This window comes from Anopheles marshallii, chromosome 2 (assembly GCF_943734725.1).
Source record: "Anopheles marshallii chromosome 2, idAnoMarsDA_429_01, whole genome shotgun sequence".
Classification (NCBI taxonomy): domain Eukaryota; kingdom Metazoa; phylum Arthropoda; class Insecta; order Diptera; family Culicidae; genus Anopheles; species Anopheles marshallii.
In genome coordinates, this window is record NC_071326.1 from 16,023,362 (window position 1) to 16,311,719 (window position 288,358).

The 288,358-nt window shown below is 44.7% G+C and overlaps 16 protein-coding genes across 16 annotated transcripts; 6 read left to right on the forward strand and 10 right to left on the reverse strand.

Annotated features, from left to right (window-relative positions):
- Window positions 1-44,401: 44,401 nt before the first annotated feature.
- LOC128708746 (uncharacterized) lies at window positions 44,402-47,171 on the forward strand (the record flags this gene model as incomplete). The annotated part of the gene is made up of 5 exons (XM_053803727.1): window positions 44,402-44,771; window positions 44,852-45,362; window positions 45,447-45,608; window positions 46,113-46,429; window positions 46,498-47,171. Coding segments are annotated over 5 exons (2,034 nt in total), but the record flags the coding sequence as incomplete, so codon positions are not given.
- A 137-nt stretch (window positions 47,172-47,308) lies between these two features.
- On the reverse strand, window positions 47,309-48,065 carry LOC128708715 (glutathione S-transferase 1-like). Its single transcript, XM_053803695.1, has 2 exons — window positions 47,910-48,065; window positions 47,309-47,830 (listed from the first exon to the last, which is right to left on the reverse strand). Exons 1-2 carry the CDS (start codon window positions 48,042-48,044, stop codon window positions 47,309-47,311), a joined length of 657 nt encoding a protein of 218 aa, XP_053659670.1. The 5' UTR covers window positions 48,045-48,065.
- Window positions 48,066-48,300: 235 nt separating this feature from the next.
- On the reverse strand, window positions 48,301-48,951 carry LOC128709951 (glutathione S-transferase D1-like). The gene has a single exon (XM_053804986.1). The coding sequence runs from the start codon at window positions 48,949-48,951 to the stop codon at window positions 48,301-48,303; it is 651 nt and encodes a 216-aa protein (XP_053660961.1).
- Window positions 48,952-49,854: 903 nt separating this feature from the next.
- Window positions 49,855-50,572, forward strand: LOC128709952 (glutathione S-transferase D7-like). The gene is made up of 2 exons (XM_053804987.1): window positions 49,855-49,986; window positions 50,057-50,572. The coding sequence occupies exons 1-2, from the start codon at window positions 49,855-49,857 to the stop codon at window positions 50,570-50,572; spliced, it is 648 nt and encodes a 215-aa protein (XP_053660962.1).
- A 1,310-nt stretch (window positions 50,573-51,882) lies between these two features.
- Window positions 51,883-52,866, forward strand: LOC128709950 (uncharacterized). The gene has a single exon (XM_053804985.1). The coding sequence runs from the start codon at window positions 51,883-51,885 to the stop codon at window positions 52,864-52,866; it is 984 nt and encodes a 327-aa protein (XP_053660960.1).
- A 643-nt stretch (window positions 52,867-53,509) lies between these two features.
- LOC128707274 (uridine 5'-monophosphate synthase) lies at window positions 53,510-55,237 on the reverse strand. The gene is made up of 3 exons (XM_053802226.1): window positions 55,091-55,237; window positions 54,673-54,955; window positions 53,510-54,570 (listed from the first exon to the last, which is right to left on the reverse strand). Exons 1-3 carry the CDS (start codon window positions 55,235-55,237, stop codon window positions 53,510-53,512), a joined length of 1,491 nt encoding a protein of 496 aa, XP_053658201.1.
- Window positions 55,238-57,466: 2,229 nt separating this feature from the next.
- On the reverse strand, window positions 57,467-62,733 carry LOC128706691 (serine/threonine-protein kinase/endoribonuclease IRE1). Its single transcript, XM_053801631.1, has 5 exons — window positions 62,629-62,733; window positions 61,383-61,950; window positions 60,138-60,360; window positions 58,254-60,063; window positions 57,467-58,183 (listed from the first exon to the last, which is right to left on the reverse strand). Exons 1-5 carry the CDS (start codon window positions 62,731-62,733, stop codon window positions 57,467-57,469), a joined length of 3,423 nt encoding a protein of 1,140 aa, XP_053657606.1.
- Window positions 62,734-63,773: 1,040 nt separating this feature from the next.
- On the forward strand, window positions 63,774-64,646 carry LOC128708367 (rRNA methyltransferase 2, mitochondrial). Its single transcript, XM_053803342.1, has 3 exons — window positions 63,774-63,931; window positions 64,010-64,211; window positions 64,278-64,646. Exons 1-3 carry the CDS (start codon window positions 63,774-63,776, stop codon window positions 64,644-64,646), a joined length of 729 nt encoding a protein of 242 aa, XP_053659317.1.
- A 1,248-nt stretch (window positions 64,647-65,894) lies between these two features.
- On the forward strand, window positions 65,895-68,972 carry LOC128709945 (zinc finger and SCAN domain-containing protein 25). Its single transcript, XM_053804980.1, has 4 exons — window positions 65,895-66,159; window positions 67,504-68,540; window positions 68,613-68,709; window positions 68,776-68,972. Exons 1-4 carry the CDS (start codon window positions 65,895-65,897, stop codon window positions 68,970-68,972), a joined length of 1,596 nt encoding a protein of 531 aa, XP_053660955.1.
- Window positions 68,973-75,148: 6,176 nt separating this feature from the next.
- LOC128714989 (calcium uptake protein 2, mitochondrial) lies at window positions 75,149-117,379 on the reverse strand. The gene is made up of 11 exons (XM_053809874.1): window positions 117,167-117,379; window positions 81,739-81,877; window positions 81,229-81,339; window positions 79,689-79,736; window positions 79,538-79,620; window positions 78,777-78,839; window positions 77,845-78,036; window positions 76,086-76,163; window positions 75,789-76,025; window positions 75,559-75,727; window positions 75,149-75,495 (listed from the first exon to the last, which is right to left on the reverse strand). The coding sequence occupies exons 1-11, from the start codon at window positions 117,377-117,379 to the stop codon at window positions 75,149-75,151; spliced, it is 1,680 nt and encodes a 559-aa protein (XP_053665849.1).
- An 8,149-nt stretch (window positions 117,380-125,528) lies between these two features.
- On the reverse strand, window positions 125,529-172,219 carry LOC128706756 (uncharacterized). Its single transcript, XM_053801699.1, has 4 exons — window positions 171,298-172,219; window positions 146,715-146,818; window positions 127,795-129,079; window positions 125,529-125,686 (listed from the first exon to the last, which is right to left on the reverse strand). Exons 1-4 carry the CDS (start codon window positions 172,217-172,219, stop codon window positions 125,529-125,531), a joined length of 2,469 nt encoding a protein of 822 aa, XP_053657674.1.
- Window positions 172,220-176,261: 4,042 nt separating this feature from the next.
- LOC128716129 (uncharacterized) lies at window positions 176,262-185,396 on the forward strand. Its single transcript, XM_053811053.1, has 4 exons — window positions 176,262-176,354; window positions 182,324-183,052; window positions 183,135-183,316; window positions 183,923-185,396. The coding sequence occupies exons 1-4, from the start codon at window positions 176,262-176,264 to the stop codon at window positions 185,394-185,396; spliced, it is 2,478 nt and encodes an 825-aa protein (XP_053667028.1).
- A 2,623-nt stretch (window positions 185,397-188,019) lies between these two features.
- LOC128709302 (uncharacterized) lies at window positions 188,020-188,535 on the reverse strand. The gene has a single exon (XM_053804289.1). It carries the CDS (start codon window positions 188,533-188,535, stop codon window positions 188,020-188,022), a length of 516 nt encoding a protein of 171 aa, XP_053660264.1.
- Window positions 188,536-189,782: 1,247 nt separating this feature from the next.
- LOC128708964 (uncharacterized) lies at window positions 189,783-191,428 on the reverse strand (the record flags this gene model as incomplete). The annotated part of the gene is made up of 3 exons (XM_053803946.1): window positions 189,783-189,938; window positions 190,004-191,083; window positions 191,420-191,428. Coding segments are annotated over 3 exons (1,245 nt in total), but the record flags the coding sequence as incomplete, so codon positions are not given.
- A 6,662-nt stretch (window positions 191,429-198,090) lies between these two features.
- Window positions 198,091-237,195, reverse strand: LOC128719096 (uncharacterized). Its single transcript, XM_053812717.1, has 9 exons — window positions 231,862-237,195; window positions 217,797-218,208; window positions 208,090-208,287; window positions 205,543-206,180; window positions 200,516-201,201; window positions 200,087-200,435; window positions 199,429-199,992; window positions 198,729-199,370; window positions 198,091-198,627 (listed from the first exon to the last, which is right to left on the reverse strand). Exons 1-9 carry the CDS (start codon window positions 237,193-237,195, stop codon window positions 198,091-198,093), a joined length of 9,360 nt encoding a protein of 3,119 aa, XP_053668692.1.
- Window positions 237,196-264,787: 27,592 nt separating this feature from the next.
- LOC128716140 (polyhomeotic-proximal chromatin protein) lies at window positions 264,788-276,019 on the reverse strand. The gene is made up of 7 exons (XM_053811064.1): window positions 275,958-276,019; window positions 271,940-273,792; window positions 271,367-271,868; window positions 271,129-271,297; window positions 269,671-271,057; window positions 265,811-266,563; window positions 264,788-265,713 (listed from the first exon to the last, which is right to left on the reverse strand). Exons 1-7 carry the CDS (start codon window positions 276,017-276,019, stop codon window positions 264,788-264,790), a joined length of 5,652 nt encoding a protein of 1,883 aa, XP_053667039.1.
- Window positions 276,020-288,358: the final 12,339 nt, after the last annotated feature.

A 288,358-nucleotide genomic window follows, 5' to 3' on the forward strand; every position in this document is an offset into this window, starting at 1 on the left:
CTAGCTACGGGTGAGTAAAGTCAAAGCAAGCCAGAACCTCTTGAGGTTGTTGTACCGATCAAGAAGAAGAATAAGAATACCAATTACAATCGAAATATATTGATAATGTCAAATAACGTATGAATTAATAGTTTACTGAACTACAAGTACAGACATTCTAATATTCATTCGCTATATTTCAAACAAAATCTTAATCCGAGATCCAGGATAAGTGAGAAGTTCTGTCTTCAGCTGTCTAACGAACCGAATTTTAATTCTAGTAATACACACTCTCTACCACACTCTAAGTACGATCCTTCAAACATTTTCCTGAACATGCGTACTGTTTTCCAGTAATCACACAAAGATATATATTGAATATTCATTTTTTAAATCAGTTATCTAAAATTGTGTATTCTTACAGTTACTAGATACAGGAACAATTATTTGTCGGCCATAAACAGTTATTAATAGTTAGTTCAAATAGTTAATTTAGTTAATATATAGTGTATGATAGGCAACCCTACTTAACCAGGTAATTGTAATTCTACCTATTCTAACTTGGTGCCGCTTGAGTTTTATTTAGATTGATCTTAATCTTCCTAGATGAAACGGACTTTGGAAACATGATTTGAGCTCTGCGAAAGAATCTCACCCCATCGCTGTGACAACAAATAATTTCATTACACTACATTGCGTACCACAGGTCAACTATTCCGGCTATTCTTGATCTTGATACAGATAAACTATATAATTTCTTCATTTTTCCCACCTGTTTCGAACGCACAACGCTCGTGCGACCCAAATTACGTTGACAAAACTCTTCCACATCCTTCAAATTATTTTAATTATCCTTCATACCACATCCGGAACGGGCCGGGTACCGCGATGGTACCGCGACGATAAGCACCGAACCACCAACGCATCCTCCCTCGCGCACCATAATCGCCACAATAATTGCTGTCCCCTCGCTAGATCGGTCGTCGATGTTCTTCAAAGACCCGGCTCCAATTATCCTGCCGCGCGTCTACCACGTCAAGACGATGATTGGAAGGAAGTACCGTCCACGGTTGATTCTGGTTGATCGCGGCAGAACCAACGCGGCGGTGGTGATGTTTCGGTGGCCGTACGCAGATTTGCTAGCCACCGGAACGGGGGTCGAAATTTTCACGTCTCGCTTCAATCGCTACAACGTAGTTGGTGTGTGCGGGGTTTCCATTGCTCCAAAACTGGTCATTTCGGTGATGTCTTTCACGCTCGTCAGACAGTCGGGCATGCAGCGGCTAAGCGGAGAAAGGAAACACCGGCCGACGCTTTTCCCACCGATCGCGGATGCTCTAGGACGATCGGGTGTTACGAAGAACACGAGGCGAAGCTGGCGAAACTCCGGAAGCGAGAAGCGCGAGAAAGCACGTACTACACAAGAATTAGCCACCGTGGTGCCGTTGTTGGACGCAAGAACACACGCACCCTAACCGCACAAATCGCCGAAAGCATGCTCCGGAGGCATGTAATTGCCGTACGGACCGTGGACAAAAAGCCCGCAGATCGACCACCTAATGACGCAGATGCTGGATGCCCGGTGCTTCCCAAGAACCCTTCGCGGTGCTGGAATCTGGCAAAACGATCCCAACCGTTGAGCCTCCACCCTCTCACGATCAAATTCCATCTAATTACCGTCCCAAAATTGGATAATGTATTCATTGCGTTACCTGTGACGAGGGGCTTGCTGTTCCGTCTCGCCGTACCGAGTGTCGCCGACATGCCTTAAGCCATAAAGAAAAACGCATCATGCAAAAGGAATCGATACGGCACGATGGAAACCCGCTGCTGGAAATGTACATTTTTGCTCGTCCCAAGATGTGCGTCACGCGGCGTTGGGGTCGTTCGCCCGAAATGGGAGAAAGAGAACGCACTCAATCCGAACTGTTCCATGCCATTCAAGAATGATCCTTTTATTGTTCCGAATGTTTTGGAAACGTGTCTCATCCACCCACGCAACAAATACCTGAGTTTTTGGAGTTTTCGTCTGTTTCTCGCTTCGCTTTGCTTGTTTTGGACGTCTAATACAAACAGAGAAACGACCGCCGCAGCCACATTCTCAACAGGCGTCTATGTCCTGGAGCGCGCATAGGTGTGTGATTCAATTTCCAAAATAAAAAAAAATCCCGTCCCGTTCCTTCGCACCGATCATTCGCTCCGGGAACGCGTTGGCACTTCCATCCGTCCATCATTATTCCGGTGACATTGTCGAGGGGCACGTACCGTTCCGCCGCAACAGTGTCGCAACGTGCCGCAACGCTCATAAAACGGACTCGCCTCGTCTGCGGGAACAATGACGATCAGCATACCCCGTCCTCTAGCGGGCCCCTGTATGGTGTCCCACCACAATTCGGGCCACGCTGATCGGTATGCTGATGATAAGAAATCGTACCCATCGCAACGCTCCGGTAGCTGCGGCCGGGATGATGCGGCTAGGTGTGATGATGAATCACGTCTACTCCGTGCCAGCCGCGTTGCACTTTCGACGCACTTCGGTTCGATCGTGCAGTCGTGATAAAATTCCCAACATAAAAATAACCACGCAGCCTGCTTGGTTTGTCGCCTCGGTTGCAGTAGCACCGCACCGCACCGAAGGAGTCGAAAAATTTGGGCGCCTCAGACGAACTCAGCATTCGGGAACGGTGGAATACTTCAACACGGTGGTAGGCCCGGTTGGTGTTGGACGCCGTACGAGATGGATTATGTGATTCTCTTATTTTATTCAACACGCCCCGCATTGTTGCCGTGAATTGTTTCTATTTTCCTTCTCGTGAGATTTGCTTCCCCTTCCAGCATCGCGTCACAATCGACAGACGAAAAACCGAAAGGAAACAACCAACCTCCTTACTCGGCGTTCAGGGCGCGACAATCAAAATAAAGGGATTTCCTTTTTTCCAGCATGAAGGATTAACAAGGCAAACTTTAAGTCACCGTGTTCGGCGGTTTGGCGATGGAAAATGGAAAGATATTTGGCGGCGATAAGACACGTTCGACTAACCCGATTGGGAACGTTTGCGTAGCGGCTTTGTTTGGGAATGGGTGTTTCCGGTTGTGTTTTACGGTCTATAATCCAATCATCGATAATACCCAACATTCGTTTTGATTTCGAAGAAATGTCTCAATCATCGAAGAATATAATATTATTCGTGCACAGCTACGTGAAGTACTGTATTATATTTTATTTTATAATAATTTTAGAACAGTAAAGCTTTATGAATTTAGTTCATCATAACCGTCCTGGTTATCCCTGTGCAAAGTTTCATTTTCTATACTACCAACATCATTTCAGAATTCAGAGGTATGAACATAAGTCAAGTAATGTTCTAGTTTTAAATTCTAATATTTTCCAACAAATACCCTTAGAAAGTTCCAAATTTAAAATGTATTGAACGTTTCGAACCATACCCGTCGACCCATAACATAACCACCTGGTCGCTACTTCCATATAAACCGATCGAATCACACACATGATATCATCATATCGTAGCCATATTCACTTTGAAAAAACACTCCCGGTAGGATAGTTCCGACTTGTCAGCCTCTTTGTTCAGGCCGGCCAATGTGCAAAAAAAAAAAAATAGTCTCACTCACTTTTTGCCCTCTTCTACAAGTACGTGACTTGTGTGGAAATTAGCTCACCAATGTGGCCGTATCGCTTCATCGCGTCTGAAAATGTCCCAGACAACTGCGCATTCTTGAGCTTCTTCAATTTATTTTCGGTCGGGGATTCGCTTTTTTTGTGCAAACTGCACACAGAACATAAAAAAGGAACGTATTAAAAAACACACAACACACACAACGTGCGTTATTTTATGTTCGAGCGCATGGATTCTCATGAATTTCACTTCACAAAGTTTTGCCCGTACAGCGACCCGACCGAGAAGGGCCGGAACAGTGCAAAGAAACATAACTCCCTAAACACCTCAAAACCGATGGCTCACAGCATCACAATGGGAGCGAGGACCATTTTCGCCGAATTTTCGACAGATAAACGACCCGGTGGCGACTGGAGGTGTGCTACGTGTGTGCAGTGCATTTTCCCTCAACCACTCAATCGCCTGTCCGCCACGTATTGTCCTGCAGGCCCGAAGCCCACACGGTGAACTTGCCGAGATGTTTCTTTGCTTTGTTGTTGGTGGTTCGGTTTTCGTTTTTACTTTCATATTAATCTCTTTAGCACTTCCCTTTGTTGTGCTTTTACCTTTACGTTCTCAACAGCAACAAAAAAAACCCTCCCGAGAGCCCACCGTTACAGGTTTGGCTGCGGACCCAAGTGCATCTCAACGCCAAAAGGAAAACGAACGCCATCTTCTCAAACAATGGAACCGCTGCTGCCGGGGTTCGGATAAATAAACAGAACATATGAAAATTAAAAAATAACACCAATTGACCGTCACGAGGAAGGCGGACGGGAACGGGATGCCCGGATGTATGGACCGTCTGGCTGGGTACGCTACCTGTGCCAGGATGTCAGTCAGGATGCCCAACCTAACGTGTAGTTCCGGAGCTGGACACAAGTGGTGCGGTATTTGTGTTTGTCTCCATTACTGATTAAATAACGCACCGGGTATCGGTACGAGCACTCCTGTCCGGCCCTGCCGGGACCCACTTGGCCGTGACCACGCGTTTTGTTTGCGTTGCTGCTCGCGGTAGGCTCAGATCATTAGTTCTCACCCGAATCCGTGTCAGCGTTCACGTCAGGATGTTGACTGACTGACTGACCCTCGCTTCCACCAACGGAATATCGAACTCGAATGCAGCGTCCGCTAGGTGCAACCGGCGACCGTCGGTCACCGCTTGTGAATGCAATCATGCGAAACGCTCGTTCTGACCACGGAAAACATCCAGCCTGAATCCCTTCAGTACCCTTTTTTGCCAATGTTTGATCAACAAGCCACCGTAAGCCGAGTTCACTGGTCACCTCTTTTCGGTACGGTACCGTAAGTCGATCGTTCGCTACCGCCTAAGACGCTTATAATGAACTGATTACAAAACAAGCAGCATTATTTAGCAAACTCTGTACCGTCACCCGATCCGCTCAGCTGCTGCCCAAGCCGACCGGGTCGGTGTTTCTGTTTTTCCCGTGGACCATTGGGTATTGATTAACTTGTTCTAGTTGGGAAGTAAATCGAAACTTACCGGATAAGCTGCCGGACCGACGTAGATAAAAGAAGGAACGATAAAAAACTACCCCTAAACACACACAGCCACACCGCATGTACCTTCGGCACAACAACAGATCAGACAGATAAGTACGAAATAGCCAATAGCCAACGGCCAATAATCCTCTTTTACCAATTCCCATCCTAACACCACCGACCGACGGTGCTGCAGAGACGCTAGACGAGCTGCAAGTCGTCCGAGCGGTAAGCATTGGCTCACAACCCCCTGTGGAAAGCCCTAAACAGGCCGAGAATGTAGGAGGGCAAAAACAATTAAAATCCTCAGCCAACCGAACGTTGGCAACGCGGTAGGCCGATGCGGAGCGACCCCAACGGACCTCGATGACAACCTTAAATGGTGGTGAAGATCATCATCATCATCAGCCGTATTTTCGGCTGACCCCTTCGCGTTGTTCGTGGTCCCGAAAAACTCGGGGTTGTTTCGAAGGGGGATGGGGGGCAATGTTTGCGGGTTTATGCTGTACGCGTCGTTTATGCTTCTGTGGCGCTCTATGCTGTGGAGCACTTTGCACTCGTGTCTCGTTCCCTTTTGGTCGTTCATTTATTCTTTCCCCCCGGGGGTCACATACAGGATTCGATGGAGCTTCGTCTAGAACTCCACACGTACGTGAAGGTACGATCAAGAATCGACTACAGTGCGGGAAAAAATTGTGTTCGTGGCACAAGATGTTTTATCCTTAATCTTCCAATAAACATGACTTTTAATGATGAGAGCCTGATCGAATAAAAGGAGTTGCATATACCATAGATTTTATTTTTGAATTTGTCTGGCACAAGAAGTTTGTGTTCAGGTCGACCAATCAATCCATATTTATTAAATTCTTCAACATGTACACCATGCTTACTGTACACGCCAACTACAACAACGCAACATTGGAATTGCAAATAAAGACATTAATTGCATTCCTCGCATCAATGCTCCGCACATCGTTCATCACTGTACGGCGAAGATTGTGACTGCGAAACAGAAAGCCAAAAGGTAGAGTGGAACAATTTCTTCTCCGAATTCCTCGAACAAAACCAAACAGGAAAAAAACACATCACATCTCAACCAGATCTAAGCTGAAGGAAGACCTGCAAAACGCAAGCTTAAACACGTTGTTCTAGTCCAACCGCTGCCGCGACCTCACCTTCAGCGACCGTATAGAGTCATCAGTGTCCTCCGGACACCCCCAAACTTAATTCTTCCCCCCGGCCCGTTTGGAGGCCCATGTGTATGCGACACGTTGGACGATGAACCAATAAATGGTCCGGTTCTTCTATCGGTGCTCTCGGTAACGAAGAAAATCACTCAATTCTACCGTTCCTCCACATCGCCGTTCCATCCTGGAATCCACCGGTGAAGCCATTTCGCGAGACAAGGTGGTGATGCACGGAATGTGATAGTTTAGCTGAGATTCGATTTCTCGGTGTGTGGTTTCCGTTTCGGAGCAGTGTAGAAAGAAAAGGCAAACATTAAATGAAAATAAAACAACCGGGCTCTGGTCCGGCGCACCACTCTTCCCATGTTGCCGATCGCCGACCTAGCGAGGGGATGGATGCATATTTTGCACCTAACCGTTAACTGCATTTCACGCTTCCAAGTTCATGGAGTCCCGGCCCGTTCCCGTTCTTTGCGATCGATTCGCACTCGCTCTCTCCGTTTCTTCATTTTGGCAAATCTCTTCGGCTTCGAGCGCAACGCTGTCCGAAGACCGGTCGCATTCCGATTGGTTTGTCACCGCACCAAGTAGACCCGGCCCGGTTTGGAGTCGAGCCACTTAACATTAATTGATCGAATTCCTTGAACTCAACCCCATCCCCCGCTACGCACAGGGACGATAGAAATTGACAAGCGCAGAGCATATCAACCTGACCTCGACAACAGCGCACCGGGCAAGTAACTGAGCACCGAGGGAAGGTTTATCTAATCTTGCGTCAACCTGCCCTCCGACCGAGCACGGAGCAAAACCTTGAATGGTCTGCCGAAAGCAAACGGGGTCCGGCCGGAAAGGCCGGGCTAGTGAGATAAGAAATGGTTTCCAAAGTAGAACAGGCAGAAGAGTACAAAAAAAACGTAACACTCTCGGCCCGGGCCCCGGACAGGAAGTGCGTTTCAAACCTCCGGGGGACATAAACATATATTTGCTTGCCCACCGCTCAGCCTCCCTCGCCGGTGTACAAAACTAGCAAGTGAAGTCAACACCCATTGCCCTCAGCGCCCAAAACCCCCGGCATAAACCATGGCTAAGAGTACTCGAAGAAACGCCTCACGCGAGTACCTTCAATGTCGGCCCGAGAAGTCGGCAATGTGGCAAAAACCGAGCGACATGCGACTATCGTCACCGGCTTCGTCGCACGTAGCTACGAGGTATACGGAGACCATAAAGACGATGTTGATTTTTACTCAACGCAAAATCAATCAACCGGCGTCAGTCGAGCGCGAACGCGAAATCGGAAAAGGTGCGGCGCAAACTGCTTTGCCCGAGTCATCGCGGAGCACGCGGGCCACGATCGCGCAGCAGCAGAAGAATGGTGCAATTTGCATACCGTGCTGCAACACTGCGGGTTGTGTGACCAATTTCCGCCCGAGAAAGCGCTTTTCTTCGCGACGGTGTTTACAAGCACCTAGAACATTGGCGCGAACAGCGATGCGTCGCTGGGTTTTATGTTTTTCTAACGATGATTACCTCTTGATTTATTTCGCTGCTCTGTCCCACTCTCGCAGTGCTGTTGTGTGTGTGTGTGTCGTTTCGTTTTTCAAAATCCGTCCCTCGAGTACCTGACCCTTCCAGTTGAAATGGTTGTGTTTCATCCCGTTCTTTCTGACATCCCAGGGTATGGTGGTGGCATAACACACCCGCAAAGCGAAGCAAACAGCACACATCCACGGTAAAGCACATCTTCCGAGCGTGCTCGGGAAGCTCGACCTTCGTCCAGACCTTCCGGGCCTTCTTCTTCCGATCGTTAAAAGCACCGGCACCGGGGCACAGCAGGTTGCAAAACATGGGAAACAACATTATACAGGGTCCCGCGTCCATTACCAGGAAATGGAAGAGACGAAACCAACAACAACAACAACAACAAAAAACACACACACACAACTCGTACACCTACCGGGACGGAATCTGTCCGTGTGTTTGTTGGAGAGAGTTCTTCCGTCGCGCCAGGATGGGACAAAGCCCGGGAAGCTGAACCAGAACGAAACCCGCATTCGAGATTTCCTTTCCTTTACTCCTCTTACTGCCGTTGGATGGACACATTAATGTGACCGAATCCGGCATAGAGGCGAAACCAATGCTATTTATGCTTGGAAGGATTTGCTTTCTTCTGGCATACCTGCCGGGTATTTAATTTCGTGTAGTGCTTTTTTAATGTGCCCCAACTCTGCGCCACGTACGTGTACGAACAATATGCTCGGGGAAATTGAACCACTCGCTAGCTATTGTACGGCAATTGAAATTTGATCTGCCGCATTGCAATAATTGGTCGAAAGCGCGTGAACGGACAATTGCTTTATTAGTTAAGTTAAAACGAATCGAAGAATCACAAAAGGTTCCTTACCTTAAGGTTTTAATGTCAACTTTTATTATGGTAACTACAGCCACGTTGGTGGACTCCAAATCTTCACATCGGTGTGAACAACAGTGTGGCATTCGCTATCGAAACCCGCTCAAGTAATGCACCGATCCGATAGGATAATCCCTCGAAACAGACAATCATTAATAGTCATCGCAATTCAAATCAATTGTAGCTTTACCCAAATCGGACAGTGAGCTCACCGAAGGAAGTGGTCACATTCCCAAGCCGTTCCTGTGCCCGTGAAGCCATGAATATGTTTTCAGCGGATTATTGCTGTCCGATTTGACTAAGCACTGATGAGGGCAAATGCCCCCAAACGATAGCTGGCACTTGCAACAGCCGGTGACTTTCGGCTGCCCAGTTTGGGCCCGAAACACATGACGTACCATTCTAATACCATTTAGATGAGTTTGACTAATCCTGCCCGATCGGTAATCGCTCGCCCGGCCCGAACCTTTCCATCGCATCGTTGAGCATTTCAGCAACCCGGCATCATCAACATCAACCTGCCCGCCAGCACAACACAACCGGTCCGGTGCAGGGCGCGTTAGGTGTGTGCGTGAACAGTGTGTCCACGTGTATGTGCTTGCGTACACTCCGTACCGTGTGTGGTAAGGTATGAATGAATGAATGAAACACAAACCCTCGTTGACCCTGACCGGACGGTGTGCATGGTCGGTGCGGAACACTACCACTGCGTCAGCATAAGCTAAGGGTTTTCGGCCCTCGGAAGGAAAGCGCTGCTGCACATGCGAGAGCTAAACAGAACGCACCAACCAAAACTACAACAACAACATGCTAACCGTTGCTTTGAGAAACCGCACCGCACACAGAGTGTCATTTTATCTGCTTTATTAAAAATGCTTTTAAAAATTTCATTTTATCGTTGCTTAAATATTAGGTATAGATAAACGAAAACCCCCAAAAAAAGGGAACGGATCGTGATAGCGAGCTGATCTGTTTCGAGAACTTTGCAAACGCAATACCCGAATTCAAGATCAGCTCGCAACATCCGGTGGTGTAAACTGTGCGGTAGGAAAGTTCAAAATACCTTTCATTCATTAGTTGCCCCATTCCTTTTGCGCACCGCAACCCGCAAACCCGGGCCCTTGCCCATCGGTCCACGGCCGCACACGCATTCCGGTTCGTTCATGCTTCGAACGGAACGGAAGAAAGGGAAACGGGCGAACAAGAAACACCCCAGAAACATCAACCGAAAAGGAAATAGGCACTACCAGGCACAACAAAACCCACGGTGAGCATAACAGCAAGAGAGTATGAGAGAACCGAGAAAAGCCTTACGGTGGCCAGTGGTTGGCAAATTTGCTGGTTGCTTTAAGTTATTTTTAAAGGCTCTTCGGAGGAATCTTTGAATAATTTAACACAAACAAACAAACAATGAAAAGACAAATTACTTAGTTTTAATTCGTTAGCGGAGACCATAGACCGACTCAAAAAACTTGATCTTTTACTTTTTTTATCAGATACTGCCACAATAACATGTACCTAAAATAAAATTCAGAGTAGATAGTCTTCCAAGTCATCCGAAATTGTAGTGCCAAAAAGATGAGCTATTAACCACACAAATCGACAGATTTAGATGAGGTTCAATCCACGACCTTATTCACGGGTTATTAGACTAAAAGTAGAAGTAGCAGAGCACTGAGCCACTTAGCCCTTTGCTCTTAATTCACATTATAAACACACTTTCACGAATAACGCTTGTTTCCCTCACCCATTACATCCCAGCTGAAAGAAATCTTTAACCAAATAGCAAAAAACTTTGCAGTCCTTCTAGGAATGTCTCGACAAGGGGGTTACTTTCATGGCATGGCATGGGCATTACTTTCATTCTGACATTCAGACTTCATCAGGGCTAAAGTCGAGTTATCTCCAGATTTTTTTTTCATTTATTTATTATATTAATTTATACTAATTAAAGAAACGGAAGGCATTCTTAAAGTACCAATTAATACGATTAAAAACAAGTTGGATACTTTTGTTTCGAGCATACCTGGCCTTAAGGAAAATTGCAAGGAGGCCTCGTGAATATTGTAGGCATTTGCACCTTATATTTTATAGGCATAATATCCTAAATATAATATTTTTCAATCTTCAACATCTAGTGAAATGCAAGAAGGCATGATAATCACCTCAAATAGTATATAGTAGTGTGATGTGATTGGATTCAATGTCTCTAAACCATCACACCAAACTACCTGCCGACACGACAGGTTGCCGTCCACTGGCCGAGACGAAGAAGAGTGCATGCAGATACGGGAAAAAGGCAATAAAAAAAAACACACACCACGCCAAACCTGCAGCCCGACCTCCCTGAAGCACTGGCGAAGCCACAGCAGCAGATCCGACCCGGCACCGACAACCAGTTCGAAGAAACACGTCGACGAAGACGGTCAGACAATTGTGTGCGCGGTTCCGCGACTACCTTACACCAAACACGCTCAACATTTTTGCCGATCGTCGCAATTTGCGCGTGCGCCAAGTTCATCACCGTGTATCGATCTTCCACATCAGTAGTGCCCGGCCAGCGTTGTGGTGGTGTCCGTACACTTCATTCAATCTTGATCGCGACTGCCGTCCCAACGGAACGGGGGTTCGTTTCATTCATCACGCTGCTTAGTCACTGGTGGTGATCCGCGTGGTGATCGCAAAAAGCGTTTTTTTTTTCATTCGAAACGTACGTGAATCATACCCGCGAGTGTACCAGTGATCTCGACGTTCAGCTAGTGCTATTGAAGCGTGTGTTTTTGAGGAGTGCTTACGGTTTGTGTATCTGTGCGTGTAGGGTGAAAGATTTAATTGAAAATCAACCAATCAGCCAAGGTTATCTAGCGTTTGTGTGGTTGGGCCGGAAACGGTCGCGCTCCTTATCCGCGTTCTATCGCAACTTCAAAGCGGTGTTAAACTTTGCGTGCTTCCTCACAATTCCAGCTCCGGTAACAAAACAACGAACCCGGCGCACCCCCATCCGATACGGCATACGAAAATGTATCATTTAATGAGATTTCCTTAATTTATGGATTAGAAAAGTCAATTGTTCGACGGAGGATTGCCTTTTGCAGCCCCCAACGCTAGACCGCAGGTTGCAGGCTGTTTGGAACAGACCGCTTTTGGGGAGCCGCGTTGCGTTTCCGCTGACCGTGTTTGTTCCCTCGCCCTCCGCGATCTCTATCCCGGCTCCACAACCCACTCCACCATCGCTCAATCGTTTCGGCGTCTTGTATCGCGAGTCGGAATTTCGAATGTGTACCGCGTTTCCATCCGTTCCGCCCGAAACCGTAGGCGCACCACCACCACCGACGAGTGCTGTTGCGGTGAATGGCGTGCAGCCATAAAAATTGTGAAAAGCTCATTAAAACAAAAGCTCTGCCGGCGGTACACCGAGCGCCACGGAAGCGCTAGTACCCGGCGAGGGGTTTTCGGCACACCGGCACAACGGGTCCCGGGGAATTGTAAACGAAACACATAGCCAAACAACGTGCCCGCGGTGCGTGCTACGGACAGACGAACTATTCGGTGCTGCGTGCGATAAAACGCGAATCAACCCCACCCCTGCCCTAACAATACCACCGCCGCCCCAATCCCACAGTCATCGAAGATGCTGACGTTGGTACGGAATCGGCGATCGTGGGGCTTCCCGATATTGGGAGCTCGGCCGGTATCTCAGATGTTGCTGCTGATACTGCTGGCGGCGACCAGCTTCATCGTGCGTCCGTGTAAGTATTGCCCCGTAGATCACCAGAGTGTTTTCCTTCCGGTCCTCGCTGGCAGCGGCTACAACACAAATCATCCACTTCCGCTGCCAGCGGCGATCATATCGACTCTCAAGCCATGGGCGACTCTCGAAATCTCGTGCCGTCATCGCATACATTCAAGATGCATAATGCACCGCGTGCCTTGGGGGTGAATCTTGGGCCTTCCCTTACTACTCCATTACCCGCCAGCCACTTCCAGCTCCACTGTTCGTGGAGCTCACGCGAGAAAAAAGAAACTTCCATCCCAAATACCTTGTGATAGTAATCATCCGGCTTACCCACCGGTAGAATTCCCCCAGTCTCCGTTGCGTCAGCGTGATGACTTGCTCTCAGGTAGTGTCTCACACGATTCATGCTGCACCTCGCATTCGTGCCCGGTTAACGTGCGAGCAAAGGCACGCGCAGTGTTGCTTCTCTTTCGTGCGCCCCCTTTTGGAAGAGGGGGAGTTTTCCCTGTTGTTCGTTGTTCTTTTTTTACGATCGTGGCCAAATATCGTTCACTCACGCGTGAGCCAGTTATGACGTATCGCAGCCGCCACCATTTAGCACCTGTACGCTCGAAAGCTCTGCCTGGTTGGTGGCTTTTTCCTGCCAGCAGCTGAAGGGTTGGAAAGGAAGGGGGGTGGAAAGACAACATCAAAAGGGAAATACACATTCCACCGGTGCGCTTGAGAAAGCTAATCTAATCATCTGTTTGACATACCGTTTAACGCACCGGTTGCCGTCTTCGGTCGCTGGGTGTATCGGAAAATGGAGCATGTGAGGCGCGAGTGAGGCCTGGGCGGGAAGGGTACATGCTAATGTACGCTGGGGCGGTGTAGCGAAATATCAAAGCCACGGCAACCATCCATGAAGAGTCGCTTCCTTCCGAGCATCCGTTGGAACGTTTGGACGAGAATGAACCGCGGTCTTAATACGATTGCCACTGAGGTTGGAATTCGATCACTTCGATATGGTGGCGCTGAACAATGGATCCCCATTTTCCGGTTCCGTACCGCATAATTCTTTAGACGACAAAATATTTCAGCTGATGCAAGAGATGTAGATGGGATATAGTTCGGGAGAACGCATAGGGCCTCCTTTAGAATAACTTTACGTGATTTCTTTAAATGCTCCTGTACAGCTCTTGTTCGACGTGCTTACAATTAGGTACTCCTGTATTAAATTCAGAGTTCTGGCGCTTGAACTCAATTAACTCCGCTATCGCCACCAGAACGCTTGCACGTTACGTGACATCCCGTAAGCAATTCCCTGCACCATTATCGCTCGGATGCTTTCAATCAATTAAACCCCTATTGCATCATGTTGATGTGATTCACGCGCCTACCGTCCCATCGAACCGAATTGGAGCCGATATGTAAATTCAATAACCCACCGAAGTTCCTACCGACTACGTTGCACCGAAAGTAGTTCACCTTCAGACAAAATTGGTGGCCTTTCGCTCGCAATGGATTCCGGCGTGCACGGATCGGGCCAAGAATTGAAATTCTTTACCAGTTCGAAGAAGTGAACAAGTAAAAGCATTAGAAAACACTAAGGTGGTGGATGTTTTGGCTGTTCTTTCGGAACGCCTCCACACTACCGGCCGGAGGTCGTCTAAAGCGATCAGCCGTTCGTGCCAAGCCGTCGAACTGGAAGTGATGAAGAAGTGGAATAAGAAGTTAAAAATAAAAACCCACCCCACATACGCACACAAGAAAGAATTCATTCCCACGCACCGCAAACTGTGCGCCGTTTTTGGGAGAATGTCATCCTTGCGACAATGCGGTCGCGATCGCGAAATGGTTGAGACAAAAGTCAAAAACGCACCACCCGCCATTCCCATCGGAGCGGGAATGCAAACAGCCGCGGCCACATTTGGAACACCATTCGTTTGCTGTTGATGATACGAAAACACCGAGGGTAAAAAAAAAATCTTGAAAAGAAACGCGAACTATAATAATGCATCTTTGACAAAAAAAATAAAAGAAAATAAAAAGCACAGACGACAATGCGCACCTTGTGCGTCTTGCAAGATCTCATACGCTGCTGGTTTCATTTATATGTTTGTCTGTTGCCTGGTGGTGTTATCGTGTCCGCAAAATCCGCACCAGGACCTGTAGGATGTCGCCCGTTTCCACGGGTCGAAAAGCCCACGCGCGGCCCGACTTCAGGCGCGACAAGCTTTCGTACGTTCGAGCTCATTTATCACACGCCACACCGATCGGGCCCGGGTTTTGTGCAAGACAACGCCTCGCTTAATGTCGGAACGTAACGAGCCACCCGAAAGACGAGAGACAGAAGGGCGGTGGGTGCAACTTCGCAACGGAAATAGGGGTGAACGAGTTAGTGGGGTAAGGTAAAGCACACACACACACATACTCCAAGCTGCACACGGGATCAAGATCCAAGATCCCGCTAGCGAATATCAAGCTAAGCCGGAATCTTTTCCCACCCGGATCGAGAATTGCCGATCGTCGAGACGTAGATCGTCGCCGGGGAGCAAGCAGTGGAGTTAGAAAGGGGGTGCAGTGCGCTCAAGACACGCAGACTCGATGGTTGCGATTGCGTTCGACTGTGGCGCGTAGGTGTCAAAAGCATCAAGCTCGACCACGGGTACTCGTTTGCTTCGTCGCCATGGTCGATTCGATTCGCGACATTCACCATTGCTCGTTAATACAAACTCCCCGAGAACCAAGTGGATTAAGGGTGTGAGTAAAGGAAGAAAAAAAAACGAAAGATTTTTTTCTCCCCCAAATCAACCGAAAGCAGGAATAAAAAAAACAAGCTACCCACAATGCTCATTTCGGGTGCGTTTCTGTTGTTTTGCGTTACCTTTCCTCATTATTATCGCCGTACGAGGGTTTGTTCTTGCGTGCCGGCCACCGTATGGCAGGCGCGATGGGGCGGTATCATTGCACGAAGTCAACGACGCGGAACCATTATTAGAAATTAAATCACCCGGATTTACCCCGCTCCCGGAGGGGACGAATGACCGGGAGCAGATACACGGAGGACGGAATGACAAAAACATAACCACCCCAAAAAAAAAACTCCAAACAATCGAGCTGCGGCACATTCCATTCCCGAATTAAAGAAACGCAAAGCGCACAACAGCGAATAAAAAAAAGGCAACAGGTTTTCTTGCTCGAGAAGTTTCCGTTTGCCGGGTGAGCTTTTCTTCAAGCTTTTCCACTCCCGTTCGGTGGTGTTTGGATCGCATCCCCCCGCTAATGATTGCAAAAGCGACCATCAGCGCGTGCTAGATCACTGTGTCCCGATGAGGCCCCGGCTAAAACACAACAAAACAGCAGATAATGTTGGGCTTCCGCGACGGTCCTTCCACCCCGGGGGAGGGTGACTATTGTTTCGTGCAGGTGACAATTACGTGCCCGTCGATCGATCCCAGGTGGAGGTGACAGGACAGAAGCGACCAACCCCGCAGTAGTCTGCAGTAAAATGGCTACCTTGGTACAAAAAGGTGGAAAAACGAATGCCGCGATCATGATCGTGTGTTTGCGTGTTTTGTCGCGGTTTGAGACTTTGTCATCGATGTGTTTTGTTTTTAAGGCTGCGTGTGGACACACTCCCCTTCCCTTTCCCACCCATCTTTCAAATTTTATCCACCACTCATCTTCAAAAAGCGCACACCGATCATGGCGTGATTTTATGTTTCTTCCCTTCAATCTGACCATTGCGCAAACGGCATACCCCAAAGCCATAGAGCTAGAAACGGGGATTTGGTTGCGTTTTTTTTCATTCGTTTATTTGCTCTTTCCATTCCGGATGGTGTGTTTTTTTTACCATTAGTATGTGTGTGTGTGTGTGTGTTCTTTTTTTCTTTTTTTCATGCATTCTTAAGAAACCTTTTTGTGTGCGCGAAGCTTTTAGGGGTGGAAGCGTATTACTGTTATTAAATATCATTACGATTAATTTCGCTTATTATTTCATTCTTCACCTACCGGACGAAAATGCGGATTACATCCGATTTGTCCGGCCCGGCGGATGGTGGATTTTGGATTCCGTCTCAAAGGCAGCGGGGTGGCTCAGCATTCGGGGGTCGATTTCAGCACACCATTATGGCGGGTAGCATAGGGAACACATTTAGGTGTAGTTTCTACTTCTTCCATTCATCCTTTATGTTGTCTCTTCCCCCTCCCTCTCCCCTTAACTCCCAAAACACTCATCCCCCCGTTCGAATGTTGGCCGGTTGGCGAATAAAAAAATTCCCCAATTCAGCTGCTAATGGGCCCAATGTGTCCGATGCGCTTATGGTCCCCCCCCTAGGTCTGCCACTTGTTTTCCCGAACGTCAGCCGGCTTCTTTCAAACCCCGTTGAAAGCTCCTCCCGGGTGCACGGTCATTACCGAATAAAGGACGGCGCGCTCAGCGGGTATTGGCCGGCGTACTTGTCCCATACGCGCGAGTCCACTTTTGGAATTTTACCGGTGAACTTACCATTCGAACAAAAGAGCAGTCGGTTTTTTCTCACTCTCTCGCTTCTAAATAACGATAATTTGCCACCGTCACTCGAGACAGTCCGCCCTCGTCCCGAAACAACACCAAAAACCGGCGGTAACCGAATTAGGCACACTTGGGCCCGGCGTGTAGTGCCTCCCAAAACCTTAAAAGCACCAACCTTGAGACGGGGCCCCGAGATGCCCGGTGGCTGTGGATAATTCGGGTGCGACTTAATGATACGCGATGGCCCGGACTGATCATGCGCAGGTCCGGGCTGATGCATCATCACACCGTCATCGCACCGCGATCATCATCTTCGTCCGGGACACCGGCACACATTAGTTGCGGTCTTCGGCGCGAGATTGATTGAACCGAGTGCGGCCCCGGACTCGGATTCACATGGGAAAAAAAGCGGAACGAGATTAGGGAACCCCAGCCGAAGTGGACACTCCACGGACGAGGTAGAATCTCACGTTCCATTCTGTTAAGGGGTTTTGGGGGAATACCTCCATAAATCGAGGGCGCGCTGAACCGAGGAGCCATAACCGATTAAAAAATGCACCCCCGGAACATTCTTTTCACTTCCGCGGCTCCCTGGCCGCGGTTTCGGTTTGATACGATTCAGTCGATCCGGTTCGCGGTTCGATTGAGCGCTTCCTTTTGCTTTATCTACACCATTTCTAGCAATTAACCCTTCAAGCGCCTTTTAATGGGAAAACTGAGAGGGTGGCTTTATATGGGATGTGGTATTTTGAAACATTTAATAACATTTAAATTAATGTATGATTTCATTTTTAAGTTGAGTTAAATTTACAATTAATTCATTCAAAATTTTGAAGTAAACCATCGTCTCTTACCAACAAGACTCATGTGTCTACAAGAATTCTTCACCAAACATCAAGGGTTAGTTACCCGTCGCAGGTATTCGGGAACGATCGACGATCGTCTACCCTACCCATATGGTTATCAGAAGCCGACAAATGAAAACCGATCACCTTCAACTTGATCCGCGTGTGGTCCCGACTTGCGTGGACCGGTCGCGATGAGATTACCACGGGTCTTGGTCGTCGATCGTGTTCATGAGCGCCAGATGCCACCCAGCCCGTGTGTCAGCGGAAGCCGACCGCTTGTGTCGGCTGGATGACGTTCGACGCCGGTAACGAAAACATACAAACGAAAAGGAAAGCACCAGAAACACCGACGAGCCCAGCTGACGGTCGGTGCGCCGGCAATTAAAACGTCATTCCAAACAACCAAACCGAGTTCGGGCTTCGCTCACTGTCCAACCGTGGGCATTAGGGTATCAGATTCTTGTCCACCAACGGCACACACATATCCTTTGGCGCAGTTGAACACAGGGAAGACACGCGCCTCGAGCGCGCTCAATCTGTCACCCCGCAGGAAAGTGATCCCTGCGCCCGTCATCAACGATTTTTACGACGGACAGGTTGAGGCGAATGGTTTTGAAGAATTTTAATTTCCCCCTTTTGCACTTCGGCACCACACTCGGCTAGCTCCCGGGCCACATGCTGTTGGGCTTCCGGTAGAGGGATACTTCCACCGGTAATGCGATCATTATAAGGCGTGTGAGGAGGACCTCCGCAGAAGCCTTTGCCACGCTGGTGCGAGCCGATCAAAAAGGGAAACAGTTGGTGGTAATTACGGTTCGTCTGATCAGTTCACCCGGTTCGGTTCGGCACTGTACACCATTTAATCGTTATCGATATCGATCGAGAACCATGGAGGAACGCTTCGATTTCGGTACCCTGCAAACCGTCGACTTACGTTCGGGGCCGTAAATCAATCGTCCGATTGTAGGGTTCATCGACAACTTGTGCCGATTGTACGGATGGTATGCATATGCACGCAAATATGGCCTCTCCGGCGAGCACACATGGCCCGGGGGGCCATTTTCAAGCCCATAAATCGGTTTCCGGCAGTTGGGAAAACACAAAAAACGAAATCAACAAGAAAAAACAATCGGAAATGGAAAATTACCACAAATCGGTGGGGGGAGAATTTCATGCTCCAGGGTTAGAGTTATCGGTTAGGTCGGTGCGTCGAAATGTGTGGATAAATATAGAACGAGATACCTCCCATTAAAGTGCGCAACACAAATGGAATCGGAATACAATTTAAGTTCATACGCAAATTGCACCACTCTGGCGGAGTTCGGGCAGAACGGGAAAAACACTCATCAGTTCAAAACCTTCGGGTGATGGAGGAGTCCGGTTAATCAATCTTGTCCCGCTTTGCCGGCCAAGTGCCGAAGAATGCGGTTACACTGCCACAATCCTGGATGAAAACATCACTTGTCGTCTGCAAGGTGCAAGCAGCGAGCCTTCGAGCATCGTTGCAAATTGGTTTACCACGGTGCCTCGGGGTATACTTACTTTTGTGTCGAGCTGAAGTCACACCTGGCGATGGTACAGGGCGGAAAAGGACACTCTAGCTGCGCGAGACGAGAACATTTTCCACCTCCGCTAGAAACATATTTATTATTTCTGATCTCGAAATGAAGAGCGAGTGGTTCCGTCGGGTAAGCGTTGACAAATCGATTCGAAATCATTTACCACTGCACCGCCGGTCTGATGTTTTTCCGCCACTTGCGTTTGCGTGCCTAATCAATTCATGGTGCGCCGTGCTATTTCTTGCTTGTATGCCGTAGAGACAAAGCGTTTTAATTTAAAGAAGATCGCAAAGAGACTTTCATCTGTTAACATTTTAAAACCTGCGTTGCACTCGATGCATCATAAATACCATTCCACCCAGTTTTTCTTTTCGCACCAGGGTTTTTGTTTGTTTCCATTTCGAAAATTCCGTTCCATTACAAACGTGGATCCACTCCACGCCTCGGTACGGTCGCGCCATGCATGACTATTGTGTTATTTTCGCGCTCACCTTTCTATCGCTGGAAGTGCACTTTGCAGAAAAATGCAGGCGAACAACACAGCTGCACACGAGCCTGCACGGTTCGCACGTGCATAAACTTTGCAGCAAACCACACATGCATCACAGCGCCGCACGGCGGTAAGCTCGGGTGTTTAGTGGCCACAACAAAGGGCCACCCCACCGGAAAACAGTGCCAAGCAAACGCACGGACCACGCGAGCATCGACCAGCGAAGAAATTAAAGTGTGAGAAGCTTAATTATAAGCCGTGGAACACACCAAACCCCCTGTGCTGGAACAAACGATGCAGTAATGGACGCAGCAGAAGCAAATGGGATGCACTCGGGATGGCGATTAGTCGTACCGTTTAAAAGTGTCGTTTAAACAGGGCAGCTCCGAAACATGTCCGTACAGATGACTGACGTATGCACTGTCCAATTATTGTTACAAACCAAAACGCGAACGGCTGTGGACGGCCAATTTGTACGTCCAAAGTACCGGAAATGGCAGAAACCATGTGCATATCGACCGTTTCGTTTTCACTTCCTTTTCAGTCGTGGTGCGAATTTTGCAAACCCTGCAACAGCTTGGTGTTTGTTTCGCCTTCAAGTTCGACGAAGACCTGGCCCAAGATTCGGTGCAACTGCCAGCGACATTCGGTAACACCTTTCACTAATTATTGATTGACCTTTTTGGTGCCGTGTCGTCCCATCATCGCGTTTTCGTTCCCGGATTGCTTCCCGCATTTTGGGTGTTGAAAACCCTGAACTGTCCCTTGAAATATGTGCTCCACTTTCTTGGACGCACCGAAAAACAACACAGCCGGACGAACAGGTTGCATCGAACCTGTTCGATGCCGGAGTGTGTCGTGTGTTGTGGTACCGCTGGGCTTTATTTACGAGTGGTGTAAAAGCCCGAGTGAGAGACAAACCAAACACAGCGACGAAAAAGTCCCCCCGGGGGTACGAAATTATGTGAATTTCGACCAAGAAAACCGAACCGAAGTGAGAGCGAGAATGAGCGAGAAAAGCATCGAAATTTGATTTCCTGTAATCAATTCCGAACCTTATCTGGTTCGGTGTATCTTCGCACCGGTGGGCCCACGGTTTGGGCCCTTTTTCCTGCTCGCATCACCCCGGTACGGGCTGCGACTGGTGCGGGGACGGTTGGTGATGGAAAGAATATTAACGACCGGTGCCGTCCTCTGTGCTGTTTTTGCCTCCATCTGTCGTGTGGTCATTGGCCGCGGCCAAATGGTGAACGCTTCCTTGCCCGCCGGCCATCCCAGGGCACGGCAGGGGCAATTAATAACATTCTAATTTTGCCAACTCCCTTGCAGAACGGGGACACAGGACACGAGTGCCCCGTATTGCTGGTGCCGGTTCTCGAAGGAATGGAATTTCTCTTGCCGTTCGCCCGTTCACCACGCGACTTCCCATTCGCCCAAGCACTCCACGTGGCACGGAGCAAACAGGAAAGGAAAGGATCTTGACCGCGGCGACAGCTGCATCTGGTCCGGACGCGCTGAACGCGGCGTTGAACGGGTTTTCAGTGTATAAATCGAGCGCACGGAATATTGCGTACTTCGTGTGTGGAGTTTCGTACGGTGGAGATCGCTAGCACAGGTGCCAGCGGCAATGGTTCCCGGGTGTGGGCAAAAAAAGGTAGAACTAAGAGTTGGTCGACGCTTTTAGCCGCCGTGCGTCGTGTGCCATTTTTCGCCACCTACCCGGCCCATCCGAACATCGCTCGTGACCGTCCTGCCCAACATTAGGTTGAACCACAACCTGTCCCGAGAGCTTCACAAAGGGATGGCAAAACGGGGCGATGGGAAGGAGTGGGGCGAAGGAAAAAGAAAACGAAACACCAAACGACATTAAATTTGTGTTTTTGCGCTGAAAAACTCGATCGATCGAGTGGAATGGGACGAGAAGACGACAGAGCGTACGCCTGAATATATTGCCCGTACCGTAACACAGAGTTGGAAACGTGGTAGCGCTTACTTCGTGCACCAGAATATGTGTTTCAGTTGTTTGCGGGACAAAACAGGCCGCATCATAGCAAATATTATTCCACGCCCGATTCCTTCAGCGGTGTGAAGAGAGTGTGCTCCACTCACAAAAGTCTCCCAATTTGAATCACCTGAAACAGATGAATTGGTTCGGGGGGGGCTGAATTCTACTCCACGGATGCTGGGGGTCGACGGATGGAATCCAAGAAAAACGAAAACACACAAAAAACTATTCCACAAACTGGCAAAAGGGAATGTGATTCAACAGGAGAACGCAAACCCGAAACGAGAGCACACCTAAACACAGCACACAGCGGTCTGGGGCCGAGAAAGAAAGAGCAGAGTAACAAAAAAAAACCCCATCATCTAACCAACGACCCAAAACACGCCAAAACTACCCTCGCCACTTCGATGAGTATGAATATAAAAATTTCGGAACCATAATTACTGTTATTAAAGCAAAGTAGTAAAGGATACATGCGGAGCGGCTGGGCTCTTGATGCGATTCCACACAAAACACCCCGTTGAGTCGAAGAAGATCGGACGGAGGTTTCGTTTTGCTTTGGGTTCTGGGGTTCGACCGGTTCGGGGTGGCTGCTGGAACCTAATTATCATAATAATATTCACTCGATCTTTTCTTCTTGCTCGCTCGCTCGACAGTGTGGAGCGAGCCTGCGGTATGCTCATGTCGAATCTTATACCACACCGCCACTCCCATTCGGGCATTCGCCGCCGAATGCTGGCCCTGCCGTGTAGCCGTTTGTATCGGAGGCCAACCCGTCGGGGCTGATAGTGCTATTCATTTTGCTCGCCGTTTCTCCAATTTTTCTGCGCCTGCTCGAGCACCATATTTTGCGGTCCTGTTTGTCGTTTCCTTCCCTGCCGAAGGCTCTGACACATGCGGCGTGTGTGCGTGTCTGCCTCGCCGTGGACGAGGTCGACCGATTCCTGCCAGCTTCCGTTTCACAGCTTCTCCAGAGATCGCTCGAGCTGGCTATCAGATGGGGTCGATTTAGCGATATGGACGTTGTGTCGGTTTCTGTGTTTTTTTTTTTTTTGCTGTTTTCGATTTGCCATCAGGTCATCGTTTCGTACCCGTTGGAGGGGACGCTTGTTAGTCCTGGCCAGATGGAAACCGACACCGGGCGCCTCTGACGAAGAAGCGCCCTTGCCCGATGCTTGCCCTTTTTTTTATCGGCGTTCTTAAATGTTGCGCTCTGCGCAATCGGGCGACGCGCCAAGTGCCCACACTGACTCAGGCACTTCGCGTGCATGCCAATCATAGCAGGAAACCAGCGCGAAACGCAATCATTTGCCGTGCAGCGCGCTGCAACCGATGGCAGTATGCAATGGGAAGTTGCCTCGTCATCATGAGTGCAAATGAGTGCCAATCGGCTGTCGCCTTACGTTTATGTTTGCCTCCAACCATTTCGCCCATATCCTCGCCGCTAAGGTGTGTTTACCCTTGCACATGGCGTGAAACGGTGCACAAGAAAAGTGTGGGGGGGGGGGGGGGGGAGTGGTCGATGCCTATAATTTCGATGACCGCGCGATCGCACTCGATGCTGTGCCTGATTTATGCGCACCCCGTATCGATCATTCTGCCCAACGGGGCAGACTCGACGTTTATCGTTCACCTGCCTGTTGATGCCCCGGGCAGCAGCTCCATATCACCGATCCGATGCTGGGCTGCGATCGCGGTGAAAGCAAACGAAAGGTGAAACCCCATCATCAAATCGCAACTGTCACACGCCCCGGGGATGGGGCGGGATGGTTTGGATGGCTAGTGCGCTGCCATAAAAGTGGCCAAACTAGAGTGCCCGCCATCAACCATCAACGGCAAACGAAACGGGAGCGGGGCGAGAAAGACAAAAAACACCAAACAAAGCCAAACATGGCGGGCACCAGGCTAGGGTTCGCTACTTTCCGGTCTCATCAATCTCGCCACCGACGGGTGGTAATCGGATCGAACGCATCTAACCTGCCAGACCACGCGGACAAACGCCAACGGCAGAAGATGCAATCGGGACATGTTTACCTACTTCGCATTATTTGCTTTTATGATCGCTTGATTGAGCTCATAAAAATCGAATATTTGACCCTGAATATTGGATTCCCAGCGGCCAGGGGCATCGAGCAAGCGACGCAGGAGAACCATAAACCAAACAACAACAAAAAACCAACACCACAACGAACACTCAGCCCGATCGCGCAATGTGGAGCTGTGGCGCGTTGCTTTACCTTCGAGATGACGATCTTTTGGAACTGAAGGTTGCGACGGTAGTCGGACGGGTCGGTATGAAATTATGACTTCCTTCCTGGGCCCGAGTTCTTGACGCGCCTCTTCGATGTTTTTTTCCCCCAAAACCTTTGCCTCAAATCTTCATCATCTTCGTACCGGATTCGGCTTCTGGATTGATGTGGTTTTCACTCCGATCGAACCGATCGAATGCGTGATTGGTTGGATGTTGCCGTACCACAAACCAAGACGACTTCCAAGGGCCAAGGGACAAGCAAATGGAATCAGCCGTCGAAGTGTCCAAGGGAAAAGATTTAGTTTGTGAGTGGTGCTTACCGCATCAAATACAACAACAGAAACCGCATCTATTGTGGAAAGAGCTATAACTCAGCTGCCCGGGACAAGCGCTGGAAAGTCTGGAACAACCACGTCCGTTAGCTCAACGCGATCGTGCGTAACGAAACAACACACCGGAGGAATTATTGGCTCGGTTCGGTGAAGAGATTTATTCTCCAGAGCGCTGCAAAACTTTGCCATCAGCTTCGGGAAAACAATCGAGTAAGTCGTTGCATCCGGTCCAGTGTCTTGAACATAAAAAATTAATCACTTTTCAAGTGGACCTCTCTAAACTGGCCTCAAAACATTCCACCCTCCCCACCGGAGCTTTGGTACAACACCTTCCAGCACAACTAGCGCTAATTTATGACTAAAATCCGCTTGTCCAGCGAGCAATCGATTCACGCGAGTCGAAACTGACCGAGGGAAACGGGGTGGTAATGTAGGCCAATGTAGGCAGGCAGTAGAGAAACTGGCAGCAAACCTCTACCGGTGCTCCCGGGCGACTGGGGCTGACGGGTTCATCAATTACCGGTGCCGATATGCAAGCGGGTGCCCATCCAGCTGGCCAGCACCCAGCGTCCACCAATTGACGCATCGCCACCGTAATAACGATGCCTGTGGGAATCTCCCGACGACTCCCGACGACTCCCGAGGCAAATTCGATCATGGGGCAATGATCCAGGGCGAAGCCGGGGTGCCTTCCCGTGCACTAATTTACATGGTTCTGGATGGGCAGACCATGGGCCGGCTCATGTGTTTTCCCATCTTCGTTTTGATCGCACCATCGAAAGCATCGCCGGTGCTTCGCGCGAGTCCCGCTAATGAAAGAAGACCCCCGTTGCAAACGCGTACAGCAGTGTACAAAATGGCCTAATGATAGTTGCGCATGGCCCCAGGGACAGGAAGACAAGCTTACTGGGCATTTTTGCCGTCATCAGGCGGATGCTTCGATGCTTCGGGGCAGAGATGTGTGTGTGTGTGTGTGTGTGTGTGTGTGTGTGTGTGTGTGTGTGTTTTTCTTTGCTTTCCCATGGAAGCTTTGCTGTCCTGGTGAACAGAACACCGGAGACATCAGCAATGAAGACATTCCCGTTCCGAAAGACGTCACTCTCTCTCACGCTCTCCTGTTGGTTTCCATACCCGTCGTAGCGCAGTACAAGCCGAAGTCCTTCAGCCAACATTGTGCAGATCGTGGTACTTTGCATACGATTACTGTCGATCAACTGAATGAAAGCACGCGTGCTCGCGAACCTGCGCGATCAAGAACGCGCGGCTCACCATTGAGTGAGCTTCCAGTTGTTTGCTTTACATTGTCGAACGTCGCGATGATCGCAGTCACAGTCTCCAATAGGGGTGTCCCGCTGGGCTGCCTTGTTCCCGATGCTCACAGCGGGTAGCGTTACACACCTTCGGCATTTGGTTAGGTTCACGGCAAGGCCGGTTAGTTGCAGTTTTCGCCAACATCGCACCGACCTGTTCCTTCGCAGACCGGAGATTGGAGGGTGATTATTTCACCGCTCACAAACAGCTTACGCTGAGCAATGACTGCGTTTCGATGTCGCTTCGCTTTTTTTTTTACTTTGTCCGCTTCTTGCCAGGCAAAACGGGAGTGGTACCTTTTGCAGGTTCACACGCGGCCGCTACGAAATTTATGACATTTCTTAAAGCTTAAACCGTCAAAACATACAGCCCCTTCCCGAACAGCCGAGCATTCACCTCTTTTGGCGCGCGGGAAGCTGGCGCGCGCGGGCGGGTAAAGTAGTTCCCATTAGCAGCCGGGCACAAGGTGAAGAAACTACAACCAAATAATACCAAAAAGACAAAGGTAAACACAATAAAGGTGGAATTTTTCCCATTACGGTTGTTTCAGATAAAGCGCTCACCCACGTAACCGGGAATCCGGGGCATTCCGATTGTGAAGCCGCCCGCCATTGCTCGGTGCTCGCACGGAAAGATGTCAATTTTGGTTTTGATGTTCCGTGTTGCAGGGTTGGCCGATCAACCTTCGGCAAATATTGTAACAAGTACTGTAGATAAAAAAGAACCTCCGCCCCAGGGTTTACCAGTTGGTGATCCCTTCGAATGGGTGTTATCGCCTGGGAAGGACACACTTTGCCGCTCTACATTCCACGCGCACAGTGTGTATGTCCGTTTGGGAGAAGTTTGGGAATAGAGCTACAAATGGGCTCATGTTACCAACCAGAGCAAATCAAGTTTAAATGAACCCCTATTAAATATTTGCACACTCTTTACGACCCCACGTTCCGATTAGGTACTTCTAAATGAGTCGTCGTGTTTGCGAATGAAGCACACGAGCAAGGAAGAACATATTTATAATATATTTTTTCCACAGCAAAAAAAATCCCTTCAACGAAGCGTCGGGACCGACGATGGCTTCCGATCAAATATGAAACCAGATACTTGATGCCCCAGTCTTCATTTCGTACGGATCGTACCGAAAAAAAACAACAACCAAGGGGCACCAAATACTCTCCTCGGGTCCGGTATTGTGCTTCCCCGTATTGTCTCCGGCGAGCATATTTTTGATGGGCAACATTCTTGTGGTCGATTTTCCCAGTTCTACTGCCGTTTTGCGGCACTGGTTGAAACAGTAGAACCGTAGCTCAGGAGCTCAGGGAATGTTGTCTCCTTCAGCGAAAGGGCTCCGAGTCCCTTTTTTTTGGCGATAAATCAAACCTTCCCAGTTGGGTTCATTCGAAACCAGCTTCCGGTTACGAAATTTTTTTTTTGGTTTGTTTTTGCGTTTATTGTGTCCCTTCGGCTTCTGCAGCGTTTTGTTTTATTTTGAGCTTTTTTTTCACCCCCAATCTCAGACATATCCGTTGCCTTTAGCCCTGGAACTTTATCCCGCTCGAAGCTGACGACATCCGTGAGGCGCGGTTTCATTAAAACTAGAAAACAGTTAGTCCAAGAGAAAAACGCAAACCCCGCGATCAACCCCATTCAAACGAACTTTAATTTCAATCCTTTCAAGCACCAAACCGGCCGGAACGCGGCCAGGGCACAAGTGAGGGCGTTTTAAATTAAAATCCTTCCCCAAAAATTCACCCCAAGGGTCGATGAAGCAATGATTGAAAGATTGATTACAAATTCGTTACCATCGCCATTAGCTTGGGATTTCGTTTTTTTTTCCTTTTCGTCCTCCTTGTTGTCCCATTCCCAATTCGTCGATTGATGCCCTCGCCAAGCGGAACCTTACCGGAATGTGGTTCTGCTTCGTCTACACTCGTCACTCGCCTACGCATCAACAGCAAAACTCGCCGTAAAAGACTTTTGAAAAAGCTCCTACGCGCCAGCGCGCTGTTCAAGTGGTCCTTGAGCAGTAACAGCAGCAGCAGCAGGGCACCCGGGATAAAATAGGAGCATCGGAAGAATTTGGAGAGCCAAATAACAATATCATCATCTCGGGTCGGTACGGTGGCGTCAGCGTCTGGAAGATGATGGTTTTTTTTTTACTTCTTCTACTGATCGTTATGCTGTACGCCTCGGTTAGCCATGCTTTTCGGTGTACTATCTCGACGAAGCGTCCCCAATTTGCTGGGGAACCACTTCCGTCCCAGGCTGACACTTCATGCCGGGCGCTGGTGTAGTGTTGCCGGATGGCGAGTGCGCTGGAGAGCACTTGCGAATGTCAAAGTGTTTGGTCGTCAGCAGTGTCGTTTCGGTTAGCCGGTTTGTGGACCGGTATGTCCTCAAGCTCCAATAGACCAACCCCGTGCACGAAGGACGACATCCGGCGATCACCAGCGCAAACGACGGCGCATCATTTTTATTTTTAACGTTGAGTGTTAGGTTGCCAAACTGAGCACCAACTGAGCGAATAAATAAACCCCATCAACGCCGAAGATGCTGCGGTAAGCAACATCTCCGTTACTTCACTGTCGTGAAACTCGTACCGCCTCAGACCGAAGACGATACCGAACCTGACCGGTGGGGTACTAGGCAATAGGGTAACTTAATATGGAACAGCTTCGGTAACACAACACCGAACATTAAGCCCCATCGTGTACACCCAATCTGGGCTGTGGTGCGAAGGGTTAGTTTTGCAAGCTGTTTACCCCATTCTTGCGAAAAATGGTCAACCGGGGGTTTTGGGTTTTTGATTTTTGCATACAAACGCTCATCCTCATCCTCAACCTCAAACCCCGAGTGCAGTAGGAAAATCAGAACACCGGCAGGGAACCGGGCGAAGCGCTGCTAACCTGACAAGCCACAAGGGCACGCACGCAGAACCACAGAACCTTGTGATACAACAAGCAAAAAAACGACTTCTCTTACAGTAGATATAGTTTTATGTTTCCGTCCATTCCCTGGAGGCTGCCGTGGAACGGAGCTCCACCGGTTTTTTTTTTTTTTGTTTTTGCGAAAGTCTACCGGGCTACGATCGTTAATGCGTTAAACCTCCGCTGGGTGCGTTGGGCTCCTGGCACCTGACATTGTTCGGTTAATCAAGGGCTGCGAACAAAATGGAACCTATAAAACTTGGAACCTGTCAGGCCCTTCCGAGTGGGTCGCTCGCTAGTCGTTAATCTTGTGCAGTCGCTGTGCTTCCGGAGCATAAAAATTAAACCCATGCTAAGTGTACGCGAAGTACCGAAGACACCGAGCGCGGTGCCGGACCCCCGAAGTCCGACCCTGTAGTCCGGCCCCGTGAAGTTAATGCGGAAAATGATGAAACAAGTAGGATAAAACGAGAATGGCCTGTAAATCGGCTACTTAGATCATCGGGGTCCAACATTTCGCCAGCGCAGAAACAGCAACTCTTTGTTGTTTTTTTGTTGTTTTGTTTCTTTGCTTCATCTCACTGCTCTCCGTGCGCCAAGGTTCTGTCCGGGACAGTGCGCTCGTAAAATGTTATTATCGAGCACGAGAACCTGTTCGGGGTTTGGTACCACGCGCCTACCGCTTTGGGTGAAGATATCCGACAGCCACACGGCAACAAGCAACAAGCGAAACATTTGCCGGGAATGAGATGATAAATAAATCTTCAACTGCATCTTACGCGCGCGACGATGGTAGCAATTTTGAATCGGCACGGGACGGAACTCTCACTCAGCAGATGGGGGGAAAAATAGGAAGACAAAAAAAAACGTGATAGTAGAAGAAAAACGTAATAGGGAGAGAGAGGGAAAATTCAACAACGCTTATGAGGTTTTTTTTTTTGCTCCAGCATGGCAGAAACCAGCCCAAACATGGGTCATATCTGATTCACATGCTATAAAAATGGTTCCAATCGACCAAGCTGATGGAGCAGCAAGGCAGAGAGTGGGAGAGAGAGAGCCCGCGCGAAAGGCCAACCAAGTGGCAGCTTCCGTAGCATTCCAATGGCCATTTTTTCCGTTGCCGGTTTAGAGAAAGGCACAAGAAAACCCGCATGCAATTACACTATTTGTAGGAAGATGTGAATATGCTTAGAATTTTAGCAGTCGGAAAAGCTGCTTTAAATAGCGGTCCGGTCGGTCGGTGTCGGCCTTTAGCTTAACAACTCTTTTTCCTCCGAAGTAGCTGCGGAAAACCGGGAGATAAAACAAAACAAAACAAAAATGGAGCACCCAATGGCCCGCACACCGGGCCCATGCGGCAAACGAGTCGTACGCGAGTAAAGACGATAAATAAACATGTACCCACCAAGATCCACCGACCGTTTTCACCGGCTAGGTGTCTGCTAGGTTGCGTTAGGGGACCGATGCCAACTGAGTTCCCGGGGTCCCGGGAAAGACATTCCACCCAGTCAACCGCCCGATTTGAATGCTGACGGTTTTTTTTTCGCAGATCGCATCGTGGGTCGCCGAGCGAAAAGGGTGCCTCGAGGCCCAGCGATACATTTTGCCGTGAGATTTCGCCGGGGACGGGTTCGATATGGCGGGTTCGAAATGTAACATATTAACAGCAAAACAGCATTCAAGCATAGTTTCGTCGACCACCTTCACCAGCGTTTTGCTGCTATCGTTGATCGTTTCCCTAGCGCTAGCGAAAGGAAATCGTTTCGAGCTACACATGGGACCAGCCGTTCTTTCGCACGTTGGTGTGTGCTATTCGCCAGCCCATGAAAGCCATAGAAGCCATAGCGCTACAGCTGTCCGGAGGTCCGGGGACGGCTCTTGTGCCCGATGTGTGCGATGGCAAATACGAAAAGAAAGCATTTGTTTTTGACTCCATTCTGGACCGGAGTTATGCTTCGGTGCGCAAAACAAACACACACACATAAGCTCGCCTAATCTTATCCGGAGAGCCGAATCCAACCAGACGAGGACCCGTACTAGCTTCGCCCTAGGCCACGGAAACGCCACAGGAAGCGCACGTTGTTTCATCCTCCGCTCACACAACGCTCACACGCATTCCCCGCCGTGAGCCGATTGTTTTCCGATCATTTTCGGATGGCAGCGTTGGCTGGAATGCGATGAGGGAAAGGAACGCGACTTCGAGCGAAACGGGCACCGAAACCGGGAAGGGCTTTAGAATTGTGACTTGCTGGATCGTAACGTTGAAAGAAAAGCCCACTCAGCTTCATCTTCGGTTGAATAGCTAAAAAAACCGAGCTCAAAGCAAGAAGGCCATCCCAAAAGGTAAGGAATCGAAGAACGGGACCCGGTTCGGTTCGGTCCATTGGCGAATGGGAAGCTACTACCACGCGGGCAACTACGGAGCACCGCACAACGACGGTGGAAAAGCCACGGATTAGTCACGCCGTGTTGTGGCGAAGCAAACGGCGCACGGAAATACATGCGCTTACCATTTAATTCTATTAATGTCTATCGAAGCATATAATTAAAAAATATTCCAAATCCCACCCCCGTTTCCCCCCATCCTCGTTTTTTCCGCTGCCCGGCCCGGGCTTGATCGACCATTTTCAACGCATCGATCGATCGATCGTACGCAACAAACAACGGCGGCGATGGAAAAGATGGCCACGATCCGTCGTTTCGCTGTTGGTACATGTGGTACAGCATGGCACACATACGGACCACAAGCAGGGGGGGACCGAGGTGGAAATGGGGGACCCGAACCGGGGTGGTTGAAGAAGAAAAGAAAACACACCGATACAGCCGAAACGGAGCACTCGTAGACGACGTCGAACAAGCAGAGATCGATCACTAAGCTCTAAACGGTGTCTTAAGTTCAGTCCCGGTCCGGTTTCCGCGTAGAATTAAGCCGTGCGTCATGTGAGTCCCATAAGCTATTGAACTGCCAGATAAAGTTTTACCTTTAACTCACCATCTCGATGTCTTCATCGACCGATGTGGGTAATGGAATTGTGTTGCGAACTTCAACTTTTAAGCGAATTCGAATTGACGACACCACCTCGTCCGAAAACGTTGCCGAACTGCCCTGGGACGATTTGCACAGATGATAGCGGCCGATTGTTGACCTTGTCGCGTCGCGAGCTTGGTTGCTCCAGCTGCGGCGCAATTTCCACCCGTGCTCCGATCCAATTTGGAGGCAATGGTGCGGAGTTTGCGAAATGGATGCCCGAACGGACAGAGCACGCCAGAGCGCAAGAGTTAAAAAAGGATCGCCCTGCCGGTGTGGCGGTGTTGGGCCGGTCTGCCCCCGATTCTTCGCCCTAACTAGCCCTCGAGCCGCAGATGAGCTTTCAGCGCAAGCGCCACAAATCATCTTCCAAATCATAAGTGGCCTTCTCGGCGATTCCTCACGCGTTCTGTTGCGTCCAACAAAGGCCCGCGGAGCCCGCGCACGGTACGATCGATGATGATGCCTGATGATGATGAGGATGTAGAGACCGTTCGAAACGTCGAAAATTATGTGGTTTAGGCAATAGAATACCCAAATCCCTGCATTTCACTCCGCGCACGGTCCTCCAGCATCTCGACCACCCACCCCCCTTGCACACCCGAGGTCTGTCGTAATTATTTCGTAAGAAATCTAGCACGAAACCGACCGAAACTGATCGGAGGAAATGGAGAGATGGAGCGAAAAAGAATCGAGTAACACCAACCAAAACCCAACAGCAGCTGTAAAAGGTTTCAATCCCACAAACCACCGGGACCCTGGGATCCTGGGATGATGGGGATCCGGTGGTGTGGAATGTGGATATGGATTTCCTTTCGAAAACCGTGCGGTTGGCTTCCGCCTTCAGCCACGCAAAGAACGAACATGGTATGTTGGATGGTTTAATTGTTCCCTCGGCAGCTCCATTAGCCCACCGGGGTCCCGCTAATGAAGCACTCGCGCAAGCGCGTCTTTAGCCGGATATTGATTTTCGGAGCATTGCGATGCAGCTGCTATTTACGCGCGGCCAATTGCCCATACGAGAGCGTTGGTCCACTTTCTTCAACGAAATTCCAAACCGGAGTGGATGCCGTACGTGGATGTCTTAACATGGGCAGCGTTGCAAGCGAGCCGATCGACCAGTGGTTGTTGCTCCCCGTTATCAATTCCACAACATCCCGCTGGGTGCCCGCCGATGGCCGTGTATGGGCGGTGGTTTTTGCAAAAGTTCGCCCCGGTGGGTTGTCGCGATCGCAAGTGTCGATTCGCACAATTGTTCACGAGCCCCTCCGGTCCGAACCGAACTCGCTCGGTCCTTATTCGGAGCTGGACCAACAGTACTCCAGCACTAGTCAACAGCCAACATAACCTAAACCCCGTTCCCGATTAGATCTTGCCGCGCGGAGTCACCGGCGTTCGGGATGCCGGAGCTTTCGCCCAGCATTGACGGCAAGCGACCATGTCCCGGCGACAAGGCGCTGAGGCACAAGAGCAAACGAGATATCGTCGTGCCGGACGGCTTTTGGTTTTCCTTGGTCCAGAGTACCGAATCCCGAGAGGAGCGACTCCACGGCTCGACACTTTCGACTGGCGTGATTGATGATTCTAATCTGCTCACTTAAATCTAACATCAAATTAAAATTAATCGTATCACAATAAACATTTATTCGTCGAACGAACAAGCCTTCGAGCCGGGGCTTTTATATTGTTGTTGCTTTTCGAGTGTTATGAGTTTGGAGTTTTTTTTTATTCACCTTCATACGTTCGCTTCCTTGCGCCTGGGAACGGACATGCCGCAAGTGGGTTTTTGATCGGAGGATTTTCGGCTTTACCTTCTGCACGCTGCGAACGACCACTACATGACAATTGGATTTACTTTACGGGAAGTCTTAGCGTGGCACGAATGACAACAGCTCCAGTCTGCGACAGCTCTCGATTCGCCAACGCTTTTACGAAAGCGGGCAGGGGGTTGAAAATCAAAAACAGGGTTTGCCCCAAACATGTTGCCAGCGTGCACCTTCGGGAATATTCGTTTGGGGGATGGATTTGTTTTGTGCCATTTTTTTTCTGCCATTTCATCGCGATCCACCAGATCAATTGTTTAAACTCGTTCGCGCACTCCATTCTCGTCCGTCACCCAACCAGACCCGCCTCACTCATGCTGCTGATCATGGCTAAACAGCCGATGGTGAGCGTTTTGATCGAGCGATCGTAAAACGCAGGATCCACAAACGCCCCAAAGGGAGCGCACTCGAACACATCTCGAGATTTCCCTCCCTATATTGACGGCACCCCGGAGAAAGTCACGCCAATGTTGAGAAGAAGTGATTTAGTGGAATATAAAAAAAAAAACAACTCCCCGCGGCAATACGAGGCGCACATCTGCGGGGCATTAGATTCGCTTCGGAAATTGGATGATCTACCCGAAATGGATGCGCACTCCACCGGGAAACTTGCGGAAAGTGAGTAATTTCCCGAGCGACGACCTGAATCACATGTACATGTGTTCGTGTGTGTGTGTAGCAGGAAGAGGAGAAACCCCACCCAGTGTATGTTTTGTGTTGTTGTGGTTTATAAATTATTTCTTTCTCCTTTTCGCCCTTTCCCGGCCTCCAGCCTCACTTGCCTCCACATGCAGCGGGGCCGGTCCACCATTCGGGTAGCCGCATCCAATTAACAGCATACTAGCATACTTTTATGCTGAATGATTTGATTTTGATCTGCTTTTGCGCTGACGATGGTTGTGAGACACGGGCTCTGCATCGTACCGGTACGGTGATCTTCCCGAAATTGAAAGAATTGAATGGAAAATGGGGGGAGAAACAGTCGGAAATCGCATCGTAAATCGCACAAAACACAAGATTTCATAAAATTCTTAACTATCGCTGGACGGACGTCCCGTCACACACACCCCGTTTGAAACGGCAATCCCGTGTTAGTAAACTAGGTACAACACTTGCCACTTGATTGCTTGATTAGAGGCAATTTTAATGGTGGTTCCTGGACCGATCTTTGCTTCTTTTCGTGTTGTGTGTTAGTGCCTCGCCACTATTGATCGTACACCCTGCCAGCAATTTTATGATACCGAAAGTAAGCCCAGAACCAACACAGCCACACAAAAAAAAAATAATTACAACTCCATGAAGGCATGGGAGTTGCGAAACAAAACGAAAAAGAAAAACCTGATCCGCTCAATTCATTCATCGCCAAGCAGGTGGACGGCATCAAAGAGGAAACAGTAACGAAGAAAAAAAAACAAACGGCAACAACAATCACCCACAGCACCCGCAGCACGGTTTACCAAATCACGTGAAAAATGGCACTTGCTAACGTTGCACAGTTTGGAGTATTATTTTATCCAATTTTCCAAAACCCATTCTGTCCAAATCAGCTCGATTACCCAAAAAACCATCGGTCGGGCTGGTGCATTTGAAATCCGAAATTTATACAACGAATGGAACAAAAAGGCCGAATTCGAGCCTCGTAAAGGGGGTGGCAATTTTTTGTTTTACATCAGGGGGCGGTTTTTTCTTACATTGTTGTGCATGTTACCACGAAAGAACCCATTATAAATAGGCCAAATGGGTTTGGATATGCTTTCTGCAGCATAATTGTGGAAAAAAAACATCACCCAGCCACACACAAAAACATATGAATTGCAATAAAAAAAACAACTTGCAACAGCCCTACCCCGTTCCGGCGAACTTGTTCGGGGGAGGTTGGCAAAAATTTGCAAACAACAGCCGAAACCGACATTGGGTTGCGTTTTTTTTTTCGCGGGCGCGCTACCTCCGGGCCCTCGAAATCTGATGAACCATCAATAAATGTGAGGTTTTCTGTGCGGGCATCGGTGGAGTTCAGTGAACGAGTTGGGCCAGTAACGTGGAGCCGCAACAAACAACTAAAAAGTTGATGAAGAGAACCCAAATGTGCCATCCTCGATAAACACTGACGATGTTTGAGTGTTGGAGAAGTTGAAAAAACAGCTCCTCAACCGAAAGCCACCGGAACCCAAACCGGCGTAAAGCAGGAAGCAACGCACTATAACCTCTTCGAATGACCAGACCATAAAGCTTGGCTCATTAACGATGGTATGCAGTTCTCGTTTCCGGCGACGGATGATGAAATACGCATGCATGCGATCGCAGATCGGGAACCGTTTCTTTGGGCAAGCGGTTTTACATACTGGGTGGGCCACATCGTTTTCAAGCCCGATAATTGGTAGAACGCCGTAATAATGCTAGGCAATGGCATGGGACACACATCACGTTGCAAAATGAGACTTCCTCCATCGAGGTTCAAGTCGCTAACGTTTCCGCCGTCAGCTGTGCATCGCTTGGTGGTAACTACACCAACCGGGAAGAACCGATTTTCGATTCTTTCGGCACCTTTCTACCACATCTGAGGTACGGTAATTATAGTGGGACAATGTTTCATCCCCCCTGCAAGTGGCTCACAACCATTCGAACCTTGCGCTTCCTTTGCGCGGTGAAGGAAAAGACTTCCCAAAATTCACTTTCGGTCAACAGAGACATCGGTGTCTTCGCATTCGTTCCGTGTTCATCATTATTAGCCTCTCGGCCATGCCGGTCCGGTATGCATCCTTTAATCGACGGGCACTAGGCAACAGGTTACTCTCCCTGGGCCGCAGTCCCAAAAACAATTCCGCCGCCGTTCCTTTGTTTTTCGAAAAAACCCGAAGGCCGAGGGCTCGATCGATCTAATTACCAGGTTGGTGCGTCGCATCAAACTAACCGGGGCGGCATTTTTGTTTATTTCTTTGCTTCAAATCTACCACTCGGGTGGATGTTCTGCACCGGCCCTTGGTGTGGTCGTGGCATTTTACGATCGCTGCTTGCCCCTTGTCCCAACCACGGAAGGGGGTTAACTTCCCTGCACCCAGGTCCCGATTTCCTGGACGTTTAATTGCGGGTCGTTTTTGGTAACGTAGTTTTGTGCCAGGTACAACGCCGCCTAAATGCCTGTTCATCATGGTACGGCCGACAGTCGGTAGGTCGTGATGGCGGGTGGGTTCGAAAATTGAGATATTATTCTAGCATTTACACAAACATTACTCCATTACGACGCCGGCACCGAAAATCTAAGTGGCTGTCCAGGATGGAGTCGTTAGCTTCCCTTTTTTCTCTCTCTCTTTCCGTTTGCGTCCAAAAACCGAAAACTTCCGGCATGATATCGAATGATGATGCTATTAGGGCAGCTAGACGCACCAAAGAAAACAAAAACGGGGCCCATTTTTCCCAACCACAACCATGCCGTTGAAGTCCTCGGTAGTTCGTTCCCCAAGAAGAAAAAAAATACCGGAAGGCCCTGGTCTAATGTGTTGTGAAACGGTTTTCGTTTACCTGCGAAATCTCGCTCGGGATGACTTGCGGAGGATGCAGTTCCAAACGCAAAGATCACAACCGAATGGGAAAAAATGCGAACAAATCCCAGCTAGGAATGCAAACAATGAACAGAGCTGTATTCGACATTGATATGCAGTTGCTTCTCGTCTATTCCCACCTTCTCTAAATCACCATTGCTTCTCTCGCTCGAGGTCAACTCACTTACTCCTGAAGATTCCTGCGTCCTTTACCAGCGATCTTCACACACTCGTGAAACACAGTCACTTTGTTCGATTATGGCGAAGATTCTTCTTCAAGGCCTTTTTGTGCCTTCATGAATGAAGTCTCTCGGCAGGGCTTGGGATTGGAATTTGATTGAGTAGCAGCGCAAGGCTACAGGGGAACGAAATGCGGGAGAAACAGAACTGAATGGAAACAATCTCGCACTCGTAACGCGGAACCGGGATCGCACAGTGGTGTACCAGCATACGGATGCAACCGCCATGGGCAAGCCAAACAAAACATCGCTTGGCCCTCAGACGGAGGGCGATAGCACCGAAACACCACTAGTAATGCAGCCCACGTTCGAGGATGAGTTTCAGTTTTGGTTTTTTCTTCCTTTCAAACGATTACGATCAACGACGGCGCGATGAAGATGTTGCGCCGTGGTTGATCGCGGGCGGGAAGATGTCTAGCAAAAACTTGCGCTAACAGTGAGCCCCAGGTAGCAAACAGAGCAGAACCATATCGGAACCAGCCCTGCCACGGTGCTACGGGATCGCATTATAAACGGTTCCGGTTCCGACGGGGCGGTTCGACAAAACTGGAGCTCCAGTTGTTCGGTTGTTCCCATTTTGGAGCGATGTTGTTTCATTGGTAAACAACGCAACTCTCGTGCGACACCAGCAACGATTGAGGTGCATAATTTTATTGGCAACATTAGCGTTTTGTGAGGCTTACGTTTACGATCTGTGCAGCCTTTTACTGTCTGCACCGTTCCTGGACATGTTTCGCAAAACATATTTATGTAAGCTATCTTTAAAAACAGATTGCACTAATGTCTCATCAGGGCCAACGGGCAAAGTAAGCAAGCAACAGCAATAAAAAAACACACAAGCCTGCCTTTTTCTTTATTATGCACGGGAAATTTATGATTTATTGTCAACCTTCTCCACCGCTGGTGCCGGGGCTTTGATGCGCCACAACAGACAAACAACCAAAAACAAAATGAAGAAGATCACCATTCCCATGAGCAGGAAGCCAGTTCCAATTTCCATTATGCAGAGATACATTTAAAGTGCAGCATTATTTGTACATCTTGCTGCTCATTGCGCGAACGGGTGCGAACATTATCCGCACACACAAAAAAAAGGAAGCCAAGCTTACCCTTTTAAGCTTACCAAGAGCAACGCGGTTCGCACGAACCGCGCCGTGGCACTGCACTTGATGGATGCGATTTCAGCTTTTGCGCTGGCCTCATCATGCTCCGTGTCTGATGAGGTGCCAGATGGGTATGCCGAAGATCCCCGCTTTCTTCAGCGGAGCGAGTGTAAAAAGGGTACGGTGCAAAAAAAAAACGGTGTGCCCAACTCACCCCCAGCCAACTGCTTTTCCGGGAGATGGTGGCGAATGTTGATGATGTTCTGCTACTGATGGTGATGTATTTATTTGCTACTTTGTCCCATTGAGGGTTGTTCCCTTTGTGTGTCGGTGTGTGTGTTTTATAGATGTTGTTACGCTTTCCAACTGCCGCGTTGCAGTGTCTTGTCAGTCTTTAGCTTCACATTCCATTTGTTTGCCGGCTGGCCCACTTGAAAACAGGGCGAGTTTGGTGGCCCCATCGTTCCAAACAATTTCCCGAGCTTTTCACGGACACCTTGGCTATGTCCCTAGGGTGGATTTCTCGTACAATCTTGTAGAATTGTCTTTTGGTCCCCTTCCCGGTCTGATGGCGCCCGGTTTGCCGGTAGCGAACGAACGGGGTGGAAAAGCTTCTCTGAGCGACCTACCTGTACTGTGGCACCGAATAAAAATAACACAAATCGTCCGTAGTGAAAGAAACAGTCATAAAAAACTCCATCCCCATCCCACTCCACGTCGGTAGGGCACGGTAGTTGGTGCGTTGAACGCCACCGTAACGAGGCGCGGTATTAACGAGAAAACAAAGCAACAACTCCCCGGCTGCATTTAACACCCAGCGCGACGATCCACTTTTCCACCCGGGTTGCAAAACCCTTCCGGAGATTCGGATGAGAAGCGTGTGTTGAGAACCCTTTTTATCTCTTGTCCCTTACTAGATGATGGGGACTGAGACCGGGGAGCCAAATAAAGGCGAAGCCGACAAGCTTGGATGCGAGCGTGGAATGCACCCTGCGAAAAAAGGGGGTCAGTTTGGAAAAATCCCATGCCACCGAAGGAAGCTTTCCCCTCCCGGCATGTTGTACCAGAAGTAAACAAGGAAAAAGCAATAATAATAATAAACAAACAACTGAATGATTGGTTAATTTTCTCATTTGTCTCCACTGTGCGCTATTGTGTTGCCTTGCCTGATCGATTTCTTTCCAAGCAAACGATTTGGCCGCGACAGTTGGGCTCACGATTTTTTGTACCTTTTTTGTCTTCCGTCCACCAGCTACCATCAATCCACCAACTACCATCAGACACGCAAGGTACGAGAAACAACCGAGCAGGAACCGTTGATCATTTTCCACTTGATCGCCGATCGATCGGCCGGCTCGAGGTTGTGGTGACTCGCGCGATACGGTAGACCACCAACCGAGTGAAACAATTTGTACGCCGCTACGCACCGGACATTGACTGGCTGGTTGCTGCCCGGGGTGGAGGGGTTTAAGGGCCGCATGCTGTCGGCTACCGTCAAACAAACCCGGCACACAAGTTCCGAAGATCGTTTGTTTTGTGGTTTTTTTGTTAATGTGCATTGTTTTTGCTTCCTGTCACAGTACACTTCGGGCAGGAAGAGTCAAGCCAGCAGAGCGCCACAAATTATGTTTGCCAATGGTTGATTTTAAACCACAATGCAGGTGGTATTATTTGAGGGAGTTGGCTACTTACAGTAAAAGCAAAACAGCTTACAATTCTATTGAATGAATGGAAAATTATTAAGAATGCCAACAAAAAAAACCAATCATTAAATCAAAATTAAACCCTTTTTTTGTCACTACACTCTCATTCATTCTCTCTCTATCTCTCGGTGTTGTGTCAAATAGTCCAGCAGTTAAACTTGGCTGAGCAATTTCCTCTATCATTTCGCCAAAAAATCAAAACATTCACACAAAATGGCAGTTAATTGGGTGGAATTAGACTTGGACGTTGGACGATGTTCCTACACCACGCGATGTTATTGCTATCTCCCGTCCTAATCGCCCTTCGGAATTCAATGTGCCAATTATTCCGGACACGATTAAGCAGCGCGAACGGGAGAGCAACGGAGGGAAGGGAAAGGAGTCCGCGGTCAGCGCCAAACGGTGTAACGCTCGTGGCACCCATTAGGTGATGTTTTTCCGGGCGTCCGCTTGGAGCTTTTGCTAAACCATTTTTTTTTTTTGCACCGTTATGCCGACTTCCTCCGATCGCTGATGGCAGCCGGCAGCGATCGAGCAAGGAGGGAAACAACACCACAAAACAACAAATCAGCCAAAAGAAACGGAATTTCGACTGCGAACCAAAACATTTTTCCTCCACATATATTTTGGTCAATCAACTGACCTTCTTCCGTCGCCGGCCGGGGACCATCGAGTTGGTTGGGCTCTTCCAGTTTCAGCACTGTGTTTTCACGCGCATACGCACGAGAATTCGAGATGAAGTTGGCTTTCCAAACACCCGGTGTTTGCCCTTTCGCCCAAATTTCTCACGCGCGATTAGATGACCAACCCGATCGTATTCCTGTTCGGGAATGTCCGGACCGGCCAGATATTGCCGGAAATTAATTCAGTTCGCAGCTCGGCTAATGATGGGAAGCGACGATCCGCGAATTCTGCAAGCACCCATAAAATATGTCAATGAGTAACGGCGCTTCCGGTCGTGTGAATGCGGCACGGCCAACAACAATCACCTGACCGGGCTTTGGGAAGTGGAAGGTCCTCTTTTATTGGGGGAAGGGGGGGTCAAACAGCTCTGCCTGTCTCTGATATGCAACGTGGTGCCAGAACAGACGATCCGGTGAGTTGTTGGAGTTGGCTTGAGGCGGCCAAGAATTCGATCACGTGGGGGCCCATCTGGGGCGCGCTTTGGACGGAGGTGCGGCCCGTGACGTGTGGTACAAGTAACACACAGGGCACCCCCACCAGTATGTGACACATTACAGCGCCTCGGGAATGCTTTCCTTCGGGTGCATTCGACAACCGCTAATTTATCGTCCCGGATCGGTCCGTCCGTCCGGCGGGTCGTTTTCAAGCCGAGACCACCAGCCGCGCGTCTTTATTCGACTTCGTTTGGCCGTGCGGCTTTATCATACACCGATCGATCCCATTGCGCGCGACCATGTACGGTTAAACTGCTCCGCAATGGCCGGTTGTCGCTGCGTTTCACCGTGTGTTGGCGTCCCTTTTGGCGGCTTATCGCGCGACACTGATCGTATGCAGCCGTGCACACAACTGCCGGGGCCATGTTTTTTGGTCCCTCTCCCTCTCTATTTCCCGGTCCTCACCACGCGCGCGATCAAACGAGCGACGAAATGCAGCGCCCAGCGCGTTCCCAAGCCCAACTGTTTTTTTTTTTCTTCCCCGCGAGCGCATTTCTCGGAAGACAAACAAGGCCTTCGGTTGGGAGACCCTTCACCAAAGCCATAATCTTTCCGGTACCTTCCGACCTGGTGCCAGCCGGGCTCGACGTGCGCCTACGCAGAGACATTCCACCGTGCCGGGGTCGCTCGTAGGGACACACGGCCACGAGATCTCATTCTGGTGGGCCTTCCAACTGCTGGAGAAAGACAAACCAAACCAAGACGAAGAGGAAGAAACAAAAACTGTCTTTCCATATCAGCTATTCGGAATTGAAAGGCAAGTAAAGCCTCGGCACCGAGGGCCCCTGGTGAATGCATCGCCGAGAATGGGCTTGTTTATTAAAACGTCGTTACATTGCGGCCCACCATCCATTCTTTCGCTCGCTCGCGCGGATACACAAACTCGGATGAGGGAGTTTGATCACGCGCCTACGCAAAACCCATCACCACGTGACAAGGCGAAGGTGTGTACATCTCGCACACCACCACGACCCACACGATGCGCGCGAGGCTCGTCCATACGGGGGACGGGGGCCCATCTTCGCGTCGATAGGAACACGGCGTATGTACGAGGGTGAATTATTGTTTCGCCATATCCATGGGACCTCCACGCGCTGCAGACCAATAATTGGCGAGGCGAAAGCATTAGTCATCGAATCGGCTATCGGTTGATGATGTAGACCCCGGCATGGCGGGACCCACCGGGATAGATGCGCCGGTTCGGTTGTAGGAGTTCTAGTTTGGCGTAAGGCGTTATAGAATTGATTTAAACTAAATCCGCTCCGCGGATGTGAGCCGCAATGCATTCGACATTCCATCACAACCGCCGGTGTCGGAATTAGCGAACGGAAAGTCAATCAATAACTCACCGTACCTCATTGCTGGACGGTCGCTGTGACGAATCCGTAATAACTAAACCTTTCTACCACACCGACCGGCGAGACCGGCGAGACTCAATGGGGACAGCCTTTGGATTCGATCACAAAACCAATTCTCACGCTCAGTGGCGCGGCCGCGTCAAGCTCGACCGAAGCAACCAAAGAACCACCCCCCCACCCCCCACAATCGCTCCCGATGGGTGATTGTTATGTAAAGAACCAAAGGGAGCAAAAATTAAGTAGTTCATCTTTAACCGTTCATCTTCTTTATTTTATTTTTTGCTCTCCTCCTCGCTAATGACAGCATTTAGAGACGGGAGAACGGCAAGAAAAACACAATAATAACACAGTTCAACCCTCTCATGCTCGGTCGCGATCGTCCAACACGGGTGGAATCTAATTAATCGAAGTACTGCAGCAACAAACAAAAAACAAATGGTAGTAGAAGTACAAGCACACTGCTCCGACGCTTAACTCGATTTCGATCCGGACCATCCGTCCGGAATATTCGTTACGTTGGGCAACTTCGCTTTCACCCCCTCCTCCCAGCGTACTCCTCTTAAACCTTCCCCTCCCTTCAGTCGCTCCATTTGAACAGATCTTGTCAACGGATAAATGCCTGCTTCGTTCGCGGTTCTGCCCCGTACAAGTTGATTTAATTAAGCCAGTGCATCCGTATGCAAGCCCTCTTACTTTCGTGGCACCGTTAGCGCTGGGTGATCGCGAAACGCATCGCGGATTTACCTACCCTCCCCATTTTGTTTTTTTTTTTTTATTGCTAGCGCACCATGTCGAGCGCATCGGGTACCGTTAGGGAGGAAGCCTAAGCCTAAGCCAGGAATCACCAGGAGGGTTGCACTAGCTTCAAACGCTTAGACACCGTTAGCAACCGTCGATGGTCGCCTAGCCTTATTGAGAAGTTGCCACCGGGCAGGGAGGTTCGACCGATCGGCCGTGGATCGCCAACCATTCACTCAGCCGTTCGCGTTGCGCCGCTGGCTCTAGATCGCCGCTTGGGAAAGTAGCGTGCGCGTTCAAATGCTGCAGCATTAGCGCACCGTGCGCTGGTGATGATGGTGATTAAGCTGGGCGGTAGAAAGGCATCCAACGCTGGTCGGGTTCGGTTTGCATCTTCAGCTGCCGGGGCAAGTGCAACCGGCCGATGCTTTCCATTTCGCTGCACCACAGAGAGGGAGAGACAGAGAGAGAGAGACGTTCCCCATTTACCACCGGTACCGTCCAGCAACCGTGAAGTTGACGCGCATATCGAGCGCTCTAATTGCCCCGCTCGTCAGCGAGGTTCCTCCCGTACCTCCCAGGTTGGGCACTCGACGATCGTTCACCAACATGCAACTCTGCGACTCGCAAAGCGGTGACGACGTCGTAGACCATGAAATTGGCATCCCAAACCGGGGTATGGTGTAGGGTTTTTAGGTTTCCCACCATTCTCGTTACGTTTCGCTTGCCAGCTTCCGGTAAGCCACGGGACTCAACGACAGGCCCGTACTGCTTAAACGATCGTCCGCACCTGTCCGCCCCCTCCCCATTGCTACCCCAAAAGACAGGGGAAGAAGTTACAGTTTCATCAGATGCATTTCGTTCCGTTCCACACCGGTGATCGCATGGAGACGACGAGGTGTACTCGTCAGCGTTTTCCGAAGAAATTGCCCCATCCCTCCAACGGAGACACGAACCGATGCACTAATTTGTCTTTTCACGTCTATTCTCACCTGCAGGTGACGCTTCCTGTTACTTCCCGTTCGAGTTCCAGGGCGGTTACATTACGCAGAACACGGTCACGCCGGAGGGTGCGGTCAGGTATAGCCGCATCAACATTACGGAGAATGCGATCCCACTGTGGGGCATGTGCCACAAGCGGCGGGATAACAACGTGATCCTGATGACCGGTTCGGAGGAGGCAAGCTGTTACCGCTGCTTTCACCTGAAGCTCGTCTCGAAGAACGTCCTCCGGGTGTTGGCGGCCGACAAAGACTATCTGTCCAAGTGTCACACGAACGAGGAGAAAGCGTTCGCCTCCTGTCTGACCGACGAGGATCTGCTGAACGAGGCAAAAAATACCGAGATCATCCTCTACAGTAAGTACCGGATAACCCGTGCTGCCTGAGCGACAGAGTCGAACAGAGTGTTTAATTACTGGCCCTTTTTACCTCGACAGAATTCCACGAATGGGATGGTGCCGAGGTACGGCAGGAGTACTGCCCCATCCACGGCCGGTACCGGATGACGTACAGTGTCGACAGCAGCGATACAACGGACGGTATCGAGTGCGACTCGGTCGAGTCGGAGGTGGACAACTGCCCGTCCGGGTCGGCGCTGAATCTGCGCTTCCGCAACTGTGCCTTCCCGGACCGGGAGGTGACGTTCGAATGCTTGGGACACTGGCGGGGCTTCGGCAATCGGAACTATCTCGCACTGCTCAGCACCGGTAACGAGTCGCGGCTCGGGCCCAAGTATCGCTGTGCCACCTACACGGAGAACCCGAAGACGGGCGAGATCGAGATCTCGTTCAGCCGGGACTCGACCTGCCGGGCAATCGAGCGGCAGTACGTCCGCCATCCGAATTCGCGGTACACCAACGGCAACGGGATTGGCAGTGAGTATCATCACGAGGTGCTGACGTTACGCCCGATTCCACTCGAGTTCGGTCCGGTCACGCAGTACTGCAGGTAGGTCAAGCTGAGAACCCACTTACCGGGACACTGCTGCTTTACACCACAGTTACACTAATCAATCGATCAACTCGTTTGCAGCTTTCCCAGCTGGTTGATCGGGCGCTGGGAGCACGTGATCGTCAATCAGAACCAGCTCATCTACAAAGACCACAACACCTTCAAGACGTACACGATGAAGTGCGTCAAGAACTACACCAACCACGACTCCAACAAGTACATCGTCTACAGCCAAACGCAATGGTAATTATTTTCACACTCAGCTCTCCAGCTCCTCTTTTTTTCCGGTCGCCGGTTTGAAACACTACCCGCCGAGGTTACCGACTTGCGAAACTAAATTAATTATCTAAATAGATGCTTCGTTACTTTCATGCCGTGCGGTGGTTTTCCCGCCCGACTTCCCGCGAAGTTTGCATTGTAGCGCTTGTTTGACGTTCCCATTTTTTTTATTTCTCCTCCCTACCAAAAATTCCATTAACTTCCCATCGAACGCATCGTTTTGTTGCTGCTGTTGCCTAATGGTAACACACAAATAATAAAAAAGAGTAGCATCAAATTACCACCTCCTTTCATTTGCCCGCAATTTCCTTTCCCTTTAATCAGCGACCAGTGAAAGTACATCGAGATCGTTTCGCACCCTTTTGTCCGCCGTGCCTTAGCGTGGCCGTAAATGAGTTTTTTCTTCGCCACACACCAACGCCGCTTCTAATCCGACAATCGTTTCTGCCTTTCGTTTGCTTCCTTTAGCGGTGAGGAGATGTACCAGTGTTTAAAAATCGAGCGGCGCGATACGAATGTGTTCGAGTTCCAGATAAGCAGCCGCCAGTCGGCCAACTACACCGCCACGATATGCAACGATTTCTACTTCAATGACGACCGGTGGCTAACGCAGGGTCGGCTGGACAGCAACGACATCGTCTCACCCTGCCCAATTATTGGCGAGTTTTCGGGCATTATCCCGGACGACGAAGGTCTGTGCGCGAAGCTGTCGTCCGAGTGCGAATCGCAGGACATCATGTACTATCAAATCTCGGCCTGCGACTACATGAACGAGGTGTACGAAGGTATGCGAACAGAGCAATAACGATTGGTGTGGTGCTGATACTAAATATATCGTCTCATATTTCCACAGAGCGCGAATATCGCTGCCTTGGCCAGTGGACGCACCGGAACATCGTGTACACGTACACCCAGCGTCGGGACGTCGGTACGTACGAGTGTTTCGTCGGTACGATGCTGTCCGAGCGGCAGATCTTCATCAAGGAGGCGGGCGAACACTGCCAGCGGGACGTCAATCCGCACCGGTTCGGCATGGAGCTGAACAAGGTGGCCCACTGTACGCAGCCCGAGGTGTTCAAGTCACCGGGCCGGCCCACCCACAAGTACTCGGACGTCCCGCAGCCGACCCAGCGGCCAGGGCTGGCGAATGGCGGCAGTGGTGGTGGTGGTGCCGGCGGGCACACGGGAGTCCTCGCTGGCACCAGCGGCAATCACTTCCACCAAAGTTCCTCGCCGTCCGCGGTACCCAACTCGACGGCCGCACCACCGTCCAGCGCTACTACCGGGCGCAGTAACGACGGTAGCAGCCGCGGTGGCATCGGCACTAGCGACGGTAGCAGCAGTAGCGGTGGCGCTACCGGCAGCAACATCTATCCCCCGTATAAGACTAATTCCAAACACGAACCGGCCTCGGTAAAACCGGGCACCGTCGGCTCAACGGCCGCGCATGTACAGTCGCACTATACCTATTTATTGTTAGCAACGTTTATCTGTGTTATTCTAGGTTGTAAGAAAATTAGCTGTTAAACCAATTACCAATTGTACACAAAACGGAACAAAACTTGAAAAACAAACAACATGAACATCATCCTATCGAGAAAACAACAACCTTCTCCTGTAGTTCGGGTAGGAGCCTTGAAGATATCCGAAAAGCGCTAGCGTCCTCAGTAGGCAACGGGAGTTTGTCCCGACTCGAAGTACGCACGGTACTGCTGCATGCCGGCCTCGTTGATCTCCTCAAAGTCGACAATCGTTGCCTTGCAGGCTTCGTACCATGCCGAAATCGCCGGATACTTGCTGAGATCGTACTGTACCGCCTCGAGGGACGATACTGTCGCCACCAGACTGTAGTCCGCCAGCGTCATGTTCGGTCCGGCCGCATACGGATTGGTGGTCAAAAATCCGTTCAGCAAACTTAGCGCTTCCTCGAGCTTTTCGAGCTTTTCGCCACCGGGTGCGGCACCCTCGAAGTACAGCGGATAGAAGTAATCGTCCAGCCGGGCACTGAGCGTTCCGTGGTCGAAAAAGAGCCGCTGATTAATGAGGGCCCGGGCCTGTGCATCCTTCGGGTATAGACGGCTGTTGGTGCGTCCGTACTTGTCGACAAGATACACCAGTATGGCACGTGACTCCCACAGTGTCAAATCGTTATCCACCAGTGTCGGGACGCAATGGAACGGGTTCAGCTGTATGGGAGTGGGACCAAATGTTTACTGAGGTATTCAGGTGTGGCTCGGGTTATGAGCTCTCTAACACACTACCTACCGTGGTGAAGGCGGGCCGCAGCTGTTCATCCTTCATTATGTCAATGTACTGCAGGTTGAGGTTCAGCTTGAGAGCTTTCGCGACCAGCATCACCGATCGGCAGTAGGGCGAGGCAGGATGGTAGTAAAAATCCATCTTCTTCACAGGCGCTGACCGTACACGTCCAACAAGGTAGGTACGCAACACGACTGCGCGATGCCCCAAACTGCCGGAGGTTTCTGTGCCGTCCAGCACTCTTATCACAGCAGCACAGGATTTAGACCACGATGACGCGACGATATCGATTATGTATGCGGTAGGTAGAAAACTGATAAAATAAACACCACCGAAGCCCTGCATATCTCGTGCGGAATTTCTCACAGACGACCGTTCCCCACGGGTCGCCAACGGCCTAGACTTTGCTCTTTTCCTGCTCCATCCATTTTTGGAACATCGCGACGGCACGCTGTGTGAGGTCCGTGTAACCAGCGATCACCTCCTTGCACCGTTCGTACCACCGGCGGACGGCTGCGTACGGTGCTAGCTCAAACTTCAACAGCACCAGCATGGACACGGTACAGACCAGCGAGTAATCGGCCACGGTCAGACAATCGCCCGCCACAAACGCACTGTGCTGTAGTATTCCGTTCAGCACTGCAACCGCTTCGTCCAGCTTTTGCCGGTCCGTCTCCACCGGCACGGCCCGTTCCAGCACGACCGGGCTGTAGTACACGAAGATGCACTTGTACAGCGTGCCGCACTCAAACAGAAGCCGTTGGTTCACGATCGCACGACGCAACGGATCGGGTGGATAGTAGGTGCTGCCCGCTGGTGCGTACTGCTCCGCCAGGTAGATCAGTATAGCGCCCGGCTCACAGATGGCCACACTATCGACCACGAGCGTCGGTACCGTGTGCTGTGGGTTGATCTTCTTAAACTCCGCGTTCACATAGTCCTTCCGGTGCACGTCCAAGCTGATCAGGTTGAACTTCAGATGCAAAGCTTCACCGAGCAGCAGTATGGCCCGTGACGGTGGGGACAGGATGTTGTAATACAAATCCATCCCCTGCCAGACTGAGAGCGGAACCGAACCACTGTGAGACTGGAGATGCTTTATTTATACAACCAGCCGACGGGGCGCTCGATATCGAGAGAATGATGGATTATTGTTGGGGCTTGTAAAAAGGCTACCGTTATTAAGGTTGTTCGGTATGCAATTTCGGGAGATACAGACACCCGGTGCACCCGTGCGTACAGTGTGTGGAACATTACTGTCACTCTCGGAAGTTGTAACAGCGCCCTTTCTGTGCAAGATCGCGTTTTACTTTGAAACGCCTGGATGTATGCAATCACTTGTTCTGCGTTGTATTAGGAGTGTTTGGAGAAACTTAAAATCTTGAAAGTTCTCCTACTTTTATTTTGTTATTGCCATTCTACTTCAACAATAAAAATAATACTCCAACTCATATCAAATCGTTTTTTAAAGTGTTGCATATTTACAGGAGCATCTAACCAAGCCGAACCTCTTTTGAATGGGCATCTTAGCCTCCACCTAATGTACAATATAATGCGAAATCTATAGCTATTGCCTTTTTTGAGCAGCAATCTACTGGACCTAGTTCAATTTCCGGCAGTGCCGCATCAAAATCAATCAGTGGCACGTTATCTACGCATATTCCGCGGTAATGACTTCTCAACCGTTTGTTTGTTCCCCGTGCCCGCTGTCGTCATACCGCCAAAAAGCGCTCTAGCAAAGCGACTCAATCAGTGCGGTTCAGAACATGCGCTCATTGATGATTCCACAGCCACAAACGAAGCACTCTACTGTGTAGCGAAGTAGTAGTGAGATAACTGCTAATCTCTCATCATTTCCAAAATTTCTTTCCATAAAAACGTTAAGCCAATCAGTCGTGCGTGATTCAGTTGGCTGCACGTTTGCCATTCGGGGTGAGCGTTTCTTTGAACCATGGAACTGTACAGTGATATTGTTTCTCCACCGTGTCAGAATGTGCTGCTGGTAGCGAAAAAATTGGGCATTTCGCTTAACGTGAAGAAGTCGAACATTCACGATGCTGCCGAGGTAGCTGCACTAACGAAGGTGAGCGTGAGCACGATTTATTCGAACATTTCACACTGAACCAATACTGAGCTTCTGATTATCGATTCAGCTCAATCCGCAACATACGATCCCAACACTGGTGGACGATGGACATGTGATCTGGGAGTCGTACGCAATTGCCATCTATCTGGTGGAAAACTATGGTCAAGATGATATGCTCTACCCGAAAGATGCCAAAGTTCGATCGGTCGTAAACCAGCGACTCTTTTTCGACATCGGAACCCTCTACAAAAATGTGCTCGCCTGTATTGACGCTACTATTGCCGAGCAGCAGCTGTCTGAGGAGCTTCGCGGTAAACTACGGCAAGCTCTCGATCTTACGGAGAAGTTCGTTACCGAACGATCGTTTATAGCTGCCGATCAGCTAACGCTCGCGGATATCTTTGTGCTTGGTAGCATCACTGCCCTGGAATGGATAAAGTACGACCTAGAGCATTATCCTGGCATTAGGGGCTGGGTTAAGAAGGTGGCGGCAGAATTTCCAGATTATGGTGATTTTCACAAGCAGATCAGAGAGGAAACCCAACAATACATAGCTACTCACTGTCCAGATTTGCAATACTAAATAAAATCAACAGCTCCACAACCATAAGAAAATGGTTCCAAAGAAGAACTCCAACAGTTTGGTTGGTCCTCATTATACCTTATATTTCAGTGTAGAAAAGAAAAGTTTTAGCTTATAATCACCTATGAAGAAACCAATAACATTAACAAATACGTTTTAAAAAGGTTAAAATTAGCTTTTTTATGTAAAATATTCGCATCACTACTCAAAACATTCTTTCAAACGCGTTGCGGTTGATTCTTTTTCAAATTATTTTATCGTATTGATATGGTGCGTTACGAAGCGTTACATTGCGCAGGGAGAAATTCAAATTGGCACAGTGGTGAGGCACCATGGAAATCTTTGCGAGTTTATTATTTTTTCAACCCCTAATTTTTAGTTGACTTACTGGTACATGATGGATTATAGATTTGAATTTATATAAATATAAATCAAGTCAAATTATTTTGTTGAAAATAAATTCAACTCACGCATCTGATGGTTTACGAATTAGACTCGATCCAATGTTATTAATTCACGATAAATGAGTTCATGTGTTCATAATTCATAATTAATAATGGTCCAACTATATTTCATCCCAAAAAGATCTCCCAAAGATACCTATGAAACATTTAGCCACATCGGCTTTAAATCCAAAATGTTAAAGTATATAAAGTGCGTAATGTTGAATCAGCCTATTTGTATTTCTTTTTCAGGACCTTTTGCCAAACTTATATTGGTTTTGGTTGTAAATAACAGTGTATGTCCACCTGGTACATATGCACCTTACCGTAAAGAAAATAACGAAAGCATACAATGCCGACAAACCACAGTGAACCACCCTGTTTTGCGTACAAAGTTTGCACGTTACAAGTTGTGCGCATGTAGTGGTGAACGGTTGTCAAGCGTCACGCGGAGGGGAAACCTCAAGTTTTTGTCTAAAAGTGATGCGCTGGTTATTTATTGTTCCGCGTGCAGCATAACGATATCGTGCATTTGTGCTCAACTCTAGGGCTAATTTTCACTCGTAAGAAACACAATTATGTCGTAAAGACGTGTATAAACATTAAGGAATTGTGTGTAATTTCTCCTATAATAGATCGGGTGCCAGATTTATTCATCCAGCATACAAGGGAAAATTGCTCAGCATTGACAGCTTGCACAGCGTCACATTTGGTCCGGTTTGTGTACAATCCGTGTTCGGTGCAAGTTAATATTTTACGCTGCAAAACCTATTCGTGGTGCACACAGTTTTGCAAGTGCATCTCCGCCGAAGCCGACCATATTAACCATATTAGTTCAAAAGCACTCCACCGTAACGAACAGACACCATGTCCGTGGAATGGAAGCGCGATGCGACCGAAATGCTGATACAGTCGTACAAGAAGCATCCGGTTCTGTACGATATGCGACATCCGCGCTATTACAACAAAACCGTCCGCGGGAAGGCACTCACGGAAATCGTAGACGACGTGCTGCACTTACGACCGGAAACAACGATGAAGGATGTGGTGCGGAAAATACAAACCTTGCGGACGCAGTTTGGGCAGGAGCTGACGAAATCCCGTCGTCACTCGCTGAACGGATCGGTGTACCAGCCGACGGTCTGGTGGTACCAGGGGCTCAGTTTCCTGCAGCACCACATCAAACATCGTTCCTTTGACCCTAACCCGGGAATGGGAGATTTGGATAGCTGGAAGCCAGAGCCAGACGATAACAGCAGCTTTAATGTGTCGATCGTACGCAACGGGAAATCTTCGTCGCCGAATGATCTCAGCAATCCCGACTACGAAAATTCCGCGGATGAGGTGGAATACGAGACGGAGGTTCACTACGAGATCAATTCGATCGATTTGAAGGATCTGAAAAGGGTTGAACTGAAGCCAATTACAACCGTATCATCTACGGCAAATAAGCGGGAAAGTAGTTGGTACCACGATCGAGATGATCGTAAAGTGGCACGAACTTCCCAAACCGCGCGTAACGAACAAAAACGTAGGTCAGAGTCGCCTGCAACCGTGCAGGAAGAAGCCGAGGAACAAACTACGCCCACATTGATGGAACTGAAGCCCGTCAATTCGTCAACCGATAACACCCTGACACGTAACGAGACCATCACAGACGAACGCCACAGAAGCTTGGGCAACTTTGTCGGCTCACAGTTGGCTAGCATTAAGGACGATTACTTGTACTACGAGACGCAGATGGAGATATTGAACATTATGAATCGGGGCATTCTACGGCAGCTTGGTCTGGACAAGAGAAATGCTAAAAGCGATCAGGAGAGCAGTGGTGAGAAATCGAAAGAAAAATAAGAACCATGATTAACGTCTTTGCAGTTTTATCTTTGACGCGTTACAAACTAAACCAATTTCATATATCCTTTGAGGCCACGGCGACCGATTTATCTTTATCAGATATAAGGTCAAAGTTAAGGTAGACATCAACAAATAGGGTAGAGATAGGAATTATGTGTAAAATTGACCAGGGTCACTTGTCGGAGGCTAAAAGTAACTAAATCAGATGGAATCGTATGATGTGCTCGTCCAATTTTGTAGTAACTAACATTAGAATATCCGGATTTCGAAATGGGTTTACATTATCTTACAGTAACAACAATTTTAGTTATTATATAAAAAGTACTTGAGATAAATTCGTCTCCCCGCGAAGTGGGATCTTGAGAAGTAACAAAATAACTTCGAGTAAGCATGATCCTTCAGAAATAGTCTTTGTATCTTTTTTTCTGTACATAATAGTGGCTTGGTGTATATATATTTTTTTTTTAATAAAGAAACATTTCAAACATATCACAATCGGTTTCAAATGATAAATCGGTCTTCGGGGCCTTTTCATAAGTGATTGTATCTGGGCTGTACGTATGATCATCGTAACTATTGCCGTAAAACTATTTGGATCAGTTGAATAATTTCACTGTACGAGCAGTGTGGTAGAAAATAGTCAATTCGCCGCTCCATTCTTTTCAACTCCAATCCGCTCCAAATACGCCTCCCACAGACGATCGCGATAGATGCGGGCAGTTTCCGATGGTGTTTTTGAGGATATAATACCACGCCCAACGACGCACACATCAGCACCGCGTTCCTTCACTACCCTTTCGGGGCTTTCGTACAGTTGGCCGAGTCCATCAACGCCTTCCTGCAGTTTAACGCCCGGCGTAAGCTGCAGCAAACCGGGCGACGCAACCAGATCCTTACTTTGACAAACGATACCGGCCACAAAATCCGTATCCATCTCAGTCGCCATCTTAACCGTCGCTGTCGAATACTTCTCGTCCGTCAGCGCACCCTCCGTACTCATTTCGGCCAGCAGAAAGACACCGCGCGATGCGAGCGGTTTATCGACATTGAGCGCCGACTTCAAACCCTTCAGTATGCCTTGCCCCGGCAATGCGTGTACCGTCACCAGATCGGCCCAGTCAGCAATCCGGTAGAGTCCGCCAACGTACTGCTGCGCGACCGTATTACCAATGTCGGCAAATTTGCGATCTTCCATCAGCAGAAAGTTGTGCTGGCGGGCGAGTGATTGCAGCGATCGGACAAACTGTTCGCTAAAGTCGGTTATAATGTCACAATGCGTTTTCAGCACGCATATGTACGGTCCGACCGCATCGGCAAGGTTCAGAATTTCCTCACTGCTGGTCAGATCGGCTGCTAGGCAAAGCATCGTCTTTTTCGCGGCAATCACCTTAAACAGCTCCTTCGCCAGTGGACACTTGGCAAGATCCGTCCGTGCCTCGAAGCTCATGCCGATGCGGCTCAGTTCATTCACAACAGTGGTACCATTCTTGATGAACGATCCGTCGCTACGGATTTGGCAGGCCTCGATATACTTGGCCACCGCCTTCACCGTACTCTCCTCGATACGTTTCGCCTCCAGCATGGTCTGCAGCAGATAGGACAGCGTGTAGAGCGAGTGCATACGGACGCCACGCTCGGCCGTGTTCTGTACCCCTCCCTGTTCACGATCGACCACCACAATCGCATCGGTTGTGATCAATCCTGCAAACAGAGCGTGCGGCAGAGTGCGAAAGAGATTGTTAATTTAAATTTCCCGCGCTCTCCGTTACGTTTGTTTTCAAATTCAAACCACCACACGCTTACCTTCCGAACGAATATCGTTGACCGTGTCCAAAATGCTCGATCCGGACGTCACGACATCCTCAATGATGAGACACTTGTCGCCCGCATCGAATTTGCCCTCGATCAACTTTTTGGTCCCATACTTTTTCGCCTCCTTGCGCCGTATCAGCATCGGTTTATTGGCCTTAATTGAAATAAGCGTTGCCAGCGGTAGTGCTGTGTAGGGAACGCCACACAAATGTGTCCCAGCCGTGTCCAGCTTGCATTCCACTATGAACTCCTGCAACAGATCCGCTAAGGTATCCTGTTCGTAATAGAATAGACATGGAAAGTATCGTCAGAAAGCATGTCTTTGTTCGCACTTCGAACACATTCCCAAAGACCAAACCATTTATCCTTGAACCTTGAAACAGTTGAACCGTGACCTCCCTGTACTTACCATTACATCCGGGTGGCTTACGATCACGCGCAAATCGAAGTATACCGGCGAGTTGATGCCCACCTTCATTTTGAAGTCACCAAACTTGAACGCGTTGATTTCGAACAGCTTCAAAGCCAGTTCTTTCAATTTCGAAGCGCACACCATTTTGTTCCTGGCTGGTGAGAATTAAGACACCTTCAGCTAAATATTCCGCCCGTTGTTGCTAATCACTGCAAAACAGCACGTGGTTTTGTCACTGGGACAGCGTCGCTCGTTCGCGGGTGGTGGGAGAGGAAGCTACTCCAAACGCCGGCAACACGGACTCCACGTCTACCCTTTTACCAACCAAATGATCGTTATCGCTAACGAATACAAACACCAGACACACACACCTTTTCTTATTCAATGCGTACAATTGTTTGTTGTATTCGCTTCGCGTGACAGACACGACCGGTTGACGAACGGACAGACGATGGTGGAATGAACGCCGTCAGAAACCGGATTCTCCAATTCCCAAGGAATTTCCATGAAGTGGCCAGGACTGTCCAACTATACCTGCATGGTTTCAGCAACCATCCCCAAAATTTATCGCCTTTTCGGTAAATTAGAAACATTGAAAGGACTGCATCAAAAGAAGCCATAAACTTTGTTTCTTTTGTAAGCATATCTTTCAACTGGAAAATTCCAAACGCTGTTTGACTACCCTGGTGCAGCCCAATTAACGAATTCGCACAACAGAGTCCAGTTTACAACAGCCTTCAAACTAAACTTAATTCATGGCATCTTTAATATAAGCAATCAGTAAGGCAATATAACAAGAAACAAATAATAATATGTATTATATTTCACACACATAAACTGTTGTATTACCTGAAATGCAGAGTGGATTGGAAGCATGAGTTTGTTTTACAGAAGATCACTTATGTAAAGTGTGTGTTATGCTCAGTGAGAACTAAGCAAATAAAAAAAGGAAATCTTCCTGATAGGTACAGCAGGTTTTCTACATAATCCAAAACTTTTTTTCCTCTACTGCTTGGCGTATAGCATTTACAAACGGAAACCCGTTCGAATTGGATCAGTTTGGATAGGTGGGCAATACGCTGTTTACCGAATGCACACGCACACACATTCTCACTGCATATCTAAAACGTTCGAAAAAAAACGTGCACGTGGAAAAACACGAGCTTGCCGTTTGCTCGCTCACATATGTTGTAAATATAGGAGGCTCTTATTTAAACATTCGCAGACATGTTAATCTGGAGCAAATGTGTTGCGTAGATGGTCGTCATATTCAAATTCTATCATTCATTTCTTGAAAATATCACACATTTTTCAATCGTCAACGAGCTGTAGTTGCAAACACAACCTAACCTGTAATTTGATCCATTTTCTTTCAAATTCCCTTACGTCAGCTGTTTCCGCAGTGCGAACGATCGGCTAGAATTGCAACATAGACGAAGCAAACGAGTTGGATGACGATTCACTTCAATTACCTCACAGCGAATGCGCTTTATTTTATCTCAACAGACAAAAGCTGCCTCTGCTGTGCTGCATGGGTCCCCTTACACGTTGACGCCACCAGAGGACACCATCCGGCTTAACCTAACTATTAACCACAAGTGCCGCCATGGTAGGCACCCGTGTGACATGTATATTTCCCTACTAGGTGTTATCGTGCTTTCTCTAATCAGTACCAAAAAAACGTGAGAACTATTTACAAGTTATGTGGAGCAGATGTGCATACTATCCCTTAACTGACTTAAACGCTACCACACGATATCACAGACTAAGTAGTAATGCGTTTTTTAAAAGTATGCTTAAGATGTCGTCATTTTCCTAACTATTTCCCAATCTCCCCTGGACTGTGAAGATTAATTTCCCAACTTGGAGCGAGCTAAAAAATGTATATCAAAAGGTGACAGCCAGCTGGTATCAAGAAGCAAGAGCAATTGATCAATCGTTGTTCAATGCTTATCACACCGTCATAATCAATTGATGCAATAAAAAAGATGATCAGATGAAGATTGTTTTTGTGCGGTACGATGTACTTAGAGAAACGCATGACACAAATGCATTGAGCACGTTTACCTTGTGCCTACAGCAATAGTAAAACGTTATCTTAATAGCAACAAGCACCTGGACAGAACTAATCAAACAAATAATTCAAACAATTAAACTAAGCAAAGCATGGCTTGAATCGTACTTGCATTCTCTATGCAGCAAAACATATAATAGCAAATAATTCCATCATGCTGTTTCGCTCAACGATAAACATTAAAATTATCCTTGCAAGCAGGATATTCTCCACAATAAGCTAAAAAAAGAACAGCGTAATAAAAAAAAATGGAATGCAATGATGTTTGCTGATGCAGCTCGACCAAAACTAGTGTAACCTTATTCATTGCTCTTCTCCTTGTCCGATGCCATGGTGTCCAATTTCCACGTCACCTTCGTTTGCACATCGCGCCGTCTTATATTAGTTTGGTTGACTGTATGATTATCACCACCGGTGCCGGGAGTGAATCTTCTCCTTTGATTACCATTACCTTCTACGCTAATCGTGTCTCGCACTTCACTCGTGATGCTATGCGTTACAGCCGATGTTCGTTGATCGTCTAACCCGACCGTGGACTCTACATTATCTCGCATTGAATGGCGTGTGATTAAACTTCCGCCACTCGCTTTACCAAAATTGTAAGTTCCACGCTTGTTTGGTCCTGCCAGGCCTGGCTTCCGTTCCGGTGTGGATCCCTCCTGTCCCTCTGCTCCGGTGGGCTTTCGCTTTGGACTTTTCGTGGTATTTTTCATCAGCTGTGCAGTTTCGTAGTACCGGATCAGTTCGTAATTATCATTGTGCTCCTCGTAGAAATAGGACGGTTTGGAAAACTGATATCCGCTGGACTGCGAAGGTACACTACCACTCGCATGCTCGGTATCTTCATCGTTGTTGTAGTAGTGTTTAAATATTGGTTCTCGTAAGCAATCCGCCAGTGCATGGTAGCTGTGCGAAAGCAGACGCGGAAAACGGCCAATCCAGTACTGGGTGAATTGTTGCGGTATCTTGCCCAAAGCACGCTGCATTGATGGTGTTAGTTCGTAGTAGTGATGTTTCTAGAAGAAGATCGAAAGAAAAACCGGATGAAAATCTTCAGCGACGGTTACTAGCGTTTTAGGAACATACCTTATTTCTAAGTGCACGCAAAAGATCTCGCACACTGTATCCCTGATAGCCGCGGAATTTCCTCAGATCAGCCGTAATTTCCGCATCTAGATACGAGCTCCAATCTTCACGCACGATAAATCGTGCATTTTTCTCCAGCGATCTTAACGGTTCTGTCATGACATCGAGTTTTTCCACCCGATCACTCACATCCTGCAAGAATGTGAGTACCCGTGCATTGTTCCAGAACAGTGGATGGTTGGCCACCGCTTTGGCAGAAGGTCTGTGACCGGGTTCAGCGTGTATCATGTCGCTGACGATTTCCTCCGCCAGTATCGTGCGGCAATCGGGTTGCGCATTTTCTCTCCTCAACATGCTGAGATCGTATTCGCTGGACAGGATGTTTGCCTGTCGCTTTAGATTGTCGCCAAACGGATGAAACCCATCGGAGAGCACGTAATAGAACACGCAGCCCATTGAAAAAATATCCACCGACGTCGTGGCACGTTGGCCACGCTGCATCTCTGGTGCGATCCATCCATCCGTTCCGGTCACGCCGGACCGGCGGGAGAAACTCGCCTTCCCATAGTTGAGTTTTTTGCACAGCCCAAAGTCCGATATCATTGCCCGGACGCGTTGCTTGTAGTCGGGCAACGAGAGTAAAATGTTCTGCGGTTTTATGTCCCGGTGGACAATGTTGAGCGAATGCAAATGCATCAACCCGCTGGTAGCCTGCCGGAGTATGTCCAGTGGGGTGATCTTTTCGCGCAACAGACCCACCGTGGACGTTTCCTTACCATCTACGTAGTCTTGCAGTGTGGCCGCACACAGCTCTACCGCGATGTAGCGGAACTGACGATCCTGCTCGGTGCAGAAGTATCGTACCACATTCTCATGTGCGTCACTCTCCCGCAGCAATGTCACTTCACGATCGGCTAACGTAAAGCATCCCGGTAGAATGCGCTTCACTGCTACCTCACGCTTTTCAAACATCCCCCGAAACACAAACGTTCCTTCACATCCTTTACCCAACACATGCTGGGTGTTGAAGTTAATTTTGCCAACTCGCATCTCACCATCACCGTAATCGATCGGTTCGCTGTAGCTACCACCACCGCCACTTCCACCACTTCCATTCGAGCCGCTACGGTTCGAATTACTCGTCTGTGAACCTCCTTGACTTTGCTCCTTGAGCGCTTTCATTTGCAGATTAACGTACCAGAACCCAAAGATAACCAAACCGAACAGTGCGATCATCAGTATTGTGGGTAGCTTGTTGGGCTGTGCATCGAGCCATAGCTTCGTGTCCATATACAACCGGCCGAACAATGCACGAATAAGATCGGTACTACCTTGCAGCCTCGTTGAGCTTGTTTCGTTCGATTCTCCATACGTATGTTCCGGGGCTGCCGGATCATCGGTTTGCACGCCAATCGTGTGGGTGTTTTTTGGCACGCTGGGTAAGTCTACGCCAGCAGGACCACCAACCAGCATGGTGGAAAGTTCGTGATGCTTCCAAAATTCTTTCCCCATCGCGGCAGGACCGCTCGGTGCAATGTCGAGCTTGAGCCGATCGTCCGTTTTCGGTGTTTGGTAGTGTCCCAGTATTATGATGTTTTCATTCTTGCCACCAAGTCGCGAAGCTTTGGCAATGAGTTCACGCCCCGAAGCGTCTTGACGATCACTTCCACCGTACGATGGCGATCGTCCCTTCATTGGTCCACCTAACAAATTGATGGACGGTTCTGAAGGCAGTGTGGCCGTATTCTTGTCCACCATCGACGGTATTGCGTAGAGATTGTTGTCGGCTTCACCAATATAAACGGTTTCACTAAAAGGACAGAGCAAGAAACATCAATTAACTGAGAATTTTTATCAACTCTCACGCTTGCTGGGTGTACGTACAATAGTTTCACATTGTCAAAGTTTCCACCCTTTGCTCGTTCGTTTAAATCCTGCAGCACCTCGTCGGATACAGTCTGGAACGGTATACTGAGCAGTCCTTCCGAACCGAGTAGAAAAACGGCCACTACTGGACTGGACAGATCCTTCTGCCACATGGGTGTTCCTTTGTTTCGTTCAAACGTTGTCGTTAATCCCGACGAGCTGCTAGTCAGGTGCAGGAACTCTGCAACATAAGGATACAAATAGTTACAAACTTTCAACAACAAACCCAATTTTTATTTTTTTTAACAAAAGATTAATCTAAAAGCGATCTCTTAGTATCTCTTAGTAAAGTATTTAATATATAAAAAGAAAGTTTGTTGAAATATGAATCAATAACAATATTAGTCGTTCTAATACACCAAAGAAAGCCCATCTAATCTTGTCTAAAGCTAATAGTTAATTTACTCAAAATGAAGCAATTAAGCATTGAGAAAAATATACATTTGAATTAATGTTCCAAAAAGATTTGCATAATAACCAGATATGTTCTGACGTTATTTTTCGAAGAAGGACCATGCAAACAGATTTAGTAACATATAATTAATTTAAATAAAAAGAGTATTAAAAACATGATTTAAATGTACGATAACCTAACGAAAATAAGGTTATTGAAATGGTCACTAAAAATAAAGATAACTCGTACTCGAGAAACCTATACATGCATAACAGAACTAATGTGTACGCCCCGAAAGATCGATAATAGAGTAATTTAAAATTCATTATGGGAATATTTCCACCCCTACACAGACATTAGCAATTGATAAAAAGAACCCCTGTTTCCTCCCATCCCGAACATATAATGAAGTAACATTAGTTTTGTAAAAGTGGAACACAAAAAGCATTTCTAGCATTCGTTATGTGCTTAGTACAGAATACAGCATAAAATCGTTAAATTATCACTTTTCAAACAATTTGTACACAAGCTCATCAACGCCACATGGCGATAATGTGTCGATTATTCCTAACACATTGCCCATTGACGCGTGGCTTATGTTCGTGCTCAAAAATTCCCAACATAACATCGAGGACAATAAAAACAAAATTCGAAAACGCGGCCTGATAAGAGCAGCCTATACCAGACCGGCTGTTAATTTTTGGAAGGTAGTAATGGGTGCGTTATCGTCCGATAATATGCTGGTTATTTCGTTCACTTTCGAGAACATTGCCGAACGAGTGCTACGAGTTGTCTACACGTCTACTCACCGTATTCATTCGTTAGCTCCGGTGCCATAGAATGGGCAGAATAGTCGAAGAACGTTACATTCCATGGTTTGCTGTTCCGATCGGTTGCGAGACTATCGTACATCATGACGGTGTACTGTGTTCGGCCCAAATATACGGCCCGTGACGTTGCCCAACCGATCGAGTCGGGTCCCGCATCTTTGGGCGGTTGCGGGGGCATTCCTCCAAATCCAAGCACTTTCTCCCGCTGGCCCGTCTTTGGGTCGATCAGGAACCAAACGTCACTCTTCTTGCCCGAGTACAGGATGCCATCGCTCGAACGGCACGGTGCACTCGCTACCAATTGGGGGATGGTATACGGCAGCTTCTTTAAACCGCCCTCCAATCCGTTCATGCGGTACAGACTGCCATCCCGCGGATCTGGCAGATAGTGGGCGGACGTATCGGACGGAGTTGGCACACGAATGGCCGGTTCGTCTGCGATCGACCAGCGCGTTTCTCCCGTCAGCGGGTCAATTGCGGTCAATCCACCGCCGAGGGTAGAAAACACCAGCATCGTCTCTTCATCTTTTGCAACGGCTGTGCAGTCCTGGAACATTTTAAATATAAAACCATTAGTAAAACAGATTTCAGAATCATTTTGCTGTGATAGTGAGGTAAGCGGAGTACGCTTTAATGGTGCAATGGAGATCATCCTACGCTGTTAGCTTTGACCTTGCCCCATAATGTAGATTTTAATCTTAGTATGTGTAACTTCATCAGGCATGAGTTGCTTAGTTACACTATTTTATTTTGATTCGCTCTGCTCATAAAGATACGAGTGATTTAAAATCCATTTACATCGTACGTGCAGCAGATTGTATTATAATTTTGTTTAACTAGAACACAATTTTATGCGTCAGCAAGTGTAACAATTGTGTAAGAGTAGAACACATACCGTGTGCCGGCAAGCAAATGTACACAGGTGTTGTTGGTACAGCCGTGTGGAGGAAAGAAGTACGCTGTAGAAATGGATTTCACACCGAATGGGTACACTACTTTCTGGCTTGTTTTTCAGTAAAAGATCAAGCTTTTATAATGCTAATGATGTGTGAGTCATTCAATGGACCATTTGTTCATGTTTTGGCACTGTGCAATCGTGGCACTGATTTAATCATTTCAGCATAATAAAAATCCTAAAACTGGTACATGTTTGAACAGAATAATCTAGCAACTGGTGTTGCCGGTTGCGTTATCTAGGTAGCGACGTAGGAAAATCCCATCTTACCTGCTGCTGAGACACCGATGACGGAGACGCAATTTTTGCGTCGGAAGCAGATCCGCGTACTGCCACCGCTAGCAGCAGTACAAACATTTGCACCTTCGCATACATCGTGATGATGTTATTCTGTGCCGATTTGTTTCTATTTCAGCACTAGGGAAATTGTTTCTGGTTACTTTCATAAGGTAGGGGATTTATGCTGAGTTCAGCGCGCGACGGATGGCCTTCGTTCGACAGTAGTTTTTCATTCACTTTACCCGGTAATGTAGCATGAAAAGTGACTTGTATCGCAAAAAGTAGATGGGAAAAAAGTAAATTAACATAGCACTACACTTGGATACATATTAAATCACTACATCGCTGCAAACTCTGCTCAAATCTTTCACATGCTGGAACGTACTTTTCTTTCAAAACATTCCATTGCTTTGTCACATAATATTCAACCCCTATTTTCTTAAACCTTCACTGGTATTCCCCCCGGACAGCACACACGCACGCATTGCACCAACTCGTCGCGCACAATAGAATTTTCGCGAATGGCTTGTTTTGGTCGAATTTCTGCTGCCTGCCACATTGCATCATCCCATACAGAAGAAGATGCTTGCTATTCGCGCCATATCTTAACACACTAATATGCGAAACACATTGCGAATCTACCGGAGAGATAATGTGCTTAATCCATGAACGAACAGTTACTACGTCTTTCGAGGGCTTGCGACAGAATTGTACAACTACGCCAGAATCATATGCTTTGAGTTGGTTCGCTGTTTTGTTGGCTGACATTCTCGGCACTGGATTTGTTGTCGTAGGTGGTAGGGTTTATACTGTTCGGTTGTTGTCTAGACTTCGTGTTGATTCGACTTTATCATAGCGAGATTTTCTTTCCATTTTGTTTAATTTTGAGTTTGCATGGTCTTAAGAATAAAAAAGTGTATAAAGATATTATGTTAATCTTTACGTATGATGATGCTCAGTGGAAATCATTGCATCCAAAAGAATTTCATCACGACACCACACCAATAACTTTGGAAAAGAATGCTTTTGTTTGGCATCACTGCCAGATGTAACGATTCGTTGACATTTGATTTACAGCAGGGTGGCAGTTATTGTTTTGTATCGACGATACGGCTGATTTTGCTCCAGCTGTTGTTATGTTGATCCGAAGCTTAAGCACTTTCGGTGGAGCGGCTAAAACATTCGCGAAAGTTATACCGAACAATTTGAAGGGTAAAAGCAAAAGCTCCCAAGAATGGCTCACCAGGCAGCTGCGGGATCCGTACGTGGAACGTGCAAAAATGATGAACTATAGGTAGGAGCCGGTCCTGGTTGTTATTCTTCGATCTCCGAATAGTGTGGGTATACATTGCTTCTTTATTTGTTTTATCAGGTGCCGAAGCGCATTCAAGCTGCTGGAAGTAGACCAAAAATATGGCCTCATAAAACCGGGCTTTACTGTGATTGATTGTGGCGCGGCACCCGGTTCCTGGACACAAATCGCCGTAAAACATTCAAACGCCGACGGTGGAATTGCTGGCAAACCGAAAGGCATGGTTGTTGGTGTGGATCTTCTTCAGATATATCCAATAGAGGTGAGATATGATGATGCTTTATTTGCGTTCCTTGTTCAATAATGACCGTTCCATCCTCCTGCGTAGCATGCGATTCTGTTCGGCAATAGTGACTTCTTGCGCAAGGAAACACAGGACAAAATTCGCACCAGTCTCGGTGATCGACGGGTTGATTGCGTTCTGTCCGATATGGCACCGAACGCATCCGGCGTACGGGCGTTAGATCAGGAAAACATAACAACCTTATGCTACACAGTCCTACGCTTTGCGATACTAATGTCCACACCGAATGCTTCCCTGCTGATGAAGGTGTGGGACAATGGGGAAGTACCTAAGCTGGAGAAAAGCATACTGGAGTATTACCAAACGGTGAAACGAGTGAAACCACGTGCGAGTCGTGATGATTCGGCGGAGAATTTCATCTTAGCGCGTGGCTTTGTAGGTATAGAAAGGTGAACAGTCACTGTAGTAAAAAGAAAAACTCCTATAGAAAATAATTTTAGCTAGAAATAAAAATAATGTTCCTCAATTTAAACGTCCAACAAAAAAAAACATGCTAATACACATGTGTAGAATAAACCCCTACTGCTCGAGCATATCCGCTGGTAAACAAGAGCACAAGCGCATCGCGTAGGGATGGAGATTTCCACGCGATACGAACCCCATTTTCCCCTCCAAAAGGCGGCTTTGGTTGTATGCAGCGCACTCATCCGTCGCTGGGGGTGGGATGGAGGCACCCATCAAAGAGACGGCGAGGCAGACTCGACGATTGCTGCTGCACGCGCGCAAGTGTATGTGACAACATTGTAAACCATCATCACACACAGTAGGCGATGCGCGTATGGCGATAGCATAAGTTTTCGGTTGCATGTGTACGGCTCACGGTTAGTTTTTCTCCCCATATCTAGCTGCCATTCCTAACAGACACTCGCGTTTGCGGTCTCCATTTCTGATTCCACCCCTAGTTCGGTGCTGGTTTTGATTGGGGCTGGTGCGTTCGTAGCGATGGAAATTGGATTTTCAGGTTTTCAACACTACCCGTAAAAACAACAACAGCCCATAAAGTTACAGCCACAGTAACATCAAAATTAATTACCGACGTAAAGAAAGTGCAGACAGTGAATCAGTGTGTACGCGCGTGTGACGCCATTCGGATTCAAGAGGTTCCAAAGGTAGTGGACACATTTGATGCCGCCGCCAGGGTTTTGTGCTGTGTGAAATTACCGAAACAGACGGGTACAGTGTTTGTGTGTGTGTGGTTTATTTTGGATGTGCGTAACGCCGTCACACACAATCGTGTTTCGTTGCCATTGGTTTTTCCACTCGACGGTATACGCTAAAAACGCAGTAGTCCTTCGCGTAAACCCGGCGGGTGTTGCACAGCAGATATAATCATTTGTGTGTGTGTGCAATTAATTGGTGGTACATAATTTCCTGACGTTTTCCTCCCGCGGAAAAGGATAATGCAACATTGAAACAAAAACCCCAGTTACGGGAAAACGCCACCTTGTACGTTTTTGCTACTACTGGAGACACCCCTCTGTCCTTTATGGACGCCATTACGCTGTGGTGCTGTGTGTGTGCGTGTGTGTAGTGCTAGTTCTGTGCGCTATTGTTACGGAGCAGATATCGTTACGGGACCGATAGTCCATCCGTCCGGGCGCAGGAAAAGTGCATATACCACCGGAACGGCTTTGCTGCGTGATGAATTTCTCAGCATTCGGTGGCCCGTTTTCGGGCATCCATCAGTTTGCGGCCAAATTTGGCAGCAATGATGGTGCGTTTACCAGCACAAACACTCCCGGAAATGGGACGACGGCCGCCAATGGAGTTGGGCTGGGTGCTGCCACCGGTAATGGGGTAGGCAGCGGTGTGGCATCGGCAGGTGGTAATATTGGACAACAGCAGGACCTGAACCGATATCATGGTGCTACGAATGGAAACCATTTCAATCAGAACACTACCTCAAGTAAGTTTGACGTTTTTGGGGAAAACCCATTTCCGGGCTAAACAAGACCAATCTAAAGCAATGCTATTTGAATCTGACGCTATCTGGTACAGGGTGAAATCTTGGAACTCGTAAAATCGGACAAAACAATCAACGAATAGGGGCTGTGGTGATTGTTAGCAGACGAACGGTAGCAGCAGGCTGTATTTTCTTTTCCATTTGACACTAGCAGGCGATGGCGATATGTGCGTGTGTGTTTGTGGGCGTTAGATGGTGTTTGTGTTGAAACCGACCCAAACACATACATCACCATTGTGCATTGTGTGTTTTTGTAAAGACACGGATGTGTAGGGGGATGATGGAACATGTAGAATTGCAGGGGGATGGGAAGTGGGAGTTGAAGAATGTGTGGAGTGCGCGAGACGGCATTATGGTTGTTTGATTTGCTTGGTGCATGTAAACGCCGGCAGCCGGAACACCGAAACATCAAGAATGAGATAGCGCGCATTATGCTGGCTTGGAATGGATTGAAATGCATGCGCGTCTGGGATAGAAAGCACCACACATTTCGAGGGGATTGAATGATACGCACTAGGGGGATAAATACAGTGAGCTACAAGCTTATGGAGGGAGCTCTTCAGTCGAAAATAGCTAATATTTTTCTCCCGCATTTTCTCGAAGCCATTAAGGTTTTAGGAATATTTGATCAAATTGTCTAATTAATGCATCCACAAATATCGAAAATGCATATGATCTCAAAACAAATTGATATCCAGATTTTTCGAAAAACTTCGAAACGGTTGATCTGAAATTACCATAAGATATACTTTACTTGAATTGCATATTATCAAACTTCCAGACAATAATCTGCTTTTTCCATTTAATCATCCGCCGTAATAAGAAATTTTGAAATTTGGTTTATCAAGTACTTACTTTAAATATCTTATTTAAACATATTTTGAAAAAAAATTATTTAATTTTTTTATGAAACATCGTTGGGTACATCAAATACCTTTTTTTTGGGTACCTTTTTTACAACGCTCCAAAGAAAGTACGGAATACAAATCAATCCATTGCTTGAGTGGATGAAGTAAGTTGAGTGACTGGGAATGAAAAATGACTCAAATAAGAAAATATGTGTGCAAAACGATCGTGAACAAGGCAACTCAAAACTCGGACAGAGGTTATAAATTCATCAGAATATTCTGTTGAAAAATGGTAATTGTTTCACAAGATAAAAAGAACATTCGCTCCAATTTTGTCACCAACTGTATACTTCTTATTCCGTTGCCTTTCCAGACCAGTAACAAAGTGTCGTTCGCTTTTTAATATGTAATGAATTATTTTTTTTTGTATCTCTTTTAGTGGTTAATACACCGATGTCTTACGGGCAAAACATGACACATCCTTACGGGGGCGCAAATCAGCAAACTACCAACGATCACACTTTCGGCAACGGTACCGCCTCGATGGGCAACGATCACCAGACGAAGGTCACCAAAGGTGGCAACGTGCTGAAGGTGGATCGTGACGATATGATCAACCAACAGATCCTACAGAACGTTAACCAATCCTGGCAAACACTAACCAACCCATCGAATACGGTCGATTACTCTTCGCACCTGCTGTCGGCCACGCTGCCAATATCCATACAACACCTCCTGAAGTACTCCGAAACGATCAAGAAAGAACCGAACAGTGGGTCTGTCGCCGGTTCTGGACTCAACTCACCCGGGCCGCTCAGCGGTTTGATCGGTGTGGAAACGAACGCTTTCAATGTGCAGAAGGACTTGCTGAGCCTGAAGAACGGTTCGAATCTTAATCTAGCGCTCGGCAATGTGGCGGTCAGCGCAGCCGCCGCAAGCCTTGGCCTAAACCATCAACACCTGATGCAGCATCATCAGCAGCAGCAACAACATGCCGCCAACGCTCACCACGCGGACAATGGGTTCGTTGGCCAGCAGCAACAAACGTCACTGGCCATGGCAAATGGTGGCCAAAATGTGGTCAGTTCCGATGCGCACAATTCGAGCAGCAGTACGATAAACGGTGGTGCTGGCGCCAATGGAGATGAAGTGGTCGGATCTACCCCGGCAACGGGAGCCGGCAACGGCAAAACTAAAACGAAAAAGCAAAAGAAACGTAAACCACCGAAGGAAAAGAAACCACGCCCGAAGCCGGGCCAGATACGGGAAACGAAGGCACTCGATGGTTCGCCACTGTTTTGCTGTCCCGAGTGCCAAATGGCGTACCCCGAGCGGGGCTTGATCGAGCAGCACGTAATCTCGCACGCGGTCGAACGTCGTTTCGTCTGTGACATCTGTAACGCTGCGCTGAAGCGCAAGGATCACCTCACACGGCACAAACTGTCGCACATTCCCGATCGTCCACATATTTGCAGTGTGAGTGGACGGTGTGAGATGTTTTCGCAATGGACGTACACATTTATTAATAATCCTCTTTTTTATTTGTAGATTTGTCTGAAATCCTTCAAACGCAAGGAACAGTTAACACTACACATCGTTATACACACGGGAGAGAAGAAGCACATTTGTGGCGAGTGTGGTAAAGGTGCGTCTTGTCAGCACATTGCCAATGAACGATCCTATTTCTAATGCTGTTTGTGTCGTATTTTAGGATTCTACCGTAAGGATCACCTCCGTAAGCACACCCGTTCCCACATAGCACGGCGTGTAAAGTCTGAAATGTCCGCTTCGAATGGTACCGGCAGTGGTAACGGTTCGGCGAATGTTAACGCTGCGCAAAACAATAGCACCCTGGCCGGTTCACTGATGGCGACCAATATGCAAGGTGCACCGGTAACGGCCTCCTGAGGGTCGTACAAAGACTTTTGGTAAGGTGTGTCAGTTCCTCGTCCAAACGATGTCACGCGTGGGAATGTTATTGCACTGATAGTCGTTTCGGATGACAAGACAAATTCTGATGAAGCTCGTTTCGTGTATTATTTTCATTGGTTTGATAATACTATTTAGGAAGGCTAATGTCAATATTCTTACAAATATTGTCCATAATGGCTTTTCCTATTCCTGAAGTGCGTTATATGGGTATTTGCATTACATCACTTCTATAGTATCCCAACACTTTTTTCTTAGACATCAGTGCTTAACAATCTATCGTGTACCCAATTGAGGAATTATCACTAGAAAACCTTATCCACAAGTCACGAATCCCTTACTATATGGGGTCAACTAGTTCAAAATGATATCTTTTCGGATGTGAAGTTCCTGATCACATCTTAGCAGATAATATTTTGAAATAATATGACTGTTAAAGGCGAATCTATCACGATTATTTTACGTGAAAACTAAACTAAACTATCTGTACGTTACTAGTCACAGACGTGTTAGACTGGACACCAGTTTCCAAATGAAAACCCCAAGAATCACGATCCCAACAGAAGCGAATTCATTTTTTGTTGGATTCATTTATCACTTTTTAATAACTCCGCATTCCATGAGGGCAGAGGCGTTGCTAATTTTACAGCAATATAAACAAGACCTACCCAACATGGTTGCCTAACAAAGGAACAGTTTAATTGCTTTCCAATTCTGCATGCAACGTAAAAATTCTGAACACGAGAACCACCTTCCCGGCAGGTTGAACTCGAGCCTAAAAGAAGCAGCAATAATTTTAAATCATTGTGCGGCATTTTTTGCGTATTGAATGTTGTGTGTGGGTTGTTTACTAAGCGAGTAAGGAGAATGAATGATGTTTTATCTTCATTTTCTTGGAAGCCATAAAGGTTTTTGGTAGTTTGGTGTGTGACCGAATAAGTAATAATCATTTCAACGCTGCTGTTAAATAAAACGAAAATAAACGTTAAACAAACGAAGAGAGTTGTTTACGCAACACAACAAGTGGCAAGAACAAAACGAAAAGATATTGGCAACTGTACAACAAAGCTGCTGCATAGAGCGGACAAAGCATACACTATCAGGGAGAGAACGCATACAAACATACAGATGATAATCGAAGTTGAGACGGACGCGCACGAGAACTTAAAAAAGGAGAACAGTATTTTGTTTATTTTCTAACAGATGATAAACGCGCTAAAGAGAAGCTAACAGAGAGTATAAGTATATATTCATGTGTAATGAAAGGCAACTATATCTATATATATATTGAGGGTATATATTTTGTATTCGATATTGGAATGGGAATTGTGCATTGAGACGAATGGTGGGAATATGTTGTGCACAGTAACGCGGAATCGTATTTCACACTGTAACATTTGTCATCCTTTAACAATTCTGAGCACTCTGTACGCAACGAGGGGAAAAGTTTGATCCAAATAGTATTGGAAAGTACAGTAAATGTCTGAAACCGAACGGTAGGAGCAATGAACGTGTTAAGCAAGTCCCGTAGAATTACACCTTAAACACAGTTTAAATTACACTTGAGTAAGAACGGGCCGCTGTGGCGATGTTACCAAATGTATTTAAAGTAAATTCAACTCAAGCAAATGGAAGTTAATTTAAAGCAAAACACACATGCCCATTTCAAACTGTCCAGATGTAATACAGAACAGGCTGCATCCGATTGCCACCGGAGAGGCCAAACTTTCCACCAACGTAATAGAAACCAGACACCGCAACACGTCATGTTGTATCTGAATCCAAAGTACAAATGGAAAACAAGTTTAATACAAACAAAACACACATCTCTCATGTCTCACAGGTACGTCCGGCAGGTTGGCAGGTCAGGTATTCCGTTTCCTGATGCAAGCAAATTATTTTATCACTGTTGCCAGTCGGTAGTAGAGTGACTGTTGAATGCAATAGATTTACTACAGCTAGTATGCAACTAACCCTAATGCAACCCTAACGAGACTGCAAGCAGGGGGCAAACGGTGGTGTGTGTGCGAACGATATGATGGTCCTGGAAAAGAGGTATACATAGTGTTTCCGTGTTGAATGTTGAACAATACAGTAGAGTTCTAGTCAGCGGTGAAGAAGATGGTCCCTAAAACTGCGTGCTTAAGCGCTTGTAATGCAGTAACTGATGACAGAGTACATTGCGAGAGGGTGATTTTTAACTAAGGATAATGAAAACACAGTATATACGATGCTAAAGAATAATACTAAAGATACAACTACAGATAGATATATAGGCTTAACAATTGTGTGCTCGAGATCGAGATGCGAGTCTTATAGAGAGAGAACGGAGAGGGACGGAGTAGGAATCGTGTACTGTAAGCGAATGCAGCTTCAAAGCGTACGTTTACAATCGAACGAGAATCCACGGTGGTAGTACCTAACTTGATTGTGATGTTGCAAAAGAATACATGCAAACTATTGCCATATAGTAGCAACAAGACAACAAACAAAACAAAACACCTCCACACAGATCTGTGCAATAATGCAATGCAAACGTTTGTCCTAGTTATGGTAGAATTTAGTTCAAAGACTATTACTTCCTTTTTTAGTATTGCTTTAAGATGTGGTGGCCAGCATGGAAGAGAGCGTAAAACAATTTTTACCCACAAGCAAAGCTTCGTTTGAAAAACAAAATGGTTCCTTTCACGTGATTTTACTTGTTTTACTTTACGTTCGCAATAATTTATCACCGTACAGTGACGGGTGTGCGCGTTGTGGTCACACAACACAACAAAAAAAGCCCTACGTATTAACGATTATCAAAAGACTTCGATAGTGGATGGAAACACGAAAACATCAATCAATCGGCAATGCTTCGTAGCGTCTTCGCGCTTTGGTAATATATACACTAAATTAACGGTAAGGCGGTAGCGTAGGATGGTGCGTATTTATGCCTATTTATTAGTACGGTTTTTTACGAGCATTATTCGAACGAAACAATCGGCAAGCGGGGCGCGTAGTAGCCACACCATATACAATAACGATAATAATATATAATACTGCTAATGTGTAATATTTAATACTATATTTTGATAGGCGTCTACTGAAGCTAACATAGGTTTTTACAATTTGGTCCTGCGGCGGTGTGATTCCTTTTCTGTTTTCTTTCCCTTGGCTGAGTGGCTTGTTAAGAAACACACGCTAATGATAATACACACGCAATGATGCATTATGATATGGTATCACAAAACCGGGCAGGGGAAAATCTAGTTTTCTAGTCACGGTGTGCGCATCGGTCCGAACGTTTTGCTAACCTGTACTAAACAACCCTTATTTGTTGCAACACGCTTTGCGTACAGCGAGAGAGTGTTTGGTCGTTTTCGGTACACGCAAGAAGGAAAAAAACCGAATTAAAATGGAAGTGAAACCTAATCAAAATAATCAAATGAAATATCCACACTACGAGCGGCGGATATACACACGGTTCTTTATGTACTCTCTTATGCATTAACATTTAATATCAGACACACCCGCGTGTCACGCAAACGGGATGGATGGATTTTAAACCACTTAAGTACACCTTCCGTTCTAATCCGATCAACGGAATGGAAACTAATTATGCACAAACAAACTTGTATCGGTCGTACAGTAACAGAAGAAGGACTCAAAGACGAAACACACTACATACTATCGTTTTACCGTTTTCCGTAGTGTTGTTTTTTGCAAATGGAATTCAATCACAACGTGGTGCCGATTATATTAAACAATAAACTTAACTCGTCAAACGAATGGAATCGAAAGGACGATCGAGTATACTAAAACAGTGTCCACAACACACTTAACAACACACAAAAAAAATATATAAGAAGAGAGATGAGAGCGTAAGCCATGTGTAAGACAGTTGAAGCTAACAAGAGAAGAAAAGGGAAAGATATTTTGAACGTTTTACTAATTTATGAAATATAATATTATTGTACCCAGTACACACACAGCAAGAAAAAAACACACACACACATACACATTGTGCAGGAACAATGATTAAGAGACAAAACGACAGACAGGATGAAAACTAACGTAAAATACATTTGTGCTTTTCTTAACGGTTTTGTGTCCTCCGGTTGATGTTTTGTTTCTATCCAATATCACATATTGCTTCATTTCCTTTTCGGATGTATTGTATCCTAACTTTATCTACGCCACAGCTCTGCAATTCGTGCTTCGATTTATTTTTCGCTCAAATTCAATAGCCTGAACACAGTGCTTATCATTCAATCAGCGTAAGGGAGGTTTTAGGTGTTGCAGAACGCTGTTGGTAAGAAATTGTTAACAATTTGCTTCCAGACGATCGCGTCCGATGCATAATGTGTAGGTTGGTTTAGATAATACTTTCCGTACGTTCTATGCTAGTTAAAATTGTGCTGTTGTTAATTGAAACTATACATGATTTGGCGTTAGGTTTTATCCGACCGTGTTTAACATTAGCTTCAGCGTCGGATAAAAACTTATCCGGGCAAGTGTAGCAATTGTACACCGGGCAAGAAAGTATGTACGTGAGAGCAGAAAGAAAGAACGTGCGCACACATTTGTTTAATAATATGAATAATTTTAAATTTATAAAGCATGTTTTGAACATTACGTAAGAGCCAACGTCAGCATTTTGCTATCGATTTCGAGTGAACTGCTTTTGAAGCAACGATATGTACTGAGCTAGAGAAATAACTTCAACGAAAAGCCTCACTCAATGACTCACTGTGAAGCACGTGACCCAACAATTAACAGACAAACCGGATATCCCAACACAGTGGTAAACAAATGTTGCGCAACATTTACTAAGTAACAAGTGCACACGGCTTTCCTAAACAATGTGTTCGTTTTGATAATAAATATTCTTCACAAAACAGGCACAACAAATCGGGAAGAGATCGGACAGTAGTGTTTTGTTCTTTTAGCCCATTATGGCACTACAGAGGGCGACTTCGTTTGAAAGCGTAGAGTTGAAGTTTAAAGTGTAGAATTACATTATAGGGTTAGAAGGTGATTGGCGACCTAACTAAATAAATAACGATAAAATGCTTAACAGGTTCATAAAAAGATTTCAACTAGGGCTGTCCACCGAACGGGAAGAAAAACATTCGACGCTTCGTTTCGCAGGCAGATAGTGTAGAAGCGTGTAGGTTCGTCGGTTGTTGCGCAAAATAGTCTTTTAGACGTTTTGTTTCATTTCCTGCTTTAGGCAATGTTTGAATGCTTCCCATCCTTCCGATTTGACGTTCGACTAAAATGAGATAAAAAAAGTGCAATTAGTTTCAATTCATTAGTTGACACAGTTAAATTCTTCGCAAAAATTTTCCTTCATCGATGTTTGGATATTGATGATGAACTTGCTTTTTACATTTATTTACATGTGTTTTAATAATTATTATATATATATACACATCCATATTTTGAAAATTGTTACGTGAAAGGGGAAAAAATGAAACAATTCACTGCGGGAAAGGTATTATGTACAAAAGAAATTGAAAATAACTTACCTCAATTCAAGCAGAAGAATGTACTTACGCTTTTTTGCAGTGTGGAGTGGTGCAAACGAACACGAATATGCAATTACGACAAACCAATGTGACATTGTGATATGGAATGATGGATCGATCGAATTATACGATATATTCGTGTTCGTGCATAGTTTTGGCCAGGATATGCTTCCGGCGATGCATCTAGACGACACTGAATGCCACACATGTTATGCAAACGGATTAATGTTAAAGGATAACAACCAACGATACCACACAGAGATATGGGACAAAGGAACTTTGAAATGTGAACGTCACAGAAAAATGCGAAATTTGGGCAGTAGGGTTTATTAACATAAACATGTTGCTTCTACATAACAAAGGCACAGACGCAAATAAGAAAAGGCGGAAAAACAGGACGATAATTTTGATCACTTAAACAGCAATTAAAGCATAAGTACGATAGGCACTATTTGCTAATCTATCTTAAGCCACATAAAAAACAGATCATTATTATGATAAGGTTAAACATTAGTCTGACCAGCCGTATTAGAAGGGTATGGCTACGTACTGTACACAACACAACTCACCGTTCGCGAGCGTTATATTGCGGGGTATGAAAGCTTAACCTACACAGATTGCCACTAACAACAACACAAAAAACTAGCGATAGTGGCGCGTGCTATCACTGTGCCCATGGTCCGGATGATAGTAAAAGTAGAGCAAGTACCGGCGCAACCTTCGGCAGGCCCGCGACCGCATTTTGAGCAGCTGCCGAAAGTTATCCGCATAAACCGTACCCTTCTCGATATCATCCAGATAATCTTCGACGACGTGCTCGTAGTGACTTACTTTGAATCCGCGATGTACGCGATCCTTCATGATGGCGATAAATTCCTTGTACGACAGCAGCCCATCACCGTCCTCGTCAAAGATCGCAAACACGGTGTCGATCAGGTGCGAGTTCAGTTCCGAACCGGTGCATATTTTAACTGCACGAGAAAATTCATCTGTAAACAGTGAACAGGTGTTACTCGTTCTGCAAGGAGTTGTAACCATTTGTTGTGGGTCACCTTTTGAAATCGGTTGATCGGCAAGCGTGTACATGCGCATCGCGATCGAGAAGTCATCGAGATTGTTCAGAAACTGGCAGAATTGTCGGAACTCATCGAATGATACGCCCTTTTCTTTAGCCTCTCGGTCCAGCAGACGGTCCAGGTAGTTGTCGTACTCGTCCGTATCCTAAAATGGCACCAAATAATAGATCCACGGGATCCACGGCGATTGATCGATCACCACCTACCAGATACGTGTAGCGGAGCAGGATTTTTGCAAAATCCACCTCCGAGATGCGCTCGTGGCCCTTGGAAAATTCGCAAAATTCCAGCTCGAGTACCTCGGTCTGGAGGTTCTTCATGAAGTTATAGAACCCATCGTACTGCAGATCTTTATCACCCTTCTTGCCGAAGAAGTGTATCTGTAGCGATGTATCGACCTTATGCTTCCGCTGTAGACCTTGCTCGTCGTCTACGTAGTCATCCTGGAGATGGAACACATATTAACAACTTCTCATACAGCACTATTCAAACGTAAAACTTACGTGTTCTCCGGGTTCTTCGCCTTCCTTGCTTTCAATGCCACGCTTTCCCTTCCAGGCGAAGCTGAAAATTTTCTCCATCTACTCAACATGATTCGCGCCATGGCAAGGGTTATTTGGGTGTGCGATGAAAGTAAAAACAGAAGATAACTATATCAGTCAGGATGTAATGCACGCGGAAAACGGCGCACCAAATCAGAATGAGCATGGTTGTCTGTTTAGTCCCAATCACTATACACATTGTGAGCTTCTACGGATTACGTTTTGGGTGTAAATGAGTACGTGCACGCACAGGTTACAGCACAAGGACACGGCCATGGACGTTGCCCGGATGTTCAGGATACAAATTCGTATTCCACCGATGAGGAAGGATGTTTCTTTGTACAATTTGTGTTCCACCATTACCCAAGGACGGCACCATTATCGACGGATGCTACACAAACTAACGGAGATCCGATTGGGAAGCCACAGTTTATCAGTTCAACATTAACCATAGGAAACAAGAGCGGAACAGCAACAACGGACAGACATTTTACGACCAACATTTAACAATCGGACGAACGGACAGAGGACAAATATTGATAGGCCAATCGGTCACAAAATAATTTTTAGTAAATAAAGTAAATAAAAGATGCGCAAGTGAAAGGAAAGAATGTAAAAGGGAATGGAAATTATATCTTTAAAAGATGCACAACCATGGATCAAAATTTTGCACACCATAGACAACACTGTTATCGTTATTCATCTTGAGTGTGTTTAACGCATCATCTCTTGCCAACGCTAACAAGGCAGAACATTTATACCCGACCTCCTCGTACTCATTGCATGCACAGCTCATGCACACTCAGTATGTTATTGTTGGGAGTTGTTTCAGTCGTCCCGATTAGTTTTTACTCATACTCGTAACTCCTCTACATTTAGTTAGAGCTTGAGCCACCACATTAGCTTGAACGCACGGTTAGAGTAGGGAAAAACTTTGTACAAAAGTTTGTGTTTTTATAAAACTATTTTAGTGTTATGCCTTTAACGAATCTTTTTAAAAGAGTCATTCATATGAATCATCGCTTGTGGAATCATTAAAATCATGGTACGACTCTCAAAAGATTCATGAAACCTTTAGTGATTAATCAGAAGGTATTCGCAATCAAATGTTAGCAGTACGTAAGTTAATGCACGTCCTTCTTATAGCAGAATTTTATATTGCTCAAATATGTATAGTTGTATATGTATCGTTCCATGAAGATTATTTATTATTTGAGGATTCATGAATCAATAAAGATTCAACAGAATTTGAGGATTCATTAAACTTTGAAGATCCTTTCAAATTTCAGGATTGATGAATCTTTGGAATAAAGATTCTTTCAGTTCAAAGATTCCTTCAGATTCTCCCAACACTAAACTATGTTACACGTTACAACATTAGGGTATTCACACGCACTCCAGTAGTACACAACGGGGCGGAGGCACACGGTATTAAACAATTTAGTGGGATTTTGTTTAGAAGAAAGGTGACAAAATTTAAATAATTAGCCCGAATTTCATTGTATATAGACGATACATCATAAATACAATATTTTACACTACATCAGTTGAAGCAGACGTTAATTCAAACGGAAATTAAATCGCGTGAAATAAAAAGGAAAACCAAAACTCAAATAATAACCAATTACAGGTGTAAGACGCATAGCGTGAAAACCAAAACAAGAAACACAAAACCAAAGTAGGAAAACGCAAAAACAAAAACACTTTTCGAAAAACTTACTAATCGTGCCGTGATACCCTTCTTGACCGGTGGCGTTTTTGTTTCCCCCTCATCACCACCATCCCTGCCGCCGCCCGCAGCGTACGTTTGACCCGGTTTGCGCTGTTCAGCGACAGTAGTTTGCGACTTTCGTTCGTTATCGTTTTTCAGTAAAAATCTCGCTTGCGCGCTGGTCGACACGAGATGCAGCAGCTATACCCCATCGATCGAATTCGGTGTAAGTGACAATTGTGTTGTGTCATGTAAGTGTAAGCACCATGCGTAGTATGTGCAGTATCGTGCCAGTGTGTCGTGTTTTGGTGTGTCCACGTTACACAGAGAGCGAGAAATTGTTATACACAAGAAGTGCAATAATGGGAACCGAATTTTCCGCATTATTCCGCGTGTCATAAACATCGAACAGAGCGAAGAAAAATAGTTGTGGAAGAAAAAATAAAGAAACAAAATTCATTGCATTAACAGGAGCCAATCTTGAAGTGCTGTAAAACACACAGTTGTATTATACACTCAACGGTTGTGTTTAGTAAACAAGAGAAACGATCAGTTTTTATCAGTGTGTTTAACGGGAAATATGTTTAGTCTAAGAAAACGGGAAATATGTTGAGACTATAGCTAGTAATTGATTCATGTCTTGTTCTTGATAGTGTGTATAATTTTTATAATTTGAAACTTTAGACAATGAGCACAACATAGAGGTTTTTGTTAACACAGCACAGAAATACATTCACTTATCGGATAGGTGGTAAACAATGCAGATGACAAAACATGAGCGCTGTTTAATACAACGGCTAAAGCGACTACGTTACGTTTGTTTGAATCTATGCGCAGCTTCTGAACAGTAAGCTTGTTCATTTTAGGGAAATAGTTGGGATGGGGAATTAGAAAGGTTCACCACAGTGGGAGGGTACTAAAGAATAACAAAGAAATCTCACAGCTTGACGCGTGGCCTCATCGAGATCACGATCCTTCAGCGATCCTCCGAGCAGCTGACGAATCTGCACCATCGCCAGTTACGTATTCCAGTATTCGGGGGTTTTGTGTGTTTGGGTGAGTGTACATTTTTCGGTTCGGTGCACCGGGACAACAGAGCGGGATTTTTGGGTTGGTCGCCACACGACGCGGGTGATGTGAGTTGGAGCAAAACATTCGAGGACGAGCGAGTGTTTGTACGTGTTCCGGAGCAAGAAGCGACAGGCATCGTGCGCAAACGAGTGTGATGCATACGGACCGTGTGGTGACCATTATCGGTTGGTGTTTCATTTCATACCACAAAAGAGAACACAATAGATGGAACGAGCAAACGACGGGTGCCATACATAGATGTAGAGTAAAGGGAAGGTGAACGGAAAGAGTGAATTAAATAATAATAAGAAAACAGTAGAAAGCACTAAATAAAAAGAAGATGTAAAAAATGAAGAAACGATACACTAAATAACAACATTCGAGTATTATGGACTTTCGAATGAAGACGCATTTTCAAAAAACCTTCAAAATGCACTAGCGACATCTAGGAGGAAGTAGCGGAAAGTATTGCACTTTTCGAGCAGCTGCAAACACTGCATCATATTTCTCAAGTAGAATATTCTGTTCCCATTTGTTCCCGTTCTCCACCAGTCGGATAAGATTTTCGTCTAATAAAAGAACTGCAACGATATTGGACTGTTTTCATGTTGGATAATAGTAAAACACTCACCACAAGAAACTCATCCTTGTCAACCCGCTGATTGCCGTCGGTGTCGAACATGTTGAAGGCAATGCGGAAACCGGAGTGAGGTTCTACAATAATTCGAAAAGTGAACTTAATAGTTGTTGATGGTTTACATGAAAACAACGCGTTTACTTACTTGTAAGCACGGAAAGCAGAAAGAGATACTCAGTGTACGAAATTATGCCTATAAAGATAACAGGATACACATGTTTGTTAATTAAGCGTAGTAAAGATCTGTGATTTGGAAGATTCTAACGAGTCTCAACACAAATTTATTTCGAACAAGATATCTACGAATAAAACTCAAAATTAAACAATTTTTGGAGTGGTTTACGAGTAGATCTGAAATGATTTATATACTAATTTCGCCACCAAAGAAAATCGTTCCCGACTGGTAGCACAGACAAATCGCATCGCTAATCTTCGTGAGTACAAACTACCGCCAATGTCCGATCACTGCCAGTTTAAGTTAATACTTCTGCAATAACCAATCCGCTTAATCCGATTGTTCAACATGGGATGCGGTGAGTAAAGAGCTGTGCCGCAATCAGGTTACTCAGACAAAACAACAAACCCTCAATCCAACCCAAGTTATCTCGGAAGCACCACGCATCGTGGAACGGTCCGATCGAACCTGTTGCTTTGTGGTGATGTTTCTGCTCGCGATAGCTTATTTTAAAAGTTTACGATAAAGCGACAAAGCTTTATGTAAAACAAAATTAGACCGTAACACCCGGCTTGTCATTCGAGAACAAGGGAACGATCGCATACGACCGGAACCCAGTATTTTAGCGACACTATCGAGCGTGAACCAGGCATAACGTGAACGAATGACAAAATCTATCGCGTCCTAAAAAAGGAACAAACTACGGGTCGGATTCGGAGGGACTGTCCACTAATGGCGCAACAAGTGAGGTCTGGCATCGTCTGCCGCGTGTTTGGAGTGTTCTGATTAGTATGGTAATCCATTCTTGCAAGATGGAACTTGCCCGTGAACCAACAGACACGGGGTGTTTGTCGAGATCGTTGTATTTGTCGTGATAAAGCAACGCGGCGAAGTGACAGGTTGGCTCCTGTGAATACTGGGGCTGGTTGATCAGGATGCCCGTTTCACTTACGATTAGCTTGCAAGGGGTTAAAGAACTCATCAGTCGTGATACCTTTTTGCGGGCATAGCGTCTTGTGTGGTATGAAAATGGTGTCTTTGGTACCTTTTCTTCATTCAAACTTACCTCTTTTAGACTACAAATAACGATAACAAAACTACAGCTTCGTCTTTTTCTCTCAACTTCAAGAAGTCTAGGGCTAAAAAACAGTTAAACTCTTCAAACCTTAAAAGCAAATTACAAACATTGGCAAATATTGAAATATAACATTACAAAACCGTAATTATATAGAGCGTTTCATGGCAGCTTCCTCCAAAAGACAAATTCTACAGCAGCTTTCAAAACCACTCTGTTACAATTTTGTTTACCGATAAACCGCCCATTCACATTAGCCACTTGAAAGCGAACGTGTATTATCTTAAAGCGTTCCGATACTTTTCCGATGACGACACCGTCAAGGGTGTCTGGCCTAATCGCACCGGGTGCCCGGGCGTACCATCCGTGGTCGACTTCGACCAGCGTCGAAGGTGCCGCCCAGCAAGAGCTGCTGACCAAGCGCTGGCTACCTACCTTTGTCGCGAAGGCTGCGGAAAAGCTGCGACGAACCGTGCTTCAACGGTGGCGTGTAATCTTTCAGCTGCTGAATCTCGCCATGCGTTAATGACTTCCTTTTGAGCCGCGCTGCAAGTGCAAAAAGAGGAGCGATGAGCGTGAGCAGTAGTTGCACGCGGTTAAAGTAATAATGTATATCGCAGGGTCGGGGGAAAACGTGTTCCCATAATTAAAAGGACTTCATGTTGGAGGGACGGAGCGACCTTCTGATACGACTGCATTCCGATAGGCAAATAACCCACGCATATTTGGCGGTTGTCCTACCGGTTCATGTTTTGGCCATGGAACCGGTCAGTGTGAGGTGCATTTCACGACGCTTTTCGGCGGGACCCATTTTCGCTTGTCTAATCTTCGTTTATGGTCGGGAAATCCTTTTTCGGCACAGTTCTAAGACGCGGCGGTACGGAGAAGACTCGCTGAAAAAGAGAAAGGCAGTGGATTGTACGGAATTGGATGAGTGGTACGTACGTCGCGGCTCCTGTTCGACGACCGACTCCAGAAAGTCTTGCGGTGTCATGTAAATCTGTCCATCGAACTCGACCGAGGCAAACTTGATGAAACGTCGTTCGCGAGCCGTGAGCTTAATGGCCTTGTCCGCAATTTCATCCTGTGAAATAGAGAAATGAGCAGTACAAGTATTAGATATAGAGGGGAGTTTAGCTGTTCAAGAAGTGGAGGTTTGTTTAAATTTTATGGCACCACGCACAAATGATCGCCCCGCAGCGGTCTGTTGCTGTCGTTTGCTATGCGTTTCTATCGTTCCTAGTGATCTGTTTACAGGCGCCAATCCCCGACCGCTCGACGTGTTTACATCTCTGCAACGCCTCTTTGGGAAGGTGCATTGATGGCCAAGGTTGCCAATAAATCTTACGCTCTGGAAGACGCATTATACGCATGAAATGCAACGATGGAAACATGCATGGCGCCAAGTCAGACGATGGCCAAATAAGCTGCTTCTCCACCGTTGAAACGCAATGTAAACGATATGAGAGGTTAGTGGGACATTTGGTACTGGGTTGTGCAATACGAAGGATTTGTTTATTCCTTCTCACGTAAGCGTGGTCAATGATCGTTTGGTGTATTTTCTGAATGAACCATTGGACCCGTTGGAACATCACCAAGTGTTTGTTTTGCAGCCATTCATCGATCATGATTAATAGGTGATTCAATCAGGGAAATTCCCACTAGACCGTATAAAAAAGGATCGTGCCAAAAAGGTTAAAGGAAGTCCATAAGCTAGCTTCCTTTCAAAGATGCATCCTGGTAGTGACGTGACAAGTCGTACGTGACTAAAACCATTCAGCAATTCGTAGTACACACTTGCCCCCTGAGCAGAATATGCCCTTGACTGAACGCTCTTCACCTTCCGCAAACACTCACCACCGTCTGGGGGACATTCCGCGCATCGCATGTTTCCATTAATGGCCGGCTTATGTTTATTGCATTGCACCGACTGACTCACGCTGACTAACTCCCATCATATGATCGCGGTGCATCGCGGCTTCATCAAGATCATATGATCGAAGCAGGGGATGCAATCTATTCTAGCCACTTCCTCCCTCTCCGAACATCGCACCGAGGGTTTCTACCATCGTCGATCGTTGCAAATTCCGGCGATGCTCTACTACTGCAACTGTACTCCGGACCCTGCATGCAATCGTTCGCGGCTGGCTTACGTGCATTTTTGCACACATGTATTTTTCCAACGCGTCTTTACACGGTACCGGCGTCGTACCCAATGTCACGAGGATAGGTGCTGCACTGATTTCGTGCTTATTTTTCCGCTCTCCCCACTTGAGAGTGTTTTATGGGCGTTTTGAAGCCATGTAGACGGATGTACATTTCGAAGACGTCATGTGAGACGGTAGCCGGCCACCGTTTTCGTCACGATTGCAAAATAGTTAGTGTTGTTTTTGGTTGTGGCAAATAGACCACGTGATTAGAAATATTCTTAGTTATTCGAAGATGTAAATGGAATACGATTGCGTAAAATGACTAACTGTTTAAAGTATTTCCTGTATCTTTCTTCCTATAATTATGTAATGTTTTTTTTTTTTGATTCCTACTACATTATTGTGTTATTGCGATTATTGTGTTATTGTGTTATTGCGATATAAAACGATGATAATTTAAATTTTTGGTAGTTTAAAATCGAAGAAAGTAAACAAATAAAAATATTAAGTGTATTATCAATACATAATCGAAATACCACTAAACCGTAGCGATCCATCAAGATTAAATCTGCACATTTTTCGCTAAAATCTAAAATCGTGATTTACTTGAAAAATATCCTCACCATTTACCCGGCATCATTGCTTCCACTTGTTAATGAACTGAATCAAATTGTATGCTGAGAAATGATACTGGAGCAATATTACTCCATAGAGAAAAGAACTTGGAATAATCTACAAACAAACATTAATTTGCTACTCCTACTCAAACTACCGGCACCGAAAGAGTAATACGGTTTATTGTGCTGTGCTTACAACACCTCGAACCAGAACCGTTTTAAGGTGAAAGATCCTGCCCTTACCAAGATTGCTTCGGTCTACTAGAATTCCATTCATGTCAACACCTACAGAGAATAGGACAACATAAGAAAGGCAATCACAACGTGTAATCAGTGATTGGAAGTGTGCCCATATCACAGAAATTATCCATACCAGCGCCAGACACCAGACGTAATGGCATTCACAGTGACATCCGTGAAGGTCTGTTCACTTGATCATCTACCGGAAAAGATCGTATTTAGCGCTGGTGTAAAGTTCTTTATTGGCGAATATCTTCAGACAATGACCATGGAATGTTCTCCAATCTATCTTTGATTCGTTGTAGATTTAATCAGTGCAATATGTATGTTGTGTTTGCTGTGGGCCGTTGCATGTTTAACGCCTTCGCGTCATCCAGCATCCACAATGGAAGTTGTGAAGTACCAAGAATACGCGAACATGTGTTTGCCATTTTGAAGTTTTGAAGCCAGAAAATATCGTGCATGATTGTAATAGTCCCATGAAAATGGTATGTCTAGTTAAGGCTTTAAAAGTCTCTGGTTTTAGGTTTAGACAGGGGAGGTCTGCTGGACGTAGCATTATTCGTATCACTCGCACGATTAAACAATACCTCCTACCATCGTCTGAAATGCTTGAACTAAAAACCAATCCAGACTATTCCAGCCCCCCTCCTTGTCCTCACAATTTGGTGCCAAATATATGGACAAGATTGAATTGAATTAAAGGTCATTCCTATGGCTGGTCTGCTAATTAACATAGTGAAATTTATGTGTCTCTGCCACTGACGGTCAACCACTGCTGCTTCGAAATAGAACTGTAGGAGGGAAATAGATATGTTCTGTCCGAAAACGATGACATGATGACTAGTGGAGTAGCTAAGTAAACGAGTTCGTACGACAATATCGAACGGTTTCCTTTATGGGAGTCGAAGATTCACACCAAATTTACGCTAGCGAACAGATTTATGTCCATTTTATTAAGTTATTTTTATCGTTTGGAACAAATCTCCGATCCTAACCGTCGGACAACTATGGACATTGATCAGATAATGCAATTAGGCTTCAAACTTCATCAACCTGCACCATTTACGGGGAAGCATTAATTCCTCTGCAGGTTATGTACGAGATTTATTACCGTTGCGTTGAACTTTTGCAGAATTGTTTAGTCTTGATTGTGGCGCTTAAAGTCGGCACTCATATTTTACAATGGCACACAGCACCTTCGTGTATTTGTTTATCAAACGTTGAACACCCGAAGTAATCATAAAATGTACGATCCATCCGTACAAGACGCTTCCTCATTAAGATTTAAACACTTTTGCCAAGTGTAAGCCACTGTCCGGCTGGGTAAATAACGCACCTTACGCCCTTTATTGTAAGCGTTAGTTTACATTACACTTAATAATGCCATTAAAAGTGTAACAATGTCAATAAATAATAATCCATCTTGCCAATGCCCAGAGAATAACGAGCAGAAGGCGATCGCGTGCAACGAAGATGGTGATCCTGTTCGGTACAAAACACTGCACGTCGTGTACAAAGAAGCGTAAATATAATTAATGTTTATTAAACGGTTATTAAATTTACAGTTCCGATCGACAGCCTGGAAAATGTTGCTGTTGCGTTTACCAGCGAACCATTCGGTTGCGATGGAGCAGAATACGAAGATGAACGTGCAGTACACGTACGCAGTCATTCTTATGCTTGGGGAATCATTTATTGGAGACGATTCTTCTACGATTCGAGTGTGTTATTTGTAATTAATGGGCTAAGCAAGGTGGATCCATGTTGTAGATTATTCTGCATGGTTTGGAATGGAAAAGCCTTGAATAGAGATGCAAAGGCGCTGGTCGTTTTCTCTCGAAGGTTTGCAGGACCTTGGCACACCATGGACAAGATCAACTTGCCTCAGTTGCCTTTTCTTTGCTTTTATGTATTCTCATAGCAAGAACTTTCCGTCTCGTTTGGAAATGTTCAATGCCAACCCATTTATATATCAACGTTCATTGGGATATACGCCAGATAGAGTTGCGTGTTTCACTTTCACTTTATCCTGTCTCATAAATCATATTTTTAAGACCATTTATACGAGTCTAGCAAGCGAAAAAATCACATTGATTGGACAATGACACGTACTTTTTGGCCACTAAGTCACATGACACTTTCAATCATGGAACCGCATGGAATCGAAATAATAATTGTCGTTGTGCCGTTGAGAGTTCATAGCTTTCGCAATTAATGAAAACCGAAACTATTAAACAGTGGCGATAAAAAGCCCTTCAAAAAGATAAGAACACGAAAAACAATAATGAAAGAATACGAAAGGGGGTCTAATGGATGGAACTGAACGCCGGACCGGACCAAAAATTGAATCGTATCGAACAGGATCGTAAAATCGTTCAATGTTTGATTGGATTTTCTTCGCCCGTGTCTGTTGGTGCTTGTTGGTATTTCATATTGATGGCACCGGTCGTATCATTCGCTACAGCGTTTATTACTTACGACCATTCGAAATCATCCGTATGACTTTATTCGATAACCCATTCCCAGTTCCGATAAGTGCTTCCTGGCTGTGCAACAAAATATTAACAGAAACGGAATATGTAAAATGATCGTAAAACGCTGCAGGAAGAGATGCGGTTCGTTGCAAAACTCTGGCGCGATCTGTTTGATCATCCCACGCACTTGATCGAAAACCTCCCGAATACAAACAAATGGATTGCTATTGGATTTCATGCGTTTTTTTTTATCAAGTCCTTTCCGCTGTTTCACTTTGATTCGTGCTCTACCAATCGAATTTTGCTCCGTTTGTAGCTTATTTGTGATTTTTATTCGTTTCAATTTCCGGCCTCGGGATGACACTTTGGATGGTGACAAAATATCAATAAAACACAAATTAATCGCCATAATCATAATGGTTCCGGCCATCCGCCAGCTCGTTTTTCCCCCAGTTTTGATTTCCTAATCAGTGCTTTCCTTTCGAATGCGCCATTAGCGTTAGCGTTATGGTTGCAATCTTTCTCTACCATCGCTTGAACGGATCTTCGGAACCGGAGCGGAGATAATCAAGCGTGTTTAAATTAATTGCTATCATTAGCACACTTTATCATCATCAGCAGGAGTACATCGTATCGTTTGATATTATATTATATGGAATAATAAGCTATATGACGATTTTGTGCTCTTTTTTCCTGGTCTTAAAAGTTTGAAGTAATTATCGGTAATAGCTGTTAAGAGCTCTCACAGTTCGACCATTTGAAACGGCTCATTTGGCCGGATACTTCGCCGTAAGCCAACTTGCTTGCTTAATCGTGCGAAACAACAGTTTCTCGAAAACAATTTCATTCACTCCTTCGTTGCCCACATGAGTCCTTCCGCGGCGCACGGGGCTTGCTTGCGAGCGTGTGCGCACACGGCACATCACTGTGTCGGTTGGCACGTCATAAATTTCGACCAAATAGGCTCACTTTAGTTGCGTGTTATGACAGCGTTACAATATTTGTTTTTAAAATACGCAGGTCCAAAAACGCGATCCCGGGGAGGATCTCTTAATTTTTGCCGAACCGAAGGAAGAAGGAAAACAACGACTCATAATTAATGGCCACGCTCGGCACTCCGAGGTTTGGTGCGCAAGGGAAAAGATAATGTTTCGGCAGACCCACGATTAGATAGTGCCACCGGTGCATCGGCGTTAAGGACGCATTTCACGCCCTCCGCGTAACCGATCGACGCAAAGCAGGCTGGACGGAAATAGGACTTTTATTCACTTTTCGTGACCTTCAATTGTTTCGTACCGGCTTTTAATGGATGTCGTTAATGGTGCACCCGTGGTACTCGGTACTTGGCGTATTAAATTACCGCCTGGCTCTGTTCGTGAGCGATAGGCAACGCGCGTGATAAGTAGACTTTACATTATCGATTATTTATGAGTGTGAAAGGAATCCGTATGTTCCTGGTTGTCACAGCGACAATACAATCTGGAGTATGTAGGGACGATTTGCTGATTTATGTTTCAAGCGCCGATTTCCGTCCGTATCGTTGGGCATCTTAGCTCGATGGTGGATCTATCCTTTCGCTTCAATGGCTTCTTTCTAACATGTTGGTGCCTTCAACTCACACGATCCTTCCGTTTGTGCAGGATCGATGTCCCTCCTTCCAGGTAGCCGCCGCACATGGGTGGTATATATAGTATCTCAAGCGACTGTTCCGGAGCCGACACTCGTATGAAGGGTCTACCCACCGGACGGTTGTTGTTGGTTGGTCATCCATCATTTAAAATTGCTGCTATTCGTTTAACTGGAAGGAGTTATGCACTTCGCATAAATCCACTGGAATTTAGGATGGGATGGTTTCGCTGGGTGGCATTAATGGGTATAAAATCCCTTTGGGATGCGAAGTTTGAGCACCGTTTCGAGAAATTTTAAGCACGGGATGATCACCTTTGTGCAATCTATCATTTTGTCTCTTTACAAAACCCATAACATGAATGTTTTGTTTCCAGTGGAAGGATGAAAGAACACGGACCATTAACATAGCAAACCATCAATAAGATGTTTTAATTTGTGCATCTTTCATCCATTGGGCATGGAGTTTGTTTAGTACGTGCTTTTCAAGGATACGCTCTGGTTTCTAGGAAGATGGCGAGAGGATCTCTACCGGGTTTGAAATTTAAACATATTGGAGCTTGTTATAATTAAATGCTTACGTTGCTATACACACAATCATTCAATTAAATTCAATAAAACAGTTGAAATCATTGAAATAATAACTTTTTTATCACTGAACAAGCAACAAAAATGTCTCATCTTTAACAAGTGTCGAGAATGCTAAATTGCAAAATTCATATACGACACGCTCCTAACCGTCCGCGGGTCTAACTGACCTTGACATTTTTCTCACGTTCAGCGTTAGTCGGTCCAAAAAAGAACAGATCGTAACACCATATATGATCGGGCAGCTGCGCACGATAAACTACACCTAATCCTAGCCTATCCGAGTTGCTGTATTCGGTAAAGTTCCTTTTTTTTTGTTTTTTTTGCAAGTGTCAACTATTTAATTTGCGAATTCGTGCAATTTTTTACTTCAATAAACACTGCTTCAAATTTGCTTAACAAGCTATCAATCAAACGATGTTGGGGCATAAACAAATTATTCATTAATTTAGGGAGTGAGTTGTCATCTAAAAATGTCATCAGGGCAATTATCATCTAGCGAAGAACTACGCCCAGACAGGAAGTTGGAGATGGAGTTCAAATAAACTATCGCATCTTATTCTGTAAAGAAGAACTTTCCTATTGGCATGACATTGAAACTGTCGCCAAATGAAGAACGCGTGACCAACATTGCCCGAGAAAAAATCTAGCGGACAGACAGAAGAGGACATAACGTTCTAGTCTTCAGCATGAGAATTCCCAGATGCAAAAAAAATATGTGACGAATAACATTGATCCTTCAACGAAAGTGAAATTCGCAACCAAGAATCGTCTCCGTACAAGTTTTGTTTTCGTCGTTTTGCTAAGAACCTCATCAAAAATGGAAGAACAATTTATGTGCGAAAATTGTTGGTGCAAATGTGAGGAGGCTTGCAAATTATGGCCACGCGAACAGTGCGCACAAAAAATCCACTTTTCTGCACAAGAAGTGCCAACGCATCGCACCGCCACTGACTGCCATGAAGTTCAAGTTCAACAGAAATATTTCAGAGGGGTTTTACTCCAGCGGAAGAATGACCAGATGTTTTTTTTTTCCAATGGCTACGAAAGAGATATTTTGTTTATAAGATCTTGTACACTTAATTCGATGGGATCAGTCTGAAAAAAATGAAGATACACTTTTACGACCACTATTTTTTTTAATTGAATTTTTCTTACCGTTGCTAAATCGATCTCGTAAAATCGGCTCATATGCTATAAACCGGCGGCACACGGCAGGAGGTCGTTGTTAGCTTTGTTTTTTTAAAGCTGTATCATTCACCTCTTTTAAAGGTGTCTAGATACTTTGGATAAAATCTACGTCGAAACATATTGACTAAATAAATACAGGTGTAATTCTGAGTTTTATATGCGTACATCAGATCCGGAGCCCATAAACCTTTTAATGTCTTTTTCTTCCTGAAGAGACACTCTACTAGAACTTATTTAATTTATTATTTAATAGCAGACTCAACTTATGACTCCTACGGATATTCAAGTTCAAGAAATGAAGCACTTCGGGACATAATCCCGGTGGTGTTATCTGAAGTTCTATGTTGTTATATCCAAGTTAGTCTTTATATAAGTCCATGTGAATCATGTAAGGAGTTAACAAAATTATTCAGACAAATTGTATCTTAATCTCAACTCCTAAAAAATGTAGTACTGAAATACATCTCCAACGATTCTTCCATCGCAATAAATCATAAACCTTTTGTACATTTATATTTCCATTGCGAATCGTTGCAGCATGATCAAATGTATGATTTTGTTACGCATTTTGGACAATCATTGCAATTAAAAGTGTATGTCGTACGAATTACCCATGCATGAAGGACTAATGAAATCACATCGAATGAAGCAAATATGTTTGATACAGTGCATTAGCAATCAAACCGGTTTTTGAAGTAATTGAGTGCGGGTTTTGGATGAGCTGTATAATAATTTTTCGGTCAATTATTAATTAATTTTGAAATTGAAATGAAGTCAATAGCACTGCTAAAAAGAAACTTGCACGATGTAAATACATTTTCAAACACATCATGTGATTTATCACTTTCACTAATGTGAATATTCCATCCACATAGCGGTAGCGCTTTTGCACTGCAATAATTGAACAAAAGCAATGTTCGATTCAAACGGCAGAACGGAAGATGATATAAAGTGCATGAAAAGAAATGTGTTCCGTAGAAGAACTGCACTGTGCGATATTTGCCGGAGCTGATAAATTTTTATCTTTGATTTATACACGCAAAAAGAAGCTTCCGGACCATCAGCATCGTAACTTTTTCTTCGTACGTTTGCAACTGATTGGCTAAGAACCGTGCAATCAGCAGTTACTGCTGTTTGAACCGACATACGACAAGCAATGCACGCTTCTCAACGAATTTTCAATTACGCCACAAAGCAGATTGTTTGCAGACTTGCTTTATACTTTCACACTGACGGCAAGCACCCGGTAAATTCATTCTGGCTAGATCGTGAACGCCTTTCACAGATCACCTTTTTCTCTAGAACTCCCGGTCCAACATCTTGATGCTGGTGGTACCTCGCAGTTTACACGTTGCTCCATGGAGCATTCTTGATGATCGTACAAATGATCTACATACGCCTCAGGCCAATTTAATGGACGCACAGCATCTCCTGTCGACAACACTGCGCTGCCACGGGAATCTATTAAAGCAATATGATAGGAATCTTGCAAGCCAACATGTCAGCATGATCCTTTAAGCCTTTTGCTTGATTTGATTTTTACACCTAGCCTGTTACCACTTTGGTCCACAAATACACACACACACACACAGTGGCATGTTGCTGCCATCGCGAACGTTACCATCGAACCTCCGGAAACGTGGATCGTGTCGACAAAAAGGTGGCAAAGTTGCGGTCTGACGAGAGGAAATTAACATTCGTTATGAGCTCATACATCAACTTGTCAGTGTGCCTGTGGATGTGGTGCGGCATGGACAAGTGTTGTGAGTCAAATAATGAGTGAAATTAATCAAAAAAGGGTTTTATTTGTCCGTGTGTGAGATTTTTTTTTACCATATTTTCGCAAACTTACACAGGGGTCTTCTTTGGTTTGGGAATGTTTTTTTTAAAGCATCGAGAAAGGAACCATACCATGTTCATCATCAGTTTGCCTCGTGTTTGGGAAGCGAGGCAACTTCCTTCGCCATTCGGTGTCGATATTTTACAATTTCTTTTTTCTCTGATTTTTTTTTCCTCTCCCCGATAAATATATCTCCACCATTTCCTGCATAATGCATGAAGCAGAAGCTGTGTAGTGACAGGTTGCAGCTTGCGGTTGCCACTTTTACCCGTTGCATTCTGATGAGGTTTTGTAATTTAATTTATCTCGCGATACTTACACGAAACTGAAAGGAAGCGTTCCGTTTGCGACTTGCATTTTTCGCACCTCAAATTCTCCGAAGTTCCGAAATAAGATCAACCATCCTTTGCGGTACTCAGCGTGTGAAAACCTTTGCGCTTGGACATGCCCGAGGATGGGTTGAAATATTTTGACAACTCAATTACGTTGCTGTGCTTAATTAGCCCAGCCCTCGGTCAAATGGTCAAAGGAAATGGGAACGCCGTGAGGAAGCTGCCCGCTTCTTCCTAAACAGTGCGCGTAATGTGCGACCAGTGTTCACACTTCTTCTACGCAAGCATCTTCAAATATACTCCTGGACGGTCTGGTTCCTTACGGCCCTCACGCCGAAGCGAGAGTTTATGACTTATACCTGCAAAATCAACTCGTTTTTCCTTCAGGGAAAAACCTCCACTTGTACCTTACATTAATCTTCCACCGTAGTTGGTACTACCAGCTCTTTATCCCGACGCTCATTCGAGTGGTAGACACAGACAGCCTAACAAGCCATCTGCCAGATGGTGAGAGAAAAGGGTTAAAAACAATCAAATGCTTTGATAAGCCGTTTCCTTTCAGCCAAGCTATGGCCACCGTAACAATGTTTCTTAATCCTTTTATTGAGCCTGCCAACATTGCGCCTCTGGTGCGCGTGTCACAAATGAGGACGAGATACACAAAACAAAGGGACATTGCTACAAGTTTTGCTTTGCGAGGCGAGATTGAGCAACAGCAGAAAATCGGAATTATATCGCAAGAATTCGCTTCTTAAAGTTCTTATTCTTCACGAATCTGCATCTGATGTATGTAATATAACAACTGATATCCATGCGTAAACAGTACACACATTGTTACATCTCCCGAGATTGGGTTCATTCATATTCTTCTTAGGACTGCAATCTCGTAGCACTTGGCATTCTCGTCTCGAGGAAGCTCGTCTAAGTTTTTCTCTTAAGTTCAACGCTTCTTAGATTTATGCCAAAGAAATTCATTCTTCTTAAGAAATAATAAAGCCTTAAATCTTATGCTCTGACAAACAAAAAAAAACACCCACTACAAAGCATATGTTCACGATTTATTGCTCAATTCTACGTACAAGCTGTCGTTTTGTTGTTCCGCTCCCATTTCTGTTTGTTTTACAACATTCTAACCAGCACACGGATGGACGAGCAACAGTTTTATCGAAACCGGGGTTCCTCCTATCGAACAGAGACGAATAAATCTCCGGTGGCTTCCAATTTATCACACTATTCACCATAAATCTATCATTGCCGTATCAACACCATCAGCACCGGTTGACGCCACACCTGAAGGATGGCCTCACCACGGTTCCGCCGATCATCGCTCGATCTCGTTTGCGATTCCCATGACGACGCTATCTGCTTCAGCTTTCGATACGAGATCGACCCTTCGACGGCCTCATCTGGGGTCTTCCTTTTCTCGTATGTCAAATGTCAAACCTCTCGGGACATGGGCCACACTCGTACGTCACACTGTAGGTTGGCAATCAAGCATTAGATCAATTCATTTTTCTTACTTTGACCTTTTTTTAACTGCTTGCAACCCAAAGTACGAGAGGGCGGAACCCACAAGCCGGCCCTACAAACAAATGAGCTACTTCCGTTTCGGGACACAAGTGGCCAGTGGGAAGATTACGCAAATTCATATAAATGGAAAGACACTGGGCTAAGGCAGCGATCGCATTATCCCTTGCTGTGTGGGAAATTTGACCTGCCTAGCAAGGGCCAAGAACACTGTAAAGCGATCATTCTTAAAGATGGGTTTCTAGGTCTAGCCGATCGCTGTCCTTCGCTTCGGTGACATACATAGTAACAGGCCGCGTTTCTGCTACAAATAGGGCACGATACACGCGTACACGGGACGTTGTTATTTATGGGCCACATTGCTGGAAGTTTGTGTGAGCCTCCTGGCTGGTGCTCTGGTTCTACATCAACGCCTTTCTAAATGCGTGTTGCTTTTTTTTGTAGCTAATGCTATTGTCTTCGGTGTTGAATGTTCCGTTCGAGACCCCGCGAAGAGCTCAGCTCGTGCAGAGACCTGATCTTGTGCTCAGACGCCTCTCCTGTATGGTCGATGAATTGAGCATGCTGTCATATGGTTTCCGAGTGAAATGGGGAAAAGGAGATTGTCTAAACCTCGAATACCACTACACCAAGTACGGCAAACCATGATTGGCAGACTCGAGGGAAAAGATACTTCTCCCCAGGCAATGAACTCACACTAGATGCATCTGCATGTTAAGCCGCATGTGACGAACCACCATCATACCCAATAGGTAAGTAAAACATAGGAGAAAACATAAAAGCGAACATGACCGAGCGCTCGGGAGATACCAAAGGCATCTTCACTTGGTACGTAATTATTCGATTTTAAACTCATTTACACCCTCGCATTATGGTGGCTGCTTTCAAGTCTTCCGTCATGTCCTGAGGCCCTTACGCACAGTAATGAGGTATCTGCTCCTTATGACGAAAGTCGGTTAAAATACTGCACCCGCAACTGTTCGTTCGTGTTGCTTTCCTGCCGGAGGAGTTCCTATTTCAAATTAACGCACTTTTCTCGACAACCTCCCCCTGCAGGCACCGCATATCAGCATGGGATAATTATGAACCGTCGAGTGCGCACATTGAGTAATGCATTCCATAGCATTGGGGAAATGGATGCATGACACTTTTCCAGACACGTCGTAGCCCTTACAAAGGAGACGGAACGAACCGCGACAGGGACAGGAACAGGGACGCGTGGAATTTCCCATTTCTCGATACATTTAGCGTAAATAATGCATGAGAAAGTATGTTGCCCTGCGCCGGTAGAAAATGCTTTGTTTTATAGGGATTGTAAACAAACACTGTCAGCAAAAGGGTGTGACGAGCCGAAATAGGATAAATTCTTTGATGTTCAAGCTGGCACCACATGTGGGATTATGTTTAATGGAGGATTGCAATGTTGAGAAAATATTTTGAAAACTGTAATTTCTAAATTTTTGAGGACCGAGTAGATAAGAGTTAATGTTGTCTACTTCAATAAATGATGCTGAAGATGCTAAATATTTTAAAACTTGTTAAAAATTCTGCAACTACTCTTGAACTCCTGAAGAAAAAGTTAAATTAAATACTCACTACTAAAAGAATCAGTCATCCCGGAATCGAAAGAATCAATTCGCACAGTTATCCCGCGAGTCAATCCTGTAAGTTGCATCCAGCAATGCACAACGGAAACGATCTCAATTAAATCAAACCAATAAGGAGCATAAGAACACATTCAAATCAACAACCATTTTACGAGCCATATTTCATCCACAAACAACTGTAATATATGTTATTATCAAAATATTTATTTTATTGAACCCGTACCTGCCGGTTGTGTTGCCGAAGCTGTCAAGTATACTGCGGCGACCTGCTGTTCCGAAAGGGCCGAATGCAACGTGTGCAAAAAAAAAACCCCCGCTCATATCTCATAATGTGTTAACCGAGAGTTTTATCTCGCGCTGCTTGCCATGCCCTGCATGATGGTACAAAAAGGAAAGCAAAAACAAAACGCAAACAACCACCGAAACATCTAACGATATTCCCTTTCGAAAGGCAGTCTATTTCATTTTTGAACGCCAAAGCACGCCAATCGTATACGTCTTTTTGGTCAGCAAATGAGCACGATGTTGGTGATGCGCCGATGGCGGTGTATCGTAAAACATCAACCCTCGAACGATCGTAAGTAAACCCGTTGTTGCCCGATGTTCGTGTTCTCGTTCCCTGAGGTCTACTGGATGTAAGGGCTCCTTCATGTGCCGTTTGCCCCTTGCAGAAAAAAAACATTAAATGAACCAATGAGTATGAAGGTATCCTTGCGCGGCTCGACTGCCGGAACATGCATACAAGAAGGGGTCGTGAGACAGTTCGACGAAGACATCGAAACCTGCCAGCAGCACGCGCAACCGAAACAGCGAAATGGAAGAAAACGCTAGAGAGGTTCAAAAACCTGATGCCCTGCAGCTTTCGCTAAACTACACGCTTCGACGGCATTAGAAGAAGATGCGCCTCATGTCGGTGCAAAACCTTTGACGCCCATTCCACAGTATCGAGATCTAACGCATCTGATTAAGCCATCAGAAGCGATTGAGCACTTCCACCGCATGTAGATGCTACTGCTCATTTATCTTCCTATGCCGAGTTGCCCGCTGGAAGTATACCAGGAAAAATGTTGCTTAGAAAATGGAGCTCCACGCATGCTGGAAGCGATTTGTTTTTTTTTTACACCCTAACACACCACGGAACCACCATTGCTGTTGTTGAGCGGAACGTTGCATATTTACGTTCGTTGAAAGATACATGCAGGGTGCGCTCGTGAACCCTTTTTTTTCTTCACACCTTCGGAAAAGATTGCAATGATTCCGCCTAACGATGTGTGAATATTTCGAACGCCCAGTTTTATGCCATTCTTGTTCTCCAGATCAACCACCCCGAGGGTTTGTGTAAGTGAGCAGTGCGCGTTCACTTGTGGCGAGATTTTCTTTGCATAATAATCAGCTATCGGTAGGCGTTAATTTTCGGCACTCGATCACGGTGCGTCTCCTTCGATTTTGAAGAATTCAACGATATGTCAAGCTAAAACACAATGCGCAAACTAATACGAGCGATCGGGTTCCTGTTGAACTAGGGAAGGAACTCCAAAGTGGAACCTTCGAAAGTAATCTCGACCGACGGGACTTGCAATAAACGTTGCTAATTTATGGATGTTTATAGGCATACAAATTACACATTTCTGCGTCTTCCAAACCGACCACAGAAGCGCACGCGCTTCTCAGAATTTGATCCACAAACCGTACTAGCGGTGATCTTGGGACCTTCAAATGGCTTTGCTGTGTGCCGTTTTATGCCCGAACCATTAAAAGGCAGAATATCTGATTCAATGCAAAACGGTTTAAATTATCTCCACTTACCGCAGAAGCTGAACTGTGAAACTTCTAAACGTCTGTAATCGTTAATAAAGAACATCGAAGAGTACTACTCCGGTGGTGGTCGAGCTCAAAAATTGCTCATCGATCGTTCATTTCAACCGACCAAATGACTGACCACCAATCTGCACCAGCATCGGTGGTGACGACGTCCTCCGTGTTGTCGCGACCAATAGGGATATTGCTGAACCATCCTGTCAGCACGAGTTTGTACATTCTGCCCAAAATGCCCTTACAAACGGCGATCAGACAGATGATCGCCCGAGCTGGACGCAAGGTTTGTGTGACAGCCCCGCGCCGCCGCCTAATGGTGATTTCGTTGGCCAATTAAAATATGGACCATCGTAAACAACTCAATAAGCCGAAATGGTTATCGATTCTCCTTCAACCTGCCTGAGTCCGTATGAGAACGCGATCGAATGATGTTGGTGGAGCTCGTTACCTTGTTGTGGACTTGTTTTTTTTTTTTTCTTCTTTACCTTTGCTGTTCGGGTAAACATATCTCAACCAATATCATAAATCTGTTCTTGTGCATATCGATGTCGACCGTATTGGGACGATGGAGGGATACAGAAATAAAGATTGAAATGGACCTTTGAAAAGTGTTTCTACCGCAGACAGTTTTTGACGCATTGCAGGCACGAATGATTGTGCGTAAATGTTGATGTGATCAGTTGAAAAAATAAACTAAGCACGAGGCACACCAAATTTGACACGATTCTATGTTTTTGTTACTCGTTGCTTTACCTCCAAACATTTGATGCAGAGATGCAAGTGATTTATCTCGATATCGCCCGATCGAAACAGTCTAGACTTCATTTATCTTTCGTTTTTTTACGTTGCAGAGCTTTAGTGCCCGTTTTTAGCACATGTGAGGAGATTTCCCGGTTGCACACGATGCATCCCTATCGATGCCCAATATCACACGCTGGAGTAGTATGGTTGTAGTTTGGTGCAAGTTCACGGACACGGCCGCTTAGATCAGTTGGTGATGAATTGATAAATGCACGCGCCTGCGGTACATGTCCCAAATATTCGGACGGTAACTGGTTTAGTGGGGCATTTTTTACTTTTGTTATGTTTTGTTTCACTTCCGTTCCTTTCCGTGTCGATTGGGCGATATTGACCGAGAGACCAACCCATGCATTGATCAACTGTAGGGTGCGTCAAGGGAAGAAATATTTCGTTAGCAATATTTGATTGACGTCAAGTGAAGGTTTCCATTTCAAAGCTTAGATGAAATTAATACTTTGATTCGTTCATACACATTCTTCATATCCGCGAAAACTATGATCCTAAATATTGACAGTTATCTCTGAAATGTTGTATCAAAAATTTGTTACATTTCGACACTCAGTGATGAAATTCATTTGTTTGTGGTAAATATGACGCTACTAGACGTGTATCATTTTTCAGCTGTATATACAAAATGGTTTAGCAAATGGAGACTTCAGTTCGTAAAAAAGACAAGCCGTACCAGAGCTTGTTCTTTTGCTGAAACGACATAATCGGATCATAATTAATTGACTTTTAAATTAGCAAAACATGTATTACACGAACCCGTTTGCGGCGAACCTGGTGGCACGGTCGTTAGCCGTTTGTCTCCGGTTTCAAATTGCTCCAGTTCCGTTCCGATGACAGGTGACAGAAAGGTTGTCTGACTCGTGGTTATTTTACGCGTCACGCACACGGGCTATGGTGCTGAAAACCATTCTTCAAACATTTCAGCACTTGCGTCTGCTCCGATATCATGATAACAATCCGGCATGAAAGTAACACTTACGGCCGCTCGAAAAGGAATATGCCTCAGGAAACCGGTCACCATGCTTCCTTAGCGAACGGAACGCAATGGCGGCCTCTCTAGTGAACAGTATCGATATCTCAATGGGACGCCTATCTAACTATATCCTCATTAGGTGACCAAGCACGAGCCGACCACGAGCCACGAGGTTCAATTGCGTTTACTTTAATTGAACACCTCTTAACAAACAGTAATTATCACATTATCGCAACGCGGTACACAATCGATACCACCAACTAGCCGGCCTGTATGTTGAAAAGTGAGAAGTGTTGCTAGAGATTGAGATATTCAAATTAGACACGCGACCAACTGGCGCTTTCGGTTAGCTGGGAGTTTAAATTATGGCACAGCGTACCGCTTGCATGTTAAATTGTTATCGGCCGTAAAGTACTATTCTGTGTTCAAAATACATTTTCAGTTCACCTCCAGGCAAGGGTCAATGTTTTGACCTAGAAAAAGGGAGCTGAAAAAGTTGCAACGAGCAAATTTTTATTTGTAACTTTTTGAGTTTTGGGAACTTATCTGGAACTAGCTATACTATAGATCTGACTTAAAACTACTTAGTGTAGATATACCCTTAGAAATATTTCTATGTAGTTAGAGTTATTGCAAATATTTCCAAATTACATGCAAACTAGTACTAATAATATGATTTCCCAAACTAAATATGGCCATGGCAGAATACGTTTGATGCACGATTCGTGAGAATATGGTGATACGAATATTCTTAGTTATTCAAACTGAAAATAAAAATCATTCTTAACGTATTATCAGACGAGCAAAATTTATCTCAATATTAAAATCAAATGCATGTTTGACATTTTTCCGATACCATTCTAAAATCGATATTACACTGGTATAATGGTGCGTTAAAGAAAACCTGTAAGCTCTCGAATATTCCACTGTGAACGAGGAAACTGAATGGAAACAGATCCGGGGCTTGGCCTTTTTAGAATCATCACTCTGTCTATTCGGAAACTGTTGCGATCAGTTCATGGGAGAGTTTGGAAATTGTTGCGATCTACCAAAAAAACATTCGGCCGTGTTTCGTGTGCTGTTTGTTATGTTTCCGATCTAAGTGAATTTGTGTACCGATTCTTCGCGAGACATGAATCGGAAAGACCGAGCTAATAAATCTCCGATTGTGTTTATTAATCAGACGATGTTCCACTCCACACAGTGCTCCCGACAGTAAATCTCGGTTTCCCGCAGTGGGTGTGAGAACCGTTGGCTTTCATTGCAGACTCCCAAAGTTCATCTCTGCTACACGGCGAAACATACTGCGCTGTGGTTTGTAAAATAAAACTAAGCCGAATAGATGACCACCACCCGTGGTAACAGGACGGGACTCAGAAGCAACATAAGTTATAGCGAGTGTCGCGCCGATGTGGAAACATGAGAGAAATTTGATCTCTTTTGGCAAGAACTATCTTTCGCTTCCCCCACCTGCCATTGGCGACTCAGCGTCAGGACACGCGCACACTGTGCGCTTTACAGAATGCGAAGCGGTATCTAGAAAGTGGAACCCAACACGGCATCTAATTATTGGTCACTTCGCGGTGGCATACCGGGATGCCATAATTCTAGTGCTCAGGTTTCGATGCGCGTTTCATTTATGTTCTACCGGCACCGGTTCATGGGATCGATGAACAGTGTGCCGATTTGATCGTCTGAAGTTGGAATTTATATTCTGAGGCAAACGTGTTTGGTGATCATCTTGTGAAGTAATTACGTACCTGTAACGAGAACAGAAATAAGAACAGGTTGAATTATACGAGAAAATTAAGACAGCACTAGAACGTGTTTTGAATGACGGCTTCGGTCTTTGGTTAGTAATTAATTGCATTCCAAGGGTGACAAGACTTAATTAATTGATGCAGTATAATCAATCAGACACTGGAATTATTTATTTGTATCCTCTTTTTCGAATAACATATCCTTAGAAGTTCATTATTTACTCGTAGAATATTCAATTTTAAATCCAAATATTTTAATTTAACACTTTAAAAAAAACTAACTAACTTTGAAAATAATTGTATAAATCAAAACATAACTTAGATTGTATTGCATTTTAAATTATTGGTTATTCAAAACGTCTTGAAAGTTAACGAACGGACCACACCATCGTGTATAAAGAAAAGTTTTCTTTTTATAATTTAAACAGCCGCTAAACACAAATTAGTGGTTTCCCCGCATTGTGGTGTCATATTTAACAACATGTAAGACACATTCCATTCCATTTTCACCACACCTTATACTACACCATCAATATCACAGGCTTTGTCGATGGTTTAAAACTCATCTCGAAGGGCTATGGCTATGTTCGTACAGGGCTTCCGTGGACATTCCTGTTCCTCCATCTATCCCTCAAACCTGCCTGATACTAAATCTATTCCCAATACATATTCCATGTGAATCCCTGGCGTGGTGATCCTCCCGTCTGAAAACCATTGGCACTACTGTGCCTGATCATACTATTTATGCGGATCGTAACAATTATGACAGCATAAATTAGCGTAAATTATTTATCTTCACAGGCACGCTCACATACTCCTATGAATCGGCTTTGCAAGATGCCGATCCGCGATACCAGCTGGGCGCTCGAATGTGGAGATTCGATCCGGTTAAACATAAGCAAACAAACCCGTACAGGCCAGTGAGGAGTTCGATTTTCTCTACATGATGCTTAACCCACCCATAGACTTCGTACGATGTGTTTCGCATAGTGCAGCCGGGTCCGGTAAGCTTAACATTGATGTAGGGTGGCGTGAGTCTGTGAGCGATTTTGGTGGTCTATTGGTTTGGCAAAACATAAGAGCTTCAGGGGAAACTTTCGATGATCCTAGTGGTTTGATATAGTTTGATTTCGTTGCTTTTTTTTTAATCCGCAACTTAAGATATCCTCTATTCTTCCACTGTTTGCGTGTTTTGCGAGAATCTGAATCAGCTCGATTAAATATTCAGGAGCGAACTAGTTAAAAATCACCGCAAGCCGTTGCCAGTTATATAGCTTAGGTTTGCGTGTGTATTAAAAATAAAAAAGCCATAATTGAATTTAAGCTCATGGCGATTCAACCACGTGTCCACGGAAACACTTTGAATCAATCGATAGATAAACCACCGTGCCTTTCCCATGCGACGATGGAGTTTAAATTTATTATTTCACATTTGAAAAATTTGAAAGTGACTTACACTGCACTGCCCGCAGCCATTCAACTTGTTCGTCTAGCAATGCTTGACCACTAATAAATTTACGTCTTTTCCTATCCATTAAGCTTTAAAAGCGATAGTTTCTACTTATTCGTAAAGCATTAGGGGGGCCGGTAGGTAGGCACGGTTGTTTCAAGATTAAATCAACGGCCTTGCACAATTTACATGCAAATCCTGCTGCCTATAGTAGAAACCGTACTTGAGAGGACGTAACGTTGTCCACTGTCAGCTGCCCTGTGTTTAACCGATTCTTTCAACTGGTGGCATGTGCCACGTCTTGTAAATGAAATTATCAAAGCGTTCAAGGTAAAGATTGAACATTATGGGCAGTACGAAGTGAGATACCTTTACTGACTAATGGAAGGCAATTTTTGATGTAGAGAAATTCCACACTTTTGACTACAATTTTTAAACCAGTGAAATAAATCACGCTCAAAATTCACTATTCGCTTCCATTCACTATTCATCCTAATATCTATCAAACATCATCTCTTGATCATTTGATAATAAATTGAACCAGTTCCACTGTATGGCGTCGTGGAAAGTAGCAACCGTATCACTGATACAGGAACTACACACCAACTTAAACTTTCATATTTTTGATCATAAATCATCATTTTGTGATCCCGAAAACCGATAGTCCATTTGATTCTAAGGGAGCGTAGAAAAAATTCTCTCTATTGAACGGTCTGCCGTAGAGATTGTTGGACACGTTCCAGGAAGCGTCTAGCTTCTAAGAAATTGACACACGGAAGACTCATCTCCGGTTTATGAACAGCTTAATTCCCAGCATAGACTAGAAGATTTACAAACTAGATGATATACCTCAACCGTTTGTCTTGGAACCGTTTTGCATTTTCACACACTTCCAGCGGCAATCACAGGACCTTTAATTAACTCTAATTAATTGAGTTATCATTTCCCCTAATCGATCACCAACGATATCCCCCACCCCTCCAAGCGGTGTGACCGCTTGATCTTTTTCGGGTGGTCGCCGTGCTCCAAACTGTCCGATCTTGAACCCATGATCTTGGGTTGGGTTGACCGAGAAACACACCAGAATGAAATAAATCGTACCAGCAGTCGCGTTCGCGTTCGTTCCACCTACTTTACACCTAATACAGCTCAATTGATTCGTCCGGTCACCGACGGAAGACCCGATCAGCCCCGATCGCGGATCGATTTCGACGGATCATAACAAATTATACTGTGAGTAGTTCTGTTCCGCTTTGGGGCTCGTGGGGTCGTACGATCCCATCGGCATGGTCCGGTACGTTACACAAAAATCGGTTGTGAATCTTCAACGATTTCGGAAGATATACATTATAATGCATTAGGATTCGCGGGTGATTTGTGGCGTTTTTCTTTCTTCATACCCGTTGAAGGAATAAAACGAAGCAGAGTAAAATTTGGTTAGAAGGAAAATTTATTACCATTAATAATCCATACACACAAACCGCGAACAATCAAACCCGTTGGAATAAGAAGATAACCTGGGAGGCGTGCACTTTCCGGTATCTTTTGATGCCTTGATTTTACCGTACAAGAAGCTGTTTGAATTCATCCGATCTGGCATAACAAAGCGAAAGCGTATGTAATGGTAGAATGATTTTCTTTTATTCATTAAATAATCCGTCGAACTGTGCGTGGGGTGGTCGATAAATATTAAAAGTCGCTAAAGTTACAAAAGGGTAGCCATCGCGTGAGCAATTGATTAATTATATCGCATGTTAAATCGGTTCGAGGCATTGCACAAATGAACTGGCGAATTCGTACGCATTTATATTTGGGGATGAACGGTTTGATTTAAAATCTAGTGTGGATAATGGCTCCTGAAGTAAGGAATTTTTTCGATATCGGCTTCCTGGTTTGGACCATAAATTTACTACAACAATTGACAATGATTTACCATGTGACAGTTTCTACATTCGCAGCTAAGCCTTGCGGTTATACCACAAAAAATAGCTACAAGAACATAATTGTATTGTCTAATCGGAACATTAGCTTTGGCATATTTAGAAATTATATCCCTAAAGTATTTCTGACCATAACATGATAAAAATCTTAGAAAAAAACAGCCATTAATTTGAAAGCTGGCCAATATTGAGGTAGATCATCCCAAAAGTTAGAAAGCTTAAGCTTAAGCCGGTATGTGTCAAATAATCGAGCAGATTTCGAGTGGCGAATCGGTAACGGGTTGCATCAATCACATATGGACATAGATTTTTGACATAAAGAATTACATTAGGTATTCTGTACCGAGATTTTCAGGATATTTATTTTTTATTTTAGTTTAAAATTGTATCTACATTTTTTTTATACATAGATACTTATAATAATTAACCTTATTTATACCTCAGTCAATTAAGCCGTCTCAACAAAAAAAAAAGCCGGTTCAAAAACCTTTATGAGCTTATTAATCCTACTCGGTATTACATGTCTTTCAAAAGATTGGTTCTCAAGAACTCAAGAATTCAATCCGATGCTGACAACTAACCCGTCACCCGTCACGCCACATGTTAAAAAAAATCAAAGGATTATATCTAATTCGCTCTTTCGTTCTCGTTCGTTTAAATACTGTGATTAAAGAAACATCACAGTTTTGTTGTGTTGTGTAAGTTGTGTTCAAAGTAGGCGGTGTAGTTGGTATGCGATCCGTACGTAGCTAAAACTGGTGTATAAATAAAAGGAGAAATCACATGCATGTCACATTTTCGAGTGTTCAGTGTGTTAACTGACACACGTTCGAGTTTGAAGCATGATCCTTAGAACGACGTTGCGAATATATCCGAAGCATTTTACTGTATCAACGATGAAGAACATGGCAAGTGGAAGACACTGATACGGCCGGACTCGAAGAATATAATCCAGATCATGACGGTCATGGTGCGGCACTAAAAAAACTTTTTTAAACAGTGATTGACCATCGAAGCAGCCTATAATGCTGATAGATTGATAAGAGCTGGACGAATTATTTGCTGGCTTCCCGTCAGTATGGTTATGACGTTCTCATTACGAGCGATGATTGCTGTACCATGAGTAAGCCAGAGATCGAGAAGTTTAAGGAACGGACGTTCATGGCTTTGAAAAGAAGAGCTATAACGAACTAACTGGCAACGCTTAGAGTACGGAGGTTTCGTTGAACATGTATTTCCATACACCTTGCGTTGTCGTGTGAAAACTTCTTCGAATCATTCCCCTCGTGCTATAGCTGTATTAAGGAAGGACACCAATCAAAGAAGCATACTTCAGCCAAAGAAATTGTATAGCACTCTCAAGCATCCCATTATCCAAAACTGACATTCCAAATGGTGCAGGTAATTAAAATCTCTGTTTGTTCTTAACAGCACATGCTTAATTTTAAAGCAGTCGGTGAATCTCGAATCTAACAGAATGCCAGGGCCTTTTATATAAAATTCCATGTACAACGGTAAACCGCAACGGGTTTAATTAAAGTAAAGGACTACAAAATGTTAGTTACTCTAGATCGCTTAGTTTGGGTTCCGTGTTGTTGAAGTTTGACATCAAACGGTAAAAATGTATAAATGCAGGAAACAGTTCCATGAAGTAGAAAGTAATACATCACCATATTTTTTAAAAGGATAGAAGCTACGAGGGTGAGCTAAATTAAATGAGCTTTCGCATCACAACGCAACAACAAACGGTATGTTCATCTGTATGCTATTATAATCGAGAGAAATAAACGGAGGACGCAAACTTCGGTTCAGTTTTAAAGCATAATTTATGTTTCGTGTTATTTTCAAGGCAATATTTAAGTGATGTTTAGACTTTATAAACTGTGAACTGGAAAACTGCAAGTAAATTGAAATAATAATTTACCTTTTTTGATAAATTTTTTTTAACTGATTTTTTTATAAAAATAATTATTGTTAAACACCAGAACACCAGAAGTTTAAAAAAAACTTATTAATCATGCGTATTTATGTATTTTTTTTTCCTTTTTTAACATCCTAAGCCTATGGGAAATATGGCCTAACCTAGTTTAAACCTGCTAGAAAAATGCTTTGTTTTGATATTTGTCGAGCAGCTGTCGAGCACTTTCATAAGCAAAACAATCTAACCATCGATTCCCAGGCTTATCTGGCTTGGCAGTTTGTATGGGGAGCTGTAAGCTTTTAAGCCTGGAAACGTCAAAACGCATACAAAAAACTGGCTTATCCCGTGATCTACCCCATTAGCAGGCCCTTCAGCCTCTCACGACAAATATCAATTAGATGGGTTGCACATAAACAATAACACCTACATCATTAACCTTCACCGCCGTCGGTTGGATAAAAAGAATCACAATCGACACGTTTGCAGTCCGTTCGATCTCCTTCATTTCCGTGTGTGGCGCCAACGATGCAAAGGTGATCCCCATCTTCGCACGCTTAAGGCCTTCCGAGACCTGGCACGAACATCGGTACGAGCATGCATGTGCCTAAAAGCGAATAAAACGAAAGGTTAAATGTTGCGCTCACTGTGCATGTGTTTCTACGTTTATTGATTTCCGTATCTGCTCGGGGCGTGTTAGATTGTAGGCCATAACTGGTTGCGCGGTCTCGTGCCTGCCAATAGATTTTTCGACAAACCGTAAAGTAAAGTTTCTGAAGTTGTCTGGGATAGGAAGACGCATCCAGGAATGAAATGCGCAGTTGAGCGAAGCGTGGAATGAATGAGGAATGAGGAGATAGAAAATTACAAAGTGCATGTTAAAGGTTGTTAATCGGTGAAATGGATTAAGATAACCAGGTCGTTTTCGGATGCCGACAGAGCTTTAAAGCGTAAGAATTACCACATACATACGGGACAAGAACGTAGTCGAATTTTCCCAACTGTTCCCAAAGCAGTTCTTTTTTAAACATCATAAAACTATGGAGTTCCAAGAACAAAAACTTTAGCGCAAGTCACAATAAAAAGCTACGCGATCACGATTAACAACGGAGGCGCTAGGGAGAAACCATACCGTGAATGTGTATAAATATTTAGTAATCCCCAATCGATTCTAATCAGGCTCGAGTTCTTCTTCTCAAGCCGAAAACTACGCACAAGAGAAAGAATTCAAACAGTTCTTAAAGGGTTTGCGGTACAGAATACGATCGAACCAATAAACCAAAACGGTCCCCTGACGGCCATAAATATAAAGCCACGAGCCCCATTTTAGTTTTGATGCTTTTCAAACAGTCGAACCGCCTTGAAAAACAAGACTGAAGAGAAGTTGAAACTTGGGCAGAGAGACGATTGAAGCGAGCTGGAAACAGTTCCCGCATAGAAACAATGCTACCAAACCAGTTCGATTAGCTACGATTTATTTCATTAAAATGGTACGATATCCTGCGGTGTTGTTTTTATAAATTCGTTTCAGCGCCTGTGATAATGAATGTAAATATAACATGACGAAGGTTTCATGAGGATGTGCGTTACACCATGCGTTACAGTGTAACGAACGCACTACAAAGTAAAGCGTTATTGTAAATAACTTTTCACTGAGCAGAAAATATCCGATGTCATTGACTTTAAATGTCGTGTTAAACACGTCCATTGCCCACAAATTGTATATCTTCAATCAATGAAGATCACCGATTTTTACTTGCTACCATGAAATCGCTTCGCTTTGATCGTGGAACATTGAGTCGCATCGTAAAAATCAAAGTGTTGTTTTACTTTACGACTAACCAATCATCTTAAAACTATCAACTAAATGTTGTATGATCAAACAATCTTAGATCAATTCAGCATGCGTGGCAAAGAACTGATTTGCCGACCGAGACTTCCCGTAGCGATACTCCTGGAAGCACTATAAGGTCGTTCACTTTCGAAGAGAGTTCCTAAAAATTTCAGACGGCAAGAAATTCTGGCACACAGCAGCCAAGTGAATCATTAACTTTCAATAAATTTCAAATTTAGCAAATGTTTTATCGCATAAGTTTGATCATGAAACTGTTGGGCCGGCCGAAAGGAAACCGATCCATACGACCGGCATCGTTTATTACCCAAATTATTTCCCATGGTGCACAAAATCGACACTGCACATGCAGTTTCATTGACGCGAGTGAATGCTGTTGCTGTGGGGCAAAAACAGCAGCGACTGAGAACCATCCGAACCAACGTTTGATGGACGTTGATTGTGATGTTTTGCCACGAAAGAAATTTGCTTCCATCAAAAACCACTTATAAGTAACGACGCATCGCCAAAGTTTCGGGGCCCGCTCCGAACGGATGAACACACGACGGGCAAGCAGAGACACCACCAAAGCAGAAAACATGGATACAGCCAGCGAGAAAGTATGTCCATTTAAAGATGCGATCTGCGTTCGAATAAAATAACGATCGCGCGAGCTTACACTGTCTCCCATTCCTATCTATCCTGCAACGCACGCCCCGAACCTTTCAGCCCACGCGCAAAACCGCTCGGTTCTTGATGAAGCCGGCAGTAACTTTAAACCAACGAATATTTCTTTTATTCTCTTCGGGAGTTACCCCCGGCTCAGATTGAGCCATTTGATGTGTGCTTTATTTTATAGAAAAGTCAAATTGAACCAGACGGTTTAGATAGCGCAAAGAAGCGATGCGGAATGTGTTGCGATGGTTTTTATGGTGATTCACACGGTTGTGTCGGCATCGTTTTCAGTAAGTGTTATGTTGACATAAATTTCAAACAATCTTGAATACCGGTAGGGTATGTCGATCGTGCCATTTGAAGGATCGATTTCAATTAATTTATTTGTATTAAGTAACTTCATTGCTTGTATGGCGAACAACCACTTGCATTCAATCATAAGTTTTATGGAATTTAAAAAGAGAAAAGAGGATATGGGAGACAAAATAACATAAGATCTAGACATAAGTAACAACAAACGCTAGCGGAAAATGTTTATGCAGGTTGGAACAAATTTTCATACAACAAAGTGAAAGTAACCTTCATCACTTCGTATAAATTCTGTAGAAATTCTTCACTACACTCAGAACTTAACCAGCATGAGTGCGTAGTTGCGCATCTTAGAAAGCAACTGGAACAGTGCCCATTCGGAATACCCAAACTAGATCTAATTGATAATTCCAACCGTGCATAGCCCAACATTATACAACTTCCACCCCGCTGGAGTACGGCTTGCATGCAGCAGTTGCATCTCTGGAATGTCCCTATCATTGCGATGCGTGTCTGTTGTACATGAATCACTGAAATGTATCTCCATTTCCCTGGTTATCCACCCAGCAGCATCGCGACCATTCGTGAACCTGTGCCCAGCGTTCACGTAGATCTAGATTTTGTTAGATGTCAGATGCTGAACAACTTGTCCCAGGTTCAAGGTTGTGTGCCATCTCCCTCTCTCTCTTTCTTTGCTACACTTTTGCTTCATTTGGAATGGATGGTGTATTTTGGGAAAGATTGATCAGTCAATAATAATCCTTTAGCGGGTAAGAACGGCTCCGGACCGTTTCGTGCGGTACGCGCGTTCTGTGTCCGTGTCATTGACGTCCGATTTCCAACGAGAGATTGACGGAAGTCGTGACCTGCCCTCGGTGCACAAGCACACTTGGCCATCTAAACCATTTGTCAGACGTTTAGTGGGCAGATCGATCAGTGTGCAATATAAACCTGTCGAAGTCTATCGTCAAATCAGTGCCGATCAAAATTGCATTACTGTTGCTTAAGATTATCCACTTTGAACAGAACAGAACAACTTCCTCAAGAATGAACGTAAATATCTTCCTTTTTGTAGTTTTATGCGTCTTATTCGCTAGTGGCTTTAGCTCACATACATTCACAAATGCATTAGTATCACAAGTCACTCGGACCTGTGAAAATAATACAGTAACCATCGCATTCCGTTTTGTGGCCACATTAAAGCATTCCGATTTATCACACCAAGATTTGTGACTCACGAATGCTTTTTAGTTAGTCTTGGTCCGGGAATGAGGCAATCCACCTTTCTCTGCTGGCACGATCGAGTGCAGGTTACGTTGATGCAGATTACGTGCGTTTAACAGTAAGAAAAAATGAATAAAACGAATGATCGCACTACGCAAAGAACCTCGACTGATACTCGTGGAGAGAAGGGTGTAAAACTTGCACTTTTATTGACCAATCTGCAACGATGGTGATACGATTTTATGGGTCCGGTTTCGGACCCGAGCTGGAACTGCCAACTTCCACCCGCGAACATCCGCGAACAAGGTGGTGTTTTTTTTTTTTTTTTTGGTGATGGTTTTGGATTTCATTTCGCACGAAGGTTTATTTTGAGCACACTTCTTCTTTCTCACCAGTAGGACAATATTGCTCGAAAGCGAGGAAAAGTGATCGCGTAGGTTCAGTTATGTGGGAAACTTGATTCTTTTTTGTGAATTTTTGCTGATCGAATCGGCGGTACCGGCACACCGTACATGGATGAGATATGCTGAACGGTTTTTGTCCGACTGCCTTGACCATGACCCTGAATTAAATATGGCACGCTGACGGGAGTGCCGATTTAGAGTTGCGAGCTACTTACAATTTTTACTTCAATTTAGGATATTTTTGCAATTCTTTTTTCTTCTTCTAAAACCTTACTTCATACAAGAGAAATGTTTTTTTTTGAAGCGCAATACTTACATGCTAATGTATCAGATGCAATGGAATTTCGTGCAATAGACATGGCACTATACTAGCTTCAAGCATTTCTTGGTTTTTATAAATCAACTCTGCACAGGCACGATTATGCAAAAAAAGCGTACATCGCTCCGTTGAACATTTTACGAGCCTACGAGCAATTTTGCACGTAGACACCACTGTTTCTAGGTGCGGGTGGAACGGACCGTTGCCCGAAACGGCTTTGAGGAGGAGGCAATTTAATAATACGCAACCGGTTAGTTGTGCGATCCGTGCGACCGCATTGATATGATTTATCATCTGACAGGAAGGAAGGTTACGCGAGTCGGACTAAAGGAAGAGGAGGACTTTCGCGACGGGCAATCCTCTTCTGGGCTGACCTTTCGCCGTTGGTTTCGTGTTTGCGTGGACTGTATGCTGGGCAAGTACTCGTGTTTGCACGCTAGGTTTCCTCTTTCATTGTGACCCGGCAGGAATCCTCGAAATGGGCGACGTGATGGTTTGTTTTACCTGTTTCGTATTAAGACTCCAATGACTCCCAAAGCACCTTTGCATGGTGCTTTTTCTTCAGGAGCAAATTATCCTGTTTGAGAAGTTGGATGGTTAACTACGGGAATGGTAGAAAATAATTTATCATACATTTTATGGTACATTGGCTGCCTCAGCATCTGTCGTTGCATGCACAACGAGTGCAGATAAAAAATAGGTATATGGCCACTTCATATTAACACTCTGGAGATCTCTTTTAGAGGGGGAAAAGATGAGCTATAACTTTAGGTATTGGATCAGTGAGTGTCCACATCACTCCTTCATTGTTTTTATTCGCATAGGAGACAAAAATACCTATAGAGTATTTTACGTTCAAATGCAGATAAGAGGCTTCCACAGCTTTTACTGCCTGGAACAGATGTGTTGAATGGAGGCCGCAAATCTTTGTATATCAAAAAATATAAACCGAGCTTTATGAAGCCTAATGTTATTCTTGATAAAAAAAAAATCAAATCACAGGCTCAGTGGGCTAATAATTTCCTTTTGCAACAATTTATCAACCATCACTTGAATGTGAAGCGTTCCATACAGACACAAACGACAGCTTAAACAGAAACTCCACCGGACAACGGGCGGAAACTAATCAACGCCGAACGATAGTATCGTCGATCATCCGAGTTGTAATTTACGATGTGTTGTTACACCGACACGTTAAAACGATCATCACAACATAATCTCCTTAATGATGAAAATGATGATCACGGACAGGGAGAGCTAATGTGCTCCAGATATTTCATCGCGTCAAGCAGAGTTCGCAGGTTGCGGTTCTGGCTATCAGATGGATTCCAAAAAAAAAATGTATGTCTTGATTGTGGCAGCTAGCATAAATCATCGTCAAGTACTTTTAATATCTTCATATCGCTTCCTTCTCGATCGCCCTTTACTTAAACAGCACTGGGCCTACTAACGCGTGTACAGCTAACCGATCCCGTACACACGCCGGTCACCCACAAACGCACCCAATTGAAAGTGATTGAGAGCGATCAATAAATTGCCCAGTGCGATTTCGATCTCTGCTTGCCGGTCGGATGTTGGCCGCCTGTCGCTGCGGTAGTTTGGCGGCAACCAGAAATGGATTCCATAAATTACATAGTTGATGAAAACAGTTGTCAGCTGTAAAGGGCCTTTAGGAGGTGCCGCGGTTGCGACTATCGTCGACGATAGTAGTACCCGATTTTAGAAGCATTCAGAACAGCATCCTGCTTCTGCACAATATTGGACCGGGTGAGGACGGTGGGTTGATCGGTGGGTGGCGTTCCAGATACTGCAATTAAACTGACCAACGGTGTTTCAACTCCTGTAGATATTGTTCACGACGAGACATTCTGATTTGGTTCAATAACCTTACATCACGTAAAGAACACTCACTTTAAGTATAAGATTTAACCTGCAGCTTTGGTTCCTTTATAAAGATTACAACACTTTACTAGAATGAACCGAACTCCATCAAGGAAATGTTAATCGCTGCGTAAACTATACTCCAAGCCATGCCGATTCCTGTTTGTCTATCTACTTCTTCAATTAGATTAATATGGGAGGTGTTTCCGCGATGGAAAGAATAGGTTTTAATTGAATAGTTTCAAATGTCATCTCCGATAAGGACATGGGTGCCGCCTTATGGTTTCGAACAGCGTGCGCCACATTTCTATGACACAACAAAGGGCCACAGCTGTACGGATCATACCCCAAGGGACCTTCATCACACCATATGAATAGAGTTCCGCGTAAAGAGTGTCAAATGGAGACGCCCCAAGATTCGCGTGATTTCATTGCGATTTCCCTGCTTACTTCCTTCTAATCACCGTAAATCTTTTTCACGATGCATTTGCAAACGACTTTGCGAAAACGTTGCTTCGAGCTGCTCAACCAACCAAGCGATCACCACGATCAACGAATGCTAGCGATAACGATCGTGCACCGTTGCGTTGCAGGGGCGGTTTATTTTCCCAACCTGGCAATTTCCCGGACGCCTGTCGACTCCTCCTACTTTCCGTTTCACTTACTACTTGCAGAAAAATTGCTGTCGCCTTTCTCACAAATTTGAGTAAAAGGGGGACAACAGTGAATAAGAGCCGCTCGGAGCGGTGTATAATCATTTCCCGACTAGGCCCGTAAACGACGGCGGCAATGCATCGAGAGTTTCGCAAATGATGCTTATTTTCTAGTGGCAAGTGAAAAATGAAGGTGTTGATTGAATCATTAGGAGCAAAGAATCATGATTTGATGATTCTGCATCAACTAGTCAATTACTTAGTCTAAATTATTTGAGCACTATCGGTGATAGAGATGCTTTGATTTACCGCAGGTCGTGTATATATGTTCAATGTAATTTAAAACTGATTAAAATAAGATTATCTCATGGTTATCTCAGCACTTTACAATTTATATCTCTATTATTGCATGTTTTGGTCGATCATTTCGTTAACCGCTTTTCTTTTAAGACACAATTAAAACAAAAACAAAACTACGAGTTAATCATAATTTTAATTATCGTTATGTCGACTTCCCACAATCACAGGCTGCAGTAAAGCTTGATGGATTAAAGGGAGTTTCCGGTGCTGTCCATTATAAGTCTGTATTTGCTCACGATTTCAACACCAATAATTATAGCGGAACAAGTTCAGCAGAATAACTTAGGTTTAGTTTAACCATGTTCGACTAAACATTCTAGAAACTCCAGCTGCTACCCAAGATGCTCCTCCTTTGGCATGTAGTGATATAAATGAAGATCACCCACCAAGTACAAAACAAAAAAAAAAGAAGGTAAAAGACCATGATCCCGAAAGCAATTCTGCACATGCCTGAAAACGATAAAGTAAAATCATTAGCAAATGCAGCTTTATGACAGCCAACACAACTCATATCAAACTGCCTGTCTTCGATATGTTCCCAGCGGTAAGACGTAAACGATAGCAAACCATGACCAAAGTCCATCCCGTAAAACCAGCTTGCGCTCTACCGGTAATTAATGGTTGTCGTAGAAAATAAAGTTTTCTATCATTCAATCATAATTGCCCGGCTGCGGAATTATAAATCTGTTCTGTGGAATGTTCGAACAAAACCGGCACCATCAACGCCAGATAGACGCTGGAAGGTAAACATATTTTATAACACACCGCAGTAAAATGGCTTTTGAAGCGATTTCGTCACGTTTTGGTAAAACTTGACAAACCAGCTTGGAGCTGTGCAAATGTCAAGATCCTAGTACGCTCAAGCATATCAGAAAAAAGGCTATTACATACAAAATTACAATGTAATAAATAAATGAATCATTAACCGAATGTAACTTTTTCCTGCCAAAGGTGCACTGGTGTACAATCTGGAAACTACAAACTATTCTGATTCATCCGTGGTGTTCCACGATACGGGAAGTTCCACTTATGATGAAAGCATCGCAATGCGAAATAACACGACAAACAGCAAAAGATATTGATATTCTATTGTACGCTATTGCTTTATGAATTATGAAGACCAACGGAAAAACCCAGCTAATTTCGCACATCCTCCTGCAATTGGCTGCACGTCATGAATATCAAGTTAGTCATTAGCACATGAGGAATTTGTCGTAGGAGAAAAAAATTCTGCTAAAGGGTCTTTTAAATTGACTCAAAATCGACAACTTGCTGATGAAGCAATGGTTATAAAATTTATATATTTAAACGTAAAACCGGTGGAAAACTTCTAATTCACATGGTGAAGAATACTTGTCTTAACCATATGGCAGTGAACATCGATATTATCGAATGCTAGACTCAGAACATTTCCATTTCCAATAACAGTAGCTCTACATTAGGGATTCGTTTTGACAGATGAGAAATCGTGACAATTAGTCAAAAATATCAGCCCACTCTAGCCGTCGAACCGACATCACGTTGTCGCATTGAGAATGCACTTATTTGTACTCCTTTTCGTCCCATTTTTCTTGCAGACATTCGGTGCAACTGAACAAATCTTGAAAACCACACTAGTGTGTGACTCTCTTTGGGGGTGATTGTTGTGATTGCGTTGATCGCAACTATCAGCGATCGCTGACGCGAAGGATCGATCACCGAACACGAGGTGGTTGCAGGTTATTCTTGCCATTGGCGCGTAACCGTAGGGAGCTGTTGCGAAGAGGTCCTCAGCGTAACTGAAGAAAATACGTAGGGGGTACAATACAAAACTGTGAGAAAAGTAACATGATTGATCCTCGGCTGTCAACCGGTTTAATTAGGTGGATTAAGTCGTTTACAAGAGGGTTCAGCATTCAGCCCTAACAAGTGGAGCGAGAAGAAGCGGCCGTGTCGGAAATTTGTCACTCTCGTTCTCGGTTTCCGTTCACGCGTTTGTTGCAATGTCATGTTGCGGAAACAGCAGCTCAAACTCTATCCACCAGCGAGCAACCGGTTGTCCTTTGCTCAACTTCTGCACTGTCGTTTAGGCTTTTTTTCCTGTCTAACGGAGGAACGAGAATGTTTTACTTGTCGAAAGGACGATGATTTTCTATGTAGGGGATGGGATTTTTGCCCAAGGAGATGAATGAATATGCCGTGCCGTTCGAACTGCTAGAGAGAGCATAATTGGTATGAACGGTGCCTCGTAACGTTGTAAACTAATTTCGAAACCCACTGGACAGGTGTTTGCTGCTTAATCGTGAATATTGCAGAAGTAACTGGAACTACTGTTCAACGAGGCAGCATGAAATGAAATTAAGATCCACACCAATGCTTTGGTCCAATTAGAACGGTGTAATGTGACATTAGGCTACTGTACAGCCATCGATAAATGAGTCAATCTTACTGATAAGAATCGAACAACGAAGGAAAAACTGGTACAATGATTTTATCTTGGTCAACAGAGGGATATTCTCCATACGTGGATTCGCAAGTACTGTAACGGAAATATCCTATTACTTAACTGGTGCAGGAATTTCCTATATTGCGCAAAAAGGTAAACTTATCGTTTACTCGTAAATGTGATTTTTATCTCAGCTTATTCTTATTCACTATCTGAGAGATGATATTTTATATGATTCATTTGTGTGTACAGCTCATTTTTGTTGGGCAATGCGAATTCTTCGAGTGCGTTTCAGCCGTTTCAGTTTGCTTCTTTCGACGTCTAATTTACACTTCGTCCATTCAATTAAGGTTCACTGACTGATAAGGAATGCCGCTTACATGGTGTTTGTAGTCGTAATCAAGTATCTTATCGCACGAGCTCTTCTAAACATACATTAGAGAAGAGTGTATGTATGTATTTGAAGGAGATTTTTGAGTTTTTGCAAACAATGGGTACAAAGGTAGCATTAATATTGACAGGAGGAATTAGCGAATTGTGCACTCTTCCTGCGAAACCTGCCCGAGTTCGGATGCGTATATTGACCAAAGCAAGAGATAAGACAATATACGCAGTATAGATAATAGTATAGATAATAGAGATAGATCCTACACCAAAGTGGGCAAACAACAATGTAACATTTAAAAGTATAATTTTGATAGACACTGTATCTCCCGTAATAGAATGTATAAGTGGAAAAATTTCAACTTTATTAGGGACAGTCGTACAATGAGTTACTATTTATTATTTGACGTAATAAAAACTACAACACAATGCGAATGGCACATTGCATAGTTCAATGACCTAAACGTAAGTTGCATTCCTAGCACTTTACATACATAACCCAAACATAATTGACCCTGACCTACATCAACACACTGTAAACAGATGGTTTTAGAACAATCCCAACTGAGCGCTCGTTGTGCTAAAACTTCTCTCTCCGTGCCGCACTCACTTCGGTAGTCACTCACGCGACGCTTATTTCACACACACTACCAACATTCACGGGTCCGCATACAGCTGTGGATCGGGGGCAAAATCTACACCGAATACCAAAAATAGAACGAACGGGAACGAAAATTTTCAACCGGTAGCCGCTGCACATTCCTTTAATTGCACTATTTCCAAACGGGATATTCAAGAAAGAACTCCGGAATTGCACTATTTTGGAACAAATATATTGACACATACGCGACCTTTCCCACGATGATTCAGCGACGGTCGTCACGAGTTGGATAAACTTCACAGCTTTTGCACTACACGTATAGCACAAACTATTTACACTCCATTCACGCACAGCACCGCAGGTGACGATTGTACTCCGGCATTTGACGGACTGATAAGAAACGATTCCGGGGCAGCATTGAACTTGACCACACGACACGGACTTACCTTTCGCAGCTGAAGCGCATAGACCCTGGGACGATTTCGATAGGTCGCGGCAGTGAACGCGAGCAAACCACCACTCACCAAACATATGTACCGAACGGTCGGGTGTTGGTACCATTTGCGGGCACTGGAACTATTACCGAAATTACGCGATAACACCGAGAAAAATGGGTTTGATTTCGAGCAACGCACAATTCTGTTTGTGTACATCGCCATTTTTCTTCCCTTGGTGTGTGTTTTTTTATTGCTTCTATTGCGAAAAGTCAACGAACGATTGTGCGATTTGTTTACATTTTTTCATTGCGGCTGTCAAACGAGTTGGCTGCGTTTATACCTGCGGATCAGCACTTCGCGGAGCAATTCAAATCGAACGGTGGCTGTTTAAGATGATTTATGGACTGTATTTTGTGGTTTCATTCTTTATGTGCAAAACGAAATAATTTAACGTGAAACGAATAAAGATATGTACTTTCAGGTAAACTAAAAAACCAGAAATTTATTTAAACATATTTGATGTGTACCTATCGATAACAACGATAATTTATCTTGAGAATTGGATTGTTTGAAACTACTAAACCCCATTTATGGTGATCCTCAAACACTTCTTCACACTGTACTGAAGGGTTGGTGTTATTATTCAATAGAGGCAAATAAATTATTCACAGATAACCCCATTGCCCGGCCCTCCAACGAAGTGTGATGGCACAGTAGCAGTACCATTATACTTCCGCTACTACTGATTTGCGTTGGGCGAAGCGTTGAAAAATGTTCCAACTGCGTCAAGCGATTACCCAGCTTACAAAGTAACACTCACTACCGGTTACAAAACTAGCTCGTTCCAGATGCCCCAGCTCCGCCAGTGCGTATATAGCAATGAAAAATGATCGCCTATTTGCGTGCGATTGACTTTATCAAAATTCAATAAATTAATTTCTCCCACATTTCTTCCTCGTTGGGATGCTTCTCAATGCATGCCTTGTGTTTTTTTTTGCTACGAACACCGGAATACTTAGTAAAAACTGGAGCACACGCTCTATGCCTCGACACTGCAGGACTAATCCAGTTTAGCTTATCCTTGACTGGATCCAACAGGAGGAAAAACAAACAGAACTGGTACTGTGAGGAACGCTTTCGCAGAAGACCTGATGAGCTGCTATGGATCGGTTTCACGCCATGGTGGCGACGTAATTAGTATTAATTGCTCGACGTTGTATCGGTTTATCATAATCGGAATAGGTAATTAACTATTACTTAGCTTATCGCGATAGGAGCGAGTTTTACAACTCTCGTCATCGAGGTCTGTCACAGAAAGTTGCTCGCTGATGGAATCGAGCCGGCTGCAGGTGTAACGAAAACCGCCGCATAAGGTTCAGTACCGGTTGGGCATGCACCGCGATCTAACGATTTGTCGGTTATCTTTAAAGATGCAAATTCATCGAAGATCTTATAGCGTTGGAATAATAAATGATCTCATGATCTCTGCATCTTCATGACTCTCGGTGCCTGAAGGTAGTGGAATTCGTTGTCCATTGAAGCGAAAGAGTGAAGAGTGCGGACATGGATCATGTTCTATCCGGGAAAAGAAACTGCAGTTCCAATTTATCGAGCCTGGAGAATTTGCTATTTCCCACAGCTTATGATTTATGAGGAACTCCAATGCGATCGGGGATACACTATTGCAAATGTTAGATATCAGTAACACCAATTTCCATGCTGTACGATTATCGAACTTTGCAAACGATACGGGATGAAACGATAAATCTTTCATCGATTTAGAACATCGGGAAACCATACTAACTGCCTTCCCATAGACATACAGCGAATCGAAAGATTTAGACGAAAGAAGATAAAATAGAAACGGAAACACGGACATGATTCCCCCGGTCGTACTAATTGATTGCTAGAAAGATAAATTATTTCTCACCTTGGGGGTATCTTGGGCAAACATTTGTAACATCGTTTCCAGAAATCGGGAACACGGAAAAAAAATCATCGACAAATTGGACGATTTTTTCTCTAGGACACCGTAGATCTCGTGTTCGACAGAGTTGGGTTTATTTTTTGTTGTTACTAAAGACATTAAAGAAAAGGTCATCGAATTCATTTGCTTCGGACAGGAATTCATTTGGGGAATACGGAATCATTCCTTTCCAGGTTTTTGCTTACTACACTATTCAGCATGACACTACTACTTCAAATATACCAGGAATAGATTCCTAGTTGTTGTTGACAATTAATTAAAAATAATCTGAACAACAAACAATTCACTGGCATATCAATTTCTAATCAACGAATGCTGTCTTCACCTAGTGGCGCATAACTAACCGTCATCAATTTATAATCGATTGTTTCCAAAACATGCACGCATACGCATTGGGTTACTTTAATCTCGAAGAACATAAATCAGCGCTAATCTTAAAGGGATCTTTTTTTACGAACAGCAGGGCTATCAGCTTAGATGATGGATCAATTGAAAGCGGCCGCAAACCAACATATGACGATCGAACCATCCACGGGTGTCATGAGACATTGTACTGTCGCGTGTTAGTATTAGTCATTCGAAATGTGTTGTTTTACGTATGATTTATTTTTAACATATCTTTGTAACGGTAAAATGTGTGATATGCAAACCAAACAAACAACATTCGAATGCGAAGTTCCAAATCAAGCCCACTCGACAGTCTAACTAATGATGTCTCCAACCGGCGCTTTTGATTGTGCTCCACCACGTTCGCTGGCTCCCGGGTTGAGCTCTCCCGCTGGTATGTCCGATCTGGACTGTGCCATGTGCTTTTCGCGATACGCTGATAACACCCACAGGCGCACGCGCACTCCGCAACCCTACCGGTACCGTTCCTACATCAAAAACGGTTCCGCCTAGACGGAAGAGCTAGTGTGTATAGGTTAGTTCGTCCGAAGGTAAGCCACCATTCGCCAGTAGGTTACGCGAGCGGTCTCGCAAGTTGCCGAGGCGCGACGACACCGACGACGTCTGCATCGAACGCGTGATAATCAGCAAACGTCATAGTGGCGCAAAATTCTGAGCAAACTCTACTTTTCTTTCCCGTCTCGCGCAATTTTTCCTCTTTTCATCCCCAAGAGTGTGGGTGAGGCGTAGTTTGAAATTGGACAGCAATATTTCCCTTGAAAATAACATTTCATTTGAACTAATTACTTACACCATTCAAGCATGCTTGGAATGGGTAAATGGCCAATCTGCGTTGATACATATGTCCATTTTTTTTTCCTAAGGCGTACTGCTAACAGCCATCTTATTAAGTGGTGAAAATGGCGGAAATGTGGCACGGATGCTGTGTGCTGCGTTGATTGATTGTTTAGCTAGTGTTATTTGTGTTGTAGCGACTAAACACATCCTGTTCTTTCCTTTCTTAGCCACTCTTTGCGCCACCGTTCGTTCCCGTGCGGATCGTTTCGATGCGTTATGGTGAGCAGTGATTTTTTCCCCCCATTTCAAAACCCTTGCGAAAAGAGAGGGTTGCTATTCGGAATTGATTACTCCGGTAGTAGTTCGCGATCTTGGTCTTGGCACCCGCGAACTCCACCGGCGTAAAGGTGTGTTTGTGCGTGATATTCGCACGTATGTGTGCGCCTGTACCGGTTGGTAGCAGTGGTCTACGTGCCAAACGGCAGCTCCGCCATGGATTCCTTACCCCAAGGGTGGCTGTTTCCACGCGTTGCGCAGTGTTTTTTTTTATTTGCGTCGTCAGTCTTATTTTGCTGTTGCGAATCGAAAGCTTGCAGAAACAGGTAGCAAACAAACCGGGGAAAAAAATCTTCCACACACACACGACGCATTGTCAGCGAATTGTAGAAAATGGAAAGATTATGCGAGACGGCATGGGCACACGTGATGATGAACGTAAAGCTATCATCGCCGAACACGTTTTAGACGGTACGCAGAAAATCCCACATGACGTCATGGGTAACGTTTTATCTTCATTTAATTTATAAGCTGTTTTTTTGAAGATTTAAATTTGATTTCAAAGATTCAGCGTTGCGATCGTACCGGTGAAAGCGGATAGTACGATCGCAATGTCCTTTTCAAGGTTCTTCTTTGGAGGGTGAACTGTTAACTTACAAAAATTACAAATTTGCGTTTTTGTTAAAAACAATATTAAAAAAGAAAGTTTAAAATTAGTAAATATAGCTCGACAAAAATTGTACATATTTAATTAATGGCCAAATGACGAATTTTTGAATTGACAAAAAAACCCTCTCGACAAGGACAACGACAAGGATTTGTTTAGGAGGAAAATGTCATGGGAATTATAAGTCTCCGATTATCTCCGATAAATCCGATTAATTTCCTGTTTGGGCGGTATCTTCGTTCTTTGTCAGTATACACATTGTAATTTGCTACTGGTTATTCTCGGGATTATTTAAAGCTTTGAGTAAATATAAAATTAGTATTTTCGATTTCTTCGAACTTCTCCTCTGCGACTGTATAGCAAAGTACTTCCATGATATCTTCAACCTTTTTTGTCATACTGACTGCCACTTAAAGAACGAGAACGTGTTGGCGTGCGAAAATAATCTAACACACTCTTTCCTCTTTCCTTCGCTCAGGGAGGGTCGCATAGGGTGTCCAAACCACGCATATTAGCAAACTGTAAATTGTTCTCAAGGTTCAATACAGGGTCTTCAAAGCGGACCATTAGTCTACTCGCATAATGTTAGCCCGAGCAAACCCAAGTTGCACAAAAACAATTCGAAGATAAATTATCAATCGTTAAGTCATGCCAACTTGCAGAGCTTGGATTCTGAAGCAGCACGATGCATTATCGCAGCGGGAAGATTGAAACAAATTCAATTGAACACACATGACCAGCAAAAACTTGTCGCTATATATTTGTAGGGATTGCTTTAAAGTCATGCATTTGATATTGGTTCGCTACATGTACTGAGTGGAAAAAAATAAACTGTTGACTTACCTGTCCGATGGAAAATCAGCATTAACTTACGGCACAAAACAAAGAACTTAACAAGCTTGTTTTCTACTAGATTTCGTATATTTTGTATAGCATTATCGTACCACTTTAACATTGTGTGTTTGCATATTGTACAATATCAGCGTTGTTTAGACTGTTGGCTTATTATTTAATTTGTTTCTGCTTTTTGCTGCTTCGCTTACATAGACAATTAGTTTTCTTTACATGCCCTTCTGCTTCCAAATGGTTTAACAAGCACAACCACTAAGATTAGCAGTTTTATCATTTTCTTACATTTTCTTCATTTCTTCTCGACTTACGAGTAGCGTTTAGTATTCGTTGATTTTGTTTATGATTTTTGTTTTTGTGTGTTTTCAAATTCTGATCTTTTTTACTTCTACTATTTACAAATACGCAACTTCTTTTCCATTGTTTAAAACATGTTCACACTTTGCATGAGTGTAGTACATTTTACATTACTTTCAATTGGTTTCTGTTGCACATGGAAAAGCGAACTACTTTTAGTTGCTTCTAGAGCAATGTTAATATCTGTCTTTTAAGTCAATTCCAATGCATGGTACTTTACGTTCGTTCAGGTTCGTTCGCAAATGTATCGGTACAGCGTTCTGTGCTGATTAGTGATGTAATAAAAGAACGATCTATGATATTGCCTGAGCGGCTGAATGCATCATTTGTAAGTGAGCTGACATCTGTACGTGGCTTTTGCATTGCGACAAGCAATTAGCCCTTGGTCATGCTTTCCATCCGTGGCTTATCTTTACGCTGCACATTATTCATAAAGAATGAATATTGGGCGATACTAAAAGTAGCCGAAATAATAGAGTTAAATTGAGATTTTTGATAATTATATTCAAGGTTTTGATGTTTCATGACCAGTAAATATGTTAAGCTTGATGGATGTTGACTTCAAGTGCTATTGCTTGCATTACGCCAACGCATCTCACATTCTCTTTCTACAATATTTTATGGCACTCAGTTCTTCGATACTGTTAGGCGTTGACTTACGTGGCTGCTTTAGTTTGTGTGCAGCTTCAAACTTCTCATATTTTAGCATACATTTTCATCACATTATCCCAAAAAGATGTGACAAGAAACGCAACTAAAATGTGCGCACATAATAAACATTTACTTATCTTGTTTTTTTGTTCCATTACTACCTATGTGATTGATGCATTAAGCGATTCAAACTGTGTTGTGAGGTTTTATAGTTTATTTCGAGAGACGTCAGTGGGTGTAAATTTTGAATTCAGAAAACAAAAACCCCTATTCATTGATTTTAAACATAAAGCACAATCACAAGATCGTTCTGATTACCTCACACCGCTGGGTAATGGGTTAAGCATAACTAAATAAGTTATTAATGACTAGAAGAATTTAAAGTTATGTATTGAAGAAAAATACGATTTCGCAGGAGCAGGAACGCAGTGCGCACATTAAGTGAACGTAGAAAATCCATAAGTTCATGATTATTTCTATTGGCAGTTTTAGAAGCAGACTGTTGCAGCTTTTCACAATAAATAATATGATCGGTTTGATGAATTGTCTCCATTAAACTTCGTTTACCGTTCCAAACATAACCATCAAACAGTATGACGTACGGGGTAAGCGGATAAGGAAGCTGCAGTTAACTAGTCGTATTAATTTTGCATATTTTCGCTTGATTATTTTATGGAGTTAAGGCTTGAAGCGTTGGATTTGTTTGTTTCCTGAAAATGGTACATTATTGTCTATCATTTGCTGTGTCAGAACGAGGTACGGCTTTAAACGTTAAATCTTACCACAACTAGCTCTACTAAAACTTGCACTATTTGGTATTATTTGTGTTTTGTTCTACTCGTTCGAATGACGGAGTGGGGGTTTGCATGGATTTTCAACAAAGAATCGAACGCTCGACTCGTCACAATCCCGGCCAACAATGCCCCCCCGATGGTCGCTCGCTGTCGTTTACATTTCTTCGTTCGATGCGGTAGGGTTTGTTTATTGTTGGGTGCGCTTGTAACCTTTACAAGGTGTTACACAGGTGGTCACACCGTTTGCTTAAATGTCTAGTAAGTGTTGTTCGAATTCTGAACTCCTGAGTTAGATCTCGTACAAGATGTTGCTTATGTTGAGTATTTTTACACACCTGGATGCACAAGTGTTTGCTGATTGCTACCGGAACAATATCCGGACATATTTGTCCGTAAGCTAAACATGATTGCAAGGCTTTTGATATCTTTTGACGAATTCCAACGCTACGTTGAAACATCTCAGCGCAACTTAATGAAGTCCCAGCCAAAAAGGCTAATAAAAGGTTCTCTGTAGATATCATCTAGAATCAGATCCATGCCGTTACGGTGTTCTGCTGTGCGAACTGAAATTCTACCATTTTATGTATCAATCCTCAAATCAAAAGATTTGTACACTATCGCCGTAAGCAAAGGCTTCAACACACACTGTATCTGCCCTGCTAGAAGCAAAAAAAGCACAGAATATAGAGGATCCACTTTCGCAAATAAATCGAACTGCTACTCGATCAACATGTACAACAAAGACATAAATAACGTTTGGGACACCGGTAAATGGGATCGTTTACACCTAGCGTACTAGATGACTGGGAGACAATTTTGCAATACTTTTTCTCTCACTTATCCACTAACTATGTACAAGCAGTGCCGAATAGAACCAAAACTTCTACGGACGCCGGACTGACGCATTACTTCGGCAGCAGGAACGGAAGCATCAAATCCTTTCGTGAACCATTCGTTTAGAGTAAGTTTAAATAGTAAGCTACAGTTATAGACGTCATGGAAGCATTTCAGAAACAGTTAGCATAACGAGGCATCCATTATTGACCTGTTCTAGTGGTCCCTGCTGTGTGATGTATGTGAAAATTTGGTCTGACTGGACTTTCATCTGCAACAGTGCTCTGTAAATGTGAATTAGCCAAGATTAATATTCTGCGAGTGTGCGAGTATGCTGCAATGGATGGGAATTTAAACGAATGATTAGCGTTCGATATTGTTGCGAGCAGTTTCATCATAGCGGGCGCTTAAACATCCAGCAAAAGCATCTGCAAAGCGTCTCACAAATCAATGAATGAATTGAACTTTACGACGGAAAAAAATAAAAATCAGTCTCTACCGTTTACCAGTGGTTTGTCACCGCGTTTGAATGAGATTTTTACGCCCTTCTTTCGTTCACCGTAATTCGTACTGCCAATTGGTTTAATGGTGATCAACCGTCGCATCATTCAATCCCACCCTTTAACCACAGTGACACATTATTGCTGAACCTAGCATGGCGAAACCACCGCGCACTGTTTGTTGGGGTTAAATTTGGTCGCTGTTTCGAGCAGTTTGGTTCGTGGGACAAATGGGACGCGAGGGGCAGTGCAACGTCTCTTCGATCTCCGATCATAGATATAGCAAATGCACAGTGGCACCGTACACAACGAGAGTGCTTAGGCTAAGGAAACTACAGCAGGATAATGCTTTGTAGCGGTTGCGCTGCTCGGATACCGAGCTGGTGGGGAGCAATTCGTGCCAGGAGGAAGCTGTAGGAGATCCTGGAACTGAAAAAAGAAACAGCGGAATAGAAGAAGAAGAACAGGAAGGTTTCGTATTAGCGCGCGACGCTCATTCCAACGCACAAATGAACACACACACACACACAGATACGATGGTACGGTTACAATACATACACAAACACACCCATGTTGATAGGAAAACAATCGAAACCACACAAAAATGTCATCCTGCGACATGCGATCTTAACCATGATGCTACTGGACATAGACACAACAGAATACAAACATGCACAAATCACACAATATCAACCACCTTGGGACCACCGGTAACATTCCAGATGTGCAGGACATGCCATGCCTATCCGAACGGTCCATCAATCTTTGCGCGATGCTTATCGCCATGCTGCTGCCGGTGAGCTAACGTGCAGGATGTAGTAGTTTGGCGAGTCCGTCCTGTTCGAAGCATCGTTTTAGCACTTTGAAGGAAGTTTAGACATGCTGCTGTTGCTGAAATCAAACATTACTACACACATTACAAACATGCATACACACAACAGCATTCTACGAAGGAGCCTAACGGTAACATGTGCACTAAATAAAAGAAGGACTGTAAAAAGTTCGCAAAGAGTTCCTGGGGAATTGTAGTGGCATAGCTATGCTAAGACAAGAAATAATGAACTTTTGTCAGTGTGATGTCAGATAAACTTTAAGAACTGTTGCGGGAGCAGAAGAGATAGCTTCTATTACGAAAACCAGAGCGAATTACGCTCAGTTTTCGTAAAGAGACAAGGTCTTTCAGATTTAGATTCAATTGAAAGTCTTTGAGTGAACGTCATAAAAGGAGGATCTACTGCTATACTTTTATAGTCTAAATAGAGGAACAGTAACTGATCGCAAAAGCGTCAGCAAAACTGAAGAAAAACTAAACTCAGACATTCATTTTTGCATGGACTATTCCCAATGTTAAAGGCTAAATAACCTTCTTCATCGCCTTTCGAGACTAGTCCATACTTTTGTTAATACAATCATAATGTTAGCACTGTAATGTTTAAGAATCATTCATACCTGCGAAAATTAAATACACAAAGAAGAAAACGACATGCTTCAAGACACGATTGGTTACAGACTGGGCTTGCCTGAACCTTAAGCACATGCAACAACACATGCTGTAGCGGCATTCAAAATGGGTTTTTTTGCTGAAACATTTAGCGTGCTGTCACAGAAGAGTGGTATAAAAATCAGTGAACTAACCCAGCCACTAACAAAACCCCATATAACTATGTTGAGCCAAATCTTATGACCATTCGATATCTTCTGACTGGTTCAGGTGCATGCGTTAGTGGCAAAATGTAGCTTGCAGATCAAACACGATCATTTGGGGATTGATGCGACAACAGAAATATGAGCGATATGCAGTTCTCGTATGAGCGTGTTGCGGGAGATGTTATTGGTTGTGGAGTTTTAGTGGAAATGCAAATCAAATGCTCGAAATCTATGATCGGATAACGACAAGATAGAAAATATAGGAAAGGAGACAGAAGAAGAAGAATAGCCAAAGGTCGCTTTCGTCACAACAAGTAGTGAAAGGAAAATTGAAGTTCATGACAAGAAAATGTCTCAAAATGCAGCACGAAACATTCATCACTAATTTTGCTGTATAATAATTGGTAAAAGAACGAGTGTCCGTTAAGGGTAGTGTTTGATTTGTGTTACGCATTTGCTTGCTAGTAATATGTAATACTTTCAAGTTTAGTAGTTTTGAACCGTAACGTTCTGTCAGTTTCATCTCAGGGGCATGCATATTTGGTGGCATGATTTACTTGTTTACTCGTTTGTTTACTACCATCCAACGCTAATACCGTCCGTCATCCCCATAGCACGCGTTTTTTTCTTGTTGGCTTGATAGGTTTTTGGTTAATTTTTACTAACGGTTTTAATATGTTTTCGCTCTGTATGATGCCAGTGGCAGTTGTGGAGTTTACTCGAGCGCAAATTGTACGAGTTGTACGAGTGTATGTTCCAAAATGAAAAAACCAAGCTAATGCAAGACACTATGTATGTACGGCAAATACGGAGTGTACCCTAAAAATCCATATCATCTAAGTCTTCCTCCTCCACAAAGTTGATAGCATGACCGGGATGTGTAAGATTACCTTCGTCGAGCTCGTCCAGCTCGTCCGCGAGCTCGGCAGACGGTTGCAGCACGTCGTCCATATCGAGCTCGGCATCGGAATCGGACTGTTGCGAGGTATCCTGCAGATCGTTGCTCACCGTCGTCGGTTTGGTGGTGGGTCGGGCTGTTGCTAATGGAAACGGTGCCGTTGGTCGGACTGTTCGCGCGATCATCAACGAGGCCGGTTTGGGTTGGCTCAATTTGCTGGTCACTATACTCGCGCTTACCAGCTTGGCTTTTGCTGGACCACTAGGTTTGGTGTGATTGGTGCCATTCCGTTTTCCGTTGACCGCTTGTTGTGGCTGCTGGTTAGGTTTTTTCGGTTTCCGAGATGGGCCAGCACTTCCACCGTTCGGTGGTGGTGTTCCGTTTCGCGGACCCGATGGGAGCTTCTTCGTTGGTTTTGGCTTCCGGGTATTTGGTGTTGCTGTGAGTTGGGCGTACGGTTGACCCGGACGGTTGGGCCCACCGTTGCTAATACTTGCTATTAGACTATTTGCATTGCTGCTGTTGCTAATACTACTACTGCTACTGCTGCTGCTGCTGGTGACATTGCTGAGAATGGCTGACTGGTTGGTGCCTGCGCTACTGCTACCTACGGAACTATTGCTACTGCTAGGGCTGATACTGCCACTATCGCTACTAATACTACTACCGCCCCGGGGCTGTCCCTGGTTGGGGCCTGCCTTCTTCTTACCACTATTTGTACCACCTACACCTGTGCCCGGCACACCCGGTCGGAAGCATTGCTCTCCCGGCACCTCATCCTCGCGACATTTCCGTCGCTTTTTCTTCTTCTTCTGTCGCAGCCCGTCCTTGTCGTCTTTACCAGAGGTATTCGGTTGACTGTTCTTCTTACCACCACCACCACCACCCACGGAAGAGACCGCTCCTACAGCCTTCGCCGATGCAGCCTGTGGACCACAGACCGGTCTGGGGCGCATTTCCTTAGCCGTCAACTCTTCCAAGGGTTGCCCCGTTTCGCACAGCTGGTTCAGTCCGTGGCGGACGTGATCAGCACCGAACAGCCGCGAGATGAGCTGCTCCACTCGATCGTGGGCCACCGTTTGGGTGAGCGCCTTCGTGTAGGTAGCTAGCTTGCCGAGCGTTCGGTTGACTGGGATCTGGATTTTGCGTGGCTGGCCCGTTTTATTGAGCGCTAGGTACAGCGTCCGCCGAGCATTCGAGTGTTGTGTGGACGAATAAGTGTTGTAGTGATGCTGCTCCATCTGCTCGTTGAAGATGCAATCGTCGGTGAATTCTTTCTGCAATGGAGAAAATTCAATAGAAAGAAAGAAAGAAAGAAGAACTTTAATCAAGTGTCTGGTACTACGTCTTAATTTGGTGTAAAGGGCGGCGCCACCAAACATATGCTACCATGTTAGTGCGTTTGGAATTGTAATTATGTACATCGGACCAAACGCTTTGTAGAATCGGCGACACTTTTGCGCAATTTGTTGTACGAGATAATCGAGTTAACGCCATCGGCTTAATGTCTTAATATGGACCACGCGAAGCAGTTGACAACCGTACAGCGAGTTGCTTTCGTTGCACATTGCGGTTGACACCGTTTTAATCATTAGCATCATTTCGCGTGGACACGAATTAATTAGAATACATAATTGCGTTTGGAACCGGGGGATGCATGGTTGGGGCAAGGGTTGAAGACATGTCGCCCGTTGACCATGTGAACGAGTGTCGCCGTTAAATGATATTCTTCCGGGATGTTTACTGTCGGTGAAATTCAATCTACCCCATTTGGTCAAGTGACGATCGTTGCTGAGGTGCAAGTGGCGACCTACTGTGTGGTATGACAAGTGCATGCATGCAGGAGAACGCTCGTTACGATCGGTTCTTGCACTCAGACACTGCACGGCGACTTCCCTCTTGGTGACTTCCCATGATACCGTAGACAACCTTCCGAGAACTCTATGCCTAATGCTGCTGCTCACCAAACAACGGACAGATCTATTCTCAAGAAAAAGAGTGCTGCACGCGTATGTCCGGGGTATATCAATGGAATGGGAGTGTTTCTATCACGCGTGTTTTTAGATACACCGATAGTTTTCGGTTCTCCCAGACAGAAGCAACCGTCGCGAAGTGGCTCCAAGGGAACAAGGAAAACCAATGTGAAGGAAACCACAAAAAGTACAAATCATCACAATTTCAATGTCCCGTAGCGCACAGGTGTTGGAAGGATCACCGCTCGGTGTCCTGCAAGCGTACGAAAGAGAAAGAGAAGGCAATCTGATGTTATTCTAGGTGTACGATCCTGGCTCCATAGCCATCCGGAGGTGCTGGCGGGACACACAGGGTCGTCGGAAAAGTAATAAAATTTGAATGTTTATTGGACAGGTTGATAAAGGGGTGAAGCAATCCGAACGATCGAAGCTAACGAGGCGATCAAAGGAAAGTATTATTAACAATCAATATTGGGACATCGAAGTCGTTAACGCCACAAAAAGGTCGTCATGGTGACTGGAAATGGATCGTTGTGCAGCGTTTCTTTGTCTCTCGTTTTATCTTCTTTCCTACACCTTCAGTATCCTTTTTGGAGAAGTATCGAAGACAAAACTTTGGATCTTTTTTTTTACTTCGGGACAAGGTCCTTCGATGACACTTGGTGTGAAAATATCTAAAGATCATGATAAAATTGCTCACAAATCGCACGTCTTAATGAAAGATTTTGACGATGTCCATAAACATGAAGGGTCTCGGTAGAGGAAGTTATCGTGTGTAAATATCTTAGATCGGTGTCAAGTTAAGCAGGAAGTTAACATGTTTTTTCACACTTTTAAAACCACACGTGGATGATGTCTGTTTAGTAAAACTTTGATCACTTCATAAACTACGTGGGTTAGAACATTGAGCGTGATCTTCTGGAGAATATATGGTATGGAGATCGTTCTAAGAGTTCAGCTAGTGGATGAGATAAACATAAAACAAACGAACTTATAAAACTTTAATCAATCATTACGCAGTACACCATCATCCAAAAACTCGGCTGGTCCATTCTTCTTTCCATCAGCACCAACAATCAGTGAGGTCTATGTCACCAATTCTGACAAGCATTTTATGCAGCCGGTGGTCTCATCGTAAATGCGTATCACAACATCCCGACTGTACTTCTTCTCAGCCTAAGAGTTTTCACTTTCCTCGGAAGCTGCTACCGTTGCTCTGATGGCGGCACTAGGCAAATAAGCAACCTCGTACGCAAGGCAATTAGCTTGTCCATACATCATTGTACACCTTGCAGATCCGACATTCGCTTGCACCGTCCCGGTAGCATTTATTGCGGCGACTTTTATGGCTTAATTAAATTGCATTTGTTTTATTTGACTTGCTCGTACAGACAGTGCACGGCTATGGACTACAAATTGGTTATTCGCCTGCTAGCGGAGTTGGTCCATATTTGAGTAACGTATGCACCGTGCCAATCTAGAATTGCATTCTCGATACCGCAGACTGTTGTGATTGATGATCAGTTTGTTGGTAGGAGAAAGGATGGATGCCATGGAAAGGTTTTACTAGGCACACCCAGGGCGGACGGTTGTGACTCGAGCAGGAGTCAATCAGGCGTGAAATGATCGAGAGAGCGACATACACTAACGAGAGTCAACCGAGAAGATGCTGGACCCGATAGGAGATGGTACGATTGACAGATGATTTCGGTTCCCGTCAAGTAGGTACATTTTTTCACTCTGACCACCCAGCCTGTATGTGTTTGCAGACTGACCACCGCACAGGATAGCGTTAAAGCTTGCCACCGTATTCCACCGATGAAGCCATTCATAACAGAATGATCGTAAGAAGCTGCATCGTATAGTGGGCAGAACTCAACTCGAAGAAACATCTCTACGGTTAACCTTCCCCTTTTGGGAAAGCATAATGAAGACATAGGCATGAACGGCCAGAACCAGTATGGGATGGGAATAAATTACACTCATTTATGCTTATTTATTGCTATGCTGTTTTTTGCTGCTAAGTGGCTTAACTGCTTTGCGGTGCTAGAATGGTTCAAAGACCAGAAGCGTTGGTTGGTGCTGCCCAACGAGGGAATGGTTTGTTTTGCATTTGGCACATTGCAAATTGATGCATCGGGAGAGTGCCTTTCTGGGTTGCGTTGTGATGAAGAATCTCGTTTTGATGGTGGAAGGTACCATTACACTATTTTATTACTAAGTAGTGTAGCAAAGTATTATCTGTCGATCGACCAGTTATGACAGATATCCACCAGATACCGGGAAGCTGAAAATAGCATCATAAATAATCCAAAGATCGTTCGACCATTTGATTGTTTTGCTCTGAATGTATGTAAACTTTTTTCATCGGATTTACCACTTAGCATTCCTCTGAACTGTCGGAGATGTTTTATAAAAAAATGCGTTATTAAATTTTTTTTTCCGTGAATAGCAAAATGATTTACACTTTTCCGTTTTTTTCTTGTAGGTTTTAACTTCCCTTCCCATTTTGAACAACTTTAATGAAGCAGTCAGGTTAACCCAAATATGAATGCTTTTTTGATAAAAGATTTCCTCCTTACACCTTTCTCTTGCGGGGAAAGAAGTGTGACTTCCGTTTTAAATTATGCAGAAGATAGTTTTTTTCTTGGTTTCAGCCAGCGAATAAATCACAACCGAACATAAGGAAGGAGACATAAAAAATGCCCTATAGCTGTATCAAGCACAACGCAGTGAAGATGCATCGAAGCTGGAGATTTTTTGCTCCTTTGTTTGATCGCTACAACGGAAGACAGATCGACAGCGTGATTAAGATATGCAGCCTTTTTGTTCGCAATTTTGGGATGCTCCCAAAGGGTTTTTGGCTGCTTTTTATATTTGCTTTCTTCTTTAGCCATGTTTTCTTCCAGTTTAACAGAGAAAGTAACCACTGAACTTTCAAGTTGATTAACACAGGATAGAAATAACTTTTCATCGGCAACTCCGAGGTTCGTAGCAGAGTTATTAAACGTATTATAAATGTTACTAACATTCAAGGCCAAAAACGATGCGATATCGAAAACAAAAGCCCTAATCTTACCACCTCTACCGGTGATCACAAAATGCTAAGGGTTTCTGTCAAAAGCTGTTGATTGATTCCGTTTAAACCCGTTTGGAGTGCATAGGGAACTCGATAGCTTCGTGGGAGCAGATTGCGTCGATTAGACCAACCCAAAAAAACTCCACAGTCGCTCCACAAGCTTATCAACTGCAGTGCGTAAAGGTGACCAATCAATTAGGCATGGTTATGCAACGGAGTTATGCTGAGGGAAGATATCGTATGGCCCGATATTCCAGCTCGAGCCCCACCGTCACATAAGAGGATTTAGGGCTCGAACAGTCCTACAGATTGCATCGAGTGAAAGTGAATGAGATCAGGAGGTGTATATGTTTATGGTATGATGTATACGATTAGCATAAAGTGTTTAAAATTTTGTTATTTTAATCCGTTTTGAATGTATTATCAAAAACTAAACGATGGTAGCATTATTTTAAAAATGTTAAATGATAGTAACATGGGTGTCATCGCCAATATGTTCCAATTGGCTTGTCTCTTTTGTGATGAGATTTGCTACTATGGACGGTTTGAATCGTAACGTAAAGCTCTTTCTTTGTCTTACTTAACGCTATGCACATTTATGACCTATTTAGGCTCTTTATGTGATGCGACCTATGTATTTTAGCCCTTCGAATGAATTGTATGGTTCCATCATGTATAGATTAAAGCAATGCCTTAAGCTTAAGCCATGTTCTGAATTTTTATTCTTTTCCATTAGGAAATCATTTCTGCAAAGTTTGCAAAATTACGGCTGACTCAGGCAGCATAACTTGTGAAATAACAATACACATATAGACAAATAAATTCTACATCCAAAAAATACATTTGACTAACAAATGTGGTTAACCGTTAGCCGAAACGTAGCACGACAGCTGACTTAAGCATGGAAATGGCTAGTGAAATGGTTACGCGCTTTTTGTATTTTGCCATGCCGGTAGAAAACTGGACAAACAGCTAGGCCAGCCGACTTTGATGCTAATTTACGAGCATTGTGCCTTTTGTTTATCATTGCCCGGTAGAAGAACGGGTAGAAGACTGTTTATTGGAGTTGGAAGATAAAACGTAAATAAAGGTGTCGTCTCACCTGGCTCTTGTTTATGGAATAATTTCTCCCCAAGATAAGAGCGCCAAGGATCCGTTAAAATAGGCAGGATTATTTAAAACATAATACTACCGTATGTTTGTCAGATTTTGTTGATCGCTTTGGAAGATTCGCGAAGTTTAGGAGAAACTTCATTTGTGCCGCGAAACTAATCAAATTACACCATGATTCTTTGACCGTACAAAATAGCTGAGAAATTGCAAGATTTGTGAGAAATTTTTACAAACCCTTGAAGTTTTCGATCGATTCATTCCTACCGTGAATTTCTACGCATACTGTGTACGTATTTTCTGTTTTGTCTTGCTAGCCTCACACTTACTACATTGTTGTACAGAGCCACTTTTTGGCACGCATATCGCGCTAATGTGTTACGTGTGTCTTTACCTAACTTCATACGCTTCATTCTTCGGCGTTGAATTTTTATTTCAAAATTAAAAATTTAAATACATTTACCAACCCTCAAAACATTCCAAATTTGATATACTGCAAGGACTTGTAGTACTTCATACTTATACTTGCAATACATAGGAAACTAAACTATTTTCCGCTTTTCAAGCAGTACTACCTCTAGGGATTTCAGTACAGCGCAAGAATAGAAATATTTCGCACGCATCACCGACAGTCAAGTGCAACGCAAGCTCCCAAAACGTGAGCTGACATACCTGACGCATTACCGCTGTAATATACGAAACCATTCGAACACGGTCAGTGCACTGGGTCGATGAGTAAGTGTTTTCCGTGCGTTCAAAAGACATCCCTAGACGGAGTGTTCCTTTTTTTCTTGCTTCTGTTGGGTCAAAAATAGTGAACGCGCTTGACAAAATAGGGGACACCGTGTCGATGGATTATTTTCGGGGCAGACAAATCGATTCGAGGTGTCGGATTGTGGTTGTTAGCTCCGTCGGTCGTTATTTTTCCTCATTGTGTAAGAAACCAGTTAGGTTATGATCGTCTCATAACGATTATGCTGATCGTCCCAGCAATATGCAAACAGCGCTCAAGATGAAACTCGTGCCGCCATATATTCCATAATTAAACCTTCGCTTAGGCAAAAATTGTAATAAAATTGCCAATATTCGTACCAAACAACGAGCTAGCACACATCAAAGAATGTTCACTCCACCTCCCGAAAGCTTCAGTAAAACCCAATTTTACAACATGAACGTAAAAACGCACATTCCGCTAATGGTACCGGAATCTGCTGCAAGCATCCCGGGTCAATGACCGACCAACGAAACCGGCGTGCGTAGGGATTGCGTATGCAAACCCGGTGGACCATTCGTTACCCTTGGTGCGTATGTCGCCGGTGTTTGTGCGTGAGGGGTTTCCAACACCTTTCCTTTTCCGCAAACTCTTTTTTTTCTCATATTTTCTTTTACGACCCTATAATACAGTCGGCTATTTGGTGGCCACCACCAGCGGATGGAGATGCAAAGTGAAAACTCAAATCCATCGGTCGGTCATAAAGCGGCGAAGTGAAATCATAAATCCTTCCATGGTCTGTCGTGGCGGACGGGAAAGGTCAAGAATGTGAATGGGTCCCTTTCATATTGGAGAAGGTGCTACGCCGGTCAACTCAGCGATCACAAGTGTTAGGCACTATAAAGCATCCAACGGCTTCAGAGAAGGACTTTGTTTTGATGGGATGTGTAAATTTAGCGCACTTGGCGAGATGAATTGGATAGCTTAGAATATTGGTCAGTTCCAAACTCAATTCTTTACACGGCAGCACATACCCAAATACTTTGTGTGGCCTTCAGTGGAATATTTATTTATTCAGATCACTTTCGATTGTCAGGCTAAGGACGCACTCTGCTCTCCAAATTCGTAAATGATTCGGAAATCGCTCGAACCCGATCGATCTTCTGTGTAAAAGCAAAACTGAAATATCACATTGACAGTTTGTTTAGATTCGTACGCACCGAATAGAAAAGGGAAGCTGTTTTGTTTATCTAATTCCTCTGTCTGGTAGCCTTCTTGTAGGCTACTCCGTAACAGAAAACCCATTTATCTTACTTCTTCCTTTTGCTACCGGTGACCGTTAGCAATCAGTAGCGCCAATTTTATTGCATGCCGTTCGCTGACCAGCACGTCGGTAAGGGTTGGTAAGTACGCGAATTCGTTGTCATCCATTGTCAGGGACTGGCGGGGAGGGCATGATCTTTCAGTGGGTTTTAAAAATACATTCATTCTCAGAAGCTTCCCTCGGGTCGCGGGCCTCATTCGGAAAGAATTATGTAGTGATGCGCGTGTCACTGTTTGTGTACTTGGCGTGGTCCGCGGGTCAGCGGAAGGTAAGTAACACCGACAACGTTACCTTTGGATGTAACGAAGAAAACAAAACCGACTGATCAAATGTGACTTGGTGTCTTCCCTGAATGTGGAAGGAAAAAATTATGCAAAAATGGTGGACGCAAGAGAAAGGAAAGACCACTTGACAAAGTGCTGCGTAGCACAATTTCAAGTTCAATGTCTGGTGCGTGTAGACACGCGGTTTTGCAAGCGATCGTGAGCTGGTGAAGCTTGTAACTGGGTCTGGCCCCCTAACAAGAACAAACGGTTTGTTTGACCTCTTTGAAGTGGTTGAAGAAGGAAACAGTTGATCAGCCATTTTTTCTCACCCGAAGCATGTGCAAATGATGCTTGAAACCACCAGCTTACGCAATACACGCATGTTTATCTTGCCGCGTGACTAACTGCTGCGCCCATTGGTTTATTTTCCCGGACCGGATACTGGTTGGGTAGGAATTTGCGAAAAATTCGCTCACACAGTGCGTGAAAAATGTGCGCAGCGTTCGGGGGGGAAATCGAAAATTATCGAACTGTTTGTGCGAATTGCGGTACGAAGCTGCATTGGTACTGCGTACGAGCATAAACGAAACAGGTCATTAACCGCGCTAGGTGTGCCAAGTGTGGAATTCGGTGCGCCAAAAAAAAAGGACCAGTACCATTCTTCTAAAGGAAACAATCATTGTTTCGTGTACGATTTAAAAATATAATCAATTACAGCATCGGTGCTGTTTGCTTTCGTTGTTCGATTTCAAGGTTAATTTAGGTGATCATACTTTCAAGAATATTGATTCTAAAAGCGGTCTGGAATAAAATACTGATGTTTTGGGGATATTGTAAAATACAGCTCAATTATACTCCTCCGAGACGATGTCTTGTCAGATTAATAACTATCTGCCTTTTACGACCAGAGTTAAGACATAATATTTCACCAACGGGAAGAGGCATAGTAAGAATGAAACATCTCCCAAGATAAATTGAGTGTCTCACTTTGGTGGCATCTTTCATATGAAATCCACGACCCAGAACGAATAAAATGTAAACAGTTTAGAAACTCTGATATAATTTATGACCTCTGCTGGAACACATTGCATGCGATATTTCCCAGGCCACGAGCCCAGATCACCGAAGAACGGGTGAAATTCGGGCTCTCCTCTCCAACCATTTTGTTCGAGCAAACGCACGGCATGGGTTCCAGGAGGACATCGATGCGGTTAATTATGCTAGGCGTTTCGTTTGGACATTTTTTTCTTGATTCTCGATATGTTATGATGGTTTTTTATTCACTTGCCACAATGGACGGAATGCAACTGAGCAACGGGTGAAATGGGAAAGCCCTTCCTGCCCACCGCTTTACCCGTGCGACAAATCTTTATCTAATCATTTGCATCCACAAACCGCCAAACTATTCACCAAACGGCACCCGATGGGTTTTTGAGGTTAACCGAGGCTAACTCAAGTTCGACGGGGTCGTCGGGGTACAATGCAATAATAAAAAAAAGAACCAACCAAAGCCTGCAGAATGATTTATCGATTCCAGCTTCTCCGGCAGGCATTGCTACACCGTAACCGATGGCCACCGATGGCGCCTGGCCTGAAGGCTGAAGGGATACGGTTCCAAGCAACCCGTCCGGGACGTTACACAAATCAAGATAGAATAAAATGAAATTGAATTTTAATGATGCCTTAAAACCTGGTGACTTCTGATGGGACATGCCTATCGCGTGGCACTCTGCCAAGGCGTATCGAATCGGATAAACTCCAGCAGCAAGGCTAACAAATGAAATGTTGTCTAATTCAGGCGCTAAATTAGCTGATGTTATTCGTTACGATTGGATCGTTTGTAGCACTGCAAAACTGAAATTGTTTCCTTTGCACCTTCAAATGCATGAGTGCTTGAAAAGACATGAGTATTTTAAAATAATGTATCACAAAACGATTGTGTTAGAGCTCTAAAAATGATCAAAAACTTTAAAAACTCCATCGTCGAAAGTGATGCGTTAATGTGTCGAGCAAGGGAAACACACCAAAAACTCATGAGAAACATGCAAATGAACGAAGCGTACAGAAGAATGCTATAAATTAGGAAACTTTTTCCAACAAAACCAAAAAAAAAATGACAAAATGCCGGAACTGAATGGAACCGTTTGTATTAGGTTGGTGTGCGGAGAAGATCTCTCGCCACACTAACACACCGATACATGTAGCGCATCATTAAAACTGGATTAAAATAGGATTACACGTATTTAAACCCAAATAAATCCATCAACACTGGCGTACATTTGCGATAGGGGCCATACGATGCACCCTCCGAGTCCGTTTGCTCTAAGCCTCTAAACCACAACGGGAGTCAACACGATGGTGCACACATAGGAGCACACAGCAACAACAACAAAAAAGCGACGACCCCGTTCTGCTAACGCCGAGGTCATGAGCAGGGGATGGGCGGCGAAAAGCAAACGGAAGGGCCAACAAAATTAACATATCAACTTTTCCACTTTTCCACCACACATCATTTTCCCGGTGGTGCGTACGCAAGAGAGCTCGTTGTTGCCCCCGAGGGTCACAGTACTCGATCCCTTCAGAATTTCAATTACGCACTTTCGGGTACGGCAACTCCATTCAATGGTCGGTGGGTTGCGGTCGGAACCAATGTCAAACACATGTTCGGATTGTTTAGATCCTGTTCCTTTAAGTACGGCGTGCCCTTCGACTATTCCGCCGATCTCCAGCGTTGAGTGCATTTCTACGATGGTACGCAGCATTGTGGGGAGATATCGTTGGATGGTCGCACCTTATCGCACCAGAGCCAGCGCGTTCGCTTCTCTTGTGTTGTGAATTTTTTGACCAAAAGGCAAACAAACAAACCGTGCCTTGTCGGATCGTGTAGTAGAGGCGAAGATCAACACATTTTTCTCTTCAGCAGCATCGTTTAGTAACGGCTTCGGACATGCCCATGGTGGAAATGTGAAAACTGCCGCCCTCCGAAATATGTTGTGACGATAGACAACAAACAAACAAACCATGGTATTGTATCATAATAATGGAGGGAAAAATACGATATGGTACTAGTTCTTTTCGCTACACTTTGTAATGAAGAGCGTTTACGTTGTTAAATGGGGAAAAAATTAAACCTAAAAAAAAAAATTGTGCATCATGGATGGGGATGCTGTTGGATGGGTTTTAGATTTACGAGGACAATAAAACTGCCTTAGCGAAAAACAGGCTATCAACATTCACGTCTTTAGCTAATTTATCAAAACACTCTTCCCTTTGGTATGAAGAGATAGCAAAAGAAAATAAAACATTGCCAGCAATAGCACCATCTTCCGCCCAGAGCAACACGATACTATCCCGAACGAGTTGAGTGCGTGTGGCCATGTCACGTATCGTGTATCGCGACCTGGGACGTTCACATCACCGCACGGCGAGTGGTAAATGGTGTGATAAATATTTGAATGATTTTTCGGTGGACAGACGTGAGTGCGTGAATCTTATATTTTGCCATTCCGACACAGTTAAGACATCAACTGTCACGGCATGTAACAAAGGCCATTCGATTGTTTCAAATTAATTGGGCTGTCGTCGAGTTTGATATCCACCTTCGGGGGAATTCGTTTAAGTGACGAGATATGGCCCAAGATTTACGCACTTCACTTAATGTCAGTACATTCTATGATATGTCAATGATACGCAAAAATACGAACTGTGCTTCTAAATCTAGCCTTCAGATTGATTTTAAACACTAAACAAAGACCTTATGACGTGGCGCATCACGACTGCCACCAAACTCGTCTAGACGGAATCTGTCTTCGCTTCCTGGAATATAACGGAGTGCATCGTACTACCTTGTTCGGTGGACCATTTCGCATGCCCATGTGCATCTATAGCCGCTTCTCACCACTTAATTAACTGAAGATTAATGTGCTTCTTCAGGATGGATCACCATTTCAGGCGTGCACCATCCACGAAACACTGGATCGTCCAAGCTGATGTGAAGATCTTTGACATTTTGACGCCTGTATCGCATGGCACTCCCATGCCTCCCTCCTGCGGATCGATTTGATCAAACGGCATGATTAATTGATGCAGATTTGTGCAGGCGGCGCTCGGGTGCTGCCGAAAGCATTCGTCTTCCCGGCCTGTCACCGCCAGTTGGGGAGCTGGGCATGTTCGGCGGGTGTTCCCATATTTCGCTTCTACCAGCTGTAGCTTATCAAAAGCATTTTCAAGTCCAAGTCCAAGTTGAACACCGGAGCACATGCAATATCACGAACCGACCCAGACCATCCAGTTTCGGAACCACCTTCGGGTGACAAATTCTTCTCGTGTCGCTTTCAATCTCATGATCGCAACGGTGCCGTGGAACATGCATCCGAAAATTAATTCTGCAGCTGTCCAAAACTCCAACATGTGATGCGCTTACAATCGACTCCGAGCACGGATGGTTGGCTGGGTTGTGAGGCGGGGAAGTATCGCCCGTGCGAAGGCGTCAACACTCGATACGTTTATCTCAATCTTTTGCTTAATTAAATCCGTGTTGGTTGTCGCGTTCGATTCCGACCGATTGACATGTCACAGCTCCGAGTGGATTTGAGTAGCGTCCCATCAATCGCATTGGAGTGCATGGTATGCCTTTCGATCATTGGAACGTTCAATCAAACCTCCAGCACACTGCACAATGTATCGGATGCAACGTAAGCCAAGAATGTCACTCACGTGTTCGATTGGAAGCTGCCGCTGGAAAGCTGATAAATGTAATAGTTTCCCTAATGAACGTAATGAACTTCATTTGGTTTGATTTCTCATTAATTCCATTTTTCTGTCGAGGGCACCCGGTTCTTGCTTTCTCAAGAATTCTCGCCAGGAGGGAAAGGTCGTTCGAACATGCATTCTTTCCCCGATGTTCTGCTGGGTTCGGATGTTCACATGACAAGATTAATAACCGTTGATTTGGTGACTGGTCGACCAGAACAGCCACACGCAAACGTTGCGGTTGAAGATGCATTTGGTTGGAATCAGTTTCAGCTACTTTCTTGAGATGCAGTTAAAGTTGAGATAAGCAGTTAAAATATGTATCACATGTTGTCGCAAATTTTTACCTCATATCGCTGAGATTCCTCGAAAAAAAGTCCAGTTATGCTAATATTGTTTCTATAATTTTATCGCTTTCTTCCAACCCAAGCAAAGCGTTGATTCGAACCGGTCCACTGACGGTTTGTTATCTTGGCAGAGGGTCTTGTCATTTATCAGGCACCATCCGTACGCGGCAGTCCTTTTGCTGTTCTCGTCCACTTCCTTGCGCCCGGTGGAGAGATTCTGTGGCTGTCTGCCACGGGAACTGGTTCGATTGTCATAATTGATATCGATTACAGCGCGAACCCCGAACCAGGGTGTTGCTGTGGAATCCCTTTTCTTTCTCCTTTCACGCGACCGTTAACAGTTTTGTCAAATAATTCGAAGAAAGAGAAAACGGAACCGACCCACGGTGCGAACCGTTGGTGTCAAGGTCTGGCGGCATATAGATGACCGTTCGTCCTGTACGCATGGACGATCGGCAAGAGGTGATTGAAGAACGGTTGATCGGCTTTTTTTTTAAAAGAGAGGAGAAAAGCGACAATGTGACAGAACTAACGGCCGTGACATGGCTGGTCGAAGGTGCGGCAGTTAGAGAGCCACTTGAAAGTGCTAGAATGTCGCACAAGTTGAACTGGGAGAGAGTGCATCGCGATGCTTTATCGGGTTAATGATGTTAATCAATAAAATTAACACTTGTTCCTAGTGCAGGAAGTGCAGCGCTGTCGCGATCCTCACTATATTGGTGTAAACGCACCGTTCGAAGGTCTGGATGGAATTGTCGTTGTGTTTTGAACAGAATCCATCCTCTACTACCGTATTCCTTATCAGAATTATAAAGGATCAATAATATCCACAAGAATTATTACCAACAGAACGATCATACAAAAAGTTTACCCAATAGCATTTGAAATGGAATAAGATAATATATGCTGAAGAAATGACATACATCAGAACTCCTAAGAGAGAATTTTAAATTAACGTACCTCAGTTTCATTTCGGCAAGACTTTCTGCCACAATCATGCATTTTTATGGCCAAAGTGAAAGGGGCTTAACATATCGATCATAAAACGTTTTTCTCATTTCACGGTAACGGGACATCCAGTGCCGAAGATACGGCGATTGTTCGTCCAATGTCTTGGGAAAAATATGTTAAGGTCAGTTTTCTACCAGCTTCGTGAGATTTTGAATGCTCTGGCCATTTTGCTTCAGAACAACATTGACCAACCTACAAATCTACACAAGTTGTCCTATTAAAAAGGATCATTATTGCTTTTCAGCTTCGAACGATCACTAAAGCTGACCAAAACTACCCGAGCACTCGAAAATTCATTCATTCCATTAAGAACTTGCATTCTAAAGGAACTACAAGAGGCCCAACGTATAATCGACAGATACAAGCATACACCGTGCCAGGACTTAGTCACGCATTAGTCACGCTAATCAACTGCTAGCACAAAGTCAATTCCATAAAACGGTATTCGAAGAGGCACGCTTTTAATTGATTTCGGTTTCCTGAAGTAGCGTTCACGTGGCATGCGCCTAGCGCGGACAGGGAATGAAAGATAAGACTAAGATTCCCAGGAACGCTCATCGGTGAGCGTTGAACGGAGCAACTCCCCACAGTTTTTGGCGGCATAATGCGCTCTCATAAAGATATCAATTTCAATCAAACGCTTCTGCTACACGGTAATTCTACGCTAGACATTGCGTGGCACTAACTTCTCTGTCCGGTTATTGCACTTGTTCCCGGGTGTTCCCTAACTAATGCGAATGAACTCTACGCCGAGCCAGAACGCCTAGACAAGCCGTACCAAGCGCATACAAGTTGTCAATCATCATTTGAGGGTGCGCCGAATCAGAAAATTGTCACCCTTCGCCACCGGTTGGCAGCAAAACAATCGCGCCCGAGGCGTTCTGGGCGTTATTCATCGAAATGCATGGACCGCCACCGTACCGATATGGTTCATCTGAAGATTAATATTCTAATCAACGTACCATTCCCGGCAGCCATGGGACCACGGGAGATGCGTCGCGGGACCCGGTGATCCATCCTCCGTTCCGTTGTCGAAAGCGAAAGTTTAGAGAAAGTCGAAGAAGCCGGCTCCGGGTGTGATACGGACCCGATTAGAGCGGGGAAATATCCAACCCTTACTAACGGCCAAACGCAGCTCCGGCTGAGCACTAATTCAGAGTGACAGAGTCTTTTGGCTGAGTTCCGGGCGCGCGCTGTGTCGCCATTCGTTCCACCAAATGCACTTTGGCGTCCTCATCAGTAGAGAATTGTTTAAATTAAGCGACTGTCATAACTGTTTCGGGTACCGGCGGATACCGTTTCAATACGATCGCGACCATAGCGAATTGATGGAAGGTTTGTTTTTACGCTGAAGTTAGTGATGTCCCGTGCGGGGCAAATCGAAATAACACGCATATGCAATCAGCTTAATTAGTTGTGCAATAAAACGTACAAATTTAATCCCATCGCGTTCAAGTTCTTGTCGGTTCTTAACTCATTCTTTCGCGTGAGAATTCCTTCGGGATTGTGAAGCAGTGTGAGAATCATGGGAGACCAACATTTTCCATCTGAGGGGAAAGTTAATAAACACATACTTTCTACATTCTTCCGCTAAACAATGACAACATTCAAGCATTTTTATGATCACCGATACGGATCGGTCGAATTGGAGCGATACAAATCGTTTATCGTGCCATTCGGGTATCCACTTAATTGAATCAATAAAACTGTACATCTCGTACCGTCACAAAACAGTGGTGCAGCCGTCTTTCACTGCTTTCTTTTATCGAAACACTGCATATATAGTTGCATTAATTTATTTCCTTTAAGGGCTTTCCGGTTTTTTTTTTTCAGTTGCATTCGGTTGATAAGGGTTGATGCGAGAATAAGCGTCCGTGTCCGATTTTGTTTATTTTACCGTGTCGTAGGAGAACTGCAATGCCCCTACAGGGAAGTAAGTCAAGTTTGTCCCCTTGCTGTTACATTTGCATTGACAGATTTATCACAACGAGATAGAAGCAGTAGAAGGTGGGAACACTAAACAGTTCCGAAAAGTGTACCAATCATGTTGAGTTGTCTTGACACGCGTACCGTAACGGGCTTTTATTAAGATGGATGAATCTTCGGACCGAATCTATGGACGAAATTGTGGCAATTTGTCAGCCACGCATTGCGTACCGTAACGGCCAGCGATGGGACACCGGACGAGATCGTTGTAGGTCAGCTCAATGGCTCGAAGTAGCGAAGTAGCAACTTTCACTTTCTTGCTTTTCCAACGCTCCAAATAATAGGGCTACTGCCATCCTACCATTAATGTCCCATTTTAGGGCATTAGCCGCGAGCTGTCAGATATTCGGTGGTAGTGTTGTGTGAAATTTGACAAACAAAGCGTACACGGAAGCTAATCGATGTTCAATAGATGGAATGTGTTACATGATCAAGCAGCTAGGCCTGACGTACGCTGTGTAAAGGCATATCTTCTTCATCGCTTCATTCGATGCTCCTTTCAAGCAGATGCTCAATTATAGCGTACAAGTCGTTTCATGCTCAACAAGGTAACACACATTGTTACAACGAATTTAACCCGGACGATGAGCACTTATGCAAGTCGCTCAATGTCTCGTCCACTATGAAATCTTTGTGGATATTACTTTAATGCATGAAAATTACGTCTTTTTCAAAGAGATTCCATTGCAACATGCATATTTAAATATGTTTGGGACGAGAAGAACTGGCTTTGGGAGTGAAAACTAATTTGGGCACCGTTTTCAATCCACCCAAACAACAGCGGTAAACAAAGTTTACAAATTAAAAATCCAATCCACCACAACTGGACAAGGCATCCCAAGCCGGCAATGTCGCCGAGATGAGCTGTCAAGGGCAGCAAAATATAACGTAAAAAGTACACTAAAGCACGACAGGGGAATTGTGCTAGGTCCAAAAAACGGATGGGATTAAAAAGCCTCCCGCATTCACTGCCGGTAACCTGAACTTTCCTGGAAACAGGTCACTGACCTTTCCGATAGGTTAAACGCGTGTCCTGGTGGAGTGCGAAAATTCAGGAGGAGTTAAGAGAAAAAAATACAACGGAAAAGTATCCTCCATCCATTGCATTGAGGCGTAACGTCGCGTACCGAAAAACCGACCGGTCTGCCGGCCGGCTTTCTTTTGTCACCCATGCGCGTGGGTATGGGAAAATCTCGTCCAAAGATAAAGCGAAGCAGCACGCAACCGAACCGAAAGGAACCGGTCCGATCCTGTGTTGCATGCCGGCACGGTGGTGGATTGGTCCTTTTGGGCCATTATCCGAAATTAAAACACGCTTCGGGAAGAATCTCTCGGGCAGGGCAGCATGGCGTTAAGGAGAACTTCATCAGGAACTTTGTACAAAGTTGATACCTATTCCCAGGAACAACTCGCCAGCAGGATCCCATGTGGGGGGGAGGACCCGTCGGCAGGTTGGGTGCACAAGGGAGATGAAAACAAAATCTGGAATGTTGCTTTTTCTGTTTTCACCCAGGCGCAGCGTGATGCTGCGTACTCGGGCAGGACTTTCCAACCGCCGGGGGTTGGTATCTGGGGTCACCAAGGCGTCACCAAGCTTTATTGATTTCTAATAGTCAGGATGAACGTGTAGGAAGTGGCAGGCGGACATAAATTAAATCCTTTTTTTCCTCTTACAAAACCTTTCCAAAACCCATCCAGAGCGGCAGGAGATTGGAGACGACGGAGGCTCCATTTTATGAACAGTATCGAATCCCTTCAAATACCTTCGATGATGGCGATAGACTAATAAACAGCGTTTGGGTGGAAGGGACAACAGAAAAATAAAAGGTTTGATCAAATATTTAGATCGAAGATAAGCGGTCGATTGATCTCGCGACCGGGAATGCGTTGGAATTGAATGTACACACGGACGCGCACACGAAATTGGTGGCGCCTAAAAGGGAGGAAAGTGGTACCGAGCAGGAATAGCTTGAATGTTGCCAGGTGGAATTAATTTGATGCTGTTCAAGTACGCATTCTGTTACTTTTTCACAGTGAGTAAGGAAAAGGAAGAAGAGTTCTTTAAACTAGTAAGCTCTTTCGATAGGGGACAGAATTTTGCAGGGGTTTGCACTAGAAATTCGAAGGGTAGAAAGCACTTTAGCTTGAAATTTTAAACATCAATATACGAGTGTCTCTCGCGGGAAGAAACGATGGCGCATTGAACAAGGGTTACCCACAGCCATCGACAACTCGTATCATTAGTTACATGTAGCGCCGCACTTTACCTAATGAACGTCTAATCGAAACACCAGAACCGGTATGATAATGAAGCCGGCTGTTGTGATCGGCGTCATCCCGTACAATACTTACCGAACCGTAGACGCTACCGCAGGTGTCCATGCAGAGGAACAGACACGTCGCAACGGCTTGAATTTTGATCTGTCCTATCCCGACGGTTGTCCGCTGTAGAATCGCTGCAATGATAAACGGATAACAGAAGAACGAGCATTAGTTTGAAAATCAAAACTGTCAGCTTGAAGCTCTCTTGTGGATGTTTAATTTAATCCCGGATGCTTAAGATATGGCCTGAAGGTTGTAACAACGCTCCTGTGAAGATACTATGTGCTACACAGCTTTTCAAGTTCGAAGAGATGCTTTTTAGCTGGCTTAAAGCGTTTTCCCTTTTAAGTAGCGACACGCGTGCAGTGGTTTTAAGCCAGGTGTCAACGAAACGGCAGCCAGCACAAAACGGTGACGTGTGTTATCAGCGCACCGGTGTGTCCAGCAGCGAAAAGCCACTTGTGCAATTGCACTTTGCTACTGTGAAGCGTTACCCCCGGAGATAGCTTTGATGCAGAGTCATCAAACGGTGCTACCGTGCTAGACGGCACGTTCTCACGCCAAGAGTGCAAATTGTGCACCATCGTCTTCCACTTTCAACGGTGTGTGTGATTCCCTGAATGACGCGGCCACCCCCCAATGACGTTTGCATCAGTGCAAACGGGCGCAACGTGGTGTCGGAAATAAAAATGCGCTTGCGAGATATGGATGGCCACAATGAAAAAAAAAACTGCAAAACCCCACGCTACACCGATGCCGGTCGGGGAATTCGTTGCGAGTATGGGGTAGGTCAGGTTCTCCACCACTTGGCAGTGTTATTGGACGAATTTTTGACCGCTGTCCGATGTACGTTCAGTTCTTTTTGCTCCACATACCTTCAACACTTCTTATCGTGCGAATTTACAAAACATACAAACAAAAATTGCATTTTAAGCCGCATGCGTTGTTGCACACGCGACTTTCGGGAATGGATTGCGCAATCCGTCTGCACTTGAGGATGGAGCGGAGGTGGGGAGGGGAAGGCTGGAACTATAGAATGATTGATGGAATCATACATACGTTGGGGTGTGGGATTGGTTCGTCAGTGCTGCAAAAAAATAAATTCAATTCATGAAACTCCTTCCCGACAAAGTGGCAAGAGCATTAATATAATTCAATATCATTTGGAGATAGCTTAAATGGCCTTCAGTCGATAATCGGTTGTTATTGTCAATCATAATTGATTAATTAAAAGATAATTCATTATATTAAATTAGTATGAATAGCGCACAACAAATCATAAAACATATATTATGAAGTTATTCCTTAGAGTAGTATGTTTATCCAATTCATAGCTACTTGTGTGCTGATTTAAATTATTGATCGATCGAGAAAAAAAACACTCAAACAGTAAAATAAATCAATCAATACAGTAGACATTCCGTTGCGTATCTCACTAGACACCACATGCACCGTGCTTCGTTGCGCTTGGGTGACTTTTAATTACTGGCAATAGAAAATATAGGCTGACATCAAGGCGCCTACCATCTAGGACGCGCTGCCATATCTTAGATTGATCGAAAAACATAATGCTACGGCAACACAAAACAAAAAGAAAACATTTTTTGCTGTAAATTATTTGATTGATCAGTCGCAGGGATTAATTGCTATTAATTGATTGCAAATAAGTCCGATCACGTAATGAAAATATTTATGCGAAGAATGTTAATATTTAGGATCATTAGAGTTCAACGATGGTTCAGTGTTTTACATTCCTTTGCAGTCGTTAATCTCTTTACGATCCATTTTTTTAAACCTAAAGTCTTTAGTGTCATATTTGAAACCCTTCAATCAACTTCCTTCCAAAAATTCACTCAACTCTACGGAAACCCGTTTCCTTAATGTATGCTCACATTAATCGTTTTTGCATCATTACGAATAATTTAAGCGCACACACACACACAACTCACGCGACCAAAAAATAAAACCAAAACATGCACACACGCACGCCAATTTAAAATGTCCGCAAATTGATAAATTACTAAATTGCATGGCCATTTCATCTCGATCGGTGAACTTATTTCTGGTTGTACTTTCGCCCGAATACTGGTGTCGCTTGTCGCGAACCAATCGATCGGCCAGCATACCTTTTTCCCTCGACACGCCTTTCATATGGCTTCTTCCTTTCTTTGGAAAATTTAAATCACATCATGATTAATCAGGGCTGGCATGATGCTGATATTTTCATCCACTCCAACCTCACACATTAAATGCGCACTCGAAATTTCGCCGCTCTTTGCTTCGGGGTTAAAGTTTGATTTTGTTATTTTGCACCAAGTAAGCCGTTTTTACGCGATCTCTGGTCAGCAACGGAAACATCATAATTAGAGCGCTAATCGATGCTACCATGCGTGTGGAAGGTTTGTGTCTTTAATGTTCACATTCATTATTCGAGCTGAAAAGAACATGATCGCTTCGTTTTGGGCCGCAAGCATCTGACAAATGTATCGAATTACTACCATAACTTTTCCAGTTCGAACTGTCAAATCCACCAGCTTGAGGTATCGGATTTGGAAGCTAAAAACGATATCACGAAATGAAACGAAAAATAACATGCACAGTGTTAAAGATCGTATCGCGTTAGTGGGCGTATTCTTAGGGGAAAAAAGGAGGTTTAACAGTAATGTTGCGTTTAAATTTGCAGCATAATAAAGTGTGAAACATAACTCGCTGCAGTCGATGATGTTGAAGTTCTAAAAGGCTCTCCAATAAGGCCTTAATCCGAGAGTCACGATGACGGCGTCGATTTCCATGCATGATTTCCATTTCCATTCCATGACAGACCATGCAAACTGAAAACATCGCTTAAGAAAAAAACCAAACCAAAAGCATGCCCTGTGGGGCATTCGGACCAGAACGGATGCCAAATAAACCGGCCGTAAATTGATGCCGTGCACGTATTTAAAGAGTTTCGTTTGCCGAGGCAATTTAAGGAAGAGCCACAACAGCGAAGCGTATCGATATTACGTAATTATGGCAAATGACTTACTTCACGCGCAAAAAGCACCGGTTCGTGCGTGATGCAGTTTTGCTCACTTGCTGAGAAGAATCCTTAATCGATTGCCAATAACAATTTGGATAGCTGCAAAAAATATGTTACTGGATACAAAAAGGTACAGAAACGGTTTAAATAATTTGTTTTAACCTCATTTGCAACAATCCACAACTTAGGAACATGTGCCATAACCCAAACGGGACCATTTCCTGGAGATTCATGTGGGTCAGCTGGCTAATATCAGCTGAACATTTCACTGAACTATCGTACTTTCTTGCTTCATTCAGCTGACAATCATTAGATGCTACGCTTATCGCTCATTTTCGCACCATCTACTCGGAGTAGCAACATTGTTGCCACTCAGCAGCACCTGACCTCACGAGAAACAAATGGTGCCAACACGGTAGTGAAGTCACACAGTGTACTTACCGTGAGTAATTACAGTTCAACGAGCAATGTAAGATGAAAACGACAACCCAGCAGCAACTCTGTGGCCAAGGCAGTCTGGAATTCATAATGCGTCTTTTTGAACCATAAATCATCCGTACCTTAGCAGACGTTCACGAGGTCCACTGGGCGAAAAGATACGAGAAGAAACTCGCCATGAAGATTCTTCATCGTATGGTGACAAAATCATTTCGGCAAAAGGACAGTTAGCACCGAGGTTGTAGCAAAGGGTTGAGACACACTTTCGTGAGTTAAAAACTCAATTCATCTCCTTTCCCCCGGAGGCATCGAACAACCTTTATTATACACAACACAATTTACACTGACGCACCGTGCGGACGACAAAATGGTATCGACTGCTAAATGGTTTTATTTTCTGCGCTCTTCCCGGATGGGATGTAAATGATAATTATTTAACGCCAATTTTGACGTGAATTGTTGCAAACCAACACGTGATGGTAAGAGTTATTTGCAGAAGCAAATAAAAGATAAATATCCCCAAAAAGGATTCAGCTTGTATTATGTGATAATATCAATACGGCGTTTTTTGGAGAGTTTTGCCATGCTTTTCCTCTTCAGTTCAGATCACTATAATTACTTAATAGTGGTGTGTTTACTAACGGAATATCGCGGGTGATACATTGGTTTAAATGTATCATTTTCCACTTACTGGCACTTTCCAGTGCGGTCAACCAGTCCGCCCATTGATCTACCCGTAGCAAATGAGCTGGGAGCAATTTTCTAAATTATACATCATTTCTCCGAACACTCGAACACCGACCCTTTATCGTACGTTTGTTTATTTTTTCACCTAATTGTCCCCGATCGAGTACATACCTTGATGCGCGTGCAAAATAAACAGAGCTACCCCTGGTAAGCGCTTATTACGTGTCCAGATCGATTACCGGCGGAAAGAAAGGAAGATGAGATGTGATCGATCGGAACCGATACACTGTATTGATCGATGTAATCAACAGTGGGAAAATCCAGTTTTGGTCATTTTTAGACTTCTTTTTGCTCGATCGTCAAATATAACGAGAGAGCGCCATTCGTTGATGATGTGCAAAGCATCTTACCTGCGATGGACGTAGATAAATATGAAGATGCGCACTTCCACCTTAGGCGACAGTATCGAAAACAGATCGTGGTAAACGGGTAGGTTGTGACGTGGGACAACATGGAGATATGCTAATGCGCATGAAAAATAAGCCGGCATACACGGTCATAAGCGAAGCCATAAGCAAACGAACATCTTCGACAACATCCGATCACCTCGTTCGGGTGCCTCGAGGCGGTGGCGCACTTGACCAATTTAGCCAATTTGCCAACCTAGAATGGGGAACCAGTTTTTGGGAGACTGTTCTGTTTTTGATTCCCCAACGAGCTCGGCTTTTGGTAACACGATCTGGAAACCATGTTTCGGCCCACAATTCCTCCGGGTGGACAGCCTGTTGTCCATGCGATGATGTCCATTCAATTGGCTTAGCAGGACCTTAACCTTCACTTGCCAAACTCTTCACGGTCACCAATGACTCCCGGCCAGGAATGGGTAGGCTGTCGCAGCTGATCGGCGGTGATCAACGATTTTGTCCCCGACGGGGCATAAAAAAACCACACACATACAGCAGTTCTGACCAACAAAGGTATTTTTCAAAATATCTTAGCCAAAATACCAAAATTCATTTCACTTTTTAGACGGCGCTTAAATATCTGGAAGCGACAACGGGCCATACCGCCATTCCATGCGTGAAGGGTTTCTGGCAAGCAATGCGTAATTGGTCGTGATTACCCTTGAAAGCAAGATTTCATGATCGTGATAAGTGAAATTGGCGCGACGTTGGAATTTTCCGACCATCCGTGAGGTTGCGATCCAACGTGAAGGCATCCTGCTGCGTTGTACGAGAATCTCAGCTGCACGTGTTCTGCTACATGTTGAGCATGTTTGAATTTTTGGGGCCAATTCTTGGCGGGTAACGTTGCGTGTTTTATTGTGAGTAAGATGTTTTTTTTTTTTGAGAATAATTTTAAGGAATGTTTGAAGTTTTTTTTAGTTCGATAGCTGACACGTGAAACGCATTAAGACTTTTTTTTGGTTTCAGTGGAGAGTGTTTAATAAAAACAAGTTTTGTTGATACATGGTAAAAAAAGCTATAAAATTGTTGTAATGAACCAAGTAATTTTGACACTATTTTACTGATTTTGAATTTTGCATTATCAAAAAACAAAAACAAACAATTAAAAATAAAGAAAACTGCAATGACAGTTTGTTCGTTTTCTCCGACGGCTATAAATTTTACAACTGTCAGTACATGCTCTACGGGGCTGCAATTGAAGTTGCCGCCCTTTACGGTTCGGCTCCTGACGGGCCCCTGAACTAAAAGCCCAAAAGAAAACCATCGACGATTGGCCAAATTTTATCGTTTTTGTTTTGCTTTCTTTCCTTCGAAACAACTCGCTTAGCTTAATTCTTGAATGTCCGATTACCGTGCGCACCGAATTGCCGAAGGACATTTGTGCAATGTTCGTGTGTGCATATCGTGCTCGAATGTTACGAAATGACAGTTTGAAAACACGTTGGAGTAATGTTAAATTTATTTAAAAACAATGGGGGCAATGTACATTTCACTCTATGATCTAAAATGCCAATATTTAGTGCTAACAATAGCAAAATTTTATCCACTAAGAGGTTTAAACATGTATAGAAAATTTAACTTTGAATCATGCAACAGTTGAGTTTTCTTCTCTTAAGCAACAGTAAATTATGAAACACATGCAACATTCTTTATGTTATGACAATATAAACTTAAAGGCCTAAAAGCATGCTGTCTGTATCCTGAAAAACGAGTGTAAAACATAAAACAAGAAAGATTAATCAAACATCACGACCAGCATCATTGCTGGTGAGAGTAAGCAAATGCGAAGAAAGCAAAGAATGAGTTAATAAAACAGGTTCAAGAACACTTTCCGTTGTGGGTAGAGTAAAGCGTAATCCCGGACCAGATTGTTCGGCTACAAAATTGAAACTTTTAAGCGAAATTACCGTTACCGTCACCATTGACCGCAACCAAAAACAACAACACCATCGCCAAAGTAGCTTTCCTGGTTTTCGCTAAACGTTGCCGGCGTCTGTGTAAATTACACCTCGCACAGCTCGCAACGGCTTGTCAGCTGATGGGCGAGTGTTTCCCAAAAAAAAAGGCCCTCTGCGTGACCCAATTAATATTGGGTATTGACATGTTATTGTTAATGTACTGTGAGACAAGTAATTTAGTTATGCAGATCTGTTTATATAATAAAGATATACTTGGTTGCATATGCAATTTGCTTGTTTTAAAGCTGCTATCAATGAGATGGGAAGTGCATTACCAAGAAATTTAAATAAACGCATCGAGTAATCCTCCTTGGGATGGTTCATACTTCGTCGCTGTTTTGTATATTTTCGTAAAGTTTTTTAACAAGACAAAATTTTTCATTAAATAACTTCTTTTCTTCATTAAAGTGTCTTATTATTTACTCATAATCGAATGCTCTTTACAATTTGCATTCACAATAAAACATTTTCTACACATATAAACTCAGTATGCAAAGAACATACCATAACAATGTACATAAGCAAGCCGTGCTTTCACCGCTGGACCGCTTATCGTCGGATTATGTTGCTCAATATTGACTGAGCAAGATAATCCACCTATGTTCTCAATTATCATCCCACACAAGTGTGCTGGGCCGCTGATACAGCAAGGAAAACGAGAAAAAAGGGGTTGAAACGATTGCACACACAAACGCATTCAAAGGGCAAACCGGCGCTCGAGTGGCACTCAACCAGCCTTAAAAGGGTTCGCTTCGCAGACAGTAATAATTACTGACTCATGCAAACAATGCTTAGATTACGGTCATAAAGCATTAAAATATGTGTGTCACAACATTTAATGTTTACCTGCGACAAATGTATGCTTTCGGTTTCTTGCCAGCAAGAGACATTCATTCGAAGAATTAGACACAATTGAAAGCAATTTGACCGAAGAAGCATTTGAAGAAACAAGAAATACATATGGAATTCCCTAATTGGCTGTCTCACTTGTTTTAAAGCATGCAGCATATACTTTTTTTATAAAACTTGTTGTGTTGTTTTAACACTTCTCTTTTATTGCCAGTTTTCAGTTTATAAGTGAAAAAGACTAAATTGAATCTCCAATAAAGATAGTACTACAGTTTTGCATTTCTCTCAGATAACTGTTTAAGCACCGGCTTGCAATAGGAGATTGCCCATAAACCAAAAATGTGAAATGAATATCTCCAAACAACATGTCGAAGGGCAACCATCACTGATAAAGATTTTATGACTAATAGGAAAACCATCTCGTGTGTGTGTTTTGATCGTTTGGGAAATCACGACCCATTCTTAAGCCCTCTTCTGATCGGGGTTTTAGGAGTCGTAAAGATCCACTCCGTACAAAGTAGCCCGATAATCTGAACAGCAATAAAAATGTGGATTCTGTCGCTTTTTGATAATGATGCGTGAAGTATCGAAGAACGTCGGTCCGCGCCATGCCGATCACAGGCCGATACCACGTCAAGGCTCGCCCGTGACCGATGCTTTTGACACCGGTCAAGGTAAAGGGGTAGAATCATATTTAACGCAAGGCGCCCACTTTCCCCAAAAACGGACAAACAAACGGGACTGCTCCAGATTTACTTCACGCCGGTTCTTCCAGCACTGTCCCAGCCCGATAGTTCAATAGTAACGGTTTAAGCAGCTAATCGACCAATTTACATAGGTAATTAACTCACAAGATAAATCCCCGTGGACTCCGGGAGACCGCCCCGCCACTGATGGGACCCTTAATGGCCAACACAATGGGGCGGATATCGTTTAACATGCACTTTCGATGCACGGTTCGATCGTGGCGAACGCAGAAGTCACCAGAAGCGGCCAGCATTCGCTTTACGGTCTACTCCGGAACCGTGAATCAGCTTCAGGAATAGGAAGGGAACCAACTGTTATAGACCCACCAATCAATAGGTCGATGAATTTTAAGCAGGCAACACGTCCACGGATTATGATAGCTTTCGGGGTCGCAGTAATCGGAAGCGCCCTTTGCTACGCAAATCAGGGTGCCCCGCGGTTCGGTTAGCCGTTCCCATTCTGGAAATGTGAGAATCCCACCGGATTCCTGCTGTGCAATCAAAACCCTGCGAGCTCCAAACGGGTGAATCGTTTAGGTGATAATGAATGATGTTTGGGGTGGAATTATACCAACATTATTCGTACGCCCCCACGCGGGATGTGGAGGGCTGATGAATGGTGCATGGTAGCCGGAGACTGACCTAAGCAACAAGAGACGATACTGGACGATCGCATGGAGATCTGTATGCAAATTTTGCATGTTAACCGGCGATGAAGTCAATCAGATGGAGGTGATTGGAAAGCGTGGAGATGATAAAAGTAAACATCTGTTTTGTAGCGTTAGAGATGCATAATTATTTTTCATTAAATGTTCAAAACGAAACTATTAAAATTCTACAAGTATTGTCAAAAATAGTGAGCAATCCGCGAATTAATGGTGTAAAGTTTATAAATAATAGCTTCTATAAAACTGGGCCATCCTGATAAATATGAGCAATTGGTTACGATATGTCTCTTTTTAAGAACCTTATCAAATCAATGGACTATTAAATGCAGCACATTAACAACCTAAAAAACCATCTAATGTATTCCAACATGTTGTCAGTTTATGATCCTTTTGCTACCATTTTCGCACACTCCCTCATGATATTAGGTCGGTTATGCACTGTTATAATAAATCGGGGAAATATTCTGTCTGTTTTGGTGCTGTTCCTCCATTTGTCTATGCAATCCCCTTCCCATACACTTGAGAAACATTCTCGACTTAGGGGAATAAAAGGCTGAACCTATGACGGAAGTGAACCCGAAACCCCTCCAGCGAATAAGAGGATGTGGAATAGCAAAGCATCACCGTCAGGACCGTCCTGACGAATGGCCGTTGCACGAACCGCATTTTGCACACGACGCAAGGGACCCATTTTTTACGCACCAGCAAAACCACAAATTGATTCCTTTTGCGTAAGTCACGGAATGTCGAGTGGCCACAGAAGGAAATCAATAGATTTCCGATTACCATTCGTTCCCCTCAGTTGATATCGCTCATGGCGCACGATTGTCGTAACGCGATAAGAACGATGCACTTACCGGTTGTGTAATATGCGTCTTGGCCGTTGCGTGCGGAAACCATCACCGTACTTACTGTCCAAACGGTTGATATTTTCGGGTTCTCAAACCGTACCGACTGCCTGCTGTCTTACTTCCTTCCGTTCACTTGCGCCCCATACGCCGCGGGACAGAAAGATCGAAAGGAAAATTTTGCGTCTTCTTCACGGGTTTTCACGCACCGAGAATGATGAGTTCGATGACCATTCGGAAAAATTGTCACAAATTTGATCGCTTCAGTTGAAGAAGTTGCGTCGAAGGCAAACACCTCACCTTGCGTGTTTGTGTCCCCGTTTGGTTGGTACGCAACGTCCCAAAGTGTCTATGACGGTACTTTCGGTATGCGTGTGCGTTTACTTTCACCCCTGTGCGGAGTGTGTGTCGGGCACAAACGGGCAGGATGTGATGCCGCGTGACCACACCGACCAGGAAGGGCAACGTCGCAGCGCCATCGAGTGCTTCGTAGCGCATGATTGACGACCCGTTGACAGGTCGGTTTCGGTCGGTAAGGGGATCTTACGTTTGAAGCGCTGTTTGTGCCACGAGAAGGATGACAAATTTGCCAAAGAAATATAAATACGGATGTGGGAGGACCACGGCGCAGAATTCCGATGGGTAATAACGGTCATAATGATAAGCGCGAATGAAATGTCAAAAGTGTGTAGACGATCAAAAGTAAACGATCGCACGATCTTGTAGAGTAGTTCGACCATTCAACCAAAGCCACAAGGATCATTTCACTTTGACGTTTATGTTTAAAGATGGACAGATTACAGCTCGTCAAATAAAAGTCTCAATTTTCATCCCCCTACCATGCGGTCGAAGTCATCGGTGATGCATTTTTGAGGTTTTTGCAGCTAATTTTCTATCCCGAGCTACCTTGTTTCATCAATGTCATCTGTTATCAGACATCTCGTAATCCACCCCATATTCCCAACAGCAGCTGATGCAACCCAGCTGCAGTTTTGCGATACCTACGATTTGGCGGCACGAAAACCTCCAAAAAGGTGGACACCCGGTGGACTTGTTTTTTTTTTGTAAATGTTTGTCTAAAGTTACTGCCTGCTAGCGCTGGCACTGCTCTTTTGTAGTTATGCTATCTTGCATGACGCACATTTCGCACAAGGTTACATGTTTCCATCCCGTATGTTCTGGTAATTTGAGAGCTTTTGTTTATCCCTGACTCGTATTTTGTTCTAGCATTTCTCCCTTCGGGTACGACTAGCCGAATATCGATCACCTTTCCCTCTGCCAGAAGGTGTGACCATTTATGTCGGGGGAAACCAACGCTTTCCGTGGAAATACGCTTTCTGATACGCTTCTAGGAAGCCATCGGCAATGTTACGAACGCGCCGTTATTATCATTATTATTATTATTATTATTATGACTGCTGCGCATCTACAGAAGTTAATGGAACGTATAATTAAGTTTCACTTTGATCCGCTAGATGAGGTATGATTATACGCAGCGACTCTTTTGATCGGTTGTGAAGCGATGTGGGTTGACGATATTAATGGAGTGCGATACCCGTTTCGGGTAAAATCAGCAAACGATCGACTCAAATCTAGCCGCTTGAATTATGTGTTAAAATCTGGAGCTTCGCAAAGAATCGCTTACTACAAGGGCAATTAATGTGATTGAATATTCGGCTAAATGGTGCAGTTATCCTTATGAAATTGTAGGTTATTATAATGTTATAGCTATAATAATCTTTACAATTTCAGGATTTGTAGCCACCTTTGCAACGATTCAAATGGATGAAATTCTTCTTTGGTGGTCTCACACCACCAAACACTGCACCGAAATTTGTCCTTCAACATTTTGGAGAACAACGGCAAACCTTCACTTTGCCATAAGTTGTAACACACCGAACCCGGTTTTGGGATACGCCAACAAACGAATCGCGTTGAGAATGGGAACATCGATGATTGGTACACCGGAGTACCGTTACAGATAAAACCGGGCATGGGGTGGGATTTGCTTTTTAAAGTTTATCTGAAACAGCCATAAAAATGTTCGAATCGATCCATCCAACTCAAACCCCTGAGAGGGTGAATGACTTCTTCGGCTTATCCGTGCACTATCGCACGGCGGTCTATGCTGAAGGCCAAACAAATTTTACCAAACAAAACAAACGAAACATGCTAAACACGCACTACACTTCAGATCCTTTCGCTCGATTACGTCACGACCAAGAATGCGCCAACTTACCGCTCGATCGGGCAAAACCGGTCGCGATTCTGATCGTATCCGCTCGTCCATCGCAACAATGGACATTGTTGCCATGCTTTGCCTCGTCCAATCCAAATCAAACGTTTTTGCGGCGCATGCCCCGATTGATGGAGAGTGCGATGAAAGTGAATTATAGCTGTCTAGCGTGTTAGCATTTGTGTGCACGGATTGGCAGTCGTAGCTTTGTTTCTTCATCACCTGTTTCGAAGCTCATCAGATCACGTTTCGTTTCGCGATTTGATTCGCGGATTTATAGCTAAATGGATGAGGTTTTATTTTTGTTTTACAGCCAAGTCGAAGGCTTTTTCGCCAGTTTGCTGATTAGCATCGGGAGGCTTGCTGTGAAGCAAACATCTGATGGCGTATTAAGGGAAGCAACATGCAGATCATTTTCATAGCATTAACAATCCTTCACGATGAACAAGCAAATAATTGCTAATGAGCGATGTAAAGAGAAAACGGCTGGTTTATTAAATGTGAGATTAAATATGGGTTCGTATGTACAGTGTGCAACATAATTATATGAAGGCTAGGTTTTTTTTGTTGAATAGAAAATAAACAATTATATAGAATATACAGAAAAAAAGGTACCAGGATGTATAGAAAATTAATATAAATTTATATCGGCCTGTGTCTTTCTCCGATTCACAAATGTGAGCGAAATTAACTAAAAAAATAATATTCAAATCAAACACTCGCCTCATAGCCGAAGTCCCATAAAATGCAAGCAACGTTGAAAACAAAATTGATCAATGTTATAATACAGTGTAATTATTTGTCGATCATTTTTCATTAATTCACTTTCAATACAAAAGGGCTTCGATAGTTTTGTTACGGACTGTAAGTCTCAGCGACCTAATTTTGATTTCAATTAATTGTTTGATATATGAAGCCGTACCGAACTTGGGATATTCAATATCAAATCCCTATTTGATTTCTACTTTGCAGATGAACACATTTTCTTAATATTTCAATGTCATCAGCCTCACACAATCATCATCAAATGCCCCTATTCAATACAATCATGTAAACATTTCGCTTCACCAACCACGTGCGCAATAATACTAGGTTAACGTGCGATCATAATTATTTTTCTTTTCTCCTTGTTACGCACTATACGTCACAGCTTCCTAGTGTCATTGATGGAAAACGTAACCAGCGGCCACCACCATTTCGGTCTGGTTTTGCTCCGTCGCCAAACGAAGATCGTTCGAAGATTGAAACCGGCTGCAGGCTGTAGTCGCATTGCTGCATCTTCGCACAGACTTCCACCGGAGTTTAAACTGGGATATAGGGAGTTTGCATACGAGCCGGTGTTGTGAAACACGGATAATAATATTTCAAAAAGAATATGATAGTAATCTTACATTACGACCAGCAGTTTGCAAACGTTGAAAACGAGCATTCCCGCAGGAATGTCGCAGACAGAGTAGAAGCGCAGATCTCGAAAGGTAATACATTACCGGTAAACATAGTGCATATGTGTACGCACCATTGACTGACGGTAGTAACGTGTAATGAAGACTTCATTTGCAACTTTGTAAAGGTGAAGCAGTCACTATTAGAGGGAAAGAGTAGTTACACCTTGCTTCCGAATGTTTGCAGCGCATGGAGAGTGTGGCGTCGTTTAACTGCTGCATTTGTTTCTTTTTTTGCGCTTCCCTCTTGTACACGGGTAATTAGGTGTGACTTTGGTGAACGTTACTGCAAACACCGATCAACTCCCAGAACGGTTCCGAAAACGTGTACTATTGCCTGCTCCTTTCGTTAGAAGGTGCAAAGTTTGGTCTCACGAAGTGTAACTTTATGCAGATGAAGCTTTCGCAGACGGTGAGATCGTGATCGCGAGCAGGTGAAGACCGGTTGAACGTGTGAATAAATCGAACATCAGTCGACCATCATCCGATTTGCTTCTGGTGCTGTCCAAGGTTATCGAAAGGAACCCGATGTAGGAAGCGCGAACCACCCAGCTCACCAGATGGCGCGATAGGCAAAGAGATTAGCAATCAAGTGATGGAACGATACGGTTTTTCCTTCCCTTCTGACGCTCCCGGTAACACGCTGACGATCAATATCTGTCAAATTAATTATTGATTTTTACGCGAGACAATCGAGTTTTACCGAAGGTAATTAAAACTGTAAACGATCGCCGGCTCTAATGGATCGTTCCAGTACGCAGACGCGGCGCGAGTGACACGAACCTAAAGAACCGGTAAGTTTCCGCCAGAGCACCCAAATATGGACGCACGCGATGCACGGCAGGAAATTAACTGTATCAAATAATTAATAACCATTCAGCTGGATCACTGATGAATAACAAAACCGATAACTATCCCAGATGGACGCTCCAGAATCGTTCCTATTTTATTGGACCTTGTTCGGGGCGCGTGTTCACAGTACGCCCCCCCTTGCTCACAGTACCAATTAGGACACAACTAATGCGCATACATTATTCGACCCGACTAATGAGCGCTAATGGTGCAAGGTTGCTTTTTAAATGTGATGTGCCGTAAGGTCGTACGAGGGTGTCCGTGTGCAGAAAAGGCAAGAACTTCCGTCTGCAACAATGTTGCAGCGACGATCACCATGCAAACGATCGGTTTCACCGACAAAGAGTATATTTGTTTACGAATTTCAGAGATGCACTCTTTCTAGAGCGACTGCGTTACTAAATGTATGGTTTAATCCGCGCCGATTGTAGCCGGCTTTGACAAACGTTTTTCTTTGTACCGTGTACAACTGTTTGTCAACTGTGCATGCTTCTACCCCCAGCGGGTGAAAATTTCATCGCGTGATAATCCTTTGCAGTATCTTTACGTTAGTCAACTGCAGCTGGCCCGGTAAAATCCAACCCGCGAACGTTTATTGAGCCATATCTTTGTGTTATCTCGATGTCTCCATTACTGGCGCTTTAGTACCCCTTAGCTGCTTCCAATCGTACGACTGCTACCATCATACGACCAAGCACAAGAAAAATCGATAAAATGGAACCGAGTTGAAAGACTTGAAGTGAAGTTCTTAGACCGATCGCTTTGCGTACCACTCAACGATCATCGGTTTGCAGCTTCCGACTAAGAAGACCGGTCAAGACCGGTTAAAGAAAGCCTATGCAAATGCCCATCACCGTCTGAGACACATTTCCGAATATCAACCAAGCGTCTTAATCGATTTTTCGAATGCACTCGCAGAAAATTCGCATTCTCGACAGGATGTTCACAAAAAATACGTACAATCTGGTCCTTTGCGATCAAGTTCGATCGATTTGATCACCACTCGCTTTGGGTACTCCAGCGTCAATTTTCGTACCACGCGTCAGTCCGGTTTGTGCATTGGAATTTAAATCGATCCTCATCGATTCGTCGCTCGGTCCGTCGGCGGATGTTGGCAGTATATCGATGGTTATGATCTGAAAAAACGTACCAACTTCAACGGGTTTCACTTTCCAACTCCGGGGTATAGGAACGTCGTACGTTTGCTACTTTGTTCCTCGCGAGAGTTTTGAATTCCACCCCGGTTTTTCGACTAACCCGGTCAGCTGTGGATGGAGCAGCGGACGGATTAGGACGGTATCTGCAAAGGCGTTTAAGTTTGTGAATGAACCGTGTTCATGCATTTGGATCGGAATTGGTAGCACTGACTGTTTGCCCGTGTTCGATCCAATACATTCCCGCGGCATGTTTATTTATGTTTTTTCGTTACGCACGCTTCTGGCCATACCTTTCCCATGTCTTGCTGCGCGGGATGGTGGTGATCATAATGAAAATCACGAAAAGGAGACAGGCTCGGGACCATCAGGTTTCAGCTGTTGCTGAGTGAGTTGAAAATAGTTGAACACTGGATTGGCTTGCTTTGTGTCGCTTCACTCTTAAGTCTTTCGTTTTGGTAGTTTGAATCTCGGCATTGTTTTAAAAATTGAACCGTTTACTCGCAGTAGAAAAGCTGTCGAGCTTCTCGCAAATGTTTTCCATCACGTGCAAGGTGTGTGGAAGTGGCCGGTTGTGGTTTTCGTATGGGCCATTCAGAAAATTGATAGGGCACTCATCTTGCATAGCGTACACTTTATCGCATTTAATGCCACACTAATCCATGCTTGAGAACCACTCAAATACATGTGATATATTGTCCTCGGCGCAGTATTGCAAAGACTGCATTAGCAAACACTTTCTCCGGTAAAACACTTTCTTGTTCTTTTCCCCCAAATTGGAAGATTATTCCGGCGTGAAATTTCTCATCTGTACACTCTTTGTTCGATGCGTAACCGTCCCATCCAGAGAGGGAACAGCTCTAATAGCACACATTATGCAGATGCATCATTCAGTAGACCACACACAAACATCTCCAGAGCTAACCCCACTTAACCTACCGAAAAATAAAGTTTCACAGCCTGCAACGCACATCTTGGGTGGGGTTCAACGGCATACCCATCCCAGTTCCTTCGAATGACGCTAACAAATGGGTGTTTTGTTCAAGAATCAAGCAGAACTCTTCACTTCATTGACACTTCTCACAACGAAAGTGTCAACTTACCGATGCGCCCCCATACGGACCCGGTCCCGGTGCGGTTATTTGACAGGTTCGTATAATCTTGGTGGATTAGATTCGGATATGGTTACACTCGTCTTATTTATTCTCACCATGCAATGGTGAGAACTATTATCACCTCCCGCCCAAGAGCTTCGGAGCCGTTTATTCGGAAGTTACAGTGGACCGTTCTATCGCTCGAATCTATCTCTCACGGAGAAGTAGAAAATGAAATCCGTCTTACCAACTATTTTGCCTGCTATATGCATGGCTTTCCTAGGTTTCTTCATAGCTACCCTCAACGCAACGCGTCTCAATCGTTCACCCAAATGAGCGGCGAATGAGCTGAACGATAAGAAAGCTGATCGCTAATAAGCGAAGCACGGATTACGGTCAACCGGTGGTGATCGTAACGATTTTTCTCAAAAAAAACAAAACATACCGCTCCCTTTTTGGTAGTCAAACCAATCAGCTTCTAAAAAGCTAAAGCTTTACGATCCGTGCCATTCACTGTTACTAGCCACCTCAGGCATCTCGGGAGGTGTTTGGGCCCTGATGCACTACACGATCGTAAATCAATCGAAATCTATTAAAAAGTTCATACACATCCCTTTGAAGACATGTCCCGAACGGGACGGTAAATGCACGCCCAACAGCAACGCATTCTACCAGGAGCAAGTCTTTCGAGCGTGTATTTTAGATTCCAGTTTTGGTTCCTCATAAAATCATCATTCTCATCGCTTGCACTTGCTGTGCGGTGAGTGGACGATGAATGTTGGCCTGTAGTAGCGTGGCAACATTCCACTAGTCAACCAATCCGAGTGTCTGATGAAGGGCCTAAGATGCTAAGAGATCACATTACTAAAACCTAGTACCACCCGTAGGGCAATTCGCATAATTAGGAGACCTATGAGAAAGCTAGCTTCACGCTCGGAGTATGCACGTGGTGGCCTAGTATTGGATGTTTGATGTGTAACATATTCCGGTTTTGTTTTAGATACGTTTGACTTCAAACACTTCCTCGTAGAAATATGATGAAGTGTTGCATTGATATTCATTTCTTTTTTCCTCGGTCTGGTGTTTGCTTCGTTTGATGCACACCTCAAACTTATACCACAAAAAATATCAGCGTAAACCGTTCATAAAATCCTGTTGATCTTAAATTATGCTAACTGCTCCATATTATGAAACATTTCACGGTTGTGACATTGAGCACAAAACGATATAAACACACGATACATTCATCCGGGTGCAAATTATATAGGCCACTGCACACGCGCCTGTTTAATGACTGTTTTGTGCAAACTAAACAAACATTAAAGTTAATGGCACGGAGAGAAGTGTAAGCCACGCTTGCGATGCGCTTAAATTCCTTGCCTTTCGACCCATTCGCTATGGACCCACGTTAAAGAAACTAACCAAACTCGCCCACCCAATGTTCCACAGCTGCAGTGCCTTCGCAACGCTATATTTTGCATAATGTGTCAGACTAATTGAAGCAGATAACAAACCAATGCCTACTCAATTAACCTAGTGAACTTTGAACCCAACCACCAAATTTACATTACTACGCGAGTACCTAACGCAGCACCCTTCGAGACCACATGCGTACTAGCGAGTCGATGCCGGTCAACGAAAGTCAGCATACTAATATGCGACCCGAGCAGCACAAGACGCACACCAACACCTAATCAACAGCACCCGAAACCCGATTCGGCAATAGCGAGGAAGAAGGAGGACATTGACCGCAGACGCACTTACGTCTGCTGGTGCGGCGGTTAGTGGAAGGGAGCTATGTTGCCGGCCAACGCACCATGTGCCAACGAAAGTGCTTGACCGGTCAAATGCTCGCGGTACGCACAATTTACCTAAACAATCGCACGCGGTGCTGATGGCGGCCACCCGCCAGACGGTGGGTAATGTGTGTCATCGAACAGGGATACCGTTCCGATTCTGGGGCTTGATTGTACCGGATTCTCTATTAGTAAATTATGCGGAAGTCATAAATCAGCATCGTTTGCGGGACGCAGCCAGGGTGAACGATACCAACCGGAAGGGGATAAAACTGTCACGACCCGGCTGGAAGAGCATCATGCTCCGACACGATAGTGACTGATCTAATTTTGTGTGGCTCTTGCAGTGATTCCTTATTAATAGTGATACGCACTTAGACTGCGGTTTGTTAACTGTTCTAGGCTTGGTGTTGTTGCCTAGCCATTTGAATTGCTGTTAATTTATTTTAGATATAAAACAATTTGCTCCTTTACATAGGACTTTTAACCTCCAAACTGATCACAACTATCTGGTAGCTGAGAAACTTCCAACATTTTAAACAATGTCGCTAAAAAAAGCGTCTTTCAGCATCGTACTGGAAGGAAACTTGAACAAAGGTCGAATGATCCAAACAGTGGAATCAGTTGTTACATAATTTACAGCCTACAGGTTCTAAGGCTGGGTAGGTAATCCCAATTCGCACACCTTCTATGGATATAATTCGAAACGAGCTTTGAATTCAATCTGTAGAGAAGCCAGACAACCAATGATCCAAGGAAATTTTAGAAGTGATCGAATCCAAGTATTTCCAAGCTCGTTTCGAGTTCTCAATAATTTATCAAGTTGCGATGTAAAGAAACTACTTAATAATTGTAAAAAATCAAGAATATGTGCTTATCATTCATTTGTCTTTTCTTATCCTAGATTACAAAAAAAAATATTGGGAATAATTTCTCATACACTTTTACAAGCCTGGGTTCTTATTAGCCGTGTCTGATCTTCGTGCTTTAGCAGAGCTTTAACTAACCGCATATTAATATCCAATGACTTCAAGAAGAACTACCGGCGACACCATGGCTACTATGTTCAGTGTTCCAGAAATTGAGTTATTGTTTATATCTTTCTCCAAGGTTCTCTGGATGTGTAATCTAATACGACTAATGCAGGGCCATTAATAGCTGGAAGATCCCCTTCGACTTCTTAACGAATCTGTTCCTCTCCACGTTTTATTCATCTACACCAATCATATCCTCTCATTGCAAATTGAACGTATCGTCATTATTCGCTTACGCCGTTTCTCACAGTTGCTTGATCCATCTTAGGCGTCATTCGAAAAAATAAAAACAGATCCATCCAAACGTACCCGGTAGCGCGCCACGTAAATAGGAAAAGCATACTTTGCGTCGCATCGAAGTGTCGGAGGACGAATCCTGTGTTTGTAGATCGCACAACAGTGTGGAAGCGGGTGGCACCAGACACAACCCGCCCGAAGAAGTGCGGAAACCCAAACAAACACACCCCGCCACCCAATTGCAGCCGGCATGCGGCATGGGATGAAATTTGCAACGGTTTAACGATCGGAAGTACTGGCACTGGAACCGTTCCATCCGTTCTGCTGGGGAGGGTGTGAACGAGCGGCGCAGGAACCGTGACCATGTGAATGGGAAGTGTGAAAAATAAGCACACAAACAAACGCGCTCACGCAGTCGCATGTGTTGCAAAAGAAGGCAACAAAAAGGTTCCGGCTGCTTATGCACCCGACTCCGGGCCGACTGTAGACTCGCTGCAACACGACGATGCAACTGACCTACCGCACCATTTTTTCGCGTAGATATTTTGCATTTTGCGCAACGCGACACCGGACCCGTTCCCGTTCCGCACATCCCATTTCCATTTCCAATCGGACCGAGGATAGGTGGTGTTGGTGTGCCGACATTGTCATTCACACTTGGCACCGGGCACTAGAGCATATGCACGCAGCGGACGCACGCTGCCTCGACATGCATTATGCTGTCGCGATCCCGGTCTCCCGCTCGACTGACAGCCACAGGGCCGGGTGCTGCGGCAGATTGAGTGAAGTGTACCGGCTGTCCATCGGCATCAGGCGGTGTCATATGCTTTGAAAGTGGAGCCAGTGCTTCAATTTGTTAGACTACATTCACGCCGGACTGATCGATGAAGGGTGAATGGGGCAAACTGAAACGAAAAGAATGCACGAACAACTGCATTCTATCATTGGCGACTCCATTAGGGAAGATTCTTCGTTCGTTTTTAGTGTGTTTCATTTCTCACTTATTGGTCATGCGTCTGCCTCGCCATACATTGTAACGGTACGCACTTTTGGTATGGTTCGCGCGTGTCACTATGGAGAGCTGATCTCTGGGAGGATGCTTCCACTAGGTTTCACTTCTAAGAAAAGTGCACCGAGGTTCTGGTTTTCTAGTATGGCAAGAGGTACACAAATGAGGTAGAAATATCTTAGCATATCATAAAATTCTTAACTACCTACAGAACATCAACCATTGAAAAGCTTTCATCTTAAAGTTAAATTTAAAATTCATTTAAATACAGACACTAAACGATGCCGCCTCGCAAATGAGTTGCGAAACGGCATAAAATCAGCATACTACTCAGATAGCAAAATGGAGAAAAAACAAAGGATGGAAACCAAAGAAACGTTGGTGAAATCTGGTTAGGAATGGGACATGAAAATTTTGCAACAGTAAAGAATTTACAAGCCGCCCAATTAACATTGTTTAGCAGTCGCGGTTCAGAGACAAGACGGGGGTTTGCTTTGAATTTTGGGTGTATTCCATTGCTTGTTTTTTTTGCTTATCTTCATGCTACATGGATTTTGCTTTTCAGCTTTTAAATTCTCTGCCACAAAGGTCGTTGACACATATAATTCGCCAAATCGCCACTCTTGATCAACTGATCTTTCGTACCATTGGAGACAGAATTATGCTGACTTTTATGCTGGAAAAATGGCAGAGAGTAACTAGTTTGGTTTACTACACTCAGAGTTGCGTATTACCCAAAATATTCCCGCAGACAGATTATCCCATCTATCTCCGAAAGTGACACAGACAACATGTCAGCTATTAGAAAGGGCCTATTAGTTCTCCATCGGGTTTCAAATGGCTGTCCCTTTCTTTGGCGTAGTGCATTTTATTCCAAATCTCACCTTTCCGGCATCAATCAATTATCGAGTCGGCAGTGTACTCCAAGCACCCAGATATCAGGTAAATTTGCCTCCATCACTTAAAGCGACCGTTGAGTTTGCTCCAGTGCTTCGTTTGCCACTCGTTGACAGCGGGATGCGGTTTATCTATTCACCATCTCCGGTTGTCTAACTATCGCCGTATGAAAGGAACTAGTGCTCCACCGAACAGAGTCACCTAAAAAAGCATCCCTTTGAACATGGCGTATCGTGCGGGTAAAATCACCCTGCTGAGACCTTGCGGGTGTGAAATAATTTTCACATCTTCTCACCCAAACCATCGACTGTCACTGGTGAGAAAACAAGTTTCGTGCGCAGCATTCCTGGCGCGTGTCACGAGAAATCACAGTCTCAGATCACTGTCCGGGATGGGGGAAGATGCCGGAATTTCTCTCCCGTGGACAATCCAACGGTAAACCGACCGCTGGAAAATGCATCCCCTATCGATACGGGACGTCGATGCGGAAGGGCCAAATTATTGGGGTTATTTGGGGTGTATAGACATTTGTTTCTTGTTGTTCGATGATTTAGAAACGATAACTGCAAACGAGCATCGAGATCGTGTGCAAACACCGACAGGAAGCCGGGAATACTAAACGAAACCCTCCAGTATCACACTGGGTCGAACAGGTTTAACCGTAAAGGTGTGCCTGGCACGATGGAGGCAAGTCTCACATCAGTAATCTTCGAAACCTTCCGCCGAGTTTCAGATGCTCAAGGTCCGCATGGTCTGTGTGGTTTTAGTGAAAGTTTCCGGGAAATGGTTCTACTCCGTAGGTCGAGCGATTTTCGAAAAAGTTCTCAAACGACAAATCCATAAATCAAAAACGGTTCCGAAACCGATCCAGTCAAGGCCAAACAGATTTACAACCATTCACTCAAGTGGAGTTCCCCAAAAAAGCCAAACTCCATGGGGGACATTTTTTATTGAGGTTTCCTTTAACAAAAAAATGATGAAATTCTTAGTTTCCATGGTGTTTTCGAAGTAGGCATAATAAAAAAAACCCCTATAGTAACAACATCGACCAAATCAAACCAGTAAGCATTCGAATTGCTATGTAATTGGTAATGTCGATCGGTGATCATAAATCACTTGAATAACCAGCCAGCCACACAGGGCAGACGTTGTTAAACGCTATGAGGACGAGCCATCTTTTTATATTTATTTTGATCGGGGTTTTTTTAAACAGGTTGAAATGAAAGATCCAGAAAAAAAACCCAGCAAAGCTAAGGAAAAGTGCTAACAAATATGGAACTCTGATATTCACGTCGTCTTCCCGGAAAAAACCCCACATTGCCACACCTTCACCAAGCAAATAGGTAATCGAGCACAACGACGCATCGCCCGTTCCGCATTGGCTAAGTTGCGTTCCAGCCGAGGTTTTATTGATGTTCCAGTTTTTTGCTAATTACTATGCAAACGAAACATGTCAATCGACAAGCGCAAATCAGTCACCGACCAATTGACATTTTGGGCTGATTTAATTCACAACGGTCCGAACGCAATCGGACGGTTGACGATCGTGTCGAATTGTTGTTTGTTTGTATGATTCATTTACAAACCGGTGGCGTGTAGAATGGGTGCACGTTTGTAAATCATTAAATCGGCAGCCAGGGAAGCATAAAGAAACGGTTCTGAGCCGTTAACGAAACAAAACACACACACACACGATGTGAGGGTTTCGAGTGGAAAAAATGGGTGTTTTTTTCGTTGTACTACCTTCATTTAGAAACTGGTGATACAAACGTACGGCTACAAGTGGGATTTGAAATGTTTTGGGACGGTATTGAAAGAGTGCCTTTCATGATAGTTCACGCCTGTAACCCCATTTCACAGCCAGGTGAAAATCAGTCACAGTTAGCAAGGGTGTAGAAATTAACAACTTCCCAGACGACTCTGCGGCCGCTCGAAACTATGCTGCTGTGCTATGTTTCGGAAGAGTTCAACGGTTTAGGTCTTTAGGGTGTATTCCCGGAGTGCGAGAAATTCCATCCCAAATCCCTAGCAACACCGCTCACCCAAGATCGTTCCAACTCCGACGAAGCGTTGGGAGTAATACTGCTTGTGATATTTCTAATGCTGTGCGTACGTTGTGCAACTGAATGACAGCATACGATACAAAAAAGCATGCTGATGTGTCATGTTTCCTTTATCTCGTCTCCAACAGAAGATCACAAACCATCCCCAACGTCAGCCTAATGAGCTTCGCGGAAGCTGATGTTGATTTGGGTATATCAAACTATTTTTTTCTCTCAAATTCCAACCCCTTGACAGCTATAATTGCTGCCAATAACACAGACAAACTATCCGCCCATCAAAACCCATCCCTCAACGATGTTGCTGATTGGATAATTGATTTGATTTCCCCCGCGGATGTCACTTAAAATCATCAACATATAGGATTGATGATACCTTTCACCGGTTCGGCCCACAGGCAGCGGAAAGCTCTCAACTACCGAACCAGCCAGAATCTTCGCCAGGCGTTCAAGTTATGGGAGCAGTTTCACTAAATTGCGAAATTAATTAAGAGATCCGTAAATCGTAAGATTTCTTTAATTTTGAACGTTGACCCTATCGCCAAGTGGACCCATCTAACGGCACTCTCTAATCTATCATTCCCGTTCATGGGGTGCTCAATTTATTGGCCAAATATGAAAATTTTTTAAAAATAACCTCAATCCGCAATGGCAATCCCTCGGTTGTGCATAAACAAGACGGAATGAAACCTGTTCGCGAGGTGTTGATAGGAGCAGCGACTCTCTTTCGTGTTGTTTTGCTGTATTGAATATCGCGTCGGAAGACAGTGACCCTAGCAGACGTTCCGGAATGGGTAAAATTAAAAAAAAAATACGTAGATAAATTATCATACATTATCGGTTATTTTAGATAATTATCCTTAGACACCGTTGTTTGTTTAAAAGTTGTGCAAGTATTAATTTCATATTGTTTAAAAAAATGCCATATTTTAGCATTGTTTTTTTTCCATTGTTCCCCCCTAGGGTCCGGATCTCGAAATGGTGGAGTATCGCTTCTGCTTAAATTAGCGCACGATCGGCGATTCTAAGCCGTAAGCCTAAAAGGTATAATATTTCACCAAAGATCCGGCACCGGTTTTGTCCCACAATACCCGGTCGGACCGGTGAAAGGATACTCACTGTAGTCGCTGAGCTCGTCGTACGTGCCGTTGACGGTACCGTCGGGCAGCAGCTGTATGTAGCGGTTCTTGATGAACAGCTGGATCTTGCGTGTCGCACCGGTTATATGCGACAGGTTGGCGGAACGTTCGTTCCGCTCGAGATTCGATTCATTGTTCCGGTGCTGCTGCTGTTGAGCCTGTTGATGATGATGTCGGCCACCGCCGCCCCGCCGACCATGCCACACCCCGGTTCCGTTTAGTGGGCCACCGGGCCCGATCTGATGCTGATGGCGGTGGGCATTGGTGGGCACTGCCTCGCGTCTACCTCGCATCAGCGCTGGTGATGGATCCGTGTCATCGAACCTGGCGTGAACGCGGCCGGGCGCGTTATCCTGCGTCGTGGGATCGAGCGCACTCGATCGCACCGATTGGGACTTATTTTTATCGATCGGTTCTATTAAATAATCACGCGCGTCGCGTACGGCGCTATTTTCGCGCGTCGGTAAATTTAACTGCACTGCACTCACTTCACTCTGTCTCCGTTCGTTCGGTTCAACTGTTGGTGCCGGTTGGGCGATCGGGCTGAGGGCACGCAACAAGCGATAAAACTCACTCACTCGCCGGCTCTTGCGGCGCTCCGATTCCGCTGGGTCCTGCTGCTCCTGGTCCTGCTGCTGCCGTTCGCCATCGAGACCGAGTGGGACGTGATGCCGTTTCGCCGCGACCGTACCCACCCCGTTCGTCCACGGTTGCACCGGCACCGGTAGTACGGCGGCGGCTGGATGGGGCCGGGCGGGGGGCACTACGTCCCAGGGAGCGCTCGGCGGCACAACATCCATCGGTTTCGGCATGGTGGCGCAACAGGGAGGCCAGACGAGGATCACCAGCAGGAGGGCACCCAGCAGGGCCAGGGCCCTCCGACGAATCCTGCCACTGAGCATGAACCTTCACCGGCCTCTCGTGGAGCGACGTCCACGGGCACCTGCACACACTCACATAGATGCGCCTGCACACACACACAAACGAACGTACACGCGCACAGACGCGGGAACACTGAGCCCTTCGCAACGTAAGGATCTAGACCGCATTCACGACGCGCACCTCAACACTTGCACTGGCTGTGGTTTGCTGAAGGAACTGGCCAAACACTGGCACCGTTCTCGATACACCTGCAACAATGCGCTGCCTGCAGCACACTAGAAACGTCCCGTGCGCTGCCAGACCGCGTCCCACCATCCTTTCGTGCGGCCTTCAACGCGTGCGGCCGGTGCAGCAGCTGCGGTGCGCCTCCGGGATGTACGGAACGCACGCACGCACGGAATGTTGTCGAAGCGCTTGCTGCCACCGTGTTCACCACGTCCTCCTAGGGCGGCAGTGATTGGTTTCCGCCGGATTCAACTCTACCGGCCATAGCACATCGTGCAGACGACCGTCAGCATTAGCGCGTGAGGACAAAGCGGCGGCAAAGCTTCCTAACTCCGCCGGGTATTGTTATGTTTGCCGAACCGCACCAAGGTGAAGCGAGTGAAAAGCACTAAAATTTAAGAAAAATAGAAATAAAAGACGGAGAAAAGATCAGTCAACTAGAGCGGGTCGGTCGGGACTGAGGTGGTTTTGTGGCAGAAAATCAAATAAACTATGCTAATGGCGAACGGGTCGCATATTATCGACGTACGAAATGAATAAAACATCAGGGTAGGTAGTGAAGGGCAAACCCGTGGAGATTCCACGCATTTCTGGGGAGAAATGGGATCTATCGAAGATCGCGATCGGTTTCCGATGCTGAAGATTTTGCAGAAGATTTGAGGTGCGTTGATCAAGAGTTTGACGTAAGAAAATTGTAATACGCATCCCATGCCTTACGGTGCAGAGCGACGCTTCAGATGGGGGAAAGGCGGTGATTTGGACATATTTCTTTACATGCTAATAACAACCTGTCAAGGGTGAAAGAAACACAAATTTAAAATGCTAAACAATTCCCCAACAACGAGCAACTCCCGCTTCAGGTTGACAGCTAGCGGGGGCAGAAAATTGAAAAAAAAAGTCATAACCAGCTCCGAAATATCCCCAAACAACGATCATTTACAAACGATTACAACTGTAATTTAAATGTATTTCTTCCATAAAATGTTACGATATCTTTCACATCAGACGAGTTTCTCTATTAGGAGAGCGCTGGAAAGTAATTTCCTGCGAACTGGATCTAATGCTTCGGAATCTCGGAATTCGGATCTAATGCTTGGACGTATTATTATTTTCCAACGCCTACCACAAACAATCAAATGTCGCTCCTTTCAAAGACCGAACCGAAAAAGCCTAACTAACAGAGAACCAATTTCTGGTGGTCAATACTTTCTCCTCCCGGTGACTTGGCATGCTACTTTCCCGTAATGTAATGCTCATCCGCACATTGTTCACCATCGCCCAAACAACACAGGCAGCACATCTCGCGCAAGGCTGCAATTTAAATTAATCAACCCGATCGTAATCTACCTGCCTGCGGGGCGGTAGATCGTCTGCAGATAAGTAGCGAGATCGCCATTTTCATTACCATCAGCGGTAATGGTGGCGCTGTCGTCCGATAATTTAGTGCATGACGTCCGCATTCGATCCGCACCACAATCCGCTTGCTCTCGAGTGTGCGAGAGTTTGCACTACTCTGTCACTGCCGCTAGCACTCGTTCACCGAGGGAAGGATCATCACTAATCAAACGATTTAATGTCGCCCCCCGATCGTTCGCCAAAATTCGTCTGTACGCAAGGATCACGCGATCAAGTGTTGTACGCAGGGGTAAAATAAAGCACTTCGTTATTGCCACGCCGAGCGACGCTCATCACTGCATCGAGTGAGCGTGAGCCCGCAAGAGCGAGAGAGCGAGGGAGAGGTCATTGGCACGTTAATATACATTTTCATTTATCACCACCGCGTGCGTTGTACGGGCGCGCTGACGAAATGTCACTTGAAATTTTGCGCGTGCACTTGTTGCCGTTTGGGAACGAGCTTACGCACACTGGCATCGTGTTTGCTATCGTTATCAGGTGCGCTTGTCACCGATGTGCCCGTTGCGATTGGCCTTCCGTTGACACACATGTAGACCCACTGGCCTTCCACGCTTGGCAATTCCCTGCACCGGTTCCGAACATACGAGTTCCCGATTCGGGTCCCCAGTTACTGACTGCAAGACCTCTAGCATAGCAGACGATCCATCATCCGTAACAGACAGCAACCGCGGTGTGGAGATGAACAGACGAAGATTTCTTCGCTTCTGTCTCTCTACCTCTCTCCCACTGTGGATCAAATCCCAATCACCTTCAAGGCAGATTTGTATGCCGTTAAAATAAACACTGCGCTATCGTTATCTGGATGTACAGAAACAAAAACGCGCATCTTTTGTAAATAAAAAAAAACAGTCTGCCAAACCTTCGGGCGTACGACTTCATTTGGGTTCTTATGTTAACATTCTGCGTCATCTTACCGTTGGTGGGTTTGTCGGTGGGGCATGTCATTACACAGCGGAGCACGGATATCTAGTGAGGACGAGTGAAACGAAAGTGAACACCAGTAAGTGAAACAAATTCCTCCGACAATCGGCACTTGTTGATGGGGAAATAACTTTCCGATTGGCTAGGCGCTAATTGATGCTGTTTATGTGCGCTAGCATTGCCAAAGCAAGATCGTGCAAAAAATCGTTTATTTTTGGCAATTTTGTAGACTTGAAGGAAGATGGTACGATGCCTACTTCTGGATATTAAACGGTATTACCTTCTTGAACGTATTATGCGTAAAGATTAATTAAGAAACCAGGCCTGGGAGGTCATCTCACCTTTCACCGGATGCGTTCGAAGCAAACCAGACGCTGCAAACGTTTAGCAACCCTAATTGACATTTAAATTCTTGTCAAATGTTTTTCACCAAGCCATACGATCTGGCCGTCCCTCTTGCCTATATCGCCCGGTTGTTTCTCTGCAGTTCCACCTTGCTTATCCGTCTGAGCATCGTTTCGCTCGGTTGCATAATTGTTGCAAACGAACTGGGTTTTGCGCCAAGAGCCAAGAGCGTTTAGAAGAAAATGAGCTGCGAGCGGTATTTGACAGAATGATGTCAACTTCAACTCGTGTCGAGATGACGCAGATTTAATTCTCATCCACTTCCTAGTAGAGTTGATGAATTCTGAATCAAATCGTGTTGAGAATTCTTTTGAAATTATTATGGCATTATTTTTTTTAATAAACTAACACCAGTAGTTTCAAGATTTTCCAGTGCCCATTCTGACCACACTCCATTACTGGAACGTTTGCCAAAACATCCTAATGGCAATTGGCATGATGAAACGCTCACAAAACTGTAGACACTAATAAGAAACGAACTCGCTTTTTCAATTGCTAGAATAGCAGCATAGACAGCATCTTACAGTAAAAGCATTGTCAACCAAGCAATGACTTTTCGATCTCGGCACGCCATCAGACGCGCCCCTGGAAGTTGTCTCTGGAGTTTTGGAACTAAAGCAGTGAACAACAAAAAACAAAAATCAAGTAAAGGAAGTGGTCACAAAACATGCAGTCGGAAACATCGTTAAGATGTGAAGATGCGGAAAACATGCCACTAGTGAAATGTAAAAGTGTCTTCATGTCGCAACAAATGGAGCTGCGTCTGGGTCTTTCCCCCACCCCCCGGAACCGGACTGCATCCAGCCCAGATTGGGGGGCGCCGGTTCAAAAGGCGTGGTACATTTTTGCTTTTAGCGTACAGCAGTATGTTTCAAACGAATCTAAAAGAATCAACAGCAAAAAAAAAAATCACTCCTACCGACAAACTCGCTTGGCTCGCGCACAACGAAGTTTACCCAACAAAATCAGCCCGAAAACGAAATGGTTACCGAATTGAACTGGACAGTGCAAGCCTCGCCAGAAAGGTACCAAGCATGATTGCAGGAATGCTAAATTCTCTACAGAAAAAAAACAACTCTTCTGATGGAGAGAAAAATGGGGAAGAACCGAAGCAAAACCTGCCAAAAGAACCTCCAGGTCGACATTTCTCCCGTGGCTGCAGGCTGGGGACAGAACAGCGACACAAAGGTAACGCATGTCACGCGCACACGGACCTGTTTCGTGTGCTTTCGTGTACGGCTTAATAATCCCGTTTCTGATGAACAGTTGGGTGGATCACAATTGCACCATTCCTTCCGAGGTGCCAAGCTGCGTATTCCCTTTTTGCCAGTGCGTGTTAAAATTAGTCGCACAGGCAAAAATAAAGGGTGGCCCATTTCACGCCTCCTGCAGTAAGATTTGCGTGACGGCAGCTCCAGTTTTCCATAGCGATCGGTAAAGCATCTTTCACACTTTCCCACCAAATCAACCAACAACATTTGTGGTGCGAACTTTTCTTATGGTAATTTAATTGCATCTTTGCAGTTCGATATTTTCCAAAACTTGCTCCACTTCGGGGTTCGGTTGCCATTAATTGCCGTCAATTGAAGTTCTATACGCCAAGCTATAACGTTCCAAACAAATCACGTTTTCAGTCACACTTTACCTTTGATTCGCTCGTTTCGGTTCCACTGCCGAGATAACGTTGATTGCACGACCCCGTATCGTACGACCGGTTTACCCTTAGATTTGAACTCGTGTTTTTTTTTGTTCAACAACAACCAGAGGATTAGATGTTGCTCTTCCTGTGTGCTGGGATTTTCCAAAATTTTCACTTATGTTTCACAAACTTTAGTACAGAATTTTGCATTTCACTATGTTTTCCACTTCATTTCACTGTTGCTATCACGATTGCCCGTCACTTCACTTGTGCACAGCGTTAGTTTCCAACGCGCGTTTTTGATTCGATTAATATTCGGTAATTTGTTATTGCACCAGCTACAAACAGGAAAAAAAACACGTCACTATTCACTGATCGTTTTAAATTGCCTTCAACTTCAGTAGTTTTTGGCTGCAACTTCGCTTCAATGCACCTTGTTCTTTTGCTTCAATGCAATATATTTTTGCGAAACTGCATTGGTATTGCTTTCCATTGCATTTTCTTCGGCTGTATCTTCGCTTCAATTCAGCTTGTTCCGTTTCCGTGGCATCGAACGGTATCACGTGAATCGATAAGTATGACCGTTTACGTTACTGCGTTTCTCAATTCTGCACCATGATTGTGCCGAATCTAGTCTCGCTCGTGCACCAAGGAAAGCAACAAGCAGCTGGGAAAAGGAAACGGGGGAAGAAAACCTAACGCAAAAATGATAAGTGATAAGATCATAGTCGAGGCTGTTTTATATAATGGTGCGAAATTTTGAAGGTGTGATTATTGAAACCGTCATTGAATAACAGTAAGAACACCTCCCGGTGAAATAAATGTAGCAACAAATAAACATCATTTGCGTACAATGTTTAGCTTTACAATAGAAAAAAAAAACTGAGATGTTCGAAGGAGTCACTGGGTGGACGGAGGAATGCTCTAATGGTGAATGAAACAAAAAGTAACACACAGGAACAGCGAATTGGCAGCAGAAAAAAAAACCCTCAAACCCCCAACGATGGCTAGCAAAGGGATGTCGGCGGAAACCACAACCGAACCGACACTAATTTCGAAAATATATCCAATCGGTTTTTAATGAGCCAAACTTTGGGCGTGCGCGTACATCGCGCACGTTTCGCGCACGGTGTACAGTCGATGGTCGACTGTCTGTCGATGTGTCGTCTCGGGGATCGCGAAAAAGTGAATTTTGCGCGAAAACTGTGAGTTCGCTATTTTTGCTATGTTTTTTTCGTGAATTTTTTGTTGTTGTGCTGCTGTTTTTTCCCTTACACTTTAACTCGTTACGGTCGTGGCGTGAATGTTGGCCGCGGACGCGGAAACCTGTGCAACAGTGCTGGTGTGTCTAGACCGTGCCAATCCGTACAGGAGTATGCGTGTCGACAGTGCGTTAAGTACGGGGCACGACAGAATCATCTGTTTTACATAACAAAACCACGGATTGGAGGCTGTAATATTTGCAACACGCGCCAGTTAAAGCGTATCAGTTTTCCGTCTGTTCGCTTTCGAGGCCAAACGATCAACCAAGGGCTTAAGAAAGTAGCACCCCAAAAAAAAACATCCCCCTGAAACGACGGGAATCTGGAAGATTCGCACATTTTTTACCGATTCCAGATTCCACTCTTTCACTGTTCATATTTGGCACCGCGACGAACGCACGTGATGATCCACGGGTCGGAAACCGATTGGAAGCGATCGTCCGGTAGGCGATAGTTTGACCTCGATCCGCACACACGCACACGGTTTGGTCTTTCCGTTCAACCTCCATTTTTTTTGCCACAGAATTCTCCTTGCCCGTCACGAAACGATGCGCCGGGAACGGGAGACGGAATCGAACAAGAATAAAATCGATCGAACGCTATTCGATCACGTATTATTACAGCCACGATTTGCCTATTGCGAATGAAGGAAGCCAACCGAACAGTTGCCGTGCCGGGTGTAACCACTAATTAATTCACCGTCTAGCAAACTAACCGGACCAGCAGCATGTTGTAATTAAACATTTTAGGCTACTTTTCACTTCATTGAACTATTCCGCACACACTGTTCAAAGTGGACCGGCACAACCAACCGATCCATCCCTGTATGGTTCAACGACAAAACGCTCAACATCATCATCACTGGCAACCGTGGGAATTGAGAAAAGGAACCGAACGCGCGAAATCCGACACCCAGACTTTGTATGCCAGTGGGTCCAACGAGAGATAAACGTATCTTTGCGCGAAATAAAAACCACCAAATTAAACATTCAAGCCAAATTCTTCCCACAATCACAACCACTGCACGAACCCTTTACGTAAAGGCGAAGGCACCCAACCGACCGCCGTTTGCCGTGGCGGAAAACTCGTCGCGACCGATGAAGCAGTGACGGTTGTTGTTCGAAAACTGTCCCGTGGTGCGGCCAACTGCACGCACGCATCCGTTTACGAGTGAACGCGAACGTTCATGACTTTCGATGAATGAAATGAACGGTCACGCACTTCATTTTTAACCGGGCGGTTTGCGCCGGTGAATGCCCAGGCTGAGGCTGTGCTCTGTTATGTGTGTAGCCAGGTCGGACATTTATTGGTTCGCATTTTTGTTAGTTACGATAAATGTTCCGTTCGAATGCATAATATCCTTTTTTTATAAAAGTATAGCCTATTTTGTAATTTTTTTAAGAAAATATTTTTTTTTTAATACAAAAATTTTTAATGAATAATTTCTTATATTTTATGCTGTTATTACAGATCTTTAGTCCGTGCCCATAGTGTGTAATATACGCTGTACCGAAGGAGCTCACACGGGAGATGGGTTCATTCACAGCATCTCACGTCTCATCCCACTGTTCAGTCTGGTGTGGATTATCATTCATGAAACAGAGACACGGTTGTCTTGCAATATTGATTTTGGATCGAAGCAATATTGAAAAATGTAAATGTGTAATATTATCTAATTAAATAATACTAATATAACACTTCAAATAACTACTAACAATCTTAAGAACAGATTTGCATGGTTATAAATATTTTATACAAACATTATAATATATTTAGTCCTCAAAGTTAAGAGATATTCGCCTCTCTCGATTGGCGTCCAAAAGCAAACAAATTTTAGTTACATGGCATTCAAAACGTTCAGTACACCAAATCAACAAAGCAGCGTAGCAAGTAGCATTAATCCCACCATAATTAACCTAAATACCGGTCAATACAAATGAATAACTATCGCCAATGTTCTAATGAATTAGATTGTCGAACTCGTCAAAGGTGTTAATTTTGCGCTATGTAAATTCACACACGCTCATCGATTAATCTTTGATGGTACACCGTCCCAAGAAGAAAATAAATCAAGTTTTTAATGGTATGGTAGTTAATAGTTTGGCGGTTCCTGTCAGGCAGAAAGGAAACAAACAGTGGCCGAAGTTGTTTTGGACACGATTACTTGTGAGGACAGCCATCCTCAGGCATGCTTCCACCTTGACTGACCGATTCAAGTGGAATGGTCTTGATGTTCAAATCTTTCGTTGAGTAAAACGCATGAAATAATGAACGCAACCCGCGCTTCGTCTTCACGGGTTTCTCAAGTCGCGATCCCGCTAACAAAGTCACTCAAATTCACACGATGCAGCATGCCGTCTCTGTTATTCCTTCATGTAAAAAAATGCTAATGCTGGCTGTTCTCGCTACACACAGTTTGGTGTTGCCGCCGATCGTGTTTAGTGTGTGTCGTTTTCCATTGGTGAAGGATGTACAAGGTGAAGCCACCGATAGAATGAAGAAATTTTGTGTTAAATCTTCATGGATATAAAAAAAAAATTTGTGGATAAAAAAAAATTTTAACTAAACTTTGTTAATGTGTATTAATTATTGTGATCATCACTACACCATCCGAAAAATGAAGAAGTCCACATTGTGACACACGAGTATAGATGTGCATGACGTCATTCAGCATTTCGATTAAGCAAAGATTAAGCGAAATTTAAGGGAAATTTCTCCATACAAATTCTCTCTCAAATTGACGGCAGGGTTCTCTCACAAATTGTCGGCAGGGGAACGATACCCGAAGATTACACGAGGAGTTACGCTTAGGCTGCGCTCTGTTGGAAGCGGGACATTTGAGTGACCACAATTTAAAAATAATTTTTAAATATTCAACCATTTTTTATCGAGTGAGATTCATATGTAACACCTCTTTTTGTTTTGGCGTTATAACTATTTATCAAATCAACCAAAAAGTTTTAATCGTTTAGACTGTTGAACGAAATAATAAACCCAATTTCAAAAAGTAACAAAAGCTACAGAAAGTTTCTATGGTTTTTATTGAAAAATAATTTAATTAACATGAATGTGGTTATAGCTGACTACGGGTTGTGTTTTTTTAATCTACTCAGCATGTCATCGACATGACCATTATGTTATTTTTATTCTTTCTTTATAAACAACGGGGGAACCGGGAATGCGCAACATCTTGAACCAAAGATCTAATTTCCTACGAAACAGCTCACGCAAGATTAATTTAAGATTATTTACACTATTGTTGAGATCGGCATAGTTCAGAATTTATTATTTTCGTATTGCTCGGGTTCTCAAAAGTCTCCTCAAAAGTATCCTCAAAAAAGTGCTTAAACTTCTGGTAGGAGCCTGCACGTAAATTTATTCAAGATTTTTCACGAAACCAGATAAATTTCCAGATCATTAAACAAGAAACATTTTTTACATTGGAAACATTTATCTAAACTTAAACTTGTTTGAAAAAGTTATAATGATTTAATCAATGCATTTGACTCAACGTGTTGAGTAATGACAAATCCATTAGACGTTTCATTCACACATTTATGTGTTATTTATGTGTTATTGGGCTAATGCCCAATCTTCTACGATCTTAACATAAACGTGCGCTGTTCCGTTGGGGAACTCTGTGTGTAAAGTGTTGCATCCATGTTCGTCCACATACCTAACCGATGTATAAGAATTTCGGCTCCAGAAACAGCTCACCGCATAGTTGCCTCCTCGAAAAACTCTCTTTGGAAAACAACCCACCAAAGCAATGCCGATAAGACACAAACAAGACCTTCAGCCGGTGTATAGCGGGCACGAGCCGGCCCTGTTTTCCCGTTGGCGGACCGCTTTGTTTGCAAACAAGGGAAGAGGCCTTACGCGAAGGTCAGAAGGTCCAGATTCCTTACTCAGCACCAACGTCGGGTCTGCTATGACCTCTGTGAAGTGTCACTTTTTGTCCGGCCGGTGCCGTACTTAAAAGGTACTTTGCGACAGGATTGAAGCATCAGTAGTGAATGTGCCGAACCAACGAAGTGTAGTTGTAGTACAGCCTGAGAGTTGCGGAAGCAGGGCACAAAAGCAAGTGATCGCCTGTGTTGGGCAAGTTGTGCAAGTGGTGATTAGACAACTAGAACTACAAAATGGTCAGTGGAAGATATTGTTGATTTGATTTTGTTTTGTTTTTGGAAGTTAAACAGTCATGAACACAATAGATCCTTATACATCTTTATTATGCTCTTCTTTGCTCACTGTAGTTGTTCGTCAATCGCTGGATTGTGTCACTGTTGGTAGCGCTGGTAGTGCTGGATGGCGGAGTGCAAGCTTATCGCTATTACAGAAGAATGGGCAATCGGTTTCAGCCTGTAATGATGAAACCGATGCCGGTAGGCCGATTTGGTTTCGTTCGTGCCGAAAATCCCAACGCGGACGGAGCGATGGATGCAAAGTCCGGCGAAGAAAGCTCCGAAACTGCAGCACCTGCGATGGACGGTATGCAAGGGCACGAAATGCACGCGCCAGAGATGCGTGAGATGATCCACGAGAGTCCGCACCCGGTTGAGATCGATATGGGTCCGGGAATGCAGGCACGCATCATGGGCTTTGCGGGAGAGCTGGACGGCGAAGGTAACTTTGGCCGTGCTGCAGAGGGAGCTGAGGAAGAGGAAGAAGAGGGTGCCCAGTTCCGCCATTTTAAGCACAAGAAGCACAAGAAGCACAAGCACGTCATCCACACGCATCACCACTATCACCACAAGAAGGAAGGCCACGGTGGTGGATACGGTCATCATGGGTACGGTAAGCATGACAGCTATGGACACCACGGACACGGCGGTGGACACCATGGTTATGGTCACGGTGGTGGTCACGGCCATCATGGCGGCGACGATGATGACTACGAGCCCACGTACGGTCACCATGGACGGTATCGGCGCTCGTCGATGAGTGAAATGTCCCACCCGGAGGGACAGACACCGGATGCTCAGGTTAGTGCTGCCACTACAGCTGAGGTGGTCGAGGCGCGCTGTTTCATAGTCAACTTCCCAATTAACAGGCGCCGGTTTTTAGGCTTTAGATCGTACCGCACTGACACATTCATCCCCGGAACTTCCGATTCCGATGGAGGCCTCGCCGGCCGACCCCAGCACACCAACAGTTTACCGACAGTCCGTCAGCAGGCGACAGCTGGTACGAAGCAAGAACGAGCGACTGGCGCAGATTGGACGTGATCGGGCACAGCGAGCAAACAGGTATGCAGACACAGAACACGATTCCGACGGACCCTGTCCGGCGGAGTATGTAGAAGCGATAGGGGAAGTAGTGGGAAGTGCACAGGATAAGGATGTTAAGGTAGCATCGAACAAACGGCCCGTCGGACCGTTTCAGTCGATTATAAGTCGTATGTTTAGGCGTCCAAAACAACAGCAACCAGTTGTGAGCACTGACCCACAGAAGCCACTCGATCCTAAAACCGTAGCGTTACGCGATGAGATAGGGAAAGCGATTGCCGATCAACCGGCCCAAACGGGACCCGCAATTGGGTCCGAGATGAAGCAGTATCTTCGTACGAAGGAACTCGCGATAGTCGGTGGTCCGCAAAACGCTAACGTCCTCGAAGAATCCACCGCGAATTCGACGGCTTACATCGCACCACTGCCCGGTACGTTCCTTCCCGAGCTGGGCACGATCGTCAGTGTTCGGTTTGTGGATGAAGCGGGCCAGGAGCGATCTATTCCGTTCGAACTAACATCTCGCCATCTGCCCGACAATGGAACCATCGCGTACGATCAAGCCATTCCACTCAATTATAACTTTTTCTACTTTCATTGCCTGCACCCCGCGGCCAACGGCGATAGGTTACGATCGATGACAAAGCGTATGATTGAAGGGCTGGAGGGTGGGCGCACGGGTCGGATGACGGGAGAGGAGGATGGTGCGGCGGGTGAGGGATCTGTACCGCAGCGCGGTTGGCTACAAAGAAGACGCACGAAATCGGAATGGCGTCGGCGAGATCTGAATACGGGCCGTCGTCGAAGACCGATCGAGGTGGAACAGGTGATCGAGCGAAGAACACCAGAAGAACCGGTGCTTCCGTTGCTAACACCTCCAGTGCTGACTCCGGAACTTCCGGTGGTGTCCGAGAGAGGCAATATGGAAGAAGAACAGGAACCGATAGAAGCGAGGTACGATGAGCCGGAGTGTGATGATCCGATCGGTTCCAATTTCTACGTGGACGAGCAACAGCTCACTACCACGTCCACTACACCTCGCGCACCGGAACATCGTTTAGAAGAGGAACTTGAACCAAGGCTTGTTCCGTTTGGCAACGAGCTTGATCAGGAAGCAAGTTTGGAAGTCCCACTAGATACGTTTGTTGCGCAACAGCGCGAAGAAGCTAAAAGCAAACCCTCCAGCAATAGGAACTCACTCTGGAGAGGCCTTTCGAAGCGTTTGAGTGCGTTCCGCGAACGACAGGCAGACAGAAGCGAGCGCAGGAAGATGGTCAAACAGCCTGAACCACCCACCACTACGACCGCTGACCCGAACGATGAGGAGGGGTATGATTCGAACGAAATAGTCGAGTACTACCAGCAGGATGTGGGTCGAGTCCTCTACCGAATGGCTAACGGGCGGCTTCTGGAGGAACCGCAGCGTCTACATCTTCGCCGCAGTGCTGAAGGTGATGAAGACTCCGACACACCGCAACGCAAAAGAAGACTCAATCGGCTGTCCAACCGAACGCACCGAAGACGTAAGCCTGCCAAACACAACTCACTGCCCGAACCGAAGACTCCAGAAACTAGCAACGACGCCGGAAAGCCTGTGATCAATATCGGTACGTTCCGGTTGGCGGATACGTACGATGGTGGAGCCGCTGCCGCGTTGGAAAACACTGGAGCCGCCCGGACCGTATCAGGCACTGGGCCCTCGGACATGGACAGCTACATCCTGCAGAAGGTCCGTGAGTACTGCAGCACGTCTTGCGCATCCGGCAAATCGGCGGCCCCAGTTATCATCGTGCCGGAAAAGCCCTCTTACCACGTGGCGTACGCACCCGCTGCCGTTGCAGCGGCTGCGAACGAACCGATCGTGGGTAGTAGCAAACAACTCATCGTACAGCCTCCCTCCACGTACGAAGCCGCAACAACGTCTGCCCCGAAATCGGCCAACCCACCCGCCTGCCCCACCAAGATCGTCAAGTGCATCCCGAAGGCGTTGGCCAGCGGTAGCAAACGATCGCGCAAAACCGACCCATCGAACGATCAGCAGGCGGAGGACAAAGAGTCCAACCCGCTGGTTTCGCTGGCAAGAGGAAGTATGACACCGTAGCCGTGTGCCCGGATTGGCCGTATGTGTGGGCTGTGTGTTTTAACATGACCTTACTCCTAACTCCTTTTTACAGTGCACCGTTACCGTTTCAAACCGTTTGGACGACTGTTTAGACCGTTCGCATTGCTGTAATAGACTGTGGTAGACAGGGTCCCTGCATCCGAGCACTCGTACTGCCCTCTTCTCTCGTCGTTCGCGTGACCTGTGCCAGTTCCCTCTGCTTACAGCAACAACAGACCCAGCGCGTAGCGTTAGATTAAGAGTTCCATTTTGTGTGTTCCCGCCGTTCGGGTTCGAAGTAATCGTGGGTCGAAGGAAGAGAATGAATGTGTTCTGTGCCTCTCGAATTAATGCTAGAATAAATGTGGCTAATGTTGTCCTGGCTGTCCCGTACAGGACGTTCGGATGATTGAAGTGCCATTTCTCACCAAACCAAACTAATGATTTGTTTCTTTCTCTCTCTCTCTTCCCCATACTTGAACGACCCCGATGACTGGCCCTCTTTTGCTTACTTCCGTTCGCTGTCCACCCTCCCCCACGCTGCACTAGTCCGCAAGAATCAATTGTCCGTGCCGTGCGAAATTTGGTGTTCGATCGAAACAATCCGCGCATGATGGATCCGTTCGGTGGAAAGAAACCGACCGACAATGCGATCGATCGTCGCCGGCAGCGCCAAGATTTGCGCCGCCGAATGCAAAACAAACCCGAAACACGGCCCATCGAAGCGTTCAAGAATGCGATCACTTCGATCCGGCAGCGGGTAATGCCCGCCCCCACGACGACGCCCGCCCCACCCACGGTGCCCAACAAACGGCAGCGAGCAGGACGCACCCGACGCACCAAGAGCGGTATGGTAGCCGCTCCACTCGCTACGCCAGCTCCGGCACCAGCACCACCGGTCCCAGCGCCGATCGATTGTGCCGAGTGCCGGCGGCTGTGCAATGCCCGGGGACGCGCAAGATCGCGCCCGTTGAATGCACTGCGGCGGGCCGGAAGCGGTGCAACGGTTGCTGCACCGTCCGACGGTGATATTGTGGCGAGCGCCGGACCGGCAGACGGGAGACCGTTGGAAAATCTGTGGAACAGTTTCTTTGGGCCCTCCGATGGAATGGTTGCCAGCGCCGGCCCGGATGCACAAGGTCCGAAGATGTTCGACAATCTGCTGCAGTTCTTGAGCGTACCCGAAGAAATGGTATCGTCGGCGAAGGGCCAGGATGGAAGGGGCTTGACCTTGTGGGACATGTTTTTTGAACCGCACGAAGCCGGCGCAGACAATGTAGGGGCGGCTAGAAAATATGACGACGAAAATTTGCCCTACTGTGAGGATATTGCCGGGTAAATGGGGTCGCGATCGGACGACCACGAGCGTTTTGGAAATGAATGTGCGGTGACGAATGTGTGCAAGTTGTTAATATAATACATTAAATTGTTTAAACAAAGCTACCATTTGCGTCGTTGATCACTTTGTATGTATCTTTGGTATGGTATGTACAACAAATGTTTTCTATTATTATATTTAATGTGAGAAAAAAATGACACATTTAAGTTTATTTCAGACAAGAGAGATATCACACTCTAATTAAGTTATTCATGGGTTAAACCATACATGTTTTAACATAGAATGTGACGTTGTTGTTTGTAAAAAAATCCATAGCAAATAGAGTATGAGCTGTGCCCTCATATAACTATAGTGTACCGTATTCTATTACGAATTCAGGCAGGCTCCAGTGGGATGGTCAATTTGTGAGAAATTTTCCGAATAGCCAAGGCTCTGAAATCCTTTCAGGAGAGAGAAGGTTGATAGGTCCAAATTAAAGTGCGATTGATATGACCACTAGAACTACCAAGATAATGCAGATGGCGATGTTTGACCGTGAGCAGTTTGAAGGACTTCTGCAGCAACAGACCAAGCCCACTCAGTAGTTGTAATGCCTGATTCGAATACAATAACTATTATCTTAAAATAAGTAAGCAAATGTCGAAACAAATTTCCTGACTCAGACCGCTTAAGAAGGAGAAATGCCTAATCGTTGATAGAGATGAATAATTATGTGAGCTGTTGTGATAAGTAAAGGAAATACGAGTAATGGTAAAGGTACAAGAGAATGGGAGTTAAGTATGGTCTAGGGTTGTTTCTATAAAACCTAATCAATTGACAACTATGCTCATAACTGTTGTTGGACTAGTGAGAGACACTTACACTTTGTAAAGTACGGTGGATCTTGGCTGTGAAAGATCAGATCACCAAAGATGCCGTAGTACGCATGATCGGATGAGCTGGCCATTGAGCAAACACACAGGAGTTTTTCTGCGCTTAAACTTTCTCCTTAGTTTGATTATATTTTGCCACTGATAATAGGGGTTGATCTCCATTTATTATGCGTATTAACGAAGACTTTCGTTAAGATAGGTAATTTCAACCACATCACTAACAGGTTCCGATGTAATGATGTACAACACTTAATGCTGCATAAGGTGTGTGGGTTTATTAACAAAAACTTCAACAAATTAAACACATTTACAAAATCGAAACAAAAAAATAGTTCAATTTTTATTGCTTACTTCTACGCCTATATTTACAACACAAGGAGTAACACTCCCGTCAACCGATGTTTCATGATTGCTAAATAAACCCGCAGTACTTCAGAAGTTTGCGCATCTTCAGCGGGAATTTCCTACGACCGGATTCGTGCAGCTCCTGCGGCAGATAGATCAAACCCTGGCACACGTTCTTGGTCGGTATCCGCAACTGTCCCTGGTGTCGCCAGTTCCGGTGTTGCTGTTCAGCAGCGGGCGAGAAGAAATTCTTCCGTGCCTTGGGCAATGCCGCCCGACCAGCACCAGGAACGGGGGCCGTTATTACGGCGTGTTTGATCGATGGTAAAATTCCCGGATTCGCTTCGTACACGTCGTGGAATGGGTAGCGCGAGAAGGACACCATCAGCGGGTAGAATGCGCGGTCGGATTTATAATCTAGTGCGGGCCACCGTGCAATGGCATTGCAGGATACGCTAGCCTCGGCAAGCAACACATGTCCAGGAGCTGGAAGGCTTGCGAGCACCGCCAGCAACCGTAACAGTGCTGTCCAATGTTGTGACGATCGTCTCGTGCGGTGATTAGAACAGCTAGACGCGCACATTGTGAAACTGCTTCGTTTACCGACTTCCGCACAACCGGATAGTCTAAGCTACGTCGTTCGTCTAGTCACCTTTTCCGCGAACACTCACTTTCCACGGCACGACGGCACACGGCGGAATCGGAAGTGAAATGTTTGCTGAAGATGGCTCGGGTGAGCCCACCGTCACCGGCTGGACATTGACATTGAACCGCGGCATGTACGGTGAAACCTGGTTTAGCGCCGTCTGGCACGTTTTATTGACACTTTGCCGCCTAGCAGTGGGAAGTGTGTACGCTACTGGGCGGTGGAAATACAGTACGGCTTTTTTTGTTTTTAGTTAATTACATGTACGGGCAGCATAGCTTCCTTAAATAAAACTATATAAAGCTAGCAAAACACGTCCGAAAATTTATTTCAACGCTCAATTAATGAAGGTGTGCTTGCATTTGTGCATGTGGTAAAATGAAATTAAAAATTAGGATTGTATTTTAACTTACAAAACATTGCACTTTGCCAAATTATGCATTTAACAAAATGAGTGTATTTTAAAATGGTTTTAACAAATAATAACAAACGTTCGCAATTTCTTCTCACTCTCCTATCTTTATTATTGTAACGCTAAAACAACTCACAACAGTTTATTTATTTTCAAAACAATAGAGCTACTTGAGCTGGACAAATTTATTACTTTTGTTTAATGAAACTACAGCTCGCTTTAGCTTAAGGTGACAAATGTGTTTGCTGGTGAATGCAGAGAAATGATCGTGAAATTTTGATTAGACACTTTAACAATGTTTCTTAATTTATATCAAGAAAAATATGCCAATAAGCTAATATAACTTGAAAGCAATAAGAGATCTTACATAATCTTTCTATAGTAATTTCAAATAGATCTTTTAATGAATAATTTATCGTTTTTTAGAAGTATTTGTTCGAAGGTCTTTTGAAAAGAACGAAATGGGTATGGGAAATAAAGTAGCGCCATCTGTTGTATTTCCCAAGACACAAACCAACAATTTCGAACCTATCTCCGAAAAAAACGATGTAAATCGTTGGTCAGGCTTTTAATGTTACGTTTACTTTCCCGTTTAAAACTATGCATTTTTTACATTTTCTCAAATGAGAGTTGTCTTGCAACATGATTTGAACCCTTCGCAAGGTAAAAATCGTAATAAAGGCACTTTTCGAATCAATTTTATTAGCACCTCCTCTTGTCATGGTATTTTATTCGTTTAGCTTTAACATATACACACATTAACAATTTTCTTTCAACCAAACAGACTGAAGAATTCGCGATTGATCTTGCGCACATCAGACGCCGCGTCCGCTACGGGGGCTGCCGCTCCACCTGCTACCTGGGTGATAAAGTTCGCTATGACTCCCATCATCATCTGGAAACCCTCTCCCGGTTTCCAGTTAGTAGCCTGAAACGAAACGAAATCGTGGTCATGAGCAACACGCTTCTCTAAAGCCACACCCACACACTTACCACACTGTCAATTGCATCGTTCAGGTTAAACACCACGGTAGGCCGGTTGCCACTCGTACCACCCGTCCCTCCGACACCTTCGTCACCTTGTACCTGATCCGCCGACGATACCCAATCGAACAGACCGCCCTGGCCGAAAAATCCGAGCGGGCCACCGTGCGGTCGATGCGGTTTGAAAGGTCTATGGGGTGCTCCACCACCAAAGGATATGCCCTGGCAAGGATATCCACCAACGGCGTCGTAATAGTGGTTATTAAACACAGCTCCACCAGTTCCGGTGTCTGCCGCATGATCGCCACCACCGTAGTTATTGTTTGGCGCGAAATAGTTTACATCTGCCAGAACTAAATTCAGGTGTGGTAGAAGCGTTTTCGGATCAACCGGATTTCCCTGCAGATCACGGCCATATTTCAGCTTGTGGAATAAGCTGTAGGGAATGCAGGGTTGGCCCGGTTTTCGTCGCTTGTACTTGAACTTGTGTCTGTTTTCGCCAAACAGTGAGGTGAGTCCATCGGTTAAACCTCCAAACTTGTCGTTGAAACCATAAAACAGATTGTTCACCGTGTTGGAGGCAACTCCACCACCACCACCACCAACGATTGAGGGTCTGTTGAATGGAGCAGATGCTGCGACCACCGGTTTGTCCGGTTGTTCCTCTTCCTCACCTACATCATCATCGTCCCCATCGTCATAATCGATGGCCGGTTCGGCCTGAATTGGTTCATCGTTTTTCGATGGCGGCAAACGGTTGTAGGCAGCATTTGGACGATCCGATTTCGTCGTGTAGCGTGGCGGAGGAGGCGTGATCGAAGCAGGCCGATTAAGAAACGGACCTACGGTGGGTCTCACGCCTGGTGGATCGGGATCGTTCTCATGCACCTGATAGCGGCTGTAAATGTCGGGGAACTGATTTTTTCGTCCGTCATCGTTCCCACGTATGCTTCGTCCTTCGAATGCTTCCTGCCGTCGATTCCCAGTGGATGTACTGGAGGAGGAAACGCTTCTACTACCATCGGGAAAAGAAAATGGTAGTGAGGCAGACAGCTGAAGGAAGCAACCAAACACAATCAATCTGGATAACTGGGAAGAAATATATAAATTTATAATTTACATTATATTCTGCTAGTTTACTTAACATGGAATCAAGTAATGAATTGTTGTATCAAAAATTTGACTGTTAAGGAAAAATTCAAAAACTAATTAAAATGAAAGATATTCTTACAATTCTTAAGATCAAATTCTCATACGATTATAATTCATATTCGAGAACGTTCATCTGATCTGATAGCTGATACCATTCTAAATCCAACTCAACAAATATTGCAATTATACAATTAGCTAGTTTTCTTTAAACTTTATAAGTAAGAATAATTTTGTTTAAAAAGAACCTCTATAGCTCATTGAATTCACTATAACTAAAAGATGAAGATCGTGATTGTGATTTTACATGTTGTTTTTGGCGGATGACAAACGTTGGACGATTTCAGCATGCTTATTGCATTTAGCGACATTTTTTGTCAAGAAAGACGACCTAGCGTACTGTTTATTTTAAACTATTTATATCTTTTACGTCTTTTAAGAATCTTTGAATTTTACATTAAATATCAATTTATTCACTTGCATACTTTTCACCTGAATTAACACTGGTTCATTGTACAAGAAGTATACGTAAAGTTCAATTACTTTGGGTAATTTTAGGAACTACTATTTGAGCGACCTTAATTAAAACTAAAAGATCAATTAAATAATCAAATTTTCCACAGGTTTTAACAAAGTTTAACAATTCATCTTTCAAATAATGACATTACATAACGTCCAACTCCTTGCATAACAAACACAGTGCAACTCCTGTATCCACCCCTTTTGTTTCATTTTGGAATTTTTAAGCGATTCCAAGCGATAGTTTTTTATTCTGTTTAGCACACTTCACACGAAATTTAGCAATTTTATATACTAAATCACTCAACAATGCCAAATGCTTCACTCAAATATCACTCAAATGTTTTAAAACTACACAAAAACTTATATTACACTAGCTATCTTTACATTTAATCAATTTCACCAACCATTTGATCGAGTTCCATCTTGCGTTTGTATCCGTTCCCGAACCTATCCGTCAAACAGAGATACCATTGTAACTTGGCCACGACACTAAACACAATGGTTCCCGATCGTTGCGAACGCTTTGCCGCACGGTGTAAAACTGTCTTTCGCAGATCACTCCTGTGCCTTAAAGACCGTCGGATCGGGGAGATAAATTACCGAGTGGACATACTGGACACTCCACGACCAAACCCTGGATGGAGTCTGTCTGGTGTACAACGTGCAACAGAGAACGGGTGATCGTGACTGAAAGAAAGTGAAAGAAATGGGACATACAGCTGAAATTCCCACTCCGTTCGCTGACTGCCCACAGTGGTCCATTCATAAGCGCCAAATGTGTGCCAAACTCTTCCCCATTCAACCGACCCGTGGAACCGAGCAATTGTTTACACGTTTGGGTCTATACCCCAAAAAAAACCGTACACCCCTGCCGGGGGGTGGTGGTTTTGCAAATCTCTGCGGCAAAACTGAATACGAGTCCAAATTAAAGTTCCTTCCTATCCACGCCAGAGAGACGTCGTCATCGGATAAAGGGGGTGAGCAAGCTTCCCTACAAAGCGCTGGCTCCAGCTGGTTTGCTTCGTCTCGGTTTGCTCGAATGAGGTAACAGCTAAAGTTCCCGCCATACAAACGGATTTCATAATCGTTTGCCAAAACCGCCAAAGTGGCTGTGAACTGTGCGTACTGAGAGAAAGGCAGATGTGCGGAGGCGTAGCGCCGAAAGCCAAACACTGCACCAAACACTTACTCACAAACCCGTTATCCGTGTTGATGAAGGTTCAGACCACCTCGCGCGGTACGATCGGTTGGACCAGTTCGGCTGCTTCCCGACCGTAGCACATCATTAGGTGACAACGGTGACGTCACCGGGCACCATCTTCCCACACGATTGCTGGTACGTGGTGAGAGTGTACTATTCGGGGAAGTGGTGGTGATTTGAGCCCGTCGTTACCAATTTTTTTCATGGAGAACAGGATCTACAACTACATAAAACGTGGCTATTTCCTTAAAAGACACTTGCAAGGAGAGTGACCAAATGTATAAAAAAAAACTGGAAGGAAGGTCACTGGTAAATTGGGTCATATGGTAAAAGAGTTGGGGCATGAGATTGATTCAATAGCATCTTAATTGCTCATGAATTTAGATGCTTTGATAAAATCACGTCCTATTCGTTTTATTATCATTATTACGAGCATCGGAAATAGAACATTAGAGTACGATAAGTATAGGAGGTTAGACAAGGAAGTTTTTCAATTATGAAGTAAATAACAAACTCCATGATTTCAAGACTCTCTGGCCAACTGCAACTTCAATTACCTTGGGCTAGCATCTTCACGCCATCATCTTGAATATCACTGTTTGAAACTGTGTGGACACTATATCGGGCAAACTTCTGTTCACTGGAACCTTTTTCATGGCCTTTTAGAACCTTTTTAATTGAAATTGTGTACCACAAAGTTAATCTGTTGTCCGTAAGTTCCGTAGTTAAAAGCATCAAGTAACAAACTCCATTATGCTATAAAGTAATATTGTAGTATCTATTGTTGCTGTTGTGAAGAACTAAACTCAATACTGATCGTCAAAAAGCATCGTTTTTTACTTTTATGCCAGCAGTCAATCTCAAGGTTTATGCTACCACACACATAATCATCCTTTAAATACTTCAAATGATAAACATAACCCTAAAATTGCACAAAATACTCCAATAATTACCCAATTCCACCACTTTGATCTTTGCGCCTGCTTACGCTAAACATCAATATAAATGTTTAATATTGGTGTCTGTTGACATCCCTCGTTAACATACGCACCCAATCGGATGTTGGCAGTGCGGATCAATAAATGTGCTGCCACACCTGGAAAGCCCAATTACTCTCTCTTTGTGCATAATAATGACATCTTCGCAAAACTCCTTCCGACGAGCGTCTTCATCTCGCCAACCGTGATGACGTTTTGCAGATTGATACCGGGATACGCGCTACGCCAATCACCGATCCGGTGATCGTGTGTGTTTGATTTTGTTTTTTTCCATCGTTCCACACCGGGGTGTGGGTGGGTTGTTGTGTTGCATCGTAAAACCAAAACAGCTACATTGCCTTGACCTCAAAAACATAACCGGTGGTACATAATTCGAGAGGTGAAATCTGTTAAATTAAGAAGAAAAAACATTCGCAACCATCGAAATACAACACTTGACAGATTTCGGACACCAAACATCCTTTAAATCGAGTAAAAACAAATGAAACAAATCCGTACTATTTTGTTTTGTGACAATTATTTCAACCGAAGTTTAACGCATCTTTATTCCGGTGTTCTTTTCTCTCTCTTATTCTCGCTTTCGCTTGCTCAGCTTCAATCCATTCAGTTGAACATGACTGCGGCATATGCTTATCACCATTCTATTTCGATTATCTTCGTTCGCTATGCTCAGTGATAGTTTTCGTAAAACTCCCACATGCCCACGCTGTTACAAACTCATGTCCCTGTAGGTTTTTTTTAGTGCCGTCTCGTTTTTAAACCTTCCCATAGCGACAATTCCGCCCCGGGGAGGGTGGATGATCATCATACAATCTGACCGACGGCACGGTGTTTCACGGACCATCTTTAGATTTCAAAGATTACCGAACCCAACCCCCTCCCAAAAAAACACTTTTACGTCCTTTACACACTTTGTAACAATCAACGGGAATGTAAGTGGTGTCTCTCTGTCAGAGAGACTTGCTTAAAACGATCTTATAATTCCTTTTGAATTCTAAATCCAAAACACATCGCTCCCATTCGTTCGCTCCTCACTGCGCTATCAACAATTTGTTTCGTTCCTTTGCCAGATCCTTTGGTTTCCTTCCAGCGTTTCCTATTACTTATTTTCTGCTTGTTTGCTTGGTTTCCTTTGTTTTGTTGGAGCACGCATATCTTAGCTTGTAGCGTTTGCAGTTTTGCAACTTTTACCTTGAGGCCATTTTTTGTTCTGCTTTTGCTATGCTTCGCTTTGCTTTCCGTTACCCAAAGGGTACGGGTTTCTGCGAGCGGTTTCACTTCTGCACAAGTACAACCCATACCTGACCGTCCTGAATGCAGTACTTTTAAATATATATTTATATTCTTTCATATATACTTGTGTTTATATATGTGGTTTGCTCGTTTGTTTTGTCTGTTTGCTTGTGACGTTATATGTATATACCTTGGGTAAGATGGTTAAGTGTATTTGCATTTCAATCAGCATTGGATTCAGTGTTGTTTTCTTCTTTGTGTTTGCTTTACTTTATATTGGTTTTGGTTTTATGCTACGCTAGTTGTTGTTCTACTTCCATCCCATCGCATTCTCCTGTTGGATCTATTACCCACGCTAATGAGAGAATCATCTTTCACTGTCTATTGTTTCCTTCCCTTTTTCCCTCTTCTGTTGAACCTTCGATACATTTCTCTACCGTGTGTTACTAACCTTCTGAACTAAAGCTATTGGTTTTTTCTCTTGTTTGTTCCTAGTTATTTCGTTATCTTTCTCTACTTATTACATCCCGAAATGGGAGATTTGCTCCTGCATGCATTCCCTGACTGCTGTTATAGCCTATGCTGGAACGCTACATTTTGTTATGTTTCCACACACACACACACGAAAAAAACTCTCTTCTCTTAGTACAACTACTTCTACATGTTGTGATGCACTTGCACTTGTTAATTATGTGTCATTATTTATACTCTCTCGCAGTAGTATGCTGTTCTACTGCTACTGTTTGCATTACTTACCCGACAAGATAAATGTCTCATGCGCTTTACACGTACTCCCGAATGCTGTCCTTTCGGTCCATTATTTTGTGCGATTTACAAAACGCCTTCTTAACTAATTAATTCCTCCTGCCTGTTATTTTACGTGCTGTTGGCGAATGAATGATGCGTGTGCAGTGAATTATTTGCATTTTCCGAACCTTCCATCGAAACGTTTATCCACCATCACCAATCGTGCTGGTAGCGGTCGCTTCACGCCAATCAGAAAACAATTTGTGGACAGACAGGCAGCCAAAACTTTGCACAGAACTACTCAAACTCGATACGGACATAAGGAAAACCGAAGACTTTTGTGATTCGTTTTTTTTGGTGTCCGGGTTCCGCGCAGACAACAAACGAAAACATTGTTGCGCGGCATTACACGGAACGGAAAGCTCGTGCATGGTAAGTGTATCGATAGATAGTTTCATGTTTCATCCTTCTACTAGACGTGTGTGGGGTTTGGATAGAGCATCTTTGGTGCAATTTAACAATACTTATCCGCTACTAGACTTTACGTGTATAAATTCGGTGCACAGCTTAGGGAACAAGAGCAAAAAAAAAACAAAACACACGTTTCAATATAGCGCACCCTTCCAACAAGGCATGCCAGGATGTTTAACATATGGAACCATCAGATATGACCGTGTCTAGTAAACTTAGAGTACAAACATAAAATCATTAGAATAAAAAAGTGGTTGGTCTACGCATCCTTTGGCACTAGTTAGATAATTAAAGATTATTCTTTCCACTCCATAGTGTTTCGGCCATCATCCAAGCCATTTCCTTCAACGTTTCCTCAGCCTTTCCTGTTGTCGCATGAATTTCTTATGGATGATTCAGTATGATCTGCCGTGCACGCTGACATTCGCTGCTACCTGCAGCTAAGTGTTATAAATTTGAGCTTCAAATTTTGTTAGTTTTCTTGCATTTTTCCCCGATTATATCGTCACTCTCCAAACAACTGCGTACCAAAACAATCGAATGAACAGGCAGACAGATTTGCAACAGCCCGCCATCAAGCGGGAATGCCCCGAAAACAATCGTGAACTATTTAAAAATGATTTCCTGGGTACATTCGATCCTTTACATGCCTATCCTATATACACAATGCTACTCCTCTGTCTAGAATAAATTATGTCTCCCTTTTTCACCTTCACTTTCTAATGCATTCGTTCACGAACCGTCATACAGTCAGGTTGAGCATTCTAGTTCTAGCGTATCGATTAGCTCGCATTTCATTCTCCTACCCCACGGCTCTATCTATTTTGCTACATCCCAATGCTAAAAAAGGTATTATGGGTACATTCACACAGCGGAACAGGATGTACGTCGGACTAAGAGGAACACAGCTCTACTGTGTGCGAGTGATGGGTAGGTGAGTGTTTCAAACATTGCAATAAACATTAATGTTTCACCGCGTGCATCAGTGCCGATGAGTGCCAATGAGCGAATCAATCATATGCGCAGGGCGCCGAATAGACGGCGCAGAGCTGGGTGGCGAGTATCTAAAATGTGGGTAGGGAAGGTGACTGGTCATGCACACCCTCATCGGACAGCGCCTAGCTATTAGTAGGAAAGTATGAAACCGAATCCAAACCGAAGCATCGCATCACTTCACCAACCGTGACTACCGGTGTACGACGCGGTAGGGTAACGATATCTTACAGCAGAAGTATAAGAAACAGATGCCACCAACATAATGCGATAATTCGAATCTCCCATCGCCCGCACTAACTGTATGTACACGCAGTTCGCTTATGCACTTTTCCCCTTTTTGTAGGTGGAGACATACGCAAACGCACAACGCGGAGTTTTCACGCACGCAATACCCGCCAAAAAAATGCCTATCGACAGCTCATTCTGCACGGTTTGTTTTGATATTGGACGTAGCAATTTGTTTTCACACAAACATTCACACACTGCTATAATTGTCCAACATTACTGTATCTCTTAGTAGCCGCACAAAAGATTCAAATGCTTCCTTCTTTCAAAAGCAACGAACCTGATGTTGTTGCTAATACACATCGTTGTATGGCGTTGATCGTCCATTATAGGGCGGCACCAGTGGAGTGATAGCTGGCCAATGGTTTCGTCACTTGATCGTTATCGTCCGACTCGATCGTTTCCTGCTCCCGCTGAGTTCCGCCCACACACCCATCCCCATTCAACTGCATCTCCCGCTCGAGCCGTATGGTCAGCTTTATCTATTCACCCTGTCAAACGTTCATGGCATAAAACACAGCACCCTGGGTCGGCTGGGAGGCGTTCGGCATGTTACCACCACCCGCCTGGGAGGCCACTACCCCACCACCTCCCGCTCCCTGGCCGCTCACACCCGACGATACAACTGCGGCCGTAGTGCCGGCAGTAGTGGTGGCAGAGCTCGCCAGATTCACCGGCATCCCGGGTGGACCGTGGCCCTGGCCGGTCGGTGAGAGTAGTTGGCTGGCGTCGGACGGTTGTACGCTGGCCGCACCTTCCGGGGCACCTCGCTCCGTGAACTTGACGCCCGGTTTTCCATCGGACGGATATTGCGAGTAGGCGGGCGGTTTGCCCTGCGGTGGCGGTGGTGGAGCCGTCTGCGTCGATGGTCCCGTCCCCGTGGCCGCATTCACTGGGGCCGTGTTTGTGCCCAGCCGGGGCAGTGTGGAGTAGTGTGGTGGAAGACCTGCACGTGCACCGGCCGCCACCACGTGCAACTGCATACCGGGCAGTGGATAGCCGACCGGAACTCGAATCGTTTGTTGCGTGACCTGTCCAAGTAGATGGCGAATATTACAGCATTATTAGGAGGATTAGGTCTGGGTAATAGCTGCACACCCTATATCAGCTCAGAACTGCTGGATATCATTACCTGCTGGTACTCGACGATGTTGTGCTGTCGGCGATAGTTCTCCTGCTCCTGGGCCGTGTATCGATGGTACGTTTCGGCATTGTACGGGATCAGCACCATCGTCTGATGGTAGTTGCGCAACGGTGGTGGCGACTCGGGTCGACGCGTAGGACTGCGAGCAAACTTGCCGTACGTCGCCGTATCAGTCATCTGGTGGATGTGGTGTGCCGTGTGTACGGCCTGGTGTTGCGTGTGTATCTGATGCGACTGCACCTGTACGGCGCTAGCCTGCACACCGAGCGGCAGGTTGGCGCAGTTCTGATAGATCGCTTCCTGCCCATGATAGCTGTGGCGCGTCTGCACCGGTATGTGGTAGTAGTTGCCGTGCGGATCGACGGCAGCGAGCATGTTGGTTTGACTTGCAGGAGCTACCGCACTGCTTGACGTTTGCTGCACAGCGCCAGCAGCAGCCGGTTGAGGTTGATGGGCGACTCCCTTCGCCTGTGTCGCCGGATCGACGGCTGGGTAGTAGCTCCAGGAGGCCGTATGCTGATGTGTGGTGATTTGTTGCTTAGCTGCCGCCACATGCATACTCGGCCGCGGCAACGTGTTCGATTGGATCGGTTGCGTTTGTGCGGGCACCGTGGTCGATTGTGATTTGGTCTGCAAAGAAAGAAGTGTGTTAGGGTGCTGGCTCAGTACCTTCCACAAACCGGCCTACCTGTGGCGGTGTCGGTGCGGCGAGTTGCGCTTGCATCTGTTGGAGAATTTCGTTCGTGGAGCCGAAACGCGGCTTTATGCCGCGCACCGAAGGCCGAGAGTTGAAGCCATAGTCGTTCTGCTCATCATCATCCGAGCCCGCACCGGAGGCTGGTGCCGATGTTGACGTTTCGGCACTGTAGCGCTTCTTCAAACGCTCGGTACGCGCACCTTCCTGCTGTACGAATGCGGCCAACTCGTCCGACTCCTGACCGGGCGTACCGGCAATCACATCCGGTGCCACCTTCTTGCCGTCGTCATCGTGCAGTGCCGCATCGATGTCCCCGATGCTGTACTCCGTGCTCTGCGAGCTTGCCATCGAGCTACGGTCGCCCGGATGGGCTAGCGTGTAGTACGACAGATCATCTCGCTGCCCGGCCACACAGGCGGTCAGTGGCGCCAGCGTTGAAAGGAACTGGCGTCGCGAATCAACATGCCGCTGCTGGGGAGGCTGATGTATCTGCGTGTGTGCACCCTGAATTTGAACACCCATTCCAATGTCCGGACCCGCCGGGCAACGGCAGTCCTGCCAGGGAAATATGGAACAAACAGTTAATGATGTTTAGCCCTAAATGGTGGGATGTTTTCACCGGAAGCAAAAAGGAGCGACGACTCCTTACCTGCGGTATGATCACAATCGGGTTTTCGTCCGCCTCCGGTATCTTCTCCTGCCGCCGATCGCGGTGGAACAGATCGGTGATCTTCTTGTAGGTCGAACCGTTCGAACCGCTGCTCGAGCTCGAAGCGGACGAGCTGGGCGAGAAGCTTTTGTCCGGCAGGTATTTCGGTTGCTGTGGATTCTCCTCACCGGCCGGACTGTCCCGGCGTTCCATCTCACTGAGATCGCCATCGCCCGCCTGATCACTGCCCTCGCCACCACCCGTCTCATCGATCGGATCATCAATGTCGCACGTCAGCTGTCGGATACGCTCCTCCAGCGATGTAACGTCCTTCACCGGAATCTTTTTCCTTTAAAAGAAGAATGTGAAACAAACGTGTCAAACTACGTATTCATGCAAAATTCATTTCTCTCTCTCTCTCTCACGTACTTTGGTTCATACTTGATCAAGGACCTTCGTAAAGCGTTTCGCTCGATCGATCGCCGAATCGTGTCCGTCTCTCCGGGACTTCCGGTCACAACAGTGCCCGCCGTAGCCGACATCGCTAAAGCGGCCGCCGCACTGTTCGGGATATTGCTCATGCTACCAGAATTGCTTGTAATACTGTGCTGATGAACCAGACCCGGTGACATGGCGGCTGTCTTCTTCGAGTCGTCGAACGCTTTCAGCGCTTCCTGTGTCAACACCGTCGCATGTCCAACGGTCATCGTAGCAGCAGGACACACTCCGCTACCGCCCACCGTGCTGGTCGTTGTCGTCTGCGTGTTTAGCGGTGCGGTTGAGGCCGTACCCGCTGAAGATACCGCCGCACTTGGTGTGGTGGGACCCGCCCCGGAAATGGCCGTCGTCAGTAGAGGTTGAATGGCGCTGCTAGGAAAGAGCTGCCGTACGGCCGAGTTGGGCCGAAGGGCGTTGTGGAACAGGCCGGACGAGTGGCGCTTGAGTGTGTCCGACATGTAGTTAATGGCGCGACAGGTGCCCATTTCACCTTCGCCCAGCCCGGACTGTACCTCTCCGTCGCAGCACGCCTCGCGAATCGTCGACTCTTCGTTGAACCGTACGGAACGCTTCGAGCTCGTTTCCTCGTCCGATGTCACTGCCGTCGAATCGTCGTTCTGCCGAGGAATACCAGGAATCCATTTTGTTATTAAAAATTATGTCATCGGCAGAAAGCAAACATCTGTAGCGCCAATTAAGAAGTAGTCCCCAGCTGGAATATCAACTTCGGGCGAGTTACAGGTGGATTTTACAAGGAAGTAGATTCTACGATTCGTAATGATTACACGCTATAACTTATTTGTGTTCGTAATTGATTTTAAAGCTCAGCACTACAATTAAAATTAATATTGATGTTCGTGAGTCTCATTCCGGGATAGTTTATTTATGCAGGGATAGTTTAAAAATAAACCAATTTGAGTGGGTACTATTGACTCCTTCCTCGTGCGATTTACTGTCGACATCTGCAGAAATCGGAGCTGTCCATATATCCATGTCACACAGTAAATGGTCGTGTGGAGTGCATTGATTATTTTTAAATCGGAACTCATTAATTATTCACTCCATTCCTATTGTACGTTACGAAGCTTCGGGTCGGGCTTTATACGAATACCTCACCCATCCCCCAATTCAGCATAAATTCGTTTCGAAAAATGTTGTTGATATTTCAACTGCACTGGTTGAAAACTGCAGATTTAGCACCATCTGCTCAGCTCACTCCCTTCGCAGTAGAAGCTTTTATATACAATGATGCTTGAGAAGTGTGATTGACAAACACCGGAACATAAAAAAAAGAAATAATGTGCAAATGGGCCAGATAGTGGTCAGAAAAAAAAGAAACCCGCTCCTGATGGTGAAAGTGAATATCGTGTACAAACACAGCCGAACAGCAAGAACCGGAAGAGATCCTCATCGTTTCAAAACGCTTCTTATCGCCCGCTGAAAAGTACTCACGATAAAGTAAGAATTTCGAGCTTCTTTTCCCCTAACTGTCCCGCTCAATCGGTACTTATCCCGCGCGACGGTAGTGGCAGTTAATGGAACATAAAATTCTTTTTTATCGGCACGGATGCCAAGGGCTGCGGCGGAAAGGGACGGTCGGCAGGAACCGGGAGCTAAAGGAAGAGGGGAGGGTTGAAATAATCGATACCATCATAATAAATATTGGCGCATTTGCAGTCTAAGCACGTTCCCCGGGGCTAATAAAACCGCTATTTGACGGGATGAAAAATTCATATTACTCTCATATTATCCTTTCCGCTGGATTTTCTCTGCCGCGTGTACTTTTGCTATTTTTATATGTCGCCACACACACCGTTCGGTTATTATCTCGGTTATACATCGTCTTTAAAATATGAATGTTGTCTTATCGTGCAGCAATTCATGAAACGGTTCCGTTAAAGTGATCTACAGTCAAGAAGATGGTAAAAATTTTGTGATGCAGCTGGGTACATTTCGTACCCACAATTTTGTAGAAGTGAAAGTGGTGTAATTAAACGTTTATAACGGATGCAATGCCAAGTAACCATTTCTTGCTATAATCCAAAGCTGTTGAAATGATTTTAAATTACAAAAATTAAAGCACAGGCAGACTGGAAAGCTTGAGTCCGTGCTTTCTTTGTTTCTCTCTTCATTGCGATTCAGAAGTTTTCAGACGCTTCTACAAAGCATCATACAAAACCATTGAATTGCATTATGGATTAACATAAAGAACCCTCGAGCAGATACACGATTTATGTGCTCACTTGCTTTGTCGGGTTGGCATCGTCAGAGGCATTCGTTGTTGAGATGCTCAATTTGAAAGCCTTAATGGTATAATGGAATTATTAAAGCCTTGTTCACTCGAGAGAGAGATTTTCTTACCAATAAGACTGATGTTGAAGGATTTTGGAAATGTTGGAGCTTTCTTATGTGAAGCACGAGAACAATCTTCAATTAGAGCTCTCGCAATTAATATAACTGTAAAGGAAGGGTTTGAGCATTAAAATTTCTATAACAAAGACCAATGAATATTAAACCATCTTCTAATGTCAAGTAATTTTATCATACTTTGTAACAGCTCACTCCTTCAGCTGCATGATTGCACAACCTTGCTCCATTAGTTGTAATCGAATTGCACAGAAACGGAAGCAGATGGAGGAGTGGAGTGTGCTCCGATGTTCCGGGCAGGACAACGGTAAAATATTGTTGTCTTTCTGTCCTTGACAAAGAAAACTTTTACAGCTCTTCCATCAACAAAAGGGTGTTTCATAGCATCATACCGTATCGGTTTGGCCGATTCGGACCAGCTTTTCTCTTTCTATCTCTCTCGCCGGTACTCATTACTTTGCTTCTTTTATTTATTCTATGGTTCAATCCGACGACGGTTCGTCCTTGTCAGGAGAACTGGGTCACGTATTCCGCCCACGGAAAACTTTTCTCACCATCATTTCGATCGTTGGAATATTTTGTTTTCTTTTGTTTTTCGTTCTGTCTGTGGTCTAGAAATGGTGCGCTTTGTTACTTTACGATGATTATATCCGTGGTACATATTTTAGTCGCCAACCACCCAATCGGGTAATTGTTAGAAAATTACCAAATAGAATAAAAAAGGGTTGCCCGGATAAAAAGCAATCATAGCCGCAAAGGTGGTGGCACCAGATTTGCTTTCATCGTAAATTAAAGTGTGTACAATGCGGGAGCTCGATGCATTCTGGGAGGGAAAAAACGAAATCCAGAAGCTCTCGATTAGTTTTCCACTGTCCTACAAGCGAGAAAAAAAAATATCCAAAAAACTTTGCACACCAGCTTCAATCTCGCAGCTCTCGTCTGCACCATTCTGTTCGAGCCCACCCGAGGGAAATGGCAAAAATACTTGATTTATTACCGGTACGTTACTCGACATTCGCGCCAACACTGCGTCACCGCACCTCCCGAAGATCTCCCCACTTCGGTCTCCCGCAGGGATCTGCTTCATCGGTTACATCGGTCCCTTTCGCAATGTCCTTCGTCGTGACGAGGGGAGTAATAAATTACATTCTACAACAGAGACCCCGCCAGTGGATGTAAAAAAAATGATGAAATAATACACCGAATACACGAGAGACCGCCCCGTACGGAAGCATTGGGCGGATATCTTTTGGGCGAGACCCAACGCACCACGAAACCCTTTGGGGGCACTTTTGGGGCTGTTCCGATCCAGGTTTCGGCAGAGTGAACCCACCGCCATGCAACAAAACCACCAAGACAAAAGAACGGAAAGTCCACCTAGAATGGTAAAGCCTGCTGTAAAGGCGCCACCGAACGTGGCATATTGGCAATTTGACTAAAATGAAATTTGACGTGTTCGCTTAATCCCATCACAGGCACTTGGCACGGTGGATAGCACTGTTGTACAACCGTTCATCCACTACAAGGCTTGGTGGCGAATGGCGCTAGGTATTACATGCTTTATTCTATCAGAGTGTGAAGATTTTGTGCACTTAGGATGGAAAGTAGAGGTAGACAGCTTCCAGTGCACAAAACACAATCAGTTCAAACACAAATCGCATTTAACTTGTACCATTAATGTTTTACGGCTAAACGTTAATGATAGCATTATGTCCTGTAAAAAAACCCTATTCGATATAAACCATTAACCTTCTACCAATGCACACTGGGCATTTGGCACGAGTTTAAGTCAAAAGTTATATACGGTATATCGAGAATGTTTATACAAATTAAAAGTTTTAGGAAAGAAGTGTGCAAATGTTCTTATTTTTATCAATCACCGCTTATAAGTAATTAGATGTTCAAGTCAGAACATACAAAATTTATGTGATTCATTGCCAAAAAAATATCATCTTCAAATTTCTGTTAATCATAAAATTCTAAATCGATTTTAATAAGTTTTGGCAGTACCAATATAAAATTTTATGAAGTTTGAACAAAACTTCTATAAAAACAAACATTTCCATGTTTGAGTTAATGGTAATTAATAGTCACGTTAGATCCACAGTTCTTCTGAAAACGTGATTAAAAAAGATTGAATCCCTCAGACATCTTTTAAACATTACGTTATTACAACATGATTGAATAAAACTAAAAGGTCCGTCCAACCTTTTTCCGGAAAAACAAACTAATAAAAAAATATTAAGCAGAAATAAGCTTCAACTTTATATGAAACTCAAGCACTTGTCAAAATATAGGAGTATTGTTGATTCTGCTGGATTTTATTCTAATTAACTATGGCTTGAATCACAATATGTAAATATTATCACTCATGTAATAAAAACAAAATAATTTCAATCAACTTTACAGCAATTTTACCAACTGAAAAAAATTCATCATTACATAGCCTCAGACGTGAAAATCATAATTTTATCCCGACAAATGCTCACTGTGCAATGTAATAGGCGCGCTCTCCACCGTCCGAACGGTGGCATTAATTTAAATTAATCTGCACGCTTAAAGCCTACCGGCAATGTTTCAAATTAGCTCACCTGAACGGTTGCCTGCTGCTGGTGCGCTTGGTGTTGCTGGTGTTGCTGTTGCTGCTGCTGCTGTTGCTGCTGTTGGGCGTGTTGTTGGGTGTGCTGTTGGTGCGGATGATGCTGCTGTTCATTTTTCCACAGTTTACCTCCCTTGAGGATGCCACTTATCGCCTGCGCCGTACTTAACGGCTTATGTTTCGACGGTTCGTACTGACCCGCGCCAGCACCGGTCGCTGGCTGTTGCTGCGAGGCACTTCCTTCCCCACTGGCCATCGTCTGTCCCGTGCGCACACCCTTCTGCTGCTGCTGAAGCAATCGGTAGTCATGGCTAGCGGCTAGGGCGGACTGTGTAGTGCTGGCGCTTCCGGCCACCGTCGGTACTGCGGTGGACCCACCTTCGTTGCCTGCTGGAACGATAGGTGAAAGCGTGGTGGATAAGGAAGGCATAATTGTGGGGGTGGAGCTGACCACCGGCGAACCGGCCTTCGCTCCGGTACCGGCCGGTGCAGTTTCTGGCAGCGTCGGTGAGTCGTCCTTTTGCACGATCCGTCGCTCGGTCACCGTGGTCATCGTAATTGTTTCCACGATGTAGCGCTGGGGAGTTTGGGATACCGTTGCACCGTCGCCACCTCCCTTACCGTCACCGTCTTTTCACCAACCAACCGGGCCACAACCAATCGAACCCGTATCGGAAACCCGGAGCATTCGTACCGGTCCGGTGACACCAAATGGCACGGGTGAGCAAAATTCAAAAACAAACGTGTACTTCATTAGGTTCATTTCTTTCCTCACTGCTCTTGCACAATGGTCGATAGTGCCTTGTGTCAACAAATGTTCAACAACACAGAGAAAAAAAACGAAATAGCAACGCGGCAATCGCAAAAAAAAAACAAGGAGATGCAGCATAGTTTGGTATCGCATTGCTAGCGATACGTTTTACGCATAGAACACACGTGAAGTACTAAGGTGCTTCATATGCAAACGTGAGTAAAAAGGAGGTGCCCAGCGAGTGGTGGTTTCAAAGTAGAGCTTGCTATTTACAATAAAAAAAACCACAAATAGTGAGTACAGTAGCAATCATCCGGTAGAACAGTTAAGATTTTTGTAACGTCTTCTTTAGTACAATTTTACATTTTAGCCAATCAAATACCTTAACACTTCTCACTGAACCTGGGTGCAAACTGATGTACATTACTGTACGTGCCGGAAGATACCACTGTTTAGAAACATGGCCAAAACTTCATTCGCTGCAGAAGGCTTAAGCTACGCTACCAAAACCAAAGTACTAAACGTGCGAGTGGAACTACCATTTAAAACTCATCCTACAAACAGTCTCTAATTAGCGAACTGTTATTATGCTGTGTTGCATCAATGACATTCTAGATGAGATGACAATTTTATACGCGTGCTTCCATGAGATTCTTTTCAGCGTGTTTCAGCCTGTGTCCAAAGTGCCGCTTATCATTAACCATGCGTCTCCACCGAAGGCTTCATACACAAAGGCTATTTCCAATCGTAAAGAGAACTTTGATTGATCTGATTGAGGATTTTATGTTTAGAACGTTAAAACAATTCAATGATTATGCAATTTATTTTCTGTTCAACTTTACCAAAGCTCAAATACCACATCCGTGAGCATGCTGCATTGCTGAATATGTAACGCTCATTTAAGCATGCACTTGCCGTGCTCCATTCGCAAACCCACTTGAACGATCGTTTGTATGGTTTAAATTGTTTGTACTACTATACGAATGGAATGTATGCATCGCGTTCAATTTGCTTTAAAGTGCCTTCACAACAACAAAAAAGTAACAAACAAATTTATCCATGCACCCATCATGAGATGCTGGTGCGGTGTATACTCCAGCAGAGGTTTGGTGACGTGCCAGGATTGAAATGGAATTAGATTGAATTTGTTTTCTTTTTGCTGTTGGTTGTGCCTCGCACATTTCCAATATTTTACCGCCAGGTGAGGATGGTGAATGTTGGTGAAACGGTACACTGGCAAACGGGTGGAGGTGGACGAACGGTTCAATGCGATTTCCTTTCGAGAGCGTGAGGGTGTGTATGTGTGAGTGTGTGTATGTGTGTTCTTAATGAAAATTTTATTGCATTTGCAGCGTTGCACCAACAACGAACGTGATGTGTTTTAGTGAAAATGTGAGTGTGCGAATTTACTTTTTTATATCAAAATGTACTTAAAAAAACTTTAAACTAAAACTGATAAAAATTGGAATTACGTTAGGAAACATTATTTTTGGGGAAATAATCAAATGAAACATTACATGAAACCGAGGCTGTCACATGTTTGAATAAAATTTATAAAATAATTTTTATAATTTACAAAAGAATGATCAAACATCTTTACCATTAACATTATGTAAAATATTGCAGGCAGCAACATAGCATTCAAACACATTCTAATGTCGTTTGCTGATGCCATGATTATTTTTTTTCAGCGCACATTCCCGCAAATTGAAATCATATACTACGCAAACGGAACGAAACGGAAAAATTCAAACGGGCAAACGGCAATAATCATCTTCCGCGTCCTACCTTGCGAACCCGGATCCTGCACCTGTTTGATGGTAAGGAACTTGGGCCTTTCCTCCCCGGCTATAATCTCCTTTTGCGTAACGCGTCGCTCTGGCGATGACTTGGTCAGGGGTACCAGCGCGATTGGAAGGGTGGCATGGGGTGGTAGGGGTGCCTCCAGCATCGGTGAAATGTCGTCCGAACATTGGGAGTCACATTCTAGAAGATGAGAGCAAATTACACGTTAAAATTGAAACATTAAAACTTACTTTTATTGCATCAGATTCGGTGATGCTTTCATGGAATTTTAAAAATATATTTCTACTTCATGTACTCCGGTAATAGGTTATTTACTTGGAATGTGTATGCTCAAATTGAACTTCAAATGATAAGGCATTGAATGACAATTTAAAAAAAAAATTATTCCGAATTCAAATTTCTCGTTCTTATTATTTCCAGGAAATTAAGTACAATGCGTACAACGTCAAATATGAGTCAAACATTGTATTTACCATACGCGATGGAAATTTCGGAAAACTCTACTGTGGGTAAATTCCCCCAAATTTGACAAAGCTAAATTATTATACCAGCGCTAAGCCTACCACATATTGGCATCTGATATAATAAATCTGATATAAATAAATGCGTGTGAAAAATGTTCTCAGCAAAACAATAAACCCAAACAACTAACGAACCAATTCTTACGGTTCTGCGTGTAACACGTGAATTGGAAACTCACAACAACGACAAAAAAATGCCACCCCAAAAACCGCGCCGTGACAAATAACATTCCAAACACGCGCGTTCCTACGCCTCTGCCGTGACTTGTGCATTTATGCGATTCACGCAGGCAAGGACGGCTTACAATGTGTCGGTGCGCGGTACGGGTGCCTCGTAAACCCGGTGAATGATTATTCCAGTCATCGACGTCGGGGACGGTAACTTTGCCGGCCCAACGCAAGTTGATGTGGTTGCGCGCTGTTGCTTCGGTTGGCTTCTCCGTATGGTCAGCACGACCCAATTCTTGTCACGATTCAGGAATTGAGGCTTACCACCGTGCCACAAACGCGAGCTTCCAAAAGACACCAACGAAGAAGCGATACCCATTTGGGATGATAATGTTGCTTGTCGATGTCGCCAGCACCGACGGTATTGGGATGTGCGATGTTGTTGTCTTCGTGGTCAAGACGGTGAGAAATCATTTTTACGAACCGAGCACGCTAAACATGCGATTCTAATGCTGTGCTCAAAGAAATGGACCAATAATACATTAACAGCAGGTACCGATTTCCATAGTGACCAAAGGCTATCATTCCGGCCATGCTTTATTTTCGATACAGTGGCCAACACTTGGTACTTCCGAAGATCGGCCAAATTACCCAACGGACCAATAAATCCACGCAAAAGCCACTCGCAACTAGCGCAATGAGCAGAATACTTAATCATTCCTTTCCGCTCTCAGAAACCCTTAACAGCAACCAATTCCACAAACCTGCAGCGGATGGTGAAGAAAATGGCATAACACCCCAAAGTAACGTCATAAACATTCTACGTAATATAACGAAGTGCCTCTTTTAACCAATTCACAACGTAGTTTTGCAATTGCAAAATGAATTCACAATCAAGAAAATATGTTTCAACAAACGGTAAAAAAGTACCACTTCTTGGCCAAGTTTCTCCAAAGAATAGCGCTGAGCAGCATCCAGAGTAAAAGGGGAATAAAATCAAAACATACATTTACCAGAAACTTTACTGCACCATTTGCAACTGATATGCAATTCAGGGCAGCATCCACTTTCGCCGTACTTTCGTACGGAAAGAAATTTCCAGTTGAGTGGAAAGCGCGTTCAGTATCCTGAATGTTACAGAACGTCATAAAAGTAAGTCCAATACTAGAGTACTAGCACAATTGGATGCATTTCCACGAACATGTTGAACCGGAGGAGTCGATGTGGTGCTACTGAAATGCAAATATATCGCAATTGAATAACTCATTAATCTCTCCGCATGTTCAAACCCGGCTTCCCGCTCCATTCGGGTGTGTGGTCTCATTGTTTCGAACTCTACAATTGTTCTGCATTTTGTTCGATAAATTGAATTTGCGCATCGGGAAGCGAACATTTTGGTACGCATCCCTGTCATTGTCGTTACGTACATGATTGCGTACATTGTAATGTGTTCCCAGAACGTCATTCGTGGTATCGCATGTAATAAAGTACTTGGAATGTGCAAATTAATTGCAAACATGTGTTCAGAATTTAGACATAAAAAGATAGATAAAAGGTTAAATAGAATTAAACTTTTATTCCAATGCCAGTAACGCACTCAAACGTAAGCTTAAACTACAGTTTCGGACAGCTGCCCTACCTGTAATGTTTCGCTATTGAATATGTCAACCAGTTCTAAGAAAATATTTCAGAACATTTAGAACAACTACACCTACGACACTGGGTTCAGTGCGATAAATTCGCTCTAGCGCATGGGAAAACTTACTCAACCGGTAAGTTTTTACAATCCGTCCCTCAATGCACTTAAACCTTTCGTCCACAAGCATCCATCGCTGATGATGAAGACAGCATAGGAACGTTCCGGTGGTTGAACTCACATTTCATTACCACCTCAGCGGTTCTTATAGGTCGGAGCCCTCAACATTTTCCACAATTATCAACAAACGACTCCCACCAACCGTTACCTGCCATCATAAATTCAATGAATCGTCTGCCCGGCTTAGTGCAGAACAAATTTGCCCCGTTGTTGGCATTGTCCTTTGCACCTGGATACCTTCCAGAAATGTCGGGCTTACGGCGCAAAGGTTCTCCGTAGCTACACGATCACCGAGCCCTGATCCGCACCTCTGCACCAGGCACACACGGTCAAGTTTTTAGTTCATCAAACCTTCCAAGTGAGAATTGAACCTCAGTGCCCATTGTCGTGGAATGAAGGTTCCCATGATTAAGATTAATAGAATGCTGGCAAAACTCGGCTCATCCATCACTGATGGCGAGAGAAAAACTAAGACCACTGTTTGCTGTATGACCTTTTCGGACGGATTCTTTCTGTTTGCAGGAAGCATGGTGTTTTATTTCCACTCCACATGGCTAAACCTGAGTGCATAAAAAAAGTAAATATGGCTTGCTGTTTGGTTAAGAACCCGTTTATTATCCACCTTAAACCCAACTCTGGAGCAATGAAATTCTACTTCTCATTTAGACATTCAGTGCCATTTCAGCGAATCAATTCAATGTTCGCATGCTTCATAACGCTAAACCGTTCCGTAAATTCTCTGAATTTGTCAGTAAAATCACCTTAATCCTAACGAATAAATAAAAACTTCGTAGTTCACAGTTTCAAGCGTAGCTAAATCGACTAAGCTTACTAAGAATGTAATGTAATACGCAATACCAAAAACCACGAAACCTACACAATCCGATCAAGAACATTAACGTGAGCACACAAATGTTGAATGGATGTAAACTTCAATTGCAAAAATGGCAGCACTTGTCTGGATTGAAATCCCATTACCCATGTGCATAAGCATTTATTCCCCGTTCTCAGAAACACACTCGAACAGACACTCGAAAACACGAAACACGTCCGGAGGACTACGAATCGTACAAAACCAATCGGGATCAACATACTGAGCGGGGTCGCGAATATATATACAAACATTATCACAATACGAAACGAACCGAACGGCATACGTTACTCGAATCGATTACTCGAGCATCGCTTTTACCACACCCAAAACATTCTATTACAAGCCCAAAACAAGCGATTAACTACCGCTTTTACTACGAACAGCCGTCTCGAATGCCGGTCAATTGACAATTTCACCGATGTTGGTTTGTGGTGGTAAACGATGCAGGAAGATACCACCACCAGTTCTTTACGTAATTGGATGACTATTAGGTACGTGTGAAGCGTCGTATCGATACCGAACATTCTTCGACCGAAGTTCCCGAAACACAGGAGCATAGCTTTCAGGGTTTTAGCAACTATCGCAAACAATTTATAGCGCCATTATCGTTTGCCTATTTCTTGTCTATGTCACGCAGCAGCTCCTCAGATTTGAGTGTGAAATGAGGTAAAGGTTTTAAAGCCTTGTTGAATTCATTCTACGAGAAACGATCATTACGTCCGCGCTGTTATCAATCACTGTTTTAATCATCACTCTCAATCACAAATCAATGTAGCGTCAGCTGTCACGGTACACTTCAAAAGCCCAAATCAACCGATCAACAGCTGGCACTGGCGAAAGCGAAACGTTCCGAAAGCCTATTAAATAGCCGATAAAACTGCCCCAATTAGCATAAAACTCTGTTTATTGAAATTTCCCCGTCGTGCCGTCATAATTTACACTCAACGATAAGAGGTAAAATATTTTCCAGTTTCATACCTTTTACTTAGCGTTAATCCGTATTACTCATACTTAAGAAACCCTTCTTTTGTGTGTATGTGCTTTGTGAAGCTTTTTGAGTGGCACCAGGACTCCCGTTAACACAAGTCCCATTCCCAGCGAAACCCAACCAGAGGGAGAATCAGTTGTGTAGGAATGTCTCGAATCCATGCCAATCGGTAGCTTCCGCGCAACAAAATGGCACCGGCAGAAGCAAAGGACATTAGGCAGAATGGCGTAATTACATTTGATGGTGCAATACGAATACGGGAGAGTGTGCCATATTTTCTGTGGCACATTTAAGGGCACGCTAGTAAATCGTGTGCCAGATTTGTTGGTTGTAATTGCAAAGTCGCGAACTCTTGTACAATTATAGCTAGCCTTATACTATGGAAAATTCATTAGTGGAAACTTTTAACGAAATTTTACCTTCATTGATTGAAGTGCTGAACGACTCCTTTAAACTTCGCGATCCAAACGATAGTATGGAGGGACACGTGTGTAACCGTAGCAAGTTCATTTTGACAGCTTTGATTTTTTTCTGTTCTCTCTTAGTTTATATGAACTATTTGTCTTATCAGATACCACTATATGTATTATTTGTCATTAATCTTTCTTCACCACGCGAAACATCATTCAGTACGGTTAACAAGCTCGTCTTGGTTGTCTAACTTATTTCGCGTCACATACAGCCATGTCCCAAAAGTATCCAGCGTCACCGAGCAAACATAGAAAAGCACCCAAATTAACCCTTTGGGATATCCGAATCATTATTTGAACGTGTGGTTTCTTTGCTGCTGCCGGTGCTCTTTAGGGCCACTCACTGATTACAACTCGCACACTCCGTTACCGGTACGCTGCTCGCAGAATTAATGAACAATCTGGGTTTGGTCGCAAAACAAAAACCCGTAAACCGTCGCACCATCTTTTAGTCCTCGAACCATAAACACATCGTAACCGGGGGCGCGTGGCACGATAAGTGCTAAAGCTCAACAAATCAGTACCACCACCGCCCTTATCGCCCTTACTGTGAGTCTGTCCGATGGGAATCGCTACGCTCAGGGCGTAAGTTTATTTTTATTTCAACCGTGGTGGACAAAAAAATCATTGACTTTCCAACCACACACACACACGAGAGCCTTTACATTGCGTGATATCTTGCAGGGAGTGAAAAACGGCAAACACTCCGCTCATTCGCCCATTTTTTGTGCAGAAAGTTCATTAGGGACGGTACAGTCAAGCACACACAAAAAATATTATAAACATCAACGCACGATCCTACCAACACGCGACGCCAATTAATTTCATTCCCCAATTTGTCACCAATTTTCCTCTCGTTTTCACATTTCACGGACCATCCACCTGCTCTGTTGGCACTTGATCATTATTTCACAAATAATTTTAGCAAAAGTGTTCCCGCTTTCGTTGGCTGTTTGTGCTACCGTACAGGCAGGAATCACCTTCCGGCACAACCGGAAATCGGTTTTTCGCCCACTGAATTTACGGATGCATCTCCAATCTCCACTGAAAGCACACCAGAGCTACGCGCCTCAAACGTATGCTAAAAATGATTTGTCCCGGTGTGGTGCACATAACTCTGCTATCGGTAGCTCGGAATAATCACTACTCCTAACAAACTTCGTTATTCGCCACCGGCCTCGTTCACTAGATAGTTCGATCGGATAGAGCGTTGTTTCACCAGCACTAGCCCAAAATTGATTGCGTCCAATCGCGATCGGTTAACTTTGCGGAATAAATTGAAACGCCTGCTGCCGGTTTGCCACTGACCGTGATGGAACGCACCGTACACACGGACTCTCGCTAACAATCGGAGCATAATAAGGGTTCTCCCTTTTTCCTGGCAGGGAAATTTGGAAGAAACGCGAGAACGAGCACGAGACAAAAACAAAACGCTTACTAGCGTCGATTTAACGGCTGCCTGATCGTACCAACGATCCACCACCGCGATGTGCCTTCTCTCCGGGGCCAGTTTCTTTCTATTTATCGAAACCACATGACACGGTCGAGCCCGTCATCCGACCGTCACCATCCCCACTCATCTATAGCCCGGGCCCGGTGTACGTAGCATAGCATAAACGAAATCAAAGCATAACATGAGACAAACAGAAATAATATTTATATGTGGAACACGCGCTTCCCTCGCAGTATCCCCGCAGTATCTAAACACAGTGTAGCATAAATAAACCACTCCTTTGTGTGTTTCCCCACGAACGACCGGCCAACGGTTTTGATGCGGGAGAAATGCAATGACCAGAACGACTCTCGGACCCTTGGCAACAAGGCAAAAAACACAACAGTGGTTCATTCATATCCAACAGAGCGACTTCCGGAATTTTTTATCGATGCAATCTGTACGGTGCATATTGCAAATAAAGTAGCTTACTCTGGACAGAAGAGTCCGAAAAAATGTTTATTACACTCAAAGTAGGGTTCAAAACTAGCTACATTAACTAAAAGATATAGGTAAATTTCAGTGTGTACGACAAGGTGCGGCAACAATTCTCACTACAGAGAAGCCTTAGATGATGGGCAGACTTCGATTAGGCAACAATGAACAGGGTCGAATTACAAAACTTTGAACGATGACTGGTTTGTTTTGGTCTGGAAAATCTTTCTGAACAACAAAGTGCTTTTCCTGATTTTCTTTACTAGAAACATGAGACTTGCTGTTGCTTGCGTAACTGGATGAATGCTTGTTTCATGTAATATAAGTAATACTATACTACCAACCTTTGGTTAAACCTTCTTCAATATGCTATCACTTAGCATATCTTGTTTCGTACATGCCATGATTATTTTTAAATTATGAATTTAACAAATAGAACATAGACGAAACTCCTCCAATTAGTCAACCTCACATGAGCAAACATTCAATAAGTTTAATGGAGTTCGCCTGTAAACTAATCAACCTTTTGATAATATAAAAACGCTCACAGCTTCAACGGGAATGTTCAATGAATTATGGAACAATTCCAAAGTGCTTGGCTTATTGCTGAACTGTAGATGACAGCTGGACTTTTACTGCTGGATTTTCACCGTTTCAGAATGCATTGAAACTGTGCTTTGGAACTGATAGTCCGGAATCGGAGCACACTTAGAGGTATTCTTTCAAATTGAGCCATGCACCCTTGGTCGGTATTAAACTGCATTGCAATTCCACACTCTATTTTATATAAATATATGGCATTCAAAGACTCTATAATACAGACTACTATAAAATGTAGTTGTTAAGATGCCTCACATGACGTCAAATGTCATCTCAACGTTAGTTGACTAGCCTAGTGCAGGTTGGCAACTCTATTCCATTGAGCAAACATTGGTATCATCATCAGTGGAGAATTTCAACCAACAAACGAGAAAGCTGTAATTCATGCGTTACTAATTTCGAAACCCCTTAGGCGCTGTTTGCCATTTACACTGGCGCATACCGGGAAACATCAATAACACCGTTGGACAGCAATTGGGCAGCTCATTAAAGACAGCAACATCTTGCCAAGCCCGCCGACTCGGGCTAGATACACACATTTTGCCCAGACAAGTCACAACCACACAAAGGACTCACAATCTTACTTCCACCCGTTCCCCGGAAGGTGTGGCTGACGCTCCCTTTCCGTCCCATTCTAGATAGCGAACGCTGAATCGACGAAAGCTTTCCCGCTTTAATAATTGGCGGTGAGCAGCGGGGCTGGTTCGAGTATTTGGTTCCGGAGGTTGTGTGCTACGGTTGTGCGATAAATGTCAAACGCTCGCCGGCAACTATCGAACCGTGCTTCCGCCTACGCGGTGTGCCCGATATTTCCACCAGCACTTCCGAAAAAAGGGGGGGAAATGTCACTCGGCCTGCCTGCGCAAACATGATGCGGAGCCTATTTACCAGAGACACCCACCAGGTACTTTGCTACCAGGAGGATCCAGATATTGCCTACCCCGTCGCTAGGATGGGTGAAACTCGATATCGCAGTGCGCGTTTCTGTGCCCTCACAAGCTTAGCAAAGCTACAGTCACGCGTGACGCAGAACGGTTCCTACGGAGGGTTCGAAATGGGCCAGGGGGAAACTCGTAGGTCACGGTTCACGAAAGATCATCCCTATCCCTTTCCGCTTTTTCGATTCGACGATAGTTTGAACTTCCCTTCCGTTACCGGAAGCGAAACGGAAAGTAACGCATTGAAACTCCAATTTCCGCATGAACATTACGTTGGCATGAATCAGAACAGGCAGCGTGATGGAATGGGGGTGTAAGAACTTGTTGCGCTGCTCAGGTTGTTTACTTCCGGCCATAGCGACAACATCCTACCGTTGTACGTTAAAGCTTCTACAATCCTAACATCACTAGCTGTAGTTTTGTATTTAAAAAAAAAAACCCTCATCATAACCAACGAAAGCTAGAGTTGTTGGTCAACTTGTCAAACCAACCGTGTCATTGGTATTCACGCCAACTAAACCATCCTTCCGTTCTGTAAAATTCATTGTGTGATAAGTTCCGGACCGTCCGGTTCCAACCATGGATTGTTATGGGTCAGAGATAATGGAACAAATTAGTTCTCTTGTCAACGCGTATAGCGAAAGCATCAGTATCTCCAGCACTGCACAGCAGAACGTGTTCTTCATGTTCGATCCAACCGTCTAAGCCAAGAGATATTATTAGGGCCGTCAGAATTAGCACAATCAAATGAGTTTCATTCATTCGAGGAAGCACCTACTGTACGATGGAATTGCAAGAATAGAATAGTTGTCCATCTCCTACCGATCGAAAGGTGACTCCTTCTGGGCAGTAAATTGAGTCGTCAAATTGTTGCTGTCAAGGGAAGATAGAGAATCACTCGCAATATTGTCCATTTCCTGAAGCTGTTAATGGATCCTGTTTGACGAAAATAGGTCCCACCTTCGAACGGGGAGCTCCAGCATTAGAAACACCGTGACCGATAAAGGTCAAAGAAACCTTTCGTTTAATGAAGTAGAAATCGATTTATATCTATCAACCGACCTACGTCTTTCGAGGAAAATGGCAAATTTTAAGAAGGTTAAACGTTAAACAGAACGTTGCTTACATAGTGTACAAAAAAGGAACCTCGCGTGATGTACGTCATTTGCTAAAGGTTTAATAATTGTCCATCCAGCTTTCAAACCTTCTTTCATTAAACAATTAGAGTTGATTTACCATTACCTTGAAGATATTCACCCTCAGACTAAGCTTGAGGTATTGCGAACAATCAGCTCATTTACACTAAAGGAATTTAATATTAATCACATCAGGCGAGCATTTGATATCTAGCGATTGCCTGTTACGAGCGTTTAGCAAGTGAACTCACCTTCGTCATGCATTTGTTTGGCAGCACATTCCGCACATTCGGCACATTCTGTGCATACGGCGGTTTGCTGCGTTTGCTGTTGTTGTTGCTGCTGCTGCTGCTGCTGCTGCTGCTGTTGCTGCTGCTGTTGTTGACTAGTGGAGACGGGTTGGGAACCAGCCTGGCCTTGGCCTGCGGTGCCCGTTTGTTGTCCCTGCTGGCCAGCAGCAGCTCTGGCTGCCAACATGGCAGCCCGTTGCTGCTGTAGCCGCTGGATAACCTGGAGCTGCTGAATATGTTGTGCACCGAAGACATGCCCACCGAGTGCTCCACCGAGTGCATTGTCAAGCAGTCCACTGCCGTCTTTGTAGCCCTCCGGGGGGCTCAGCGTGGCCTGGTCGACAAACTCGATCGGCGGAGCAAACTTCGGACTCTGTGGAAGAAACCAACGCAGCAAACAAAGACAGATGTTAGTATGGTGTGAGTATACGGGCATGTATTTTTCAGTAAAGAAGTCTTTCACCGTACACACTGTTCCAAGCCCTTGTTCTGTGCGGAATCGATCACACATTACTTATTCGTGTGGATGTTCAATTTCCAATCAAGGTGCAGCATGGAAGGATAGTCCATTCCATCTGCCAGTCAATTTTTCTTTGAGCGTGAAACGCAACAATCGACGGCACTAGTAGCCTGACGAACCGTGTAATTGTTCGGTCAGAAGATTGAATTGTTGCCTTCTTTGAATCGCTATCTGGCTCCCTTTTTAACTGTCTCCCGTTTGTCTTTTGTTGGGTGCCGGGAATCAATGTCCGGAACGGGCCGCTCCCAAGCAAAATACCTCTATGGAAGCAGCGTAAGACTTTCGATAAATAGCTTACAACTTGTCATGCGATAAATCACAGCCGATTTGAAAATTCCACCCAGGTAGGTAGCGATTTTCATGTCGGAAAGCTAAGCAAACATGCAATGCGGTGACGTTCAGTTCCGCATACCTTCACGAAGATTCGCTTTTTTATCGTACGTAAATAATAGAAAGCGATATCTACGGCAGGACCGGGACTGTGTGGAGAGCGATTCTCCATTACAATTCAGATGAATAAAATATCATCTATTCACGCAGACGGATGCAATCGAAACGGATCAGCAAATACCATACGGTATGTGAAAGCCATTGGCACTCCTGTTAGAAAAGGCTATACAGCGAAGACACGATTTTGCATCTATTTTCGACGGCGGCAAAACGAAAATCTGAAGGTTTTCTTTTCTGATTGCAGAGGATCTATTAGTTTAGAATTATTCGATTGAAATATTGGAATGATTCTAGATTTTGAAATATCCGACAAATCTTCATTTTAATACGGGATCTTCTATCTTTCACGATCTTGTTCTACCGTGTATCATTGCAGGCTGTAGAAAAATTCACACCTTCTACGAATTTGAACTGAGATTGGGTGTGACCCCAAGTTCTGTTTTAAGGACCTAATGGGTAGCAACCTTGTTGTCTTTATAAAACATGATCCTAACCTCATCTTTCACAGCAGTACCAACGTCACGCACTATATAAAATAATTCGTTACTGCCCTTCCATTGACGGTAAAATGACAATAATAAACCACCAACATTAGCTGAGCGGGGTCTTAGCTCTCTTAGCCTTTAAATAGCAACATGCCGGCTCGGTTCGGGGCTGAACCCCCCAATGGAGAAAGTCATTTCTAACCCCTACCAAAGGCATGTTTAACCCATGAAAATATTGAAACCATCCAACATAATGGCCCCGCGGCTAATCGAGCCGGTGACTCCATCCACAGGCCGGCGACCATTGAGCTGTTGATTTTGCACGCATAACCCTCCATCGTGCATTAAGGGGAAAGATATTTTACATCCTTTGTCACACTTTTCCATCTCCCGGCCGTCAACTTGCTCAAGAATGATAATGTGTCTAAGATGCCCCTGAAAATACTTTACCACTATTTACGTCCCACCGCATTCCGCACAGTTCCGTCGCTCGTTTAGCAACAATGCCTCTTTTCCGAACTCAAGCATTATACTAACGTGAACTCGTTCGGCCACCATCAGCGTCTATCCCTGCAGTACTTCGGCACGCTATTGTTATCCTACACCGAGTGGAAGTGGACGGGGTTTAGTGCTTTCCCTCCCGAAAGCTCCACGTCCAAAAACGTCTATTCCTGTGAAGATGTGGAGACCTCTGGAAGCTTCCCATTCTGTCATAGCATGTGCCGTATTATGCTCATACATGTATTTATGTGCGACCCGTTGTGTTTGCGGTTCGTCTGAAGCAGCCACGGGTAAACCATCGTGGTAAGGATCCTTTCGTTTCATGCCTGGCCATTGATATGGTACGAAGGTTTGTCGGCCTATCATAGCGCGGAATTCTGGGAGGTGATTGCTCAACCTCAGAGGACATCCTTCCCCTTTCCAGGCGAGACGATGCTGAACTTTTCTTTTCCACCCAAAGAGCTCTATATGAAGTGGCACGAGAAGATGAAGGGTATAGCCATTGCCCCGTGATGGGACTATTTATACCACCGTACAGAAAAAGGTAGCAAGGGAGAAAAGTCAACCTAGACTAAGTCAACGAAACCTGTGTGTGGTGAATGAAAAAGCTCCATACCATCAGAGCCTGAAGAACGGTGACATAAATCGTGCCGGGGAAGCTGGTACTGCGGGAAGTTCTCGTTTGGAGGATAATTGAACGACAAGCTCTTGTCGAAACGATCCAATAGTTGCAAGAACGTAATCGAAAATGAAGTCGAAATCTAGCAAATCTCTTCAGTTTTCACTTTGTTCGTTCATTCATTGCTATCGAAACAATAGCCCGTTAGCACATCTATGACAGGTTGTCCTCATTCGTTGTGGTTAAAGAACTACTTTTGGAGCAGGCAAAGAATAAGTGGAAATAACAAGAACCACCTTTATTACCAATCAAAAATATCCGATTCGCTGGAAAACAACTAATGCGAAAGAATTGCTCTTACACTGAAAACGATGGTTGTAGGCGTGCGTGAAGTTGTGCTCTATGAGCAGATGTATTAATTTCATCTTTGCGAAAAGTCGTAATCGATTCTACTTCTATGAAGATTCAAGCGTCATAACTTTTTGCTTAATTACGTCAAATTTTAAAGGATATCCACTAGAAACGAACGGGGGTTTATAATGTAGAGTGTATGGAGCTTTTTTTTTTCAAGTCAACTTATTCTTGAGCTTTCGTCGGTGGGTATCAGTAGACCAAGAGGTCCGTATTCAATGTTGTACAAGACGTTTGATCAACGAATCTCTGTGTTGTTGTGTCGTGTTATTCAAATTTCATTCACAGCAGCTTGCTCTTTAAAACTTCATGAAAATGAATGTTTTACGCTGCCTTCCTGGAAATGTTAATACAGAAACTCCCCAGCAATAAGTTTATCAAATCAACCTAATTCCAAAGCCTGACCTCCAACCATACCGAGGGCTTGCTAAAAAGGACATTTTCCCAGAAGAACCTTTGCCTTTATTTTAACGAAGCTACCGTCATGGACCTCTTCCTTCCATGTTTCTTCCCATTGTGCACTGTTTCTAAAACTCCAGCCCACGCACACACACACACCCACAAAACCACCATCGGGAATCTCTTCGTGTTTGCTATGGAAATGAGCCGCTCCATTCGGCAGGCCATTCAAATTGTTAAGCTGAGCTTTAACCGTTGCAAATACAGTTCGCTCCGTGACCTTCGGAAACAAGCACAAACAATGTACATAATCAAATTATTCAAAGATTAAAAGATTTTGGTCTCTATCCGGGCGAAGCTCTTCAGCATAGTATTTGGCACGAACGGTGACCACAGTTATGGGATAAAAATCATAACCTGCTGGTGGTGCAATTTGTTCACAAAGACTAAAAGGAGTTTTTAAAATTGAAAGATAAACGAATTTTTCATTTTTCGATCACATAATGAGAAGGACGAAAACTGTGTGGAGAAAACTCTTGGCATCCTGAAAAATCATTAAGGCACCTTAAACTAATCGTCATTTTTACATTTCTTCCATACAAAATTGAATACATTCTCAGATGTTCTTTCAAAAGCAAAACAAATATCTCTAAAAATAAAAAGCAAACGGAAGAAGTGACAAACATTCTAAAATTTCACTTCATTTCCGCTTGTCAGAAAGCAGCAGGCACCGAAAATTTCATCAACAACATCACGGCACCAGTGTCGGCACCGTTTGCCAAGCCATGTGTGCAAAGGTTATGCCGCCCAGTGCACGTACAATTTATTCATGTCAACCGTTGTCAACTCGGTAGAAAAAGGTCACCAACATCTTCGGATGGTACCGTCGCGTCGACTTTCAATGTTGCAGTGCAAAATCAAACCACAGGTCTTGTGTAAATAGTCTGTGCTACTTCGCGACACCGTAAGGTTACCGCTGCCATATTGAAAATGCGCGCATGAATCATTGTCCCGCAAAGTTGTGACATGTCGGTGAAGGAACATCGCTCGTTTTAACCCGCTCCAGATGTTTACTCTCGGTGGTAACCTTTTCTTCGCCAGCATTATCATTATCCCCAACGCAGCAGCTTTTTAAAGCAGTCATGAACTAAGGCTGAACATTTTTTTTTTAATATTTTCTATAAAGCTTTTACACATCAACAGTTTTTGATATATGATTCAATTCTTTCTACTGCAGATAAAAAACGTCTTGTTGCATGGTTTGCCTTATTCAATAGCTCGAGAAAAAGTCATCGGAACTAGCTTCGCTTTTGACTGAAATATATACTTAACATCTTCCTTGTCACCGCAATCATTTTTGTTGAATGTGTTTCGACCAAAAATATCATTCTACTCCATTTGCTTGTACCAAGAATCGCACAAAAACGAAACCAACACGCCTATCAACACCATGCCCACAAACATACGATAGCAGTTCTCGTGTGGAGGACCCATTACTTTCCCTTCTGCGACTCCTTCCGACCACCTGAAACCACATGTAAAGGTGACAAAAAGTCACATCCATTTTCACCTGCGGAAGAGCTATGCAAAAGACCGCTGTGGTGGCCTAAAATAGCACACACCGGCATCAAATCGCTCCCTGGTTGATGAAAGTACAGCTCCGTTCCTCATATTCTCAAATAGGAGATCATCCACACCATTCTACCGGCTCGCCTGCCTCACTGGCTGGAGGCTGGTTTTTGGGGTGGCCCGTGTGTTTATGAATATCAGGACACAGTGTTGGTGTTTCGCAGATGGTGCCGTAGCTTCCAGGTAAGATTATATTAGCACCAGTTTTGTTGGAGTATAACTGGCGCATCTATTTTCAGCACACCGCTCGGAAATGTGCTAAGGTAAACATGATACAATCGTTGATAGCATCTCCAGCTCATGTGTATAATCAGCGTGAATAAGTTTAAAATGTAATACTATTGCTAACAAATGTTAAACTATAAACATTTTCGATTTTAGAATTAAATTAACGCTCTTTCATTTGTATTCCAAATTGTCTAAAAGCTATGAACAAAAAATTTAATTATGATTTAAGATTTAATGCACTTTGAACCTATATTCAAAATCCCGCCAATTAGGCCTGAACTAGGATTAAAAGCTTTGCATAGGACTGTACTATTTCATAATTCTACCTTCTTCGTTATCTCGCATCAGTTTATCATGGCACTATGAATCCGGCCGCTCTGGAGCCACAAATTTGCCGGAAGAACTTTTTCCATCTGTAAAATAAACAAGAGCACGACCATTTCATGCAGTCTCGCGCAAATGACGAGTTTTAGTACCGGTTTACTCATTACCGGATGGCTCCAAGAAATAGGAAGTGACTCTGTTTTTCACGTTTAGGTCTATAAAATCCACTCATTAACCTATTTACTCCACAATGCTCGTTCACCTGGTTACGTAAAAAGAGCAGATCCCGGCATAAAAATAATTAGTGAAAACTTTTCCAAACCCTATGTTATGTAAGGTTGATGGGTTTTTGCTAGGTTAGGGAGATTTATTTTTTGGACAGGTCAAACCGTGTAGCCGGTAATGAACGACTCAACTACATGGCTGGATGGAGTTCAACTCCCAACTGGATACCCTATGCAGGGCTACTAATTCAGCTTTGGGTAATTCTGGACGTAGAACTCCAGGCTAAGACTAAATCACGGTTGTGGAGTTAACCAAACCCAGAAGAACAAGATATGCTGAGTGATTAAAACTATAACGCTTGGATATTAAAACTATTGAAGTTAAAATGATGCACATTAGTTTTCTTGTTTTCCAATATTTATGCAAATACTTTACAAAACGACATTAGAAGGTAATTCCGTTTACAACTGACAGTATTACAATGTATATCGCAAAAAACGGCTCTTCTCATACTGCATCTTATTTGTGCATATTGATCCTTAGAAACAATTTATGATAATTCGAAGAATTAATTAGAGCATTTCCCATTAGAGCAACACCCGACCAATAATGAGCAATGGCCTTCAAAGTATATCACAAAAGCAGCAAAAGCTGAACCGAAGAACTATTGTAACATAACATAAAATAGTATATCCACCAACGTAATTTGACATAAAAAGCAAAGCAAATCAGTGTTAACTTTCTTTGATGTCTTATGTCATTATTTACAAGCTGAAAAAAGTCATACATTCTCCGGTTTCAGTTTGCTTCATACTCCCTTACTTAAACATAATAATCGTCGAGAATTACTTTTCTCTTTCCTCACGGATCTTTCATACACTTTGTTCTTCAAACAAGAACCACAACTTGGTACTTTACGACGAAACACCAGACCTACATTCCTTTATGATCTACGATAATGTTTACATGTTTACATTCTTAATTTTTGAAAAAGTATTTTTTTCCAGGAAAACAACCGATGCTTGGCTACTTCCGATTTCATTGTAAGGATTACAAAAGCAATGAATGCTACATGGCAGAGAGGCATAAGCTCCGGATCACACCGGTGGGTCATGACTCATAACTTTGCGTGTTATTTCCATCCCACTGCCATGGTGCACGGCCCAACCTTCACTCACACTTTGCTGTGGCAGATGGTGTCCTTTTGCAGTTTGGCATCGTAAAAAGCAACCGCCAAAGCAAGGACGAACGCCTGGACGTTCAGCAGTTTGACCCAGTTACGCCACATTACCGAGGGATCTTAGAGCAACCACCACACACATCCTCATCTTTATCGTTCGTTTCGGCGGTGTCAGCAGCGTTGCTTAATCCTACAGCTGGCAGCTTCTGCATACTCGGGACCGGGACCCATGCAATCCACTGTTGCCAAAGTGGACACATTAAAACGCGATGCCGCATGATGGAAACGGGAACCGTATGTTCACCGTTTTGACTCACGATGGTTAACAGAGAGGTGGTAGGGAAGGAAAAAAAAGCTCTCGTCTGTACTCCCACGGCCAGGTCAAATGCACTGCGTCCCTTCCTGGGTTGTCGCTTAGCAATAAACGACCCTATCGCCTAAAAGAGCAACCATAAAGCTAAGGCTTGAATGGGATATAATTCGGTCGACTAAATAAACGAAATTGCGATTTTTTTTTGCCTCACACCTCCACGTCTAACTACTTATACATATACACGAGGGCATAAAGAAAACGAGGCATATCCGTTAAGGGGAGTGCAACGAATGATATGTACTTTGCAAGTTTCTACCTTGGTGGCACAAAGCTTACGATAGGGCAAATTTGAGCAGCGACTATGTGACCTTTCTGCCTACTGGGAGACGTACGAGTTGGAAGTCAAATAGCATTGGCAAATGTAAACATAACAGCTCCTTCCATATTTGTACCACAAAATACACATTGTTATAAATGGAGCAAAGTAAGCACATACCATGACCTTAATGACAATACCTCAGATGTCTACGATAGCTCTCAGATATTCATGCAGTTGTTTGGTATTTTCATAAAGAATTTGAGCTGAGCAGCTGCATTCACACTACACAAATATATCCTTTCACGATGACAGTCATCTACATTTTCGAGCTGTCAATTACATTGATAATTACTATTAACACACTAATTTTAGATTCTCGGTCAACAATAAATTATAAAAAATTCGATGGAACTTCAATTCTACTAAGTTCTTATAAATTTCAGCCAAGTAATGCAATCAAAATAAACTGTTGTTAAGCGATCATATGTGCAACAATATCAACAATTAATTCATCGAATCATCGAGTTTTGTTCCAAAAATAGTTATTTATTTAAATTGGGTAATATTCACCCAAAAGTATGAAACATTATTTAAAAATACCTCTCAACAATATGAAATTCCTGCAATTTCCCATAGGCTTTCGTGTCCCCTGGTGCAACTGATTCCATTTATCAATCAACCAGTTTGTGGAAAATATCAATTACAGCCAGCCTGTCCTACAGCACAGCTCGCCAAAGTTTTGAACAAAACGGAAGCACTATTTCGCCATAAATACCATTTTGTACCGTTGCCAATTCTTATCTCCTGTGCGCTTTGCACCTGTGCATGTACCAGTGTTTTCCAACATTGCTCTCGTTCCCGTGCGAAAATGCACTTCGCCCGAGGGCAGTGAACCGACAGGGAGTGATATCGTAAAAAACCGTCTGTCGTGTACATACCGATACAGATTTGGTTTCGGTTTGGAGAGCATTTTTCTTTTCAGCGTTATTTCCTACAACAAAATGCTCCGAGCACGGCACCTGGGTAATCAGCTTTCACCCGGGAGAAACAATGTAACGATGCAGTGCAATATTGTACAAAATCGTGCTTCCTTTGTACCAATATAAATGCAGAACTGTAAAAAAAAGTCAACAGAAGGCAAAACGAGTTATGGCTAAAGAACCCTTCCGACAGGTGAACGGATAAAGCAGAGGGTGTGAACATTCTGGGATAAAGCATATTGATTTTCGTTTCCTTTCCATGCCAGAAAAACAAGAAACATTGCACAAAACAACCACACCGAAAACAGCATCGATTCGTGTGGTTTGACGACAGAGAGTTGCCAAACATGTTTGGTATGTTCTCCGGTCGTTTTTGTTTTTGCACCAAGAAGTTTTACTCTGGCAACGGGAAATTCTGCATGCCGAAACGAGTAAACATCGGGATGGAACCACCTCACCGGAGCCGGGAAAGTGAGCTAAGCAGTTTTTACGGGCGATTGTGGCGAAAGATACATTTTCCCATAGCAAAAACACAATAAAATGTTGGCCAAACTTGAGACAACTATTGTTTGCTCCACACAAATCAGTCGGCTTATAAACTCTCCGCGTAAAAGACACCATTTTTTCTACCAATTTCTCGGTATACATCATGGCGAAAACATTCATTTATGCTGACGAAGCGACTAGCCATTATGTCGGAGGCGTTAGAAGGACCTTCATAGATCGATCTTTCTAGTCTTCCGTGGGGTTTAGCATCCACATATAGGGACATGAAGGCATTATGAAGGACCGCATATCATCCTAAACGTTAAAAAAGGGCTTATTGGTGTGTTGAACCGTGAGCATCAACGTGGCGAACCTGTTTCCCCAAGAGAGCATCCAGCAATGAAGGTTCGACAGCGAACATGACGGTGGAAAAGCCTCACGATGAAAGTTGATTTCAATCGTTCTGCCTAGCCCCAACCGTTTCCTTGCGAAAGCTGGCTGCATGTCGATTTGTACGGTTTTGTTCCACGTTTCCATATCCATGTTTCATGCATGCTGTATGCGGTCCCTAGATCACCCACTGCGTATACCAAGTGAATTTACCACATCGTTGCGTCCATGGTGGTCTCTTGGGCACACGAAATAAAGGAATAAATCGATCGACGAACAAGCGACAGAGCAAGAAACTCACGCTGCGCTTACCCGCACACCGCACCGCACGGACGCAGCCAAAAAGATAGCAATCAAGCACCAGGCGGCTCCATCGTGTCTAGAGTCTGGCTGCGGTTTAGGTTCGTCGGGTGGGTGAGGTTGACTGTTTTATTATTTTTTTTTACGATCAAACACCGTTACCATGGCAGACCGTGCTATTGGCAGGCCGAATTCAATAAACATGTCCCAATTCCAATTTGCGACAACGGCACCACACACACTCACACAGCCATGGGCATGGGGTTTGGATCTTCGAGCAAAACAAAAAGTCGAAACTCGCAAGGGAACTGGGTAGCGAAGAGCGTTTTACCTTAGAGCAGAATTCTTGCATACTGCAGCAAAATGTCCACACAAATCTTTCTTCGTGATCGGGATGTATGGCATTACGGGTACCATCGGCTGGAAAGGGTTTCAAAGCGGACAGTCCAAATAATTAGATTCCTCTTTCCTGACATTGCATCGCTAAAAGCAAAAACCTGCAGTACGCCAATACCGGCAGTGTGCTGGTGCCCATTCAAGACGGAGGGCAAATTGAGTGCAGATCTATAAATGTGTCCTTTCACGAAACAAACCACCAAAGCCATATGAGATGGTGATGACTCCTGGTAAGCTCTAGCAGCGCCGTTATACAGTCGTGCGACTTCAATGAACATTACAAGATCTCGCCCAGAGCGAGAGAGAGAGGGAAAAGAGCAGCTTGAATGTTTGTGAAACACCAATCCCCCAAAACAAGACGATGGATCAATGAGTCTTTTAAGACTCGTGCCTCAAAATAGCACACCGTCACCTTTTTGGACATCGCACGCACACCAACCTTAGCGGCAAACACATAAAAGCTCGTTAGGTTAAAGTGCCATTGAATTATACCTCATGCAAATGGAATCCGCCCCCTAATGTCCTACGCTAACAAACAACCGACCGGGCCTGGGCCGTGGCCCAGGAAGACGGTTGATTTATTGGATTTACCAGCTACGCACTAAATATAAATTCACGAACCCCCCCCGAAGCAGTAAAAGCCCACGTGCGTCTTCGCTTGATGGTGTGCAGTTTCGGGCGTGAGTGCTGCCAAACGAAATGAACGAAGCGAAACACCGTACTGTTGACAAGAACAATGACAGTAGCAAACTACGGGTGCTTATTATAGAAAGCGCAAATTCCGTCCACCACCAAGCAAAATATTCATCCAAAATATTGGCCAGCACAAAGGGAGACAACTTTATACAAACTACTATCCATTAGAATGAAATATTCTCTATCGTACGTGCTGTTTGGTCACAATATGCCATAAATCAAATTAACAAATTGCATGCACAACAACCAAATGATTCTGTTTTCTATCTCCCAAAACCCGCCGCGAACAAGTTACTGACCTTTTTATCAGTCCCGAAGAAAGAAAAAAAAAGCATTCGCTATAACTCATTTCACCCTAGCGTTCTTCCCGGCCAACGTCTTGCGAATCGTTTTGTTGTTACTTGCTGAACCCTCTTATTCAACGAATGACCGCCGAAATGTTGAACCTATCTTTGACCCTCTCGGCAGGGCAAAGTTTTACCATCGCACCAGTTTACCGACCTTGAGAAGCTTGTTTTCCATGCTGTGTTTTGCAATGACAAGCATTTTCTTCGCCATATCGCTTCATTTTAATCTACCCAGCGTTAAGCACGGTGAAATCAACACGGAAAGTACGTTCACCGAGCGTAATTGGAACAACAAACTTGTGAACCATCGAATACCAACCCGAGGTCAACCGAAAACTACCCGTCTCGTCTGGAGGGTCGTTTGATTGTTGATGGGAAGCAAATCGAAACCCGCAGGCGAATCGTTTGTCATTCGCAATGATCATCAGCACGCTATTGCACGGGTGAGGTGCGTGCATAGAACGTTCCATACCATGCGGCGAAGTCCCCAAGACCAGGACCATGTACCTTCCGATTACTGTCTTTAGGGCAAAGAACACGGTATTCCCTAGGGTGAGCGAATGACGTCAAAGAAACTCATCAACTGTAGCGCTCGGGAAGAACATCTTCGACGGAATGAAAGTGTAACCCGAAGATGTCAAACCAACCAAGAACCGGGAACGGTTGTAGGTAATTGTTATTGCCCAGAACAAGAACATTCAGCCCAGAGTCTTTGCGCTGTCGTTTCGGTACAGGAACACCAGAAGGTTCATCAAGAGACATTCATGTCTTCATCGTCTTCATCGCAACGGATGATAATTTGGGTGCTGATGAGCAAGGCGGTCTTACGATGTCACATTGTACACGGCAAGCTTGTAGTGCACCGATGGTTCATCGAGATCCTTTTTCCCAACTGCGTGACCTATTCGCCGCACGTCCCTTCAAGAACATCTTGCGGCAGCTACCCACCATGGACACATCGAACGGTAGCACCACACAGTGTGAGTGATGGAAAAAAGCACTAAAACGAATCAATTGTCAAGGTGTTGTTGCGAAATAAATGAGAAAACGAACGGGCCCAGTGCAGGACCGGGGCGTGAGCCACCGCTTGAAGATATCCTCACCGTACACGGTAGTACTCGCTCCACTCAGCACCACCCCATGCATCGGGGTGCTGCGCAGGCGGCCTTCTTGCCATTGTCATTGTTGTCGTGGCCTCGTTTTCCTCCGGCGACGACCACTGCAACGGATCGTAAAGAAACGGATAAAGGCATCGAAACACGAACAGAGGAATCGTTTCATTTCAAACAGCGAACCATCATCGTTCCATTCCTTGCTGAAGGCACCCGCCACGAGCAAGGAGCATACTTTGGTTCCGAGAATGGAAACGAGGTCACGAGCACCAAGGTCATCCCACACTTGATCCTTCCAAATTTTCATCCATCTGTTCGGCTACTGGCTCACTTGCAGTGCATTCTTGAAGGGAGAACAATGCCAACAAAAAATGCTGCTCTGTTTCGTTATTTTTAAACAACAGGTGCTATTTTCCCATGGACACATTTTTTACAACAAAACTGCTCGGGTGTAATAGCGAATTACATTTATATGCACTGGGATTGTACAGGGGTTTCCATTTAGTAGTAATCGATTTTTTTAATAACTAGGTGACAGATCTTATCTGACAGATAATTGTTTTTGTATTAGCAACGTTAATTCATTACAATTTTCACCATGAACAACTACAGGTAAAAATTGTTCAACAAAATAAAAAAACACATTATTGACGCTACCCCAACAGTCGTGCTAGATAACTAGAGCGGAGCATCGTAGCCAGATTACACCTATCCCGACGGTTGTTCGTGTTCGTGAGTAAGAAAATTCAGTACCACGATATATTTAACAACTTTAACCCATCGATATAATCCGTATACTAAAGAAAGTATTGACATTTATTGGACCATCACTTCCGCAAAGTAGAGGAATATAGAAACGAATAATTCTAATTGAAAGGTTAAGCCACATTCAATGTTCCTTCATTGTTCCATATCGAAATGTGGCGCTTTTGGCCCGCTGACGCAGCAATCAAATTGGGTCACATTCGAGTTCTTCCAGCTGGAATACACGATTTAACGATACATTGTTCTTGCATATTAGATTCACCATGCAATTGCTACGCTTCAACGCAAAACATTCGAAACAGTGATGAAAATTACCGACAAAAAGGAATGTTTTGTGTGTGACATCTGAAGATGGCAGCAAAAAAATTTTGCTTGTTTTAAGTTCGCATTTTAAGCATTTCGCGCGTTGCCGTGGAGTAAAGCAGTTCATGATGAAAATTGTAATGAATAGCCGTTCCTAAGCCAGACACCATCATGAAGATCTGTCATTTGGGTTTCGAATTAAAAAAAAAACCACGGATACTACACCGTAGAAAACCCTGTATAAACAAACATTTGTAATATTTCTTATGAAGGTATTCAGTAAACATTCTAAATATTACTTGCTATTCTTGACGCTAGAATTTGCATGAAGAAAAAGTAATGTTTTTTTTTCTCTTTATGCAATGGATTTAATCCCGAAATCAATTCAATTCCAACTCTTGCAACTTGAAATATAAACGTTGAATCTACAAACATTATCATCAACTTGGTTTGAGTGTATCATCAGGGTAATTTTAATTAACATGAGCAACTAACCGGTACATAGCTTCCAGAAAGCCGACCACAGTTTTTAATCCTAAAATTTTGTACATCCAAATATCGTTCCCTTTCCACGTTTTAGCGATTGACCTAACTTTGGCTTGGAAAATATTTGTCAAGCGGTGCGCACAAATGGCACGGGACACTTACCGGTGGCGTACGTCCATCGTCCGTGTAGCCACAGTTACAGCCTTCGTCACAACATATTCGAACGAGCTCGTGTTCACCGCAGGTGCATGGTTCCTCGTCCTCCTCATCGTACGGACAATCCTCCCGTATGAGAATGATGTAGTCCGCTTCGAAGAATTCATTTCGCGTCTCGTCGAACACCACGCGGTTCTTGCGCACCGGCGGTGGCCGATTCGGTTTCTTCAGTAGCCCCCGGAGGGTGCCGGTCGCCGTTTCACGCATCGTGTCGCCGCCCGTAGCAAGCGCTTCCGCCTCACTACGATACAACGGGATCGCCTCGATCACGCACCCACAACCGTCGTAGCCACGCGATCCGAGGCGCGCTTTCGGTGGCGGTGGTGGCGGTGGTATATCACGATCACTCACTTCACCCGTAGCAATACTTCCGATGCAACCACTAGCACCACCGGTGCCACTGATGGGGCACTTGTGCTGGCCCAACGCCACCACCACACCGCCCGGTGCGGTTTGTTTTATTGCACTTTCCCTATCGCCGTCAGCGATTTTGGCTGACACGGGCAACACTACACCACCGATCGAATATCTCACTTCTTCCCCACTAGCACTCGCGGCCCGATTGGTCGGCACACTGCACTGAACCCCTGCTGGCACCACGGCACTCAACCGTGGCGTCGAATAGATTACACTGGCCTTCTTCTCGCCGACCGACACTCGTACCGCTTTCGGTGGAGGCGGTGGCGGCGGTGGTACGGCGGGTGGAGGACCCACGGGACGGGTTCCACGCAACACCACCAGCAGATCGTTGGCCGCCTCCTGCTCTTGCTGCTCCTCTAGCTCTTCCTCCAGCTCATCGTAGCAGTACTTAATCCGATACACTTCCGGCTCGTAGTCCTGCAGATGGCGCGTGTCGAACTCGCAGTTCGTATGCGGATCCGCGGCAAGCAGCTTCTCGAGCTGCACAAACTCGTCCTGCAGAGCCTCCTCGTCACCTTCGGTGACACCGAGATAGGTGCTGTGATTGTTGTTTAGAATGTCCTCACCAACGGCACCGAGCACAATATGGTCCGCAGTATCTTCCTCGTCCTCTTCGTCCTCCTCTTCCTCCTCCTCGTCGTCGTTATCCTCTTCCTCGGTAGAACCACCGACAATCACCGTCTCGACCACCTCGAGCGGGTCACCAATGCGGGCTTTTCCGCCGGGAAAGATTTTACAAATTTCTTCCGACTCAGCCCCACTACTCTCCGGTGTGTCGGTATTGCGTCGCAGCTCCTCGACGGCACGTGGCTGTCGCTGGAACCGCAATTGGTTTGGGGTTTGGGTGGCACGGATAGAGCTGGTTGCAGTGGTTGCTTCACCGAAATACTCGGCCGCGTTTTGCTGATGCACTACCGGCGAAAGTAACGAGGGTAATGAGACAGCCTTCGACAAACCGTTCTCTTCCGCAGGGCTGTTATTGTTCTTGTCTTGTCGACTGCCCTCGGCAACAATCACCGCTTCCTGCTGCTTCGCGGTTGGCGTTTGGCTCGCTGTTCTTTGTCTGTTCTGGCGCTCGAGATCCAGGCAGGATAGCGAAAGTAACGATGACGCCGACAGTGATAGCAGCGATGAGGACAACGGTGGCAGAATCGGTCTCGTCCAGGATGCTCTCGACGTGCGGTTGAGCGATGGTGTTGGTTGGGCGGTAGCGCCGTGTGGCGACCGATTATTGTTATGGTTTTTTCTGTTGCTCAGCAGATAACTCTCCGTATCATCCACATCCCGTGTCGCGTCCTGCTGTAAACAATTGAGCGACGATGTTTTCCTAGACGCCAGCAGCGCACTACTTCTGACAGGCTTTCGTTCACCGCCTTCGGATGCTGCGGATGCTGTGCCAGCTAAAGCTTCAAAGCCTTGTGCTGATGATGATGGTGATGATGATCCCAATGACGATGTCGACACGGACGACAATAATCCTCTCCGGTTGCGCTGTGTTGGTGAACGCAAGAGCGTCACGTTCGCATCGCTACCACCGTAACCTCTCGCGTCATCTTCCGCGGGCGGGCGCAACGATAGAGAACCTGCTGCAAATGTATTGGTGTTGGCATAGTCCGTCGACGACGAACGAGCGTCCGGATGGCCTGCGCACACTAGCAACGAGGGCAAGGATCCCCCAACGGATTGCGAAGCGCCGCCGTACTTTGGCGACTCTCCCGCACCGAGTGCCGATAAGCCGTGGGAAAATGAGTCACGGAACAACTTTTTCGTGTAGGCAAATCCGCGGAACCGCTCCTCCAGACGCTTCAGGCGCTGGCTCGCCTCAAAACACTCAACGCCACCAGCACCGCTGGAATTTTCGGCAACCTCAGTGGCTTCTCTGTCCTGCGCAGCGTATCCTTCCAACGGTACGACCACCGTAGTGGGACAGTCGCTACTCGGCTCACTTTGCACGCGTTCACTCACTCTCGCACCTTCGAGAACTTCCTCCTGCGTGAGATTCGTTGGCAGGTATGATCCTTGGGGACGGATTCCACTGTCAATAAAGTTCACAGCGAATGGTTCCGTTTGGGTGTTCTGGTGCTGGTCCCTTCGCCCGACAGGACCTTTCACAATATTCACACCTTCGTCGACTGCACCCGACCGACACAGGTATCCTCCGTCGTCACCCGTTGCACCATCGACGTCATCGTCGATAATAATAATACCACTGTCCGCACTAGATGGATTGTTACGGTGCCCTGTCCGCGACTGTGCACCCTCCGCCCGCGCACTCTCAGACCCGTCCGAATCGTCCCCCGCGCGGTCCTGGGTGTTGGTTGCACTGTCCCTCAGCACTGGCGAGTTTTCACTGCAGTGGCAGGAGTTAGTGCTTGTGTCACGGCACGAAAACGGAGCCTGCTGCTGCTGCTGCTGCTGGTGGTGAACACAGATGTGCGCACTGAGCGTTACCTCCACCAGCAGTGAGGAGGATGCGGGATCGGTTTGCGTGCAGGACGGACACTCCCTCCCTTCCGGATGAAAACTTCGCTGGTGCACGGACCGTTCGACTGTCGGTGGCGAGCAGGTGCCGTAATAATTTTCACTCTCACTATCCGAGGACAACGGTCCTGCCCTCGCTGACACTTGGGTGGATTTTTCCTCACACTCGGTCGTGCTGGTTTGCACCGTACGGGCAACGGTACCGTTTGGGGTCAGCTGTAGCTGCTGCTGCCCTAGGCCTTTGGACCGCCCTTTCCCTTCTTCGCCCACACCGTTAGGACCAACAGCCGTCGGAACGCTGCTGGTACTGACGTACTCTAATCCTCGTAACAGACTACCATGCTCGCCAGTGGAGTCGCTTGCTGGTTGCTGTTGTGCCTCGTTACCGTCCTCGACGTAACATCGTTCGTCGATTCTCTCACGCTCACCAGCGGCGCTCCATACGGCCGCAGGAGCAGGAAGTCTCCCGTCCGACACTGCACACGTTCGAAGGCTGGACGCTCCACGCTGAATGTCTCGCTCGCGTGCCTTCAAATCACGTCCATCGATGCAACAAACCTCAATGTCACTACCAGCGTGCTGGTGCCGTTCATCGATCGGTGCTGAGGAAAGCTTCACATTACTCAAAGCCACTGGCGAGCGCTCGTCACCACTACCAACACCGTCAGCAGGCAGCACGGGTGCTTTGGGCCGTCCTTTGACACCCGGTCCACCGTCGCGGGGGTCGTGTTTCACTGTGGTACCGTGGTGTTGGTGTTTCCTTCGCCGTTCGCCGTTGATCGATTCGGTTCCGGCGCATGCGTCCGCTAGGCAAACATCCGCCCGCTGTCCCCGGACCAGTTGTCTAACCGTCCCCAGCGGCCGGACGGTGCACGCGAGAGTTTCGTCGATTCTCCGCGTGACTGTTTCACCGTCGGAATTTGCTGACACGGCTGCTGGACAGATGGTAACGGTTGGATTCGCCTCACGCTCCTCACGATGATGCCGCTGATGATGGCGATGACTCTCACGCTCGGCATGTAATGGAGAGGAGCATGCGCGCTGAACCATTTCCGTTTCCGACCACCCGTTCACCGATGCGTCCGCCACGTCCGTCAGCTCCAGTATCCGTTGGGGACTCCATCTTCCGCCAGCTTCGCTGTCAACGTGACTACGCTCAGCGGCACTCTTCCTGCCGTTGACATCATGCCAACCGTTTCCCTGCGCATCGCCCACCGGACGGAAAACATTGTCATCTGTTTGCCTAGTCTCTGTTGATATTTCATTACAAAGCTGGGCGGGTGGATGGTGCTTTAGCGTTGCCTTCCTTCCACCGAGGGTAGGATCACTTTCATCGACAGATACCCTGTTCCGCACGCTAAGGCTCGTGGTATCGATATCGAGTACCTCTCCATCAACTTGCACAGCCTCCTCTTCCGCCTCTTCCGATGCCTCACTATCGGACAGATCTCGCTCACCATGCGGATCCTGCACGATATCGGAGTCGTTATCGCTGTCGTCATTCCGAAATGGATCATCATCTAGCAGAAATGTCACCTTTTTCACTCGACCACCACAAGTCACGGGCACACTTTTAATCTCGGACATCGCAATTTCCGCTTGCATTGGCTTTTCTTGGCCATTTGTCTCGTTTGGTTCACTTGTGGGTTCCTCTTGATCGCTGCTAAAATCGATCAAATCGATCAAATCGTTGTCACCGTAGCTGTCTTGCTGACTATTATCTTCGCCGTTATGGACCACACTTAATACCAAACTGCTTTGCTCTTGATTACTAACTTCCGCGAACTTTATGTCGTGGTTTGTCCCATTCTTTGCACCATCGACGCTACGCCTGACAAATGTTTCTTCGAGTTCATCCATTACCGGATCATCAGATTGCAACGTCGGCGGCAGTGTGGTAGACGGTGTCTCGAAAATATCTTTATGCCATTGCTCTAGCGTAGTTGCCTTCCGTGTCGTGTCTTTCGTCGATGTGTCCGTGCTTGCCCTTAGTACTTCCGGAGGCTTTCGCAGACTGCGCTTTACGGCGACTCCCACGATGACCGGCGGCTGCTTCAGTTTCGATAGTTTCGGATGGATGAAATCTGCGGTGCTACCCGCCGTACGCACCGCACACGGTTCCTCTTTGTGTGGCTCCACCAGCGTCATCCTGACGCTATCGTCGTCTATCACAGCCCGGCTGGATATGTCATCCGACTCACAAATACTGGTAACTGCTGGCGCGATCGGAGACAGCATGGGTCCGACACCAACGTGGGCAGGAATTCCGAATGGATCCTGCATTACCTTCCGGTGTGGTACCGCATAATCCGGCTCCTTGCTGATAGTGGGACCGGCACCGGGTGACGTTTGCAGCAACAGACTTTTGATCGTTTCCATCGTGTTCGTTACATCCCTTCTTGCCCAACCGAACCATGCAGTGGGGAGGGGTGGGGTGGGTTTGTTCTTTGGTTCTGAATCGCACCACAACTACGCAGCTGAAACGATAAGGCAAGAAAACAAAAAAGATGTAGCAAAGAATATAAACATTACGAGCTGATGCTTCTGTAATCTCTTTAGATGCGCTTCGTTTATTATTATTTGTACCAACGCACAGTACGTACAATGTACCCTTTAACGTTAGAGTTTCGGAGAGTACTTGCGCCACATTTTCCTTCATCAGTGCGAAGAAAGAAAATGCCCTTTCCTTTATCTCGCTACTGGATCAGAATTTATTTCCTCCTCGGTAAAAAGTTGCAAGCTACAGAGTATGAAGGAAAAAAATCTTGTAAAAGTTTTGCATTTCGATGTCTAAATCGTTCGACCAACTTTCGCAGCACGCAATACACGAAAAACATTGCGTTAGTTACCGTAAACTTACCCGTGTCTTTGAGATAATGAGTAAGTTTGTCAAACTAAGCTTATAATAAGCTAATTAAAAGTTATCATATTGACATTGTATGAGAAAATGCATCATTTGCCATGCAATTTGACACAACCATTTTAAAACTGAAAAGACGTAATAAATCGTAATGTGATGTAAATAATCATATAACGTAATAAAAAACTTGCTCAGAATGGTTAAGTACATAAACGACAGGTGCAACATTAATATTCATTTCACTAACCAGCCATAGCTAACTCTCCAGAGCGAAGAACCCATTCGCAATCGGTCAAAAAGCTCACAAACTTATCCTTAGCTGAAGTCTTGGTGCAATAGCACGATTATTGAACTGCACGCTGCGGTGACAAAAGTGAACGTCCTGATCTTGACCTAGCTGCAAGGTGTGGTTATATCGCATTTTTCGCACTGTGTCTGAGTCGCATTGCAGAAAAGCGATGAAACATTCTGTTTCTTTATTTCACGAACTCAAAGCTGTATTTGCTCCCAAAAAAAACAACCATTTCTTGGTGCTTCTCTTTAACCATGAACTCTGCAGTTCGACATAATTTAACCTACTAATCTTGACGCTCTGCAGCTGCTGGCAGGACAAAGAACAAAGAATCAACGGCAACGTTGGATTTGAAGTACAAAATCGTGCACGTCAGTATGTGAGCTCCATCCCGAAGCGGAATTATTGAGCGGCAAAAAAAAGGACAAAATTCTTGCAGTCAAAAGCGACGAAGACCCGTTCTGGAGCTCGTGCAGCCACACGGGGACACTGACTTCGTTCGATCTAATGAAATTTTACACCTTTCTCCAGTCCACGGCTATGACCTTCGCAGCTTGCGCGCTCAGCATCCAGGATTCTGCTACGACCAGCGGGACCAATGACCGTAAGCTCGTTCTTGGCATCATCATTTTAACGCCATCCTTACAGCGTACGGGGGATGAGGTCAATCTCCACCGCACGCCATCATTGCGCCCGCCTCAGAGGTATCCGCATGTGCTGCTCCGTGTGCCAGAAAACAATGCACAATCGACAAATCCTTGACCCAGGACGGCATAGCCCGTGTCGCCGAATGTGCGCCCGAGTAGGACAGCGCAATGGGAGCAAAAGTTCGTCAAACTGCACCAACAGAGCAATGGAGGGCATTTATGTTTTTATCTCGTTTTACCACCGCTTTACGGTGCTCGGTATTGGGACGTTACAAAAAAAAAACAACCGATAAAAGTGTGAGTGAGATTTTGATTTTGCTAGTGAACTCTCGGCTCTTATTAAATTAAGCTCTTCCAATAAAAGGATTCTGAAGCACCTCAACCATGTGTGATGGTGAGAAGAACAAAGCAAAGTTCAACAAAGACAACTGAAACTAAAACAAACACCAATCCCAATCAACGGTAACAGTGATAAAGTGATAAGGGATGATTTTCATTTGAACTTGGAGGACAAACCCCTTGGAGAACGTATGTTTAACAAAAGAATCTTTTGTAAATTGGACATCTAAAATTGCACAAATGAAATAATTAAATACATGCTACAATTCAAATGTTAATTGTTAAAAACATATACTTTGGTGCGTATAAAGCAAAACAAAAACTAAAATGTAACTAATAGAATTTAAAACATATTATTAAATTACAGTAAACAAAGTGAACATTCAGAACAATATACAAAAATATGTCTATAAGAATGAACATTATAAAAAAATGAATTAACTCACATTTGTCTAAAAATTTAGACCAGTTCAAAGAAGAATTTTGTTCCGTTCGAAGCAAATCCCATTAATACTTTCATGAGAGAATCAACAAAGAATACAACGCTTCAAAGGCACACGGGCTGTCAGGCGGGATTCTTTATAATTTACATTTTAAAAGACGTTTACATGCAAGGAAAACAGCACCACAGACCCACTGCACATCACATCGCCCTGCAGAAAACTCACTTCTGCATCGTGTTTGTTACTTACCTAACGCTAACGGAATCGAAACAGGCAAAAACGTAGCCCACTTTCTGCACTGCCCGTCGACCTTGATATTGAGAATGAGTTTGCCACGAACTTTGGCAATCTAACGCCGTTCAAACGCGGTTACCTTCAAAGTTATCCGTACCTACCGCTACCACCACCAGCAGCGTATCGACTGCCGCAGGACTACCTTAAAACTTATTTCATAGCCTATCAAAACGCTATCTCAAACCATTAAACGCTCAAGCTCTTCACGATGCTTAATTTGTCCGACACACCCGCCCCTCGGGGGCTGTATGTTTTGCCCGTGATAATGATAATCTTCCAGTCAAGAGGTTAATTTTCGCATCACCAATACCTGCACACCAGCAACCGAGACAGTATCAGAGGGGGATCCACAGTTAAATCCCTGCATACAAATAGACCAACACCGAAGGACGTAACCTGCCGGTCGCATCTTATCGGTAGGCCCGTGAGGCCCTAAAACAACTCTACGCGCCCACAACGCTTTCGCGCTGGCTAAAGCCAGACAAATGGAACGCTTCCGAATTATATCCTGGTTGGTTGGAATGTCCTCGTTTAATTAAAAATTTAAATTGCACCTCCACACACCGTGCACCGGTTGCGTGTATTCAAATTAACTTTTCAACTATCAACAGCTCAACGCTGTCGCTGCAGACGGAAAACTGTTCGCGGAAAATCCGGTATGGAAATTCGTACCAACTAACAGACAGTAAGTAAAGCACTTGATAGTGCAGAGCAGCTGTATGCTGTATGAGACGGTATAATCCCAGAAATGGTTCACATTTCCAGCTACAATTGTCAGTCAGGTACTGTACGCCAAACGTAAATATTGAACGAGTTCGTCGTTCTACTGCTCAACAAGACATAACCGAATAAAATTCTACTTCATCAGTCTAGTGGAAACTTCGTTGGAAATTCAATGATGAAGAACTAGAACTGTAATTGAAATTCCGAAACTATTTCACTATCTAAACCTTACAATCAAATCAATTTTATATACCTCAAAAGAAATACTTAACATACATTTTTAACAGATCTTAATTTTTCTCTTCATCTACATATATCCAGTACAGGTTCAACTCTACAAGATAGCTGACAAATCCATACTATTACCCTTATCAATCAAGTCACGTATAATTCGATCATTCCTGTCTGACTCTCCAAGGCTAGAGGGAGTAATTCAATCATACGTTACTTGGGCGCTTTCATTCCCACTAAATGTTACCACACGTGCATGGTCAATGGCACGCTGTCCCTCACACACTGGAGGTTCACACTAGAACTCAAGGTTGTGGAAAATCGTAACCGTCTAACTATTTCGTCACGACCTGTTCTATGTTTGCTCCCAAAAGAAACCTTGCAAAACAAGGATAACCCCGGTGTCGTTTGTGCACAAATATCCTACGCCGGGGTTTGAGGTTTGGTTCTGAGATTCCGTTTCACCATCCCATGCAATGATTCTACCCAAAATTAATTTGCATAAAGTTTTACACCCGTTTCTTCAAGCCCTCGACACCACAGCCCCGGTGTGGTTTGTAATTGCTGGTTACTTTCATGGCTTTTGTGAGCCGGCGCATGAGAATGTTGCCGTGAAGGATGCTGCAAATTTGCCTCCTTCTTAAGCGAACTCGTATTATTTTTTAATATTCTGAAACATGTCGTACCAATGTTTTATTCATAAACTTCATTTCAAACATCTGTCTGACGACGGTACCTGCACATCATGATATCCGCAAGTCGTAGGAGAAGAAAAATTACAATTTAATGTTTTTAACTCCAACCTTAGCACACCAATTACACTTAAATCTTTCAAATTAAAAGCTCAAACCATCGTTTTATCTTTTGTTAATATTTATAAAGTAGAAATTTCCAAACATGGCGCACTGGTTCTGTACAGTCGTGACCAAAACAATTCACTTCCACGAAACGAAAATGTGGTTTGGCGCAAAATAAGTGTTCCAAATAACGAAAAGCTGGCTACATGGCTCCCATTTTTGCGGACAGAAAAGTTTACCAAACAGTCATTATGAAAATAAACATCCAACTTTCGCACACCGGCCCTTTTTGACTCTTTGTAGCTCCTTCCGGCATCATTGCCTTGCCTTTATTTTTGTTACTTTAAAACAGAATTCACCACGGTGGATCAATAAAATGAAAAGCAAAATCAGACAGCAAACCGAAAAGTTCGCCACTTGAATACGGCAGGCAGATCGCGTACCTTCCAGAAGGCCCATTCCCGGTGCTCACCACTCAACGTTCGCCGTGCTCTATGTTCGCTGAACATATGGATCATTACCGGCAGCATAGATCATCGCTGATGATAAACCGCTTACATAAAAATCTCCCGCACAATCCAATAATAACAAATAAATAACAACCTCATCTCTTCCCGGTGGGGAATTCTGCACCAACAAAACCCTGCTACCGGATCATACACTCCGGCTGGTTCATTTCATGTTTCCATGTGCAGGTTGAATGTTTTAAATTCAGCGCCACGTTTCCCATCGTTCGTGATGTTTTCCATCTTGCTTCAACAGTTGGTTGGTTGGTCCACCATGGTCGGTCTTATCTTTGTCTGTCGGGATGCCTGAGAAACGCCATTGAATGTGCATTACTTTTTATACGTGCATTGTCTTTATTTTGGTTCTCACTTGTTTACATCTGTTACTAGCTTTTCCTGCAAGTACCAAACATTCATGCAGATGTTATTAGGTTGGTGCTAATATTTGGACTACCAGTATACGGGAAAATGTTATTTGTTTAATCCTTTATACGAAATTTGTACAACATTTTAGTACCATTTAGTACTACTGAATTTTGCAAACCATTTTTCAATTTGAGATATTGTTTATCACCTAACAGTAGGTAGGAAATATTGAATAATGTCCCACTGTTCCACTATTCGTATGACAACCTTATAATCCAACATACAATTGTTCTTCATTTTGCTGCTATTATCACAAAACCAGGGTACATAATTTACCATAAATGTTAAATTAACTAATGCATCGTTGCGTCACATTGCTGGAACTGGCAAGAAGCAGACACCTTTACGCTAGCTTAACGGTTCGCTTATCACAACCTGCATGTGTGTTGTCGGGTGCCAGCGTACTTCCGATGGGGGCATGTTCTGCTAGACTGCACATTCCCACGCTACCAACTGAGACTAAAGCCGTGTATTGTGGTATGTTCAAGCAGCGATTCTTCAACTCCCGGGTGAAACTTTTCGTTTGACAGATCAGAAGTTTGTACGATCTTCATTTGCTACTTTTAAATATCTTTTATCTTCATTTATTTTCCACCATCTTTGAACGAACACGAACAGATCTAATTGAGCATTATGAGTTTGAAATAAACGTCTTTTTGCTTTCATAACTCCCAACCCATACCAGTATGATCCGAACGATGTAAGATAAAATAGCTAACACAACAGATCGAACCCAACTCGATCGTTGATTAACTTATTTTGTAGTACTATTGATCATTAAAGGTAAACTTTCCCTCGGATCGTCGCCTTTCTTTCTCTGTTGCTTAACTTAAGCTTTAAATTACTCGGTAATTGAAGGCTGTTGATCGTAGAATATGTTTCATTTGTAGACGAATGGCATATTTTCGCAACCATCAAAGCAATCCCATCGGTCCGCTTCATCTGCAATCGATCGTGCACCAAGCCGAGCCAAAGTTTCACGACTTCCAGCAGATAAACCCTACATTTTATGTTTGCCTTACCGGAAAAGCGCTCCGGTACGAAGATTTCACTTCATCGCTGATGAAGTGAGGTGTGTAGCAGTGATCGTCCGTGATAATGATCAGCCCTTTAAAAAAACACAAATTCCACGGTAGCTTGCTTACACAACCGAAGATTTTTCCTCTTCCTTCACTCATCAATCAGCGCTGTTGCAAGCATCCGTGGCCGCTTGGGTTGTGAGGAAAATCAAATCAAAGGCACACTTTCCACGCGCGACCTTTCCATTGTACACAGGCGGCGCAACGAACGAGCAATGCGCAACGAGTGTAAAATGATTCGTTATGATTATGAGGAGGAAAATTGTGTTTTCGTCCTCAGTGAAAAAGATCGGACACCGGTGCGGTTGCTGCAGGGCGTGAAGGCTCATCATAATTTTCTCACCTCATACACCTCACATTTCGCTAGTTGTGAATGCTTTAAGACATTATGGCTTCAAACAAGACCATTACATCATCGAATCTGGCAGTGGCGTCTAGGTACAAGCGGTATTGTGCTTTAACAATCAATTTATACGTAGCATATCTCATCATAGAGTCGCTTTTTCCTACTCACGCACATTATTTACAAACGAAGGAGGACAAATTTCACCATCAATTCATGATAAAGTTTATCGTTAATCAAACAACATTGTTATTGAAAGTAGGAACAAGTATCCCAAATTATTTTTCCACTTCCACTACTTCCACACTTCATTAAACGATCATTAACAATCAATAGTTTGTGCTTTCAAAATGTGTTGAGACGGAATTTTACGATCAATTCAATTTAATCTCTTACCGTGCAATTAAACGGTGACAATTTTCTCGGAGACCTTTTTTCCCGAGAGTTTTCGATGAAATGCGATGATTGGGTATTCCGCCGTATGCTAGGTATGTACTATCGTAGTGACTGTATGCTGTTAGTACTCGCATACAAATTTAATTTTCCCCCGTATAATAGGTTTATACTATTTGAGTATCCGTTTACTAAAGTATTATACCGGGGAACGCTAAATTAGTATACAACTACTAAAACAGTATACCGGGAAACACTAAATTAGTATACAGCTACTAAGTTAGTGTACGGTTACTAAAATAGTATATGGATACTACAATAGTACAACTATTATGCTATACTATAGTAAATTTTTTTATGAAAAACCCTTTACTGCTATCAAGCTTTGTAACAAAATTTTAAATTGAATATTTTGAGGTGTTTTATTTTTAAAATAATCATTAAATTAGTTTCCCCTGAACTTCTTAGAACTTTAACTACTAACAAATATTCTACTTTTTAAAGCAAACGCATGGTCAAAGAACATTTATATTTGCAGGCTTTTGTGTTGAAATTTGATGTTTAAATACCTTGCGCAAACAAACTTATTTTCACCATTGATAAGCAACAGCAAAACAGCCCCAAAATGGTTTTCGGCCACACATTAGCGTTACGAAACGAACCCCGTGTTGCGTTGCGTGCCCGTTGGCGTCGAAAACCGGTACCAACACTCATTTCCAATAGCTTTATCAAGTACCAGGTACAGCGCAGACACATCAAGGGCGAAAAGTTCGAAATGAAGAAAAAAAGCGTAATAATCCACGAGATTGTGCGGAGGCTTTTCCAGGTTTTATGGCAGCCCATAAGTCTATGTGTGCGGATACCTGCTCAAATGCAGATCAATCACTTTTTCACACAACCATCACGAGGCAGGGCAAAACAACCAAGAGGTAGCTTTTTTCCAGCAAAACTTTTTCGAGAACAAGTGCCATCCACACAATAGCTCTAAAAACTCCGAATTCCAGTTACACAGTGGGAAGCCATGGGAAAGCAGTGGAAGAAAATTTGTTCCAAAGTAACACTAATCTACGAATTCACACTCTCGCGCATTTCGTTGGGCTGATTTGGGCCACACAGTTGACCTCACGGTATGATACCGCTGGGCATGAGCTAGCTTATGATGCATGGGCCCCGCCAGAATTAAACCCAACTCCGGAGAAAAGAGCACTTTCTTGGGTTGTAACAATCACACAGAAGCTGGCGAACGAAGATCACGGTAAGATGGATGTAGATTAGGAGCAAAAAGGTACCACGAGATACTCGATAACTATTGTCAGGTGAAATGTGGGTGAACGAACGCCTTGCCCCGTAGGAAGATGCATTCTGCTCGCCTACCATTTTCCCCCGAACACTGGAACAGCGACCGTTGGTTCACCCTTGTGACATCTCATTTTTCACGCCAATTTTCCAACTCCAAGAAGAAAGGAACCTTCACGGAGGTTTGTATCGAATGGAAAAAAAAGATCATTTACAGTCGTGAACAATCGTGAAGAGGAACAAAACAACATTATGTAATTAATGTGTGAGAAAATCCATAAATCATGGAGAAATTTTATGCTCGGCCTAGTCAGCAACCAACACCCCGCAACCCCCGCAACAATTGTGGCCACCGGTTGTTCCAAAGCGTGGATGCGGTACCAGCGGTCGTCTTGTCATTTTTTTTTGTGTTTTGTTTTTCATACATTTCTTGCTCGCATTTTTCTTCAATCCGCCTTTAAAACATTCATCAGCGCTAAGAGATCACTTTTTGCCATCACCCTGCACTGCGCGTAGTTCGGTGCTGGTACGCGTTTTGCTTCCCACATACCGTCGGTTAGTATGGGGAAGAAATTGAAGAGGGAAAATGATATTAATTGGAGAGAAAGAGTAAAGGAAAATAAAAACGTTCAGCACTAGAAACACCGTACGGAAAGCCGTAACATCTTACGCAGTGCGATGCCCCAAAGCCTTTCCGGATCAGCTCGGCAAAAAATCGAAACGCTTACGACAAAGGTGTATGCCCAGAGGACGACAAAATAGGAGATTAAGTAAAAGAAGCAGCACTAAAGGACGAAGTGTTAAGTTGTATAAAAAAATGGTTCATAAGCTTTTGTTGTAACACTTTTGTTTTTACTAACTCACCTAAACGGACAATTTAACCAGCGTAGACAATTCAGGACGGTGTCGCATCTAATTTAGGTGCCATACGAAAGGTGCCACTTCAACACTTCATTTAAAACATTCTTGCAAATAGCATTCAATCAGGAAGTCAATCATAGCAAATTTCATGCTCCAGCAAGGACGCCTTCCATCGATTTGGTACAAAGCGAAGCACGTGCAAGTGTGTGTTCGAAGCACTCATTAGTGTGGCAGAGCAAACAACACCAAAAAAAAAAAAAACACATACAGAACGGTCAGTTCTTTGGCTATCGACACATTTTAAAACGTGCAATAAATGGTTCGCGATTCGATTTGTGTCGATTTACCAAAAACATCTATTGGAAACATCAATCAGATCGACTTTTGTGCTCGTCCGCTTCCACCGTTCGGTGGAAAATACCCTGCGCTGGCGAATGAAACATAATTGAGTTTAATTTTAATTGTGTCAATATTTTCAGTGCCCTTTTTCTTTGCAATCCGATCGATAGCGAATGCCTGCGAATAATATGGACATTTTATGGACAATACGTTTAGTTGTTTTATTGTAGGTAGAATTCTTTTTGAATGGAAACCAACTTTGCACCTTATTGCAGAAAATGTGTGTGATGGAAAGGAGTCGAAGGTACCAACGAAATGTCACAATTCTAAATATCCATTTAAATGATTGGATTTGCTGATTATAAAACACCCAAGTTTATATTGCAGATCATTTTCCATTGCGCTTAGTAAATCCCAGATTACAGAATCCACTTCCGGCACATACATCATAATCATAATATATGCAAAACCCACCGGAAAGATACTTTACTTCTTGGAGGACGAATGAAAAATACATCACTATTGTTGTGCTCTTTAAATCATTTCAGACGAGTCGTTCATGTAGATCGTCATCAATTCATTTGAGTAGTTAATCGAAATGCTATGATCCGACTGTCAAAATATTCACGAATCTCTAAAGCTCATGCATCCCTGAAGAATCGTGAAACAATTTATCAATATGAGATGATTCTTGAATCGGCTATTAAAAATGGTTTGATACAATTTTATGTTATGTACCAAATTAGTCTATATGTATATGGTTGTACTTATATATGAAAAGTTTCACGAAAGATGTTATGGCACAATCAACAATTTTTTCAGAGATTCGGAGATCTTTAAATTATGGATCTTCATTACTGAGTGCTTTCATTCGGTCTAAAGATTCACTCAATGTCAATTGAATGCCTTTTCGAAAGGACTTTTTTTTTGTCAAGGAAAACAACTAAATTAGTTTACGGAAACAAAAAATTATGCAAATCCTATCAATCAATCCTTGTGCGGCCAAAAACCCTCGCTGTCCGAACGAGGGGAAGCAGCAACTTACGCACCAATCACGTTCCATACTGTTTGCCCAGTACGCACCATTTTGCGTTACATTGATTTTATTTTTGGACCCATTTCGAATCACTATTGAATGTTATTTCGCCCACGCAAAGAAAAGTGCGGCGCATTTTAAGCAACTGGGTCAGGTTCCTGCACGGCACACGCCGGGGTTTCGAGCCGGTAAACGGGTCAAAATCAACATCCGAAACAACTGAGCGCCAGCGGAGTTAGAAGCAGAGGGTTGCCAAGTCGAAACAGTACACACAACTTGAGCAAATAAAACCCTCCGCAACTACTAACAGCTTCAAACATCAGCATTAGCATCATCATCTTCATCATCCCGTTTCGTCATACAAACAGTATATCTTGAGGGGGAGGGAGGAGGAGGAGGGGGGGAGTTTCCAAGCGCCCGCGAGCAAGCCGGAAAATGAATCCGAACCGGCAAACCATTATAGGTAAGACGGACTCTGGAGCTTTTTTTCTTTTGTTAGTGCCAACAAGACCCCGAACGAAGGACCGCAATGAGCGGATACCGGATGGTACGGAAAAAAAAGCGACGCCCGAAGAGCCCTAATGGGTTCGAGAGCTTCGGGAGGCTCATTAGCATAACCAGGAACGCGATGATGCTGGGAAATCAGGTTAACGTTTTGCATCGGGGCGCCACATTGCACACGTAATCACCACGGGAGAAAAGAAAGCCCAAAAACAACCTCCTAAATGTAAGGCAAACCACCACACAACCCATCTAAGCATGATCAGCTGGTGTTCGTTTGGTGATAACAAAGGCATCCGAGAGAGCAAAAATTAACTAAACGAAGCACCACCAAAAAAAACAAAACACGTCCTATAAAACATCGTTTATCTTGATCGGCACTGGCAAATATGTTTAACAATGTTGCGAATGTAAGCGGTCGGCAGAAAAAAAGCTTCTCCCCCGGCAACGTTCGGTGGTGTTTTCCATTGCGAAAATCAAACACTATTTCCAACGCGCCGTCAGTAATATGCGCAAAAGCTCGCGACCAAACTGACCGCAATATGGAGCGCAGAAAGTTCAAACTGCCAAGTAAAAGGGGTGTTTGTGAATGAAATGAAGCACACACACAAAAAAAAAACCTTTACTGTCGCCTTCGGGAACGGAAGTGAGAAGTGAGAAAAGATATTGTTGCCTTCAGCATGGCGCGCCTGTCAACGACAGCGATGGCGATTATCTGCGGAAGATTATGATAATACAACAATTGCTCTTAAGGGATGAGCCGGCGTCGATGGCTGCAGGCACACGGGAAACATTTCATTTTTTCTATTTGCGCTCTTTGTCGTTCGCTTTTCTTCTCGCAAGCAAAATTATGTCCTTGAGCGACGGATCTCATCTGTCTCCTTATTTCTTTTTATCGTTAAATTTCGTCTCTTTCTTTCTCTCGTACTTTAAAAATATAAACTGAGATTGAAAGTTCCCAGTATCGTTTGAACAAAACGAACCCATTAGCAACGCTTACTTAAAGCTAGTATACTTTTTCTTCCTCGTACCTTCACACAAGTACTTCGAGAAGTTTCACTTGGCTAAATTGTGCCACATCCGGCAAAAGTATCCACAAACTGTATTTTGCTAAAATGAATGATAATTGCCATCTTCGTATCGTCCCCGGTTGCAATAGAACATTTTCCCCAAAACTAATGATTTGGAGTCTTCCTACCGTCTGTGCCGCCTGCTCGCCGACACTGCGAGACTTTCGAATCGACAGTGGAAAACTTTTATGAATGAACCTTTCCTCATTCGACAGCTCCACTAGCGATGGTTCGCAGCAGTGTTCGGCAGTTTTCCCACCGCCAACCAATTAGCCAACCATCGCAAAAGGAATGCCGAGAACGGGGAAAACTTTTCACCCTCCCACCGTGTATCCACGGCAGAAACACTCAATGTCATTCGTGACGTCATTCTTCCTTGCCACAAACTCGGTAAAATCACATCCCGGCTTCCCATGATCGCTGTCTATCCCGCCACACACAGAGGACTTTAATCCATCCCACTAAGCACACGCTTTAAAATCTCGTTCCTTTAAACCCCTATTTCCAGCCGAGCGACGTATTACGTTGACACGCAGTCGAGGAATGTTCTGGGGTGCTTTAAATGCCTGTTTCCATCCCATCCGGACCGAACCCATGTAAGGCAGATTCGCAACAAGACGGAAAGAACTCATCCATGAACCGACCGCAAAACCCCAAAGACCGGACACGCACACCATTCTCGGGGACCGTTTTTTTTTCTTTGCGCTTCTGCATTATTCCCATGGCGGAGGTGATGCACGAGTGCGTTTTTTCACGTGAGAAAAATTAAAGGGTCCACCATGCGGTGGAAGTGATTGCCGGTGCTGCCTTACTAAGCCGTGCAACTATGAACATTGCGATGTTGCAATATCGTGACGGCGCCGGCGGTGGCGGTTGATGCTTGTTCGAGTTGGCTGGGAAAATGCCGGAAGGGAGGCTGCTAGACGATGGTCACTCATGATGCCCTCTTCACATTCTCAATCAAATGCTGGAGCTGCCGGTTATCTTTTGCAATATTGACCGTACTGTGTGCTTGTCGAATGGGCGACTGAGACTTGTGTGTATAAGGCACTAACAGACAGGAATGAACAAAAAACACCTAAAGTAGACAACACACAGTTCCAAAGCGCATCAAATAGCGAGACGATTCGTCATTCGCCAGACAGAAAGGTACAAAAAGGCAACCAACTTCAATTTAAACTCCGTAAAGAAAAAACCATGCACAAATTGAATGTCAGATGCAAACATAAGTACACTCGAACAGAAATTCGTGTGGTAAAAAAGGTGATACGAGTTTCCTATATATTTGCCACATTTTTTATTCAAATGGTTATTCCGTTATGTTGAAAAATAGTTCAAACAAATCTACATAGACCGTACCATTAACACTGGAATAATGAGCTTGATAGTTTGAGATCTGAACACAGAGTAGAATAAAATACTATTTCTTAGACAAGCTGAACGCAATAAAGATATTTCTAGTATTACGAAATGTTCTCTAATGTTCTACGAAACGTTTAAAACACAAACGGCCTAATTCTTTATTAATATTCAACTTCTTAAAACAGGCTGCAACATTATGGAAAATTTCTTAAGATATTCTTGTCTTAAGAGAAATTCTTATACAGAAGAGGCTACAGCTGACTGGAAAATCAATAAAATCATATGAAGTCTTCACGAATATTTTAATAAATGATGATAAAAAAACGATATTTGCAAATAAACGGTCTTTGAGTGTAATTTCATCGTTTTTTGGTTATTTTGGCCATTGTGCTATATACACCAAAAATCAGGCATGTTCCTATAGTGATCGTAGTAGCAATTGGATAGAAAACTCCTGTCAAACATAATGAAGCGAAAATAGCAGGCTGCTTGGATTGAAGGTAATAAACAAATCAGTGGACGGGTCAAGTTTTAAGGGACAAACTGGCCTGACTAACCTATAGCACCATTATAGGTTCAATAAAACTTGTACAAAAAAATGATTTTTTCATCAAATTCGCTATGTTTAAGGGTGGATATTATTGTTTTTTAAGAGAAAAACAAATTATCTATCATATTTTGTTGAAACAACGGAAACAACTTCCAAACAACTTCAACAAGTTCCAATCGTGCGTATGCTGACTAATTACACCACTATTGGTACACTTTCCCTACTTCTATTACTACTGGTTCTTTTCACACGAACAAAGTATAGCCTACTCTTGGCCACGATTATCAAACATTTTTACAATATTGCTCTTGTATATTTCGCAGGTTTATCTTTCCATGGAAATCAAATAAAATTAAAAGTGCCTAATAGTATCCTGTCCCTATTCCACTTGTGAGTAAATATGTGCATAATTTGTGACACGCCATTACATGCCCTGTACATATCTATATGACAGGAAGTAGGGAGTTTTGCTTGAGCTCACTGCGGTAGATGGAACACACAAACTTCCTCTAGTAGTGAGCTAATGTTAATCTATAATGTGAGTCATGCTGGGAACAGATTCTTATGAGAATATTTAATCAGTACCCTTTGTGGTCAGTCAAGCGTAAAATAATCAGCTTACCATAATGTTCTGGATGTGAAGGTAAGAGGCATTGATTTAGAGCATACAAAAACGTCTCTTCGCATTGAGGAGTTCAAAAATCCGACCAACCCCTCATTGATAGCCATCGACAACAATCGTCAACAGTACAGAGAGTGAGCCAAGAACGACGTCGGGGTCTGTACCGGACGGAAAATTGAAACTCAACGGGAAAGCGAGCAATTAGCAGAGCCAGTTTCAGCTTCAAGTGGACCCGCCCAACTCGTAATTGTTGCAAATTGAAGCGTTTCAATGTGACGAGACGAATTCCACTGTTTTTGCCTTCAATAGCTCTTCACATCAGTCTCCAATTTCAAGCTGTATACTCGGCAGCTAAGAGTTGATTGTGCTCGTCGGTTCTGATGTTTCACCCTGATACACTAAACAACGCTTCCATCTGCATCAATATTTATATGAGCAAGTGTTTCTATGTACATTCTCAAGATATCCTTGCCAACGCGTACCACCTTGAAAGCATTTCGTGTGATGAAAATCAATGTCTGTAAAGAAAAAGCCATTCGCTCGCCTCTCGATGGCTTCCACAAAAAAGAATAAAGAATTGCCATGGATGATGGACAATTAAAATGGACCAAAAACTTTTCACGCCCGCTAACAAGCGGCTATTGGAGGCACGCTCAAGAAGCCGCTTTGCCTGTCCGAACAGTTAAAAGAAGACGAGATCATTTAATGTTGAAGCAACAACAGCAGAAGAGAAAAAAAGCTACTGCAGACGAACTGCCCAAGCAATTACCATTTTATTGAACATTGGTGAGGGTGCAGGGTGGCAAAGGAGAAACCAACAAAACAAAAACGATATCGTTAAGGTTATTTCAATTTTCTTCTTAAATTGTAGCTTTAAATGCCATTTACGCTACGCTCAGCATTGCAATTATTACCGCCATCTGTAATTCTCAATCGTTAATGGTGCAGAAATTGAAATGCACGACCCTCTAGGTTATATTTATGGCTTTTGGCAATTGGAGAACTTCAAAAAGTACATACACTTTATATTCAAAACTCCAGAGAACAAGAAGATAATTTACAAAAAATAAGACACACAACATATTGGACTAACTAACCCCATAAGTTCCATAATTTTCCCGAGTTCCCGTGTCATGTTGAAAATGTTTGGCGTTTTGTTTTCCCTTTTATGTTTCGGTACGGGAAAATGGAAAAGTTTGGGGACTAAAAATAAAACTTTCCTCTCCTTTCGACGGATAGCATCTCATCACGCAAGGCAAGCATAATTGGGACAAATCAAGGAAAAACCACCCAAAAAAAAACAAACAATCTGCACTCTTTCTTCACGCGACATCACCAAACAACACCAAAGCGAAAGGATTCGTTGGTGAATCCTTTTGGATGGGAAAGAAAACTTTCCCGAAACTCCATACTCCCGTAAATATCCAAACAACAAAAAGCCAGGAAAAAGCATACTCCCCAATTGCTGCACGGGTGTGTACTTCAGGTCACCAGACTTAACAAACCATGTCAGAAAAGTTGTAAACCTTTGCCTGTCCATATTTTTCTTACCATTGCACACCCTTCGGTAGGAAAGCGGGACCAAACTATCCAGAAGCTTGCTGTGCCAGTGAAAGGGGACACGGTTTGATAGCTTTCCGCATGAAAGGACTATAAATTCCCGGGCTAACCTGGGGAGATACTATGGCGGGGACAGCAGAACATCGTTCATGCATATTCTTCCGTCAAACACTTGGGGGAAGGAAGGCAACAGTTTCGTGACCGGCAAACCAGACGGAACTCACTGTAAATCAATTGACGCAGCATGTATAAACCACGAAGAGATACCGAAAACGGCGATAAAAAAAAGAAAAAACAGGTAAACAAAACAGTTTATGCCACATAGTACCATAACGTGTAGTAAGTATATATTATTGCCTGATCGATTATGCACGACTATTAGGCGTATTGTAACCATGCAGAAAGCCAAATAGCTTTGTTTATGCCGTCATAATCACGACGCAAAATGGGGTGTGTTTCGATGCAGTTGAGCCATAAACTATGAATTAGGTTGTTAGCATAATGACTGGTAGCGAATTTCACAATAGAACAATAAATAATTGCATCAATTGGATAAAAGAAAACTCGTAAAATAAACCAAACATTCATGAAAGAAAAATATGTCACTTAATCAAATAATAATATGACATAAAAGAAATAAATTCTTACCTTTTTAGAAATTGGCCCAAATTGATTGATTTTTGAACATCACTGCTTGGTTCTACTTATTCCATCACGTACGCTTTTCGTAGTAGATCCTCTTGAATATAATCACGAAACATTACCCCCTGAGACTCACTCTTCACAAATCTCCATATTTTGTCACTTTAGTAACTTCACAATTTTATCCTAATTTGGAGAGATCATCAAGCAGAGAGTGGAAAGATCACTGATAGCTCACAGCGCATGTGATACTTACACTACAACACTCATCATACGCATTAAATGTATCTTCTTGCCCAAATCATATCTTCTTCCAATCTCTTTCCGACTCCGATTCTTCGATCTTGTACGGCATCGAATCGCATCCGAAACACTTCTTTTACCGATTATTAATTGCACGTACGGTTCAGCTACGAAGCGTAGACACGGCAGTAGAGGTAACTGGCCAAATCGGTGGCGGGTTGCTCGTTATCCACCAAGAAGGTGGAGATCGGACGAGGCAGTACTGGCGCTTCCCATCAATTTCGTACAACTTCACTTTGTAGCACCCAGACCATCCCAACTTCCTGGCTGTAGGCTGTATGCCGGGATGCGTTCTTACTTCAGCTTCTAATTCGATCACTGGGTTTGGCTCCGTACCGCATTAGCGCATCATCTGGCCCGGGGGCATTGCCGCAGTGGTTGATTCCGTTTGTTGGGTGATTTATGATTTATGCCTTCGAACACTATTGATCACCATCACCGCACAGCTACTCACAGCAAACCCAAATACCAAACGAAAAGATGATGTAAATCAGCACGGCACTAAACAGCGCAAAGCACAGTAATACTAGAAACACCATCCTGCCCGCCCTGCCGGTTAACCCTTGCGCTACGCGGTAATCCACAGGGAAACAACTATCCCGTATCAGATCCGTACATCCGATATCTCGATCACTCGCCAAGACACTTCGATTGCGAATGCGGAACGGTACGCGATTTGTGCGCTACTGAACGAATCGCAGCGTACATTTTCCACCAACCAACAAAAAAAGGGTGCTTATTATTTCCCAACCCGGGCACGGTTTGCGTTGTTGAACCGGTGTCGTTTTGACATTTGACAGTTACTACGGCAACGCATCGTTTTACTATATTGCGGGTGGGTTTCGTGTCAGACATGGGTATACACCTCACCACACGTAAACAAACTTCGCTCCCATTACCCAAACTATAGCGAAGGAAAAAGGAACGAACCCTTCAACTGCTGAAGACTAAAGTGTGTGGGGAGGGGGGAACTATCGGGAAGTTGTGGGCAGACGGCGGGAGTCGATAAACAATTCAAAACTTCCAACAGTTACCGAACACGGACGGACGGGGGGAGGGAAAAAATTATTGAGGTTAGAAAGAGGATGAGGCACTCCTGTGTTGGGCACAGGTGTATTCTTCCTGCAGGCCACGAACAAGGGTAAGAAAAGGTAACCAACAAAAGGGTCCGGAATCCTTACAAAAAAAACACACATACACACACGAAAACAACTGGCAAACCGTTACGACCTAGCTGAAAAACTTTGAACCAAGATGCGCACACACGCGCTTTTAGATATTCCTCAAGTACAGCCGATTATTATTCCCTTCCGTTCTAGCGCGGCTTCCTGCATATCCGGTATATTGGAGAGAGAGCAAAAAAACACTGTTTCTTCCTGCTTCGATTCTTGCAGGCAATTCAGAAATCACTGCCTAAGAATCCTTCACATCGAACAGTAACGCCAACCACTTTCATCCAAGTAACGATGCGTGGCCATAGTAACTCATCCACAAAGTAAGACACCTGACAGCGTTGATTGATATTGTCGTGGGGTAGCTTAACACTGGACAAACGCTTAGGACGCACCCTACAGCCACTATTAACCTTTAACCTGTGCCACCAGAATTCACCGACACGGTGGCTACGTTGACCAAAAATTTTCCCACCTAAAACTCCGGTCGCACACACAAACACACACCAACCACATGCACACAAAACCGCCCGACAACCACTCGGATATAACGTAACAGATCAGCGACGTCCGCGCAGTGTGCGTCTTTCGTGAACTGCCTCGGAACAGTGTTGATTTGAAACTGACTGGTGGGACGTTCAGGGCCCAAAACATTCCCCACAAATGGGCTACGCTGCGCTCATGCGCTTCCTTCTCAGTGCGCCTGCTAAAAACAATACGCTTCGGTGTGTATGTGTGCGCAAGTGGCTTGGTTTGGTGCGTTTCGTCTCCGTGTTTTTAATTCCTCCCCCACTCCACCCGGGGCAGGGCCCTTTCGTGCCCTTCGCCGGGGTGGGTCTAAAAGCGTTGCGCGAACCCCTCACCTATAAAGCCCTGCTGCATTCGGATCTTACGTCTGCGCCTTGTGTAATGGGGGGGTTCGTCGCTGTTCCGCACGGCGTTTGTTTTTCGTGTTGTTCTCTCTCTCTCTCTAGCTCTCTTCTCACCATGTTCGTTTGCTTTTCGCACTCTCTTTTTCTTTTCTTTTCTTTCTTACTTCCATCTTTTCTTATCGCTTTTTCTTTTCTAACTTCTTTTCCACTTTTTCTCTCTTCTGATTACACATTTTACTACTGCCAGGGGTGTTTTCTCTTCTTTCGCAACCTCATCATTTTTTGTGTTTCTCTTTTACTTTTACTGTTTGCTGTTTGAGCTTTTTTTCTCCTTCCTCTCGTTCTTATCTGTTCCTTCCGATCCGTTCTGCTTCATCGTGTTATTTACATCACATCATCAAATTTCTTACTTCTTGCTTATCCACATGTACTTTCTTTCATTACACTTCGCTTCTTCTTTTTGTTCGTGCTTCATGCTCGACAAACGAGTATACATTACATGCGTTCTGATCTTTATTACACGCAACTGCTCGCACCATTCCTGCCCCACACTGCTCTCGACTCGCACGTTAGTGTTAGCAACATATGCAGTTTTGTTTTGTTTTTTCTTGCCGTCCCTTTGCATCCCCCATTCCTTCCTAGGTTTGTGTTTGCCTGTGTTTGCACTGTAATTTCAATACAAACATGTACCGAGCGACTAGAGCGATCGTGCTTGTTGTGTTCCAGTAAGGGGGTAGATTCCTTCAACCTGCAGCACCTGACCCCATCTAGCCGTGCACTTGACACTCAGCTAGGGGGCGAAATTTTTCGGTCGTATCTCCCCTCGCTCTCGTATACTCCAACTCCTTGTCTTTCTACTAAAATATTATATCCAATTTTCGACCCCGATGATCGTCCGGATCATAATGGATTGTTCGCTCTCGGTTCACTTCATCCCTTAAAACAAAAAGCTTCTAACCGTTGATTTCACGTTCCGTTCACACACACACACTCCTTCTCCTGGGTGGCCATTAGGGGGTAATGTCACAGTAGCATCACCACTTCCGATCTGGACAAAAGAACCGCTATTCAGGTCGTACTGTGATCGTGTCTGTGTGAAATTAGATCATTTTTGGATGATTCTTTACTGCTGTCCGTGTCAGACCACCGCAATGAGATGAGTGTTTTAGAGTCAGACATTAAAGGGGGGGGGGGGGGGTTTATTATCTAATTTAGATAAAGCTTTATTTTGAGCTGTATTTTACGATCTTTGATGATTTTAAGTTAGCATTCTCTAATGCGAAATAGAATATGCTCTAGAAATTAGCTCAGCTATCATTCATTGTTAAAAACATTATACAAACATTAAAGTCAATTGCGAATTTCAAAGAAAACCACAAGATTTTTATGATCACTCCTTATAAAAAGCTAATATTTGCTGTAAATACCCGATCCCATGCTTTAAGAAACGTCAAAAACCCATCCGATAATAGAAAAAAAAAACACTGTAACTGTCATGTTGGAGCGAAAGCTAATGCTTCTTTAACCAGATTTATCGCTCATAGATCTGTGACAGAAAAATGTGATTAAAATTGGAATAAATTTAAAACAAAAACTTTCACTGCTCCCTATCTTTAGCAGTAGAAAAAAGATAAGGCAGTTTTATCTCTTTTTTATTTGGTAATCACTGTAAAGATCACAGCCTTTTTTTAAGTATTGTGGGTGCATAATTCGCTTTTTCCTCTTTGCGAGAAAGCGGAGGACACTGGCACACGCACACACTGTCCTCGCTTAAGCGGAAAATAATTATTATTTTTACATTTAAACATTGCCGCCATTCGCGCTGCACAAACATCTCTCGCCGGCCCATTAAAACTTGACCTCCTCCCCACCACGGTTTTGGTTGTGCATTTTTGTGCCAAAAACCAACAATTATGGTTAAACCTTCCAAACTCCAGGCGCTGATGGGTTTCGCGTTACCACTGCTTCGTCGAGGGCCGTATCGTTTTGACGAATTGTACAGAATGATGTGAAAATTTGACAAAACCAACCACGGCAACATTAAGCCCAGTTCGCTGTTCGGTCCGGGATGGTTTTGTTTCTTTTGCCCTACCCGCAAAGCTTGGCCACGGCGCAAAGCGTAAATCGCTAACGTTTTTGGTGTGCTTCAATGGTTTCTCACCCATTTACCGCTGGAAGTGAGTACAAGCTTCTAATCAACACGCGAATCAACAAGCTTGTTTTTTGCTGTGCTTATGTTAGATGTTTAAAGCCGCCGAATAGCATACCAAACTGAATCGAAATTTTGATAAGCTCCCATTGATAGTGTGCACTATCGTTCATCAGAACCAGCATCAGGCTTTCGATTCGGCAATCCCGGCTCATTAGGTGTGTGAACTTGAACTATCCGTCGACGGGCCTGTCCACAGGCCATGTTTACGTGTGCAGCGCTTCTTGCGGCACGCAAAACGGCACCGACAACCAAACCCAACGCACCAACTAACATTTTACGACCCAAAAGTGAAATAAAAACGTGATCCAGTGCCCAATCTCCATATTGCTGCGTTTGGTGCACCATGAACTTGGGGCGTTTCTGTTGGTTGTTTTGCAAAAAAAACATTACTTAGCCAACACAGAGGGCACACATATTTGCTTTATGCAACTCAGTAACATGACTCAAGCATCCCCCAAGCAGGCACAGTACCCGACCAGACAGCACGACACTCAAAAGCCTGTATTTAACGAAGCCATCAATGCTTTCTCCTGCAGGTTCAGCGGTGCTGGTCACGTTTTGTGCCTGGTGGTGCATTTCGCTGGCAATAACCAGACCGGAATGCAAACACGATCTCCGTTCCCAATATGGTTCAATATTGCCCCGTCCATCTATATGCATTTAAAATTGCGTGCGGTTTTTATTTCTGTTTAACCTGCAATATGAAACATGGACACATCAATATCCACCGAGCAGCATGCCAACGTTCATCAAATGTCAGGATTATTAAGGTTATTTTTAATTCATTTTTAATATAGCTCTTTGGAGCTCTCGGCCCAAGGGAGCAATTTTATGGGATTTTAATCGATGGATGTACCTTTGAAGCGTTAGTTTGTTTCTTTTCAGAGCTGTTGAAAATGTCATTTTGCAACATATTACGCTGTTCTTCACTGCGCCATTTGGTACCGACGGTACCCATGATGGCCCAACAGGTACTTGATATTAATTTAAAATATAGTTCTTATTTTCTGTTTTGAAATACTATTTTCTGTTAGAATTTTAAGGTGTATGATCACAAAATTTACAAAAATTAAAATATTCGATCCCTAAGTTAGTTTGTGCCTTTCTAGGGCAATAATTCATTAACTTAGTAAACTCACTGGGCAGCATACGAAATTGGTTCTTAAACAGAGCTTGCAGGCTTTCATTATTATTTCGACCCCATTACATATTTACTTTTTGACTTTTTGCAAGTGAACAGAAACTTTTTTTTTCGGGTCAGATTTGTTGGAACTGCACCTGAACAAGTAGACATTGGAAAATTTGAAAACAATGGCGGTGTAATGAAGAATGTTCCATTTTTTACCACCGTGAGCAGCGCGCCGTCGGTCGTTATCGTGGAGCAGAACACGATCAATCCAATATTTCTATAATTTCTCTAACCGGTTCAGCAAGTTACGGGAGCCGGGAGTCATAATAAACAACGTGGATTTGATCCCACCGGATGGCAAATGACAGCACGCAACCAGGAATATTTGAGCTTGCCGCCGTTGTTTGCATATGTCCTTATGTGTATTGATTTCGCTTCAGATTATCGTAATTTTATATATTTTTTAAAGAAATTTTTAACATTCATTTACGTTAAGTGTACAGGCTTTTTTTTTAGTACATGACAAAACCAACGATCTTCTTTTACTATTTCTTATTAGCCTGAATTGGAGCACTTTCCTCTATGACTAATAAGCTTTATCCTCCTTTGTGACATTCAAGAGTTTATCCACACGGGTACATGGCTTTAGATTATTAACATCTTCGTCTACAGTTTGTTTTGAACCTCTATAATCCTTGGGCGAGCTTGGTCGATCTTGGTTATTTAGCTAATTACTCGATTTTTCCTTTGACTTAAATTACCCACAACTACATAACCACACCGCCAAAAGATTAGCAGCCTAATGCGCCAGTACAGTCGCGATTCGACCGCGAATGAAGTTGAGTCATGCACTACTGAGCGAGTACTAAGTGACCGGGGCGTAGTACCATCTTGTTCCACCCTTTTATCTCTCATAAATATTGTTGGATGCTATCATATTATTAAATTGCTGAAACAAGGATTATTATGTTGCCTAATTGTAAGGATACACCATTACAACAGGTTACTATTTCTGGAGTAGCTCTTGTGCAGCTCGGAAGAACATCTGGTGAAACTGAAGCTTTTCTTCTTTAACAAACATTTCTTTATAATATTTTTAAAGTAAAAGTACTGCAGAGTTGCATAATAGCAACAGAAACAATTGGTTTCTGGTTTTTACGCTTAAAGCAATATATCGCAAGCAGTTACTTACTTCAACCGCAAACATCGGCAACGAACACGGTCGGCCCTTCATTCACGTCTACCCTCGTCAAGTTCCGGACGGAACTTTCATGCATATTTTGACCAGTTGCGGTGATTTTATGTACGTACTACGGCCATCCTCCGGGGCGACGGGTCATTGATCTGGTTTTTTGTTTTGGCGGAGCTCGAGCAATGGTGCTCGTGTCTTCCGCCGGACACTTATTATCCCGTGCAATCAATCATCGCTTGCTGCGTTCAATCACATCCCTTAGAAACACGAAACCATTCAGTACATTTCTCCCACCAGGGAATGTGTGTGTGTGTGTGCTCTAGAACAAGAAGACACACACACACACATAATTTATCCAACCCCATGCAACTACACCCAGCAATCTCGGCATGGGATTTAAGATTTGGACAAATTCACACAGGAACTACTCCGGCCGAACGACGAACGCATCGGTTTCCCCACCGCACCCCGGTAAGCCTCCCGCACAGTTCCCGTGTTGGGTATCATTTTCCCGCATGCAAAAACGGTTCCCAAATCGTACGTGATCTCTTGTTTTTACCACAAAAACCACACAACGAAGGGCAATAAATGGTCGCTTCCCATTGCGCGCAGTGGTGTTTGTTTGGTTTTGTTTTATTTTCAGCAATCCTGGCATTTGTTTTAGTGCCAATTTTGGGGCCCCAGCACACCCGAACATCCGGGCATCCGTTTCCATTTTGCAACATAACGAAACGCATTAAGAACGGAAAAAGAGCTACAAATTAACGAAACCGTTTTTAACAGCACAAGGGTTTTCACTTGGGAAACGGAAGGGTTGTCGGGACTTCGGGCAAATTTTGTAAGTCACACGATTAGCGAACGTTTAAATTGATGAAGGGGAACGGGGAACCTTTGCCAAATCCCTTACCATGAGATTACCGCACATTATGGACCTTTTTCGAGTTGCAAAACGTGCCTTTTGAGTGGGTGATGGTTTTAGTTCCTTTCCCAATGTAGGAATCACTTTACCGCAGCGGAACGCCAAACAGTTCGACCTAGGGTAAACTCTTTGACCACTTCACTTTAACCCATCATCGGTTTTTCCAGAACAACCGTCCGAGATTAGACGCGCAGATCTTTCCCAGAACTCCTACAACATAGACTCCCGTAGGTTCATCCATTCGATGCTAATCAAGACATATTTGCCGGCCCTCTGCTTACCTAGCGCACCGCCAATTATTACCTCAACATCTCGGGCTTTGGACTGGCTGGAACTTGGTCGCACCGTTTCCCATCAAGATGTCCACCGATCCTACCGGAGAAGCCTGTCCAGTCGCCAGAACTATGGCCGGTGTCGATTGCACCCTACCCACATTAACGATTCACCTCGTTCCGTCTGGTTGCACAATTCTCACCCCTCTCCCCTCCCTCCCCCAGCAAGGGGGTCGTTGGATTGGTCTTCGGGGGTCGCTACACAGCAGCAGGTGTGCTTCTTCTTGACACGGGTGTTGCTTGTTGCCTACACGGCATAGTTTTGCAGCGTGACCCTACGATGACCCTCTCTCGCCTGCTGCACGCGAACAAAATACTGCCGTAGGGAGCAGCTCACAGCACACTCGTTTGTATAGGAAACCCCGGAGAAGACTTCGTTCCAGTGGCTTTTCTTTGCCGTTCGCCACACCGGCAACCAGTTCTCACATGTTAATGGTTTACGCGGCGTTTACGACGATTTGGTGTCATGCCAGCCACCGAGATGCCAAAAACCGCGGTACGCGTATTTGCGTAATCAACAGCGTCATTAGTGCGGACGTGCGGAAAACATTACCGGGTAGTTAGTCGTGTCGGCCGGCGGCAGCAACATTTTACCGAATATGTCACAGATGATGGGTAACGTTGCTGTGGCAACGCGTGTTACGTGCTGGGAACGTTGAATTATATGTGACGTACTGGCGGCGGTGTGTAACTGTGGAACGATTCGATCGGCATAAAGACAATGTTTTTGTGACCTTTTTGTTCCACAAAATACGATTAGGTATGGTATGGTAGAGAGAAAAAATGAAGATTAAGGAATACACGGACGAATTGTTGGGAGTGAACATGTGCGAGTCCTGCATATGTCCTGTTTCATGTATCTGACAAGTCATTCAGGATAGGATTAAGTAGGCGGTGGAAAACAGTGGGCTGGAGCTTAACGAAGCAAAAATCAAGTTGATGGTGGCAGGGAGCAGGGGGATCTTTCGAAGTCGTCCTAAGTTTCACCTATTTTGGGTCAAGTCTGCACAGACAACAACATTGGTGCTGAGATACGCGCTAGGGTGCTGGCTGATTGGACTCGCCAGACTCCGATGGGCTGGTCACGTCATGACAATGACACTGAATGACCCAGCTCGTAGTCTTTTTAGGTTGTCCACATGGCGTGGCTGGCCAAATTGAAATGGAGTGATGGTGTTGATGCGTCCATCAGAAAGGAAAGGGATAGTGGATTGACAGACGACTTGCACTCGACCGTGGGCGGTTTAGACGACACCGGCAACAACACGGCGAGGCGGTTGTAGCGCCTGATAAGTAAGTAAGTATACTGGATAGTAATGAGTTTCGCAATATCAATCCAAACCTCTTGGTATTGTGGGCCTTCCACCTGACATTTTTTGCCCTTACGGTACACGTTAACCATGGACGCCACACAATATTTTGCGATCTTCAAACAATGGTATTGTGCAAGGCACACACAAACAGGTCGGAACATTACACTGTATCCAACTGTACTGAAAGTCTTGCGATTTACACTGTATCTCTGTAAGAGCACGCTGTATTCTTTCGATTGTATTTATACAGAACCAAAAACAAAACCAACCGTTTCTTTTAAAAATTTTGCTTACATATGTATATTTGTTTACTTTTTCCATTATCAATAAAAATGTACAATGCGAAAAAGAACGTTCTTTTTTTGCCTCCTTAATAGCGCGCTATGCAGTCATACACGTTAGTTACAAACGCTGTTGTGCTCACCGTACATCTACAAGGAAGAATTTTCGTTTTAGAAAATTACAACGCCCAATTTAGTGATAAATACTGGAGGCACTGCTTTGTTGCCTTTCGCTCAGATTAACGCAACACACGCGCTAAGGTAAAATGCCTAATGCCCGGACAGAAATTGTGTTCACGATTTCTAATCTCCTACCGATTTGTTTCACGTACAAAACATTTCGATTTCATCGCGAGTTTTTCTCTCAATTGGTCAGGTTCGTACTAGAAAACACCTGTTGCAAGACATACTCAAGAAACATATTTGTTGTTCTCATTTGTCATCTACAAAGTTCCTTCACACTACTCTTCATATATTATGATAAATAGCTGGCATTTTTCAAGGATCTTCCGTGTGCTATTCACGCATTACATCGATGCATATGTAATCTTTCATCTACCTAGGTATTTACAATACATTATTAAGATTTTCTTCGAAATTCAGTTTACTGAGAGAAATCCAAATGATTCTGAATGTGACATTGCAATCCCTGCTCTATTGTTCTATTCTGTATGATTGCTGCTACATTAAATGCTAAAACATTTCAATGACACCTTAATTTAGTTGCTACATTTTTTCCCGTACATGCTATTTCTTAACGACAACTCTAATCAGTTCTATTAGTGGCGAAAGGTGTACAACAGCGAAACAACGAGTATGTATGATGGATATAATAAATTAAATGTTTTGATTTTCCAATCTATATAATGCTGACGCGACCTATTTTCTTTTCCACTGTTTCTTTATGTGTATGATTCCTTCCTTTCTCTGCTCACGGTACGAAGTAAAGATCAGTACGCGAACGTACAGTATTTGAATTTTACAATCTGTATTTACACTTTTGTAAAGATGCAACATGATTGCATCAAGAGAGCTTACGGAGCGGGCTGTGGTTGCCCTTCCGTTGGAGCGACGGTTGCCTTCATGAGATTAACGCGTGCCACGATTTTTAGTGCCGGCCCTAGTTTCATGTCCATTGTACTAACGAGATGATTCTCTTTCAGCAGCAACAGTGCCTGGCCATCGATTTCCTGGTTGACGAAATCTTCCGCATAATCGGCACAGCCGGGCAGCCCCCGAATAAACTCGTACACATCCTGTACCGACCAGCGCAGTATGGAAGAACCTTCATCGCTGTTGGCAGCGACAGCAGCGGCGGCGGCTGCAGCAGCAGCTGCTACTGCCACCGGTGTTACTGGTGCTGCCTTTACGTCCGCCATCAGCATGGCCGACGTTGGTTCCCCTTGTCCCATACCCGTTGCAGCCGGTTGAAGTAGACCCTGTTGCTGTTGCAGTTGTAACAGCTGTTGCTGTTGTGTCAGCGTACCCATTGGTAGTACTCCGGCGGCCTGCATCTGCTGCTGGTCCAAGTCCAGCTTAATGTTCGGTAGCACTCCTCCGATAGCAGGATTTAACATAGGCGTCGTTGCTAGAGATCCAAGCGGAAGTGTACCGAGCGATGGATCGACACCTGGCACCACGACACCCGGTGGGTTGGATGCGGTACCAAGCATACCGTTCAGAGAGCCAACGATCGACGGATCTACCGTCGTCGCAACGGTGGTTGGTGTTGTTGGAGGTGCAGTTGAAAGCGCTATTCCAGTTCCGCCGTTCTGAACGGAAGATGATAACTGATCCGGAGAGCCTTGTTTAGCTGAGCGAGCACAGGACGCACTGCAGAATCGTTTCCGCTTCATCTTGCTGCGTAGTTCCGCCTTGCCGCAAACCTCACAATTGCCCGTATCACCGCTTTGAGTCGATGGCGAAAGGGGACTATTTGCTTCATTTGTAGAGCGTTTTTCTAGAGCAAAGATAACAAACAAAACATCGATTAGAAAAACAATAGTTAACTTGGTTGAGATGTCTCATGTCTCGTAGCAAAACCAATGTATACTTACTCGGTGGTTCATCAGAGTTGTCTCGCTCCGGGTATCGTTGTCGCTGTACGGCAAACGGTTCATTCGCTTCCTGTATCACAAACCCCTCGATCACGTGCGTCAGCACATTCGGTTTGATCGTCGCCTTTGGAATTCCTCCCTTATCTGCGCTACTTCCCGTCTTCGGTGGCAATCCGCCGGTTGAACCGGTGGATGGAGTTGTAACGCAAGACGTTGCAATCGAACCGGAGGAAGACACACTTCCGTTCGTTGAGAGCATACCATTGGAGCCGATGTTACTGACCGGTATTGCTGACGTGCCCGTAACCGTTGCGATCGCTGTCGTAGACATTGTGGATGATGCAGTCGTGGAGTTAGCGGTGCTCGATGCACCGGCCGTCATCGTCGTGGTAGTAGTGGTAGAGGTTGCCGACGATACTGTCGACGTTGCTGCACTGAAATCTTTTGTCGCATCATCTGCTGAGCCAGATGTTGGGGCAGTAGCTGCTGCTGAGGAGTTCTGGGTCGCCGTTGCGCCACTGCTCACAGTTGTGGGCGAGACTGAGGCAGACAGTGCCGAGGCTGCAGATACGGCTGAGGCAAGCGATGACAGTGGATTTGATGCATCGGTGCTGGATCCATTTGAATTGGCCACCGTTGTTCCGGTACCGGGTGCAGGTGTTGTGTCCATCGGGGTACTAGCGACACCGTTCATTTGCCCATCGGATGCGCTATCCGTGGCAAGAGTACCAGTAGTCGTCGATTGATCCAAATCTAATATAATAAAACAAGAACGTGATTAACAAATTTGTCTAAACATACGGTTAAAAGGCGATGGTATGAAACGGTGCTGAACTTAGTATTGTTGAGTGATTCATAAAATCATTAATATTTTAAAATAGCAACAAATTTGATGCAATTGCTTGTTGGGTGAAATCTTGAATACCAATTTTGTCAATGTCAAAGGAACGGAATATTGATTTCCAAAAAAAAATAAAATACGTAAAAAATACAACAAAATTTACATAATAAATTATGAATAGGGGAAATTTGAGTCTATTGTAGAACTCAATTTTCCAATCAATCTCCATTTTTGAAACTTTTCAAACCACAGTTGACGTTGGCAAGGCTTGGAAAAAGTTTTTAGTGTTAAAAAAAAATCTCTAACAACCTTTACTTTATATTCTACCATAAATTGTCGTAGTTCACATACTACTATCACAGAAGAACCATCTTGAAACTTTCATGTTTCAATTACTAGCGTAAGACATGTATAACATCGCTACACGCTCAAAAAACTCACTGTGAAAATTGATAGATTTTAGGTCAATTAACAACTCTGATCAAAACTCATTATTGACACAACGGTTTGGCGCAGCTTCTGCGCCCCATATACAATGATTCACCGTTATGTCCGGCGTTTTGCCATCGGACTTATGTAGCAAGAACATACACACACTATTGTTTTTATGATGTTTAAAAATCAAAACATTTCATCCTTCACGTGTATACTGCTCACACCTCCAACCCTGTTATTTTCGTACTAAAACTCGACACCAAATGTCAGCCGCTTCTGTACGCTGCCAGAACAAATGCACCTTTACATTGTTTACTGACGTCATGCCCTTCTTGCGTTGTTGAGTTTTGTTACAAAAAAAAGGCACATTACCCTCTATGCTCCACATTTAATAGTAGGTGTAGTAGCGCCTAACCGGGAAAAACAAACTGCAATCAACTGTCAACGGCAATGCCTACCATGATTCATCTTCTTTCCCTTTAAACCCCATTCAACCCCAACACCGTTTTCAAAACTGACACGTGCTGTGGTGGTGGGAGGCGGGGGCTGTGCTTCACCGAACAACACAACACTCAGCCTCTTCCCTTAGAAAACTGTGCCAAACACTCACGCATACAATAACGATGGTATGGTAGTAGTAGCGTGATGCACTACCACATTCCCCATGCTTGTACTATTACCGTACACACGCACACTCACTCTCACACCACTCCGCAAACACCATATGCAGGACCTCCACCCCCCGGCTACGCGCTAATGCTCAATATATTATATCGATCACTGTGTCATTCGATGCAACATCGACCGGTACACAAATCGGAGGTGGCCTTGAAATATCCGCACACGCCTGAACGTTTGGTAAAGCACCAGAAATTATTTATTAATCACATCACGTTTAATACAAACAAAAACAAAAAGGATACACTGAATCCCACACCAAAACACAGAGAGTGTGCGGTTCGGTTGTGGCTTATCAAACTTCTCCCGGTGATGGTGCACACTTTGCGGCTTTGATAACACCGTCTGGTGTACCGACGCTATCTAAATCCTTCCCGGAGCACAATAGAAAAAAAACCCCATCAAACTGCACAATACCAACAGATAAAAATATGCGCGACCAGAGCGCGAAACACGAAACAACATTGGCCACTCGCGTTCAACTGACGCTCGTTTGCCGATTCCAGCGAATGTCAAGTTCAACAAGCGCCAACAAACGAAACTAACACACATGGATTTTCCTTTACTGCGCGCTGCTCACCGGTATTGACTTTCCGCGCGTGTGTGTCTGTGTGCTTATGAATGTTGAGCCGCACACAAAACTAGCCCCCTTCTGCCACTCATCAAATGGCACCCCCAACAACAACACCGGCTACCCTTACACACATTCGAACACACACTCTTTTCATCACCGGCCAATGTTTTCGCTTTTGCACGTTTGTCTAATCCGCGTGACCGACCACCAAACACCAAGCAAACCATTCTACTTCTCAAACACGAATGAATGCCGCTGTACCGTGGGATTCTGCGAGTGAGCAACTTCTTCATTACAACCGCCTTTAGATCGTGACAATAAATGTCTTGCATGATCACAAAAATATGATCGATTTATGCTTTTCTAACGATCACCCAACGATCGCTTGTTGCCCGGTTGGGGTACCGGTGATTCTTAGAAGATGGTTTCTCAACTCATTTGCACGTCACTAAAAACAGGCAATAAAACACTACCGGCCGAACATCAGCAAACAATGCCGGGTTAGGATTTTTAAACAGCAACGAAAAAAAAAATGACCACCACGGTCCCCCCATTAAATTGGTTGATGATTTTGAAACGATATTTAAGACCGACCACCCCCCCTCGTTCGGTCTGGGTGACGCGTACCCATCAAGCCACCCGTTTGCCACACTCTCGCATTTACTTTTTTTGCGCAATGAAGGTGAGGGATATTGGGGAGACAGCGAATAATTATTCACACTCGAAAGCCGCACGAGAGCTTCACCACCGTGTTGTTGTGGTGGCTACAGTCTCTCAGTCACTGGACCAACACCGCGGCACAGCCATTTGATTAGTGTGTTCCCTGCTTCTTAATGCGAGGCGAATCGCATTCGCTTGGCAGGAGGGGAGGGGGTGGGGGGAACTTTCCGGGGGCCTGAAGGGGCCCCAAAAGAGTTCATCGCACGGCGAAATAAAATGGCAAGCACACAGCCACAACCCATACCAACAAAAGGTGCCGCGTTGTGTGCGAATTAGAAAAAAATGGCTTTGCGAAATGTATCCCATGCTCGGAAGCGACACACTAAACGCTCGCGCTCACAAAAAGCTAGTGCGTAGAAAGGGCTTTCGAACATTTCAATAAATGTGAAAGATTTATCATCTCTCCTTTAGAAAGGCAACACTATGGCTTTTCGTAAACATATACCAGAGCCACCTAATATCCAAATCAGGAATCAATTATTCACACTACGCCATCGGTCATAAACTCATCCCTTTATGATGTCAATTTCAATTGCTGATGCAATTGCATCTTGCTTTCTAGATAGCGATTTCTTATCTTGGAAACTAACTTTCTAAAGCCTTCAAACCTACCTTTCGCTTCCGTACCGCCTGCTGCTGCGGGTAACTTTTCCTTCCCAGATCCATCCATCGATGCACCGATGATTCCGGATTGAATCTGTTGAGTACCTTGCGTCTGGAACACACCCAACTTCACGCCACTGAGGTTCGCCTGCGGTGAACCCATCAGACCGCCCTGTGCCATTGAAGTGGGAATCTTTCCTCCCGCGCTCATGATGCTCATCGCCGTTGAGGTGGCCGGAGAGCCAGGAAGTGACGTTATTCCAGCCACAGTTGCACCAGAGATTGGTGAACTACCGAGCATTGTGCCACTGGCGGCCGCTGCTAAAGCATTCATATTATCCAGCAGTTGCTGCTGTTGAATCTGTTTCTGTGGCGTGGAAAGCTGCTGCAGCTGATGCATCGCAACACTGATAGCTTTCGGGTCCTGTTCTTTACCGGCGTTAAGCAGCGCGGTCGTAGCACCACCGGTCGACGCTACCAATGTTGCCTGTTGCTGTCCGAGGGATGCGGTTGTCGTTATGGCACCGGCTGAAATCGATGGAATCGTGCCCGAGCTGATGATCGACGCGACTGACATCGGGGCGGCGGACAGTGACGTCATCGCAACGATTGGATTCTGTCCACCCTGATGCACCGAGTTAGGCATCGAGGACACTAGTATCTGCGAGTGGTGCTGTTGGGTGGACTGCAGTGCGCCAGCTGCGACAACATTGGTTGTGGCTACGTTCGATTGATTGGCCGTTTGATGGATGGGCGAAATGGTAGCGCCATTGCTCGTGACAACAATCGGATTACCCGCCATGCTGGTGATGGACACTGGCAGCAGATTACGATCAATCTGCAGTGCCTGACCACCCTGAGATACGATCGTGGTACGATCAGCACCACCCGGCTGTCCCAGTGAGGTCGCCATAATCATCTGCGTTGTGGTGGCAGCGCCACCCTTTCCAGCCTGACCACCAACCGTCTGCTGACCGGTCAGTGCTTGCAGAGCATTCTGTTGAGCCTGCTGCTGCTGGACCTGCTGCTGTTGCTGTTGGACCTGTTGCTGTTGCTGTGCCTGTTGCACTTGCTGCTGCTGCAACAAGGCATCGGAGGAAACGTTGATCATCATGCCTGGTTGATTCGGTTGACCCTGTTGGAATACGAGCTGGTGCACTATGTTGCCCTGCTGCGCACCACCAGCCGTTGCTGCCTGTACCAGTTGACCCTGCTGAGCGGCATTCGTAAGCAGCTGCGCTTGGTTTGCTTGTCCGGCTACGGCGGCCTGTTGCAGGATTTGCTGCTGCAGCTGTTGTATCTGTTGCTGTTGGGCGGCGGCCTGTTGCTGTGCTTGCTGGTGCTGTGCTTGTTGCTGTTGCTGCTGCTGTTGCATCATCTGCTGTTGATAAATAGCCTGTGGGAACGAATAAAAGCATGCGATACGTTAGTACAACTAGTTTTGAACAGCTGTATTCAACGTCATACCTGCTGTTGTAGCAAAATGTGTTGATTGTTTGTCTGCTGCTGCTGCTGGGCCGTTTTAATGTGTTGTTGCAGCTGAAGCTGCTGCTGTTGCTGTTGCTTACTGTCTCCCAAAAGTGGCATATTGAGCACCGCTGGACTGAGCGCTGTGCCTGTGTTCATTAGCACCATTCTAAAAGAAAGACAAGGAAACTTGTAAACGTGTTCGACGAGATGTTACAACAAATCACAATTCACTTACTTTCCACTACTGGTAACAACCTGCTGCAGTTGCTGCTGAGGTGTTGTCGGTTGGCTAGTAGTTTGGCCAAGCTTTTGGGGTGTCGTCGTGCCAGTGCCCAGCTCGGTCTTAATGATCGGCGCCGACGGACGAACCATCGGTTGCTTAGTGCGCATCTTGTTGCCCGCTTTGTTGAGCAGACTCTGCTGCGCTTGGGCCGTTTGTGTCGATACGGACGGACGGATGGGCGACGTACCCTGGGGCAGTATCTGTGGCCTTTGGCCTTGCTTCGTGCCTAGTGGTCCGGTGAGAGCTTTTTGCGTCTGCAATGTACCGCCGGTTCCGATGGATTGTGTGGTTCCAGCGTTTGCAGCACCGAGTGGTCCACCCTGTCCAACGGACACTCCTGTAGCTTGATTAGCGTTTGATTGGCCGCCTGCTTGCTGCTGTTGTTGCACCTGCTGCTGTTGCTGCTGTGTCACCTGCTGCGGTGACTGAGTGATCGTGCAGGGCAGTGCAAGTTCTAGGAATAAAGCAGAGAAAATACGTCAATTAATTTTGTACTACAGAAACCAACTCGACAACAAAACTTACGATTATGGGTCTGTGGCGCCTGTTGCAGTGTTTGCTGCGTACTGGGAAAGAACACATTCGGCGTACCGTCCGGATTAGTACCGCGAATGATGATCGGATTCGACGCAACAAGCCCGTTCGGTGTGGACCAAATTTGCCCCGGCAGTGGCCACTGGGTTGAGAATTGCATTTGCTGACCTTGCTGCTGCAGTGGACTGAGCAGCTGAGCCGTTTGCATCGGTGCTTGAGACACCTGGACGCACTGCTGTCCAGCTGCGGCTGCCGCTTGCTGTTGTGTCAGTGCGGCTAAATTCTGCTGCTGCGCAGTACCAGCCGCACCGGTTAATCCCGCCGCCGTGCCAATCTTTTGCAGCTGAACCTTTTGGCCAGTTGTGGCACCGGCCACCGACGCTGCTGCGACTGCATTCTGTAGCGCTTTTTGCATATCCTGCTGATGAGTGGTGCCCGATTTGTTACCGGTTGCCCCAGTTGCAGCGGCCACCGCAGACTGTGCGGCGGTCGCACTGAGCGCGGGAAGTAAGTTCTGCGCTTGTGCCTGTGGCTGCGAGTTAACCACACTGACCGGTGAAAAGAATGTGAATGGACCGTTGAAGTTACCCGCCCCGGTTGTACCGATCACCTGTTTGCCGGTGGTCGTCGTCAGCATCTGCGGTGTGCCTTGGAACGGTTTGGAGGCAGTGATCAGTTGAAACTGCTGCTGACCTCCCAGCGGTGGGAACACGATCGGCTGCGTGCCGTACAGTTGCTGGAGATATTGTGCGTTCGAGATCGGCTGCTGCACAACCATACGGCCGTGCGGCCAATCGGTGGACGAAAGCTGCTGCCCCGTGGTCATCGCTTGAAGCGGTGACATGGTGTTAAGGGCTGCCGCGGCCGCCGCTGCAGACTGCTGCTGTTGCTGCTGCTGGGCGGCCTGCTGCTGAAGTGTTTGGGCATGGTGTGGACTTTGGGGCGGTGCCACGCCGCTTGCTTCCGCAAGAACCTGCATTTGTTGTTGCTGTGCTTGTTGCTGCTGTTGCTGAGCCTGCTGTTGTTGTTGTTGCTGTTGAATTTGTTGTTGCTGTTGCTGCTGGTGATCAACGCCGGCCGTACCGGGTTGACCGGTCGGTGTTGGTGTGTACTCCTGCTTCACCTGGATCGTGCCACCGTACGCTTGAATTTGGTGATACTGGAGTAGTTGGTCCTGGGCGAGGTGCAGCGGCACCGTGGCCTGCTGCGCCACCTGCGCCGGGCTCTGGGATTTCTCCAGCGTGTCGGGAAGGAAGTCGTACGGTTCGTCAAACGTGATACCCGCCTTCTCGGCAAGCGTTTCCAAACACTTCAGCGACGATCGATCGTTACTGTTCGCGGGTGGTACTGTGCCGCTGCCCGTAAGGACGATCGTGGTCGTCCCGTTTATCGTACGCAGGGTAGACGATGGCGTCGTTTGTGAATTGGGTAACGTTTGAAACCGTAGCACCGATAGCTGGGAATTGTTCTGTTCACTGCCGGCACCCGTACCCGTTCCGACGGACGTTATCGATTGAAGCGGTGAAAGGGCACTCGGTGCGGTACAAGCGGCTGCCGGTGATTGTGCTCCAGCCTTTATGATCGGATTCCAGGGCAGTTCAATAGTGACAATGGTAGCACTATTACTTGAATCGCTTAAAATCTGCTGCTGCCTTGTACCACCGGCTGGAGCTGAGTTCACGCTGTTCGTGTACCCAACTCGTACGAGACTGTTGTCTTCCCTGGTGGTTTGGTTGTGTGGTTTTATAGGCTGCAACTTTTGCACCAATAAATGCTGTTTTTGCGATTGATTCTGTTGCTGTTGCTTTTGCTGCTGCCGTTTGATATTGTCGTAGTGTTCAGATCTGTAGAGAAAGAATATGAGAAAACGGAAGGAAATGTTAGTCGCATGTGTGCAAGTGGTACGATTAAAAATATCACAAAATCGATGGAAGAAATTTATTCAATTGCAATTGGAAATCCACCTTAAAAATATCTACTATCCCGAAACCAGTCCTTAAGCACACAAAGTTTGCCGGTAAATTCGAAAAGATGTATAAGAATCCAAACTGCTGTTTTACAGCATGCACTTCTTAGTGTTCCGTGCACTTAGGTTCAATTTAATCGAGAGCCTTTAAACGAATGGAATATCAGCCACATTTTTTTTCTTACGCAAAGACAGGAAGCATCCCGTAATCGGATTGCAGCTCATCTCATTTTAATGAAACGAAGTTATTTGGAGCTTCTACACATTGTACCACACCCGCGAGAATCTCACTAGACGGGACATAATACAGGACACTCAGGACTGCAGGACTAGCGGAGAGGAGGAGTAGGAGGGCACGATTTACACGCTGCCGGCTTACCTATACACGCTAGATAAGGGAAGTGCAGTAGAAAATGCATAAGAGAGTGTCTGTTCGCTGCTCTGTGTATTGGTAATATTGGCACTGGTACATATTGCGAGATGGAAATGTCCTGCCATCCATACGCTGCCCTAAAGCATTAAATGTGAATGCACTATAGCAGGAGAAAGCCCTGCTCATTCTGCGTAATATGGTTTGATGAACATTAAGATGCAAATCAAACTTCGATATCGAACAGAAGGGCGACATCGAGTGCACAGAAACATAGATTTCTCACAACATCATAAAATCGCATCAAATCGAATCAAATTTTATCTTTAACCCTGTCTATCTGTTGCTTCTCTTACATTCGAACGAAGAAGCAATAAAAACTACTTACTCCTACCATTTACCAACCCTTAGCAATCGTTTTGGGAAAGCGAAAAGATGGAAGCGTATAGAAATAATAAATTAAGTTTAAACCTTAAGTGGGGAATTTTATTAGACGGCATGCGGCATCGGAGCAAAACAATCGAATGACTTCGCTGTCTACAGTATCGGTGTGCAATAATAACAATTCAACAGGTGTGCTGTAGGTTGACACATTAAGCAACAGACGATCGAATCGAAAGCAAAATGGACTCATTCTCAACAACAAAAAGTCCACTAATTTCTAACATGTCACGGTAAACAAAGTCCAGACAATTCTTTCATTAGTCGTACATCGAGCAAACAAACAAGGGGGAAGCTGTCCTACAACTTTTCCGTAGAACAAAACCTCCGAAAGGAATGACCGTACATAGGCAGTACGTGTTACCCTTTTTTTCTGTATTGACCGTTTACTCAAGGTCCGTCGTTTTTTGGATCACTTTTTTTTTTGGTGAGATTGATAGAGAAAGGTTCCAATCGAACAGTGAATCTCTTTTGCAATTCCAGCAACCATCACGTCGGTCCTAAGAGCCGAAGCAGCAGGGAAAGCAAACAACAGGAAAGCAAACATAACTTTCCAGACTGCAGTGCGTTTAGCTTCTAACCTATGCGCAGATCTTTATGTTCCATTTTGGTGTATTGATAAATTGTTATGTACAAAAAAAACAGAATAAGCAAAAAGACACAATAAGCATCGTTTTGTCATGGCAGACAAGTTAACCGAGCCGTGCCAGACGCGAACTGATCAAACGAGTGATGGGATAGAATCGTTGGAAGCCGTACGAAGGAGGATTGGATTATTAATGTTTAGATAGCTTCTTTTTACTTATTTCAAATCTATTACTTCTTCCCTAAAAGCTAAATGCATGTGGATGTCAATTTCAATGCAATAACAAATTGTTCGAACTTTCCAGCATTGCTCAAAGATGATAGAAAATGGCAACTAACGTTAGAATCTTTTCCGTATGAAAGCATATAAACATAGCGTGATGAAAAAATCACACAAACTTCCTTTTGTACCTAGAGATGTCCACCAGAGCTGTACGTTAAACTCACAATTGTACCACAACGTTTATAAATTCCACAAAACCTCTATACAAATACCAACCTGGATGCAACACATGCAACGGATCCTGATGTCCTGATAAACTAATCATACAACCCTGCGTTGGCCAATACCATTGGCAAAGCCCATCCCATTAACCATTCGAAAAGCAGCAGGTGTACATGCAAAACCTGGCCTCTTTGCTAGATACATTCCGCCAAACGGTAGCTCAAAACCTGCCACTAGCACAACATTTTCCGTATCTCCGGACATCGTTCGTGCCACAGAGAGAACCGTGCGACACACCTTGTACGTTCCGTGCGGACCAGAACAGAACGGAACGGATACGATGAATCGAAGATGTGCACACAACACATTACGATGGGCAGGTTGATGATTGATTCTAGTGTCTATGCCGAACCAAACAAAACTACTTCCGGCTTTGTTTATTAAAGCACATAGGGGAATGTTGAAACACACAACCATATGCGTACCACTAGCAGAAAGCAGTAAAGTAGATGTCCAGAATTTAACCCAGTCGAGATTAAAATTGTACTGCAGCTTACCATGACGATGAGGGAACTACTAATACTCACGCGTAAAACCCTATCATCGGCAGTTGTGGTTTATGACATAAATCGATTGTAGATTCCGCCATATTCAGTTAACTGAAGTTGATATTTTATCGAATGAAACTAAAGACGATTGTGTTAACTTAAGACTAAAAACAACTGTTGAATGAATTTGCTGCAATGATCACCGCTCTACACTAAGGGATTTTTTATCTAAAACGAATTAGTATAAATAAAGCAGACCTAAGCCAAAACATTGTGGACAGATTGTGTTTAGGTGCACATTATTCACCAAACACGTGAACGCCACCTGTCAGCATCAAACCACTGCAATTAGTGTCTAACTTCACCATCGATAAACTCTCCCTAGGAGCTACCAACAAAAAAAAACTCTAAAAGACTCCTCTATTTGTCCAATCCGTCGACTGCCATGTCCAAACTTTCCTCCGATTCTGATTGACTCCCGGGGCGATGAAATGGGAAAACAAAAGCAAAACAAACTTAGACAGGATGTCGTATGTCAGCCGGCTCCGGGTCGAAACAAGGACATTGCTACACCAACAAGTCCATCATCACTGAATGTCAACGAAGTTAGCGAACGATTTGCAGTGTCCATCCATGGGACGATGGAAAAAACTTTATCATTTCTAAGGTTCCCTTGCTTGAAATGCAGTTCCAACGAGAACTCACTTACATAGCAGTGTTGTATCATGGAAAAGAGTTCGGAGCTCCCACTCCGTACCTGGTTAATTGCTTATGCCTGACCTCCATAGCCATTTAGCCTCCATAGCCTTGAGTGAAACCTATAAAACGGTTTACATGCACATCTGACACATGGAGCATCGCGCGGCAACGACAAACACATCTTCGGCGTGCAATAAAAATTCGATGCATTCCTGTGCTAAACCTGACCAGTTATGGAAAAGAGATGGTCCCGAGCGTGCAAAACTTGCGCCACTGACCAGGCCCGCAGCTTCGATTCGAAACAGCAAGCCCACCAGTGCAATCATCAGCAAAACTGGGAAACCCGAATCACCCGAAGGCGGATTTGACTGTAGCGGACGATTTCTACTGGCTCATATTAACGTTCAATATTACATTTATGACTACCTGACCCCGGTGTGCTTCCCTGATGGATTATTCAAGATCACACAGAGAGTGACAACGGTACAGAGCGCGCGAGTGAATGTAGTGGGATGCAAGCGCAACAGCAGTAACAGATTACGACCATGACGGATACAGAGCGTTCTGTGGAAAAAAGAAGACTCCCCAGTTGCCCATTTTGCCAACGCTTACAGAGTGACTGATCTCCATCGGTCCAACGTTCTTCACTCACCTTTCATCTTACGCCTCTCTACAAGTGAATGCTACTTTATTGTTATAGATCCTCGGGTCGAACGAGGATCGAACGGTTTCAGCTGCCCTCGTGCGACGAAACGGGAGAAAAACATCTCCCGGTGAAGAACGAATTCGAAAACAGGTTTCGTAGCCGTAAAATTTGCGAAATAACTTCGGACAACAATGGCGATGGGCCGCATCATCATTCTCCTGTGCGCCCATACCCATTTAAGGTACCGCGTGCATGTATCGGCCGAGCGCGTGAAGAAAAAGGTGCAGGCCGTGTTATGACCCGTACCTACAGCATCATGCTTCGTTTCCCGACCGAGAACATTTTTGGCACGATCGACCAATGGAGGAAGGGTTCGCCCCAAACATGAAGCCGCTTGGGAGAATCGCTTTACGCTACAAACATACTTAGCTGTCAGGGCGTACACTAATACTGCACCCAATGCATGGATGTAGACGTTCAATTTGTAGTGCTCAGTAACAGCAGTAGCACGGAAATAGCTTGCAGAATATAGCAGAAGGGCTTCAATGACTTTCAGATGCAAAACCCCTCTCAGTCTATTATTTGCTCTAAAAACATAATGTCAGCGGGGCAGCCGGGTGGCATGATAGTAACGGGGCCGGTCTTCACACGCACGGACCGGACCAAAATCCCATCCGGACCAATCCCCCCCGTACGCAGGACTGACTTATCCAGAGATGTGGCAGGCTCTTGAGATTTGTTGTGCCGATAAAGAAAAAGATCAACCACCGCGAAACACTTGGAAGCTTTACCTTGATGCAGGAAGTACTCGACCCGAGGTACTCAATGTCTTCTACTATACGCATTTACTAAGATACTTCGATTTTGACGTTTGACAGCTTAGTACAAAACTCAAGTACAGTCATCCTTCACTGGTTGGGTTTACTTTTGTTGGGTTACTCGATAGTACCTCAATAGTTGGGTTTGCGGTCTCAACCTTCCGGGTTGTCATTTTAATTACTGTTAATGGTAATAATGGCGCTCTACCGTGAGCAGTTTAGAGGACTCCTTCAGGAGACCAAAACCGGTATAATAGCATATCTCGGTGACTACCTCTACAAACAGTAGAGATTATTCTTTTATCTATTTGGTATAACAGTCTCCCAGATCAAATCAAATCGTATATTAACTTACTGAGCTAGTATTAACTAAAACGTCGAATAACCAATCCTTGCTCTGACCGCAATCAGTGTAACCTCAGGCAACCCTGCTATAAAATGTTTCGTTGTATTCCATTCGTTGTATCCCATTAAGCTGAAACACGTTTAGCATAACAAAAGAGAGATACAAACCACAACGGGCTCACGGTCCCGATGTAGCTTGGTGTAATAAAACTCTTGTAGTGTAATAAAACTTAAAGGACTAATGAAGTGGTGGCTGGTGGAAGGTGAAAGTTAACGTTCGCAACAGGCCTTGAACATTTGCAGATGCTTTTCCCTGTTTCTTGTTTCAATAGCTATAATGGAAATTCGAAGAAATTATAACTTTAGTTAATGGTTTGTCAGTTTGTCCCATTCTGCAAAAATGACATTCTTCTTAATCCCTACATATTACACGTTTGCAAATGTATGTTGTATTATGGATGGTGCATAATTATACTCGCAACTTTTCGCTCATCTTCACCATATCATCCTGGTGCGCTTTCTCCAGTAGTTTCCTTCCAAAATCCTGCATCCCTGAAGCACGAAGTCCATTTTGGGCATTTCAACATAGCAACCCTTTAAAACGTGCGTCCACAAATTGCCTACTTCGACCAACTTTCTTCTATTCCCCTTCATGGTGAATGTGTTGCATGTGTGATTTTTGTGTGTTGAAAAAAAAAATGGCCCGTACTAATGCAAAAGCCCCTGAGATAAAACTCAAACGAACCAATCCGCCCGGGATCAAGGGAACAACAATAAAACGACAGTAACGGCAGCGGCAGCAGCAGCATGCTGCATGATTCTGCTGTTGCAGCTTTTAGGTCCCTTTGCAACCCCACACCGCACATACACACATGTGTGATTGTGTGTTTTTTGTGCGCTCTTTCCCTCGTACTGCTTCTGTTGTTTTTCTCGCTGTATGTCTCGCTTAATTCATCTAGTTCTCACTGCAGGATGTAAAATGAATGGAACCGAACGGAAAATGTGCACATTTTCCTCGGACGCATCCATCACCGGGATGCCATACAAGAGAAAAAAAAAACTCCGTACGCATACCAGCAGGGGTACCCACCCTCCCAAAGGTTTTTATCCTTACTTCCTACTTCCACCGGTAACGGGAAACGGACACACACGGTAGCCAAAAAAAATGGCTTTCTAATGCATACACACACACACACGTCCAATATCCGTTTAGACAAAAATTAAGAAGATGGTTCTTTCTCTTTCTCTCTTGTTTTACTCTTTCTCTCTCTCTCTCTCCCTCTCTTAACTACATGCCGGCAACATCCCTTAGCGATGTTCTGCAAACACCTTGGGGGAGTAGGGTGGAGGAGGGGGGAGAAGGGGGACGAAAACGCATGGGGACGCCCCTTCTCTTTGCCAGCCATACAAAAAAAAACATGCTAACACAAACAAAACAAAAATTCGGAAACCCCCCCATAAAGAAGGTGAACGAAAATTGTTGGGTAAAAATGCATTTTTACCCAACCATTCCATTTATGCTGTTGTTGCCGCTGTGCTGTTACTTTCGTACCATTTTTTTGCTACGTTTAAAGAATTTTGACGTATGTTCTTTTAACAACAGATCATCGGAACATAATGATGGGAAAGCGATAGGGAGAAAAGAAAGGGAGAGGGCCATTTCCATTACCGATGGCGTATGAAACTCGGCGGTTTTTCATCATGTGTCTATTGGTTCTGGTTGTTTCGTTTTCCTCGTGAACCCTTTTGCTTCCTCCCATTCGTTTGTTTTCTTCTGTTTTCTCTTCATTTCACCCCCTTTTTTTCGCCAATTTCGTTGCATTCGCGTGCCGGGCCTACCGCGATCAGGGCCAGCTGTGATGATGATGCGTTACTTCCGGTTGTAGCTTAGTTCAACAATCTGATGCCTACCATCCCACCCCAAACGGAGTTTTCCCCGTTTTAAGGGGGATTTTTTTTTTGTTTTTCCTCACTTTCTTCCATATGATTTTTTTTTGTTGCGCAAAATTTTCACACAAAAATTGCACACACGCTAAACGGTTATGGACGGGGCAGTGTGGAAAATCCCTTCGAACAGATAAAGCAGGGAAAAACGTTCATACACAAACCAGCAAATAAAAAACCCATAGAGCAAATGTTCAAGAGACCACTTATGTGCCAAGAAGATACAAAACGGGCACGGACACCCTCTCCCTCTACACTTTTCCCAACACTTGTTCGGTGGTGTGATCGGGTGGAAAAATTTGATAAATTACTTTGAAATCATCCATAAGTGAACATAAACGTCTCTTTCTTCTCTTTCTCTCTAATTTTTGGTGTAGCACAAAAATAACAGCAGAAAACACCATCCCTTCAAATGAACGGACGGTCGGAGAGGGGGTGTGGAATTGTTATCGAACGGGGTGGTGGTGAGGGTTGAATTTGCTCGATTGATGGATAGGAGGAGCAGGAATTTTCAATTTAATGCTCATATGAGGCAAGAAACATCATAAAAAACGTCATAATGCATGGTTCGGTTACGCAGGGCGAGCATTATTGTCTCTTTAAAACGTTTGCGTATTTATTATTGATCATCTGTCAACTTGTCGTTAATCGCAATTGAAGTACTCTATTGACTAATGTGCCATATTTTGTTTTTTTTTTTTTAAATAAAGTTCAGTAACAGTAAAAGCAAATGTTTGACAACATAGGGGCTTATAACAACTTATATTAATTACAATAATAAAAACGGAAAATCATTCCTTTGACTTCTTTCTCCATTATTTGTTATGCTCTTTGCCAAAAAAGGTACATAAACATAGGTGCATGTACATGGGTTTTATAGTTTCTGGCACATGCGTGTGGCCTGTGTTGCCACCTTCGACTGTGTTCATATCCTTCTGTGAAGCTTTCGGTGCAAAAACAAAACAAGTAATACATATTTCCACTATATCTCGTTGGCTTTTGCATCAACAATGATTGAACAGAACAAGCAAAAGAACAAGCGTTATTTATGGCCACTAAAAGCAGCTAGACATGTTGGTCTTCCACGGATATTTTGTTCACGACTTTTTGCCTTTTCATCCTGAGTTTCTATAACAGGTTGTTCCAAGGCAGCATATCTGGAAGTTCTAAAATAGAGAATCCAATAAACAGTATGCTCAATAACCAGCTAATGGTATGATTGTCCAAAAGTATCAACCCTAGTGCGGCTATTCAAACGACCTCTAGATACTGGAATGCCCATGCTTTACGCATACCCAAACCATATGGGAAGGAAAAGGAATAATATAATCATTGTCAACCTTTGCCAGCAGTTAAAAACAGACAACATAATCAAGCTTTCCAATGATACCCACAGATGCCAGCAACACCATTTATCGAAGTGTGGTTCACACTCTTCCACACGAAAGAACCGGCACCACATACCAGGCTACAAAACAAACGCCTTGTCAAGATTTACGACCATCGTTCTGTTCGTTCTGTTCCAGCTTTGCCTCATTTCGTTAGAAAATTGCTTATCCGTCTCTCTAATTCCATTGATTGTTATGTATATTCCAACCACAACAAAGTGCTCTTTGTTATGAATTAGATGAGCAGTACAAATCGAGTTTGGTTTCGAAAGTTAGTATGCTAATTATTCTCCTTACCGATTTGATCTCTTCCATCATTCTTTCTGCTTGTGTTCGCTTGTTCGATACTCCTAAAACCCGTGCCGTCCGTGCTCAGCCATTTGTGAAATGAAGCATCAGCGGTAAGACGATATGACAGAAAGTTGAGCGGAGTACGGGGTAGAGCGTAATAGATCCGCGGATGAGGTGAAATTGGAAAACGTTAGCAAGATTAATAAAGCACAAGTAATCTGTGTACAGCTTTTGACACCCAAAATGAATATTTGTAACTGAACACATCGGGCATCGGCAAGAGTTTTTCGTTCTTGAAATTTTGCCCGAATAAGAAGAGACTTCAAAAGTATGGTTAATGTTCCTCAAAACTCGTTGGATGCTTTATTGAAACACCAAAACACCACAAATGATCTGAATGTTTGCATGTTGGTTGTTAGACAGGGACCGTTAAAATCATTAAACAGTCGTCTATTTTATCAGCAAAAGAAACATAAATCGAAAGGAACAGGGTACATGTTAGACAAACTGGTAGTTTAGACAGAAAACCTCCAAGGAATTGATGGACAAATCTTTCAGTTTATTTCCCGACTTGGAGGTTTGCTCCTCCCAATGTACCTCACATTGGCCAGTCTGATTCTGTTTATGTATTAGAAGTTGCGATAGTTGAAGAAATCCTTCTCCCTGTGTGCAACATAACAGACGGAACTCCACGGACATCAGCCCAACAGAGAGCCGTAGATTAGTATCGAGGATAGAGTTGTATGTTCAATAGAAGCGTTCAACACTCAACTCTCCACCAAAGTTAAGAACCATCCTTCAGCAGTTGCTTGGCGCCTGGTCCTTTGACAATCTCTCACTCTCGATTTCTCTTTATCTCATCCAACTTGGTCGCTATTGAATTCTTCCCAAAGCGACGCATCCAAGTCTCCCGGTAGTCCAACTTTCGTTTCAATCAAAAGCTAAATCCACGGTAAGCACGGTGGGATATTCTCAACATGTCCACTTCACACATGTGCATGCTCTCTGTCTCAGTGCACACTGGGGCCAGTGAAGCGTTACATGTCTCTGTGCGATTATCCGACCAGTACTTGCGAAGCATAATGCAATTTACATCCTTTTTCCATTTTTGGTACGATTTTTTCCCAAAACAAAACATTTCATTTCCTTCACAGTAACTAACTTCCTTTTGCTTTCCCACATTTTGTGGGTCCACATCTTACCCACACCAACCCTGTGAAAGATCTTGGCCTGCAAAGCTCTGTTCCCAGTCTACCGTTTTTGCGCTCTTCTATGGAACAAAGTTTTGTTCTGGCTTCATAAATCTTAGAGCAATGGTGAGAAAAAGCAAGCTCGTGAAGGAAGGAAAATGCTTTTATGCTTCTACCAACTCACGCCTCCTCCCTCCTCTCCCTATCGGCTAGGGAGTACATACGGAGCCGGGTGAAGTACATACTCACGCATTTAGTGTGCGAGTTCCGTAACCATAGTGAAAGAAGAAAGCACATAATGCGTAAAGGATGGGAGATAGAGATTTGGCAATTTCCTCTTCACTCTCTCTCTTTCTCTCTCTCTCTCTGTGTCACTTGTCTCAGTAACCACCAAACATCCTTCGTTCGATGAATGTACACCAGCGTGGTTCGCATCGAAGCAACCCAAACACACACGGGGAATCTTCTGAACAGTGGGGGTGCTCGTGCAATGATGATGGGGGATGGTACTTGGGAGCTATTAGGACGAACCACTACAACTAGTACGGCAGTGTGTGAAACAAGACAACAGCGCATGTGCGCATTACGAAAGGACGAAGCAAAGGAACGTGTGTGCATCATCGTGCATGCGATGGAGAAGGCTGCTAACTATCATTTCGAAGCATTTGCACGATTCGTAAACGGAAAACTAGCTTTCCCTGTCTGACGCACGCGCACACACAACGGCTAGTCTTTTCTTACAACCAGCGGGTGATTTTATGCTAACCACCAAATACGGTACAGTAAGTGGAAAGGATACATTATCCTGTTAGTGTGTGAGAGTGGCTGATAGAGTTTACGAAGCAAAAACAAAAACTTAATTCTATAAGTTTGAGCCGGAGACATGGTGGAACTTTGTGCTTAATCCTGGCGCCGCGTCATGTAGTGCAAAATCATAAGAGAGTTTAATCAACACACTATTTTCAACCATGGTTTAGAAAGACTTGAGCAGGTAGATGTAAAAAGCTGGCAGGAAAAATATTTACTCTTTTGAAAATGATTTTCAACCTTTCGACCAATAAACATTCATGCGACAAGTTCCATTTAGTGTATACAAAGAAAAAACCTATTATTCGGGTGACACTTCACCGGGTGTCGGATTATCCGTGCTGCTCCGATATGACAGTTCGAGAGGCGATTTGACATATGAACTGCAAAACCGATGACAGTAAATATTTGATGATTTGCAATAGCGATTGAATGAATAGTGTGAGGCTCAAAGAAATCTCTTTTTCAATGATAATTTTTAACATAAAATTTATTACGCACTAGTATTTATGCACGCACAATACGTATTTTCCGCTTATTGCTACAGGATAAGCATTGAAATTGCAGTGAAATTACAGCGAATTTTCTCTTAGACACAAACGGAAGGGACTGTCAAAGTTAAGGAAGTTGCAGCTCAGAGATGTTTCAATTGTGCAAAGTATTGGAGACTCGTAACATTGATCGCATAAACGAGATCATAAATTATCAATTACATCCTACGAATTGAGTAAATCATACATTACTCACAAATTTGGCCCGCAATAAAGCGTCTGGCCGTTTTGCATCATACACAAACGGAAGCTTAACATAACTAAACATAGAACAAAAACACATAAGAGTGTAAGAGTACATAAGCAAATTAAACTTACACCAAATGATTCGCACCAAACTAATGGCAAAGTATCGTAAAGCCAAAAAAGGATCCTTGCTTGGCCAGGACAAGGAAAGCATGAAAACAACACCCAAAAAACCCCCATCCTCCCAAAAAACCCACATCACAACGAGAGCTTGCGGAAAAAGGTTCGATGTCCTTTTTGGCGTGGGGACCACCGTCTGTGTGGGTTTTTGTTTTGCTCCTGGACGTTGTTTCCACCCTTGCCCTTGGCACTTCGCCTCTAACCGCATCCCAGCATCCACATACTTTTGGCGGCTTCGATAGTACTGTCTCACTCGCTCTTTCGCTACTCCTTTCTCATTCCCGACCAACATCGCCTTTCATAGTCTCTTTCTGTCTCTCTCTCTGTCAGGCTCATTCAATTCGCATCATTTGTTACGATCTCTTTCTCACCAAACGCATCGTTCGTTCGTAAAACATATCAAACAATATTTCATTTGTGTCTTTTCATTCATGCAACTGCCCCCACATCGTAAGGGGTCGCGCGTCCCCACACGTCCCTCACACGATTGATATTCCGCGCCATTCAATAAACGTTGCAGTGCAGCAGTGAAGGGCACAAATCAAATAAAACACACAACAAGAAATACCAACAGACATGACCCGATCGACGACTTCTTCACGCACGGAGTGTGTTGAAATGGCGTATTGTGTGCAGCATGTGTTCTTACCAGTGCATCAAATTCCTAATTCCTCCCATGTAGCCTCGAACACTCCAGAATGCAATAAATAATAACAAAACATACATGCGGATGTGATTGCATCGGCTCCAAGAACGCGTGAACAATTTCGGAGATTATTTTTTAATAAACGTTTAGATATAAAAATAGAACTCTCTGGTCAAAGCACCGTTTTGGCCGTACGTACAGTTTGTCGTACTAACGCAGATATGCCCACATAAATTTCGCCCTCGGAAATATTCAAAAACCACCAGCACAGAGCGCACACATGCTCGCCTATGCTCGTGCCCGGTACGGAGTACAAAGATTTCCATTCTTCCCACTTGCTAAGCATAAGATCTTCATCCTGGTCTACCCCGCCCCTGCACGATTGGGATCGACTCCACAGCACGCACAACACACATGTCGAATCGCAACCGGTGCAATTTGACATACAGAGGCCCGACCACAGCACTTTCGATAAACAACAAAACGGCCGGGCCCTGCATCAAGTGCGGCGATGTCAAGAGAGTCGCTTCCTGTACGCCACGCACACTCTTCGCCGTCTCGCATACCAGCACGGCTCGAACGATGTTTTGGCAGATGTGTGAGCGCGAGCAGCGGGCCCGATGGAAACCCCTTGCAATGGCAAACTTCATGAGAGTTATGCTCCGGGTTCGCTCCCACATCGCGCTGGAGACCGAAAGGTAGCTTAAGCTACACCATCGCGCGATGGCACGAGGTCAACCAACACGCGATAAAGTGACAAGCGTGCGGCAATAGCACCAACGGCAGCAAACCGGTTTTCTGACTGGTGGCCTTCTGCGATGTGGTGGTGGTGGTGGTGGCCTGGTAGCAACACACCCGGGACCAGACGCTCTCTGACCCCATGCACTTCCAAGGCGCGCACCAGATGAGGGATGGAGCAGGAAGATGGAAGATTTCCTGATGCACTGTTTGCGTTTTAAGCGCGCGCGCGCGCTGTCTCTTTCACTCTTTCCCCCTTCAAATTGATGCTGTGGGGATTTAGCATGGGCCCGCCATACGTGTGAGGCACAGAACGACGACCAACGTCGACTCTTTAGCAGAATCTGGCTTTTTGTTTATTTTATTTCCATCACAAAAGGGAAGCATTCTTCTCCAAAAAGCATGACCGAAAATACGAGCGGAGCACAACAGAAAGGGGAGCCCTCCAGGCAGTACAGCAGCACTTGCACTGTAAGCCCGGCACGAATGTTGCGGGATCTTTTTTTTTGTTCGTTTAGTTATATCCTCTTCTCTCAGGCGAAGATGAACAAGAGCTCTCCCGTGGCCGCGAATTTCGCGGTTGTCAGAAAAGAAAAGCATGGCGCGCGTTTAAACACACAAATGAGCGGGACAGCACGAACTGCACCAGGGGAGAGTGCGCGGTTTTTGGAGGATCCATCCGCCGGGGCTGTAGTGGCCGTGCAATAAAAATGGAACCTCTGCCGCTTGCGCCAGCATCGTCGCCTACTACAACGCACAGGGGGCCACCATAGCATAAAAATAACTCGTTTTAGTTAGCAGACAGAGAGAGAGAGAGCAAGAGGGAGAGCGATTTCTAAGGGAAGTGGAAGTCCAGGGCAAAATATGCACATGTTGCCGGCTGGATGGAAACCTCCACCGTACCGAGTGAGTGAGCGAGCACGGGACAAAACTGGTTAGACGGGTTGGTTGGCTGTCTCACCTCAACCTCAACCTGCCACCCCATCGCACACCCACCGGGAACAAATCCAACAAAACATATACCGACAAGGGATCAGGTTTCGCCTATCGAAACTAGGCGCACTGAACCGGCCGTTTCGGAAGGGGAGAAGTATAGATGAAAGTATTGGTGTTGGTAGCATCATAAAACACACACACACACACACCTGCGTTCAAAGGTAACACGCCCGCTGTGTCCTCTCGCGCAGGATGGGGTCAGTCGGTGGGGATGGTGCACAAACAGAGGCCTGCGGAGCGCAGGGAGTTTATGGTACTTCGTCCAGGGGGCTACATAAAATCCTGTAGCTGCTGCCTGCACAACCGGAGCTGATTTAGGCGATATTTGTGTAGAGATATTGATGGGTGGCCAATTCGTATGACAACTTCAAGGAAAAAAAACTGTAGAAATATCATCCCCCTGCTAATGGCAAAAGGGCACACTTTGAACTCGCGACAAAGATTATCCTTTATATGCTTCAGAACTGGTGGCAATTACTTTAGCAAGAGCAGGCCAGCGCACAGCAACACTACGTGCGAGCGCGAACAGACGAAAGAGAGCGAGAAAGAGATGGAAAAACAACATAAAATAAGACGCGATGTGTATCACCATCGCCTTTGGTCCAAGTGTGCGTCGACGTCGCTGTCAAA

What these genes read in the sequence shown, in the direction of transcription:
- LOC128706691 (XM_053801631.1), bottom strand. Translation starts at nt 62,733, where the DNA reads ATGTATGCGAAGGTGCAAATGTTTGTACTGCTGCTAGCGGTGGCAGTA. An exon ending in CATCGGTGTCTCAGCAGCAG is followed by an intron (nt 61,951 to 62,628) that starts GTAAGATGGGAT and finishes AAAATGTTCCAG; the next exon opens with GACTGCACAGCCGTTGCAAA. An exon ending in TTTGACAATGTGAAACTATT is followed by an intron (nt 60,064 to 60,137) that starts GTACGTACACCC and finishes CTGTCCTTTTAG; the next exon opens with TGAAACCGTTTATATTGGTG.
- LOC128708715 (XM_053803695.1), bottom strand. Translation starts at nt 48,044, where the DNA reads ATGGATTTTTACTACCATCCTGCCTCGCCCTACTGCCGATCGGTGATG. An exon ending in TGCGGCCCGCCTTCACCACG is followed by an intron (nt 47,831 to 47,909) that starts GTAGGTAGTGTG and finishes ACTCCCATACAG; the next exon opens with CTGAACCCGTTCCATTGCGT.
- LOC128716140 (XM_053811064.1), bottom strand. Translation starts at nt 276,019, where the DNA reads ATGTCCGGAGATACGGAAAATGTTGTGCTAGTGGCAGGTTTTGAGCTA. An exon ending in GGCGCCACAGACCCATAATC is followed by an intron (nt 271,869 to 271,939) that starts GTAAGTTTTGTT and finishes CTTTATTCCTAG; the next exon opens with AACTTGCACTGCCCTGCACG. An exon ending in GTTGTTACCAGTAGTGGAAA is followed by an intron (nt 271,298 to 271,366) that starts GTAAGTGAATTG and finishes TCTTTCTTTTAG; the next exon opens with AATGGTGCTAATGAACACAG.
- LOC128709302 (XM_053804289.1), bottom strand. Translation starts at nt 188,535, where the DNA reads ATGTGCGCGTCTAGCTGTTCTAATCACCGCACGAGACGATCGTCACAA.
- LOC128719096 (XM_053812717.1), bottom strand. Translation starts at nt 237,195, where the DNA reads ATGGAAACGATCAAAAGTCTGTTGCTGCAAACGTCACCCGGTGCCGGT. An exon ending in GCAGGATCCGGGTTCGCAAG is followed by an intron (nt 206,181 to 208,089) that starts GTAGGACGCGGA and finishes GTTGGTGAAAAG; the next exon opens with ACGGTGACGGTAAGGGAGGT. An exon ending in AGCAGCAGGCAACCGTTCAG is followed by an intron (nt 201,202 to 205,542) that starts GTGAGCTAATTT and finishes ATTCCTCGGCAG; the next exon opens with AACGACGATTCGACGGCAGT.
- LOC128708367 (XM_053803342.1), top strand. Translation starts at nt 63,774, where the DNA reads ATGTTGATCCGAAGCTTAAGCACTTTCGGTGGAGCGGCTAAAACATTC. An exon ending in GCAAAAATGATGAACTATAG is followed by an intron (nt 63,932 to 64,009) that starts GTAGGAGCCGGT and finishes TTGTTTTATCAG; the next exon opens with GTGCCGAAGCGCATTCAAGC. An exon ending in TTCAGATATATCCAATAGAG is followed by an intron (nt 64,212 to 64,277) that starts GTGAGATATGAT and finishes CCTCCTGCGTAG; the next exon opens with CATGCGATTCTGTTCGGCAA.
- LOC128706756 (XM_053801699.1), bottom strand. Translation starts at nt 172,219, where the DNA reads ATGCTCAGTGGCAGGATTCGTCGGAGGGCCCTGGCCCTGCTGGGTGCC. An exon ending in GCGGTAGCGTCTACGGTTCG is followed by an intron (nt 129,080 to 146,714) that starts GTAAGTATTGTA and finishes TCTCCATTGCAG; the next exon opens with AAAGAATTCACCGACGATTG. An exon ending in GCTGGACGAGCTCGACGAAG is followed by an intron (nt 125,687 to 127,794) that starts GTAATCTTACAC and finishes TTCTTTTTTCAG; the next exon opens with TTCCAGGATCTCCTACAGCT.
- LOC128714989 (XM_053809874.1), bottom strand. Translation starts at nt 117,379, where the DNA reads ATGGCGATGTACACAAACAGAATTGTGCGTTGCTCGAAATCAAACCCA. An exon ending in CCGCAGCCTTCGCGACAAAG is followed by an intron (nt 79,737 to 81,228) that starts GTAGGTAGCCAG and finishes TTATCTTTATAG; the next exon opens with GCATAATTTCGTACACTGAG. An exon ending in ACAAGGATGAGTTTCTTGTG is followed by an intron (nt 78,840 to 79,537) that starts GTGAGTGTTTTA and finishes GCGATGGTGCAG; the next exon opens with ATTCGTCAGCTGCTCGGAGG.
- LOC128709951 (XM_053804986.1), bottom strand. Translation starts at nt 48,951, where the DNA reads ATGGATTTGTATTACAACATCCTGTCCCCACCGTCACGGGCCATACTG.
- LOC128716129 (XM_053811053.1), top strand. Translation starts at nt 176,262, where the DNA reads ATGGGGAAGAACCGAAGCAAAACCTGCCAAAAGAACCTCCAGGTCGAC. An exon ending in GACAGAACAGCGACACAAAG is followed by an intron (nt 176,355 to 182,323) that starts GTAACGCATGTC and finishes TGCTCACTGTAG; the next exon opens with TTGTTCGTCAATCGCTGGAT. An exon ending in CGGGCACAGCGAGCAAACAG is followed by an intron (nt 183,317 to 183,922) that starts GTATGCAGACAC and finishes CAACGGCGATAG; the next exon opens with GTTACGATCGATGACAAAGC.
- LOC128709945 (XM_053804980.1), top strand. Translation starts at nt 65,895, where the DNA reads ATGAATTTCTCAGCATTCGGTGGCCCGTTTTCGGGCATCCATCAGTTT. An exon ending in CAATCAGAACACTACCTCAA is followed by an intron (nt 66,160 to 67,503) that starts GTAAGTTTGACG and finishes TATCTCTTTTAG; the next exon opens with TGGTTAATACACCGATGTCT. An exon ending in ATCGTCCACATATTTGCAGT is followed by an intron (nt 68,541 to 68,612) that starts GTGAGTGGACGG and finishes TTTTATTTGTAG; the next exon opens with ATTTGTCTGAAATCCTTCAA.
- LOC128709952 (XM_053804987.1), top strand. Translation starts at nt 49,855, where the DNA reads ATGGAACTGTACAGTGATATTGTTTCTCCACCGTGTCAGAATGTGCTG. An exon ending in AGGTAGCTGCACTAACGAAG is followed by an intron (nt 49,987 to 50,056) that starts GTGAGCGTGAGC and finishes TTATCGATTCAG; the next exon opens with CTCAATCCGCAACATACGAT.
- LOC128707274 (XM_053802226.1), bottom strand. Translation starts at nt 55,237, where the DNA reads ATGGTGTGCGCTTCGAAATTGAAAGAACTGGCTTTGAAGCTGTTCGAA. An exon ending in TAAGCCACCCGGATGTAATG is followed by an intron (nt 54,956 to 55,090) that starts GTAAGTACAGGG and finishes TATTACGAACAG; the next exon opens with GATACCTTAGCGGATCTGTT. An exon ending in CAACGATATTCGTTCGGAAG is followed by an intron (nt 54,571 to 54,672) that starts GTAAGCGTGTGG and finishes CTCTGTTTGCAG; the next exon opens with GATTGATCACAACCGATGCG.
- LOC128709950 (XM_053804985.1), top strand. Translation starts at nt 51,883, where the DNA reads ATGTCCGTGGAATGGAAGCGCGATGCGACCGAAATGCTGATACAGTCG.